The 251,103-nt window shown below is 36.3% G+C and overlaps 24 protein-coding genes and 2 long non-coding RNA genes across 35 annotated transcripts; 14 read left to right on the forward strand and 12 right to left on the reverse strand.

The window, feature by feature from the left end:
* The first annotated feature begins 7,351 nt into the window (after positions 1-7,351).
* LOC136801743 (equilibrative nucleoside transporter 1-like) lies at positions 7,352-9,265 on the forward strand. Its single transcript, XM_067058401.1, has one exon. It carries the CDS (start codon positions 7,464-7,466, stop codon positions 8,877-8,879), a length of 1,416 nt encoding a protein of 471 aa, XP_066914502.1. The 5' UTR covers positions 7,352-7,463; the 3' UTR covers positions 8,880-9,265.
* Positions 9,266-14,838: 5,573 nt separating this feature from the next.
* LOC136801744 (uncharacterized) lies at positions 14,839-20,482 on the forward strand. The gene is made up of 10 exons (XM_067058402.1): positions 14,839-14,973; positions 15,147-15,211; positions 15,382-15,425; positions 16,264-16,480; positions 16,865-17,104; positions 17,374-17,540; positions 17,740-17,924; positions 19,545-19,723; positions 19,965-20,131; positions 20,342-20,482. The coding sequence occupies exons 1-10, from the start codon at positions 14,900-14,902 to the stop codon at positions 20,372-20,374; spliced, it is 1,371 nt and encodes a 456-aa protein (XP_066914503.1). The 5' UTR covers positions 14,839-14,899; the 3' UTR covers positions 20,375-20,482.
* Positions 20,483-22,158: 1,676 nt separating this feature from the next.
* On the reverse strand, positions 22,159-24,685 carry LOC136801749 (peroxisomal ATPase PEX6-like). Its single transcript, XM_067058409.1, has one exon. It carries the CDS (start codon positions 24,668-24,670, stop codon positions 22,307-22,309), a length of 2,364 nt encoding a protein of 787 aa, XP_066914510.1. The 5' UTR covers positions 24,671-24,685; the 3' UTR covers positions 22,159-22,306.
* Positions 24,686-25,652: 967 nt separating this feature from the next.
* On the reverse strand, positions 25,653-26,732 carry LOC136801750 (ubiquitin-conjugating enzyme E2-22 kDa-like). The gene has a single exon (XM_067058410.1). The coding sequence runs from the start codon at positions 26,693-26,695 to the stop codon at positions 26,096-26,098; it is 600 nt and encodes a 199-aa protein (XP_066914511.1). The 5' UTR covers positions 26,696-26,732; the 3' UTR covers positions 25,653-26,095.
* Positions 26,733-30,166: 3,434 nt separating this feature from the next.
* Positions 30,167-31,664, reverse strand: LOC136801751 (uncharacterized). Its single transcript, XR_010845916.1, has 2 exons — positions 31,384-31,664; positions 30,167-31,028 (listed from the first exon to the last, which is right to left on the reverse strand). It is a non-coding gene; the product is annotated as an uncharacterized lncRNA (long non-coding RNA).
* A 13,663-nt stretch (positions 31,665-45,327) lies between these two features.
* On the forward strand, positions 45,328-50,388 carry LOC136801746 (uncharacterized). Of its 3 annotated transcripts, none has more exons than XM_067058403.1 (2): positions 45,328-45,498; positions 48,228-50,252. In XM_067058403.1, exons 1-2 carry the CDS (start codon positions 45,410-45,412, stop codon positions 50,071-50,073), a joined length of 1,935 nt encoding a protein of 644 aa, XP_066914504.1. In that variant the 5' UTR covers positions 45,328-45,409; the 3' UTR covers positions 50,074-50,252. The 3 variants fall into 3 exon arrangements, with proteins under 3 accessions (XP_066914504.1, XP_066914505.1, XP_066914506.1); XM_067058404.1 differs by lacking the exon at positions 45,328-45,498 and adding an exon at positions 46,419-46,699 and having other exon boundaries at positions 48,228-50,388; XM_067058405.1 differs by lacking the exon at positions 45,328-45,498 and adding an exon at positions 47,049-47,436.
* Positions 50,389-54,314: 3,926 nt separating this feature from the next.
* On the forward strand, positions 54,315-56,754 carry LOC136801747 (uncharacterized). The gene has a single exon (XM_067058406.1). It carries the CDS (start codon positions 54,793-54,795, stop codon positions 56,647-56,649), a length of 1,857 nt encoding a protein of 618 aa, XP_066914507.1. The 5' UTR covers positions 54,315-54,792; the 3' UTR covers positions 56,650-56,754.
* A 62-nt stretch (positions 56,755-56,816) lies between these two features.
* LOC136801748 (uncharacterized) lies at positions 56,817-58,579 on the reverse strand. Its single transcript, XM_067058408.1, has 4 exons — positions 58,470-58,579; positions 57,932-58,040; positions 57,252-57,395; positions 56,817-57,038 (listed from the first exon to the last, which is right to left on the reverse strand). Exons 1-4 carry the CDS (start codon positions 58,530-58,532, stop codon positions 56,890-56,892), a joined length of 465 nt encoding a protein of 154 aa, XP_066914509.1. The 5' UTR covers positions 58,533-58,579; the 3' UTR covers positions 56,817-56,889.
* Positions 58,580-60,955: 2,376 nt separating this feature from the next.
* On the forward strand, positions 60,956-72,545 carry LOC136801811 (uncharacterized). The gene is made up of 18 exons (XM_067058478.1): positions 60,956-60,974; positions 62,246-62,572; positions 64,107-64,208; positions 64,363-64,454; positions 64,750-64,941; positions 65,279-65,329; positions 65,641-65,705; positions 66,129-66,237; positions 66,473-66,514; positions 66,948-67,102; positions 67,258-67,375; positions 67,625-67,778; positions 68,149-68,215; positions 68,413-68,473; positions 68,670-68,773; positions 69,709-69,835; positions 70,464-70,505; positions 70,608-72,545. Exons 1-18 carry the CDS (start codon positions 60,956-60,958, stop codon positions 70,704-70,706), a joined length of 1,926 nt encoding a protein of 641 aa, XP_066914579.1. The 3' UTR covers positions 70,707-72,545.
* Positions 72,546-77,396: 4,851 nt separating this feature from the next.
* On the forward strand, positions 77,397-79,257 carry LOC136801752 (protein Wnt-11b-2-like). Its single transcript, XM_067058411.1, has 4 exons — positions 77,397-77,580; positions 77,753-77,985; positions 78,149-78,480; positions 78,641-79,257. The coding sequence occupies exons 1-4, from the start codon at positions 77,510-77,512 to the stop codon at positions 79,100-79,102; spliced, it is 1,098 nt and encodes a 365-aa protein (XP_066914512.1). The 5' UTR covers positions 77,397-77,509; the 3' UTR covers positions 79,103-79,257.
* A 936-nt stretch (positions 79,258-80,193) lies between these two features.
* On the reverse strand, positions 80,194-96,377 carry LOC136801753 (tyrosine-protein kinase RYK-like). 2 transcript variants are annotated; one of them, XM_067058413.1, is made up of 13 exons: positions 96,290-96,377; positions 93,978-94,113; positions 86,429-86,547; positions 85,897-86,014; positions 85,522-85,662; positions 85,265-85,309; positions 84,857-85,028; positions 84,638-84,726; positions 84,285-84,458; positions 83,849-84,045; positions 83,218-83,327; positions 81,830-81,989; positions 80,194-80,722 (listed from the first exon to the last, which is right to left on the reverse strand). In XM_067058413.1, the coding sequence occupies exons 2-13, from the start codon at positions 94,078-94,080 to the stop codon at positions 80,474-80,476; spliced, it is 1,677 nt and encodes a 558-aa protein (XP_066914514.1). In that variant the 5' UTR covers positions 94,081-94,113; positions 96,290-96,377; the 3' UTR covers positions 80,194-80,473. The 2 variants fall into 2 exon arrangements, with proteins under 2 accessions (XP_066914514.1, XP_066914513.1); XM_067058412.1 differs by lacking the exon at positions 96,290-96,377 and having other exon boundaries at positions 93,978-94,354.
* A 160-nt stretch (positions 96,378-96,537) lies between these two features.
* LOC136801754 (uncharacterized) lies at positions 96,538-104,360 on the forward strand. Its single transcript, XM_067058414.1, has 2 exons — positions 96,538-96,894; positions 101,756-104,360. The coding sequence occupies exon 2, from the start codon at positions 101,765-101,767 to the stop codon at positions 103,883-103,885; it is 2,121 nt and encodes a 706-aa protein (XP_066914515.1). The 5' UTR covers positions 96,538-96,894; positions 101,756-101,764; the 3' UTR covers positions 103,886-104,360.
* Positions 104,361-105,077: 717 nt separating this feature from the next.
* LOC136801756 (uncharacterized) lies at positions 105,078-107,332 on the reverse strand. Its single transcript, XM_067058415.1, has 2 exons — positions 107,202-107,332; positions 105,078-107,017 (listed from the first exon to the last, which is right to left on the reverse strand). Exons 1-2 carry the CDS (start codon positions 107,218-107,220, stop codon positions 105,648-105,650), a joined length of 1,389 nt encoding a protein of 462 aa, XP_066914516.1. The 5' UTR covers positions 107,221-107,332; the 3' UTR covers positions 105,078-105,647.
* A 4,996-nt stretch (positions 107,333-112,328) lies between these two features.
* On the forward strand, positions 112,329-123,710 carry LOC136801757 (serine/threonine-protein kinase SIK3-like). Its single transcript, XM_067058416.1, has 7 exons — positions 112,329-112,500; positions 119,044-119,160; positions 119,339-119,518; positions 119,742-119,912; positions 120,364-120,487; positions 120,732-120,973; positions 121,179-123,710. Exons 1-7 carry the CDS (start codon positions 112,369-112,371, stop codon positions 123,024-123,026), a joined length of 2,814 nt encoding a protein of 937 aa, XP_066914517.1. The 5' UTR covers positions 112,329-112,368; the 3' UTR covers positions 123,027-123,710.
* Positions 123,711-124,359: 649 nt separating this feature from the next.
* LOC136801760 (formyl peptide receptor-related sequence 4-like) lies at positions 124,360-126,168 on the reverse strand. The gene is made up of 2 exons (XM_067058426.1): positions 125,899-126,168; positions 124,360-125,629 (listed from the first exon to the last, which is right to left on the reverse strand). Exon 2 carries the CDS (start codon positions 125,585-125,587, stop codon positions 124,451-124,453), a length of 1,137 nt encoding a protein of 378 aa, XP_066914527.1. The 5' UTR covers positions 125,588-125,629; positions 125,899-126,168; the 3' UTR covers positions 124,360-124,450.
* On the forward strand, positions 125,850-144,644 carry LOC136801759 (adhesion G-protein coupled receptor G2-like). Of its 6 annotated transcripts, none has more exons than XM_067058421.1 (12): positions 135,359-135,451; positions 135,707-136,072; positions 136,260-136,285; positions 136,880-137,503; positions 138,627-138,850; positions 140,254-140,424; positions 140,669-141,188; positions 141,417-141,663; positions 142,058-142,323; positions 142,828-142,897; positions 143,104-143,585; positions 144,279-144,644. In XM_067058421.1, exons 4-12 carry the CDS (start codon positions 136,897-136,899, stop codon positions 144,308-144,310), a joined length of 2,619 nt encoding a protein of 872 aa, XP_066914522.1. In that variant the 5' UTR covers positions 135,359-135,451; positions 135,707-136,072; positions 136,260-136,285; positions 136,880-136,896; the 3' UTR covers positions 144,311-144,644. The 6 variants fall into 6 exon arrangements, with proteins under 6 accessions (XP_066914525.1, XP_066914520.1, XP_066914521.1 ...); XM_067058425.1 differs by having other exon boundaries at positions 142,831-142,897; XM_067058419.1 differs by lacking the exon at positions 136,260-136,285 and having other exon boundaries at positions 135,026-135,451; positions 135,707-136,156.
* LOC136801761 (formyl peptide receptor-related sequence 4-like) lies at positions 127,060-128,404 on the reverse strand. The gene has a single exon (XM_067058427.1). It carries the CDS (start codon positions 128,323-128,325, stop codon positions 127,243-127,245), a length of 1,083 nt encoding a protein of 360 aa, XP_066914528.1. The 5' UTR covers positions 128,326-128,404; the 3' UTR covers positions 127,060-127,242.
* LOC136801758 (C5a anaphylatoxin chemotactic receptor 1-like) lies at positions 131,023-132,912 on the forward strand. Its single transcript, XM_067058417.1, has one exon. The coding sequence runs from the start codon at positions 131,463-131,465 to the stop codon at positions 132,783-132,785; it is 1,323 nt and encodes a 440-aa protein (XP_066914518.1). The 5' UTR covers positions 131,023-131,462; the 3' UTR covers positions 132,786-132,912.
* Positions 133,751-134,110, reverse strand: LOC136801812 (uncharacterized protein CXorf65 homolog). The gene has a single exon (XM_067058479.1). It carries the CDS (start codon positions 134,108-134,110, stop codon positions 133,751-133,753), a length of 360 nt encoding a protein of 119 aa, XP_066914580.1.
* Positions 144,645-145,105: 461 nt separating the features above from the next.
* LOC136801763 (adhesion G-protein coupled receptor G4-like) lies at positions 145,106-151,886 on the forward strand. Its single transcript, XM_067058428.1, has 11 exons — positions 145,106-145,241; positions 145,528-146,436; positions 146,580-146,630; positions 147,196-147,434; positions 147,597-147,755; positions 148,171-148,696; positions 148,857-149,088; positions 149,880-150,145; positions 150,462-150,546; positions 150,775-151,229; positions 151,628-151,886. The coding sequence occupies exons 1-11, from the start codon at positions 145,199-145,201 to the stop codon at positions 151,729-151,731; spliced, it is 3,069 nt and encodes a 1,022-aa protein (XP_066914529.1). The 5' UTR covers positions 145,106-145,198; the 3' UTR covers positions 151,732-151,886.
* A 977-nt stretch (positions 151,887-152,863) lies between these two features.
* Positions 152,864-156,018, reverse strand: LOC136801764 (uncharacterized). Its single transcript, XM_067058429.1, has 4 exons — positions 155,373-156,018; positions 154,497-154,634; positions 153,971-154,289; positions 152,864-153,100 (listed from the first exon to the last, which is right to left on the reverse strand). The coding sequence occupies exons 1-4, from the start codon at positions 156,001-156,003 to the stop codon at positions 152,929-152,931; spliced, it is 1,260 nt and encodes a 419-aa protein (XP_066914530.1). The 5' UTR covers positions 156,004-156,018; the 3' UTR covers positions 152,864-152,928.
* A 643-nt stretch (positions 156,019-156,661) lies between these two features.
* LOC136801813 (carbohydrate sulfotransferase 1-like) lies at positions 156,662-158,112 on the reverse strand. Its single transcript, XM_067058480.1, has one exon. It carries the CDS (start codon positions 157,871-157,873, stop codon positions 156,662-156,664), a length of 1,212 nt encoding a protein of 403 aa, XP_066914581.1. The 5' UTR covers positions 157,874-158,112.
* A 2,701-nt stretch (positions 158,113-160,813) lies between these two features.
* On the forward strand, positions 160,814-166,777 carry LOC136801765 (neural cell adhesion molecule 1-like). Of its 2 annotated transcripts, XM_067058430.1 has the most exons (7): positions 160,814-161,088; positions 161,298-161,661; positions 163,435-163,469; positions 164,439-164,678; positions 165,015-165,317; positions 165,894-166,172; positions 166,398-166,777. In XM_067058430.1, the coding sequence occupies exons 1-7, from the start codon at positions 160,839-160,841 to the stop codon at positions 166,679-166,681; spliced, it is 1,755 nt and encodes a 584-aa protein (XP_066914531.1). In that variant the 5' UTR covers positions 160,814-160,838; the 3' UTR covers positions 166,682-166,777. The 2 variants fall into 2 exon arrangements, with proteins under 2 accessions (XP_066914531.1, XP_066914532.1); XM_067058431.1 differs by lacking the exon at positions 164,439-164,678.
* An 876-nt stretch (positions 166,778-167,653) lies between these two features.
* Positions 167,654-170,098, forward strand: LOC136801766 (nonsense-mediated mRNA decay factor SMG9-like). The gene is made up of 5 exons (XM_067058433.1): positions 167,654-167,758; positions 168,750-168,793; positions 168,936-169,043; positions 169,177-169,426; positions 169,867-170,098. Exons 1-5 carry the CDS (start codon positions 167,709-167,711, stop codon positions 170,042-170,044), a joined length of 630 nt encoding a protein of 209 aa, XP_066914534.1. The 5' UTR covers positions 167,654-167,708; the 3' UTR covers positions 170,045-170,098.
* An 8,572-nt stretch (positions 170,099-178,670) lies between these two features.
* Positions 178,671-180,585, reverse strand: LOC136801578 (uncharacterized). The gene is made up of 2 exons (XR_010845876.1): positions 180,514-180,585; positions 178,671-179,512 (listed from the first exon to the last, which is right to left on the reverse strand). It is a non-coding gene; the product is annotated as an uncharacterized lncRNA (long non-coding RNA).
* A 58,210-nt stretch (positions 180,586-238,795) lies between these two features.
* Positions 238,796-250,971, forward strand: LOC136801767 (methanethiol oxidase-like). The gene is made up of 10 exons (XM_067058434.1): positions 238,796-238,960; positions 241,920-242,080; positions 243,124-243,197; positions 245,054-245,168; positions 245,598-245,760; positions 246,012-246,152; positions 246,453-246,634; positions 248,028-248,228; positions 248,981-249,186; positions 250,593-250,971. The coding sequence occupies exons 1-10, from the start codon at positions 238,933-238,935 to the stop codon at positions 250,753-250,755; spliced, it is 1,434 nt and encodes a 477-aa protein (XP_066914535.1). The 5' UTR covers positions 238,796-238,932; the 3' UTR covers positions 250,756-250,971.
* The last annotated feature ends 132 nt before the right edge of the window (positions 250,972-251,103 follow it).

The raw sequence follows: 251,103 nt of genomic DNA on the forward strand, positions 1-251,103 counted from the left end.
CCAGGGGTCGCCTTAAATAACATCTGTTCTTAAAATCCGGGAGCACATTTTAAGGAAAAACACATACAATTTTCCAGCGGACAATCTGTTCAAAAAATACAGGAGCTAAATTGTGAAAAACACAACCAGATTTTTTTTCCAGGGAGCTTCATAATTTTCTTAAAAGGTCTCATTTTCTAGGAGCAGTTTAACTTTCTTAGAGAATAGGTTTTATTTTTCCATGAGCATAATATTTCTAGAGCGAACAGATATACATTTTCCAGGAGTCCCATTTTTTTCCCAGAACAGATGATATAATCCAGGAGAGCCCAGGATACAGAACAGATCGTTTTTTCCAGGAGAAAGGGACCTCAAGAACAGATATTTCATACTTCCTAGCCGGTGGCTGGTCTTGGTAATATACCTTTCGGTAATTAGTTCTTACAAAGTAAACAAAGTATGGCGCACAATATGAGCATATTTATTTTTCTTACAAGCATATACTTTATAAGAATCAAATCAATAACTCTCGATAGACGGTGATATACCTTTCGGTAATTAGTTCTTACAAAGTAAACAAGGGATGGCGCACAATATGAGCTTACTTACTTTTCTTATAAGCATATACTTTATAAAAATCAAATCAATAACTCTTGATAGGCGGTGATATACCTTTCGGTAATTAGTTCTTACAAAGTAAACAAGGGATGGCGCACAATATGAGCTGACTTATTTTTCTTATAAGCATATACTTCATAAGAATCAAATCAATAACTCTTTATAGACGGTAATATACCTTTCGGTAATTAGTTCTTACAAAGTAAACAAGGGATGGCGCACAATATGAGCTTATTTATTTTTCTTACAAGCATTTACTTTATAAGAATCAAATCAATAACTCTCGATAGACGGTGATATACCTTTCGGTAATTAGTTTTTACAAAGTAATCAAGGGACGGCGCACATTTATTATGAGCATATTTATTATTCTTATAAGCATTTACTTTATAAGAATCAAATCAATAACTCTTGATAGACGGTAATATACCTTTCGGTAATTAGTTGTTCCAAAGTAAACAAGAGATGGCGCACAATATGAGCATATTCATTTTTCTTATATAAGCATTTGCTTTATAAGAATCAAATAAATAACTTTTGATAGACGGTGATATTACCTTTGTTTATTAGTTCTTAAAAATTAAACAACAGTTGTTCTTAAATTTAGCGATTTTAAGCCTCGTTGTTCTTGTAAAATTGTTTCATCAAGGCTCGATGTAAAGTAGATTTCAAATTGGCTTCAATCTCTTCTTCTTGCTTTTCCTATGTAGTTTAAATTCTAGGCGAAATTTTCGACTTTAAGTCGTCTTGTTAGTTTTGATTTACTATTGAAAAGCTGAAGCGAGTGTTATAAATGCAAATTATAGAAAAAGTATAGTGATTACACCATAACACGAATTACAATATTACTTGTGCAAATCAAAACAAACAAAATGGCAGACTGGTTATGATGATGAGCTGATTCATTGACTGGAAAAAGTGTTTTGTATGTCAAATTTTGTTTCTTGTAGTCTTTCAAACTGAATACTAAATACTGTAATTTAGTCAGAAGTTCATTTCAGCAATGATTTCAATTCTTTTTCTGGAATCTTTAAAGAAGTTTGCTCAAGTTTTCAAATGTACATTTAATATTTTTGTTCAAACTGTAATTTATCTTTGTCTGTTGTTAGTATATGTAATCACATCATAACGAGTGCAATTCGAGAATAATTGCACGAGTGATTTTTTCAGATGACATGGAGTTTTTATAAGATACTTTAATAATTGGTCATTTGAAGTAATAAAAATGACGCGTTCTTTAGAAAAAGTAACAAAATTGTTTTATTAATGGTTAACGACCAACCAAATCAAATAAGAGCTTGTAAAAACTCCATCTCGTCCCGATTTTTTTGTTATTAATTTTCCGAGTCCGAAAGGACGAGGAAAATTCGAAACAAAAAAGTCACGAATTTTCGAATTGTACGAGTTATCATGTGATTACGAGCTAATCGCACAATGACTTTCACTACTTTTTCCCAGTTAGGAAAGTAAATTACAGAAATTACACATTTTTCTCTTCTCTTTGTGTCTTTCTTTTTTTGTTGTTTATTGATTTTCTTTCTCACAAAATAAATTTCGAATGCAATTAAATCGTTCGATGCAAAAAAATGCAAGAAAAAACATTAAAATCAATTTTGTAAACATTGGCGCGGCATTGAAGAGTGTGATTAACGATTAATTGCTCTCTACAGGATGCAATTAACGATTAATTGCTCTCTTTGAGGGCGTGCCAAATAAGAAAAAATAACCCATCGTGCGATTATATTAATAACTAGCTTTATTGTTTATAGAGCTTCTTGAGCTTTAAAGACCATCATATGGTCGTAACTCGAGAAAGTCCTTCTTAACTTGGTAAAACAAGATACCGGCAAAGTACAAAAAAGTTGAATTTACACATAAGTAAAGTTGAATCCAAAAGTGGTTGAATGTGTTGAATGTCAATCAATGTTTTTTTTTGGTCTTCAAAATAGATTTACCTCACTTAGAGTGTTTTCACTGTTTGTTCTGTGTGGTAAATCTGTTTTAAAAACCTGAAAAAAGTTTGTTTACATTCGTTTAACTTTGCATGCGCACGTTCCACTTTTTCATGAAGTTGTGATAGGGGCCGTCCATATAGTACGTACGCAAAGATTTTCCAAAAATTTGATACGGGCCCCTCCCCCTTGTACGCAGAGAACAATAGAAATGATGTCATTTATACAATAGATGTACGCTTTTGCTAAACCCCCTCTCCCCCTTCACTGCGTACGTACTATATGGATGGCCCCATAGCCTAAATAACTTACGCTCTAGGGGTTTGGTGAAACAGCTCCAATTCTAGCTTTCCAAGTTAAGGCATTTAACGGTGGTTAGACTAGGCACACAGACAGTCATACAGGAACACCATAAAGTGAGAGTATATAGCTAAAAACTCAAAAATTCTAGTTTCTGAAGGCCCGTCTCTTCTTTTTCTGCGCTGCAATCATATCTTAATGGCTTCAATCCTTTCAGCTTGGAGAAAAGATTGCATCATGAAAAAGTACTATGCACTTGAAAAAAATTAGGCACATTTCAACTTTTCGACTGTACGTCTGAATGGACCACAATGACATTCCTTTACTTTTCTTGTGACTGAAATCACAGCGTACGCAAGTGGAGCCCGGGCCTTAACTAGGATTGGTCTATTTCAGATGGCGCAGAACTTTTTGATAAATTTTATACGCATATCATCTTATCATCTTACTATTGTTTACTAGGCAAAGTAGCAATAGAGAATTGTTGAAATATATAGCAGCCAATGAAAAATAAACAAGCTATTTCTGATTGGTTACCTTGTTGATTTATTCACCGATATATATTTTGCCTACAATCTAAGATGTCTGCAGCATTATCGGAAAAAGGTCTATTTATAGTGAATGATCATGACATATATTGTTATAAGAAAAAACAAACAAACAAGGAGATGTGAAAGTCAGTAAGATAATGATACCATGACTTTCGAAATATGTTTTTGCGAAGCTTTTCCAGATTTTCCTTGAATTTTATTAAATTGTCAAGCTGCATGAATTCTTCAAGTATTTTGTTAATGGAATATGATTTTATTTTCAATCAATCAATAAATAATTAAATCAATCAATTATTCCTGATTATTTTTTATACTTTAATTTTTAAAGCATTAAAAGCTTTATAAGTGCATGTGATGACCTTTCTGCGGGGGCATTTAGTGAAAGCTATGACTAGTTGTAAAATCGTGTGGGGTCGCCGACTTGAGAAACTAAATCGACGCGGGATTTTCAAAAAGAGATTTTCACTGTTTCACGAAATTACACGCTTTTTTTACAAGAATAGTGTACTTTGGCCGAGGATGAGCATTATTAGCCCTATTGTTCCAACTCTGAAATCTCATCCTGATATTTTTATAGAAGTTATTCTTATAAAAAAAGCGTGTAGTAGAGCCTTTAGAAATTTTTGCTGATATTTGCGAAATTAAATCAAGAAAATAACTCGAATTTTTTTTCTCGCAAAAATCAATCCGATTAATATATCGGATAGTTATTTTGCGACGAATGACAGAAATAATAGTATGATGGCTCCCTCAAACAAAGGTCACTGGTTTTGTTGCCAAGATTGAAAGGCGTGTTCGGGCTCTGTCAATAAAATGTACATAAGGGTGGTAGATGCCCAGGGAAAATGGAAAATATTATGAAAAAGTGTCGGATGGGATAAATTCTAATGTCCAATTGTAAATTTCAGTGTCCATCCAATACCGGACCACTTGTAGCACTTCTTTTTATTTTGCTGCTCGCTGATGGACATGTGATACAATCTCTTTTTGTTTACCATGGATTAATTTTCGCGACAATAATTTTGGTCCTTTTCGCGAAATTTACCCTTACGCCTTAGTCTGTCTCAAAATAATTTACAGCTGCGAGACAAGAAAGGTTGTAACTTTTGATAGAATTCGAATTAGATAGCGGTTCTGTGCTTTTTTTAAAAGATAATTGTGAGTGGAATATTTTCAAGCAAAAAAATTGGAAAAAAAAACAAAAATGAAGAAGAAAAAAATCAATTTCTTGTAGAAATGTGGTATAATTATCATTTTCAAAGGAGTGATTCTTCAATCTTAGATCATCGTCACTATGAAAAAAACTTCAAAAGTTTTCATTCAATCAAAAAATATCAAACAAAATCTTTTGGAAAAAATCTCAAAATTTAATAAGCGTGGGGGTGGAATAAAATTGTCTTGGATGGAAAATTTTTGAAAAGGAGGCTAATACAGCAGAATTAAGACGAAAGAAGGAACTTTCAAAAACATTTTTCTTAAAATTAATAAGCGGGGGGGATTGGAATAAGGGTGGAAAATTTTCGAAAAATTAATTAGCGGGGTAGCCCCCGGGGTCCAATTAAACTAAAGCTTTTTGATAGACTGGATCTCTAATTCGACGTTCTACTATTCGATAGAATCCCGTTTTCGATCAAATTGAAAGTCACCGTCAAATTTCCATAAGAAACTCTCATAAACTACGCTCTACTATTCGACATTCTATTATTCGATAAGCTCCCGTTTTCGATGAAAATTTGAAGTCCCTTGAAGGTTTTTCGCTCTCTTATTCGATTTCTAGCGTGTAAAAAGGCCTTTAGGACGGAGTTCGAAATTCAAATTTTTGATTTTTTTGCGTTTGAATTGTACTTTCGAAATTCGATTCCTCAAAACTTTTCAAAACAGGTAAATATCGAAAGTTTTCTTCCGAAGAACTTAGGTTTTCAGCAAGAACTTAGACATTTGTCCTGATTCGCGTTCAAACCAATCGAGTCTCGCTTATATTTTTCTTTCTCAGCTCTATAATTCGATATTTACTCGTGTTTATCGGATTAGGGAGACTTACTACTATTCGATACGCTCCCGTATTTCGATGAAAATCCGATTCCCCTTGAAAATCGAATACACGGGTTTCGAATTAAATCTGGCGCGAGAGAAAAAATCAAGTAAATAAAAGGAGCGATAAGGGGAAATGCCTTATAAAAGGTTGATAGATTTCCTTTCTTCTCTTTTGAAAGCCAGGTGTTCATTCAAAAGATGTTTTTCTATTTTAAATTCAATAAAAGAAATATGATTAAACGATTGACTTTTTATTTTAATGTTTTTTGTTTTCATAATGACCCATAAAGTCTGTCAAAATGGAAAAATGAGCTAAAATTGCTTGATACACGGCCAATTTTCGTTCTGTTTACTTGATATTTTTCGTGCAAATTTACATGGGATCAAAGCTAAAGCTAAGCAAAAATTTAATTCGAAACCAGACATTGAGTTTCAAGCCCGAAGGGCTAGAGGTCAATCTCTAACCTTTCTCAGGCAAGAAAAATTGAAGCCTTAAAATATGCGCCGTATTTTTGATGACGGATTGAATCTAGCAATTCCTTTGTCTTTGAGTGATATATTTTTCGAAATTAAGCGGTAAATTTTAGTTTCAATCTGTCATTTGTGTAAAAACCAGGCGGGTCGCTCAAGGCCGCGCAACTTTGGTAGGATTTGTTGGCTTCAAATCCTACCAAAGAGATTGACCTCTAGCCTTCGGCTTGAAACTCAATGATTAGAGAGCGTCAACTGTAGTACTTAAATATCAGAAAACACTGTTACAGGACATCAGATCCCAGATGAACCAGGACGAGCTTAGAGCAAACGATCTAGCCCAAGCCCAAGGAGCGTCAAACTGGCTGACAGCATTACCCCTCAAAAATGAGAACTTTGTATTATCGAAGCGAGAGTTTTTTGACGCAATTATAGTACGTTACAGATGGCAATTGAAACACTTGCCTACTCACTGTGCATGTGGTAAAGTTTACACTGTCGAGCATGTCTTATCCTGTGCCAAAGGGGGTTTTGTCTACCAGAGGCATAACGAACTCAGGGACACTATCGCTAAGCTGATCAGTGATGTCAAGAAAGACGTCACAATAGAACCACAACTCGAGCCACTTACAGGGGAGGACCTGCCAACCGGAACAATCACCGAACCCGGAGCAAGAGCTGATATAAGCGCTATGGGGTTCTGGACTAGAGGCCAGAGAGCATTTTTTGATGTCAGGGTATTCAATGCCTACGCTCAACGGTATTCTAGGAAGAGCCTCAAAAGCGCTTTTGAAGCAAATGAAAGAGAGAAGAAAACCCACTATAACCATCGAATCATAAACGTGGAACAAGGATCCTTCACACCCCTAATCTTCACAACCAACGGGGGAACCGCTAGAGAAGCTTCAAATTTCATCAAATCTTTAGCTATCCTGATTTCCGACAAGAGGGATGAACTGTTTAATCAGACTTTAAACTGGATAAGAACAAAACTTGCTTTTGCTCTGATTAGATCCACAGTCTTATGTTTACGTGGGTCTCGTGTGCTCAAAAAGCAGAAAACTGAAAACTTGGATGATATTATTATCACTGAAGCTACTGCTTATATAAACTAGTTTTTTTCTTTTACTATTTTCTAACCCTTTGTTTTTTCTATGTTTTAATATTTCCACCTGTACTTATACATATAATGTATGTTACGTTTTTAGACCCAGTCAACGGAGGCTCTGGGAAATATATAAAAAAAAAAAAAAAAAAAAAAAAAAAAAAAAAAAAAGTACTTAAATATCCGAGCAGATCTTGCCTACTACACGTTGTCTGCATAAAGAACGGCCGCTACTACCAGAATTTTATTTTGCGTGGTCACACGTCCTAGTGGTCCGTGAATTAGAAACAACAGATAATTTATATAAAATGCAATGACCACGGAATTTCCCTTTAAAAATGGTCTTGTGACAAAATTACAAACAAAATTGATACCAGGAGGCAAGCAGAGGGTCAGCTGAAGCTTTGTCCTTTCACTTGACTTTGTCTCTGTGATAGACTCATATAATCTGGTATGGACACAAATGCAAAGAGAGGTTTGTTGAAGCCAATGGATTCTTATGATTCAGAAGAAGACTCCATCAGCTCTGATGATGAGCTTCTTGGAGGAGAAGAACGAGTTCCTTCAATCCAAACACGTTCTGGAGCCCCACCAGCATCATCATTCACAGACCCAGATGACATGAGCGCTAGTCTCAACGCTCCTGAAGATAAAGGAAATGTGATCTATATCATTTTCTTCATTCAAGGAATTGGCATGCTTTTACCATGGAATTTTTTCATCACCGCAAAGAGTTACTTTTCATACAAGTTTGAGGAAAATGCTACATTTCAAGACAGATTTGAAAACGCATTTGCTTTAGCAGCTATGATTCCTGGTGTATTGAGTTTACTTTTCAACATATTCATGACAGGCCGTATCTCAAGAAATTTCCGACTAACTTTGAGTTTAACAGTCATGTTTCTTGCATTTGTTGCTACAACAGTTTTGGTCAAAGTTGACACCCAAGATAAACCTACGATGTTCTTTGCTATCACAGTTGCTACATGCACTATTCTGAATCTTGCTACTGGTATTTTCCAAGGGACAATCTTTGGAATTGCTGGTATAATTGGTTCCCGCTATATGCAAGCTATTATGAGTGGTCAAGCTACAGCTGGTATATTTGCTGCAGTTGCAGATTTGGCAACAAAACTTGCAAATCCAAACTATGCCAAGGAACCCACAACCAGTGCTCTGATTTACTTCATTATCGCCTCAGCTTTCATTATAATAACTGGAATAGCATATTCTACATTATTCAGACTGCCAAGAATGCAGTTCTACTTCCGAAGGTTTGAAAGGCACACCGAACGAGATATTGAAAATCGTCAAACTGCCAACCACACTCCAAATGTAGAGAAAATTCCATATGTCCTTATCTTAAAGGCAATTTCTGGGAAAGCTGCTTCTGTTTTCATTGTTTTTGCTATAACACTAACCTGTTTCCCTGCGATCATGGCTGGTATTTCTTCAACAAACAAGGGAAATGGATCAGTATGGGACAACGAGCTTTTCGCAACACTTGTAGTTTTCTTAGTATTCAATGTCGGTGATTGGATTGGAAGGATCCTTGCTGGAATCGTTCAAATTGTAAATGAAAAGAGTAAATGGCTTATTGTGCTATGTATTTCCAGAATCGTATTTATTCCATTATTCTTAATGTGTAATTATGAACATAGAGTGCTGCCATATGTCTTTAACCATGACTTTTGGCCTATCATTATTAATATTCTCTTTTCTGTATCTAATGGCTATCTTGGAAGCTTAGGAATGATGTATGGCCCAAAAATGGTTGCACTTGAGTATGGAGAAACTGCTGGGACAATGATGTCATTATTTTTACAAATGGGATTGACATTTGGTGCTTGTTTATCATTTGCTTTTTAGTCAATTTTAACACATTTTAAATTTTCATTATATGTTCATTTGATTTTACACAATGTGCGTAATTTAACATTTAAAAATTTTTTCAAGTACCCTCTCGGTTTTTAAAACTTTTCACTTTCAGCTTTTCTGTTGAACATACATTACAGAGGATTTAAATTCCAAAGCATTAAAATGCTTTATAATTGATAGTCTTTATATTTTCATGGGGTGAAATTTCGTATTTTTTCAACGACACTAAAATATTTTTTATTAATTAAAATTTCAAAAATTATAAAACGCATTTTGTAATAGAGTAGTTTTCGTAATATTTCGACATTCATAAAGTTAACAAATTCGAAACACAAAAAATTGACAAATTAATTTTGACAGATACCTGGATTGAGTTACTCTCCTGAAATAAGATCATATTGTCTCTTTTGTACCCTTTTTCAATGTCAAAGTGTTGTTGTGTATTAGTACTAGTAATCGTATGGTTTGGAGTGCAATTAACGATTAATCACGAGTAACAAAGGAGAAAATAGTAATTTGCACGAGTCCGAAGGACGAGTGCAAATTACGGTATTTTCTCCTTTGTTACGAGTGATTAATCGTTAATTGCACGACAAAACATACGATTCCGAGGTAATCGTCAGTAAATAATCATTAGTAAATCATAGTTTTTTTGTAAACATTCGAAAACCTCCTTTTTTATTCTTTTGTTTAAAAAGAAAACATTGCAGTGTAATTTTTCTTTGTTTTCAATTAAAAGAAGCTATTGTAACGTAAAATTTCTTTGCTCTTTTTTATATTGAAGAAAAAAAATGTCTTTGTTTTTTATTATATAGTAAAAAAAAGTCTCTGACACAGGACTTGGGAGAGAAAAGAATAAGGGGACAAAAGTGTCCCCCCGCCGAAGAGTGCAAAAAGTGGTAATAGTGCAATTAACGATTAATCGCACTCCTCTAAACCAATCAGATTCGAGTAATTCTGCACGGCTGACGATTACTTATTAAACCTTGACTTACGTAATGGTTTTTAAAATGATACATATCGTAGGAAAGATAATAATAAGATAAGATAATGATAAGTTCGTAAGTACCGGGTGTCCCAGAAAAAAGTTCCGCTCTTTCAAGTGAATTTTCTCGAGTTCTATGAACTTTTAGATAATGAATCTTTTCGCATTGGAAAGAGGAAGGATAAACTTAAATTTTGAGGGGTCATTTATTAAATTAAGTCAACTTGATCAAAAGTTATAGCCTAAATGCTAAAACATCACTTTCCAAAAAAGTCAAAAAAAGACGAAAAAAGAGGAGATTAAATCATCATAAAGAAAGCACTTCTTTTGCCAATTTATTTACGCTCAAAGTTTTTTCCATGCAGTTCTTTAAGGTGTCTTTATTTTATTGTTAATTCCTTTTCTTTTCTTTGTCTAATTTAACGAGCTCCCATGGGCATAATCAAGGGGCACGATGCTTTTTCGAGCTCCAAACATTCGTCAAAATCTTACCAAGAGTTTACAAAGCTTTTTGTGTCTTTGTCTTACAATGAATTTAATCCCCTCTTTTTTCGTCTTTTTTTGACTTTTTTGAAAAGTGATGTTTTAGCATTTAGGCCATAACTTTTGATCAAGTTGACTTAATTTAATAAATGACCCCTCAAAATTTAAGTTTATCCTTCCTCTTTCCAATGCGAAAAGATTCATTATCTAAAAGTTCATAGAACTCGAGAAAATTCACTTGAAAGAGCGGAACTTTTTTCTGGGACACCCGGTACTACTGTGTAACTTATGGTATGTCTAAAAAGGACACAAGTTTGGCCCAGAAAACTGGGGACCTTAGGCATAGTCTTTATATTAGTATTATAGTATTTATACGTCAAAAGAAGTGTATTAGCATATAGATTTCAGAAATGCCTGTTAATAAAACTTCTATTTTTTGAAATTAGAGAAAAGTACTTTATGACGTCAAAACTACTTAAAATTTGAATATTTCAAAAACTAATGATCAAATTAGGATGAAATTTTCACCTCAGATCATCCTATCAGTCGGGACAACTACATAGAAAAGGCAAGTATTGCTTTAACGGGAAATAATTCCTGATCGGGATAGTGGAAAACTTCCCGAAATAGCTAGACTTTCCAAATCGGGAAATTCACCAGTTTCCCGATCGGGAAAGTGGCCTCTGAGCACTCCGAAAATGCCTGTGGAAAGTTTAAAACTTGTCCCTCTTGTAACGGAGGGAAAATTATATTCACCAGGTACATAGTTAAAAAATCCACCAAGTAATTACTTCTTTTAATTCTACTTTCCCCATTCCCAATTAAAAACTTCCCTATTTGGAAACTTTTTCTCGATCGGGAAACAAGTCATGGTTTTTGCCCCTCCCTTAAAATAAGGAGGGGGGTAAGAAAAGTGCCTTTTAAAAAAGGGGGGTTTTTTGTAATCATTTTAAAATAAGGGGGATTCTTTATTAAGGGCTGCAAGAATCTATCAAAACAAGAAAAAAGGGGGGACTAAAATTTGAAGATTGTTGATTGAATTTTAGATGTTATGTCTTTGGTTGTAATGGTAATAATTTTCTTTATCTAATAATATCTTCTTTCCCGTTTTCATGCTCACAATATCATGCCCAATTTTTTGCAGACCATGCTATGTTGAAACTTATGTACCAAATCAAACCATAAAAACTACTATTCCCTCCAATTAGATAACGTTTTAAATTGTTTTGAGGGTGTAAAAAGTGAAAAATTTTCTTCGTCGCCCAACCATGATGGGCGACATTTTTTCCCTAAATCTTGGCCCTTCACTCAAAATAGCTTGCCAGGGTCCATGAATCTGCATCCTCTCTTCCCTCTCTCTCTCTATTGTAAAAGATTGTTTGCTGAAAGGTACAAAAATTCTCTTGAAATAGTTGCTCGACATCAATGATCTTTGACATTTGCAGCAGAGACTTAATTTTACAAGTTGTCAAGTTTACAACTGTCACATCAAAATCAATGTCATAAGCATGAAATCTTACTTGTGTTTTACTGCCTAAATTCTATACTTGGGAAGACCTCTTGCTTGACCTAACTTAAACTAGGACTACAATCAGAAGACATTCCCAGTTCAAATCTAATAATGAAGATATAATTTACAAGGCCTAAGATATGAGCAAAACACAACTGTTATACCAGATACTGCATCTTTTGTTTGGTTTTATTTGTATCATTTGATTATAGGATCCAGTTTATTTCCAATTTATGATTTCTTTTTATTGAATTTTATTTAGTTGGATATCATCATGTACCTAATATAATGTTGATGGTATTGATATCAAACCAATCGTTGTAGTTTGTTATTGTCAAACTCTAAGGATAAAAATCTGAGGGGAGACTTCGTTTTTTTATTTTAAGGGGGAAATTCTAACAAGGGGTACTGTAGGCTGCTGGCATCCACTAACGGATTCGTGCTCTTTATAGCTCCTATACTACCTAGGGTTTTGTAGAGGTCTGCGATTCAGACTAGGGGTACTGGTAATTTTTGTTCGATTTAAGGGAGGAGATTTTTTTTAAGGGCAAAATTGCATTTTAAGGGGGGACTGAAAAAGTAGGCAGAAACCATGCAAGTAAATCTGCTTTGTTTACAAAAATTCAATTTTCCCGTTCGCGGGGACGATGAAAAATTCTTGACCAAAACGGGAAACAGTAAAGTGATGAAGTTTTCAATCTGGAAACAGTTTCCTTTTTGGGTTATTTTCACCTTCCCGTTCGGGAAATATTTCCCGTTAAGGCAATAGTTGCCTTTTTATGTAGTGATACCGACTGCCTATTGAGAGGAAAGAATTGACGAAAAAAGTTTATTGAAAAACGATGATGTCATCAGTTTTTCAGCCAAAATAGATTTTTATCAAATAGACTGCTGACGTCATGTCATAAAGTGTTTTATTAAGAGGCATTTCTAAAATTTCTAAAGTCTGTCTCGATTTAATTTGCAGTGGAGACTAAAAAGGCTATAACTTTTGATAGAATTCGAATTAACCGCTATCTAATTCGAATTCTATTCTATTTGGAGTGAGGGTTGTGGGTGAATCGTGTAATAATAATAATGGTAAAAATAATTGATATTGCAATTTATTTGTCGAATTTACCGATAACAAGCGAAAGAATAGAAGGCGATAACATATTTCCACCAGAAAATGAAAATAAATCCCACACTTTCAATTTCTATCGCCCAGTGGAAACCAAACTTTAACTTCAAAACGGTTTTTTATTCACAAGATAGATCCGGGGGGGAGGTACTACCCTTGTCGACCGACGGGGTTGCTCCGCTGAGGTTCCAAAAAACTCCTTTTTTCAAAAATTTTCCCGAAATTTGCGAAAAAGTGACAATGAATGGGACTGAAATTCTAAAACTTTCTCAAATTTTCTACTTTTTCCCCAAATTTTCCGAAAAAGGCACCCTACGAAGGTGTTTTCAAGACCCTACCTGAGACTCGTGGGTGTTAAAAAAGGTACCCTGACCTGCGGCGCATCCCCATAACCCAAGATTGCCCAAGGAGCAAAAGATTTGGAAATTCTGGATCCCTGGTATTTTCAGCCAAGGTATAGCGTGGTCAGGTGGCATAAACAAGTATCAATATTACAAATTTCTTTTGGCACCTCTCAATATGGTCAACTGTGTCGAATTTCAGCCTTTTATCACCCTTATTTTTGCGCTTACCAAGAAATTATGTTTCTTCAAGAATTTATGCAAATTTGCGTGAACGCGAAAAAGTCTTCAAAAACTTTTTTAAAATTTTTCAGAAACCCTAAAATTTCTCTCCAAAATTGACTTCTTAACCTGTCATTAGGAGAATGTATTAAAGCCAATGTGGAAAATTGTTGCTAGAAAATTGTTGCTAGAAAATAATTGAGATAAACCTTCCTTGTCATTGCTAGAGTGTCTTTTTTAATTTCTAATTTCTATTTTCAACAACTTCATTTTTTCAGGGAGTTTAATCACATCAGATCTAATGAGGTCGATTAAGTTTACCTCTAAACCTGTTTATCATTGGTAATTTTTTTTTTGAATTTTCAGGTCACCCCAAAGAAAGAAATTCGTCATTAAATAGGAGGAGAGCACCCACCGAAGAAGACGTGCTTCTTTAGCAAAAGACACCCACAGATAAAAATGATTCGATTAGCTTGCCACAAAACAGGAGCAATTAACTTCATAAAAGATCACGTCATGACGACTGTGAACGACTTAAGTGCATCCCAGGGTTGACAGATTAAAACAACAGAAAACACTTTTTTTCAATCCTGCAGATTTTCACGGAAGTAGCCTGTGATTTTGAACAACACCGAAAGGGGAAACAGGCTAATTAAACGCTAATTGATATCAATTGGCATCTGAACACTCTACTTAGTAACGTCATTCTCATAAAACATTTAGAGGAGTCACGCCAGCTTTTTTTTGAAACTGAAACAACAATCTCAGAGAAACACCTGAAAGTATAACGCCCTTCTGAAATCCTTGACACAGTTAAACCGCCCGTCCAGGTTGTAATACATCAGAATGAACATGATTTCAATACATTTAATCTTATGCTTAATTTAATAAAATCATCCTTAAAGAGCAGAGAGCAATAGATAACCAAGGTCCGTCAGTGGTTATGAAATACACTGTTCCATACGTGAGTATCTTCAAAGAAGCTTTTTACCACATTATTAAACCACATTTGTACCTTCACAAGTTTCAACTTGTCCATAAAAGGAACGATCCATATGGAATCAAAATGCAGAGAATGGAATCACTGTTATGAATGGGCTAAGAAAGAATAACCCTTTGTAAAACACCCACATGTCTTTGATTACCGGTGAGCCAAAAGTCGGTTAATTTAAACTAGCAGGGTGCTTTGATTAGCAAACAAAGCATCTCGCAGTGAAGGAATTACAAACCCTCCGAAGCTTCGCCTATATAAAGTTCTCATGAGTGTAGTGAACCAGAAAGTCAAAGTATTCGAACGGACAAACAAGACTCAAAGTGTGGAACATCAAAATATCAAATAAAGAAAGAGAAATGTTGAAAATGTTGGCGTTGACCTTTTGCTGGATTGGGATATTGGAAGCTCACTCATGGATGACCTGTCCGCCGTAAGATCATTTTTATCGATCGATGATTCGAATTCTCCACTAGATGAAAGTAATGCTAGAGTTCAAGGGTTTGTTGTTGTGGTCTCGCACAGAAACATTCATTGCACCAAATTGGTTTCATTGCTTGTTTTCGTAAACTTTACTTTATGGGTTCTCTTCCTTTTGTTCTTCAGATCTTTTGATAACAAAGTCATTCAAAGAGGAGGTATCCAAGGCAATTGGTGTGAGACACTCAGAGGTAAGTTTTTTGTCCTTATATTCATCCTTCAATTTCATTCCAAGAAATTTAAGTCCGCTGAGAGCTCCTTTTTCAATAGCTGATTTGTCTGAAATTAAGAAAAGGACATTACTTTTCGCTTGAGGTACCGAAACAGTTTACACCTCATAAAATGTATTGATTGATTTTAGGTGGAAGTCCAACGACGCACGTCAAAGCTGGCGACAGGTTGAAGGTGAATTCATCCCGCTCTTTTTTTCGAAAAATTTTCTTTGTCACTCATTGAAATTTATTCTACATCTTTTTCGAAGTAGGTAAAAAATATGCTATCAATTAAAATACCGGGTGTCTCTGAAAAAACTCCCCCCTGTTTGATTCAAAAGTGCGAAAAAGTGAAAAAATATATTAGCTTGATTTTTTCGAAATCGTTTAGAGGAGGGTTTAACTTAAATTTTGGTATATCAAACTTTAAAATTGCGAAAAAAGACGAAAAAACAGGATATCAAATCTTTTGTTAGAGAAAAACACACTCAAACTTTCTCTTCTCCACTCAAATAGACTCGCTAAGCTTTGGAAACTTTTGGAAACATTTTGATAAAAGTTTGTTGCTTGTTTAAACTTCATGCTCATTAATGAATCCAAAAGGAGCTCTAAATTGGCAATAAAAATCATTAAAACGAATAATAAAACAAAAAAGATGTACAGAAGTTCAAAAGTAAAACTTTACTGTCAATAAAGTACAGTGTTTTCTTGTCTAATTTGATACCCTGTTTTTTCGTCTTTTTTCGCTCTTTTTGAAAACAATTTTTTTACTCTTTTTGATTTGTCATAACTTTTGGTCTAATGAAGCAATTTTAAAGTTTGATATACCAAAATTTAAGTTAAACCCTCCTCTAAACGATTTCGAAAAAATCAAGCTAATATATTTTTTCACTTTTTCTCAATTTTGAATCAAACAGGGGGAAGTTTTTTCAGAGACACCCGGTACGTAATCAATTAGTATGTCTATTTATCTCTTTATTACAATTAAGGAGGTCGTGGTTGATTGAAATTAATTTTACTCTGATTATTAGGTTGGATGGACATCGAACAACCATGCAGGAGGTTGGGTTCGAATTTCGTTAGTGCCATGGGGGTGGATGGATTTGGATGCAGGAGATAAAGAAGTGGAGTTGAAAAGAAACGTGATGAAGATAGCGTGCTATGGTCACGATCAACGTGAGGGGAAAACACGGAATGGTGATTGCGTGCATCCTTGTGATGGGAGGCCTGGTTGCGATTATCAAGCTGGTCAGTATTTTATTCATGCATCAGCGCTTTTTTGTTTGAGGAGGAATTTTCCTTTTTCCATACATGCATCATCCTGCAAATACTTTTTGAGCTCCTTTTCACAAGTCTACATAACCCTAAAAAACTAGATACTATAGAAAAGCGAACCTTGAGAAACGGTAGTCTCGAGCTCTGATTGGCACTAACCTAAGCAATCGAAACTGTTTTCAACCATTCATGATTGCAAGAAAACATGAATTCCAACCTAGGAGTTTCATACACACAATCTTTCTACATCTGGATACTGCCCTTTGATTTGTAGAGATAACGTATAAGCTTCTCCCACCATGAAGTGACTTGATCAAATTGAAACAATATATAAACCATTTTCTCCATCCCTTCTAGACGATAAAGACATTCATCGTTTCGACACAACAATCGGCATCCCTACCAACCTTGAAGACGGTGATTACGTTCTCCAAGTCACAATGCTTGTCGGTAACACCGGAACACCGTACAACAGTTGCGGGAGGCTTCGCATTTCCGGTGGTAACCCGAACTTCGATTGTGTAAACAGTGATCCAGTTTTGGTTTATGATTGTTTAAAAAGTGGAGGACCAAGACCTGAAAATTCGATCGGCGTTGGTAAGTCATTCTTCACCAAAACATTATGTGAAATTATGTGAATACAACTTTAACAGTTAGATAACCAGGAACATTTTTGGTCAGGCTATCATTACACATCTCTCTCTATAACGTGTGAGCTTTCATAAAGACCGCTAAAAATTTTCTTTGGCACGTGGAGAAGAAGTTGTTTAAAGTTTCTGAGCTGAGGATATTAGAAAGCGTGTTTGGGAAGCCAACACAAGCACTTAATACTATTCTGACGCAGTCTTACACTCTTTCCATTGTAGGGACGAAGAATGGAGATTTCTGTTACAATCTGGATGGCACAAAAGGTTCAATTGATGCTCGCATCTCACAGATTCCAATCAATGTGGAATGCGACGCTCGATTGTCTTGTTTGAACAGTGTCAAAGCGGCTGAATGCGCCAAAGATCAAACTATGGGTGAAATCGTGGTATGTTTTCCTCTATCTTAAAATAAGAGAGAGTGAGTGAGTGCCCTAGATATTATTCTTCCAGTAAGCGTCCATAGGGATAAACCAAGATCAGCGGAGCTCAGTTAGCTCAATTGAATCAAACCAAGTGAAGCAGAAATGTCCTATCAACTTGAAGTAGAAGTTATCTCAACCTTTTTCTGTTGTTTTTTTGGCACAGGGCGCCAGAGGGCCGTTTCCGAAGCATCCGGTATGCCGTGCGTACAATGTATTGGAGAAATTAGCACCTTCGTGTAAAGATGGCTTGAAGAATGGAGATGAAGAGGGCGTGGATTGTGGCGGAGAGAATTGTGGGGCGTGTCCAACCGATCCCTCCCCAACTGTTCCTGCTACTGCTTACTATTCGTAAGTTTGCTTTGCTTTCATTTGTTTAAGCGAATAGTTTTTTATGGTTGGAACTTTCTTTGAGTTTCATTTGTTTTAACGAATAGTTTTTTATGGTTGGAACTTCTTTGAGTTTCATTTGTTTTAACGAATAGTTTTTTATGGTTGGAACTTTCTTTGAGTTTCATTTGTTTAACGAATAGTTTTTTATGGTTGGAACTTTCTTTGAGTTTCATTTGTTTTAACGAATAGTTTTTTATGGTTGGAACTTTCTTTGAGTTTCATTTGTTTTAACGAATAGTTTTTTATGGTTGGAACTTCTTTGAGTTTCATTTGTTTTAACGAATAGTTTTTTATGGTTGGAACTTTCTTTGAGTTTCATTTGTTTTAACGAATAGTTTTTTATGGTTGGAACTTCTTTGAGTTTCATTTGTTTTAACGAATAGTTTTTTATGGTTGGAACTTTCTTTGAGTTTCATTTGTTTTTGTTTTTATGGTTGGACTTCTTTGAGTTTATTTTTTTTACGAATAGTTTTTTATGGTTGGAACTTTCTTTGAGTTTCATTTGTTTTAACGAATAGTTTTTTATGGTTGGAACTTCTTTGAGTTTCATTTGTTTTAACGAATAGTTTTTTATGGTTGGAACTTTCTTGAGTTTCATTTGTTTTAACGAATAGTTTTTTATGGTTGGAACTTTCTTTGAGTTTCATTTGTTTTAACGAATAGTTTTTTTATGGTTGGAACTTCTTTGAGTTTCATTTGTTTTAACGAATAGTTTTTTATGGTTGGAACTTTCTTTGAGTTTCATTTGTTTTAACGAATAGTTTTTTATGGTTGGAACTTCTTTGAGTTTCATTTGTTTTAACGAATAGTTTTTTATGGTTGGAACTTTCTTTGAGTTTCATTTGTTTTAACGAATAGTTTTTTTATGGTTGGAACTTCTTTGAGTTTCATTTGTTTTAACGAATAGTTTTTTATGGTTGGAACTTTCTTTGAGTTTCATTTGTTTTAACGAATAGTTTTTTATGGTTGGAACTTCTTTGAGTTTCATTTGTTTTAACGAATAGTTTTTTTATGGTTGGAACTTCTTTGAGTTTCATTTGTTTTAACGAATAGTTTTTTATGGTTGGAACTTCTTTGAGTTTCATTTGTTTTTAACGAATAGTTTTTTATGGTTGGAACTTCTTTGAGTTTCATTTGTTTTAACGAATAGTTTTTTATGGTTGGAACTTTCTTTGAGTTTCATTTGTTTTAACGAATAGTTTTTTATGGTTGGAACTTTCTTTGAGTTTCATTTGTTTTAACGAATAGTTTTTTATGGTTGGAACTTCTTTGAGTTTCATTTGTTTTAACGAATAGTTTTTTATGGTTGGAACTTCTTTGAGTTTCATTTGTTTTAACGAATAGTTTTTTATGGTTGGAACTTTCTTTGAATGTGTTGTTAGAAAGGCGAGGTAAAAACTCCCATTCACGATCGGAAATAAAATCAATAAACGTTGTCAGGGATGAGTCCTAGGCTTCACAAAACCGAATGGAAATAATAATAAAGGAGTCAATAATGTAATTATCATTTCAGCTGGTTATAAATAAATGTTTGCACGAGACGAGAAATAATTTTCCTTTTTTTTTATTTCGCTTCAGAGCTATCGGTCAAGTGTCACAATTGTGGTGGGGTAGTGGGCAGATCACCATCAAAGTGTCCATCAGAAAAAGAATCAGCTCCTCGCAATGCTGGCAACTACTTTTACAGTTCCGAAATACAATCAAAATGACAGCCCATGCGTGGGGCGATGGAATGTTGGTCAACCAAGGAGAAGCAGGTCAGAGCTTTTTCACACCTTCTCTAAGAAATTATGGTTAAGGATCGAAGAACGTGCTCGAAATAGATGAACAGTGTTCATTTCTTTTCCATGCAAAGCCAGCATCCTTTAAAGGTTGAAATTCGAACAGGATAACGTCCAACTAACGTTATGAAACGGGCGTTAGTCAGACATTTGGCTTTGTGCCAATCGTGGGAAAACATGAACAAAAACAACATTCATACCTTTCTTTTTTTTAAAGGGCGTACAATGATTTTCGAGGCGTCCAATCAAGGGCGGTCATGGTCGAGCGGGAGCACCATATCAGTAACTTTCCCAATCAACAAAGGATCCATCAATGATGATGAATGGACGGATGGAAATATGAAGTTCAATTCCGCCATCTTTGAAGTATTCGACGATACAAATGTATGTTGACGTTTCTACTCTAAATAAAAAATGGTTCATATTTTACTATTACAGTATTTAGAAGTGATTTGTTACTCAAATTATAAAAATGTGTCGAGACAAAATTGTCTTGATAATGACTGAAAATTCCACACCTTCAAAACAAGCAACTCAATTTTCAAAAATCCTTGGTGATTTAAATTTCAAAATTTTCACATTTTCATCATACAGGAATGTAAAGGCATCAAAGTCAACCCAAATTGAGCAATGGAAAATCTTCAAAAATAATTCAAAGATTTGATGCTACAGTAGTACCTTTTTTGTAATAACTTATTTTATACTATTGATTATTTTAAGAATTTATATGTCGGTGTTTTTTACACTTTTGGCGAAAACGTGACATTGAATTTTCTAAAAAACGGTTTTTCTTGAATAATATAAGTTTCAACAAGGATTTTGGGATGAAATCTTCCAAAAAGGTGGAGTACACGAGCTTAGAGCTTTGGTTTTGGTCCCAGGAGCGAAGAAGGATTCAATATTCCAAAATATTAGATTTTATGAACTTTGGAATTATGAGAGTTACGTGGCTCTTGGATTTATTCTGATGGTCTCAACATGTCACACGATCTCCATATTTTATGAAACAATGATGAAGAGCACTTTTGGATCCGAAATTCCATCCGGAAAACATCTCTGAACTTGAACAATTATAAAAGATACATTTCATCGTTAAAATGGGCTGATTACAATCTAAAATCAATCAAAAGTCAATTGCACTTTACGTTAAAACATTCTCAGATACCAAAAAGTGCGGTTTCACGAGCGTTTTAGGATTAAAAACTCCAATTTAAAGCGATTGAAGTGGTGCACCCAACCCCAGCCCCAACTTTTCGCAAAATGGAATTATTAATCCTTTGGGGCTCTATCTGAGCTTATTTTAAGGCATTGACGTAACGACATATCACGTATAACGTAAAAAAATCAGTTTAGAACCTTGTAGGATATTTCATTCCAGACTAATATGCTCATTTTGGATAAGACAAAGTATGCTTCTTTCAATGAAGGATTCCATAATCCTTGGATGCTCTACTCTGGTGGAAAATTTTATTTTCGTGGTCTTAGGGACCCAAACCTTCCAAATAGTTAAATTCGAACTACTTAATGTCAAATAAACATACTCCAATCCTCAGTTCAAAAAGACTCAAACTCAAAAAGAAATCAGGAATAAGTAATTCCAAACTGCTCCCAGCTGGAAGATTTTTTATTTAGGAATAGAAAGTACATAAATGCTCCATCCTGCAAAATTTCAGTTCTAAAGCCACATTATATCAAAAGTTATTGCTCTTGGAATCCATAATCCATTTTCATTATGGAACCGTTTAATCCTAACGTGCTCCTAACTTTAAGAGGTTATAAGTACTAGCTTAGTTTCTCTAGAAGGCTCGGGGAAAAAGGAATGGAATCTTCAATCCTTTGCCGATCCCCTGATATCCAATTAAGAAAAAGTGCACTTTGTATTTATTTTTAAAAAGTGTTTTAAAAAACTTCACGTTTTCGCCAAAAGTGTAAAAAACACCGACATATGTGGTATAAATGATAATATTTTTTAATTTTTGAATAAAAAATCTTTCAAAATCTAAATAATTTTTTTTCTTCAAAATCCTAATAAAACATAACAAGACGACCTAGTGTAAAAAAATTCACCTAATATTTGAAAAAAGTATGCTTAACTGCCGGCTGAAAAGCTGATACGAAAAAACATGAGGCGGATCATAGAAAAAAGTTTTGGGTCCAGTCATGAGAAATGATATGGACAAGCATTAAAGCGACATTTAAATTTGATTTCTATTAAGAGTTATTGAATTGCTTCTTATAAAGTAGATGCCTAAATATAAATATGCTCATATTATGCATCGTCCCTTGTTTACTTTGTAAGAATTAATCACCAAAAAGTATGTCACCGTCTATCAAGAGTTAAAATTTTGATTCTTATAAATTACAGCTTATTGAATGCTGAAATCTCAAAGGAAAGAAAGGAAAATCCAACTTTTCCAAAAGAGGAATAACATCATGGGTCACAAACTGAGCAGGATGGAAAAAATAGATACAGGAATGGCTTAAAGATACAGGGATAGATTAGCCCTTAGATAAGGATTAGAAAAACTATTAAAAAATAAAAATATAAAGTCAGTGAAATTATTTTCTAGTGATTTCGTCTTGAATCGATTTATATCGTTCTAATTCTTCGATGGAAACGGAAGGCGAACATGAAGTGATGGCTTCCTCGAAATCTTCCATCGAAACAATCGCTTGATCCACGTTCAAAGGAATTTTCTGATTCTCGTGAGCTATGATCATTCTTTTGATGCAACACATCACAGCATTCGATGCTAAGGCTTTGAAATCGGCGCCGGTTAAATTGGCAGGCAGTTTTTCAACAATTTCCTCCAAAGAAATTTCAGGCGAAAGATGAATCTTTTGAGTAACAGCTCTCAACAGTTTCAAACGCTCGTTCCGCCCTTCTGGTATTCCTACGTAAACCAATTTATCGAAACGCCCGGGGCGTAAAAGGGCGGCGTCTAAGAGGTCAGGGCGGTTGGTGGCGGCAATGATGAAAACATTAGTATTATCATGCATTCCATCGAGCTCCGATAAAAGTTGTGAAACGATCCGGTCCATTACACCACCGGAATCGCCTGTCCGACCACGGTTCGGTGCCAGCGAGTCAATCTCATCGAAGAAGACAACACACGGAGCCATTCTTCGAGCTGTTTTGAACGTTTCTCTGACGTTCTCTTCACTCTGTCCAACATACATATTAATCAACTCGGGTCCTTTCACACTGTAAAAGTTCAAATTGAATTCAGTCGCTACAGCTTTTGCTAATAAAGTTTTCCCACATCCAGGAGGACCGTAAAAGAGTAACCCAGATCGTCTCATATTCTTACGGAACAAAGTCGGAAATTTCATGGGTAGCTCGATCGTATCGAAAATATCTTTTTTGACGTTCTCTAAACCGCCGACATCCTTCCACGTCACTTTTTGAACTTTGACGTTGGTCAGGGTGCCGGACTTTACTGAGCGAACCTCATCGACTGCTTTTAGAAACAGTTCTTTGCATTCTGGGATTGATATTTCATCTTCTCCTCCCTCTCCCGGGTGACGCTCTTCCAACATTTTACGAAAGAGGGGACTCGCTTTTCGAACAAGTTCAATTAGATCTGACAAAAAGAAACCACTCGTTTTCAGCGCGATTTCGTTGGCTTCCTTTAAACGACAATTCAACAAAGTGTTCAAAATGTGTTTTCTTTCATCTGCGGATGGCGCGTCTAAGCAGAGGTGATACATGAACAGCGAGAAGAATCGAGCACTCATTTGATTCACTTTATTTGTGCTTGCCACTAGCAAGAGAGGTAGTTCATGACAATCAAGTTCTCGTAAAATATTTGCGAAATAGCTGACAAGTCTTCTCTCCTCTTTCTCTCCCTCTTTATCTTTGCAGAGTGCGTGGATATTCTTCAAGTATAAAACACATGGCCGACTACTTTTAACATTATCAACAAGAGTCTTTAGGCGTTTCTCGGTAGCAGCAAAAGATTCTGACACAACATCCAGACAATTGACTTCAGTAAAGTGTAAACATTGATCGAAACAAAACACTTGCAGGACAATTCCTTTACCATAACCTGTAGGTGCTTCAACCAAAATGGCGGTATCAGCTGTGGAAACCTTTCCTGTTTTCAGCATACGCAAAGAATCTGTCAATTGATGTAAATAGCTTTGGTACGCCGAACGTAAATCTTTGGATAAAAACAGTTCGAATAAAAGAGGTCTATTTTTCACCATACATCCACAAAACGGTATATAACTTTCGGTATTTTTCCCCAAAACTAATTCTGTTTCCATACCAACAAATCTTCCATTGTTTTGGTGCACGTGACTCGTGTCCTTGGCAACAAGGTTGTCAACACGAAACCAGAAAACAAAAGGTGTATCGCGTGAGATCTTTTGATGCGATTGGACGAATATGGGAAAGATTTCTTTAGGTGACATCAATCGACGTTTTTGAAAATGTTCTTTTAAAAGATCATCCACAAGGTTATCATTACAGTTACCATAAGGGCAATACAGTAAAGAAATTGTGGAATGACTTGCTGTGTACTTCTCCTTGTAAGTCGAGATATCACGCAATGTTTCAAACGAAATTTCGATCTTCTGGTCATAATATTGTTTATACAATCCAGGAGAATGCGAAAGTATATTGAACAAATCAGAAGTTGAGACATAGATGACGTCATCGGTGTAAGATTTTTCTTCATCAAAAGAAGAATAAATGTTGACTTGTAAAGGGTACCAGGTTTTTCGTTCCTCACATTTTTCAAACTTTTCTTTAACAATATTTTCTGACATAGTTAACAAAGAATCTACTCCATTATTTGACACAGTTTTCTCCACAGAGATCCATTGCTTATTGAGCAGCTTCAGTGCACGTGCTGTGCCAGTTGTGATAAAAGCAGAATGGTTGGTGTTCAGGTAAGGATCCACTTGGAGTGAAATCATGTTTGTTTTGTTTGTTTTTCTGCGAAAAAAAGAAGAGTATATGAAGAAGATTGATTGGTCGTGAACATTAATGACCTAGCCAGATGCATAAAGAGGCCAGTAACAGTTTAACAGTTACAGAGGATGTCACTCTTGAGATATAGAAAAAATGATGAAAACCAAAAAGCTTGCTTAGGCGAGACCAATTTAATTTGTTGTTCTACAGGCCCGACCGACCCTATTTTTGCTGAAATAAAAAAAAATATATTGAATTTCCACTACAATATATTTTATACACTAGTTATTTGTAAGAATTAAATTTAGAAAAGTTTGAAATGCTTCAAACACTAAAATGATCTTCATCGAAGATAAAAAAAATAAAAAAAATTTTTGATCCAGATATATTTTGGAAAATATTTTCGCTACCTTACCAACCCTGATATTTATGAAACCCTGATATTTATGACCCTAAACATTTTAAATGAAAAATTTATTTTTATTTTACCGAACGACCAAGGATTTTTCTGATCTACCCGTCATAGTTTCTAGAGGGGTCAAGACTCCCCCTTAGGTAAGAGGACCCCCCCTTAAGTGCTAACCCCCCCTTAGGAAATTCATTTTTAAAATTTCACACCCCCCTTAGAAAATCAGTATAAATAAAAAATTGAAATACGGGCATAGTTTCTACCCCCTACATTCAGGGGGGTCTTGGGTTTTGATGAACCAAAAGCAAGGGGGGTGTTAAAAGTATGACTTTCCTAAGGGGGGGTTGCCAGTTAAGGGGGGTCTTCTTATCTAAGGGGGGATCTAGGAAAGTCATACTTTTAACACCCCCCTTGCTTTTGGTTCATCAAAACCCAAGACCCCCCTGAATGTAGGGGGGTAGAAACTATGCCCGTAGAACAACAAATTAAATTGGTCTCGCCTTAATGCACACGAGAAAAAATGTAAATCAATCATGCTGTAATCAAGAGAAGGGATAAAGATTTGCAGAGGGGATGACTTTAAAAAACAATACTTATTGTATCTTTTTTTACTAAAAGATTGAAAAACTAGACATCGTTTTACAGAAATTAGCTGCTTTTGAGTTTAACAAAAGATTATAATTCAAACTTATCAAAATAATCTAACTTTAAAGGTTTTCGATTCTTTAAATTGCGATGAGAAGGATATGAAATTTCAAAAAGAATCTACAAAAATTACAAATTATATTAGTGCAAAATAAACATCTTGAGAAAAAGAACAGAACTTTAATCATTTCTTTCACTGTTGATGAAAATTATTATCAAGGCTGTTGCCCTCACTTCCAACTTCCAAAGGTGCAAAATATTATTACAGTGGCTTTTTCCAAGGAGGAAATGTACATATTTTACAACCAAATCCTTTGGATAAACATCGAGAGAATTATCATGAGATAAATTAACAAGTACCAATTAATTACAAAAACTATTTAAATAAAGACTCAATAGCCTGTTCAACATTCCAAGAGTGTGTTGACAAAGCTGTTCGACTATTTTGTTCATCAAATCCCATGTCCATTAATTGTTTTATTTTGTCCTGGCATTCGTCTCCCCCTGTTTTTCCACCTGCATAAGTAGCAGTCCAATGTCGTGCTGTTTTAATGAAAGCTGGTTGTTCCTCCTTATATTGTTTTGCTACAACCGCATCCTGTGGATCATCCGGTTCCGGTGAAGCTAGCAATGCTTGGATGGAAAGTAACACAGTACGCAACGTCATTGCAGCTGCCCATTGATCTTTCAAAATATCTAAACAGATAGCCCCAGTGACTGAACTGATATTTGGGTGCCAGATTTTGGTGATAAATTTGACTTTTGGCGGGTTGAAAGGATAAGTTTCTGGTATTACTATATCAAGGAGATAATCACCACCCTCGTAGGGTGTATCGGGTGGACCACTTATCCGCCCTCTCAAATGAGAATAATGGTCATCTAGCAAATCTAACTTGATTGCATTATTTGCAACTTCTTCACTTTTGATTACTTCTTTGAATTCTCTTTGAATACGAGCCACTGCAATGTTAGACATTTTTTAAGGTCTGAAAAGAAATAAAAATATGAGAAGTTGAAGCGTTTTGTAAGTTTGGTAATCAAACAGTTCCAGTGATAATTTTCCCTTAGCCAAAAGAAGATACATCTTTGCTAAATCAAAGTTTAATGTTAAGTCTTTTGAAGAACAATATAATAAATGAATGAAAAAAAAGTGAAAAAAATGAGACATTACACCACCTTATTTTTAAAGGGGTCTAAGTCCATTTTCATGAAAATTGGGATTACAATTTAGGGCACTCCATTATTATTATTTGATGTGAGGGCCAAAGTCTTTCAAAATTAGTTGTTAAAGGTTAAAAAGAATCGTTCCGAATGTAAAAAAAAAACTTCAATTGTGATTTTCTCAAAATCACAAAAACGAACTAAAGCCAGTTTAAAATTAAGGCTCTCAGCTGTTCTCGGGACATAGGTCTCTTTAAAATTACTGTACCGAACATAAACCATTTTGGTTTTCAAGAGAAAATTTACCTTTCATTTCTTACCTTAATTCAAAAGGGGTCTAAGTCTTGTGAGCCTTAATTCAAAAGTTTTGGTAAACATATTTTTACTTATAGTTGTCTAGGGCATCGGAATTTATTAAGAACATGAAGTTAAAGGGACACTTATGGTAACAAAAAACCGGTTATCTACAAAAATTCAAGGGTCATGGAACTGTTCAACAAAGGGAACCTTCCAGGTCAAAATACAGTTTTTGGAAGTTTGCAAAAGATTGCAACATTTCAAATTAAAAAGTATTTGGATCAAGCAACTAGAAATACAACTTTCGTATTTTTTATTTTTTTGCAAAAGTTCCAGTTACATCTGACAAATTGATGTTTTGAGGTCACAATTTATAGTTTTGATTCTCATGGAAGATTCATATTTTGGTTCCCATGCTACTAAAGTGCATCCTCATATAATTGGCAGTGGAAACAAGAATGTCTGCAACTTGTGGATAGTCAAATAATTGTGGAAATTTTTTTGCTTGTTTAAGAGGATCAAAAGCGCTATATTTGAATGTATTTTTGGTTAAAAAATTTTTAGTGGTTTTTAAAATTGGTGATTAAAAAATTGAGTTTTTTTCTGCTTCTGCGGGATGCTATTGTGACTAACTGCCTGCCTAGTGAGACTACTTTAGGCGTAGAAACTTTCGCGAGCAGAAACTTTCGCGATTTTCGCGAATTTTGGCCCTTTTCGCAAAAGTAAATGTCTTTAAAAATTCTAGGAAGGGCCATTCGCGAAAGTTTATGCTCGCGAAAAATTCTTGACAAAATAGAAAATCTGTAAAACTTCAAACTTTGAATAAAATGTAACTTTTATGGCACTTTTTAGCCTGCTAAAAGACTAATAAGTCAAAGGACAAATATTTCAAGACAACCCAAGAAGTACCGGGTGTCCCAGAAAAAAGTTCCGCTCTTTAAAGTGAATTTTCTCGAGTTCTATGAACTTTTAGATAATGAATCTTTTTGCATTGGAAAGAGGAAGGATAAACTTAAATTTTGAGGGGTCATTTATTAAATTAAGTCAACTTGATCAAAAGTTATGTCTTTTTTTGACTTTTTTGAAAAGTGATGTTTTAGCATTTAGGCTATAACTTTTGATCAAGTTGACTTAATTAATAAATGACCCCTTAAAATTTAAGTTTATCCTTCCTCTTTCCAATGCAAAAAGATTCATTATCTAAAAGTTCATAAAACTCGAGAAAATTCACTTCAAAGAGCGGAACTTTTTTCTGGGACACCCGGTATTTGTGTCTCTAAGCCATTTTTTCATGTGAAAATTCTCAATTTTACGTCTTGATTCGCGAAAGTTTATGCTCGCGAAAAATATTTTTCCGTTAAATTCGCGAAAGTAAATGTTGTAAATTTCGCGATTTTTCGTCCTGGCGAAAGTTTCTGCTCGCGAAAGTTTGTACGCCTAAAGTAACTTAAAGTACCACAAAAGCGGGAGAAAAATCAGTTTTTCGAAGTTTGCAAAAAACGCCACATACCCACATAGAAAATTTTTCAAATTCATTATGTGTATAGAGTAAAGAGCAGTAAAATCGCAAGACACACCTACTGTATAATGTAGGATTTTATAAATATTAAAAGCCTACCGTCAACTGCTCTAACTTGGGACTATCTGACAAAACATGGGACCATGGAGGTACAAAGAAAAACAGGAGTTTAATCTGTCCGTAATTGGTCGTTAAAGTCTTTTGATTTCTTTTATAAAATGTATAAAAAGAAATTCTAAGCTCGCCCGATGAAATAAGACTTTTTAGTAGAACTAAAGATTGCTCTGAACATTCAGTATATTGAAGATATTAGCCTTCTAACATACGAGAATTAACTAAAACTTAGCCCCACAAAACAAGTTTATGTTCCATTTTGTTATCCGTTAAATTTTGTTTTGAAAATTTATTTTCTTAAGCTAGAAAATGGGAAGTTATTTATAAGCATACCCAATTTCAGAATCAATTTTTAGACAAAACGTCGCTGGAGAATTTTGGAGGAGAATTTTAAGTTCACATTGAAGAAAACATTAATTGAAAAATCTTGTCATTTGATGAAGGATTGCCAAGTTTACAGGCCTTTTTTAGTCCAAATATTTTCTTACACTGATGTCAGAAACAATGGATCTTGCCTCATCTAATTTCTAAAACTGAAATAATCCAATAAGATTTCACCAATTTTCACTTTGACAAAAGAGCTCATTAAAAATGCACGATACATGAGATTATGATCATGCAGACCTCGTTTTTCTTTATACCTCCATGATGGGACAGCAATTCTGCCACCATTTCACCGAACCTCCAAAGTCATTTGATTTTAGTTAATGAACGGCGTATTAAAAAATAAATGATTTCTCTTTCGCACTGAGTATGCTTTTAAATTGAAATCTGTAGTGGAACACATGCAACACTGTGTCGTCAAACCAGAAAATTGTCGTTTCAGTTAATTTTCTGAATATAAACGAGATTCAAGGATCTATTACTAAACTAGCAAGTTTTTCGGAGTAAATTTTCAATTTGTTCAATTGATTCCTAAGAATCGATGAGAGTCGAGAAAGGCTAGGAAAAAACAAAAAAGAGCTGTCATTTTACTTACCAAATTTAATATCTACAACATTTCAGTAAAAAAAAGTCTAAGATGGCAGATCTTACTATTAAAATGTCCCCCAAAGGAAAACAAATTGAATTTTAGGTCAGAATTCAAATAAATAAAACAAATCAGCATTCCTTGTTATTTTTTTCAAAAGAAATTTCGAAATTCTGAAAAGTCTGGTAAAATTCGGAATTCCGAAAAATTAAAATAATTCTGAATTTTGAAAAATAAAAAACAATTCGGAATTCCGAAAAATCGAAAAATTCGGAATTCCGAAAAATAAAAAAATCGGAATTTCGAAAAATAAAAAATTCGGAATTCCGAAAAATTAACATCCGGATTAACATTAAAAATTACTACACTTGAAGATGCTGTAAAAATCTTTGGACAGTAATATGCTTGTAGTTCTTTTCAACAATATAATAAGATATCTATTTATATAAAAAAATATCCAAACACTTCTCATATTTTTTAAATTTGACGAACAAATTTGGTCATTGTCGTCAGGGATCATAAATTTTTTTATACCTTGAATCACTTAGCATAGAGAATTCAAGTCGAATTTTGCTACGCCACTCATACTTTAGAAAATAATAGCTTGCATGCTTTTGAATTTTAGGTTATTTAGGTTAACTTTCAAGAACACCTGTACAAGTTCTTTTTTTAAGAACATCCAAAATTTTGGAGCCTTTGGATAATCTTAACTTTTAAAGCCTAAAAATATTCTTAATATGTTCTTATTTTCCCAATTTCGCGTTTATTTTTGTCCATTTCGAAATCGGGCGCAAACCCTTAAAATGTTCTTAGCATGTTTTGAACATTTTGGCCATCGAAGCCTTATGTTCTTATATAGATTGTTCTTATAAAAAACGTGTACTAACATAAGAATTCTGACAGCCTTTGAGAGTGCATTAGCTCAGGCTTAGTTTTCTAAGTAATAATGTTTGAACATTTCCAACAATTCAAGAATCAAATGTGGAGCAAGATCGTTGTTTGTTATTAGCCAGCTTGTACCCATCACACGCCGTTTTTATTGTCACTACATATCCAAGAGTTTACAAGAAACACGACGATCGAGAATTGGCTAGGTTGTAATTAACGTCGAGGAATCTTTGATCATAATCGTTTCAAGTCTTCCAGATTTTTTTTCGTTAGAAGGGGTGATCGGGACAGACATCGATTTCGGTTACAGATTATTCAATTCGAAAATGGCCATTTTGGATGTGCGTGTTGACATATCAGCTGTAACGAAAAAAGAGTATTATCAAATGATTAGTATTTGTGGCACTGCACTTCATGCTGTATCCAAAATGTCAGAAGAAATTTGACAATGTATTTCCTCGATGTGTTTGGGTACGCAATTTTACACAGCAATCAAGCAATCATGCCAATGCAAAGAAAGTTAACAAAGTCAGAACATGGTTTGTCAAAATTCTTCAAAGAAATATATTGCAAATCTCGATTAAAAACTTTTTATGAATTACAACAGAGAAATCAGGTTTTTCTTGACAAAATCTTTTCAAATTTACGAACCGGTACAACCACAAGTACTTAAAAAAGGTGAATATATGAAATAAATTATAAATTGCGATCTTACCATTTTTCTTCAGATGCTGAAATGTTATCTTTTCTTGAAATTCATTTTCATATCACAGCTACACAACAACCTTTCGTGGCTGATAGTAATAAGCAAGAGCTCTTTTTTCAGTTGATTAGATTAAAAATATAATTCTCAATAACCCCCTGTTTTTATCATCCTCTCAGCTATTATGTGCATATAAGTTCGAACAATGACAGGGGGTAACTAAAAATTCTTTATTAATAACAAAAGGCTCTGTTAACGAAATTTTGACGCCTTCGCAAAAGAATACAATGAATCACGAAAAAATTAGCTTGTGTGAAGTTTAATTGAATTTTAAAATCATTCCGAAATACTTCAAAGTATCATAGGTGACAAATTTTTTTTTCTTTTCTTTCTCGAAAAACAGAAGATATGAGTTTAATCATGAGGTTTCATTTACGAAAAAAGTTGCTGAAATACTAAATGTATAAAAGTATATAAGCAAAAGAAGATATGATATCAGAGCGGGTTAGAGCGCCAGCATGTTTAAAAAGTCTGCTCTCGTGGATTCAGCCTTTTTAATGACAGCGAGGTAGTCAGAACTGTGTTTTTTATCGAAGAAAACATGCTATCAATCAGAGTTCCATCTGGAGCTTCGACTGAAGCACTGTCCCACCATCAAGAAAACAAATAATAACAAACACCAGAGATGGCAAGCCGATGACGAACAGAATGACTGCTGTAAGTTTTCTCGTCACACTGCACATATTTATCACACCTTAGTAATTTTAAACGAATTCAGAATGCAGCCTAAACAGCGAATGCTGGACGTTTTATTTTATTTTGAGCGAGCTTTTTGACTGCACACAAAACTATTGAATGCTAGAAGAATGTGAAACTGTACAAGTGAAACATAACTCTTTCTTTTTTAAGGTAAATGTTGGGACTTGCGCACGTTCACAGCTGAATAGCGCTGACAAAACTGCTATAAAAGCAGCATCTGAACGAGTATTGAAGAAAATGCTGACTAATGTGAATTATTGGAAAGATTTCAATGAAGAGGTGGTCATGCAAAGGAAAGATCAATAAGTTTTTGCTATGACAAATACAAATGGTGAATACTACCCATACTACCAAAAGCAAATTACAGGATTTAAGAAAGTAATACACGAAGAATTCAAAGAGACTCCTGTCAGTACAACAACATATATATCACATCAGATAATACTTTGTAAATACCCTAACTATCAGCAGTAATATTGGTATTGCAGTTACATCGTCTTAATCTGAATCTTGTTAATTTAATCACTTTGAGTTTCCAATTTTTTCGGAATTCCGAGTTTTTATGATTTTTCGGAATTCCGAATTTTTATGATTTTTTCAAAATTTCTAATCTTTTGATTTTTCGGAATTCCGAATTTTTACTATTTTTTCGGAATTCCGAATGCTTCTGACTTTTCCAAATTCTGAATATTTCCAATTTTTCGGAATTCCGAATTTTTCTAATCATAATGTTTCCTAAACTTTTGAATTTTCGGAATTCCGAATTTTTCACCTCTAAGAATTTCATTTTATCTTACTTTCAAATTTTGGTAGATTTCACTCCTGAATATCTTTGAGTTATGGTGAAAAATTCTGATCATATTATAGAAACTCTAAAATTTTAGTACTTTCTTCAACATAATTCTTTATTTGTGAATTATTAGTAAAGCTTTATCTTTTTTATCTATTTAAATCAGAAAAGAATTACACCAAAATAGCACAGTGTTCACTCTTTCTAAAAAAGTTAACGAATCTTCAATCCGCTACTTTTTTTATTAGAATTATGACTTAAAAAAAGTATGAGAATCAGATTTGCATATTTCTATGAGAAAGTACCTTCATTTTTAATGTCTATTCAGGTTAATTTCTTAACACAATTATTCAAGCTGAACATCCGTCAAAAGTATAACTTAAATCCGAGTCTTAATTCAAGTATTCTTAGGCTGATCTTCTTCGATTTTCAGAAGCAGTAAAATAAATAGGAGTCGATTAGACTTCCTTTATTCTGTGCCGACTTTTCACAGTAGTATAGAAACAAATGGATGCATTTTTCCTAAATTTTTAGAAACGACAATTTTCTGGTTTGACGACACAGTGTTATGCGAATGTCTGGAACAAAAAAGACCAAATTAGTGGCAAAACGATGGACCGTTTGACGTCAGTCGCGTGTCAATTTGCACACTCGTTATTTGTATTTGTTGATAGGTGGTTAGGCGGCGACCGTTCTCTAATTCTCTAATCAGCGTCCGGTCATTTTTCAATCTCAATTTTGTCACTAATCTCAATCTAAGATTTTCAGTTTGAAAACCACAATTTTCGTCAGATTACCTAACTTTACACTTACCTTAAATTCTCAACATCCTCTCAGGCTTTCTTTTATTTGTTTTTATAGTTCAATCATGTAATAAACGTTTTTATATGACAATCATTGTATTTTTATATGTAGCGAGAATGGGTCTTCGGGCCTGATGTTAAATATATAGATAGATAGATAGATAGATAGATAGATTGATATGATAGATTGAATGAAAACAAAAAAAGTTAAATAAGGGGCGCTATCAGTGAAAGTTATCGTGACATGTTATGCCAAAAAGTATGATTGATAAACTTGGTGGAGTTATCAAAACAAATTTGAGATATAACGGTAAGTGAAAATACAGGCCAGATATCAACAGTCCCATGTTAGAGCAGTTGACGGTAATGTACCGTTTATCAATCATACTTTCTGTCATAACATATCACGATAACTTTCACTGATAGCGCGCCCATTTTAAATTTTTTGTTTTCATTCAAAATAACCGGATGCCGATTGCAGAATTAGAGAATGCCCGCCGTCTAACCGCCAATCGCCCGATGGGATTGACAAATAATGAGTGTGTAAGGGACCATCGGCAAAAGAAAATCCTTCTTTTTAAAGACTCTGACCCCTCTCCCCCTCTTCTTAACAGCCAAACAAATTCTTGAAAAAAATAAACTTTTAAAGGCCTAAAATTACCTTCTCCTATATGTTCTTTCACATTCTTTTTCTTCGCTAACATTGAAATGCTTCTTTATTTCCACAGGAAAAGATGTGGTTTTGAGCCGTGAACTTAGGATTTGACCCGAGGCGAGTCAGGGCGGGATAGGAATAGCGGTTGTTACCATGAGGGTGGCGGAGCGTATTGCCGAATTGGGTCACGTGACAAATTACATTTCTCGATATACGATTGAAAAGTATGGTGGAAGTGATGGATTGTATAGTTTCTTAGTATTTTTAAGACTTTGGGATACTGCGAGAAGCTTCTAATGTAAGTAAGATTTTCCTTTCTTTTTTAACTATTTTTGACGGCATAAACTTTGACCCCCTCCCCCTTACAGCCTGAAGCCGTTAAAAAAAAAGGATTGTTGATTGTTGACGGCCCCTAACTTGCAGAGCGAGTGACTTCAAATGCTCAATCGTTTTGCCACTAATTTGGTCTTCTACGTTTCAGACATTTGCGTGTGTTCCACTACAGATCTTTTTCATATTTCAATTTAGGGGCAGCATCTGTATTCAAAGTCGCCACGCATAACGGGAAAAGACCGTTAGTGGGTAGGTATATTGGAATGTTGAGAGCTAGCTGTGGCATTGATAACCAAAATGAAATTTCACTAAAAATTCCAAGGAAAAAATCAAAGATCGCTTTTACCGTAGCGCTCACTTCTTTGCTTTTTCCTTTAGCACGCTATCCAAAATCCTTTCCCTGAGCAATTTAGGGGCGGTTTCAAGGTATAACATTCTTACCTCAGGAGTTTTAAAGACAAAGGCCTTTTAAAAATTGTGATGGAATTCAGCCGTTGCAAACCTTCGAAAATAGCGACCTTTGTAGCGGGCCGTTTGTTTTGATTTTAGCAGGAATGGAAGCTTCGGTAAAATTTTGGTCAAATCATGAAGACCATTAAGGAGGTGGGTTTAATTTCCGATCTCGGAACATGCAAAACGCCCGTCCGCCCAATATCCACCCAATCAGCTTAAATTCACTTTAATTGTACTTTGACTTTCAAAAAATAGTATTTAAAAATTATGAATTTATAATAATTACAAAAAACAGTTTGATACTTCATCAGTGAAATATTCAATAAATTCCTAGTTTCAATTTTCAGTGGGCGTTTTTCTAGGGCTTTGTTTATCGCGCAATTTTTGCGTCACACAAACTTTCTCGGCCGCTCGTAATAATTATGCATTGCCAAATTTGGTTCTCCATTGTCAAGTCAGGATCGATGGTGACGTCACCTAAGCATAAAAAAGAAAGGATTTCGTCAGTTTTATGCATATATTAATTTGCGAGATATTCTATTCGCCGCGCGAGCGCACTTTTTCGTAGACTAGTCGGAATACTTTTTTTTACTCGCGGGATTGAAGGTAACTTTTCATCTTCGTTATTTTTAAAATGAAGCACAACCGAAAAATAACGAAACTTCAGAAAGTTGTGTATTTCCAGTGAGTAAACGATTCTGACAATTAACTAAATTGATGATGATGATTTTTTTTCGGTCAGGCAAATGTCTCGTATTGGGGGTTCTAGTCTTGACCCCTAAGCCTACGCGAGATTGAAGCGTTTGGGTAAACGAGACCAACTCAAAAAAAGCTGGTGTTTTGAAGCACTTCCGTGCGATCGAAATATCGCTGTTTGTGACGCACTGTTTAGCGCGGTCCGAGGATTGAGCCGAGAACGCTCCGCGAACTCCTGCGCGGGTGAAAAACTTCAGGCTGTCAATCATTTTCTCAAGCGAAGAGTACGCAAAGCGATTCTAGCTTTACGATAGTGCCGCGGATCATCAATGGATAGTATTCAATTATCATTATCCCTTTATTTTCATTCCTAGAACCTTTGCAAAAAAAAGGAAAAATAGAAAAGTTGTATTTTTTACTGCTCTATTCACATACTGAGTTTGAAAGATCTTCTATGTGGCGTTTTTTTGCAAACTTCAAAAAACTGATTTTTGTCCCGCCTTTGCGGGACTTTGGCTTAAGTGCTTGAGTGCAGCATAGGGTACAAAGTCCAAACATGCGTTTCCCCTAATTTTTGTGTGAAGAGTTAGGTCTATACTGCCCTTATTGAAATTTTCATGTCAAAAGTCAGCAACGCGGTAGGGCCAATACCCTGGGGGCAGAAAATAAGGGCCGCTTTAAGGTTAACACATGCGCGCGCACATTTAGTTTGGCAAATTAAAGATGGTGGCATAAGATTCTGTTGATTGCCGACTTGATTCATCGGGATTTACAAGGTCTTAAAAATCCGACAAAATTTACTACCGACCGACCGACCGACCGACTGGATTTGAAGATGTTTTAGGACCCGAATGGAACATATTTTTGATTGCCGCCCTCTGGCTGTTTTATTTTAAATTTCAGATAGATTTAATTTCTGCCCTACAGGCTAGCTCCTTTTTTAGGCCAGGCCCAATTTTGATAGTTTGGTTCGTGTCCTCCGACAGGCTAGCTCTTAAGCTCTAAAACCAACACAAATTCACCACGAAAAATAATGCTTTCCCATCAACTGCCACCATTTCACCGAACCTCCAAAGTCATTTGATTTGAGTTAATGAACGGCATATTTAAAAAAATACACGATTTCTCTTTCTCACCGAGTAGGCTTTTAAGGGGCAGCGTCCGTATTGAAAGTCGCCACGCGTAACGGGAAAAGACCGTTACTTTCAAAACATACCTCGCACGTACTAGACACGCACTGTTGATTCCCATTGAAGAATCATATTCTGGTTTTCATGTTATTAGATGCTGTTTTAGAGCTTTAGGTCTACACTGAAGGGTACAGTACATGAAAATACTTGAACAGGACTCAATGTGGGTTAAGTAAACAAAAAATAATGATTCAAAGACATGCTCCGTTCACCCATGCCTGCCATTATGGGAAAGATCCGAACCTGCGAACAGCGTCCAAAAAAACCCGACGATTTTACAGACTTTCCGAATCGGGTTTTCTTGTAAATAAACAGTCGGCCGGACGACCCGAACGCAACATATTTTCGATTGCCGCCCAGCTGTTTTGCTGTGTTTATGTAGACGATCCATCAACATGGTCCTTGGTTGGATTTCAAGATAATAAGGCCCCTGCTCTTTTTTTTTTTGGGAGGGGGAGCTTGAAAATGTTGATTTAGCCCCTCTACTTGCTATCAATTGCAATTGAAGGTAAAGGTAAATTTCTTTGATCTTTGAGTATTTTCTTTTGTTCCTTACATCAATTCTTTTACAAAAATCAAGCTCACAGTCACAGTCAGACACAGAAAAAATCACACAAACAGAAAAGCTGGACTGATTTTTTCAACTCAAAATATTAAAATGAAACATCTTTTCTCAAATCTGCAAATATTTTAGAGAGGGCCTTCAGACACAACCCAAACAATCCAGGCCTGGCCTGTTTGATACCTGGTTCAGCAGAAATCCATATCCAAAAGTGAAAGGTGAAATTTGAAGAATTTTGATGCCCACAACTCGGCCGCCATTATGATCCGAAGCTCTGTAGACTAAATTTACGAGCTCAATTTATCACTCACCAACTAGCCGTATTGTATAAGGGTTGCGAAGCGATCCAGACTCCACCTCAATTCGCAAGTTGCTAGCAAAATAAGAGACACTCTTAAAATCCTTCTAATAAAGCCTCTAATAAAGCCGCTATAGAGACAGGGTCGTAAGAGCCTTAATGCCCCAAACAAACCACCACATAATCCACGGAGGCACAACACCCGCCACGCATCGCCCTTTTTTTCCTTCTAGTTATTCTAGTGTAAATGATGCCTTAATAAAATCGAACGATATTAGTCGAACGATCGAACATTTTTATTCGAATCACGAATCGTCTGTCGAAATCATCAAAACATAAAAATAAAACAAAAACAAAAATGTACAAAGATGGCTTGTTGGTTCTTGGGCAGTTTTGATTTATTTCTTGACAAATTCGACAAATTTGATTACCTCCGTACTTCTTTATCATAGAATATCCACTTGGTTTTGCAAGGTAAGTTTCGTTCATTAAAAGAGCACTCCTCCCGCCCGCCCACGCGACTTGCAAAAACCTCTCATTAATTGACCTTATTTGATACTTGGTACTTGCTGTTTAAAGTCAAGGGATGATGAAGATCTTTTCTGTCAACGTTCAATCTAATTTTTTCCATTTAACAGCAAAATAAACATTTAAAACCGAAGAACCACTGCTTAGATTGCATAGATGGGTGCCGCCCGCGCGGCAATTTGATCAACTTCAGATTTTAAGTCCGTGTTTCGGCTTCCGGTAATTTTGTTGCGGTTCACTGTTAGGGTACACCATTTTAAAACGGCATTTTTCGCAGTCCTAGCTACCAAACCGAGAAAGTTTTCGTGGCTTCAAGCCAAACCATTCATCAAGGTCATTTTGATAAAATCATCGGTTTGAAGATATGATTTATATAGCAAATCTTATAGCAAATTTTCGCTTGGGATAGAAGTTTAAAGGTACGTGCACAATATAGCACTAGCCGTATTGTATAAGGGTTGCGAAGCGATCCAGACTCCACCTCAATTCGCAAGTTGCTAGCAAAATAAGAGATACTCTAAAAATCCCTCTAATAAAGCTGCTATAGAGACAGGGTCGTAAGAGCCTTAATGCCCCAAACACACTACTACATAATCCCACGGCGGCATAACACCCGCCGCCGCCCGCCGCGCATCGCTCTTTTTTTCTTTCTAGTTATTCTAGTGTAAATGGTGCCTTAATAAAATCGAACGATATCCGTCGAACGATCGAACATTTTTATTCGGATCGAATCACGAATCCGTCTGTCGAAATCATCACTCAAAACATAAAAATAAAATTAAAACAAAAACAAAAATGTACAAAGATGGCTTGTTGGTTCTTGGGCAGTTTTGATTTATTTTTTGACAAATTCGACAAATTTGTACTTCTTGTACTCCGTACTTCTTTATCATAGAATAATATCCACTTGGTTTTGCAAGGTAAGTTTCGTTCACTAAAAGAGCACTTCTCCCGCCCGCCCGCGCGACTTGCAAAAACCTCTCATTAATTGACCTTTATTTGATGCTTGATACTTGCTGTTAAAAGTCAAGGGATGATGAAGATCCTTTCTGTCAACGCAACGTTCAAATCAAACTATTTTTTTTCCATTTAACAGGAAAATAAACATTTAAAACCGAAGAACCACTGCTTAGATTGCTTAGATGCGTGCCGCCCGCGCGGCAATTTGATCAACTTCAGATTCTAAGTCCGTGTTTCGGCTTCCGGTAATTTTGTTGCTGTTCACTGCTAGGGTACACCATTTTAAAACGGCATTTTTCGCAGTCCTAGCTACCAAACCGAGAAAGTTTTCGTGGCTTCAAGCCAAACCATTCAAGGTCATTTTGATAAAATCATCGGTTTGAAGATATGATTTATATAGCAAATTTTACAGCAAATTTTCACTTGGGATAGAAGTTAAAGGTACGTGCACAATATAGCAAAACTGCTTCGCTCATAAATTCGCTTCGCAAAAAGTGTCAGCGCAGTCGTAGCGCTGATAAATTTGCTTTTATCTGATATTCCGATGGCGTATTGGCGGCCGCCCACGCTAAAGCTCTAAAGGAGCGGGCCGACCTTCCAGAGGTTTAGCGTGTCGGAAGAAAATTTCTACATCGGGTTGCCAGATTAAATTTGCTTATTATCTGGCACCCAGATGGTGAAATTTTCATCCGACACGCTAAAGCTCTGAAGGTCGGGAAAATTTTCAACATCTGGAAGGTTTACATTACGGAATTTTGCGAGACCGCGTCAAGAATTTTGCAGCGGGAGGAGGTCTGGTAACCCAGCCCTCGTTTTTGGGGATTGGCGGGTTCAACCGAAATATTTCTAGGTTTTACGGGTAAGGGCTGTTGAACCCGACTGAGGATGCGGCACATCAAAGGCCGACTATCATTCCTCTCTTAAGCCTTATAATACCCCAAACACACCACACAAACCACGGCGGCACAACACCCGTCGCCCCGCGCAACGTTCTTCCTTTCCTTCAAGTTCTTCTATAATGTAAATGGTGCCTAAAAAAAATCGAACGATGATATTCGTCGAACGTTCGAACATTTTTATTCAAATTGTCTGTCGAAATCATCAATACTACAAAAGTAAACAAAAGCAAAAATCTACAAAGATGGCTTGTTGTTGGTTCTTGGCTACGATGGCCCCTAAGGCTCACCACGCACTTCCAGTTCTTATAAAATTTGTGAACTAGAACTGTCTAGGGTCATGGCCCAGAAGGCTCACAAGACACTGCGCACTTCCGAGTTTTTTTGTGACGACACTGCACACTTCTAAAAATATTTTAGAAACGTAAAAATCCCCCTCGAAAGATAGCCGTTCTGGTCAGCAAAATAGATACCGAGTTGTAATAAGTGAGTTGATGATAATAGCGAAGAGGCTCGGAAATCCCGAGTTATTTTTCTTGAGTTCAAAAGCCGAGTTACGAAAAACCGAGTTATGGTGTTATTTTTCGGAAATTTTGACGTTATTTTGTACCTTCTATATGACGTCATTTTCAATTCTGTAGCTCGTTTTTTTCCTTGACTTTAAAATTTCGAGTTATCTCTGATGGTATCTTAACTCAAGTAAGTCCTTCCTTTAAATTTTCGAGTCATTTCTCGTTTTTTAACTCGGTTTTGTTTTTATTAAATTTTCGAGTTATACCTTCCGAGTGTTCTAAATCAAATAGCAGACTGGGAGTCCAGAAATCACAGGGATTCATCAGACTGGAAACTATCCCCTCAAGTCTTCAGGAAAGTTGTTGGCCGATTTGGCCAACTAGCCATAGACCTATTTGCTTCCCGGCTTTATCATCAGCTACAAAACTACCTCTCATGGAGACCAGACCCATTCAGCAAGGGAGTAGATGCATTGCAACACAATTGGTCAATCCAATTGGGTCGAATATTGTACGCTTTTCCCCCTTTCTCGCTGCTGCCAAGAGTCCTAAGCAAGGTTTTGAGGGATCAGGTCCAAACAATGATCTTGATTGCTCCAGTGTGGCAATCACAAACATGGTTTCCAAAACTTTTGCAACTGTCAGTTGCAAACCCACTGATTCTTCCTCAAGTCCCAAATCTTCTTTTGAACTCGAACAAGACTAAACATCCGTTAACAGAGAACAACTCTCTAAGGCTACTCTTGTCTCCCGAATAGACGTCCCCCCCGCTAATTGTTAAATGAAAGAAAATCCATCCCCCGCTCTTATTAAGACCCCCCCCCCGCTTATTAAGTTCGAATAATTTAATATTTTATTACAGTGTAGATAGACCTTAAACTTGTTAAAAATTTTCCTTTTTGTTAGTATTGGTTCTTATTTTACGTGTTCATTTGTTAAAGTTTCTTTTTTTGTTGTTGAAATTGATATCAGTTAAAAAAAATTCTGTCTTCGAATTACCCCCCCCCCCCCCCCTCTTATTCCATCCCCCCTGCTTATTAGAATTTAGAAAATTTTCCTACCCCCCTGCTTATTCGGACCCCCCGTCTATTCGGGAGACAAGAGTAGCGGCTTGGAAAATTTCAAGCAATCCCTTGTCCAGACAGGGATATCAGAGTCAGCTGCCAATCTTATCTCCAACTCGAGGAGAGCAGGTACGAATGCAAATTATGACTTATCCTGGGAGAAATTTGCTAGCTGGTTTCTGGGAAACAGGTTGATCCGTTTCACTGCCCTTTAAGGGGGGGGTTTGTACTTTTACGGTGTGACGGGATTGGCCCTTTTTTAGTACGGTATTACGGGATTTGACGAAAAAAAAACAACGGGAAAACGGTATTTTAAAATCAGACGGTGACGGTATTTAGCCTTATTTTTTGTCATTATGCCGGTATTTGAACCTGTACAAACCGGTGTGACGGTGTTATTATTTTTTTCAATTTTCGGTATTCCGGGATTCAGAAAAAATTTTGACGGGAAAACGGTATTTCGAACCCCTACAAACCCCCCCCCCCTTTAAGTGATGTTTTGGATTTTCTAGCTCACTTGTTTGATTCTGGAGTGCAGTATCGAACAATAAATTTGTATCGATCGGCTATCTCAGCTTTTCACTCTCACATTGAGGGAAAACCAGTAGGACAGCACCCTCAAGTATGCCAACTATTGAAAAGGAGTATTTGATATAAAGAAGCCTCCTAAACCAAGATATGCTTTTATGTCCAAACTGTACTTGATTATATTAAATCTCAGATAAGGATCTCACCTACAAATTGGTTATCCTTTTAGCCTTGACATCAGCATCTAGGGCCTGTACTATTCATTGCCTTAAGCTGGATTTTATGTCTGAGTACCCAACTTATGTCAGGTTTCGATTCGACAAACTTCATAAAGGCTGGAAAACTAACAAAAGTTCTCCAGAGGTGAAATACTACAAGTTTGAGGGAGACTCAGAACTCTGTCCAGTTTCTACCTTAAATGTTTACAAGGAACGTTCAAAACCCTGGAGGAACAATTCTGATCAACTATTTCTAAGTCATGTGAACCCCCATAAAGGGGTTTCAAGTAGCACTATTTCCAGGTGGATTAAAGATGTTCTCAAGTTAGCAGGCATTAATACAGCAATTTCCAAAGGGCATTCAGCTCGTTCTGCCTCTTCCTCGAATGCGGGACTAGCTGGGGCTTCAGTCTCAGACATTCTTGAAATGGGGGCATGGTCAAATGAATCAACATGGCAAAGATTTTACAATAAGCCTATAATTACTGCTGAGGAAACTTTCCAGCGTAGAATATTGAGTAAAAGATCGGGTAAAAGGCTTTGAACAGAGGTCGTTAGACTAGGGACTAAGCCGTTAGACTAGGTTCCAGTCGTACCGAGTCGGTTAGGTTGGAAGTAACCAATATTACATCGACGGAGATTTTATGAAATAAAATTAGAGAATTACATAAAGGCGCGAAGCGGTTCACTGTTAGGGTACACCATTTTAAAACGGCATTTTTCACAGTCCTAGATACCAAACCAAGAAAATTTTCGTGGCTTTAAACCGAACCTTTCATGGTCAATTTGACAAAATCATCGGTTTGAAGATGTGATTTATATAGCAAATTTTCGCTCGGGATTGAAGTTAAAGGTACGTGCACACAATGTGGCAAAACTGCTTCGCTCGTAAATTCGCTTTGCAATAATAGTGGAAAATTTGCTTATTGATGATTTATCTGATATTCCGATGGCGTACTGGCGGCCGTACACGCTAAAGCTCTAAAGGAGCGGACCAATATACCCGAATATGAATAAGATATGCTCGACCTTCAGTTCAGAGCAAAGCGTGTCGTGTAGCATATTTCCACATTTTGGTACCACTCGAAAACGAGAAAATCGCTAAAATCAGTGTCGAAATATATTGGCAATTTTGGGTATTTGAACGTTTTTCAGAATTTAAAGCTCAGGCGTGAATTGCAATTTCAGTACTACCACTTTGTTTCACTTCAGGGGATTTTTCGATTTGGGAAGGGTATCCAGGCTATATTCTCAGCCATATTGTATTGGAACATTTTTGAGCTTTTAGATCCTGAGATCCTAAGAAGTTAATGTTAAGTATAATGTTAAAACTCAGAGTTACAACTCTACTTTCCAACCGTACTTTAAAGCACTTGATAATTATTTGCGGTTTTGACTTGAGGAAATTCCCCTTATGAGCCAAATATTTCGGCACCGATCAAAAATAAGGCTTCACTTTTTCTTGCCTGAGAAAGGTAGTTAAAGATTCGCTTCTAGTCCTTAAAGCAACCTCGTTCACTGCGTATTATCAGCTTTTGATGATTACTGATAGCGCTAAATAATACCCTGACATTGTCTGGTTTTCAAACGCGTAAGATTATTCTCTGACGTCTATCAATAGATAGCGTGTAGATAAAGCCTGGAATATACGGGGACGAGGTTGGGCTTATACTTTATCGGTTCTACTATATATACACCTGAATGCCACAATGGTCAGAATATGTTGGTATTTCTGGGTATTTTAGCGTCTTTCAGAATTTAAAATTCGGGCGAAAACGGCGTTTTAAAGTTTTCTAGTTTTTAATCGAATATTTCGATTCGGGAGGGGTATAATGGCTTTCAGTCTATATTCTGAGCCTAGCCGAACCATTCACAAGCTTTTAGACCCTCAGATCCTAAACTGCTATTTAAAAGTCTTAACTCTACTTTCCAACCTTAAGTTAAGTCACTTAAATAGTTAAAAACTACTTGCGGTTTTTAAAAGTTTGCCTGACCTTTTTAATTAAGTCCAGTGAACTTAGGAGCGTTTGGCGAGGTCACCATTTTGAAAAAAAAGTTAAAAATCCAAATAAAAATAAAACTACTTGGAGTTGAAAGATATAATCAAAAATGAGAAACATCAATGGCAGATTTGCAATCCCTTATTCTCAAATAAAAACATTGCTTCATACTGTTTTTACCTTTACCTAGCCTAGGCAAAAGCATATTACCATATACTACCGGGCCACTTAATCGAGTCATCCAGTCTATAAAAAAGCTTTAAGTGGGCCCGGGCTAATCAGGAGCTAGACAATAATATCAATTTATCACGAAACTAATCACGTGTACACGCGGCACAGAAAAGAGCGGGAAATCGTGCTGTTTATTCAGAAGATGTGCTTTGTTTGTTTTCAAAATTTCAGCAAAGTATGAAAAGATGTTTTAGCTTGGTGGAAAGATTTAAAAAAGCAGATTTTCTTTTGAAAATGTGGCGCAAACAGAATAACGGTAAGCATTCATTTTAGACCCAATAATCTTGAATATCCAAATACGAGGAAAGGGAAAAAAAACTTTTGTCGCTAGGATCATAACGCACAGCACGTTGTTATCTTTGAAAGTTCAAAAGCAAAATATTGATTTTCTTTGGATTAGCACTAACCAACCACAGAAAACCAAAACTATTTCTTAATCTAAAATTATGGTAAATTTGGATACTGTCAGACGAGGTTAAAAAGAGTTTGAGAGAGATAGGAAGGAAGCGAAGGTCACCAAAAAGAGGAGAGTAGAATAAAATCTGAAGAGGAGTTATCCAGGATGTGGCGACATGTCAAACAAACTGCTTCACAAAAGAAATTGAGCTGCACTAGTTATGAAAAATCCATGATGAACCACCTCTTTGTAAGGTAAGCATTGGTGAACCCCCCCACCAGTGGTAAGTCTGATCACGATGCCAGCAATTTTTTTGTCTTCAATCACGATCACGTAAATCAGCAAGAAATTCAAAAAATTAGGCATCACGGCTCAAAAATCTTTTGAATCACGATCACGCTTTGACCTCTGATCACGCAGTCACAAAGAAAAAATTTCCGAATCACGTAATCACGCAAGAAAAAGGTCGCTATCACGCCATCACGAAAACCGCTTCGTGGGGAACATTGGTAAACCCAATAAATGCTTGGTTTAACTTAAATGTTCAGAGTATTACCCTTATGAAGCTGTGAAAACCTTTTAGGCTGCTGACATCCACTAACGAATTCGTGCTCCTATAATACCTGCAGTTTTGTAAAGGTCTGCGATTCTGACTTAGGGTCACTAGAGGTGTAGTCAAGGGAAAACCCTTAGTTGACCCTTAAGATTTTTTAAATGCAAATTTGATCAGTTGAAGGAGCTACAGTATCCGTCAATGGTGATGGATGACGTTTTAGATTTTAATAACATAGGGGAGGGGGTTTCAGGGGTTTAAATTCTACCGTTTACAGGTCAACACCGATTCTCATATAAAAGTTTGAGTGTCATTCCCAGTGAGCGAGCTCAAGTTTTTTCGGCACCATATGCTGCCGCTCAAAAATGGAGTGTCCGCATTTTTTTTTCTAAAAGAGTTGAATCATTGATATGGGGTGTAAATGGTGAAATTGTATTGAGTAGAAGGTGGTACTGTTTAACATCACAACAGAAGAGCATTTATGTGGTATTTTTCATGAATTTATATATGTACGACTTTTTCATAATAAATGATGGATGCTTTGTATCATAATGATAAATCTCTTTTCGCTCACCCTGTGCCAGCAGTTGAGATATATTTAAAATGTTGGATGATGAGCTGAGAAATCAGTTTTAAATGGTCGTTGAGTTGTTGAGTTATGTAAACTCTTGTCAAGTGGAGGTCATATTTCAACAGCTTTACAAACATTTGAGCAAATTCTTTAAAAAAAAGTTGATGTTGATTTTGTAGTAAGGTGAAAGGGAAAGTTGGCCTAAAGAAATTTTTGTTGTTGCGTGAATTTGTTTGAAGTGAATTTGTTGAAAAATGAAGATTTTGTCGAAGCATAAGAAGAAGAATGATGTGAAAACGAAGGATGGATTTGTCCAAGACTCTATTGGGATGTAAGTTGTCAATCAATGAAACGATTATGACGTCACTCATCCTTTTGGCTTCCGTAATTTTTAATGACGTTTCTTGTCATTAAGAAATTTAACGAAGAAAAATTCGTCCTCTAAACAATTTATTTTTGAAAATTGTTTTTTTGAAGATAGCATTGTCATTCTTGCTTTAGCAGCGATGGTTTATGTCTTTCAAGAAAATTTAGTTCGAGAGGGAAAATAACCGTAATTTTTTCTTGGTTCAAAATTTCGTCAGAAAATAAAAGAAAGACCATTGAATATTAGTTTATATTTAAAGGTTTTATTGTTATTATTTACATTTTGTGACGTTGAGTTGATGATAATTAGGACCAGACATTTGTTACTAGGTCAAGAGCTTAGTTTTAAGGGCTTAGAGCACGAAATTAGATTATAATTAATGTTTTTGTCTTGAGAAAGACGTGAATAAGCCCGTATAAGGAATTTTTGTTTATCGAAGGATCTAAGATAAACAGACGAGCATAGCGTTCTATTTGGGTTTTATTGATCTGATTTGATGATAAGACGTGATAAGTTCGTTCGCTATGTAGAAGTATCGCTAAGGAAGAGGTTTCGAAGTGTTGTCAAGAAGCAAAAACAAGGAAAACTTTCTATGATCTGTGATTCTGAAACGTTCTAAAATCAAGTGGTTTATGTCGAGATTTCAAAATGGATATTAGCAGGCCGACGTCAAAATATTTCGATTTCGATCACTTTATAGGGTATGTAAGAAAAAGCATGGTTGTTGACTATGTAAAAGAGAAAGTATTTTTAATTAACTTTCGATCAAACAATCTACCGGAATCTGCTTATATTTCAATGAAATGTGATTTGTCTTGTGAGTTCAAGTTGATATCTTGTAGTAGAGATCAGATAGTTGTGGCTGTTTAGTTTGGAGTGAGAGTGAGGCAATCGATACTACTGTTTTGGAGAATTTTTTCAGGGAACTATGCAAATAAAGGAAGATAATGAGGCTGAAAGTCCAAATCAAACCTTTCAGATTATATTCAGTTAACACGTTAATGTGAAAAACAGTACTTTTCGAATATCAAAATACATTGTAAACTTTAAACCAGTTCTTAAAAGTTAATTTGAACACACTTGTTGAAGGAGGGTTTTTCAGAAAATTATCCAACCTGAATTTTTGTTGAAAGTTTGTGATAGATAGCCATGAGGAAGTAAGTGATTACTGTGTGTTCGACTTTGGATCGTAAGAAAGTGTTTGATGGGAAAATAGAAAGATTATTGACTTTCACAGCAAAGAGATACTTGAAAAAATAGCGGAAAATGCCTTTCAGTCAAATTTGTACACCGACTTTTTTCTATTGTTTATATGTGACCTTAAAACGTCAAAGTAAACCTCAAACTGAGAAGGTTGGGATCTAGCTAAAGGGAAATGCATATAATCTGGACAAAAGCAAAAGGATCAGTATAAATTCAGGTCTTATTGAAATTATGTTGTGTCTTCTGAAATGAGCTTGGTACTGAACAAAATGTATTTATTTCTTGATAGGATGACTGGCAAAACCCTTGGTATCACCGAATCTGCAAGTCTCTTCAACATGAAGGAGTTTTATAAGTGGGAATTCAACGATGACGAAGAATCAGACGACCGCCACATCATTCATAAATGGTCGCGCGACCGCATCAAGAAAATGCACGGATTACGAAAATCGTACATGAGCTTTTTGGTGTATTCATTCCATTTAACAACATTGAAAAGTTTCATTGAGAATTTCAATTTCATGGTGATCCTTCAGATGATCTTAGCTGCTGGTGCCGTTTGGTTGTTCGATTATTTTGACATTTATTTCAATTTCCATATCGGACTGTTTGTTTCACCCATCGTATTTCCTCTGGCTTTCTCAATAAACACTGACTTTCAACGGAGAGAAAAGGTATTGGACGATTTAGCTAACTTTAAATCTTCATCCATGGTTTTCTTCTTTTGTATGAGGGAATGGAGAAGTGCTTCAGGTTTGGAGGAAGCTTGGTTAAAAGACATCAAACAAAAGGTCCATAGTATGATGTTCAACTTGAGAGAATATTTATTGACAGATAAAATGAAAAGACGTGACATTATAGCACGCATAATGTATGAGGATTTCAGTGATATTTCACAATTGATCGAGAAAGTTCGCGCCAGCAAATTACCCGCCAATCCTGCCATTGTATCAAGGTCCGTACATTTATTGAACATGTTATGTCTGTCATTCGAACGTTTACGAGTCATTCGAGAATATCGATCTCCAAGATCCATTCGATCTTTCAACAAAGTGTTAATTTTACTTTTACCCATAATCCTTTGCCCATATTTCGTTTATTTGGGACGATTGGGTAAGAAGGAGATTAGCATCGGAAACTGGGGGCCTTACTACATCGCAGTGCTCGTTGCAACAGTATTCGGTGCACTACAAGGAGTCCAAGACAAATTGGACGACCCTTTTGATGGAATGTCAGAGGACGATATAAACTTGGACACAATTGATGAATGGACTTTCAACTCCTTGAAGTCAGCTGCCGAGAGAAGCATTTATACTATTGGTAGATTTCAAGTGAAGAAAGAACAGACCGAGAAACCACGATCGAAGAGTATTGTTCAAATGTTACACGAGTTAGAAGCTGAAGAATGCCCGGAGTCTGACTATGAAGCTCCAATTCTGAAAGCGTCGAAAAGCCCGTTTAATAATCGGAAAACAGGGAAAAGCCTTTTCAGAAAAAGTTTTAATCAAAAATCAAAGAGACGCGCGGTCGTTCGAAGTCAGACGTTTACCGGCTCTGATAAATGGAAGGAAGGACGTAAAAGGTTCAGTTCGACAACTTCACAAGCGTGGGCCCCTGAAAATCACCCGTATGCAGAAGTTCTTGAGAAGATGTCAGGTGACAGTCGTATTGAACGTAAACACACAGTACGTCACCACCCGATCGCAGCACGGCAACAAAGTCATGAGCCGCATCCCACACCGAAAGATACGGACCTTCAACGGAAAAGCGTCTCCGAAGCTTCTTTAAACACGATTCTCAAAAACGAAAATGACCAAGACTCAGATACAGGTGAACATCGAAAGAGTTTGGGTGTAAAGTTTCAAAACGAGACTGAGTTATTCACTTATGACGAACGAAATAGTTTGAACAGTGGTTCCAACAGTCGGCTACCTCTTCTAAATGAAGAAAAAGAGAAAGAAGAACAGGACAATCGCTTCAAAACGACGAAACTCGAAATGTCACCTTTGAAAAACGGGGCACGATTTCATAAGAGTGTAGTACCCTCTATGAGCGTGAATAGCGCTGATGATGAACTAACGCAAGTCATTGTGGATTCCAGCCCTCCAACTAAAGAAGACAATGTCTTCGCTTAGATATTTTTTTGAATTTCTTAGTTGACCTAAGTCCTTTATTTGGAATGTTTTTGAGCGGTAATTTTGAATTTTGAGAAGGTATGCTCCTTGTGAGAATTTTCACTTGTTTCTTGTTGTACTTCACTTGCAAGCAAAGGATTTTGGATTTCTTAACCCGACAAACCGTAGTAACCTACTTATTCAAAACCTTTCAAGTCTGAACGAGTCTGAAAAAATTTCTTCCTCACAGTTCACATCTTTTTGACGGTGGTATCAAAACCACAAAAAATTAGTTTATTAATAAATTTCTTTTCCAAATACCACCTTGTTTGTATATACAAAGAATACCATTTTTATATTCATTTTTACTTGACATTAGAGTTTAGGTTTTGAAGAATATTAGAAAAAGTTCTCTTAAAAAGGCAATTCCCCGATAATGCCCTATAGCCAGACAACCACGTCTTCTGAAAGAAGTAAAATGGGAAACGAAGGGTAACAGGGTTTGGATGTTTAAAGGCGCTTTCACAAGGTCCGAATTACAATCATGGTCAAAATGTATTAGACCATATTTCGACGTATTTCCACAATGAGAGTGACGCCCCCCCAAAGAACTTCCAAACTAACCCCCCCCCAAACTAACGACGTATTTCCAAAAAAAATAAGTTCATCTAAATATGGCGATTTCAGCATATCCACTTTATTTCATTTTGGGCGTCGTTTCTATTCCGTTTCTATGGGATACTTTTGTTTAAAAAAAACTTTAAAATTGATCTCCAGAAGCGGAAGAGCTTTTAACATAATTACACCTATTTCCTATTAGCAGATTCATGCAAAAGTCACGAAAAAACGTCGAGTAAACAAACTTTTGATTGGCGGAGGCATGCAAAGATTACCTCATACTCTGGACATTTTGAAAAATATGCTTGTATGTGCAATATTTCAGCCAATGAGAGACTTTCTCGACGTTTTTCGTGACTCTTTTACATGAATCCGCTAATAGGAGATACGCGTATTACACCCCTGTCTCACAAGCCCCGGTGAAACTTTTTCCCACAGTGGGGATAAAATGTTCTACTGAATAACCAACGGGAATAAACATTCTATTGTTCCTAAGTCGAAAAATTCGGTGGAGATGGTTTTGGAGTGCAATTTTTTACTTTGAATTTTGAATGGGGATGAAATCAAAGTTGATTCCCCAGTGTGGATGAAATTGCAGGGTGTTCTCCGGGGATGAGATTCTGGCCGAATCTTCCAGCGGGGCTGGGGTCCCAGCGGGTCTGTGACACAGGGATGTATAATTCTTTTTTTGTTGATTTTGTATTTCGTAGTAAAATCTTTCTAAATTAAATGCAAGTAGAGCAGGGTTTTGGAATAGTGTTTTTCAAAAAGTCGAAATAAACTCGGGAAAGGTGTATTCTAATGATTGTACTTTCCCGAAGTAAGTTGCAGCACTGAAAAATTGTTTGCGGTTTTAAAGTTTTGCGGGGAATTACCCTTTTGTCTCGAGTATCATGGCAATGCTTGGAAATAAATACCGAGTTGTGGCAGCAAAACCACCAAAGAGTTAGTAAGTGACATATCAATTCGTTTCATTTCTGCTATAAATTTGCGTTGAAGTTGAGCCTTTTCTAACGGTAACAATTAGCTTGGAATACTGAGAGGATTCATCCAATACGTTTTACCTCCGGAATGCCACATTATTATTTATTATTTGCAACGGTTTTCTGCAGACGCATTTAGAATATTTTCTGCTGATCATTTGAGAGACTCATCAACAACGAGAGGGTGCTCGATTTTTATGACGAGACAAAAACATAAAGTAATTAGATTTGATGACGTCATCACGATGACAATGCGATGCGTTTTCGGTGGTAATTTCATAAATATTGTACATCTTTTTAAATGGAAAAAAATTTTGTTCATCAATAATCTTACTTTATACATCTAACGGTTTCAACTTTGTTACAAACTTGCTTCCGTTAAAAAAAAAGAGGTTGTGTCATTTAACAGTACTTCAACGAAATTTTCTCAGCGGCTTTACATTTAACCTTTACTTCAGCTGAGAAGGTTCTGGTGTTCTGAAGTCAAAACAGAAAGAGTTTCAGAAAAGAGGGCTTGGTGACCTGAAGGGGATGTTGATTCACAGTTCTGGGCTGTTCGTTTAGTTTTCAGAAAGCCAGATTAGTTTCTGAATGGGAACTAGAACTGGGGTTGATTATCTAATCATCACGTCAAATTTTACTCCAGTTTTGAGGAAGTGACATTGCGATATCTTCTGCTGTGTCTTCAGAAAACGAGGGAGGACATGGACCACGTGTGAAAAGAAGAAGATTTTGAAAGAAAGATCTCCTCATCAATTTTTGAACTAAGCAGGTGGCTTTCAATCAAAACACTTTGGTTGAATTATTGATCATCCTTTCACACTTTCGATTCCTTATCAAAAGAAAACATCAAATATTCAATAAACCAATGAATGAATGAATGGGGAACAGATATTATTGAGCCCAAAAAAATGCTCTTTGTTTTTTCATTCTCAGTTTCTTTTTCTTTCGACACAATTTTGATAATGTTTATTCATGAATTTATCTCGGATATTCAGGTCATATGAACAAGCAATGAGGAAAAATTGAAGGAATCTTTGAGATAGGTTTGGTTAAGCGAATTTTTTTCAGCATAAGGGCTTATTGCTTTAAATACAGATGTCATGCAAGGAAAAATGAAATATATCTCTTATGTGTAACATAATGTTCTTTATTTTCTCCCTAGGTCAGTGAACAGGGGGGGGGGGTTTGTACTTTTACGGTATGACGGGATTGGCCCTTTTTTAGTACGGTATTACGGGATTTGACGAAAAAAAGACGGGAAAACGGTATTTGGCCTTATTTTTTGTCATTATGCCGGTATTTGAACCTGTACAAACCGGTGTGACATTGTTATTATTTTTTTCAATTTTCGGGATTCCGGGATTCAGCAAAAATTTTAACGGGAAAACGGTATTTCGAACCCCTACAAACCCCCCCCCCTGAACAGTGCTTGCTGCTTAAATAGAAGATGTTCTTTTGCGTTGAACTTGACCGCCACAACAACAAAATACTTCTGGGGTTCAAGGATCAAGGTTAAGAGTTATAAATAGTGAAGTAGATATATCATCAATCAAGTAAAAGTATGCTTTGGGATGACTGGCATTTGCTTTGGTGAAAATTTTGAACATTTTAAATGTTAAAGAAGGTCCTGCTTTAAGTGTTCGTTTATTGTTTAGCTCCCTTTGTGTAAGCTTTCTTGTATCAGGAGTTGCTGCAGAAATGATTTCACGTCGACAGAATTCATTTGAAAAGCAATTTCCGATACCGTTGCTTTGGCTGTTATTGTGGGAGCTTTTGATGTCTGACGAGTTTTGGCACACATATCCAACGTCCTTTGAGTCCTGCAACGGCGAATTTAATGAGATGTCATGCTTTTATTGAAATACAAGATACAAGGGTGAGATAGGCAGCATCCTGTTTTGATGTGAGTATCTCTGAGAGATAACCGTTAAACGGTTGCCATGGCAGCTAGATGAGTAGGGTTTGGGTGCAATTATAACATTTCGCAATTTGTCATCAAGCTTTCATGATTTGTTTGCATAACATCATATCAATTTCAAGTCTGCGAGTAAATATAAAAAGATTCGGGGATTGAGACTTGAGAAGTTTCTTTGTTGGAAAAGTTCAATCCGTTATCATCATCGTCAGACACGAAGAAAAGAGACCTCTTCCCTTCCTGTAAGAAGGAAAACTGTAAAAAAAGGAGGGAAATAAAGGGATGATGAGTTAATTTGCACCTTGCTCATCTTGTGGTAATAGTGTATCAGACCACATGTTTCTAAAAACAAAAGTGTTGCGCGTGATTAGATGTTTTGATCGACTTCTTAGAGATTGATAAGCAAGTGATGATTAAGATAAGGGATTTCTTATCAGAAGAATTTGACGAAAATCATGTTGGTTCTGATTGCGAGAGGGCGGACGATGAACAGGAAAAGTTGCGTGAGATTGAATAAGGCCCGAGATATGTTTGAGGTATATGGCATACTGAGCGAAAGAAAACTTTTCCCCTCGATTCTGAAAAGGGTTTGTTTGTAATATAAGAGATCTTTTCTCTCCAACATCATGCTGATGTCACGTGTCAAAACTTTTAATAAGTTTTGCTTTGAAGCCTATTATGTTAGTGCGCAGTAGTTTGCTTAGTGGTATTATGACGAAGAGAGAATGTTCATTTTTGTGTTTAATTATATAAGTAGCGTCTGAAATAACTAACGCATGTTTTGATGTGAGGAGAGGAGGAAAATGGTTTTGGTGGTATCATATCAAAATATATTTTCGGTGGTAGAAAAAGATTATAGTGTTTTCAATGATAGCAAACTTTGTAGCGATTTTTGGGATGAGTGGCTTTCATAAGGGATGACGTAGGCCCTCTGTAACAGATTTGCATAGGAAATAGGTTTTTAAGAGTGTACAAACTAAAGCAATGTGGGAACTTTTCGCGGAAGAGAAATTACTCATTATTTATATAAAATCCTCGGTAACGGTCTGCCAGATTGTAAACATCAATATCTTGACAGTACAAAGTTCAAATGCTGATGTACGAACGAAGTAAATCATTAGTTCAAGTTGTTTTGATCAAATCAAGTAATTTGTTATGAAGGTTGATTTATTTCATCATTTCATTTCTTGTTTATAGAGTACATAAAACACAAGCTGCGAGATGGGACCTCGAATCAAGATGAATTTCCAGCAAAAGTGGGACCTGAACCAGGAAGATGGGCGGGAGGTCATCCAAGAATGGAGTCACACCAGACAGGAGAAAATGCAAGGACTAAGAAAGAAATACTACAACAAGTTTTTACTCTACACGTTCAATATCTCGATTTGCAGAAGTTTTATTGCTAATTTCAACTTCATGGTAATCCTACAGATGATGTTAGCAGCTTTATCCGTTTATATTTTCGATTATTTTGACATTTCGTTCGATTTCCATGTCAGTCTGTTTGTTTCACCTATCGTATTCCCGCTCGCTTTCTCAATAAACACTGACTTTCAACGGAGAGAAAAGGTATTGGAAGACTTAGCTAACTTCAAATCATCATCAATGCTATGGTTTTTCTGCATGCGAGAATGGAAAGTTGCAGCGGGCTTAGAAGACGATTGGTTGGATTCCGTGCATGGGAAAGTGAAAAATATGATGTTTAACTTGAGAGAATATTTACTGACAGACAAAGTGGAACGAAGACGTTATATTGCACGTTGTTTGTACGAAGACTTCAGCGATGCAAACCAGCTGATTGAAAGAGTGCGAGCGAGCAATCTCCCTTCCAATACTGCAATCATATCCCGAGTAATTCATTTATTAAATATGCTGTGTTTATCCTTTGAAAGACTTCGCGTAGTGAGGGAATATCGCTCTCCTCGCTCCATCCGTTCGTTCAACAAAGTATTGATTCTGTTCCTTCCTATCATCTTATCGCCCTATTTTGTCTATCTGTCAAGGAAAGAAACATCAAACGCAGGGGCATGGGGTTCTTACTACATCGCAGTACTCGTTGCAGCAGTATTCGGTGCACTACAAGGAGTCCAAGATAAATTGGATGATCCTTTTGACGGAATGAGTGAGGATGACATTCAACTTCAAACAATCGATGATTGGACTTTCAATAACCTCGAAGTTGTTCGAAATCGAAATTTCACAGTGGGCCGCTTCCATGTTTCGGCGCAAATCGATGTAGTACCTGAGCCGAATACAGGACTCGATAAAATCGATCATTTATTGATACCGAGTGAGAGTAGTAGCGGAGGTATCTTCGGTGGCAAGATCTTTAAGAAGAACAGTCGGAAGAAGCGCAAAGCATCCATTCATCGCACGATGAGCTCTGCGTCCCGACATCCCGACCAAGATAACGAACACCATATGTTTGATCCGCAAAATCACCCTTATGCTGACGTTCTGCAAAATATCAAGGGCAGCTCACGTGTTCAAGCCGTCAAAAAGACGGGGAAAGTTCTGGTCACGGAAACCATTAATCGATTTGATAAACAGAAGTCGAATTCTTCCATCGAAAGTTATCAATCATCGCCAGATGAAAAGCGATTGGCTGATTTGTTTAAACCACCGACAACGAGCCAATCAGATCCCGAGAAACAAGATGAGAACCAATCAGAACCAAGCGTGAAACAAAAAGAACCAATTGAAACGAAAGTGAACTTAGAGTCGCCAAAAACAAAAGAAGTAACGTTTTCGATTGAAACACCGGAAAGGTGTATTTCACCGAACGATTCGATAAACGAAAGTGAAAGCGTTTTATCTTCTCCTTCAAGACAGCCTTTAATATCCGAAGCAAAACCAAAACCTTCGACGAGTAGTCGATTCAAAATGAAAAGTGTCGCTCCACCGAAAAAGACGGAGGTTATAGAAAATAATAACACATCCACGGTAATTCCACTCCAAGAATATGGTGGAGATAATTTACATAATGGAGATAATTCTTATGACGAACTGATAATTGAAAACGAGGACACGATATCAAAAGATAATGAACTGCCAAAACAAAAGGAGTTCGAAGTGTAGAATTTTTTGTAATGATTAGGTACGTTTTGTAAATTTACTGTTTATAGATAGATAGAAAATAGTCCATCTCTTTAAACCTGGTGCGATTGAAGGTCTCGTTCTGAATCTATACCTAGGAGCAAAGTTTCTTGAGAATCTAAATAAACTAGATTAAAATCAAAGGAAATTTCTAGAACATAAACCAAAAGAAAAGAATAGTTTTACTTTTTCGATCATGTAATTTATTGATATGCAATCCATTTAGTTGACTTCATAATCTTTCATCTGACAATATGTTCGAATGGCTTGCTTCTTGTTGTTCATGATATAATAATAGCCAGAAGGAGCGTACTTGTCAAGTGCACGAATAATGCTGCAACCGTAAGCTGGTTTATTAGGACCAGTGCCAGCTAAAAAATAGCAATGCATTGGAAATTATTAGTGAAATGTTTAGCAAAAAGGTTCCCTTTGAGAAATCAACCTTGAGGTCATTTCCAAGAGATTATCCTAAAAGCCACAAATATGACAGCATGCAAACATAAATAAACCCTGTCGCGAATATACTGTTAGCTTATTTTTAATATCAATAAACTTGGGCCCTATAATATCCTGGCGATGTATACCTGCAGGATGATAACACCATGGACCAGATCCGGGTTTCTCTAGAGGTGACCAACAACAACCTGTGTATCGTCCTATACCACAGGTGCGGTCGTTTCCATGGCAATCACGCCTTCTCCTTGGTTCAATGTAGAAACATTTCACATCTGGAAAGAAATGAAAGCCAGTAATGTTTAGAGGAACTGAAGATCAGACCCTAACAGATCAAGCTCGACGCAAATACTATATTACCGAAAAAAGCGTATTATGTGCCCCCGTTAACTATCGGGATGGTTCCTATAGCGGAGCTCGCGCGAGAACAAACCCTATTGGTGTCAGCACACAACAAAATATCAGTAAAGTTCAAATTTTCAATGATTTTTCTCCACCGACACGTATTGTAGATTACATAAGGTCATAATTCAAGTGAAACAGTGTTGATGAAAAAACATATCAACTTGCACTTGTCTATCCTGCACATTGTACTTTAAAACAATAAAGAATTTCGGGGTGGAAACCATTAAAAACGCAAGGATAACATATGAATACCTCCAAGGTAAGCTTGATCGAATTTGAGAAGCAAATATTTGTTGAAATACAAATAAATAAATCGCCAATGCAAAGCTGGATATCCCCAGTTTGACCACTTCTTCAGATAGGTTTAGTACTATTTTAGTTTCAGCGCAAGAAAACAATCTTGTACCTCTATTTGCGCAGGTTCCAGGGCAATTAGTTTGGACCAGGGTATTCCATTGACATGCACCATTGAACGTCATATAATAGCACCATGATTTCTTGTCATCCTTATACACCTAAAAAGGTTAGAGAGGGGTAGTTAGAGGAGAGAGAGATTTGGACCAATCGCATGGAAATGTTTGAGAAAAACACTCGAAAATGCCGGGAAAACAAGGCAATGTTGAGTGCGAACAGTCGTCTCTCCGACCTTATTACTGCCCTTCAATATTGCCACTGGGGGAGGGAGGAGAGAGAGCAGTGAAGTTTAAAATCTACTCTTGTTTCACCATTTTCGTCCACGATTGTAGTAGCGCCATGATTCTTGTCGTTCAGATAAAACTAAAGGGTTAAGTGAGGAGATTTTAGCAAAACATTTTACATGACTTTACAAGTAATACGTTGAATTGTCTTTCGCAGTTTGTCTCCAGTTTTTTGCAAAATTTGTCCTGCTAATATTTCTTCATTATAAGATAAAACCAAAACATGATGTCAAAAAATTCCCTTACCTGTTGCATTGCGGTGGGTTGGAAAGTGTAGACCAACACTAAGACAGTCAAAAATAATTTCATTTTCAGTCTTTCAACCACACAAACAAGTACAACTTATATTCATTAGAATAACAATAACGAAGTATTTGAAGGAATGTTTGTGAAGTAAAAATAACATTTTAGATGCAAGCTGCATCATGAAAAGTCAGTCAGTAAATAAAAAAAACATCATACCATAGCTTGTTCTAGTGAGTGCACGTCTCGTGATTTCTCATCCAATTCAGCAGTTAGCAAGCATCCCAAATCTTGTGAATCACAGTCATTTGAATACGTCATGGGCTTTTCCAGAAAAAAATTGAATATGGGGGGTGGAGGATATAACATTTTTTGAAAATCCCCCCCCGGACATTGTGACTTTTGACCCCCGGACAAGCATTGATTGACCCTCAGACACTCAAAATTATCCTCAAACAGAGCAAGTTTACTCCCGGACAATGTTAATTTTGTCGATTTTTCACTACCCCCGGGCACTATATCCTCCACCTCCCCCCCCCATGTACGAACAATTTTTGAAAGAGCCCCCATCAAAAGATACGTCTATAGAGTCTCGCTTTTGTTTGATAGTTTCTCAGTGAGAAATCAACGTAAGCCTGCAAAAAATACAATAGTATTTTATTTTTGTATTTTTCAGTTGTAATTTTTATTTTTCTCTTGAAACTTTTATTCAACTTTACAACGTGGTGAAATATATCAAATCACAAAGTGCTCAAGAAAATTCGAAAAAATTCGAGCGAAAAATCGAGAAATAAAGAACCAACTTACAATTCGCTGCCATCGAGGCAAAAGGCCCAATCTCAAGAAATTAGTGTCTTTTGCCTCGATGGCAGCGAATTGCTACACGGTGTTCCATGTTGGCGCAATCTTGAGGTAATGCAGTGTACTGTCGACTTTATTTCAAACACACCCCTTCTCACAGACCCGGTGGAATTTTATCAGCCAGTGTAAAAATAACTGACTGAAACTCGATGGGGATTGATATTCCCATGTTTCTAATGGCTGGGAATTTGAATTCGATTGTTTTCTAGACAAAAAATTCAGTGGGGATGGAAAAAAAGCACAGTATTTTGCAGTGAGGATTTGCTCATCCGATTATTTTCAGTGAGGACAAAAATTAAAGTATGATTTTCTAATGTGGACGTTATTTTAGCCAAATTTTCCAGTGGGAAGGATTTCCAGTGGGTTTGTGAGAGGGGGCGGGTTGAAAAGTTAGATAAATTCTTGAACTTCGTAACATGGACTGGAATGACCGGGGTTTGGTTAATTTGGTGTGTTTCATAGCTTGACATCTCTCTGATTCGGGATACATAATTCTCAATGATTCAAAAAGACGTCCAGCACCAAGAACCGAAGGAATCCAAGAGTATTCGATATACGTAGTGGTCCCTAGTAGTCCACATAACACGTGGACCCAAAACAATTTTTTCTATTAAAAAGGTCTGATTTCGAAAAGCACCTGACTAAGAAAAAATATCCAACTAAAGTTTTTCATTTCGACGAGATTTGCAAACGGTAGGGAAGCTCTGTAAGTGAAGAGGGAGAAATTGGAGAAGTGCATGTCTGAAAAGGTAATTAGAAAATCTTCTTCTCTCCGCTAAAAGAAGAAAGAATTTAATCAAATCAAAAATAGATCCTTATTCCTCGCCCAATCATATCCCTGGTTCAATTGAATGATATAAGAAACTATATCAAAATGTGAAGACGGCGAAAAGAAGATTTTTCATAAGACAAGATTACTTAAGGAAATGTTGTGCGTCTTCATTTTTCGACTACTCTGTATTTTAAGATCTTCTGAATCGGTGCAAGGCTTGACAACAGGTAATACCAATAAGTTCTTTGGTAATACTAAAGCTATCTGACTAGATATAAAAGTTGTTGTGTTGTAGGCTTCTTAGATGAAGATTGGTTGGAAACCATTGCTTCAACTTTATACCTTTTTAGTAATTCGGGAAATTTATTTCTTATGCGTTAAATCAATTTAAAATGACACAATGGAAACAAAAGTCTCGAGCTCTGGTGAATTTTATGTGGTCAGAGAACTTACTTGAGTTAAAGGTCGTTCGGGTTATGAAGAGTCGAAGTACAGAAAAAGTATTGTTAAAAACAAAATTTACTGAATAACTTACCACCTAAAATGATTCGTATTTCTTTTGCTTGCAGACTGTCATTTCCTCAATGTTTCATTATCGATCATGGAAACAAAGTACATCGAGATTTATCAATCACCCATCTGTATGGCATGTACGTGTTACGGCCCTGATCGGTTCATCTGTTACTTCCGAACCGCCTGGGCGAATGGTGACACATGCCGTGGTAGAGAAGAATGTACTCAAATGATTAAGAAGGAAAAAATAAGAGAAGGTTAGTTGTTAAAGAAAGGGCGAAAATCTGACTCCATTTCTCGAAGAATTTTGGACAGTTGATGAGAAAGGATAAAAGAATTGAGCATGAAAAGAACTAAAACAAGTGATACTTATGATAGACCTACCTGGTTATGCATTTAACACATTATAATTGATATATATGTGAGCGTGACCATTAAACAATCATTCAGAACACAAATAGTGACGATCTATTAAAATTAGTCGTTTGTTTCTTATAAAAAAAACGTTTAGAAACCAAAATTTCATGCTCTTAAAATATTCTTTCATATTCAAGACTTTGTGAGCAAAAAAACACATCTATCTCATCAAAAAATTGAGTAATTTGGCTAAGAACATTGATGTATGCTTATTAATAGTGATTCTTATACATAAACATGCATTTTTTAAGCCAACAAATTTTTTTCGAAAAATTCTGCTTGAGCCATCTTTAACCTATGATGGTACCCTACTTTCATGCAAAAAAATCAGAAAAAGTTAATGATCCAATTTTTCACAAAGTCCAAAAAACCCGTTTTTTAGCCGTTTAGCCCAAATTTGCTAAAAGAAAATTTTTTCGAAAGTCGGGCTCCGTCACATTCGAGGGTTTATAGTTATGCATCTTTGTGCAAAAAATCATAAAGAATAAAAGAGCCAATCTCGAGAAAAGCTAATACCTAAGTAATTAATAATGTGCTTATAAAAAAATATCGAATGTTGCCAGTTTCTCTATAAAAACACGCCAAGTAACCAAAATTTCATGTCTAAACACACATATTCTTCAAAAGTAAGCCCTCATGAGCAAAAATAACATCTATCTCATAAAAAAGTTGAGTAATTTGACTAAGTACATTGATGTATGCTTATTAATAGTGATTCTTATAGATAAAGATGCGTTTTTTGAGCCAACAAATTTTTTTTGCAAAAATCTGCTTGAGCCATCTTTTACCTCTGATGGTACCCTACTTTCATGCAAAAAATCAGAAAAAATTAATGATCCAATTTTTCACAAAGTCCAAAAAACCCTTTTTTTAGCCGTTTAGCCCAAATTTGCTAAAAGGATTTTTTTTCGAAAGTCGGGCTCCGTCACATTCGAGGGTTTATAGTTATGCATCTTTGTGCAAAAAATCAGAAAAAACTAATGAGCCAATCTCGAGAAAAGCTGGTAACGAACGAACGGACAGAGGTGAATTTATAGGACCTCCACCGGGGTAGGTCCAAAACGCTCGCAAAATGCCTAAGCCGCAATCAGACCGAATAAACAAGTTACCAAGGAGCAAAATGCAATTCTTTAAAATCACTAATTCTTCGTTACTTGACGCCGTCCAACTTTTTTCAACTTCAAAACAATCGATTTCAATTTATTCCTTTTTATAGCCTGTTCCAATCCTGAATCTCTCCCTTGTCCATCCGGTATTCATGAACAAACGAAACCATGGCAACAAGGAGATTGTCACGTGACCTGTTCAGCACGTGATTACCAGATTCATCCAATCATCACCAATAAAACTGATCCAAAATGGTGTCACTATCTCCAAGGTTACACAAAATGTGGAGAATGTGGCGATAGAGAGCAGTTCATGCAAGAGAATGGAGAGCTGGTGTTTCCGTGTAAAAGATCACCATTCATCACTTGGAAGCATTATGTTTGTGATGGGAGAGAGCATTGTGTGGATGGGAGTGATGAACATGATTGTCCTGAATGTGAGTATATGGACGTCCTTTCCCTCAAGAGCTCTAGAGTAACAGGGTGTCTACGGATTTTTTTTCGGGATTTTCAAGGTTTTCAAGGTTTTTTCGGTCATTTTTAAGTGGTTTTTCAAGGTTTTTTGGCAAAAACTTTGGCATTTTTCAAGGTTTTTTGATACTCAGTTGGCATAGCTCTCTACGGGAATTTTTGTTTTTTTCAGAGTGGTAGGTGAACTAAAAATAGAGAATAGCAAATAAGATTTATTCACTATTGGTGCCAGGGGAATTACTTCCACAGTTAAATTATTATCTCCCTCTCGAGAACAATACCAGAAAAAGAAATACTCCAGCTCCCTAGTCTTCCAACTGTAGAAATAATTAACGAATTAGAAGCAAAATTGTTTACAGTGACCGAGGAGGCGCAACCATGGTTTGTGCCGACGATAGAAAATTTTGATTTTGACTCTTTCAAATGGCTAAAAAACGCCTTGTTTTTGATTTTTTTTTTTACAAAAATCAATTGCCAAAAGAGTTGTTTTAAGGAATCCTATTAAATATTATTGATGAACGGCCATTATTCCGGGACAAGCTGGAGTTTTTACAAGCTCTTTCTTGATTTGGTTGGTCGTTAGCCTGTAATAAAACAATTTTGTTACTTTTTCTAAAGAACGCGTCATCTCTTTTACTTTAAATGACCAATTAGTGAAGTATCTTATAAAAACTCCAGAACATCTCATTATTCTAAGACGCCCTGAAGCGATTTGAAAATTGAGGAACAGTCGATTTCTTAGGGCTCATGCAAACGGAAAATTAGTGACAAAAACTCAGCTAATGTTAAAAGAATATGTTGCATTCGTTGCGACAGAATCGCAACAGAAACAGGGGGATATAGAATTCTCTAAATGTTATAATGGTTTGGCGCCGCAGGCGGTTTTTTAGAAATTTACTCATGACAAACAGTTTAGGAACGACTTCTTATTGAGCCCGCGAAACAGGAACAGAAACAGGTGAAGATGGAATTCTCTAAGGGTTATAAAGGTTTAGCGCCGCAGGCGGTTTTTTACTTTTTCTTACTTTTCGAATGACTGGATAGTGCTTTTCAAGGTTTTTAACGATTTTTCAAGGTTTTCAAGGTTTTTCCCAGAAAAGTGATAGTTTTCAAGGTTTTCAAGGTTGGGTGGTTCATTTTCAAGGTTTTCAAGGTTTTCAAGGTTTTCAAGGTCCCGTAGACACCCTGTCAGTAAAGTCTGTGTGACAGGTGCAGGCATATTAGGTTGTGAATCAACATTTTCCACATCTCGAGACACAGACATCCTCAGTATTGCACTTTTCTACCTTTTGATACTGTTAAAAGTACATCAAAGAAAGACTTTATTATGTAATGGTATGCAATGAGTGAAACATCGCCAATACATTTTGTGTAATGGTATGAAAAGAGTGAAACATTGGCAATACATTTTGTGTAATGGTATGAAAAGAGTGAAACATTGGCAATACATTTTGTGAGCTTCATTTCTACTAACCAAACTACAAACATGTTTTTTTATAGATTTGTGTCCATACGAAGTGATTGGTGGACAATCTTGGTTACCAAGCAAACCAAACACAACAAACCGGTTGCCATGCCAACTACTTCACTCTTCATTCAAAGGTTTTTCTTTATTTGCACAGGAATACCAAGCAAGAACAAGAATAAGCCGTGTACCTTTGGTGTGTGGAAAGAGAGAGAGACATAGCGAAAGAGAGAGAGTTTTCCCCATAATTTATGCAAGTATGAATAAATCTGCCTATTACCTTTATTCCAGGGGAAACAATCAGATTTTGCAATAACGAAAGTCGATGGCAAAAGGTTGATTACTGCGGATGCACAAGAGCTCAAATTTCTCAACTACCACGGGTAAAGATAGTGTTTTGATTTTAAATTGATAGGAGATAAAATTAGATCAAGATTCATGAAGGCCCAAGCGTTGTTTTCCGGATATGACCTAGTTGAATCATTATGCAGTAATGTAATAAATGCAAACGGGTATACACATTCAGGGATGCACTGGGGAGAGGTTGGGGCTAGCTTAGGGAAAAAACAATTTTGAAGCACTTTTCTAAAACTCAGTCCTTTCAGCTTCAAGCCAATCCACCGGTTTTCGAAGTCATAACCGGATCATCTTCTTTCTAGTCCTTTTTGTTACCGACAGGATATGACATTGGAGAAAGCGAATGTCACCTTCATTGGACAGATCACAGAGGAAATACTCCTGGAAGTTGAAATGTCACCTCGCAAAGAAATATTCCTTCGTGAAATGATCCACATTCTCAATTTTCTGATGAACACAACACAACAAGTGGTCGAAAAGCATTTTGAAACTTTCGATGAACAAATTTTCTACGTGAGTCCATATCTTGAGGTGATGAAGAAGCACTAGATAATAGACCACTAGATAAGAGACAGAATTTTGTATTGTAAGCTGTAAATGTCACAGAAAGGGCTGTGGTTAAGTTAGAAGGGTGACTGAGCCGACGGTGTTTGGGTGTTTTGATATAGATTTGTTTTTATCTTTACAAAATTTCAAAAAATTTCTTAAATTCAAATGTTTGCGTCTTTTAGGATTTTGGGTTGTTGAAATACATGGGCCATTTGATTGTTGTCATAAAAGTTTTAGTGTTTTCTGAAATTTGATTAGCTTCTTCCGATGCAATGAAGTTCAAATTTTTCATCAATCATAGAATGTAGCGCAAGTGTTATTCGGAAGATCGCCTTGCACCAATGACGTTGTTGTAAGTTATTGAACTCGACAAAATTTACATAAATTTGGACCATGGTTCCGTATGGTTCCGGTAGGACGGATTTGATGATCATCATCTAGTTTTTTTGTGATTATTAAACGAGGAAATCGATCACAACAAGATAAAGCCATCACAGTTTTGAATGTTTTGGTTGAACAACCAGGTCAGACCGTCACATTCGCCATACGCGCAGAATGGATGATCTGTTATGACATTAAAAATTTTCAGACTAACTTATTATGAACATCCATAATGCAAATAGTATTGCTTCAATATAAGTCAAATTTGAGATTCGTTTTCAGGACATGTTAGAAAGTAAACTCAAAGATCTCTTGGTGAAGATATCCGACAAATTTGGTGCTTATCGGTAAGATAAAACAGTTTTGTAAATTCTTTTGCAGTGTGACACAGGACGTCAAAATAATGCCCACCTAACGCCCACATAAGGTGTACAAAAAACATCATCTGAACGTCGAAGCATTCAATGCGAATGTTAGCGAGCACGTCACTAAAAACCGGGATTTTTCATCCCGTTTCTTAGTCCACTTTGACGATTTTCGAAAAATAGAAGCCTTTCAAGTGCTTTGACGCAAACTTGATTTTTTCGCTACTGCAGGAGCTTCGAAAGTTAAAAGTGACGTAAAAAAACCGAGTGTTTGGAGCCCTAAAACCTGGGCTCCAAACATTCGAAAAAGTTGCAAAGTGGAATAGACGTTATTTGCGTAGAAAAAACGCGGTTGATGTCTAGTATAGTCAGTTTCTGGTAACTTTCTGATTCTTTCCATTTCAGATGGCACAGAGTGCAGATATTTCCACGAACTTTTTGGGAATCCTTTATTGCGAGTTCTTCAGAAAATTCACATCAATTCACAAACAACGAAGTTCTGAACAAGGAAAAGGTAAGTCTGGAATGTTTGTAATTGTGGGTAGAAAGAAAGCCGATACAAAGAATGTATGCATGTGAAAAAGGATCAAAAGATCTCACAGAAAAGTGTAAAATTTTTCGACGTTCTTTTCTCGCACTATTTAGAGACAGGCAACAAATTTCAAATTGAATCAAAAATCCCAATTCATAGCCCTATGCGGAAAACCCTATGCGGAAATTTTCAATTTCAAATCTTTTCTAACTTTCAGAGAATGGCGAAAAATTTCAACATTGCGAAGATGTTAGAAGATGTAAGTTGAAAATTCCTTCCAAAGAGTCAGGTTTATTAGGGAGGCCCTATTATTACAGAAGATATACATAACTGGCGGAAAAAATGGCAGGGATCGTCTTTCTTGGGGAATCGAATATGGATTTTCTTTACAAAGTTGTAAATCCTATAGAACTTTGTAAAACGTATAGAACCTTATAACTTAAGCCGTGACTAGTTGACAACTTTAGATAAAAAATACGAAAGTAAGTCAGAAAAAACATTTTGGTTCCTTGATGGTGAAGGAGAAACGAAATGTTTTACTTAAAAAAAAGCTTTCGTACTAAACTAAGTACACTCTTCGGGCATATTTTGTTTATGTCTTTGAGTATCAAGGAACCGCCTGGACGCCTTTCCTTTTTGTTAAAATAGCTTTCGTTAATATCAATTGCACTGTATTTTTCTTTCATCGTTAGCCAGCTAACATAACAACAAGCAATTCAAAAGAAGTACTGAAAACTTTCAACCGGAGAAGCAAAGGAAAATCATGGATGTATACTTTTGATGACGTCACTTCAGCCGTTAATTTGGTTTCTCTTCTGTCAGCATTATTGATATTACAAATATTGAGGTACCCATTCTTCTATCCGGGGAGCATTCCTGTAAACTTCATCTTACGATTCAAAAGGGTACAGGAGCTAATGAGAAATCTTAATCTATTGATTTTTTCAGACATGACAACAGTCCAAAACCTCTAAATTAATGACAGAAAACTTTTCATTACAGGATCAAAAACACAACGAAAATCGTAATCCACAAGAATTTGATTCTTTCGTTCGCACTCTCAATTATATCTCACAAATTTCCAAGATGGTTTTGGAATGGTTTGGAGAGTACTTCCAACGTAAGACTTGATTATTTTGGAAGACTTAAGGTTGTAGTAAATTACCAGAAGAGCCTTTTGAGCCTTTTGAGTGATATTTCAGGAGAATGCTTTCGAGTAAAATCTTTAAGTTTTCTGTCCGATATCTAAAAGCATATAAAGATTGAAGCTGAATGAAAACAATCTCAACTGATATTCAAAGACCCCTGAAGGATAAGCAAAATATAGCACATTACAATACAAACTTTATTTCCATTTTTCTGCCTATAGAATGGTTGCATTAGTGTCTTGTTCATATCATATTATACCAAATTGTGTTTGTTTTCATGGACGACGGTCGAGGGATTGAATCTAGTGATAGTGGTTGTTCTGGTTTTCAAGTTGAAAAGTAAAGGGTATCCACAAATGTTCTGCTTTGGTTACGGTACGTTATTTTCTTCATGTTTTGAAAAAAGCACCCCATAAAGGGCAATTAATCTACAATCTTTTGCAAAATATGTGAGACACTTTTCCAAAAAGCAACCCCCTCCCCCAAAACAATGTTGTTTATGGAATCAAGCTGTTACTGCACTCAACATTGTTTTGGGGGAGGGGGAATCTTAAATTTGCTATATTTGTAAGGTGTTTCATGATATTTTGCAGAATATTGTAGTAAAGCAAGTCTTCCTCACCTTTGTGAAAATCTTTGTCACAACCCCCCTTGCAGTGGATCCAAAAAGATTTTTGGTGGGGAATATTACTTCGTCTACTTGCCTAAATATTTTTAACTTTCGTTCACTCTCATTTTTTTTCAGGTATTCCTTTCTTGGTCACATTGCTGGTGGGGGTGATTTTCTTCGATGATTTCAAGACCACAACTGAGTAAGTCAGAAGACACCATCAATTCATGAATCCTAGATAGTGAGAGATCTTAGGTATTCTTCTGTTATTGATGTTTAGCCTGTTTAGCATACAGTATCTCTACGAATTGACAGAAGGTCATTGAGACAAGATGTGTGTTGAAAACGAAATCCCTATAAACTTTCGTTCAAGCCATTCTCCTTTTCTTCTCTTTTCAGTTGTATAGGTTTCAAGAAGAATGTGTGGATCATCAAAATCCCTGTCATGTGTTACGTCATCGTAAGTGAATGAATGAATGAATGAATGAATGAATGAACGAATGAGTGAGTAAGTTGGCCAATGAATGAAGGATTTTGTGCTTAGATAAAAAACTTTTCCTATTTCACTGTGGGCTTTTCGAAGTTTTAATTTCAATTTCACTGTATGGTGTATGATATCTCGGGTCCTTGAGGGAAATCTTTTTCGTTCATTTCAGACCAATTGCATACTGGTGGGGTTGATTTTCAGCAAGATTCTGTTCCACGAGAGGAGGAGGGAAAGTCAAAACAAAAGTAACAAAAGTGACATCAACAGCGCAAAGTAAGTTTATATTAACCTTTTCGGTATTTAGTGTACTAGTAGAGGGCATTTTGTAAAATCGCTCGACTGTTTTGTTAGAAGCACTTGTTATACATTTTTGAAAAGCTAATGGGTAGGGGAATCGAAATTACTATGTTTCCAATTTTTGAGAGAAGAGAGCTTCAAAAAGCGCAAAAACTGGACAAAATAGCTGTTTCTGGCTGAAAAACACGGTTTTCAAGGGTTAATATCTCGAGTTAGGTACAGAAATCACCTATACTTGCAATATATTTCTAATCTTAATTTTTTGAGAGCTTTCCAAAAATATACAACAGGTCTCCGTTTTCTCGAGCTAAAATTTTCATTAATTTTTAACCCTATGATTTTTGCCTGAGAGCGTCATATTTGTCCGAAAATCACACCAAAGTGTCCGAAAAAAAAATTGGAAACATAGTAATTTCGATTCCCCTACCCCTTAGCTTTCCAAAAATGTATAACAAGTGCTTCTAACAAAACAGTCAAGCGATTCCAAAAAATCGAACAAAATTCCCCCTACTACTATACATTATAGAATGAATTTCTTTGTATTTTCTTATTATATTATGTTTAGCGACCGTAGTGCAGTGGTAGAGCATTCAGCTACGGTGCGCAAGGTTGTGGGTTCAACCCCCAGCCGGGTCATACCAAAGATTCCCAAAATGGTACTTGATGTCTCTCTGCTTGATGCTCAGCAATTAAGATAAGGATCAAGGGTAAGTTGAGCAATTCAGGGAGAAAGAGTAGCGCCCTTCCCTACTTTCGGGTAGATAGCTATTGAAAGAGGGGCTCCTCCTGCGGGTCGCCTCCGACTGCAGTCGCAGACTTATAAACTTATTAACGCTTAAGTCAGTTGCACTTACACCCGATTAAAACATGGTTATGACTTTTGACTGCTTTAAACCTAAATTTCCTTTTAGAACCTTACAATCCATTCGAACCCTTTTGATCTTGACATCGCTACTGGGTCTACCATTTTTGTTGACCATCTTTATCGCCTATGATGACGTCATCTTAAGCATGTATTTGGTCTTGAATGGACTTGCAGTGAGTATTTAAGCCTGTAAGAAAATTATGCGGCCAACACATTTACATACATTACTATCAAAGGAGAGAGATACTAAGAAATACCTTGTTGGAAAGATAATTTAAAGTTTTAATATCTTTAAAATGAAGCAAATGGAGATGACTAATTGAAGTAACAGCGCCTCAAAGTAGGCTAAAAATATTTTATAGCTACAATCCTGGCCATAATATTTGAGACAAAAGGGAAATTCCCACGAAATCTTATGACCACAAGTATTTTGGAAGCGCTCTAAATTAGGTTAGACGAATAGAGTTTTAACTCTGAGTTTTAACATTAGACTTAAGACTTAGGACCTTAGAATCTGAGGATCCAAAAGCCCCAGAATGGTCCAACAATGCTCAGAATATAGCCTGGAAGTCAATTAACCCCACCCGAATCGAAATACTCGAATAAATTTATCAATTAGCCCAAAAACGACTTTCTCGCCCGAATTCCAAATTTTGAAAAACGAGGAAATAAGCTAAATTCTCAATATATTTTGGCCAGGATTGTAGCTAAGGCATTGTCAACATTTCGCGATGAATAAAATGGAGCCCTTTTACAAGGTTGGTTGCTGATTCAATTAATTTTAAAAATTCTTGTTTTCAGGGGTTATATCTTTTGGTTGGTCAAGTCCTACGCGATGAAGAGGTTAGGTTTCATTATTTCAAATATGTCCTACGAGATCATTTTACTGTTTAAAAATAGAAAACCAAAGCATTATCAATTTTTCAATCTATCACCGTTTTACAGGTCAAGAAGGAAATACGAAAAAGATTGCTCATTTGGAGAAAGAATAAGCGAGATAATGAACAAAGAGCAGACGGTGGAGTGAGACAAACTCCTTGTTGACATGGAACTATGAGGATAACCTGCACTCAACCTTTGAGGATGAAAAAAAAGGTGATGATTATAGCACAAAGAGTTTGTTTTTTGGGCAAAATGGTCGCCATGACTATTTGTTTGAGGCACTTATAATTATCTAACAATTAGGAGTAACACCTTAACGAAGGAACTTTAGCAAGAAGTCCTGTCTGAATGTGAGTGACCTCAGATGAAGAAAAATATGCTTTTGGCATCATGTCACCATAAACACGGAAAAGTCGGTAACCATGACAACCATAGGAAAACTCTTTGTAAACGAGGTCGTTGTCAACGAATAGGAGACATTGGTTTGAGAGCAATGACGTCATGAACACCAGCAGCCATGGTAATGGAGGAGTCTCTACAGATTTTATAAATCCATTGAGAAGTTATGAGGTGCTTGTATTTTAGGGAAGGTACCTGAAGTTTATTTTTCTGATCAATGGAGGACATTGAGTGTTTAAAATGTAACTTGTTACTGTTAGCATGATTATCTGATTAATAGTGTAATAGTATTCTGCACACTAACCATTTTTGCACGTCAGTGAGAAGCCTGGGAACAAGTCACGTGACTGTTTGAGGTAATTGAATGCGGGGTAGAGTAACGAGTTTCAGCAAACAAAGAAGGCAATTTAAAAGTTTATGTAAATTTCAAAATGGGTATAATTATTTGTTGACGTCATATGAGATAACAATGAACATTGCAAAAGTGTATCTTTGGGTACTTTCATCACTATAGTATGAACATTTTTAACGACATTTTTGTGAGGGGGTGGAGCTCGTTTACCCGTTGCCGTGAAAATTGGTCCCAAATTCGAATTTTCCTTCAAAAAGAATATTTTGAAAGTATAAGAGTAAATAAAACGATTTATCAAAGAAGTACGCAACGACCATGAAAATCAACAACCACCGCAACCAATGACAGATACAACAGAGACCAACAAAGAAAATCTACCAGTTACCAGTAAAGTTAAGATTTATTTACCATACGCAGGAAAACAAGGAGAGTTGATTACCAATGAACTTAAGAAAACTGTTAATAAAATCTTTGATAAAAAGTTAGTGACGCAAGTCACATTTAAATCAAAGAAATTGAGTTCTTGCTTTAATGTCAAGGACACAACCCAAACGAAACACAATCATAACGTAGTTTATAAAGTTAAATGTCCTGATTGCCCGGCCACTTACATTGGGGAAGCTGGGAGACGCCTACAGGAGCGCGTTGATGACCATGGAGGAAGAGATAAATATAGTCACGTACTTAAACACTCCATAGAGCGCGGACACAATAAAGTCAATATAGAAAACTTTTCTCTCTTGGGAAAGAATTTCAAAACTGAAGGACAAAGAAAAACTAGCGAGGCATTTTATATCAAAAGACATAAGCCAACAATTAATGTGCAAAGACTTTCTAGACCTATTCTATTGTTTAAGTAATGAGATCCTTTTCCTAATCTGAAGAGGATCTCATTACTTGAACGGTGGAGTGGGTCTGGAGAGTCTTTGTATATTAATTGTTATAATTAATTATTCTCTCCTTTGAGATTTTAGCGTCAATACTTTTTTGTTTAGAAATTTGATAATGTTTTATTGTTTTAACGACATTTTATTAATGCATTTTATGAAGGTAATTACCTCTCTTTTTCAAACTGTTTTTAGAATTTGTAACTAGAATGCATTTCATTCATTTTAATTTTACTGTACTGAGGATGGTTCTCTGTTGAGAAGCCGAAACGTCTACTTGAAATAAATTTTACCAAAAATGAACATGAAGCTTCTGTCAACTATAAACTTTACACTTAAGTTGTATGAAAGGATTGATTTGTTTAATAAGAGTAAAAATTTTCTTCTTTTTAATTGGAAGCCTAATTACCCATCGATTGTGTTTGTGATTTTATTTGGATTTGTGTAATTTATTGAAGGGAAATAAATTTTGAGTCAAAAGTTAAAAATATTTGTTTGTTTGTATGAACAATCAATTTCCGCTTTCCATGACAGGAAAACCAGCGAACGCAAACCACTTTTTGTTATCGAGAAAATAATACTTGTCCTTTCTTCATATCAATGACACGGTTAGTTGCACAACCATACTGTTATCAACTTTCAAACAAGTCTTGTTTTGGGTTAAAAATTTATAATGACCTTCATCGCAATACACGTTTTTTTTATAAGAACATCCAAAAAATGTTCCTAACATGTTCTTATTTTTACCGTTTTTTGAGTATTGTTGTCCATTTTCCTAAGAAATCGGGTGTTTTAGAGTCCGCGAAGCCTTAAAATGTTCTTAACTTGTTCTTAATATTTTGGCCATCGAAGCTTTATGTTTTTATATAGTTTGTTCTTAAGAAAACGTGTACCCTAATAAAGCTACGTCTTACGATTTTCAGGACAAAAATAAATTAGGAGGGAGGACCTATGATTTGGCAAAATAACAAGTTACCAGGCATTTTCCATTTAGTAAATATAAATTGAAAGGTGAAATAAATATAAATAAGGCGAAAGTGACCAATATTAAAAAAAGGCAAGTTGCTTGCAGGTGTATATTTAAATTCAAACTGGTAAAGAATATATGTCTCAATGCCAGGAATATCAAATTCTACAAAGGGTTCTCTGCCAAGCCAATATTATAGAAGTATATGAGATATGGAAGAGCATTGCATTTGTTTGTGTTATCAGAAGAAACGAGTTGATGTTTTAATTCGAAAAGGAAATTTGGGTGATTAGAGAAAAGTTGGAAAGGATAATGATTTTTGTGTGTCATTATTATTATAATAACCTTCTTCTAAAAGATAGATGATGTAAAAAACACCCATCTGCATCATTTGACATCAACGAAAAAAGAGGTAAAGAGAAAAAGGTAGATTGTGGTTAAATTCAAAGTGGTGGAAATTTATGGGCCCCGAAGTTTCTCATTTACTGAGTCAAGAGAGAAGCAAATCTTTATCTTGGTTAGACGGGCGCTCAATTATTTATAAAATCGTTTGAAATGAGATATGGCTTGAAGCAATTATGGAGACCCATAATCTTTTAATGAGACAGAAGAGATGAAATACTAATCCATCTTGATCAAGTGACAGAAAATGGGACAAACCTACAACTGGGTGATAAATTGGTACTGACAGTCCACAAAAAGATTCATTACAAAAACTACAAAAGTTTTTAACGACGTCATTAAAAAGAGAAAACGACTTCCGGTGGATTGAAACTAAAATTCAAAATGGTAGAGTTGTCATATCCTGTCATGTCCGTTTTATCGTAGTGTTATTTATTTTGTTTAGTTTATTAATTTTCACATTAATTCAGTTGATTAATGATTTTATTTATTCACTTCATTAATTCATTCATTAATTCATTCATTAATTATACCAGTTAAAAATTTGGCAATTTGTGATTTTCTTGCTTGTTTCTGTAATTTCAAATTGGCCCATAGCCAGGGTGATTAAAAAAAGGGTCGTTACTCGAACAATGAAAAGTGTGTTCAGTAAGTTGATTACACATTGAAAACTAACTTTGGGCTATAAATCAATAATGATAAAAATGAATGAATTGTCAATTTTTTTTGATTAAGATCCAACTTTATTTTGCGGACGTGTGTTTTTCGAACGAGGTTGCCCTGATAAAAATCTGTAAACAAATTTGATATGGTATCTAGATATTGCATGCTTTGGAAGTGTACATAAAAAGTAACATTGCAGACAAACTTCAATTAAGCAGAGGTCGATTGAGACGAATTTAGAAAGTCGTAAAAATACTATTGACGTCGTAAAAAATCTAATAATGTGCACCACTTAAAAATTTGCGATTTCGCTTCTCTAAAAAAAACAGAAACTCACATTAGAACAATATAATTCGATTGCTCTTCCATCCAATATAACTTAACTACATCTCCCACTTCAACTTCAAGCTCACTTCTACTTGTCAAAAAGGAGTGTATCTAACTCTGAGCTCCCATCCAGATATATTCGTCTATACCTGGCAGACAGAAACCTGTCTAAGAAAAGGCGTAAGCTTTGTAGATAAACAAAAACATGAACAAGCTCTGACTTTTACCTAGCACGGCTTACAGGAGAAAAAGATCTATATATTCGAAAGTACACGATAAAAAATATCTCCCGCTAAAAGAATGAGGTCAGACCAAGATGCAACGAAAGGTTTGCCGGTTACCGGAACTTTGGATGAGATGAGACGATTTCCAGCTGCAAAGTTGAATGGAGAGGAAATACAAAGTAATTCTCTTCTCTTAAAAACTGATACAAAGTAATCAGTTGATCCTATAAAGGGATGAACGAAACGCCAGCGTCAAAAGGTTGTTAAACTGAACTGTTTATAGTTTGAAAATTGGAAAATTAATTGAGGATTAATTGAGTTGTTTTCTTTGGTTTTTTGTTTCGTTTATATACGGCAACCACCTACGCATGCAAGCATCGAACGGTTTGCAATGAGGTCTCGTGTCGACCCAGTGAACAAGAAGTAAGTAAAAGGGTGTAGGAAACTCGTCACACATGGGCAATGGAATAGCAAATGCGCAGAGAGGCAGGCCAAGAAGGTTAAGCTGCACTTTTTCATCAGTCAGACAGTAGGTAATATAACAGAGGTTACGTGTAAACCTAGCGAACACAGAGGAAGTAAAAGGGTGCAGAAGACTCACACACGCAATGTGCTCTTTCTGTAGGTAAGCAGTGATAAAACCAGTGAGGGAGGAGGGATGAAGGCAAGGATTGGCCTTTCCTACAAAAGATCAGTTCAGCTAATAGATAATTATGAGAAGGGGGGTTGCACAACAGAGAAGAAGGGAAGAGAAGGTCAAATGAGATGAAAACGAGAATGATATAAGACAGATATTGATAAGAAAATTACTACAATCAATTTTTAACGAGCCTCTATTCCACAAATAGAAACAAAATTATGAGATAAACTACAACTTGATTAGTGAGATCAATATGTAGATGTTTCTATATTAGCTTACATGTCGACTGTGTAACTGTTCTCAAATAAGGGTCCTAATGATAGGCTATCAATTTTGCTATCTGATTCGAGCATCTGTAGATCGCAATGACTGGTCCTTATCACATGTGCAGTATATCATGATAGTCTGGACAACAAATGTAATACAACTTCAACAAAATTGACACGTTCCAGCAAAATCAAAAACTTAATTTTCGCTGATTGTCATGACGTCAATTGTCAAAATTTAAATTCTTGAAATTCTGAGACAAAATCACGAAAGGTTTATTTTGAGAGTAATTTATAACTTATGTAAAAATGACAAGCTAGTTCCTCTGCAAGAAACATCACCATTAAAAATATTGAATAAGAAGAATATTTTTCCTATTAAGGAGAAGTGCTGCGAACATCAGATTCAGAAATCTGAGCTCAAGATAAGATAAACATATCATAATGCGAGATGCTTTATAAATCCGGATTCAATTTCCCGAAACATTTCCAGGATGTGGGCTGAAATTACAACCAACAGATATTGCACAGAAACTTTCATTGTTTAAAGCGACTTATATTGAAAACACAAAGTTGGGGGAATCTCTCAAGGAAGAATATTACCTCGTATGTTTGCTACAAACATGGACTTAGAATTAGGAATGTGAAACCAGTCATTTCCAATATACGGCAGAGAGAGAACAACCCCAAGTTTACCAGAAACTACATTGGGCCATTCCATTTCATCTCTATACAGGGGGGTGGACGAACATTTCCAGGGGTAGCCTGAGAATAATTTCCAGGTTTTTTTTGCAAATTTTGCGATTTCCCAGATTCTTATTTTGACTTAAAAAGGTTCGTTACCCCCCTGTATTGATTTTTATTGGAACAGCCCATTGGTAATGGTAAAATCTTTAATAATAGACTGAATTAGCAATGATAGGTTGTTCATACTGAAGATTCTGATACTTACGAGGTAAAACACTCCCCGGATAATCAAAACAAAATAGCAAATGTTGTTAGCCAAAATGACTTCAAAGAATGGTGGGAAAATATGACGTCTTCTATGGTCACAAGATTGACACTGCAATGTCACCATAAGGTATTATGGATTTTATTTTCGAAAAAAGTAGGAATCGAGTGACATGCATTCCAAAATTGTACTGCTAAATAGGTACTGAAGCAAAACTGAGATTTTGTTAGAAGCAAGGATAGGAATGGAACTAAGTCACAAGACAAGAAGGAAGTCGACGACACAGCTTATACTTAAGGTAAGACCCTATCAATCCACTGGCTAAGCATTGGGCTAAGAAGCACGCGAATGTTGTTATAAGCGTAATAAAGGACTTTTGGAAAGTGGCCATGACACCCGCGATCAATAAGCCAGATAAGGAAAGCATGTCTTAAGAGATGGGATGAAATACGGACAAACTTTTCATCCCTCGTTTTGATCTCGACAACAAATCTTTTCTTTTCGCGCCCTAAGATGATTGATTGACATATTATGGACATTGTATGGACACCGAATGGACGTTACACAAAAGCTGTCGGAGGAAATGAAGCGATACGTCATGTTTGATGTACCTTTTGTTCGAAAGCTGATGAACCAATCAGAATGCTGGATGAAGAATTATTTATAATTTCCTGTTTTAATTATACCATCGATCGTTATAAATCTGTATTGTTCTTTTTGTTGGCATTGTTTGAGAGTGAAGGATAATTTCAAAGAGAAGAGAAACTCTTATTCAGTGCAAACCTAAAGTTCTTTGGAGAAAGACGTATTGAAATCGAATTCCCTAGAGAGATACCTTAACGTGAATATATTATATTGTTAGAGAGAGAGACCTTTCTGCAGCGAGATGTTGTGGACGAAGATGTTTGTTTTGATGACGTTTTACGTTGGAGCATCACACCAAGTGCTTGAATGGCTGTAAGTCCCCTTTCTTTGTTTCCAAATTTCTATTTATCGTGAGGAAAAATCTAATTTTCAAAATTGGCTTTCCATTTTGAGCTTGGCTAGTAGCCAGAGGCTTTTCATCGAATTGGCACGAGTCCATAGATTTGTCTCCTGACTAATAATTATTTTGTTTTCCCTCCCATAGAGATGAGCATGTACACAAAGTGCAAGATTGGGAGGTGAAGGATTGTGAGAGCAACCGCGTCCCTTTCAGTAAACGACAACGCAACATTTGCAAACGAAACCTCGGCTACATGCAATTCCTGGCAAAGTCCATCCCTTCAATCAAACACGAATGCAGAGTAGCCTTTACTCATGAACAATGGAATTGTGACGTCATCCTTAATTCACCAAACTTTGACCGAAGTATTGATGCAGGTAATTAATTAACAGATCCTTTAAACAAAGCCTGGCAATGAATACATCAAACCAATAGCTAACAAACAGCAAAAAGTCATTTACTTCTAATAACCAGCCTTAACAAATTTTTGACTATTAATTATCAGTTTCTCTAATATTCAAACTCATTTTATTTGTATAGCCACCAAAGAATCGGCGGCAGTACAAGCATTGGCAGCGGCTAAGATCCTCCACACCACTATTAACGATTGTGGCTTGAAAGGGATGTGTAAGAAGTGTGCCGATCGTGAAGAAGTCATCCCTGCCGACAGACCACGATCAGCAGGTGAAGAGAAACTGGAAGTCATCATTCACCAGAGTGGAGCATGTGAAGAAATGTTTCCCCAACCAATGAATTTCATCAAACGATTTCTTAAAGTCGGTCGAAAGAAGATGGCAGAATATAAACAAAGTTGGCCTGAAAAATATGCGCAAGAAAACATAAACTTTCACAATAAACAAGCCGGCTTAGAGGTAAGTTACCATGACAACCTATTTGAAAGGAACTGCTGATGAGACACATCAGCTCTATCTTCCTACACAACGGAAACACATCTATCTTTCCTCAACATCGTGTTATTCTGATCAACAAGAACATTATATTCACCAAATTATCCGTTCTTTCTATTCATAGGTAGCTTATGAAACCAGAAGTCCGCGTTGTTATTGTCCCGGTATTTTTCCGGTTTGTTACACAAAAATTTGTTACACAGCCATGGATCACTTTTATAAAGTGGGACGCAAAATCAGAGAAATGTACTACAAAGCAAGAAAAGTTCGCATTACGGATGATGGTAATTTTGTACCGGTACATGAGCCAAACCGACCCATCGAAAAGAAAGAGTTGATTTACGCCGAAGAATTCAATGTTTGCGATACGAAAGAAGGGTTGAAAGATCGACCGTGCAGTATTGATGAAGAGATGTTCAAAATCACACGTTATCCTTATTGCAAAGATATGTGCTGCGGTAAGAATCAATATAAAAGCCGACCCTCCAAACTCATCTGGGAATGTAACTGCAAATTCAAGTGGTGCTGTGAGGTCAAATGTCAGACTTGCTCTGAAGACCAAATAAGATATACGTGTACCCAATAAATATTTTGTGGAAAGGTTTTTTTAAGTAGTTACGTTTTTATGAAGTGTATATAATTGAGAGATATGTAAATAATATATTTGATGGATTTTATAAATAGTTGTTTTTTTTTACAAAAGACGTGAAAAAGGTGTGAAGGCCGTTGCATGAAAACGAGGCTGAAAGTGTCGTAAATTAGGTCTTGTGACAGTTGAAGGGTTAGGGTCATTAAAAGTTTGAAAATAAGGCGCAATTAAATAGTGACCGGAAAATAATGACTTGATGTTAATCTTCATTTCAAAAAGCCTTTCCGCTATCCAAACCTCAACTAATTGCTTACAAAAGCTAAATTACTATCCTCATTAGAACCCAGTCCTTTTCAACGCGCACACATGAGTGATAAACAAGGGCCCAGACCTCTTTCATCCGTTTCTCGTCATTTTCTTTTATAGAATATCATGTGTTTTAGTATGGTATTTTTATTTGAAATAAAAAGTTTCTGAAGAATAAATTTATCCAAAGTTTATTGAATTTGTCCGCTTCACGACATCCTGATGGATTAAAGGATCATGCAACAGGTCACGTCTCTCCTATATCACGTGGCACGAAAGAGAAAGAGAAATTACCTCTTCAATAACAGATTTAAGAACGCAAAAGCTTTGACGAAAAATGCTGAAATAGGAAGATAAACATGACCCGGTTTTCTGTCCCTTCGGTCTCCGTGTCGTTCTTGTCCATTTTTCTAAGAAATAAATTGAGCCTGGGGGAGGGGTACTTAGGCAAAATGGGCGCCGGGTATGTGCGAGCCATAAGGATCCCTTTTTCACAACCTCGAAAGTAAAAAACCATTAAAAACAAAATTGAGTCTCTGTAAGGGTCCAAAATCTCAAAATTTCTTCTCTCAAAGGCTCGTGATTTTCCAAAATTTGGACAAAAATCGATTGAAAATCGATAAGAATTTTGAGAAAGGTCTCTCTAAGGGTCCCAAAAACGCCAATTTTTCCTCTCTTTAAGGACCGATTTTCGATTTTTGGCTCGAACATATCTGTCCAGGAAATTGAGTAACGATTGCTCAGTTAGTTCAAGAGAAGGAACCTTTGATAGCATTAAAATATCACGTTGGAAGTGGTCAATTTGATTCATTCAATCTTTTATACTTATATTTGTATGGTATTTAAAATACAAAATGGAAAAACTTAAAAAATAAAATATGTTATAAATACAAAAAGGTTAAAGAATTTACAATTAAAAAAAAAATAAAGAAGCAATCAATGACTGATTTGTTTCCTCCGAAATCTCCGTTTTATTGAATTGACTTTCTTGCGCAATTTCAAGATGATAAAGCCTTCAATATCCTTTCTATAATTCGGACAGTCTCGGACAATGTTTTCCGTTCAAATGAAGGCGTTCAGCTTTTGCAAGAAGGCATCCAAACACACCATAATTTGTTGAAAGTGAGGGCGGTCATCAGGTGACAGTGCCCAGCAGCACGCCATCACGGTAAAAAAATCGTCCGGGCAATTTTCCGGTTGTGGTAATCTCAACCCGGACTTGAGATACGTCAACATTTCGAAAGGATCGACGCTAGCGTATGGCGTTTGCGCTAACGAACACAGTTCCCATAGCAACACCCCATAACTCCACTAAAAAAAGAAAAGGGTTTCCCCATAGATTCGAATAATCATTGTTGGTACGTACAAGACGCCAAAACGACGTCTATCTAACGTCCTATGATTATTATATGGTGTGCCCGAATGGTACGCCCGTGAAATGGTTTATGTAAGAGTTCATTCTTCACTTATTGTCAAAACTACACTTTCAGTTGAATTCTACAGTTGTCTCTGACGAATCCAAAACATAACACTAATACACTAACTAAAGGAGTGCTGTATTTTTGGAAATAAATGTGGCACTCTGGTTACGCTTTTAATGGACTTTTCATGAATGAAATTTCGTCCGCTAGATGATGAGCCAGACGCGCCGACCGCATGCATCAAGATAACAAAACAACTGACGACTGAAATCATTATTAAAAAATGTGGCGAAAGAAAGACTTCAAAAAGAACGCGTTTGGTCAAAACACAAATCACAAACTAATAAACGACTCTTTTTTAGAAAGTTTTAGGAAATGAAAATTTGTGCACGTGGCGGCCCTTTGGTGATTTCTCATTTAAGATTTAGAGAAGAATTGCATTGCAGAGTGCAGATACAGTTAGATGCGTGTGAGAGAAGGCGAGAGTATCAAAAGATCAAAGCGAGAGCGAGGAAGTCGAAGGGAAGCATAACGGAAACCAAAGCTGTGCCAAATTTTGTTATTGATGCAATTCTTCCATCGAGAGATAGTTTGAAACTTTCCAACGTCACCAGAATACTCTGTTTACCTCTTTTAACAATGGACCACAGATATCGAAGTTGACTAATTTACGTAACGCAGGTGACCAAGTTATGTATTTTCAAAAAGTGATGGAAATATTTTTTTTGATTCAAAAATTAAATGGGATAAAAAGAAATTGAGTGGTAAAAAAGAAATTGAGAGTGGTAAAAAAAAAACTTCCAGAACTTCTTAAACTGAATTCCTGCTTTGAATCGCTAAGCTTTTTACGCATGTAGCCTACATTTAACATCAAGAAAGGCTACAGGAGTGTAGTCAGTCGTTAGACTGACCCTTTTCTAGCAAACCACGAATAGGATTACTTTGGTTCACTAGCATATTTGAATTTATCCACCAGAAAATTGAGATAAAGACTTACGACATCGGAGGCTGGAGAATATTCGAAGCATTCTAAACACTCGGTAGCCATCCAACGCACCGGCCGATTCTCGTTATCACCCAAACAATGATAATCACCAGGGAAGAAATCACGTGATAAAGCATTGTCAGCGATCTTCACGTTCAACTCTTCGTCAACCCTGGGAAATAAAAAGAGGGTATGGGGATGAGAATGGAAACACCTTAAAGTAATTTAAAGAAACCAATTTGAAGTAACAGTTGAGGGAAATTGAACATAATATGAAGCAATATTTGTACCATGGCTACTTAGAATACTCGTTTAATTTATTGCTTTTGTTTTCCTTAAAAAGTCTAGTTCCCATTTGAATATGTTTTCATTATACCCTTTTGTTTTTTATTATTGTTATTGAACATTTGTTGTCCTAAATGACTTTATGAAGTCATTGATTGGAACCAACTGAAACGTAAATTTCACCAAAGCAAAATCTAGAAGTGGCACGTGACCTCACTGTAGAAACGGGCGGAAGTCTCATTATAAATATGAAGAAAAGTTTGCATCCAATTAAGAAAGGTGGTCAAAATATATTGGTAAATCTCCTGTAAATATTGTTTCAATAAATCCCATGAAGATTTCGAAAGGGTTGGTTGCTACTACGTGTCTGACGTTTTTGTTTTAGTGCGTTAGGACATGGAAAGATGGAAATTGGTTGTGGTCAGGATATTGGTGATGAGTAATTGCATTTGCTCTTCCACTTCAAAACCACAAGTAAAACGCTTTCATTTGATTAACGAATCAAACTGTCAACCACACACAAACTCATCAGACACTCAACCTAGATCCCAAACCTCTTTTTGGTAGAAAACAAAGAAAGTTTTGCGAGACTTCTTCGTCTGAATTGAGAGATAGTAATTCACCTACCACCCGCTACTAATACAATTTGTTGTTGAAAAGGCCTTTTGATTTTACTCGAACTCGTTCAAAAATCAAAAAACTCAGACTTATTCGATCTGACTCGTATGTCGAACTTAACAAAAACATAACAAATTGTTCACTTCGAGAAAGTTCGACAAGTTCCACTAGTTCGACAAGTTCGATTGAGGAAACAACTTAAGACTGACTCACTTCTTAAAATTCGGAAGTTCGGTTAACTCGAGCCTACTCAAACTTGAAAAATTGTGGGGGATCTGATCGGTTCCAATGTTTTCATTCCTCAACTTAGTTACTTCCTTACCTTACTCCAATTTGAAAACTGTAGTCTCGATCAAGTCCGAGTAAAAAATTGTTTCGGACTAAGAGGGACTGAATAAGGCAATATAGTACAGAAGCTATCGTCTTCTAAAGAGAAGCATACAACCTCAAGAGTAAAGCTTAAGGAACCAGGGGAAAATTAGAAGGTGGATGCTTACACGCAATTTCTTGTAGCTACATCTTTGTGAATAAGTCTTCTTCTACTCAAATAATTCAACCCGCGGGCCAATTGTGATGCGATATTCACTATGTCTCTGGTTGTCAGTGGCTGAAAAACAAAAAAATTAGATACCTTATTACACGAATATTAGATTACCAAGCAAGTATTCAACGGCCTTGAAATTTGCACGATCTGAAATTAACACGAATTTTTCTGTTTTTAATTAAGGGGTTTTTATTAAAAAGAAATTTTTCAATTCGTGTTAATAAAATGACTAGTAATATTCGTGTAATAAGGTACATAAATATCATCACCCCTTGGAACAATTTTTTAGTAACGTTGTTTTGTGTGCATTGATTTTGATTTTTTAGGAACAGTCATCACGCATTTAGACCAGTGTACCAGTGTAAAGCAACAAGAAGTTACCCTTGGCAGTAGTTTAGCCGTTCTGGTTAGGCGAAGATTATTTAACTTAAAGCATAACAGCTCTTGAAGAAAATTGAAAACTATTAAAAGAGTAGGAAAATCTTACATAGAGTAAAAATCGTGTGGCTCTCTCTCTCTCTCTCATAAATATAGTCCTTTTCTCAGACTTTTTCTCCTGATAAGATGACTAACAACAAATTTACCCTTGACAGTGGTTCGGCCGTCCTTGTGAGACGAAGGTAGTTCTTTAAATTGCCTCTGTTCATGAAGGGATAAATGACAAGAGGTGTTGGCCCATCAGAACAAATATTGATGGGTGAAGATACTTGATGGTGTGTGGTACGTTTCAACATACACGCCTCTGCCAGAAATAACAAAAGTTGCTCTGTCGATGCTTGCTCTGGAAAACACAAAGAAGAGAACGTTGTTTAAAATGGTAAAATGTTTTATTGTGATGTAACCTAATAGTGGAATCTGTAATATCTTTAAAATCTGTAGATGTCAACCTACTGCAGTCAAAGTTATGGAAAGGAATCGACGGACATAAAAAATGAACAATGGATTGGATTAGTTCTGAGTGAAGAAATTTGTAATAAAAGATTTATATTTGATACTGAAATAATTAATTTCATCTTTTACCAGTGACAGTTTTGATAATGACTTTGAATTCTTCGCCACTCTCCGCACTGACCAACGTGCCCATGAACATGCGGCCGAACGAACCCTCTTGCATGGCGTTACCAATGGAGACAAAATGGCGACGCACAGCAAAGTCTTTCATATTGTATAACATTTCCTTTAGTTGCTGTTCCGCTGTGGAGGAAAATAATATCAGAATATAATGTAATGAACAAACAGTAATCTTAAAATCAAAAACATTGAAAATAAGCGCAGCAGTCGGGCTTCTACTCTTCAAAATTCATGTTTTTAATGTACTGCAGTAATCTAATTTTTGAAGATTTTATTAAAACGTGAGACAAAGCCACTCTTACCTCTGACCTTACGAAGAGCTTCAGGAATTGCAGTGGATTTCTGTGGGGGATGGTTAACACCAGCTGTACTGTTGTGAACACTTCCATCGCTGGGAAAGAAAAATATGAAGTAGTCAGTGTTAAGAGCAAGGAGATTGAAGAAAGTTAATAAAAAGGAAGAATAAACAGAAAAATAAGCAGCAGAGAGATATTTTTAAGGATAAGGATTTGCGATCTTACACTTGGTTTAATAACAAGTTTTCGTCCTCATTCTTTGGGATAGCTCGTATGTGAAGAAAACAAACAGCTGTGGCAATCAGTAACAACAAACTGAAGATCACTCCAACAGCCATGTAAAAGACACTCGTTTTGTTCTTCTCTTTATCCTTCGCCTCCTCTCCATGGCTCAAATCTAAAAAAGAAGGAATAAAACACACTCACAGTAGTGTCACCGCAAAAGACTGAAGAGCAAAAAACAAAGAAAGACGAGGTTAATTTTTTACTTCAAGTAATATCTGCAATAAAGGGCAAACATAGATTAAGCAATCAGCAAGTGAGAATAAAGTGACAGTGCCAATTCAGCGGAGTTTCAACTACTTCCATGTTTCTCAGTTTAAAGATAAATTAAATAAAACACTAAACTCTTACCATTTCCGGCTCCATCCTCCTTTCTCTCGTCCTTAGAATTGACGTCTAAACATTAGAATAAAAATTATTTCTTTTCAAATTATTCAGAAATTGCAAGTGAGCTTTGGAGAGTGAAAATCATGCCATACTTTTATCAATGATACGTTTTAGGTGAGCTTTTCCAACAAATTTTCTTAATTTTTTTTTAGAAAAGATTGTAAAATTTATAACTTCAAAAGCTCCTATCCAGTAATAAAATCGATGGTAAAGCATTTTACCTTCCAAGCAGAACTTTTGAAAGTTGAAATCCAATGGATATTGTTGCGCTTGACCAGCTGTGATGACAGTGATGTTCAATCTTAAGTTAACCAAAGATTCACCAGTGATCGTTGGCAAGCACGTCATATTCAACAGAAAATCTACAAAAAGACGTTTGAATCACTGATCTCAAACTACGTGATATCTGTGTTTCAGATATTCTTTATGGAAGTCACCTAAACAAGCTATCTTAATTTTTCCAATTTCTTTTAATTTGCACCAGTGGTTGACGTTTCAAAAACATTAAATATTTACTTAGACTTAAGCGCAATGCCAGACACCGTTCAAAAATTCAAAACGGAATCTTAAAAGTGGAAAGAAAACACACAACAAACCTCCCAAAGAGTGGCGAGGAACTCTTCCACGATCATCGAGATCAGTTGCCGGAACCAAAACCGACTCGTTGGATGCTTTTATCTTCTTTTCATAATAAGCATCAATGAAGGAAGCAGCCTGAAAAACATCGAAGTAAAGGTTTCAACCAAAATGAAAACTGACTATCGTCCAAAAATATCCCTCAATCTGATTGGTTAATAGGATTAAAGCAATAAATCTTGTACACGGTTGGCCAGAAATAAGTTATTCTCTTTGATTTAATATTGTAGGCAGAAAATAAATCTTTCAAAAATTATTTTGGCATCGTTAATTTGGTGTATTACTTTTTAAGTTTAGTTCATCAGTTCAAAATTCATGTCCAAAAAACTAAAACGTTAAAATTTAAAACAATTTCAAATGAAGAAAACATTAATTGCGGATAAGATGTTGTTGCACTAAGCAGCATTCCGAATTACTAATTCTTGATTCAACATTATTATAATTGATTCAGATAAACTAAACGATTGAAATATTGTTGTTAACTAAACTCACATTTTTATATTGCCATTTAATCTTGATAATGTCAACCGTGTGAGGGATGGGAAGTTGAAATGCCACAGCATTGTGGTTGGTTACTCCATCCCTGATGTAAAACAGCTCACCATTAAAACCTGAAAAAGAGAACACAAGTTTTCAAATTGAAATGAAGAATGTAACATGACATCAACTTTAATTTTTAGCTTTATTTTTAAACTAAAAATAAACTATTTGTAAGCAAGTTTATAAACCAAAGAATCAAAAACACCAAGAAGACAACAATTAACTTTATTTACTTGTGTTATCAAAATCCAAACTTTTTGGTTGTAATAATCCATAATGGCGACCTAAGGGCTATTTGAACGTTTGGTTTATTTACCAGTGAAAGTTTGACTAAGGTTGCATTGTTTTTTTTTTAATGTTCTGAAAGTACTCTTAAGTTAAAGTATTGAAAGATGCAATTTTTCAAGACAGTCTAGATGCAATGGTTGGAACTGTTACTCTCCTGGACTGGTTAGGGTAAACACCACACATTGTAAACCTCTGAGAGCACTTGAAAATTAAGCACCTGAGAAAAATAGTCCTACCGCAGAAAATTTTACAACTTAAGCATGTTGTTGTGCGCCAGACAGTCAAGAACTAAATTTTCTGATATGACACCCTACTTTCAAACACATTTGACGTAACTTTTTCCCCAGTCCTTTGAAACGAGCTCGGTCCTTCCAAAATGGAGGAGATTGTTGTTCGTCAGATTGTTATCTTTTCACCCATACCTTTAGGGCTTTAGCATGGCCTGGCAGGCAGGCTCACAATCCAATCTCCAGGTTATGTAGGGCTAAAATCCCAAGACCAATTGGAATAAACAAAACGAGCCCTTTTTCTTTGAACCATTTCTAGATTATCGCACAGGAATTGATTTGAAACTGGAATCCATACCAGGGATGCATAGGGTACAATGAGCTGGCGTATCTGTCAAATTTTGTGACCAGAGCCTCAATTTTGACCCAGGCATGACCTGAAAATGTTCAGTGTATGTTTGGGTCATACCCTGGGTTGCCCTAGGAGAACTTTCAGAAATCTTCCAGTATAGCCAGTTGGGGTAAAAAAGGACTGTTTTGATGTTGAAATTGATTAAATCTGCATGTTGCAATTGGCTTCTAAACACTCTTGTGTAAAGCTATCCTTTCTACCAAATGTATCGCTTTTCCAAGCATGAATGAAGTGCATGGCCTAGAAAGATGGGGAAAACAGCAGTCCCTTTTTACCCAAGGATTTCGGGTTAATCAAACTATGGGTTTGGGTAAATGGGACCACAATGTATATATGCAAAGAGCTGATTCTTTGAACTGATAGAATTGTTCATTATAGTTCCTTTTTCTCCTCCAAATAACCCAGTATGTAAAATGTGTATCAATGGAAAAAGAAAAATTGTTTCTTTTTATCATTAGCGCGTCAATGGAGTGGGGTAAAGTGGACCATGGTCCTTTTAATCCAAAAATACAAATTTTTTGAAGGAGAAAAAGGGACCTCAAGTTCTTTCAAAGCAGCTGTTGATATGGGCAACCAGATTTTAGTTAATCAATTACTTTAGGCATACAAACCTTTGCAAGCAGAAACTTGCAGAATTTGCATCATTTACTTTTGCTAATCGTTGTATAAAAATGAGAATTCAAAAATTGCCTTAAAAGTGAAAAATATTCCTTAAATCTGCTAAAGACGGTTGCTCTTTGACTTTAAAAAGGCATTAAAAGGATAATAATACGCCATGTTTTATAAATTTCCAATTTTTTTGAGAATTTTTCGCAAGCATAAACTTTAATGAATTGCTCTGTTGAGAATTTTTAAAGTCATTTATATACTTTCGAGAAAAAGGCCAAAACTTCTGCTCGCGAAAGTTTGTACGCCTAAAGTAATAGGGTCTTCATGAATAAAGAATACACCTTTCCCGTAATTCAAACTTCCCAGAAAAAATGTGCGCTCCACCTATGTGTATAAAATTGTTTGGGACGCGTGGGTTTTCAACTTTTGGCAAATAATTCTCAGGGTAGAAAGAACATATGAAAATTTGAAGGGATTTTGATTGAAGAAAATTGTTGGCAGAACTTGCCAAAATTAGGTGAAAACCTAGCCATTTGGGTCAAAATTACATTTTTATATAACTTTTAGATGATTTTGTTAATGGAAACTCTTATAATCGAATCTGAGTTGGTCCTTTTTACCCAGGATTTTTTGACTGTCCATTTTCAGTACAGTCAAGTATCAATATTTGAAGTATTTTGAAAATCGCTATTTTTGATGAATTTTTGCCGTAATCGCTTTCGTTTTTGGCATAAGGTCTTAGCAACGGGTACCCCTGGCGTAGTAACGGGGCATTGAGAAAAAATCCTAACATAGAATTTCAAAAAGATTCACACTATCATATTCTGCATTACAAAATACACCTGTTCTATGTTGGGTTTTTTTCTCGGTGTTTTGTAGGTTTAATTATCGTCATACAAAGTAAATAAACCCCCCCCCCCCCCGAAATCTTTAGGTTTTGATAAGCAAAATAATTACATACTATTGTTTACTTTTCAGGTATTCATCCTATCAGAATTCACGCTCAGAAACTTTCAACCAATCAAAAAGCCTCAACTGAACACAAAAGACGAGTATAGAAGCCGTACATTAGTAGTCAAGTTTTAATTGTAGTTTTTTATTCTTTTTTTATTGTTTGTTGTCACATGGGATTTTCCTTAGTAGCAACAATTTTATTACAAATTATATTTTTTTTTTGCAGTAGCATTTTCATTTCTCACTTTTTTCTGTAAGCTTATGGTTGTTTTTACTGTAGATATGTGAACATATACATTTTTTATCGGAGATTTTTATAATCTTGTTTTTATTGAATTTTAGACCTGAAGATGATCAATAGATCGAAATATATTGTCAAAAAATAAAATAATTGCTCGTTGTTGGTTAATTGAAAAATAAATCAAAATTTAACCGTGACGTGGGAAATGATCCAATCAGAATCCCGAAGCTAAAGACTTACAGCCAATCAGAATTTGTTAGCGAGCAGTATTCATCCAATCAGATTCGCGTAACACGAAAGCGAAAGTGAAAGTAAAGGCAGAAATATATTATTTTTTCGACGTGATTTGCATATATATATATTAGAACAGAAAGAAACGCCAACTTGTCAAAGATTTGTTTAAAACCACCTTATTTTTTGTTGAGTATCGCCTAAATTTATCGCAAAAATACACATTTCAACATTAATCTTAAAATCTCTTTTATTGTTAAGTATTCCTGGGGCTCAGCGCCGAAAGGAAAATAAGCGGGCGGAACCGCCCTCGTAGTTTAATCCCGGGATTGAAAAAACCTGGAGAAAACCTTTTCCGTACATATAATGTAGCTAAGGAATTTTAAAACACAGCATTTAAAGTGAAACAAGATGGCGGAGAAGTAGTGATTGGAGGTTTTTGTAATTAGACAGCATGAGAAAGGTTTGTTACATTTTAGCATAACAAAGACAAACTCAGGAGGTAAGGTAAATTGCGTTTTGACTGCTTTTAACCATTTTTCTAATGAAGAATATCTTCAAACTTGACTTCACTGATTTTTACCCCATCTGACTATATAGGTAGGGCCGACCCTAAAAAAAAAAAAGTTTCCGGTCCACCGGCCGGGTGAAATTTTTTTTCGTTGTCACCTGGCCGCATTTTTTTTTCATAAGAACCAAATAGATAACAGAGGAAACTTTCTTCTTAAAAACCTTTACTCATTTAAATTCCCAGCTGGCACACAACGTTGTTTCGACGTTTATATAACGTTAAAAAGACGTTATGAACATTAGATGGACGTTGAAACAATGTTGTGTGCCAGCTGGGCTGTTACATCGTTCTCGTTGCTATATAACACTCTTAAAAAAGTTTGTTTGTTTAGCATGACAGCATGCTTTCTGGACATTACGGATCAAATAAACAGTGTTATGCATTTTAACTGAGTGAAGAAAATTTTTCTTTGTCTAGGATAGGAGGATTTCTGAACGTTAAAGATCAAATAGATAGTGTTATGCATATTAAATGAGTGAAGAAAATCTTTGTTTGTCTAGGAGGCTTTCTGAATGTTAAAGATCGAATAAATAGTGTTATGCATATTAAATGAGTGAAAAAAAAGAACTTTTTTCTAAAAAATGACGCTTTTTGAAGATGATTTTTTACAAATTTTCTTCATGTCTTTTGAATACGTGAAGCAAATTTAAAGAATTATAGCTCAAAATTTAAGTTGGCCTTTCTTCTTTCTAACGGTGAAAAGATTTTTGTAACAGTTTGTAACATTTTTAGTTTTCTCACAATTTCAATCCAAACCTGTACACTTTTTTTTGAAACACCCGGTACTTTCTTTAACACTGACACCCAGAGAGATGATTTTTTTTCTTTCTAATTTTTTTGATTAGAAATCATGAAAAGGACCAAAAAAAAATTTTTCCCGGCCGCCCGCATGACTTTTTTTTCGTCACCCGGTGGACCGGAAAAGGTCTCTGAAGCAGCTTTTAAGTAAAATAGCTGCCCAGGGAAAGCAAACACTGACCTTGACATGACTAGCAACTCCAGAAGATTTTTCAAATTTTAATTTTTTTCTTCAAAACCTATCCTATCTTGTAGAGCTTAGAAAAAGAAAGAAAATGAGGGGTCATAGGCCTCCAGAGGATAAGTGGTTGTAAAGATATTCAAATTTTAGTGTCAAAAATTTGACTAAAAATGTCAAAAAAAAGGTTAGGAAAATAGCTTGGAAAAATTCGAAAAATGTGTCAAAAAAGAAAAAAAAGAAATTTTCCAGTCATGCTTCTTCAATTTTGCATATCTCTTTTTCTAGTGTAGCTAGAGACCTGAAATTTGGAGGGAGAATTCTTTGATGGTGTTAGAATATTATTATATAAATATATTTGTAAATATTAGTATATTTATCAAATAATGAAAGATATATCTTTTTTTGAAAAAAGAAGAATTGCATTTTTTTATTTTTGTTTTGAAAAATTAGCTTGGAAAAGGTTGAAATGAGTCAAAAATGGTGGTAGGACCCATTTTCAAGGGGCCTCTGGAAATGGAGGAACAAAAACTTATGAATAAAGAACAAGTTTTTCTGAAAGGAGAAACCCCAAATGAAAAGAAAATCCATTTCGGCAGAAATAAAAAAAAATTTTTGGGACATTCCCATGCAAAAGAAGCAAAAAAGTGAAAAAAACTACATGAAAATGAAAGAATTAGAATTAGCGATTGTGATTTTTGAATTGCTCACCCTTTTTCTGATAAACAACAAAGTTTCAGCCTTCAAATACATTTTCCTCCGTTTCCAGACACATTTGTTCATCGATAGTTGGAAATTTTTTTTCTCCCGTCGGCAAACAATTTTCAAAATGTTGCAAAACGTTCGGCATTTTACCAATTTGACATTGACATGACATTAACGACTCCAGAAGTCATGCAACTTTCGTTGACGTCAAACCAAATGTTTCATTTTTCCGTGAACTTTGAACCCTTCGAACTTTTTTTCTATGTATGCTAAAGCGTTCTGGTTTTTACTAAATGAAAGCCCGTGATCTTAGCTTTCCAGTGGTATATAACACTGTGGACACGGGCTAGACGGCAAATTGGTAAAATTCCGAACGTTTGAAAATTGGCAAAAATGACGAAATGTAGCCGAAAGATTGAAATTTTCCAATTTCCACAACCATAGTGCACAGATACACATTGATCTTAGAAAGTGGCAACCTCGTCCCCGTGTATTCCAGGCTTTATTAACGTTATTGATTGACACCAGAGAATACCCTGGGTGTTGTTGGCTAAGGCCGATGTAAGTTACATGTGAGTTTACCGTCGTGAACTTACCCAAAAATAGATGCGGCATGATTTCATTATTCATTATTCATTATTTTCCCAACAGCACCTTATCCACCATTTCTGCTAACCATTCTCTCTCAAAATAAAAAGGTTTGCTTCGCTTCAACCCTACGCATGTTTTGCGAGCGAAAAATAAAGATCGATTGCTACAGTGGCGCTAGATTTGGCAAAAAACTAAAATGGCCGCCAGGGCGGTTAGGCAGATAGATGGGCGTGACGCCCGCTGTAGTTGTAGGATTGAGGGCGGTCTCATTTTCTGTAAAAAATTTTCTTTGTTTACCCGTGTTTACTCTGGGAAAAAGGTCATGCGTAGAGGGAATCCTGCGTAGAGACGATTTTAACAACGATGGAGGTTGTAGTTGTAAAGAAATATAGAAATAATGAAAATTTTAGGAATTTTGAAGATAATGAAGTTTTCATGCGGGTGCTTTTTAGAGATGCGGGCGGCCGACGGTAAACTCACATGTAACTTACATCGGCCTAATGGCGAGTTTCCCCTCTCAGAGTAGCAACTCCAGAAGATTTTTCAAGTTTTAATTTTTTTTTCAAAATCTATCCTATCTTGTAGAGCTTTGAAAAAGAAAGAAAATGAGGGGTCATAGGCCTCCAGAGGATAAGTGGTTGTAAAGATATTCAAATTTTAGTGTCAAAATTTTGACTAAAAATGTCAAAAAAAGGTTAGGAAAATAGCTTGGAAAAATTCGAAAAATGTGTCAAAAAAGAAAAAAAAGAAATTTTCCATCATGCTCTTAATTTTGCATATCTCTTTTTCTAGGGTAGCTAGAGACCTAAATTGGAGGGAGAATTCTTTGATGGTGTTAAAATATTATTATATAAAAATATTTGTAAATATTTAGTATATTATCAAAATAACGAAAGATATATCTTTTTTTGAAAAAAGAAGACATTGCATTGTTTATTTTTGTTTTGAAGAAAATAGCTATTGAATGATCAAAAAAGGTGGTAGGACCCATTTCAAGGGGCCTCTGGAATGGGGAAAAACTTATGAGTAGAGAATAAGTTTTCCTGAAAGTAGAAACCCCAAATGAAAAGAAAATCCATTTCGGCAGAAATAAAAACTTTTTTTTTGGGACATTCCCATGCTAAAGAAGCAAAAAAGTTAAAAAAACTACATGAAAATGAAGAACTAGAATTAGCGAATGTGATTTTGAATTCCTCACCCTTTTTCTGATAAACATAATACAAGTTCAGCCTCAATTACTTTTTCCTCCATTTCCAGACATTTATTCTTCGAAAGTTGCAAATTTCTTTTCTCCCGTCGGCAAACAATTTTCAAAATGTTGCAAAACGTTCGGCATTTTACCAATTTGCCGTCTAGCCCGTGTCCACAGTGTTATATACCGCTGGAAAGCTAAGATCACGGGCTTTCTTTTAGTAAAAACCGGAACGCTTTAGCATACATAGAAGAAAAGTTAGAAGGGTTCAAAGTTCACGGAAAAATGAAACATTTGGTTTGACGTCAACGATAGTTGCGTGACTTCTGGAGTCGCTACTCAGAGGGGGAACTTCTCAAAAACAATATGTCATAAAAAAATCTGATGTTACAAAGTTTCACTGCAATGCAATGGTTTCAATTACTTTCAAAAAACAATGACAAAGTGTGGAAGTGTGTGAATGTATGTATGTGTGTTGTGTAAAAAATCAATGTGTTTTTTTACCTAAGATTCTTTGTGTTTCCTCCTGTGAAAGATAGAGATCTATGGAGCTATTGACCAATGGACAAGAGTAGAGAACTATAATAAGAAAATAGTAAACCGACATGATGTGCGGATGGGTTACTGCATACTGTTGTATCTTGGATTAGGGGTAGGGGGTAAAAGTCGGTATCTTCAGATCTTCTTCGCCTGGTGTTTTTTCTGTTCCATATAATGATAGAAGACATTTAAAAAAATTTTTTTTTAATTTTATGCATTTTTGACGAATTCCAGCCCAAAAAACTGCCCGGGGGGGCTTTTTTACCAAAAAATCAGCTTTTTTGAGGTTTATTCTTCATATCTCTTCCAAAACTTGCTCAAATTCAAGATTTAGTGTTTTTTTATGAAAATTTAACCTAGTGATCATTCTGCGCAATTTTTAAGGTCAGAAGTCCAAAATTGGCCGAACCCCCTGTGAGTACTATTCGCACTACAGGCAAAATTGGAAAAAATGGCATTTTCTGGCCTTTTCAGGCCATAAAATATGTCAAAACTATGCAAATCTTATTTTTTTTCACTGCTTTACTAAATTTTATGAAGAAACAACAAATAATCATATTGGATGAAAATGTCCCGTTGGAGCCCTAAACGAGCTGTTTTAAGCCGATTTTGGGTACAAATCTTTTTAAGGCCAATTTTGCAAGTTCATAAACTTTAAACTAATGATTCAACACGTCTGAAATTTTTAGAGATGGAAGTCTTCAGTAAAATCTAAAAGCAAAAATTTCAAGAGTTTTCACTTTTTTCAAAAAAGCAAGAGGGTGTCTGCAAAATCGCTTTTTAAACAAAAAAAAACAGATGATCAAATATAACATTTTTTTAAGGCAAGCTCTACAAACGAGTTTAAAATGCTGATGAAATTTTTTTGCAGTGATAGTACTCTGGAGATACTCAGGGAAATCAAAACATTGGGTCGGGGATGCAGATGTCCCCCATTATGGAAATAAAATCCCTGCTAAGAGCCATTTTTCAGGCAAAATCAAAATTTGGCTGAAAAAATCTTAAAATGACAATGACATGAACTGAAAATCTTTTTGCAGTGATAGTCTTCTGGAAATACTCCCGAAATCAAAATCATTGGGTTTAGGTGATTTGATTTCCCTGGAGTATTTCCAAAAGACTATCACGGCAAAAGATTTAGGTTCATGTCGATGCCATATTAGAGCAGTTGTTAAGTCAAAAATTGGATTTTTGATTGAAATATTGCATTTTAGCAAGAATTTCAATTCCAAAATGGTGGATATACCCAAATCCCAAGCCCAGATGACTTTGATTTTCCTGCAGTATTTCCAGAATACTATCACTGCAAGAAAATTCAGGCCCATGTCTATTGTCATTTTAGAGATTTTTTCAGTCCAAATTTGTTTTTTTGCCTGAAAAATGGCTCTTAGCAGGGATTTTATTTCCATAATGGGGGACATAGACGCATCCCAGACCCAAATGATTTTGATTTCCCTGGAGTATCTCCAGAGTACTATCACTGCAAAAAAAATTTCAATCAGCATTTAAACTCAGTTTGTAGAAGCTTGCCTTAAAAAATGCTATATTTTGATAAATCTGATTTTTTTCTTGCTAAAAAGCGATTTTTGAAGACACCATATTGATTTTTTGAAAAAAGTGAAAATCTTGAAATTCATTTTGCTTTTAGATTTTACTGAAGACTTCCATCTCTAAAAATTTCAGACGTGTGAATCAATTAGTTTAAAGTTTATGAACTTGCAAAATTGGCCTTAAAAAGCATTTTGCTACCCAAAATCGGCTTAAAACAGCTCGTTTAGGGCTCCAACGGGCACAATTTTCAATCCAATATGATTATTTTGTTGTTTCTTCATAAAATTTAGTAAGCAAGTGAAAAAAATAAGATTTGCAATAGTTTTGACATATTTATAGGCCTGAAAAGGCCAGAAAATGCCATTTTTTCCAATTTTTGCCTGTAGTGCGAATCAGTACTCACAGGGGGGTTCGGCCAATTTTGGACTTCTGACCTTAAAAATTGCGCAGAATGCATCACAATAGGTTAAATTTTCATAAAAAAACACTAAATCTTGAATTTGAGCAAGTTTTGGAAGAGATATGAAGAATAAACCTCAAAAAAGCTGATTTTTTGGTAAAAAAGCCCCCCCGGGCAGTTTTTTGGGCTGGAATTCGTCAAAAATGCATAAAATTAAAAATTTGTTTTTTTAAATGTCTTCTATCATTATATGGAACATAAAAAACACCAGGCGAAGAAGATCTGAAGATACCCCCCAAAAAAGTTACTCTACCCCCTACCCCTACTTGGATGAAGTTCTCCTTTCTCGAAATTTTGTTCCTTATTCTTGACCTTCGCCGCTACGCTACCATTTTAGATCATTCTATGCCCCATCTATACTTTAAAAACGTTTGTCTATCAATGTGTAAGCCAGGCTTTAAATATCGCGTTTCAAATCAGTCGGGTCTGGCGTTAATTTTCAGTTTTTTTCACCCACATTACTGGTTGGCCCGACTGTTGTCTATAGGCTTGGAGCAATCTCTGCGGATCAATGGGCCATTCCAGAATTTGTCTGTAACAGGGGGGCGGACGACACAGGATTTCCGAGGGCAAAAGTTTTCACCAAAATTCGAAATTTCCAAGGCGAGAGAAGAAAATGTATGAATTTCCAAGGCAATTGAATTAAAAAAGGCAAAAAAGAGTGGAATTTCCGATGCATTTTACAAAAGTACATGGATTTTTATCAGAATTTCCGACCACCACTGGAAAAAAAAAATTATTTCTGAGGCTAGAAAAAATTAAAAGATGCACGTCGTCCGACGGGGGGTAACAAAAATTTTCTGGAATGGCCCAATCACGATCAATCAATATACCTAAATAACTGCCTAATAGTCTACCTAAATTGACATTGTAAGTAAAATTTTTCTAGGAAAAGGGGGTATTTTAGAAATGGAGGAGAGCACTGCTTTTGGATATCTAACTGCCTGTCTGTCTTGGCAGTTCCATCAATATGCCAAAAACATTTTGTTCAACCACCTTCACTTCATAAGATAGGCCAGACGTCCGCGCTCGATAGGATCGATCATCGGAATGGCTCGATGACGGATCGATATGTGATCGATGGATTACTTAACGATCCGGATAGGAGATCGATAGAGGATCGATACTCAAGATTTTTTAAAGCTTATGATTAGTTATCCACAAGTGTTTCAACCGGTATTCCAACGAAGCCATATTTTGGTTTGTACAGAAATTTTGCCCGCTCAAATCTAAACAACAAAATGGTCAATCTCACTAAAGCAAAACATTGCGGCCACGGCATTTCCCTGGATAAAAATTCTGGTCACGTGACCATCCGTGATTTTAGACCAATGAAAACGCTTCATTTCCCCGGATTAAAGTTGTGTCTACACTAACACGCAGGAAATGGCTAGAAAAAGAGAGAAAAAACCGGGGGTCAAATTAAATTTTTCTCCCTTCTTGCGGCAAACATAAAAGACTTTAAGAGGCCATTTATTTAAGAAAGGGGTGTTATATCATAAATAAATTATGTAAGTAAGTGATATTTTAAGTAACAAGTTCATTAACAATTTTATTTTGAAGTTTGTTTTTAAAAACAAAACCCCCAAGCTAGATGATAATCTCATTTTCTTAACTTATGGACCCATTTGGAAGTCTTTGTAATACAGATCATTTGGCAGTGTAGTTGCAGCCTATACAAGAATTGGAATCTAAAGTCTGAAGGCGTAACACCTTGATGCCAGTGACCCCGCAGAGAAATTTTTAGTTGGCAGACACTGACTTTAGGTTGGTTTGGAAATCGTTTTATTTTGAAATGTAATCTTCACTTTAGATGAATACCAGGGTTCGAATTATAAATTTTAGGAGCTTCGCAATTCTTCCGAGCGAAGCGAGGTAAAAAAGAGCAGCGCCGCAGGTGAAAAATTTTTTCACTGTTTGCGAAGCATTTTTAGTATTTTGCGATGTTGTTTGAAAGAAAATGCGAAAGTATCTTCAATGCATTTCTCTAGAAAAGCGAAGTAAGACTTAGGCTGTTGTGTGAGATTGTAGACAAAGCAAAGTTAGTGACTTTCTAAAACAATAGACGACAAATTAATAAAGTTTTGAAGTAGCGAGTTGGTAAAGCAAGATAAACGAATGAAAAAAGTTGCGAGGTAGCGAGTTTATAAAGCAATAGATAAACGAATGAATGAAGCAGCGAAGTAGCGAGTTTATAAAGGAATAGATTTAAACGAGTGAATAAAGTAGATATGTAGCAAGTTTATAAAGCAATAGATACACGAATGAATGAAGCAGCAAAGTAGCGAGTTTATAAAGCAATAGATAAACGAGTGAATAAAGTAGCTAAGTAGCAAGTTTATAAAGCAATAGATAAACGAATGAATAAAGTTGGGAGTTTATAAAGCAATGCATAAACGAATGAATAAAGTAGCGAAGTAGCAAGTTGATAAAAAGCAGTAGATAAACGAGTGAATAAAGATGCAAGGTAGAGAGTTTATAAAGAAATGGATAAACGAATGAATTAAGTAGCAAAATATGTGTTTTCTTAAAGTTTTTTTAGCTTGGCATTTTTGAGTTAGGAAATCTTTTTGGGTCGCTAAACTTAAAATTCGCTTCGCATTTTGCGAAGTGCGAAGCTATAATTCGAACCCTGGAATACTTTTATTTATTTGGATTCATGAAAGGTTCAAGGTTTGTTTACTTTTTATTTCAAATTATTTCATTGATTTATTGAGCTGCAATAGCTGATTGAAAAACGAAGATTTTTGATAGTTGTCAGCGTGGGCTTGGCCGCCATTTTGAATTTGGATTTTTTTTCTCCTGTACTCGGCAATTTAGAGGTTGTTCGTAATACGCGATTTGGCTTACGCGTAACACACCATTTCACCGAACCTCCCAAAGTCATTTGATTTGAACGACGTGTTAAAAAATAAACGATTTCTCTTTCGCACCGAGTAGGCTTTTAAATCGAAATATGAAAAAAATCCATATTGAAACACACGCAAATGTCTGGAACAAAGAAGAACAAATTAGTGGCATAATACAATGGAGCGTTTGACGTCACTCGCGCAGCCAAATTACACACTCGTTAGAGTACCCTGCCCAGTTGGCCACAGAAATTTTTTATTCAAATTTTTCACTTACTTTTTACTTTTTTGAAAATCCTTTTCGACCAACAGTTAGACAACTTTTAACATTCTTCGTGTTTGTTTTGATTTTTTATTTGAGGCGATCTTCTTAGAATAAAAAACTTTCGAAGCGAGTGGTACTAGTGCCCAGTTCCCGACCGACGTACCAGTCTGCAACCGATCGCTAAAAAGAGAAAATCAGTGCTCTACTTGCAGGTTAGGTCATATGAATTGATCAGGATGATAAAAAAACTCATAAGCTTTCCGTATTTAATTTCTTTGCACTCGTTCTTTTGTTTTAAAATAGCTCACTTACATTTCCCTTCGGCATGTTTTTTTAGAATTTTTCTTCAAGTCACCATTTTTTTCTAAAGTTTGTTTTTGTATTGTTTTGAAAGTGGCGGTCTATGGAGAGTCTTTATTTGATAAAAACGCGGGAATTTTTTATGTCTACCCGGAGATTCAATACACCGGTTTCCTTTGTTATTTCAATCCAGAGCTAGAAACTTCGCATTGGAGTTATCAAGTTAAAGACTGCGGGCATGCCCCTTGAATGTTTTGATCGCAATGTAAAGTCTTCTTTTTTTTCTCAGCATCTTTCGATTTTGTCGGTCGCAGACTGGACGTCTAATTTAGAAACTGATTGCATCAACTTTTTTATCAATATTTCCGACGAAACCCTATTGAGCTGATTTTTATAGAAATGCTTTCTAACATATATACTCATCGTTTTGGACAAGTATTTTTTGGAGCGGCAGGCGCTCTCTAACTCTCCAATCGGCCTCCGGTCATTTTGAATGAAAACAAAAAAGTTAAAAAGGGTGCGCTATCAGTGAAAGTTATCGTGACATGTTATGGCAGAAGAAAGTATATATGTATGATTGATAAACTTGGTGGAATTATCAAAACAAATTTGTTGTCAAAGAGATTTAACAGTAAGTGAAAATACAGGTCAGATATTAACAGTCCAAGTTAGAGCAGTTGATGGTATCCTCTGAAAATTAGAAGTCGACACCCCTGGAAATTGAAATTTTGTGAAAAAGGGTCTGGAAAATGATTGTTGATGTCAGTTTATTATGATGAAGAGAGAACCCCCTGGAAACCTTTAATAATGCCGCTTGGAAAATCTGAAAAATGAACAAAAACCCCTTGGAAAATCAAGGCTCAGACCCCCCTGGAAAAGTTTGTCAATACTATATATGGTCTAAAAATAGAATAGCCCGTTGCATTTCGTTTAGAACCTTGGACGGTCCGGTGGGGTACATTATTATCAATTTATGGAATAAGTATATATATGTTGTTTGAATTAAAAATAACTTATTCGGAATTAGGGATTTGGGATTCACAATTACGGATTAGGGATTCAAACTTTGATTGAATTTTTCAAAAATTCTAACTTTACGACCTTTAAATTTAAAAGGAATATATGGTAGAAAACATTCCCAAATTTCATTTCTGCTGAAAATAATTGCTCAGTGTTCGAGCTGTAAAATTTGCAGGCTGTCGATTTAGGGATTCGCAAAATCGTCACCTAGTGGCCAACTCAGCCTTGTGTGGAGGAGAGCAGGCCTCTGTTGAACTTTTAAATATTAGAGAATACGTTTAGGACTATTATAAGGTCTCATTTCCACTGAAAATGATTGCTCTCCATCGCAGTGTTCGATGACAATATATGGCAAATCCCAAATTCAACAGTGTGCAAATTACCATATTACTTTTATTTGAAGGTCATAAGTTAATTAAGACAAATTTGAACGTTCTTTACCCTCGTTTTTCACCTTTTTTTAACTTTTTTGAAAAATAATATTTTAGCATTTATGCCATAACTTTTTCTCTAGTCGACCAAATTTAACAAATGACCCCTCAAAGTTTAAGTTTATCCTTTCTCTTTCCAAGGCGAAAAGATTGATTCATAGAACAGTTCATAGAACTTGAGAAAATTCACTTCAAAGAGGGGGACTTTCTTCTAGGACACCCGGTATATCAGAAAAGCATATTACCTTGATTTTTATATCTGAGAATGATTTTTGTGTTTAATCTATTCGCCATAGTTTTATTAAAAAATCAAAATTTAACGAATGTTTTTTATTTTTATATTATATTATCTACTAATATTTGTTGATTTAGATCAGTCAAGTGTAGTGACTGATAGTGATAAAATTTGCTCACAGACAAAATATAATATTGAATTTAAAGGTACATATCAAAGTCTGGATAACTTAAGGAGGGTAAAGCTTCAGGGACACCATAGAAGTCCCCCTCCAGTCACCTTTCAAATCACGCAATCATGAGAAAAAATTTCCAAATCACTTTATCACGAGTTAAATTTCTTTTCTTTCACGATCACATTGATCAGATTGGTTCCTCCGATCACGCAATCACATACTTTAAAATCTTAAATCATAAACTTGAAAAAATCAAGAAAACCGCTGGGGCGTCTCTCAGAACGACCTTTAAGCTTTAAGGGGAGGGTAAATCAATAAGGGGAGTTTTGTGTTTTAAGAGGGGACTCAAAAATTAAGCATTATTAAGTCATGATGTAAATTATTGTTGTAAATTATTGTTGTTGACATTTTCATTGAATCAGAACGTTTTTTAAAAGGCTAACTTTTTTCTTTTAGATATTCAAAATGAAGCTGTATTTCCACATCCACCTGGGAGGCCATCACAATCACAACATTGTGACCGCGGTTCTTCAATCAGATGAAAAACTCGAATTGAAATCTTGTCTTCAGAAGTTGTGTGCTCGTCTTAATGATCATGCTAAAACTTCACTAAACACCAAATATTTGGAAGTATCCTTGAAGCAAAAAGTTTTGGAGATGGACACTGACCTTTCAAGCCTTCAAAATGGTTGTGATTTGAAGGTTGTGGTTCAAACCAGTGTGTGCGACACTAGTACGAAATATGAGAAGACTGTCATCAACAAAGATAAAAGTGCTCCGTTAAAATCAAGTAAAAAAACTGTTTCTCAAAGTACCGATGAACATGAGGAGCTATTGAAGAAGGCAGATGAGCTTATATCTAAAAGCATGAACAATGCAGCATTGGCAATTTATAAAGAGATAATTTCTTCATTAAGTAGTAGTTATGAAGCTACATTCGGAATTGCTTACATCCTTTTCAAAGCGAAACGTTTCAAAGAAAGCTTGACTTATTTTGAGAAACTTTTGAACATTGACAATTCCAATGATGTTGTTGTGTTGGATTATGCTCGAAGTTTGATTGAATGTAAGCATCATAAACAGGCTCTTAACGTTTTATCTCGCTCCATTGAAGATCTAAAACGTGCGGGTAAAGTGAAGGCTGTTTGCAACACTAATGTTGTTTTAGCTGAAGCCTTGGAATCAATGGATGAAATGCAAAACGCTTTTCAAATTTATTTGTCAGTATCTCAAATGACAGAGAAGCAAAACGTGGACGCCTTGTTGGGTTATGCCAGAGTTGGATATCAATTGGGACTCGTTTCACTGGATGACGTTTTCATTGTGGTTTTGAACGCCATTGCTCTCCGTAAAAATGATGTCAAAGTTCAGCATTTCTTCGCTAAGATGGTACAACAGAAAAACGGAATGGAATGTCTGCAACGTCAGATGAATGACGCATGGTCTGACGTCACTGCAGTTGTTTATATCGCCACCTTTCTCAGAGAGTGTGGTGCTATCGATGTTTGTTTGAAGCTGCTCGAGCATGCGCTTAGATTAGCACCAAAAAGTATCGATGTCGCTCTTTTGACCGCTCATGTCTTTGAAAACAAACGCGATTTGAACGCAGCGTTAAAGTTTGTGGGGGATTTTATTGACAGTAAACACGATAGACAAGTGTTGAGAAAGATCGATCTCAGTAAATTTACCACCGTAATCAAGTCATACTTATCAGACAGCACAAGCGAGCTGACACCGTTCGAAGTGGAGCCAAAAGAGCCCTCACCCACTGGGAGCATGGCAAATGTGGAACTACAATTATTGGCTCTCTACTTCACTGTCATCAAAATCCTTTTTGTGGAAGGAAAAGTTGAAATCATCCCCTCCCTTGTGAAGTTGATGAAGCCATTATTTACCATGCAGAACGATCTGCATAAAACCTTAATCCGAAACGAGCAAGCTTTCTTCTCATGCATTGATCAACTCATTGAAAGTCCCGTCACTTTCAACACGGCGTCACCCAACAAGCTGTACGTCATTGGAGATAGCCATGTGTTACCTATCGCCTGGCAAACCGTCAAGATCAAGGAGAAAGATTATATGACCAAACCAATCCTCGTCACTGGACTGAAAATCTGGCACCTTCGACAAGAATCTCAGTTCTACACCAAGAAGTGTTATGATACATCCATACAACAAATGGAAAGTGGAACGCCATGTCTTTTCATCCTCGGTGAAATCGATTGTCGAGAAGGAGTTCGAAAAGTTGTCGAAAAATGTCTTTACGATTCTGTGAAAGAAAGCATCGAAGCTTTAGTTGATATTTACGTCAAAACAATGTCGAGCGTGAAGAAACGCAACAAATCGAATGTTTACGTCCACCCTGTGCCGTGTGTGTTGAAGGAAACTTGCGACATCGTTATGCAGTTCAACTCAATCTTGAAAGAACGAGTTATGAAAATTGCAAGTTTAACTTGGTTAGATTTTATGGACCAATTGATTGATGAACGAAGCGGATATTTGAAGGAAGAATATTCATTTGATGGCGCTCACATCCACCCCAAATATATATCTGTTTTGCAAGACACTTTTGAAAAAGTCCAATAAATGATCCGCATCACAGGGTAACTGGCTGACTCGAGAAAACTGTAAGATCCTGAGATATTTAGATTTAAAATTATTTTTTAAATGAATATAAAGTAAAAAGACTTTAATGCCCTGTAATGATGATTTTTTCACATTTATGAAAGTCGCTTTTCGATTTTTATAGTCCAATACTTTCCTAACCATACAATGATACCGGGTGCGCCACAAAAAAGTTTCTCTCTTTAAAACTAATTTTCTCAAAATCTAAAAGTTTTAAAAGAACCGTTCCTATTTCATTGGAAAGAAGAAAGATAAACTTAAATTTTGATGGGTCATTTATTAAATTCGATTCATTAGATCAAAAGTTATGCTCAATTGAATGAAAAAGTTACTTTCGGAAAATGCTCAAAAACGTTAAAAATCGACCTATCAAATTAAACAGAAGCATAATTACATGAATTTTACCAGATTATTTGGCCTTTTTCGACGAATTCTCTTCCTTTCATCGAAATTCAACCTTCCTACATCAGTATTTTGGTTTCAGTCATTAAAAATGATAATTAGCTGTCTAAATGACCTTTTGTTATTTAAAGGAAGGTTGAATTTCGATGAAAGGAAGAGAATTCGTCGAAAAAGGCCAAATATGAAATAATCTGATAAAATTCATAAAAATGCATCAAATATAGGTTTCGAGGTAGATCCAGCCTTACATAGACTTTATCCAGTCTAGAACCAAAAATCTGAGGAAAATTTCGGTAAAAGTAAATTAAATTGATTTTGATGAAGGTTTTAAACCCTCTAACCCTTCAGTTTCAAAACTTATGTGTTTTGTTATTGAAAAATGCTCTTAATCATGTAAAGGCTATTGCAATTGCCAAATTTAAAGTAAAAATTTGATAGGTCGATTTTAAAGTTTTCGAGCACTTTCTGAAAGTAACTTTTTTATTCAATTGAGCATAGCTTTTGATCTAATGAATCGAATTTAATAAATGACCCATCAAAATTTAAGTCTATCTTTCTTCTTTCCAATGAAATAGGAGTGGTTCTTTTAATATTTTTAGATTTCGAGAAAATTAGTTTCAAAGAGAGAAACTTTTTTGTGGTGCACCCGATAGTTTTTTGAAACCAACTATGCTTTTTCTTAAGGAAAACAACAAATTCCTATCCACCACAAAACGTCGAAATCTTTCATAAGTTAGTAGGTATTTTTCAAAGTAGTAAATGTAAGACGTATTTTAGACGTAGCGGATACTTTCAGTTTCTTTTTCGTAGTCGTAATTGCTTTGTCGTAGAGACATAGGAATATCTATTTTTTTAACGGTGTCCTTATTAAACTGTACTTTTTTCGAACAAATGATTACGCGTATTGTTTGGTCTTTCGTTTCTACTTCTTCTCATTTGATGATACTAATACCTTAAGAAAACTAATTTTCGGTGGAACTAATTTTTGCGGAACTAATTTTTGCGATTTTGGATGTTTACCGCGAAAATTAGTCCCGCGAAATGCAATTTCTCCTAAAAATCCTCAAAAACCCCTAGAAATACGAAAGAATATCGGTAAAAAGGGGATGTCAACCGCAAAAATTAATTCCATAAAATGCGCCAATTTAGTACCGTCGTAATGTGAAAATAAGTTCCGCGAAAAGGAGTTCTCTTAAGGTAGTCTAGAATATAGATATCTTTTACAATGCTTTATTCCAATATAGATTTTGTCATAACATAGTTCAATTTCAATTTTAATTTTTACTTCTTTATTCAATATGTCCATTGTTATTCAGTTGAATCATTTTCCATGACCTTCTTTTCCAAAGAGACCTGCTGCTTCGGACGTCGGTATGGTTGTGGGGTCGGTAGTGGGTGGGGTCGATTTGCAGTTAAAATTATCCCATTCCACAACTTCTGCGTGTATTTTATCACAGTAGGACCCGTAACACCAATTAGATTCCTCGTCAAAACCTTCGTCCATTGTTTCTCCGGGTGCATAGAATTTTCCATCATCCCCCAGGCAACCACGGGGTGTTGTCATAGGAGGGGTTGTCATGGTTTCTGTGGTTGTTGGGGGAGTGGTTTTGCAGTTGAAATTATCCCAGTGTTGTATTTGGCCATGTTGGTCGCAATATGTCCCATAACACCAATTTGTTTGTTCGTCAAATCCATCGTTCATCTTTTCTCCCGGTGCATAGAATTTTCCATCATCTCCATAGCAACCAAGTGGCGTTGTCATGGGAGTAGTGGTCGTTGGAGTTGTGGTCGTCATAGGTTCCGTGGTTGGGGGAGTTGTTTTGCAGTTGAAATTGTCCCATTTAATCACTTGTCCATGTTGATCACAATAAGATCCATAACACCAATTTGTTTGTCCATCAAACCCTTCGCTCATCTTTTCTCCAGGTGTGTAGAATTTTCCGTCATCTCCATAACAACCATGTGGCGTTGTCATGGGAGTAGTCGTCGTTGGAGTTGTTGTCGTCAGTGGAGTTGTTGTCGTTGGTTCAGTAGTAGGTGAGGTCGATTTACAGTTGAAGCTATTCCATTGAATAACTTGTCCATGTTCATCACAGTATGATCCATAACATCCATCGAAATCCTCGGATATCTTTTCCCCAGGCGCATAGATTTTACCGTCATCTCCATAGCAACCTTGCGGAGGAGTTGTCATGGGCTCAGTCGTCATAGGCTCCGTGGTTGGGGGAGTCGTTTTGCAGTTGAAATTGTCCCATTGAATAACTTGTCCATGTTGATTGCAATAGGATCCATAACACCAATTTGTTTGCTCGTCAAACCCTTCGCTCATCTTTTCTTCAGGTGCATAGAATTTTCCATCATCTCCATAGCAACCATGAGGTGTTGTCATGGGAGTAGTTGTCAACGACTTTGTAGTAGTTGTGACAGGGGGTTTAGTGGAGCTGATGATTTCATGGCATCTTTCGGGAAGGCGGTTCAATCTTTGAGTGATTTTCCCTCTCGGTGAACACCTGATTTCTAGACAGCGATCATCTTTGTATACCGACTTGATGAAACCTCCTGGTCTGTAAAATTGATGGTTATATTTACATCCTCGAGCTGTCTTATGATCTAAGTTTGGAATGTCAGGGAAAGTGAATGTGGGTCTGCTTTCAAATCTTTTGACCATTATTGACAAGATGGTCAACCAAACTGGAATAGAAAACACGATAGTATGAATTAAGAAAGACTAGTGATGTGGTCATCAGTTTAACAAATTCGATTCAGTTCTGACTTCATTTATACATCTAAATTAACTCTTGGAAAGAATATTTACAAACTGACAAAATCCTTGCAATAGTTAAAAGGAAATTGAAAGAAAAAGAAAAGTACTCACATATTGAAAATTGATGCATTTTGAATGGATTTCTTGCGTCTGCTTTCTCGTAACTTATTCGCTTTTGCTGTTAAAAAGTGCAATTTGATGATCAAAATATTTTCACCTCACACTGTTCAAAAGTTTTATTTGCACTGTAAACTTTCATCACATCCATCATCATTTTGTTGTTTTCATGACGTAATTGGTTGTCATGTCAACATTCTGGGTTTTGTCAGTCGAAGGCTTAGAAGCGAGGAAAGGCTTTCGTAATAAAAGTGACAAACTATCTCTCGAATAGCAGTTTCCAGTTACATCTTATTCCATTTCATGGTTTTCAGAAATCACTATAAACGTTTATCGTGTGTTATTTATTGTTTGTCGCAAGTTATAATCTCTCGTATTTCCACGCCCTTGTATCATAGACTCAGATTCTCCTTTTCTCCACTTAGCTCAAAAGGGCCCTGAATTTGGGAAAAGGTAATAGTATAGGCCACTATGTCTTCCCGTGTGCAGGAGCCTGTGCAAAGGGATTTTATGATTGATTATTGTTCTTCACAATGTAAAAGATCAAAATTTGAGAGGTGAGGCTTTGGGCCATTGCCATTGCCATGAAAAGTGACGTCATTGGTTACCATGACAAGCAAAAAAAAAAATTCGTCAAAAATAATTTTTTTTGTGTCATTCGAAAGAGCATTTAAACTGATAAAGAAAAAAATCACAATCTATATCTGATATATATCTGAGATATTAAGGAAATAAGGCAAAATGACGTCATCAAACGATCGTCAAACATCGTCAAAATTCGAAAATTTTTGAAAAAAAATCACAAAAACAATCACAGAGAAAACAAGACGACTTGAAGTCGAAAATTTCGCCTAGAATTTGAACTACATGGGAAAAACAAGAAGTATAGATGAAGCTAATCTGAAATCTACTTTACATCGAGCCTTGATGAAACAATTTTACAACAAGAACAACGAGGCTTAAAATCGCTAAAAAAATAAGACCAATTTAACAAAGAACAATTGTTGTTTAATTTTTAAAAATTCTCATAAAGTATATGCTTGTAAAAAATAGATATGCTCTTATTACGAGTCTTATTACACGCCATCCCTTGTTTACTTTGTAAGAACTAATTACCGAAAGGTGTATCACCGTCTATCAATAGTTATTGATTTGATTCTTATAAAGTAAATGCTTATAAGAAAAATAAATATGCTCATATTGTACGCCATCCCTTGTTTACTTTGTAAGAACTAATTACCGAAAGGTGTATCACCGTCTATCAATAGTTATTGATTTGATTCTGATAAAGTATATGCTTATAAGAAAAATAAATATGCTCATATTGTGCGCCGTCCCTTGTTTACCTTGTAAGAACTAATTACCGGAAGGTATATCACCGTCTATCAAGAGTTATTGATTTGATTCTTATAAAGTATATGCTTATGAGAAAAATAAATATGCTCATATTGTGCGCCGTCCCTTGTTTACTTTGTAAGAACTAATTACCGAAAGGTATATCACCGTCTATCAAGAGTTATTGATTTGATTCTTATAAAGTAAATGCTTATAAGAAAAATAAATATGCTCATATTGTGCGCCGTCCCTTGTTTACCTTGTAAGAACTAATTACCGAAAGGTGTATCACCGTCTATCAAGAGTTATTGATTTGATTCTTATAAAGTAAATGCTTATAAGAAAAATAAATATGCTCATATTGTGCGCCGTCCCTTGTTTACTTTGTAAGAACTAATTACCGAAAGGTATATCACCGTCTATCAAGAGTTATTAATTTGATTTTTATAAAATATATGCTTATAAGAAAAATAAATATGCTCTTTTTTTGCGCCATCTCTTGTTTACTTTGTAAGAACTAATTACCCAAAAGTATATCACCGTCTATTAAACAGATATTCGACAAGAAAAATCGGATATCGAAAAATATTCAGTCGAGCTTGATAGATATTCGACGAAGCGAAGCTGAGTCGAATATCATCAAGCGAGACTGAATATTTTCGATATTCGATTTTTTCGCGTTGAATATATGGTTTATCGTTCACTCATTAGCAGAAAACATTTCCCTCTCCCTCTACTTTTAATCTTTCTGTTTTTATATTTAAAAAACTTTTCATTTTCGAACGTTTCACTTTCTCATTTAAACATGTCGATTTCATTGTTTTCTTTTTAATTACAAAAACATTCGAAATTATTTCTCTTTTTATCTTCCCTTCTGTTGTTTATTCATTAAAAGAGCTCTTCGGTTATTTATTTGGCATTTTAATTTTTTTGATAAGAAAATTTATTTCATGCGCTCAAAAAGAGTTATTCGCTATCGGATATCTAAAAATATCCGACAGTGCGTTTTGCTTAGAGGTGGACGATAACAAGAGTTATTGGTTTGATTCTTATAAAGTAAATGCTTATAATAAAAATAAATATGCTCAAATTGTGCCCCATCCCTTGTTTACTTTGTAAGAACTAATTACCCAAAAGTATATCACCGTCTATCAAGAGTTATTGATTTGATTCTTATAAAGTAAATGCTTATAAGAAAAATAAATATGATCATATTGTGCCCCATACCTTGTTCACTTTGTAAGAACTAATTACCGAAAGGTATGTCACTGTCTATCAAGAGTTATTGATTTGATTCTTATAAAGTATATGCTTATAAGAAAAATAAATATGCTCATATTGTGCCCCATCCCTTGTTTACTTTGTAAGAACTAATTACCGAAAGGTATATCACCGTCTATCAAGAGTTATTGATTTGATTCTTATAAAGTATATGCTTATAAGAAAATAAAGAAAAATCAAAACTGTGAAGCTAAAGACGCAAAGATATAATGACGTAATCCAAAGAAAACCTGCGAAGATCGACCGTGGTTATACGAGCGTGTAATTTGTAAATTGATTTTAGTGAGTTCGTCCACCGTATCAAGTACTTTCGTTTTCTAAATTTTCTTCCGATATCGCCGCCGCACCATGCCTATCGCTAAGGCGAAATTAATAAAAAAATCACGGGAAAACGAAAAAAAGAAATCGTACAAAAATTAAGAATATCATTCTGTACGCTATTTTGGAAATTGCTTTACATACCCATCGACTGACTGGACTTTTGGATGTTTGGAGAAAACCTTCAAACCAATTTGTATTTTTGGCCATCGTTTCCAAAGGTTTTCTGTAGTCGATGATGTAATTCTGTTTGTGAGAAATCGTCCGTGCGTCGGCGACGCAAATTTTTTTTCCGTAGACGGGCGGAAATATCTTTAATGGTCGGAAATATCATAGCGCAATGGTCGGAAATATCATTTGATGGTCGGAAATATCTTTAGATGGTCGGAAATATCCCAAACTCTGAAAATTTGAAAATTTGATGGTCGGAAATATCTTTTGATGGTCGGAAATATCATTTGATGGTGGGAAATATCGTTTGATGGTCGGAAATATCCAAAACTCTAAAAATTTGAAAGTTTAATGGTCGGAAATATCCCGCGCTTTTAAAAATGCTTTATCAGCAAAAAAAATGTAAACAAAAATGGTAGCAAAGGTGGTGTGGTGTGGCCAACTTGTTGTGTGTGCCAGACAAGAGTAGTTTTTTATTTTAAGTTTTTGGGACACTATCTGAGAACTGTTCTGTTTCTTAGTTCTCTACACAGTATTTTACACAAGACGTAGACAGCTTTTTAGGGAGAGAAAGTGGTATTGACCTTTTTATTCAAACACGACTCTTCTTTATTTCTTGTATTTTTTATATCCTTTCCTCCTCTAGCCCCCACTGCTCTCAAATCACCCTAAAGCTAGTCCTAACCCTACCCGGACACCCTCCCATTCTAGACCTTACCCAGGGGGGGCACTCGATCTGAAAACGACTGTTCGGCGGAAAATTTGGCTTCCAAAATCGAACCTTTACAGTGCATCCAGCTGGCAGTGCATGCAGAGAAAAGTTGGCCAAAAAATGACCCTTACAGTGGGGGCCAGAGGAGGAAAGGATATAAAAAAGACAAGAAAGAACGAAGAATCGTGTTAGAATAAAAAGGTCAATACCACTTTCTCTCTCTAAAAAGCTTGTCTGGCACACACAACATGTTGGCCACACAACAAGTTGGCCACACAACACCACCTTTGCTACCATTTTTGTTTACATTTTTTTTGCTGATGAAGCATTTTTAAAAGCGCGGGATATTTCCGACCATTAAATTTTCAAATTTTTAGAGTTTTGGATATTTCCGACCATCAAATGATATTTCCGACCATCAAATGATATTTCCGACCATCAAAAGATATTTGCGACCATCAAGTGATATTTCCGACCATTACGCTATGATATTTCTGACCATCAAATTTTCAAATTTTCAGAGTTTGGGATATTTCCGACCATCTAAAGATATTTCCGACCATCAAATGATATTTCCGACCATTGCGCTATGATATTTCCGACCATTAAAGATATTTCCGCCCGTCTACGGAAAAAAAATTTGCGTCGGCGACGGAAAACTATTGTTAAAAAAGAGATTTCAGATTTAAATTCTAACAAAGATGATAGATAGATAGGATGAAATGTATCTTAGTAATTCATGTCCAGCACGCATCACCCAGAATCCATCTACCCTGGATGATAGAAACACAAGGTAGAAAAAAGCTTTATTTTTCGCGGGACTAAATATTCGTGAATCAATTCTGATCTCGATTATTTTGGCGATGGACACCTTATTTTTTTGGTTTTGAGCTTTGACGAAAAGGTCCAACTTTTAGTCACGTATCAATCCTCAAAATTTTTTCTGAAATCTGAGATTTTCTGAATTTCGGCAAAAATGTTCGATCGCACCCCCTGCCCCGACCGCTGCTGACACTACCTATATATGACGCTCACAAAAAGTTTAGTTAGTGCTTTATGAATTATTAATAAAGGATTTAGGTAGTGGGAATACCGTTCTTGCTGCTGACGCATTCATAAAATGAATGAACAAATAGCCATTTGAGGGATAGACAATATGGTGAATATCGCTCTCCTAGGGATTAATATTGAATGACGTAATACGATGTCATGGTAACAATACGTTTTCTCACCTGGGTCCCTTCTCCTCTATTTTTCGCCTCCGCGTGAGAGCAGAAGAAACGCGTAAGAAGAAGTGCAATAGAAATAAGATTGCGAATTTCTGCTGGATCCCATAAAAATAAGATGGCGGACAAAACCAAGGTCCCTCATAAAAGTAAAGTAATAAAAATTGGGTCTTATCATGTTGGAAAGACAATTGGGAAAGGCATGTTCGCCGTCGTTAAGATGGCCGAGCATCATCAAGCAAAAGCAAAGGTATAATTTTTTCCAGACTTTTTTGTCTGATAAAAATCAGTGGAAAATTTGACGACCCGTACCAAATCTGCAAATCTGTAGCTACCAGAACCAGACGCACCTAGATGCACCACCAGCCTGATTCATTCACGTCAGGTTGAGTGGTTTAGATTGACCAGTGGTAATGAGTTTTCTCATTTGACACTGGAAATTTCCTGTCTGGTGCTTCCTTAAGTCTGGTGCAAGTAAGTAGGAAGGGCAGGCAGGGTCGTAAAAATTGCAGCTGTAATATTTTGTTGAAAAATATTCAAAGCCTGCTAAAAAAGATAAACCATGGAGGCAAGCTTTGAAATGAATGTTTGATTACCCACTTAATCAACTCAATCAAACTTTTAATCGGACGATAGGTGTTTGTTTATACGGAACGAAATCGAACGGTAATATCGAACCAAGAAATTTCTGTAAAATTGGATGACTGTTCGGTTGATCTTTTAAAGTTTAATAGCAATTCAATTATAGTTTGATAGGTTCGATCGTAGCTAGACATTCATTCAATAAGCTTCTCGCTCTTTTCTAGGCCCTTTTTGCAATATCTTTGCTAGTACGAAGCTCGACATGGCCCGCCCGAGAATTCTCGGGCCTCTACGGGCCATGTTCGGGCCGAGAGACCCTATCAATTCTTTTGGCCCGAACATGACCCGAGTCATTCAGGCCATGTTCGGGCCATGTTAAATGTTAAATTGATTCAGCATGTCCAGTCAAACAAAATAGTACAAAATAAGATTTGTCTGTTTTGTTTATATCGCTCAAAAAAACTTTACGAGCTTCCCGTGGACACACTTCAGTTTAAAACTAGGACCAGTTTACTAGCAAATATTTCCACCCTAGGTATATCTATAACTATGTTTTAATACCAAATAAGACATTTAATATTTATATGAATTTACAACATTCATATATTTAATATAATTAAGAGAAACCAAGTTTTTCTCAAAGAAAATGTTAAAAAAATTCAGTCCTGAAATTACACGCCTGTTTAAATCATGTTTTCAAAAATGGCCAGCTCGGGCCATACTCGGGCTTTACGCGAATTTCAATAAAAGTTTTGGCCCGAGAATTCTCAGGCCATGTGGAGGGTCGTTTGCTAGTATATCTGAGAAAAATAGCAAAATGATTCCGGAAAAGCACCAAGATACTACTCTTGAACACTCATCCACCAACTCGAGCATACATCAAACAACAAGGAACTGTATTTTTAATGGAACTTATTTTAAACTAATCAATATATTTTCCTTTAAAGTTCGATTACTGTTCGATTTGGTTTGGTAGTCTAACACTTATCGTTTGATTAAGTTCAATCGAGTTCAATGGTTTGATTAAGAAAATTGGTTCGATAGGGTTCGGTCGACATCCCCTGATCAATGAAGTGCTTTTTAGACTCAATTTAACAAACAAGGTCCTTTTTGAAGCAATCTTTCAGCAAGAAAAATAAGAAGTCTTACACACAGTTAGTCATACTAGCATTCTGCTGAAATGCGTATTAATTGTGAGTTAGTCACACTAAAGTTTCGACGAAATACATATCAAAGATTGACTCACAAGCAAAAGAATGCACTGCAAAACTTCTTGAGAGATTTATGAAAAAATAAACAGACACTAAATAAACATTTCCTTTCCAAAAAGCTAAGAGAAATTACCTAGCAGATTACCTAAATATTGAGTCATAGATTACAAAATTTGACCCATGTCAACCTGGAAAACTACCATAAGTTGGTCTAATGTTGACATTCCTCCTATAATTTCAACATCCTTTTTTAGAGATGGGGGAATAGCTAATAAGAAGGTCAGAATCACTGATGGACTCCTCAATTATTGATTGCTGACCAAAGAAAATAAGTTTCAATCAGCGATTCTGACCTTCTATTTATTCATATCTCTAAAGAAAGTGATGAAATTAGAAGAGGGATGTCAACATTAGACCAATACGGTAATTTGAAGAACAAAGAAAAAGATCAACAGTGGAGAAGAAACCAAACTAGATCTGCGCACTACATTTGTAAATGGAGTAAAAAACAAAAGTGTTAATAAGGAAAAAGTATTGCAATAAAAAAAGATTAAGGTTAAAAAACCTGGCTCTCGGAAGGAAAAAGATTTCATCCCTTTTCGAGATTCCCAAAAAAGATTTTCAAAAAAGATTCCCCAGCAGAAAGGGAGAGGAACAGGGAGGAAACTATAAAATCGTTAATAATACCACCAAGCTTCCTTATACAGACAATAAATCTTCTGTCCTAACCCCAGACAATGATCCGTGTAACTTTTCCCATTTTAGGTATCTTGCAAAGTACCCTTGCCCTGTTTTTATATTTTAGTTGTAGATTACATTATATTTTTGTTAATAAAATTTCCCATCGTAGTTTTCTTCTTAAATATAAACTTGGACCTCATAACCCAGATATTCATCTCACTGGTAATAAAGATTTGCTGATGATGTAATTCTTGCTACAGTATGTGGCCCCCAAAACGTCGATCAAATTTGAAACTTCTCTCAAATCTAGAGGAAAAGAAGTTTTACAAAAATTTTTGCTGCATGAAAAACTTCATCGCTACTTTATTTCCCGGAAGTTCTTTTTCAAAATTTTCAATTTCAACAATATTTTTCAATCGCTTAAAGATAGGTAGCTTTTTTCTAAGGGCCCCCAAAACGGCAGGTTTGCAATTTTAGCGATTTCTCGAGATATCTTCAAGATATGAATACAAAATTTTGACCATAGTTTGGAAATGGAATTTAGAGGGTTTTGGGCATAAATTTGTTTGATAAAATTTTTACAGTATGCCCCTGGTTGTTAAAACGCAGGTTTGGGCCCCCAAAACGCAGGTGTAGTTAAAATCAAATTATTAAGCCCAGTGGTAAAAGGGGGAGAAACTATGAACATATTTGTTTTCATGTTTTCCATTATATTTACGACCCGATGCATGTAAAATTTAAGATTTTTATAAAATATTTCAAGATTTTCGATGATGCAAAGTCCAAACTGAAAATTTAGAAATTTTCAAAATGACAATTTTGATTTAACAACGTATTAATCAAGTTTTTGAAAACAAATTTCTTTTGAATATAGTTTCATTCATGTATGGAATTTGCTGTGAAAATCTTAGAAAAACAGCTTAACTGAAGCTGAAAATATTAAAAGCTAAAAGGTATTTTTCTCCTACATTTTGCAAAAAATGACAAAATTTGCCGTTTTTGCTGATTCCGCGAACATTTTTATACCTTAAGGGAAGAAATTTTCGCGAGAAGAAATTTTCGCGGAATTTAATTTCGCGAATCAGAGTTTCAAAATGGCAAATTTCGCGGAATTTAATTTCGCAAATGAGCCGATTTCAAAAGTTTCACGGAATTTAATTTCGCGATTGAGAAGAAGTTATCAACTTAGATTAACTTTTAAGCATCACGGAGTTGCTTATATTTGTTTATATTTGATAAAAGATACACGTTATAATGTGTTATAAATCAATTGTGTCCATCTTTTTTGGTAACATCTGGTCAAAAACAACAAAATAAAAGAAGAAGAAAAAAAATCCAATTTCGCGGAATTTAATTTCACAATTTAACAATTTTGGTGTGTTTCGCGGAATTTAATTTCGCGAATTGCGCCCCAATTCGCGAAATTAAATTCCGCGAAAATTTCTTCCGCAAAAATTTCTTCTCGCGAAAATTTCTTCCCTTAAGGTATGTAATATTAATTTTTTGCTATAAACTATTATTTCAAGCTGATAGGAATGGAATTCCAAGATTTTTTGCTGTTTCTCATATTTAGAATTTTCCGTTTTATCAATGCTGATTGTAGTGCCGCAAAATACTGGTTGACCTTTAAGATGCTATATCTTTTACCCATCGTCTAAAGTCACAGATGTATCTGAATTTTCTGAACGGCATTAGGTGTAGAAAGTTTCCTATACCCCATTTTCATAACTTATTTTCAATATCCAAGTAGCTAGAGTGAGTTATATGCAATTTTTATCTAATTTTGGTGTTAAAATATTTCCTTCAGACGCAAGTATGTTATTTTGAATCTGTCTGGAACCATCAAAAACATGTTCATTTTTAAGTATAACCATCATTCTTTCAAAATAAACAAAAATCGTTTAATTCTTATAAATCTACAAGTGAGAATCCTCGTTTTAATGATGACCTCCGTTTTGGGGGCTGTCTCTGTTTTGGGGGCTATATACTGTAGTCAGTTCTAGTTTTTGCAGACACAAAAACTTATATTACACTTAAATCAGCTACAGATTGCTAAGGGTTATATCTCAACGTTTCCCAAAACTAAATTTTTCAGTATTTTCCAGTGAGTATTTTTTCCAGAAGTCTCAAAACTGTTTCGCTTCGGGTATCAAATTAAAGAAGGTTGAGGTTGACAATTACAAATACCTTAAAGGAAGAAATTTTTGCGGAAAGAAAATTTGGCGGAAAGAAAATTTGGCGGATTTGGCAGATTTAGCCAAAATCCACCGAATTAAAGTTCCTGCCAAAATTTATTTTTTCCTCCATCCGCCAAGTTAAATTCCCACCAAATTTATCTTATTTTACGCATTCCCCAAATTGGTGCAATTTCAGGCCTTAAAGCAGGTTTTTTTGCTTATTTGATAACGATTTTGGCCAAAAATATCTTTCAACCGCCAAATCAAATTCCCTTCAAATTTGATTTTTCCAGCCATCCGCCAAATTAAATTCCCTCTGAAAAATTTTTTTCGGCCATCCGCCAAATTAAATTCTCGCTAAAATTTCTTCCGTTAAGGTACCCAAAGACACCTACATTCCATCATCTAAAAAAAGATTTTAAGATTGCAAAGCATCTTCTTTTTCAATTTTTTTAATTTCTAATTTTCACTTTCATTTTCATGCTTTTTTGTAATTTTATGAACCCAAATTGATAATTTAAATAACCTTTTTTGCCTCTAACAAGTCAATGTAAAAGCCCTATTATTATATACCTGTAGGCAAAAACAGCCATTGAATAATTCCTGATATACCATGGCTATTATACCACGGTAGAACTTTCTTTTCAAATTTTGCATTCAAAGTTTGATTTTTTTGTCGCTCTTGTTGTTATCAAAGAAATTCATTAAAAAATCTATTGTGAATTTCATGAACAATTTTATGACTCAAAGTAATTAAGAAAATCTTTAAAAAAGAAAAACATTCGAACGTTCGATTATGGGAGTGTTTTATGTGAAACGTTCGACTATTGACACAAAAATTAATGTTTTGTTTTTGCCTCTAGGTATGTAATAAAACATATATTCAATAGGTTTTCGTTGGTTATGGATTTATTAACCCTCGGTAATGAATATTCAACTCGGCTGCGCCTCGTTGAATATTACATCACCTCGGGTTAATAAATCTCAATAACCAACTTTTACCCATTGAATATCTGCTTATTATTCCACTGTTTTTCCTGTTATGATTTTTATTTATTCACCAACATTTAGGAGTTTTTTCATGCACCTGCAATAAGATTTTCAAGTTAAAATCCAGGAACACGTCATCTAGATCAACATTCACTGGGTTTAGTTTAGTTTTTAGTTTTAGTTTCATCTCTAGCCCCTATGGGGTTTTAAAGTCAATGGTAGCATTAGATTCTGCTCTCTTGTCAGAGTAAACCAAAGGGAAAATCAGCTCAGGAAAGTCCAGGAAACGCTGGATGAGAACAGAACAATTACAATTGCCTTACCTTGAATTACAATTGTGAAATAAATCCTGATGTAATAGCTGATAAACTTTTCAAATACCAATTTCCACTTAAAATCTCAAAATTAGGTCAGCTTTACGGTCCATGGGTTTATATCCATGATCCTGGCCCCTCATCTTGAATCAATATATAATTCAAGATAGCTAGGGAGGGTATTTTTTGCCAGCTAAAATGTCAATTAAAGATCATCAATTTACTTACTGCCATGGCATGGACCAGGGGTTTAGGTACCCCCTAAGAAAATAGGTACCCCCTGAATTTTAGGTACCCCCAAACAACAGACGTTATTAGGTACCCCCTGTGATTGGTACCCCCTGTGACTTGAGTATATGTCAAGAAATTGTATATTTTTACAATTAAAAAGAATAATGATAGTTAGATAAAAGCAAGATAAAATATAGTTCCCAATCCCCCAGATCTTACTGCATAAAAGTTAGATACCCCAGAGATCATAGGTACCCCCTGAAATTAAAAAAAAACAGTCCCTAGCCTTTTCAGGAAGATTTTGGTTGTAGTCCCCCCTGCGGGCTGGGGGGGGGGTTCATGCCATGTTACTCTTTTGTTCATTCAATATTCTAGATATTCAATTTTGCATTTTTAACTTTAACATTTTTTAATGTTCTGGAGGAGGTTTTCTGGCCATTCTGTAAAATGCACTTCATTTCTCATCTTCGTTTTCAAAATTTCAAAATATTTCATAGGCTTTTTAAAATTAACCCATTTTCAAGTGCCACTGGTATCATATGAAATTCCAGTTGTGTAATGGTTGATCGTGACTATTATCTAAAAAATGATTTTTATTTGTTTGCAGGTGGCCATCAAGATGATCGATAAAAGCCAGCTGGACGAAGAGAACCTGGCCAAAATTCGTCGAGAGGTTCACGTCATGAAATTGGTCAAACATTCTTCCATCATTCGTTTATATGAGGTAACCTCATCATTATTTTCGAAATGTAGGCCATGATGTTTTTAAACAAATACCTTGGACCATACCAAAGGTTTCATTTTACAACTTTTTAAGTCAGCAGTGAGGTTTCCGATGTCTGTCATCCACAAAAAAGTTTGCTTCCCTTTAAAGAAGTTTTTATTATCAATTTGTATTTTAGGTGATGGAAACAGAAAGATACATCTATTTAGCGATGGAATATGCATCTAGTGGTGAAATTTTCGAATTGCTTAAGAAAGAAGGGCGAAGGAATGAAACGCAAGCACGACACATGTTCAGACAAATTATTTCTGCTATGGAATACCTCCATCAAAAGCGTATTGTACATCGTGATTTGAAGGTAAGCAATTCTCATTAATGACCCTAACAGTTTCTTGGTCTGAAGATGGAAATTGGTCCTGTCTGGTCCAGTTTGAATTGGGAATTAGCTTCTTCGTCTCCATAAAATATATAACCAAGGATTATTAGCAAAATAGAAAATTGTTGTATAATTTTAAATACTTTTTTATCATAACATTGATTAGTAGAAGTATTTATTCATGGATCTTGTTTTTTTTCCACAGGCTGAAAATTTGCTGCTAGATGAGAATAACAGAGTGAAGTTAGCAGACTTCGGTTTCAGTAATATTTTTGACGTTGGTTCCAAATTGAAGACGTTTTGTGGAAGCCCTCCTTACGCAGCACCAGAACTTTTTGAAGGAAAGGAATACTATGGGCCAGCTGCTGATATATGGGTAAGTTAAAGGTTTTTATAAACACTACCTCTCTTTCTTATAGTTTTGTACTGATCTTTGCTGTAAACATTGCTCCCCAGGGGGGGGGGGTACTTAGCCAAAAATGGGTGCTGGGTGTATGTGTGGACGGTAAGGGTCGGCTTTTCACCTTTCAAAGTCTCTCTAAGGGTCGCAAAAATCGGAGAGTTTAGAATTAGTCTCTCTAAGGTTAGGACTTTTTTCAAAAATGGTAGAAAATTTTTTTTAAAAGTCTCTAAGGGTCAACCTTTCAGCTAAAATCAGTCTCTCTAAGGGTTGGTTTTCGGGGGGTCCCGTCCGCACATACCCCTCATCCGCCAACCCTAGTACTTCCCCCGGATATTGCCTCAATATAATTGTGAAAAAGCTGATAAGAAAGTTTTTTTATTATTCTTAACGAACATCCATTTATTGTTTACCTTTTTGTTTGTAGAGTTTGGGAGTGGTTTTATATGTGTTAGTATGCGGAGCGTTACCGTTTGATGGAGAAACGCTACCGGATCTTAAACGACGTGTTCTAAATGGAAGATTTCGTATTCCTTACTTCATGTCTTCAGGTAAGCCAACTAGGGAGCCCATTTGCGCTTGAACGTACATAAAGTCACCTTTTAGTCATTTTATGGCTGGTATAATTCTCTGCACTCTTGATTAAGAAAGTCAGTGCCCTATCCCCCTCAAATGATATGATGCCACGAGGCGGGGAAGCTGCGTGTGTTCAGGTTCAACCGGTTTTGGATGTATATTTCATGCTAATGTATTTACCTGAAAGCTGTGCACTGTAATGCGCTTTTTTTTCTACAGATTGCGAGAATTTGATACGTCACATGCTTGTTGTGGATGTCAACAAGAGATATACCATCAATCAGATCAAACGTGACCGATGGATCATCCAGGGCGAACCTTACGATTTCTTGGAAGAAGAGGAGGAGTTCAATGATCCCGTGTCCGAAAATTCGTCCGAAAATGAATTGATATTGGATGACGAAATCTTTGAGCAAACGTGTCAAATATTGAGAGATGAAGAACCTCTTAAAATTCAAGAAGTGAGTTTGTTTCTCTCATAATCATCTATTGCATTTATGAAGATCTTGAAAATTAAATACATTAAACATTGCATGTTGAAAAGTTTGATAAGGGACATTTGGACATACATTCATATCCTCTTTTAAAATATGCATTCTCATTGGTTAACTTTCTTAACTTTGCCAAATATTTTGTCTAGTTTTTGTTTCCCTCTCTGTTTTTCAGTCTGTGCAAAAGAGGAAATTCGATGCCATCTACGGTCTCTACCACATCTTACTTGATCAGAAGTTGAAAGAAGAAAGAGATTTGTCATTGCAACGTCTTCAGCAATTACATCAATTACATCTGGTAGACACGCCACGATCTGACCACGAAGATGACGTCCCCGGTGAGGAGGAAATGTCTAAATTCCTCCCCTCTAAACCCATGAAACTGGAAATTGAAGATGGGCGCGAAGAAGAACTCTCGAGATATTTGTCGGGCGGTGGGCGAAGGCGTGGAACCATCGCTGTTTCTCATTTCAAACAAAACAGTGGTGGTGGGGATATTGGTATTCCGAAAATTTCCATCTGCCGTTCGCCGAGTCCCACAGATGATAAGAATGAATTGCAATACAAAGAGAAGTATTTACCTCGCCCTACTGTCTTGAAAGTTCGACCCACCTTTGACCGTCGTGCTTCCGATGGGTCCGCAACGTTACAGGATACCATTGCACAATTCAATTTGCATCGAAGTTATTCCAAAGCGACCGGTAGACGAAATTTGAATCATGATGGAAGTCGGAATATGTTAAGTGTTCCGGAGAATGATACGGCAGGCTCTGAGTCAGAGAACGAACATGAAGCCGAGGTCTCCAATTATTTGCATGGTCGAGGGAGACATCAACGCCGCACGCTCCCTTGCTTTCCAACCACCCCTGAAAACGAAGACGTGCCTTCGAAGTTTTTGCGCGCGGTCAAACCGAACCGAGCGTCGCCCACACCATACACACCAGTAGTGAACGATCCGCGGTTGAGAGAATTGGTACCGGGTACTAAGAAAGAAACTTTAGGTGATCTTTTAGAACAACATAAACTTTTACAAGATCAATTTAGTACTCAAAGGAGAAGTTCATCCAATCACATTCGGGAGAACCCATTCCGTCATTCGTACCCGTTCAACGAACCACCTCCGCCCGAACAAGAACGTAATACGGAGTTCGCTTACCTGCGCAAGAAACAAGAAGCACAATTAGCCGACCTTGAAGTACAATTCGCCGTTCAAAAGAAAATCTTGGAAACCAAAATGCGACAAGAAAGGCGGGAATTTTTACGCAGAGCTTCTGAAGGTGCCCCTAATCTAGAAAGTCAGATTCAAGCGTTTCAAAGAAAGCACTCTGCTGCAGTTGGTGGGACCCCTCCCATTGCTCTAAGCTCTTCACCTCAAAGCACCAATGATGTCTTACTGCACGACGAAATGCAGAAATTAAATTTAATGGCCACACCACTCATGACGTCTGAACTCCCCCCACTGGATGCACGCCCTCAGTTCCTCCCTGGCTCAATGGATGTGGATGAAGAAGCAAATACTCATTTCAATAGATTCGGTCCACTACGCCCTTTGTTTAACAATCACACCCCAGCAGATGTCTCGCTTCTCCCAAGACCTAACCCTTCTTATGGCGCAAATTTTGGCGGAGCGAATATCCGCCCCAGTTTCCCAGGAATGGACTCTCCGAATTTACATGACCCTTTCATGAGGAACGGCCCTCCACCTTCGGAAATAGAAAATATCGGGAATGCTCACGAATCATTGAGTCGTTCGTTGAGTTATGATATGACATTCGCACAAAGTATGAACAATATTAGGAAACGTTTGATTGTGGCTCTGGAAGAAGCGAATGTGGAGTACGAAAATTCGGGTGATAATTATTTTTCCCTTTTTAAAGATGGCTTACAAATGGAGGTGGAAATCAACCCTGCTGCAAACTCCGAAACAAATATTGAACACACCCTGAAACTACGTCGCGTAGGCGGCGAAATTTGGAGCTATAAGAAATTAAGGGAGCAGATATTTCAAAGTTTGTGTCCTTGATGCCCATGTGACGTGGCGGCCGGTGATTGGTTACTTTCGGTGATTTGGTCACGTGATGCTTTGGGTGCATCATTAGAAAATAAAGTAGTTATATTATTATTAGCATGTTTACGAATCGGCTTTCAAATTATGATAGTAGGTGTCTTTATTTCTCTTAGCTTTTTACTCTTGGCTTTTGAGTTTGCTTTTTTAGCATAGCGCAACAGATAGAGCGACACAGGATTTCTTGAAACTTTTAATTTGAGAATTTCGTCAGATTGGATATCAGTTTTCCTGGTTAAAAGATGTTTGGCGCTGACTTTTAGATGACTTTATATTCTTTTATTTTCAATTAAGAGGAGAATTTCTAATTATTTAAATATTATATCATTAAGAATTGTAAGAAAAAGTTTAGAATTAGACAATTTATTTTTTATGCGCTTTTTATTTTAGATACCTTGATGAACTCTTTATAAGAAAGTAGGAAGATATTTTCCTGCCACCCTCCCCCCTCCTCCCCCATCTAATCTAACCAATTTATTTGTTGACAAACATCTTGAACTTCTTCAACAAGAGAAGGATGGAACAAACGACAAACAAACGAACGAAGGAACTTTGTACATAGCATTTTCAATTGTATATATAAACAACAACAGAATGATGATAAAACAACCCTTCATATGAATAAAACAAAACAAAACAAAACTTCTGCTTCTTTACTTTTTATATTAGGATTGTTTGCTTGTTGTCCATCATGTTATTACACAATGCCTTAGCTTAAGGTAGACGGAAAAAGAGGGAATTTTGTTTAAAAAATACCTTCTTTCCAGACCTCGTCGATTTCCAAAACTACTTGTTGTGCAAAATATCTCTTTGCTTGTATATTATACAACATCCGTTGAGGGTTTTGTTTCTAGCATGAGATGAAACAGCGTGTCGAGGGTAATTTCTAATTGGGCCATTGGTTTCCTCCTGTGTCAGCCTCCATTGAAATTTTAAACTTAATTTTTATACATCTTTGACAATCGCAGCACACTAAAATGTACTTGCCATGTGATTTGAGGAATAACTGCAAAAATTTAATTTCTGTTCAAAATTGAAGTCCCCCCAGAAAAATTTTATTGCACCTTCATGAACCCCCCCCCCCCCCTTGATTCCCATTTTTACTTTTGCCTCCCCCTTTTGAAACCTTTTGGAAAAAAATCCCTCTCCCAGAAGTAAGGGGAGGGGGGCTATCACTTTTTCCATAATTTTTCATTGGAAACTTCTTCATCAGGGAGATACGAGGCAAACGAAAAAAAAAACTAAACATCTAAGGCTTATCTTTCACTTTTTCCCATTTCTTTTCAGCTAGATACTAAAAATCAACCTATAACTAGAAAATAAAAATTGCAAACAACTTAAGATGAAAACAACTGCAGAAAAGCATATCAGCAGAAAGACGATTAATTCTTGGATTCCATGTAAAGAGGTTTGGTAAGCACGTGTTTCAATAACGTTTGTGAGCATTTTTTATCACTGTTCATATTGGCTATGAGGGACGTTCTGGGAGAACCTCTCGGTGAAGTTCTTGGTGTGACTGAAGGACTTCTGGTCAGAGTTCCGTGTGTTTGGGAAGAATCGTACGAATCTGTGTCTCGTCCCAATGTTGGATATTTCTTCAAGTAGAGGCTGCTAAATGTTTTACTTTTCATGAACAATTTCAAAACACTTTTTCTGAATTTCTTGTTCAGTAAAGAATACAATATGACGTTAACGCAGCTATTGAACGTATGCAGAACTTTCAAAACGAGGTTGGCGTCGGCAGCTATTGCGTAATCCACTGGCGGTGGTATTAACGTACTGAATGAAAATGACGTCAGAAGGAGGTCACGTGGGAAAACACAACAGATGAAGAGCACGCCCATCGACGTAATGATTTTCAAGATACGGTTTGTTTCTTTTGCTCGATGTTGTTTCATCTTCGGACATTCAATGGTGTCTTTCGTTTTCAACTTTCTGAAGATTCGGAAGGTGGTCACAACGAAGATGGTGAGGAAAATGAGATCGCTGCTTAAGAAAAGACAAATTGCGAAAATGTTGTACTCTGTATCCGATACTGGTGCACAAATTCTTCTGTTAAAATAGTTTTGTATTTTCAGTTTGTAAACATAGGGGGTGATGGTTAGGACGCACAAGAGAACGGTCAACGCAACAGCTTTGTAAATACTTTTCAGGTTAAACTGAGGCTTGAAGGGCGTGGCTACAGCTCTATCACGATCAATGGCCATTATCAAAATGATCCCAAGAGAAATCATTGTAAACAACGGACCTAATGTAGGTATAATTTTACACATTGTTTCACCCATATTGAAGTCATTTTTGCGGACGATCATATAGATGTAATACAGAGGGTTGGTGATGGACGCCACAAAATCTACCACGCCCAACATGAGCATCAAACGTTCAAACTTCATGAACCGTCTCCTTCTTTCGTTACCGGCAATTCCGTACACATAAATAACCAACGCATTTCCAATGCTCCCTAGGATAAGGATCAACGAAAATGAAATCAAACTGAATCTTTCGTTTGCCAAACTCATCGCTCCTTTATTCCTCAGTGATGTGTGTGTTGTGTTCTGCTCCTGTGAAGAAAAGTAAGAAAAACTTTCTTCATTTCTTCAACTTCGAGTGTTGGATTTGGTAAAACAAACAATATTTGTCCAAAAGACGGGAGTTTGATCGCATGGGATGACCTTATTTATCACTACTTTGCACCAAATATTTTGACTTTTTCACATCATCAACCTTATTCTTATTTTTTTCAAATTTAGATGAAGCAGTGCTGGTTGTATTACAATGGCCACAAGCCGTCCAAACCATTTATGAAAAGGTATGATTCTCTTCCACTTACCCCCTGTTTCACTCCATTTTTTGATGCGAGCGCTCGATCAATATTTCACAAACCTCTGATGCTAACAAAACAAACACAAACTTCTACAATAAGGAAGATTAAAACTTTTTCAAAATATTTCGCAAATTTCAAAAGGAATAAATCAACAAACAATTTCTCGTCAATCCATACTTTGTGTCTCCACTCACTGCTCGGAGCTTTTCTTCTTCATTTCCCCTCAACTCACGGAAGAAGAAGGCTAATATTTGTCATCAAATAACTCGAGAATGATCGCATTTGTCAAAGAATTAAAAGTTTGTTTGAAATATTCTCTTCAACTTCTAACGCTAACAAGCAAAACAATAAGAATATCCCTTTCGAAGCAACCTGATAAATTATGCAAAATTAAATCCAATTAATTCCCCTTCTGAAACACACAAAAAGAAACTGATATTTTTACAGATTACTTTAAAGCGCTTCGAAAATTTTTGTTTGCTCAAATTTCATATAAGCGGGATTTAAAAAAGTCAGCTTCAAATCTAATTAAGTTTTTCTTCAAGTTTGAAGCTCTGTGTGGATGCTGGGGAGGAGCGATCAGGGTTCGATACTTTGAGAAGGGGTCCGGACAAACTGGACGCTAATTTCTGTGCCCGTGGGTAAGGGTTGCATAACTAAGGGGTTATTTCTACTTGGAGCGAAACAGTTTCAAAAATAGTGGTCATCGATTTCACAAAAAGGTTTTTGAAGTACGTGACGTGATGTGAAAGTAGAGTTAATCTTTTTACGTTCAGTTGAATATTGTTTAGAGCAGTGATTCATGAAAAGTGCGGTTTTCCAAAACAGGGAAATATTTATCGAATGTTATGTAATGTTATCGAGAAGGGATGGTTGATGAACAAAAGCAATGAATTAGGGAGAAAGAGTTTATCTCATAACAGATCACCCATTCTGCGCATACCACGCTCTGCTCTAAAGGGATATGGCGAACAGTCATAGCAATCAAAACCGCGTTGCTTTCTGCTTAAAAACGAAAGCGAAAGCGAAAGCGTAATGTTTACGTTTATGATCGGCGTTTGATTTCGGTGTGATTATTTTATTGCTTAGGCTAATCACCATGCTTATAAACTTATTCAATATTCATCTAAAATTAAAGTGCACAGCCAACCTACATATGCAATGGCTTTTAGAATGAAAACGTGCGATCTACTCTGAGATTAAGTGGAAACGAGTGAGTTAGTTCAGATTGTGTATGCTCAAAAATAATTTTTTTACTTCACATATAATCATAGTCAGAAATCACCTATTATAAATATTATAAAACGAAGAAATAATGTTCCATGAAATCGCTGAATCACTGAGTACGTCTCATTTTGCGTTCATTAATTGTTTTTGTTCGTCAAATTTGTTTCGGACAATAAATTCATTTTCGGCATGATTATCGGACGTTGTTGATCTATATGAAGACATGAATGACGAATCGTAAAACGACCTTCGAATACGTTTGCTTTTGTTTACCACTCGGATGATTTCCACGCGGAATTTCTCGTTCAGAAATGAATACAGAAAGACGTTGACGCAACTGTTGGACGTATGTAGAACTTTCAAAACATTGTTCACGTCGATGACGTTACCGATCGGGATTTCGGGCGGGAAAATTCTGCGTATTGAGAATGCGATGAAGAGCAAATCACGTGGGAAAACGCACAAAACGAACATGAAGCCCATCGCAAAAATCATTTTCAAAATTCTGTTCTTTTCCTGTCTTCTTTGCTTTTGTGATTTTGTATTTTCGGCTGCCGTAGTTTTGGACTGAAGTTTCGAAAAAATCCTGACTGTCGTTGTCGTGAAAATGAGGAGAAAGATGACGTCACTAAAACTGAAGATGACAACCACTATTACATTGTATTCCACTCCACCATCTACCAAGCAATATGGTTCTGAACCGTAGGTGACAATGTCTATGTGATAAATGTAGGGTACGGTTATTGCTACACTGAAGACTATTGTTGCGAAGACTGCTTTGTAAATCGTGCGCAGGTGGAATTGGTTCTTGTAAGGAGTTGATATTGCTCGATCTCTGTCCACCGCCATTATTAAAATTATTCCTAAAGAAATGCCCGTGAAGATAGGGCCTAAGGCTGGGATGATTTTGCACGGGACATAGCCGAGTTGCCAAACACCTCGGGATGCGATACGATAGAGAAAGTAAGCAGGGTTGGTGATGGATGCGATGAAGTCAACCACGCCCAACATCAACATCAGCTTTTCGAACTTTCGAAATCTTCGGCGACCGGTAAAACCATAAACGTAAATAACCAACAAGTTACCAAGAGATCCCAAGAATAAGATAACACTAAATGCCGCCATACTGAAAACCTGCATAGTGGTGAAATTGTGTTTTTCTGTCTCATCATTGCTATGGTTTGTCAAATTCGATGTACCATTCATCCTCGACTAATTTGTCCCTCTATCAGTTTTTTTTCAAATGAAGATCTACGAAAAAAAGAAACCATTAGTTAAGTATCTTTCAAATTTTGAAATCTTCATTTTCCAATCATTATCAGATCAGTGTGAAAACGAAAAAATTCTCTTTATCGAGCCTGAAAATTCTCACATTAGAAAAAAAGCTTTCATCTTCACTTCTGAAAGAAGCATCCTACAAAACGTTTGAACCAACCGATGGACCTTTTTCTCTCTATTTCATCATCCTTTCCGTTTTGCTTTTACTTTTTGGAGACTCTGTTCATTTATCTATTTAACTCAATTTTAAAAATTTAATTATTTACAACCAACGTAAATCAACCTTCAAACAAATGCTTTCCTGGCCCTCAAAATCTTCTGTTACAGCTTACAACACTTAAATGAAACTTTGAAGCTCATGACATGCAACCTTCTTCGCCAACATTGAGCGCTCAACTGTCTAAGAAAGCCCTCAAATAAATGAATAAATGAGACAAGTTAAAAGAGGAGGCCTTTGATTTTTTGTGGTACCATTCAAAATGCACCAACTGTGACAATTCGCCTTGCCCAGCAAGAAAGAGGCGGAGATAGTTTTGTTGAAAGAAAGTCGCTACACGTTTAGTTACTTCCCATTTGAAACCACATTCTCTCACAAAGCCTTCCATTTCTAAATTAATATCACTCCTTACCCTTTGTCCGTCACTCTGCTATCCTCTTAGTCTAATTTCCTTCAGAAATTCCTTCTTTTTGGTTTTCTGTCAAAAAGAAAGAGTTGTTTTAATATGCTGTTCTTATTGTGAGAGTTATCTCTCTCAGTAAAAAACCTTCTGTCATTGAACTGCAATCCATGTTTCCAAGTAAAAAAAGGTTGCTTTTTGATACATCTGTCTTAAAAAACTCTACAATAACTCTCGGATGATTGATGCTTCAACTGGCCAATCAAAAGAAGTGAAGCCCTCCTCTCTGTTGATGAAAAAACATTAAAATAAAATAACATCTCCCAACCTTTCTGATACTGTTATCTCGAAATGTTCTCTTTGTTAGAGATTAGTATAAAATATTCCCTTTCTTCTGTAGAGGGGATCTTGTTAGTAGGATGGCTTCCGAACCGCGATAAAGAATAATTCTTCCTTTCATTAGATGTACGAAAGTTTGTTTGAGATTGGAAAACCACAAATCGACCCTTTCCTTCTAAATAAATCCCTTTTCATCAGCTAAACGAAAAATTTCATTTCGCTATCATCATTTTTCGAAGAATTAATCTTCTACTTCAAAAATAAACATCTTATAAACCTCAACACTAAAAGTTCATCACCCATTTATCGGATAAATCTCATTCTATCCCCCTCTGGAACAAAGTCCATAGAATATCAAATAATACCACCTTTCGGCCACAATAACTCTTTCTTAAACGCCTACCCCTACCTGTGCGGTTCACTCTTAAACACCTTCCCTAACAAATATTTTTCCACCTCCACTATATTATTGATTCTTTTTACTCAAGGTACACTGAAACTAAATGTTTTTCATGTTGGATAATTATTTATCAAATTATGAATGCTGAACAATCATGCTCTCAAACGGTGTTGTAAGCGAGATCCTTTCCCTTTATCAGAATATTACCGTGGCTTGTTTCTGCCACGAAATCGCACTGATATTTATCATGAGAGTTAACAGGGTGAAAAAAAATCAAATTTTATTAAATATTTTTTTGAAAAAAGCAAGATAAAAATAACCTTGTTAGAAGTCGTGTTACGATGTGTAAATTTTCTTGTTGCAATTAAAAAATAATACGGTAGACAAAAAATATTGACTTTTTAGAAAATCACCCAATTAAGCTTGAGCGTTTCGGGCAAATAACTTGACATTTTGGACAAGAGAAAATCACCCAGTTAGGCTTGAGCGTTTTGGGCAAATAACGAATTGTTAAAAATGTTCAGATATTTGCCTGAAGACGGGCCTGAAGGGCATAAGCTTAACAGGTCACAAAAAATGTTGAGATATTTGCCTGAAGAGCATAAGCTTAACTTGTCGGAAAAAAATGCTGAGCTATTTTTCTGAAGAGCATAAGCTTCGGAGAAAAATGTTTAGATATAATATTTAACCGTTTTACTAAATGAGAACCTGATCAAATGGCGTAATTTTTTTCCTGAAATGTGTCATCGTGAATGTCACGATAATAACTTCCCAGTTATCATGATAAACTAATTTGATCACATAAAAATTCGGATATGTTATCAAGTTAATATGTCCGACATGTAGCTCTGTTAACAATATAATTTTGTAGCCTACTTATTTGCATGCATTTGCAAGGCTAACTAACAACGCGATTAAAGGCAGAAACAAGCCACCGTAGAAAATGTACGTTCTCTTTTCGTCCAGTTAAATTTAAATTTAAAGCTACCCCAAAGCTACCAAAAAAATGTCTGAGAGAGAATTTAAATCCAATAAACAAACGAAGAGCGAACAACACGATGCTTTGCTGTCTGTTACACTAATCCTACTTAAATCAATCAAGCTTAAAGCTCAATCCATGTAAGGGGTAGTCATCTCACAGTCAGAATTCGCTTTGACTTTTTGTATTGTGCTTTTGAAGCACTCTGCATGCTAGAGGGAATGACGACGTTCTCTGATTACTTCTTGTTTTCATTTGATTTGAATAATCATCGACGCAAATCAATCATCCATCTCATTTAGTTCAAATTACACCAGGTCAATCCTAATCACTCTCCTAATACTTTAATCGTTATGAAAACACACTAAATCAACAAATCAAGAAAATGAAGAGAAATTCTACCCATGACCATGAAAGCTCTCAATTATCCTGCGTTAATACTTTAAGTATTCAACAACACTAAAATCCATCAAAACTAACATCTCAAACTACAAAGTTAAAACTAAAAAAACTTTTTAAAACCGTTTTAATCACTTGGAGACCCGACAGGATAAATATTCCAATGTTTTTTATCTCCTCTACATTCAAACATTAGATGTTTCATGTTTGTTGGGAGAGAGACAGGGGTCCTCATTTTCGAAAGAAACTGTTTCAAACAAAATGTTCTTTTTTTTCTGACACCACATGAGAAAGATCATATCAATTGTACATTTCGCATCGAATAGAAAACATGGGAAACATCACAACAGAGGAACATAATATACTGATATCGAGAAACAATTCTTTGGATGTTTTGTACAATGGAACCTCAAACTTCACTTCCACCTCGTCTCCAAACCTCCAACAGAAAACTCTTTTTAATGTAACTCTCAACAATGGATCAGCAACGAACTCCAGCTCAAAACCATCAACGAATTTTCATCTCAATAGTTCACTCGCAGATATCCTGACTCCAAACATTGTTTCCAATATTTCGAACCTTCTGATGAACAGTTCCGTCAACACAACAAAGACAGTAATCGAACGTCAATTTGATTGGGTAGATTCAATGCTGGTCGTTTCCTTTATTTTGATCTTCATTGTAGGTGTAACTGGAAATGCCTTAGTTTGTTATTTTTTCAGACGAAATCCTCGCTCATTACATGGAATGGCTCGGTTAATCTTTTATTTGGCTATGGTGGATTTGCTCGCCAGTATCATTAACCCCTCGCTTTACTTATATTGGCAATTGACTTTCAATCGAAGTTGGCATTTCGGAAGAATAGGATGCAAGGTGTTGCCAGTGGTCGCCAAGTGTACAATCACCATTTCATTTGGTGTAATTTGGTTGATTACCATCGAAAGGTGTCTGGTCATTTGCAAACCTGTCAAAGTTCACCTGAAAGACCAACATCTTCAACTTTTCATCCTCGTCATCATTTTGTATTCGATTCTTTGCGAAACACCTTCCATCGTTTACAACGAAGTTCATCCCAAATATAGTTGCACCGTCATTGACCTGCGCGTTGATTGGTTCTTTTACCCCACGGTCATTATTTACCTGCAACGAGATCTGATCTTCGTTGTCACGTTCGGAGTGACTGTCACTCTCATTTATGGTGTTTTATACGACCGCTCAAGCATGAGAACACTCAAAGAACAAAAGTTAAATCGTAAGAATAAGAATATCATGAAAATGCTGATCATTTTAGCGCTTGTTTTCATCATTCTCGTTTTCCCGCGTGAAATCCTACATCTCGCATACATGATTTCGTGGAAAGTAGGCGAAGGAATCCCTCACTCACAGACCACAAGAAATTTGAACGCGTTCTTCAAGATTCTCCACATGTGCAACAGTATCGCCAACGTTTTCATCTACGCTGGCCTTTTAGGACGTTTTCGACAACAATTATTTCGCTTCTTGAATAGCTTGGTCGGGCGCCATCAACAAAAGTTACAGATCAGTGGTAAAGACTACAGCATGGACCAGTCGTCGAGTTTCGAACGTCATAAACTGTCATCAGCTCCAAACTCGCCATATTTACGACACACTTTCAATACCAAGACAGAATGATTGGGTACTCGAACTTTTAAGAAACGAAAACAAAAAGATTTCCACTATGAAGAAAATATTTATGAAAACATTAACATGTTACTCTCAGCAGCCAATAGAAAAATAAGGCTCGAAAGCGTTCCTTCCTAAAAAGGGTTATATATTTTTAAAAAACTAGCTTATTGGATGAATTTGATGTTTTTGAAATTCACTTAAAGTATGATATGTTGAATTGAGTTTTATATACTTCGTCAGTATTGTACAAAAAGATTTAATCATGAGCGAAGTCTGAAAGTTAAACTTGTTCACACTGTTTTTTTATAAGAACAATTTCATAAGAACAATTCAAGAGCATTGCTGAGTCTGGTGAGTTTTAAACAAATTAAGTGTCAAAATAGTAAAAATATGGGTATTTTAAACCAATTTTGCTCTAGAAATAAAAACGGATGAAAACTTTTTTATCCTCAAAGTGCCAAAAAATAAGAACAACCGAGCCTCATCGAGCCTCAATTTACTGGTTCTTATAAAAAAGAGTTTCGTTGATCAATTAAAATGTTGATAACCTTTTCCTGGCAGGCCGGGTTTTGCAGACGATTTCTATCGATTGGTTTGTATGTTAGTTCAATTTTCTTTTTTAATACAAAATATTGTATAGCGTTACACTTTATCCATAATATTTGGCATGCAATGACCCGAAAAACTCTGGAATCTAAAACAATATAAATGTTCCGGACTTCATTGGAGTGCCTCTGGTAAATAAGGCGAATAAAATATAACCTTTTTGATTCTTATTTACATTAAAATGGTACCTAAATTTGTTCCATTGAAGTGTTTTTATTGTCAGATGCTCAAAAGTCGAGAATGGTCAATAACGAAAGTTTGTATCTCCGTAGCAACCAGGCACGACGAAACTCTGAAATATCTTTCCCTCGATCAGTCTTTCAAATGAAGCATGATAAGTTCGACGTATTAAATCACCATCAACATCATCGTCTAATGGAGAGCTGTGAAGATCTTCTTCTGATCCTCGAATTAGTCCCAGGCCTCTCTTCGGGGACTACTGGTGCCCAACCGTCCAATAATGACGTAATAATGACTTTCTTATCAACAGTCTGCACGCTCACCAAAATATATTCTTTCCGATCCGCCAGTTTCGTTGATACCGAATCGTGAGACTTTACCGAATGAATGTTCTGCAAATTACCATCCTCATCTGATAAATCAAGCCGATTGACGTTGTTTTGTTTACATTTCTTTCGTAACCATGCCAACAAAATGGTAGACGAACAGTCTGTGTTTACAAGAAGGTTTTTGTTGGCGCCATAACGGACCTTGATAAGCGACATCCTTGTGAAAGACCTCAGAAATAGTTCACCAAAAAAATCACAACCAGATCTCCAACACTAGTTTTTCAAACAAGCGAAACCTCATACACAGTATCTCATCCGCAAACGAAATGACAACTTTTCACAAATCAGACAGTAATTAGATTTCATTGAAACAGTATTTAGAAATCTGATGGAACTTGTTTTGTGCCCAAACCCCTTGCTAATCGATTAAACATTCCTTTAATTAATGGCAATTGATTTGCGTTACTATGTTTTAAAATTGTATTATTGTAATTTTTCATGACGGCAATTTCAAAACAGGAGATATTCTCTTTTTTCGCAGTACATCTCCACAAAAATAGGATAAATATCAGGTCTGTAATCAAAGGTCTGGACCCGATGTAGGATCACAAATAGTACACCATTCACTACAATACTTTCTAACCTCGCTTTTCCTGCACCTTGAGATGAAGATAGAGATAGTAGATAGGATATTACACTTTTCGGACCTTGCTGTGTTAAAACTATTGAAGATGTCAAATTTTTTCATTCAAAAAGACATTCTTTGAACTGTTCAAATTGAACAGGTTGCTATCGTTAATATATTCTGTAATGAATGCAAATATAGAAATACGATGAGATAATTGACATTTTTTTGGCTAAGTACAAAAGTAAGGGCCAATCCTCTGGACCTGTTTCATTTTTTATTTCACACAGCCGGATTTGGGATGACAGGCCCGGCGGCACAACCGTAAAAGTGGGGAGGCTGAAGGAGGCTCAATGTGAGATAATACGCTAGAAATTTAAGAGAAAAAAAATCTCATTTGCTCAAAAGGGGGAGGCTGAAGTCTCCCCAGTCTCCCCGATTCTGCCGGATTTGGCATGAGTTGGAAAGTAGGTATGATTTTGTGACTTTTCTGATAAGAGCGGGTCGGTGAATTAGATCTGGTGAAATAATATCTTAAGAAATGGCTCCGTTTTTTATTGTCTTGTTGATTGTTTTGAGGTGCGATCTTACCGGCTCCAATTTTCGTTAGGAGGCCCTCAATCTTCATTGAAAAGGTGCTTAAAAATTGAAGAGTACTATGGCCTCATTTTGATTTGCATGAATAGACTGCAGACCTGAATGAAGTCAAATCACTAAGAAAACATCAAACTTTAATTTGTTAAGGAATTCACAAAAAAAGTGATTGCTATTCATCATTTGAATGAAAACGTCGTTCAATTCAGCCATTGTTTTTATCGGTTTTCTGTACGTCAAAAAATATGGGAGACAACATTGCTCTTTTTGAACGAAAGAAATGGTGAAACACGGAAAAATGTTCTCAAATTTCTTCTTCTGTCTTTTGCTGGTTCAAGGTATTCTTATTTGTTCTTTCTTTATTCCTTGTAAAGCTTTCAGCTGTGCTTTCTACTTCACCTTCCTCATTAATCCAGTCTCAAAGGTAAAGCAGCTTACGACTCTTTTGTTTTCAAAAGTCAACATTATTTTTTGAAGAACTCCAAACTTTTCCTTTATATTTTCACTTGGAATCTTTACATAAGCTGTGATGGTCGCCATGGTTACAACCATGGTATTTAAATAACGTAAATCTTTTTGTTTTGATTTTCAAGCTCAAACAAAGGTGAAGACTGTTTCCAGCAACTTTTCTCGTATTCCTCAACTTAATGGATCGTCTACACAACTTTATTCGAATGCAAGTTTGCTTCAAAATTCTCAACCACAACCACAACCACAACCAGAAAGAACAGAGTATTACGGGAAACAGAAAATGATGGACTCAGCGACTTTTGCAATGTTGGCAACCTCAATTCTGGCTTCAATTTCACTTTCAACTTCAAACGTTCATCAACCATCTACAGACATGTTACACCTTAAACCAAGCATGACCACAATAATGGAAGACCAGCTTCTTATGACCACACAAACACCTCTCCCTACTTCCAGTGATGGCTTTTTAACAAAACATTCTTCTATCAGTCAAAGCACGCAGAGCGCGTCATCGTCGCCGTCGTCGGAGTCGTCGTCATCGGCGTCAAATGTAGTCGTTCAATCTTTTAATGGTAAGAGCTATTATATTTAAAGTTAGTTCATCTAATCTTTCAGCTCACACAAATAGAGACTTAAACGCATGCGTAATTTATCCTTCTTTAAACCGCTACTTAGTCGTTAAATAGCGTAAAGTACAAAAAGTAATGAATAGGTAGGGGGGTAGTCAAGGTCCGGGTTTGGGACGGCGAAATATGTCGTTCTTTGATAGTTAGGGTTAGGGTTTGTCGTTCTTTTTGTCGCTTTTTAATAGTTATTTATCGTTCATTTTTGATGGTCTGAAAACGTTAGATAAATAGTCTCTTTAGACAATTAAATCTATTTAATTGACAAGCTGCAATCAGGGACAAAATATTTGGCACAAAAGGGAAATTCACCGGGGTGTTTTGAAACCACAATCGATTTGTAAGTGCTCTAAAGTAGGACCTTAGGATCTGAGGATCCAAAAGTTCAAAAATGGTCTAGTAGGGCTTGAAATATAGCCTAGAAACCCATAAATCCCTCCCAGATCGAAATACTTGATGAAATCAAGTTGAAGGCCTAAAAATTGACATTCTCGCTCGAACTTCAATTTTCGAAAAATTGTAAATTAGCCAAAAGTGCGAGTATATTATGACCCTGATTGTGCATTAAAAATGAGCTTATGATCATTTTTAAAATTCGCTTTTTCTGGCCTTTTTTTAATTTCCACAAAAATGAATCATGAATCAACTCTTAGGATCCATTTTCACTCTTAGATACACATGATGTTAACATGGATGAAATAGGGTTGGTTAGAAGTACTTCAGCTATCGCCATTGCTTCATCATTATCAAACATTTTGGAGATCGGCCCTTCATCTTCGACGTCTCCAGTCTTTCCAACTAAACTTGCTATTGAGCCAGTCATTCAGACCGCTAAGGCGGTAGATGCTTTCAGTAAATCGTCAAGTGAGCATCAATGGAACAGGTCATCACTTATTTCAACAATTACTCCATCAACAAAAACAATGAGGCTTTTTTCAAATGATCAAAATCAATCAACATTCTTATTGGCAAACATTCAACCAACCACATCTGCACACCTTTCCCCCACCACCACCAACACCACATCACCTTTTCCCATCACCTCTTCATCTGCTCTCATCTTTGCAAACGAGAAAGACAATCAGAACCGCACATCATCTAATGTGTTACACACCACAGTAAGTGCTCCAGTGATGTCATCAACACCACTTCTTTCAAAAACCATCCTCGTCACGGCGAGTACAACGAGATTCGAGCACCAAACTTCTTCTACACTGATTGCACCTTCGACCTCTCAAATCATCCAAGCTGCAACTTCCGCAACGAATTCATCCATCTCGTCTAAGAAAACTAAAAGTGAGCTTTTTTTACGTTTTTCCTCTTTTCAATACACCTTTATGCATGCAAAAGAAGTTCGGGCTTTAATTTAACGGGGTCAAATGCTAACCTGGTTGCCATGACCCAGCCATGAAGCTAATTGTATGTATGTCAAGCTAATTGGATTTTAACTGATTGGGTTAAGTTTAGGTTGGAAAAAGAGGTCTCCGTCATCGACGAACTCCTTTGAATTAAAAGATCCGAGTTAGGCGTGATTTTGACAATGGCTAACCAATATAACAATTTAGCTGTGGAGTTTTAGCAAGAACTTATTAAGCAGTAACCTTCATTTGAGTCTGCTAAATCACGCGGCTATACGCGCCTCCACGCCCTTATAATTTCACACGCCCTCGATTTCATTCAAACACAGAGGTATTAATCCGAGTTGATCAAAATCGAGTTTTTTTCAAAGAATTTTCGAACTACTTTTTCAAACACCTAATGTATGATAGCTCAAAATTCAAGTTAGAGCATCTTCTATACGATTAAAAAAGAATGAACAAAAAATATAAATTCTGAAGCTCATAATAGCTCGACAAACCTGTATACTGTTTTTGGTGCACCCAGGCTGAGATTATGCTTAACAACACCCTTGATCCCAGACCTTCTTAAAACGCTATTGATGATTCTGATGGACGCGTTGATGGCGGATGCAACACTTTTTGCACTTTATTGCAAAATGTCTTTTTTTGCTGATTTCTACTGACGTCAGCAAGATTTGAGGAAAAGTTTTATGCAAAAATTATCCCTTTAACGATATGCAACTTTGGTCCAAAATTTCATGCTTATACCATCAGCCAAACTGGAGTTATTCAAAAAACAAGTTTTACTGACATTTTTTGGTTTTTGTCTAATATCGTTTTCTTAGTGAACAAGGAAATTATGGAACAGCCATTTCAGTGATCTACACTCCAATATGCTTCTTTCGATGTATGAAGTGATGGGATTTGACAAGTTTGAAACGGCGATAAAAAACTACAGTAAATTTTGGGGACGTGTCTTAATTTGCCCAAGAGGCGCGTAAGGCACATGTTTAGTAGACTTCCTTCAATTATATTTCCACGCCACTTAGATTCTCATACTTTTTTACTTGACATTCCAGCACACTGTCCCTCTGTCAAGATCAACGCAGGAGAGAAAGGTCTTTACAATGTACAAAGAACACCCATTGGTGAAATGTGGCGTTATGAATGTTATTATGGTGGAATCAACCCCTCATCCAAAGCAAATATGATTTGTGGAAAGAATGGCCTGTGGGGTGACTTGGATACTTCGCTCTGTCTCACAAAATTGGGAGTGAAGAATATTATTCATGAAGTTGGAAGAGTAAGTGTCTTTAAATCTATTACCCAGCCGGCACACAACGTTATTTGAACGTTTATCGAACGTTCACAACGTTAGATGAACGTTGAAACAACGTTGTGTGCCGCCAGCCCGGTAAGCTTGGTTTTGCATTTTGTTAGATCCGATTGTTTAAAATATTTTAAGAGAGTTAAGGGGTAGTAGTGTAATGGTTATCAGTCTTGACTTCCGTGCAGGAAGTGTGGGTTCAATTCCCACTCGGTGCTGTGATTCTATTGGCAAATGAATGTATCTTATGAAGTTAGATCGCCGCCAAAATTCGATCCTTCAAGTTGTCCCGTCGTACTAGAAGTCGTCCCGTCGCACTAGAAGTCCGCATGTCACATTAGAAGTTCGCAAGTCGGAATCTTTCGGAAGTCGAAACATTCCAAATTTTAAGTCGAGTCGTTGCCTCAGAAGTTGACTCGTCGCAAATTTCGGCAGTCGACTCATCCCAAAGAGTTGGACTCTAGGCTATTCCGAAAGAAAACTTTTTTGTTTCGTATATCAAAAATCAAAATATTGTGGAGATAATGTTTTGTTATGTTCGTGTGATGTGCAGTTTTTGTGCACGTGCAGAGCTCATCCAGGGAGAACTTTAATGTTCAAAATGGAAGCTGGTGGAAACACACGTGTGGAAATTTACTTGTTGATTAGAGCTCAAAAACTATACAAAGTTATGTTTTTATCTCCATAATATACCTGATAGATGACATGAACACTTATGAAAACAGTTAAACGTACATTATTGGAACATGTACCAAGTTCCGACGAGTTAACTTCTGATAGGAACCACTAGAAACTTGGTATGGTTCGACTTAAAAGAATTACGACCTGCGAACTTCTAGTGCGACGGGACGACTTGAAACTTGGGATGATTCGACTACCGAAATTTGCGACGGGACGACTTTTAGTACGACGGGACGACTTGAAGGATCGAATTTTGGCGGCGATCTAACTTCATAGTATCTTCGCCCGGGCTAACCCATGCCATGTGAGGGGAATTAAGTACCATGCTCTGATACAAGAGTGTGGGGGGATATGCCTGACTCTGTGGCATGGTTGCCAATACTTTTCAGGTTCGACCATGCGTGGATGCACTGTCTTCCCGAGTCGTTCAAGTAAAGTAACTATACACCATCAGCTCTGCGTGACGCGAGCACAATTTGGCAAAGTCAGTAAAGCGCAGTGATTTCCCTATCCTAGGATAGTGAATGCTGTTCTGGATAGGGCCTATCCCGGTCACCGGAGGGACTATTTCTGTCTCCAAAGAAGCTTTCCATTATTTGTCTCCATAAGCGTTGCTGGTTTTTTTTTTCTCAATAAAGTCTCATTTTCAACGGCAAGGAGTTTTTTAATTAGAATTGACACACGCCCTTTTTTTGTAGCTTCATCAAACCCTCACAGTGGATAACTCAACACGATTCGCTCATTTTTTGGCAACTTCACTGCGTTACCACAGAGAAGAATTGATCAAGGTCTCTTCAAATCTTCAAGTCATCTTCGAAGCTCTCCAAACATTGTTCAATGTTGTCCAAAACAAAAACAGTAGAGAGAAGGTAAGAGAACATTGTTACTTCCCGCCCCTCTTATCAGGTGGCTCCTCCCCACTCTCTTTGCTTTGAAGGCTGTAAAAAATTCATTCTCAGAACCTTCAGACGTTGAGAGGCTGGAGAATCCTGTGTTTATTTCCTGATTATCGTTTATCATTTCATGAATTTGTTCAATTTTGCGTTTAACCAAACGTATCTGACTTTACAGTTGAGTTCATCGTCGAATTTTGTTTTAATTTTCTTTATTCAGAATTTGTCGAACCTATTCAACATTTTATCAGAGGTGGTGCAAGTCCCCGCCAATTTCTTCTTTGCTTCTGTCTTCAAAAGTCAACTGCAAACAATGCTCCGCAGGCTCAAAGAAACCTTCAGAAAGGAAAACCCGACTTTCGAACATTTCAACAAAAACATGGCGTTGAGTGTGCATCAACTGAAAGATAACTCCACCAACGAATTCAACATAACTTTCAAAAACCAATTATCTCCTTCTACACTGATCTCCTTGGACAAGACAACCCCTTCTATCCAAACAATCGAGATTCTTGCGTACAAAAACACAACATTATACCCAACAAAGCTTTCAGAAGGGCGACATTTGATTTCTGACATCATTTCACTGAACTTGCTCACCGTTGGCAACATCCGTGAACGAAGAGACAGCGACCACACCAAACGCAACAATATGACCCTTTCCTTCGTATTCTTAGTGGAACCATCGAGAATCTCGCCTCGTTCCATCTCCAAATGTGTCGCATGGAACTCGAATGAAGGTAGTCTGATTTTTTTAATCTGTTTCATTTTGATTTTGAATTAAATTGTTGCGAAATGATAGGTTTACAGGGCGCTTTATAAGTATTTTTCTCTTCTCAATTGTTAGGACTCTTTTTTTGCCTAGTCGCTCAAAACAGTTGATTAAATGCAAACTTTTGGGTCAAAACATTTCTTCGCAATTTGGATCTTCTTTTCTGAGTTTAACAAATTTTGCCGATCTTCTTTAGATGTTTGGTCCACTGAAAGTTGCACGACCTATCCCGAACAATTCAACTTGAAAACAAATGATATCGCAATCCCTTGTGAGTGTCACTTTCACGCGGAAACATCTCAAGTATTTGCTGTCATTGGTGACGTAATATCATCTCCTTCGGCTGCTGGCTATTCCGCCATGTTCCATTTTGTCGCGTTTCTTTGTGTTCTGTTTACATTGCTGTTTCTAGGAGTGACAACCATCACCTATGTCGCCTTCAGGTAAAATTCAGTCTCCATAGATTCTTTATAGTTTGTCCAGAAAATAATTCGTTGTTTTGTTCAAAGAGCACACGATTCGGTCAATGAGATTTATCGCTGTTTACTATACCACGTTTATAGGGAATGGAAAGCTTTGCGTGAACAAAAATTGCGTGAATCGCGAAAAAAATATTGCGTGAATGCGTGATTTTGGGAAAGAAATTTGTGTGGTTGTGTGAATTGAAGGTCCGCTGGGGGGTTCTTTATAACTTCGTATCTTAAGAAGTTAGATAGCGTGCAGACAACCTCTTATCAATCGACAATTTTCAGCCTCTTATCAATCGACTATATTCAGCGATAAATACATTAACCCATCATCGCCATGATATTTCTGAAAGTTCTTTGACTTTTTCAGGGCTTTGAGAAAGGAGCGGAACTCGAAGATCATCATCTTTCAATGTTTATCTCTCATTATGGTCGCCCTCTCTTTCGTTGCGGCGCTAACGTTCGTCAAGAAAGAGACATTATGTTTCATAGTTGGTCGATTTTTGCATTACTTCATCTTGACTTCTTTCTCATGGATGTTCATACAATCCATCTTGTTGTATCGCGCTATCGTCGTCATCTCGTTACGTAGAATGAATGGATTATATTTCAAAGCTATCGTCCTCGCTTGTTCAGGTTTGTAAACTCTATCATTCGTAACTTTCTGTTTTCAACGATAATCCACTTAGCGATTTACGTAAAATTAACTCATACATTTATCAGAAAAGTTGTTACAATCGACAATGACAATGACACGGCTGCTCTTTTGTTGAGAGAATGATTGCCTCTCTTTGGGGTATATACTGTAAGTTGGTCTGATGTTGAAATCCCTTCTCTTATTTCGACACCCTTATTAGAGATGGAAAAAATAGGAAGTTCGGAATCACTGATAGACAAAAAGATTTTTCCTCTCTGATAGCTAAGCATTGAAAAAAATTTCCGACCTTCATATTATTCCTAACTCTAAAGAAAGGTGTCGGAATTAGCATAGGGATGTCGATATTATTTAGACCAACTTACGGTAGCTATTGAAAGGTTTTTTCATCAGGTCGTTCCCGGCTGTGAATTCTGGTTGATTTACCTGTCTTTCGAATATTTTCTTTCATCTAAGGACTTATGATAAGAATGTTTTCTTTTTAGTAGTGGGTGCATTGACGTTCACGGTGATTGGTGGAAATTTTGAGAAAGACAAACCACCTCCTCAACAAATGTAAGTCTGTTGAAAAACACATTTTGTTAGTCGATAAAATGTTCAGGTCTCAATGTGGCACCTGATGTTTACTAGGTCGTCGAGAGAAGCAAAAGTGACTGTCTAGAGTGAATCTTTCCTCAATAAGAAGTCATTTCTTTCATTAAGAAATCTTTTTCAAGAACCATTCAACCGAAAAATATAATATGCTCTATTTATCATTTCAGTTGTTTTGTGAGTGGAATGAACTTCTATTTGACGGTGCTCTTTCCGTCCATCCTCCTCATCATCTTGACAGTGTCGTTCTTCGTGCCTGTTTTCAAGAACGTCTTCATGTTGGAACGTATGATGAAGAACTCCATCGAGGCTCAACGCGATGAAGACTTCAAAAGAGCACAGTCAGCATTTATCATCAATGTCGTTATCATTACGTCATGGGTGTGCGGAATGTTGGGATTCTATTTTGATTCAATGGTCGTCAAATACGTGTTCTGTGGGTGTCTTGTGGTGTGTGGCTGCGTTGTGTTTTACCTGCACGTTTTTCTGAACAAAGACGCCTTGTTGAGGTTAAAGAAAGCGAACGAACATTGCTGTTCCAAGAATTACCGCGTCAAAGATGAAAAAGTGAATGGCGTGGAGGATGAGAAAGTGAAATTGAGAGCAAAAGACTCGTTCCACTTCAATGAAACTATCGACCGCAACAAACGGTGTAAGTTCAACAATCCTCGTCATAGTCAGCTCTTCATTTTTTTGTTCCCACCTTTTTTTGAGGGAAGGGAATTTCCACTATATAAAGGACCAGGCATGCTCGACAATAGTATTCGTGAAAAGAATTTTGACCATACACACCCCTTTCTCGCAAACCCGGTGGCATTTTTTGAGCTTGTGGGGATTGTGGGGATTTGAAATTCTATTGTTTTCGGGCCAGAAAATTCAGTTGGGCTGGAAAAAATAGCACAATACTTTAGGCGTACAAACTTTCGCGAGCAGAAACTTTCGCGATTTTTGCGAATTTTGGCCTTTTTCGCGAAAGTAAATGTCTTTGAAAATAAAGAAGAGCAGCCGTCTTTAGCGGATTTAAGGAATATTTTTCACTTTTAAGGCGATTTTTATTCGAAAATTCTTATTTTATCCAAAGATTCGCGAAAGTTTGTGCTTGCGAAAAATTTTTTTTCCTCAAATTCGCGAAAGTAATTGTCGCGAATTTCGCGATTTTTCGACCTCGCGAAAGTTTCTGCTCGCGAAAGTTTGTACGCCTAAAGTATTTTGCAGTGAGGATTTGCTTATCTGGTTATTTCAGTGGAGACAAAATTTACTTATAATTTTCCAGTGGGAAGGAGTCTCAATGGGTCTGTGAGAAGTCAATTTGTTCCGATTCACTTTTTTGATTTTATTTTTTCAGCTGGTGCATTGCTTAGTGATGGTTGGGTGTGAAACACGCATGCGTAGTGATGGTAGGTGTGATTGGAAATGAAAAAGAAGACGTTGGTCCAAACTGGGAAGTTGGCGCATGTCATTAAAGATGTACGAGCTATGTTGTCGAAATCGACAGAAAATAAACTAAAACTGATGGGAAAACTGACTTAAATTGTTGAAATCATCTCAGCCCTGTGCAAATATTGACTCGTTATAAATCAGCTTAATTTATGAGAGTAAATTTTTATCTCTAGAGGAAGCTTTTTTGAGTTCTACCTATGATTTGTAGATTTGTTTTATCTTTACTATTAATGTGTTAAAAAGAAAATATAATCTTTGTTCGTTTTCTTTAGACTTTTTGTTCCATTTTGTTGGGTCTAAAGTTAAGAGATCATTATTGGGTGGAAAGAGTGGAAAATGCCTCTTCCAACTGACAAAACTTCTTAAGATATTAATTGTTTGTCCCGCCACTCTCTTGGAGCTAAGCATGTGTATCTTTCAACCACTGAGCTAACGGTATTAAAACTTCAATTTGGATTGAAAGTTATTTTGCATGATTGTCGTGAATGAAGACGCGAGAAAGATTTGCAAAAGTTGAAAGCGAGCTGTCAGTGAGATGAAGGGAAATTTGCAAGAATGTGTCATCGAAATTTCTTTTCTTTATTTATTGAAGAGCTGGTTGAGTCACCACACAATGCACAGAATTTCATCATTTTACGAAAAAGTAAATGTACAATATATTATAGAGAGAGATTGAATAATTGATGTGATTCAAAGATGGCTAACTTTCCATTCTTCATTGCTCATTTTTATTTTATTTATGTGTTTTCATTGATGAAGAAGACCACCAAAAATTCTGCATCATTTTTCATGGACGAAGCAAAGTGAAAGTTTTCCGCAATCAAGATGCATCTTCTCTTTGCAGTTTTTTCGATTTTGCTTTTTTCAGGTAAAATTGTCTTCTTCTTTCAATCTTTAAGGATTTGATTTCGTTTCTTCTTTAGACTAAAGCAATGAAAATCTCTTTGAACAGAATCTGGCCCGTTTTCTTTTAGGTCCTACCTAGAATTTTCGATCAAATAATTCACTACAGTAAGCAATGATTTCAAAAGTATCAAAATTAAATTCGAAGCTTTTAAGTGAAACTCCCACTAAATCCCCTTAAAGTGAGCAATGCAGTCTACAATGTCGAATGACTTCATCTTCATCTAAACAACTTTTCATTTATTTACCAGGCGCCAACAGTCTTCCAATACTTAACAAATCTCTCCCACAAAATGCAGTAACTACCTCTCCTGTGAACAATTCAACAACAACACCAATCAAAGCACCAACAGGAAAAACAGAGACGAAAGAAACCCTTGTAACAAATGACACACAAGAAACGACCTCATCAACAACTCAGCAGCCGACAACAGCAGAAGAGGAGATAACAAAGCCTGCCCTGGTCTCCCTGATCAAACCGACGGACAATCAGGTCGCTTTCAACACCTCTACACCGCTCCTACAGTCTACAGAATTCACTCAACATTACGAAAACGAAAGTATTTCTGCAACGTCAGCGATTTGGACAAACGGTTACACGTTTGTGTATACCTCCATCGATAGTAATAACGAAGAGACCTATTACGTCACTTCCACCCTCCCTTCAGACGTGTTTCAAACCACTCAGCCCAATGATTTCCCTCACTCTACCATCGTCAGCCATCATCAACCGTCAACTTCCCTCACCCATGGCAACCAGAATATTGAACAAACAACTTCTTGGGCCACTGAACAATTCTCAACATCCACAACCTCTTCTTCCTCACCAAAGGAAACCACCCAACCAACGACTTCGCATTTCTCACCAAAGGAAACCACCCATCCAACGACTTCTCACTTCTACTCATTGAACCCAACAACATCAGTAGGCGAGAGAACGACCACCACCATCAAGCAAACGACTTCAACAACATCTTCCACTACTGATGAACAATCCACAACCAAAGACATCGCCACACCCATCTCCACAAGACCAGAATCCTCCAATAGTACCACCGCTCCAACGACCCTGTCCTCGTCAGAAACGACCTCAACATCAACTCCAACCTCAACTTTGTTCAACAACAAAACTTCAAATAAAACTCAACAAACTTTCGAAGGTATTTTCTCACCAGCTTTTTAAAGTTTCGTTTTCTTCTCTCTATACAAACTTTTTTGATCGAATCTTCTGCCAACCTTAAACATTAAACTCAAGCTTCAATAAACAAATTCTAACATAATCCATACACTCTTTATTCTACAGGATCAACAGAGCCTTCGACACCTTCAGCTACCAACACCATAGAGCCAATATGTATGTTTCTAATTTTTAATTTCTAAACTTTACTTTAGATTCTATTGTATTATCATTTCTCGAAAAATTGTCCACTTTTTCTATAGGCCATTTCACAGCCGCAAACCTTAATGGGTAATAAGGACCACTGCGCCCTAATGACGACTTACTATTGGTCCAAAGTTTGAAAAATTGTGAAGATTTTTTGCGTCTAGCCAACGGGAAACCGTTATCAGGGCGCAACTGATTACCCAAAATCCATTTCGACTGTGAAATGGCCTATGAGCGAGGTGTAACCAAAATAAAAGTCTCCAAAGTTTACGCATAATTAGGACTGAAACAAAAGAATTTCATCACATTATGCAGATTTTTTATAGCAACTACAAAAGAAACCTATTTACCCAAAGTAAACTCCCTTAAGGACAAGAAACCTGGTATATGGCCAACCGTTTTTCTATTGTCTTTAAGAAATTGTCTTTTATCCCTTTAAACTTTTACTCTGCTTTTCCGCCCTTCTAAACCTATTTTGTGTCACTAGAATATTGAACGGCTGTAACAAAGTAGCAAATATCTTACCTAACTGTAGATCACTGTGAAGAGGAATGGATTCGTAACGAGCGCAAAGGAGATTATTTCTTCGCGCGGACGACCATTTGGGATGAAGTGAAACATCGATGTCAATATGGATCCACCAAGAAGCTTTTCTACGTCAAACGAGAATGTAATTGGGACAAAAAGTTGGAACGGGCGTATTGGGGCGAAGTAGATTTGACGTACTGTCTAACGCCCACCAAGGAGAAAGGGATTATCGTGGATATTGAAGATGTAAGGAATTTGCCTTATCAAGATTTAGTTTAATTGATTTTTTCCTGTTTCCCATACTGTCAGATGAATTCAAGGTACTTTTTCACTACTTTTCTCTTAGCTGATCTAAGCCTAGAATATTTCAATTTCTGTATTAACTGAATTACGTTTTCTCACAAACAGATGGAGTTTACATCAACGAATTGGAAGAAAGGTCTGACGTATGTGTCCACCATCATGGATAACCAGCGGACCATAGTTCAAAGCGCTCTTGACTTTTCAGTTATTGTGAAAACTATTCACAGTGTTCTGGGTGTCAGTACTCAAGCACTCCATACAGAGGTATGTCGTTGCTCCCACCTTCCATGTTTACTTGATAGCTTCCGATACAATGAAGTTTTAAAGAGTCTTTATCTCTATTCAGTAGTGTCGCGGGTCGACTGAAACTGGGACGAACTGGGGAAGACATTTTCTAAACTTAGTATATCTTTCTTTGGAAAATTACGTGAGTGAATCGATCACAAAAGTTTTTGAATATTTTCCCTTTCTTTGGCTGAAAACTGCTAACTTTAAGGTGTTAAAAGCAAAGGGTTGCCAAAATTAGCGATTAGAGGTGCCTTTTGGTGCCCCTTGTCTTTTGGCGCCCCTCAAAAATCGATCTTTGGGAAGGGCAGCTACTTTCTTGCGTCTCTGCGATTGTGCTACTGTTTTTACAAAAAATATTTGATCTGATTTAATCGTTTTTCATTTTTTTCAGACGGTTTCCAAAGTATTGTTGGTATTGGGCAATTTGCTTCAGTTGGACAATGAGCTTTTACAAGAAGTGGATTCCTATAAAGAAATGTTGAAAGTGTTTGACTCCATTGCTTACAATTTCATACATACAACCTCCCGCACCACTCTCTCCGTTAACGGAAAATTCATCGCGCTCTCGTTGAGGAAAGTTCGGTCACGGCAAATCACATTCGCAACAACCAGCGCTTTGAGCGGAAACATTTCTATGTTATATGAAAACCAGGTTGGTGCAATGAACTCCGTCACTCTACCTCAAAGTGTTTTTGATGGTTTGCCAGGAGAAGAGACGGTTCTCTTTCACGAGATGGTTCCCACAGAGGCCATGCCAACTCTCTCCAATGAGACGATGGTCAGTAACATCATCTCTGTCAGAGTGCTGACTGAGCAGAAAAAATTCGATCAATTGAAAGATCCAATCAAATTGACTTTCCACGTGGGCCCTCTAAAACATGTCAACGTCTCATGTGCATTCTGGGATATCCAAAACGGTAAGCATTCTTTAATTTTATAACACCGCCGGTGCTATGCATTATATAATGAGTGCCAATAAAATAGAATAGAACCATAGAACCATAGAACCTCATCACTGCATTATGAACCTTTATGTTTTATTAGAAACGAAATCGTTTTCAACACTTGATTTTACAGGTTTGTGGTCAAAAGAAGGATGTCAAGTCACTTCATGGCTCCAAAACGAAGGTGTGGTTGAATGCCAATGCCAACACCTCACCGACTTCGCTGTCATTGCTGAGTCAGCAATAATTTCAAGTATGACAAAGGGAGATGAAGGGAGTGGTTTTGCGCATATTTTTGCGTTCATCGGAAGTTTCATCGCTGTGTTGGCGTTGGGAGCAACTCTCATCACTTATCTCTGTGTAAAGTAAGTGTGTTAGTGGTTAGGGTAGGTGTTGAGGGTGATGAAAGAGATACTTTAATAATTATTTTCAGTTGATTTCATCGCTGTTCACGGACAGTATCATGGAGTAAAGAGAACTCTTCCTGTTAGCTAACGTGGTCCAGAGACGAACCCAGATAATTTTTTATTGACCCACGTGTGCAAGCTTAAACAAGACTTTTGAAATACGTCAGAATCCACGCCTCGGTTTTTCTCCCCCAAAGCCTCGGTTTTTCTCCCCCAAAGCCTCGGTTTTTCTCCCCCAAAGCCTCGGTTTTTCTCCCCCAAAGCCTCGGTTTTTCTCCCCCAAAGCATCGGTTTTTCTCCCCCAAAGCCTCGGTTTTTCTCCCCCAAAGCATCGGTTTTTCTCCCCCAAAGCCTTGTTTTTTCCCCCAAAGCCTCGTTTTTTCTCCCCCCAAAGCATCGGTTTTCTCCCCAAAGCCCTCGGTTTTTCTCCCCCAAAGCATCGGTTTTTTCTCCCCCAAAGCCTCGGTTTTTCTCCCCCAAAGCCTCGGTTTTTCTCCCCCAAAGCATGAACAGATTCAACTCATCTTTATATTTCAATTATTCGAATCTTTTTTTAATTTGAACTAAAATATTTGCCCCCTCAGCTCGACAGTGGCTTAAATTACTCTCTGTGATTCTCTAATTTTCTAGATCGAATTAGAAAGAGTAGTCAACTGTGTTTGCTCCAGGGGCCGTTGTATAAACGCTAGAAGGGGCCTATAAATTTTCGTTGTATATACTTAACGTTCTTTGTTTTTTTGCTCCTTCAGGACGATACGAAGTCAGATCGCATCAAAAGCCATCGCGTCCTTTTCGCTCTCTTTGATGTTGGCTTTCATCTCCTTCGTTGCCGCGCTAACGTTCGTCAAGAAAGAGACATTATGTTTCATAGTTGGTCGATTTTTGCATTACTTCATCTTGACTTCTTTCTCATGGATGTTCATACAAGCCATCTTGTTGTATCGTACTATCGTCGTCATGTCAACTAAATTGACCGATGGATTTTATTTCAAGCTGATGTCCGTCTTTGCTTGGGGTAAGATGTGGATTTAAATCTCTTTAAGCTCTCTATAATCGTTGCCAATATATTATGGCACATTTCCGGTGGTTAAATTTAGACACAGGGCAATAACCTCCCCCATCCCCGAACAATGTTGGTGGGAAAGAAATATTGCTTGGCCGGTCTTTAGCCCCCTCCGACAACATTGTTTGGGGAGACTTATTTTTGTGCCATTTTTGTCAATGATTGTAGATCGTTAGAGAACTTCTTCCATCGCTAAAACTTCACTCATGCTCCCGGTTTCATTAGGTTTATAGATGACAAGTCCTAACCTCTACCATTTTTGTTTCAGGGTTACCATTGGTGATCACAGGAGTGACGTCATTCTTTTCTTATCAAATGTCCTTTAAACAAAATAATGAACATGACGTCAAATTGTAAGTGCTATCCTTTCTAGAAAGTAGCAAGACTTCCAAAGACATCAACTCGGAGTGGAGGGTGCTTGAGTGATACCCTTGCAGCGGTATCTCGCCCCAACAGACAAATAGCTACTTTTTTTCTTCGCTATGACACTCAGAACTCAGAATTCCGGAATTGAGATAATGCAAAAGCTATAAGGAGAAACTTTATGTTCATCCTATGTATTTTTTCGTTCTGCACTTTAGGTGTTTCGTGGAGAAGGCGCAGTTCTATGGGGCGGTATTGGCGCCCACTGTCTTGTTAGCTATCGTTAATGTTCTATTGTTTATCCCAATCGTCCGAAACATGGGTGATTCCGACCTTCTTCTAACTAACACCATCGAGAAGAACAAGAAGGAAAACACCAAGCGCGCCAAAGCAACTTTTCTTATCACCGCCATTATGGTTTTGTTGTGGACCTTCGCTATTCTGCACGGCATGTTCCAGTTAGTCGCATTACAGTTTATATACCTGGCGTTGATTCCAGTGTTGGGAGTGCTTGTTTGTGTGCTTAATATCATACGAAATGAAGACGCCAAGAAAGTCTGGTTGAAAATTTTCGTCTGCTGTGACGGAGATGAAAAGGAGAGCGATGTTCCTGAGCTGGTTAAACTCAGACCAAAAGCAAACTTGAATTCTACTGACAACGAGGCAAAAAGAGGTACCTATTTATGCTCTTTTCATCTCCTCGTTACTTTCTATGAGATAAGAGTTACAAAGAAGCAGAACGTTATGAAAAGGAAAAACATCTTTTTTATGTAAAAGAGGTTACGTGAAAGTTTTGACACTCTTTTTATTTCTTAAGATTGTTTTTCATGTTACCTAAATAAGTTAAATTTTCAATAATCCACTTCTTGTCCTTGGCTAAGCGTGGATTTTCGGCTCTAGACCGTGATACAGCCATGTAGATCTAAAATAGTGGTTGTCTAAAAATTGACCAATGCTAACTCAAATGTGTTGTTAGCGCATAATATATCCTGGCCAGGGTAAAAAACATGTCAAGGTTTGAATTTTGTGGAAGATTTTTATGTGTATTTTTAACTGTTCAATGTTTTTCAGTGAGCATCGTGATCAATGGTGGTTCTTACGGTTACGGTACTGAAACTTTCGGCGGAGAATCTCAACAACCAAGAAAAAACGTCTCTAAAGAAGCTGTCGTTTAAAATGGTTATGTCCTCCTTGTTGCCTAGCAACAACAGTGGAAGGGAGAGATAGGGTCGGTTGGACAAGAGGATGATGATGATAAATAATGACAGCCAAGATTTTCGTGTTGAGTATAATTGTTATATATCGGTGAAAAAGATTGTGCATAAAGATGTAGTGTGGTCGTGTTACAAAAATACAGGCTGTTTGTAGGAAAAAAATAAGATCTAGCTGAAACTTTCTCCAGACCTTCTCTATAGGATGGTTATACCTCAGGAAAAATTCCCCTAAAATCCCACTGGTGGAACATCCCTTTTTTGGGACATTTCTATTTTCCCCAGGCAAAATCCTAAGGGCGAGATTTTTTGAACATTTCAAACTTATTTCCAGGCAATATCATGTATACCATTCGAAAGCTCTCGAAAAACTATATAGAAGACTTTTAAACGGTTATAGCAGATTTCCCTACCTAACTCGAGATATTTCATGCGCAAGTTCCACTTTTCGCCACTTTTCGCCAGACTTATGGTCAAAATTGACCATAAATAGCATCTTCTGCGTGAATTATCTTGAGTTAGGTAATGAAATCGGCTATACCCGTTTAAAAGTCTTCTATATAGTTTTTCGAGAGCTTTCGAATGGTATACTTGAAAATGTCTGAAAATGAGTTTGAAATTTTCAAAAAATTTCGCCCTTAGGGTTTTGCCTGGGGAAAAAAGAAATGTCCCAAAAAAGGGATGTTCCACCTTTGGGATTTTAGGGGAATTTTTCCTGAGGTATAACCATCCTATAGAGAAGGTCTGAAGAAAGTTTCAGCTAGATCATATTATATTTATGTTTTCCCGTAAATTATGCTGAACGACCCAACTAATGACGACCACTGTGGAGCAGTATATACAAAGAGTAAAAATATTATTGACATTAAAAAATGAAAAATCTTAAAAACTGCCTTCTTGCTGATGTGCATCATTAAAAGGCTGGAAGTTTGCTTCCTACTATGTATAAATTTATTGAAATATTTATAAAATGAAATAAAATAATTTTACTATGTAAGAATGTACTCTTTATATCATTTCTTCCCTCACATTCAAAGATGATAATTTTCAGTCGCTCCAATTTTTCTTGAAGATGATTTGGGGCATGGAGGGAAGTTCTTATTATGATTATGCGATGCTTCCTTTCTTCTCACATGCTGTAGATTCTTTAAGGATATCTTTTCAAAATCTTTTCAAATGTTTGTAAGTGACAGGTATCCATGTATCTAAGCCAGGGATACTGAACATCAGAGACATATAATTGTTTGTTGACTCCCCGCCTTGGTAGACGACTTCCAAATAATATTGAGTATCTTTCGTCATCAACACTCCACTGCCGTATTGATTGTATTGTCTGAAAGAACAAAACGAAGCAGTTGGAACAATTTTTATTGGGCTGTTCTATTAAAAAAACAATCGAGGGGGGGGGGGGGGGGGGGGGTTGGACGAACCTTTTCAAGTCAAAAAAGAATTATTGAAAATGTGTGAATACCCCCTGGAAAATGGCAAAATTTGCAAAAATTCCCTATTTTCATACCTTAAAGTGAGGGTGGCCGAGGTAAAATCAGTCTTTTACCCCCTGTAAATTTTAGAATAACTTTTTACCTTCTTGGAAAATGAAAAAACACCCCCTGGAAATTTTTCTCGGATTACCCTCTGGAATGCCCGTCCACCCCCCTGTATGGATGTAAAATGTAAATAGCCCATTCATGTAACTCACTTTTGTTTTTATATAGACTAGTAAGCTGAATATAGAGACTTTACATTGTACATTTTTATATTCAAAGTAAGAATAGTTAGCGGTTACTAACGATCTTTCTTGGTCATTAAAATTTACACAAACTCAGATAAATGTGGATAAATCACAAAGCATATTTAGGCTAATCATATATTATGTGCATTAGCAGAGGAAGATTTTTAGCTGTTTCGAATACGTAAACATTACATGTTTTTTCTCTATTGTTTGGTAAGCATAATGCGAGCCTGATACAGGGGTAGATACTTGCTCATAAAAAAACATGTAAGTATTGATACCAAAAAGTTGGTGTAGTTTTACTCGAATATGTTTTTGTATTTGAAAATAGCACCAAACATAACAAATTAAGACTTCACTGCCAAATATGCTCATACCGTTTTTTACAGGGGCTCAAAGTATCGAAATATCCGTCCGACATAAAGATAGGTTTTGTTACATCAGTACTAGTGTGGTAAAAGAACTACTCACGTGACCATCAGTGCACCACCTGGCCATGATGTGTCGTCATCTCTCAAAACCATCTGCTTTGTCGATTCACTCGTTCCACAATACACAACACATCTCAATTTACACGCCGCACCGAATCGGTAATAACCGGTGTGTTCGGGAATGAACCAGGACTGCATTCGGATGGAGAAGTGGGTACTCGGTACTTCATAGCTGCTCATCATTAAGAAGTCATCAGCGTACCCTGACGACGTGTAACAGCCGCCGAAATTATGGGTAAGAAAGTCATCAAAGTTTGCTGGAACTCCGCTGCAATACGTCGTCCATATCTTCTTTTTACCTGCCGGAAAAAAAAAGTAATTTCATCCGGTTGTTTTGCAGTACACGTACACACATTATTTTTCAAAGTGAACGATAAACAACACGATTGAAAGAGGGTGCATTGAAACAACACGACTGAAAGAGGGTGCATTGAAACAACACGACTGAAAGAGGGTGCATTGAAACAACGCAACTAGAAGAGCGTGCGGTGAAAGATATGTCTTACTCTCGAGTTCTGGGAAATAGATTTGTTTGTCAGCATCCGGTCCACTCATACAATTATCGCTAATAATCAAAGTGTTGCCATCGCTGCCTGAATTCGACGAAAGTTGGATACATCCGGCGTTATACATGAGATATTGTCCTTAGAAAATAGAGGTCAAAATGATACAACAACTGTTTGTTTGGTTTTAGATTCACAAATTGCGTATATGACGTTCAATCATTACCTTATCGGCCCTTTTAACACCGGCCCTTATTGGCGTTATTTTTGGGCTCTTGGCGTAATAAGGGCCGGCGTAAAAAGGGCCAAGATTTTGCAATTTTAACCTAAAAGCGGTGTTAATTTTTTATCATTATTTCTCAATTTAAAGGACTTTAGGTATGGCAATTTTAACCTAAAAGCGGTGTTAATTTTTTATCATTATTTCTCAATTTAAAGGACTTTAGGTATGATTCGAAGAGGAAAATTTTCCACTGTTTTACCCCATATTGAAAACTTCTGTGAAATATTTAATATATTAAAAAATCAGTGATTTTCGATGGAATTTTCAACAGTTTGCTACTGAAAAATGACATTTCATTGTAAATTTTAGTCATTATTTACTAATTTGAAGCATATGTAGCCATTTTTACAAATTTTGGCGTTATTAACGGCCCTAATTGGCGTAAGCCCAAAATTAGGCTGTGGCGTAATAAGGGCTGGTATAAAAGGGGCCGGCGTTAAATCGGGGCCGGCGTTAAATCAGGGCCGGCGTAAAAAGGGCCGATAAGGTATTTAAATTTCTTTAAAGGAACCTTATTGACATTTTATCCTGGATCAGTGTCCATACACCAAAACTAGACTAGTTCATTGTTCACGAAGAGAGAATAAAAAACTTACTGAAATCACGGCGGAAAGTTCGCTTGTAGCTAGCACCCGTCCCATCCTTCGATCTTAGCAAACAATTTGTTGTACTGAGTATCATTTCGGAACCGGCGCTTGTGCTGGCAAAACAAACAGGAAGTGCGGAACAATGATGAAAGATGGTTCCTTGTTCTGCGTCAAAACTGAAGTAAGCGAACAACTCTCCACAATTGGTGGATGATTGCACTAGTTTGCTACCGTCCACCACATCGCAAGAAAAAGTGTTTGGTACGAAACATGAGCTTGAATACTGAACTGCTCTCAAGGTGGAAAGCTGTGTTATTCCTGTGTCGTAGTAATAAAATCCCGAAGCGTCAATATATTGGTTGTTATCGTTTTGGTCGTGTGATAAGAGTTGGCATTCTAAAGGAGTCTTGTTGGTGTCCACATTGGCAGCTTTGCAGGACCCTTCATATGTACATTGATCCAAACAACGTTCAACGCTCTCCACGTTGATGTTTTTGTATGGCGATGAAGGGTGTTTTTTGTTTTTCCCTTCCATTCGAAAATTTGCTTGATTCCATTTTGTCAATCGTATGATGTTGGAAGAGAGTGAGCCACTAATCAAAAGCAAAGATAAACAAATTACTTTTTCTTCCTTTTTCATTGCGCCTTCCGTTCTTCAACAAAATTTTGACATAGTAAAATTTTCAACTCTATGTTGTTTTTCGAAAAAAAATTTTTTTCAATACAAACACCTGTTGAAGCGTATTCTTAGTTTCCCTTTTGATCAATATTCAATTCAACATCTTCGATTGTTCGTGGTTACATTCGCAAGTACGTTACCATGGCAACATTATAAACAAACCTTGACATAAATATTGTATCGGGTAACTTTAATGTTCTTCATGTAAATGATCTAAATCTGAATGCAAAATGTCAAACAAGCAAGCAAGCACAAAGAATGGATTTGAATATTTTATTCTAGGTTATAGAATAAGTCAACATTTAAAGATGGACTCATTTTTTGGAAATTCTCCCAAAATTGATTTTTGCTACTATTAGCCCAATAACACTTAGACTGTCATTCTAATACTTGACCGGATTTTCACGGGAGGAGGTAAAAGAGTTGTCCCTTTTCTTCTGTATTAATTGATTTTTTAATGCTATTGCGAATAAATCCCGGGAATAAATATTAAATATTTCTATATAAAATATTTAGCTAGTTCTTTTTAAATATTAAAATATCGAGAAAAAATATCACATACTTCGTATTTTAATCAAAATATATTTTCTAGGTAGATATAAGTTATAAAACAAGTGGCTCAATGACCAATTACATCAAGGAGTAAAGGTTCTTTCACCAAAACGTTGTGTTCGTCAAACAAAACCTCCTTATTTTCCGCCATCTTGTATCCAAGCATCTGTAACAACTGTTGACATGACTCCGTACTTTCGATTTGCTCTAAAAGGTCCATAGGGATCTCCTTTCTCCAATTCAGTATGGTAAGCGAAATATTCCTGGGTGCGAGAGAAAGGGAGGCTGTTTTGAAATCATCTTCACCTTGTGTTTTCTCCCGTAAATAATTTTCAAATTCATCACTCAGGTCAACGTCCAAAAATTCCGCCAATGAGCGAGCGATACTTGTGATGTCATGGTATGCCATGTCATCATAACGAAAGATGGCGTACTTTACTTTGTTCGATCCTGGTGCTTTTGGGAAATGTTTCAGGATGTGAACCAACCGTCCGCAGAAGATGGGAACGGCGGTTGACGCCTGTCTGTTGACGTCCTTACGTACGTTGTCCGTAATCCAGTTCAACTTTCGATATGAATTCAAAATGGCTCTTGGATCTCTTAAGGCTTGCAAAACGTGGAAAGTCTTCATTTTGTTGAGTTGAACATATTGGATGAGCGACGGATCGAAGTAAGGGAAATTTTTGTACAAGTCTTTAATAACGATGGTGACATCTTCATCCAAATGATCACACATTTCATTCATCATGGATGACGTAATGTTTTTCTTTTTACAGTTTCTCTCTCCTTCAGCACAGAAAGGCGGTGAATGTAGAAAGTCCATTTTACTGAAGAACATCCCCCCACTGTGTACCAAGTTGATGTATTTATCATTACGTGATCGATAGTTACATGAGACTATGTCCTTCATGTACTCTCCTACTTCTTGTAACATATATTGTAGTTGATGAATTGAGGTGGGTTCCCCTATCTTGTGGTATGTTCGAATCGCTTTCAAGGGCTCAAAAAAATAGATGAAATCTTTTCGCGAATTAAACAAATCACCGAGAAGAGACGTTCCTGACCGGCCAGGTCCCAAGATGAAAAGTACTTTGTGGTCTTTCTGTGTGCGTCTTGGTGAAGGGTTGATCAGATTGCGGATGACTCCTTCAGTTGTCTCACTGTACTTCAAGGTGAACACCAGCCAAAAACTCAAAAAGACGGCTAAAGCAACGACAGAATAATTCTTTGAGGCGGTCATAATCCGTTCTTCTTTAACTTCACTCACTAAATGTCTCATTGCTTTATGAAAGTTTCGACAATAATTTGTCTGATCAAAAACTGAGCATATATTCTCATGTAGGTGTCAATGTGAGCGCGCGGACGAAAACTTTCTATTACACTCATCCGCCGCTCGCTTTTTTGATCTCGTTACGTCACGCCGTCTGTTTATTAAAAAAAGTAATTATAAAACTTTTCCGCTAACAACATAACGCGTCACTTGAGCTAATTAAACGATGCTTGATTAGGCTTTTAAATAATCATGAAACTACTTAAGTGATGCTTCATTAATTTTTTTAATACTCCTTTCCAAAAGCTTGTGCCATTCTTTGTGGTCAGAGAGACAAGATAAATCATTTTCATGATATAGGATATAGTCAAATTTTGTCACCATCTTTCAAACATTACTGAGTCTACATATTCTGAGAATCGCCTCATGAACCAAACAAAGAGGTATGGGATCGAGGTTGGGGAAACGGTGTCAATGTTTAGTTATAAGCCTATAAACTATAAGCTATAAACCTGCATGAACTTGAAACCTGTGAAGACGTACTGTAAGGATTTTCAGTCTCTATCACATTGCTTTTCAAAGAGTTAGAGAAATGGATATTAAGCCTACACAGGTTACCTCGTTACATCAAGGGTTTATTATAGACACTGTCGGTACATGCAGTAGGTGAGGGACTATTTATGTTTAAGTAGTGTTTTGTAATATATGTTCGTAATGTAAATGCGTCTCTGTTTCGATAAAGAAAAAAACCCTCTACTGCCCCGGCTCGAACCCACTTCTATCTTATCCTTTAGATTACAGTCATTACAGTATTACAGTTATGTTAATAGATTCTTAGTTTGTTGCTCTCCCACCCCTGTATCAATCTGAAGGAAAATCTGTCACAAAAATAGCTTTATGTAATAAAATAACCCATTTTGGGCATATTCTTTATATTTTTATCCAAAAAGGGGTAGTACATCTGCCCGGGGGGGGGTACTTAGGCAAAAATGGATGATGGGTATGTGCGGACGGTAAAGGTCGGTTTTTCCCCCTTCAAAGTCTCTCTAAGGGTCGGAAAAATCAGAAAGTTTTAAATTAGTCTCTCTAAGGGTCGGAAAATTCAAGATTTTTAGGAAATTTTTTGATTTCCAGAGAAAAAATTGTAATAAAGTCTCTATAAGGGTATGACTTTTTTCAAAAATCGAAAAAAAAATTTCAAAAAGTCTCTCTAAGGGTCACCTTTTTAGCAAAAATCAGTCTCTCTAAGGGTCGGTTTTCGGAGGTCTCGTCCGCACATACCCCTCATTCGCCAACCCTAGTACCCCCCCCGGGTACATCTGCTAGCTTTTTTTGTGAAAGCAGTTACTATCCTTGTGTAGTAACTATAAGAGTGATGGTGTACACATGCCCCCTGGTGGGATTTTCGAATATTTCGAATATAATATGATGAAAAGAGTCTCAAATTTTTCTTTTACAGGAAGTGATTTACGTAATGTACGTATTAAGCTTATTATTTTGCATCGAAAGAATTATTCACTCAAGCGCCAGCAATGCTAATTTGCAGCGTGCGAAGTTGCGTACGCAGCTAGTTTATCTTTATTTTTTATCTCCATTGAAACCGCGCCATTTTTTCTTCATTTTACATCTTTTTATCGTATTTTCAGGCTGAACTCAGTATGCTTAGCAAAATTTCGATTTTAGCCTCAAATCATATGCTTAACTTAAAATATAGGCCAAAATAATGGATGTGTCAAAGAACCAAAAAATGGTCGTCAGTTTCAGAAAATAATCATTTTCTTTTTGTTTTCTTTCTTAATCTCATGAAGAATGTTTCAATCTTCTTCATCTTCACACAGGAATACTTGACTAGTTGGTATCATTGTTGGAGTTAAGTAATGGGTTTAGCTGCAACAAAGTTTCTTTTCCATCTTGGAAAATCAAAGTAACCCCGTATGAATAACCCATTGAAATAAAGTCTTCTATATTGCCTTGCTTGTTCAAACAGTTGCACTTCTTCTTCCTCTTCATGGGAAACAGAAATCAGTAATTGGTTTAACAGAAACATCACGCGCACCAAGACACGAAGGTCACCATACATTATTCACTGCGGAGGCTACCATTTTAAGTTACATCATCTAATTCAAGGCGCGCGCGCCGCCGCCGCGATAAAAGTGATTCCATTTGATCATTCATTTCTTTCGTGACGTCAATAAAACCGCAAAAGTCAACAAAGTTACTTATTTTAATCTCTTGACGTTTTGACAATTTCTTTGAAAAATGACGTTTAATCTTTCGCACCATCGGGCGCTAAAAGTGTCCATTTTTGTTTCCGAAACTTTACCAGTTTTTTCGATCCAAAAAAAACTTTTATAATCTTTCAGTTTATTTACAAAACTAAAACATGTTAAATTTTTGTGAGGGACTTCACTTGACTTTCCAATCCTTTCATCTGTTTACTTGTTGTAGAAAGTATTTTTATTTTGTTTGCATATTGGATGATATTACACCATCATAACAAGAGTTTTGGAGTGATTTATAAAAAACTAGACAAGCATATAAAAGCCAGAAGACACTCAAAGTGCATTTATTCGATTTGAAATATATTATCAAGACAGAAACTACATTTAGACATGTGGTTTTTTGAAAGAAAGATGGACAAGTTTTTGTCCTTATTGCATGTATGGCTTGGAATCCTTTGTATTTGTAGCGACAGAGTTTTTTCGGCTGGAGGTAAGCGTTTTTCTTTCTGGGTACTGAGAGGTACTTGGTCAAAAACGGGTGATGGGTATATGTATTCGTATTTTGTTTTTCATAAAATCAAAAACGAGACCAATAATACTAAATGATGCATAAGATTCTTAATTAAGCTTTTAATTTATAGAAAGGAAGCTCTGGCAGATAGTGTAGGGAAATATTTCGCTTATTGACTTATCATGGTTATTTTATTTTCATATTTTTGTTAGATAACAAGCTGGAATTCATCGACAAGAACATGTCACAATTTGTCGTCTATCCATACGGTGATACAGCAATTCTATATTGCAATGCGACCAGTACTTCACCTATCCGATATAGATGGTACAAAAACGGTAGAAAGCTGAGTGGTAGAAGTTCATCTTTAATAACCAATCAACCCTATTTGATTTTCAAAGGTCTGGTTTTAACAGATACGGCAACATACAGATGTAAGGCGAAAATAAAAGGAATGAAAATTGAACATGACTTTAAACTGATTGTCCAAGGTATTGTTTTTACATTGAACCCTTTAAGTGCCAATATAGGATAAACACAACATGCGTCATTTAAGAATCAACGCACATTGACCATTCCATCCTGCCAAAATTTGCCATCCTAATCTTTTGCCCAACTTTTTTTAACCCTTTTAAAAAGGTAATGTTAAGACTCGGGCTAGTGAAAAGTCGCACGTAAAAGAACAATACATTGCCTTTAGAAAAAGTGGTGAAAGGACCATACATTGACAAAAATGAAGGAAATTATGAAACCATTCTCACTGGCTCTAATGCTTCTTTACCATGCGATGAAATCAGAAGCAGCACTCTACCCGATTTCCGATGGTTGCGATGGAACGGGGCTGTCAATCTTACCATTTTGAATAAAATTGCTCAACCAGGAAACGGAATCAAAATTACAGAACTTGAATCAATGGTTGAAATCGTACCAGCAGACAGATATCGGCAAGTATCCAAGAGCAAAAATGGTCATAGAGTTCATGGCGTGGAACTTATGTTTCCCAAAGTGACGGTAGCCGATCGTGGGTTTTACACGTGCTTAGTGCTCAACCATATTGGATACGATTATAAAACAACAAAACTCCATTAAGAATTAGTGAATAAGTTGTTCTTATAGATCAAAAAACAACAAAAGGGTGTGGTGGTGGAAAGAAAATCCTCCTCAACTAAATGGGGGTGAGCCACCACACCTACACACGCAACAACGAATGAAGTGAAGACAATCGACATTCAAGCTGAGTGGTCAATCCAAGAGGCTGTACTCCTCGCGAATCCAATTGGATTACCGGATACGGTGGGATTTGGCAATCAACACTCGTAGCACCCCATAGCCTCACAAGCATGGTTGCTAAAAAGCTTATGAAGAACATTTGCTTCATTTCGCAGAATGTACGTGGAATCAAATCTGCCTCGAGACTCGAAGAGTTGTTCAACTCGCTATCATTACGTAGAAATGTTTGGGGTATGTGTCTTCAGGAAACATGGAGATTCGGACATGAGACTCTTGACTGTGACAAGTTCAAACTAATAACAAACGGACTTGAAAAAACAAACGATGCGTGTAATCGTGGCTCGCAAGGAGTCGGCATTGTATTAAACCACGAAGGAATATCCGCATGGAAAGCAGCAGGATACGAAAAGCATATCGATTATGGTGCTCGAATTATTGCTATAAGACTTTGTGTTAAAGACAAACACAAAAGAGACGTTTGTTTATTTCTTGTATCAGCGTACGCTCCTGTCGGAATGTTCTGCCACTCCTTGTGTATTCATGACCAAAAATGATGCTCAAATGACAGGTAGATCGTTCAAAGCACGTGGAGAACCAATTTCGTTGCTTGATTCAGAATATGCAGATGATACTGCAGTCGTATTCGATAATCGTCATGATGCTGTTGTTGAGACGCAATCACTAGTTCACCACTTTTCTCGCTTTGGTACAGAAATCCACACCGGAGTAACAGAGCCTCGTCAAAGCTCAAAAACGGAATTGCTCTTCTGTGCCAAGGCACCTTCTCTTTACGAATCGCGAGAAGATTACGATAAAGCTGATTTCTCTGACATCATTTTAACCAATAACCGATACATCCCAATCGTTAGCCAGTTCGCATATTTAGGAAGTATCATTACAACAAATGGTACGGATGACCTCGAGATTGAAACACGTATTCGTAAAGCGGGAAATGCGTTCGGCGCACTGAGAAAATCGATTTTCAGCTCCTGTAGTGTCGATTATGTCACAAAGGGAAAAGTTTATTCTTCTTTTGTTTTACCCATACTCTTGTATGGTGCTGAATGTTGGTGTGTTACAGAAAAGTTATTTAAGTTATTATCGAGATTTCATCATCAATGTGTTCGTGTTATGTGCCACACCAATCGCTTTCGGGCTTGGCAGGAAAGGCTTACGTTGTTATCTATGTTCGAAAAGTTATCTTTAAAATCGATTGATTTGTATGTTGTAAAAAAGCAATTACAATGGGCTGGTCATGTAATGCGTATGTCGTGGGAAAGGTTACCGAGAAAAATGATATCTTGTTGGGTTCGATCTAAAAGGCCCAGAGGTTGTCCAAAGTTTACATATGGTAGATCTATTTCTAAATGTTTGAAAAAAGCTGGTATTGATAAATGTAATTGGTATGTGATTGCCTCTGATAGACTGAGATGGTGGAAGTTGATTAACAATATTTCGTAGATTTTTATTTTAATAGCAGTCATTTATTCTTTAGTTATTTATTTTCATTATTTATTTTTATAGTTTATGTAGTATATTGTGCAGTGATCTCTGACTTAGGTTAGGGCCTATTCCCATTTTTGGGAAGGTGTATGTCTTGTCTTGTCTTATAAAACAACATATCTGAGCGTGGAGAATGCAAGTAAGTTGATCATATTCAATGGAATGATTGTTAATACATATTAATTTTTAAACGCTCCTAAAGATCCTTGAAATCAACTTCTGGCTGATTTTTTGACAATGCCTTTCATTTTAATAACCAAACCTTAACAAACAAAGGTTTGACGAGAAGTTTCACGGGACAGTATAAAAAAAGACAAATATAAGCTGTTATATTTTCAAAATTTCTATGACACTAATTGTTCTACGAATTTGAAAAACTTTGTTGTGTGACATATTTTGTGTCCACCCTGTATATACAGGGTGTCCCGGAAAAAAAGTATCGAGTCGTACCACTTCTATAGAAAGAAAGTTCTTGTGTGTGTTTCACTAAATTTGCAATGTTTATCAAAGTTTCTCGATACTTTTTTTTCGGGACACCCTGTAGTAGGAAGTTTGAAGTTTTTTTTGGGTAGAAGGTTGTTTAAATTTTTAAATCTCGCTATAGAATTGAGTGTGATTTTTGAAATACAAAATATATTTTCAGAATTTCAGATAATACTTTATTATTCCGAAAACATTAGTTCCATTTATATTGAGATGGAAAAATCGTCTGAGAGGAATGGTTTGTAAAATGTAATCTGTGGAAGAGATCCTATTTATTGAAACATGAATGGAAAGTACCCTCCTACATTATGCTCATTTTTCAATTTGCTCATCTCAGACAAACTAATACACCCCTGTCTCACAGCCCCGTTGGAACATTTTCCTCAAATGGGGATAAAAATTCTTATCGAAATTCAAATGGGGATATAAATTCTATTGTTCCAAAGTTAAAGAATCCAGTGGGGATGGTTTTGGAGTGCAGTTTTTAAACATTGATTTTCAAATATTGATGAAATCACAGTCAATTTCCCAGTCGGGCTTGGATCCCAGCGGGTCTGTGACACAGGGGTGTACTAATTGTCAGGGGTGTAATAATGTTTTCATCTTTTTATTTCGTCTTTCTCAGTCAAACCTGTGATCCAACGGATTCGATCAAAAGTCTTCATTGCACAATCAGGCACCGATTTCAATTTCCCAGAATGCAAGGTTCTTTTCCAATCAAAACCACCTGTTAAAATAACCTGGGAAAAGTTATTCAGCACAATAACCAATGAACGACATGTTATTCGTGGAAATAGAGTGATGGTAAAAAAAGTGCAACATTCAGATGCTGGATATTATACTTGTATTGCAAGAAATTCTGCTGGTAAATCTTTATATGTTTAAAACGCTGCTGTCCTGTTTCCAGTGGGAAAATCCAGGCGCATTCCCCTACCTTGGGGTAGATAACTGTAAAAAAGGGAACCTCGGGGTCACGCTGAACTGCGGTCGCTAGCTTACTTACTTATCCTTAGCGTAAAAACTATCGGTATTAAATTTTGTGATTCAAAAATGTTGTTTTGGTATTATCTTTCAGAGTTCTACTTTTCTTTTGATTTTGAAACCAACTAGTTATAAATTTCCAGCCTCAGAACAGATTTTCATTCAATGTAACATTTTTTATGAATTTTTTTTCTATTTTAATTGGTTTATTTACTTTTAGGCGAGGACCAAGTCAAAATACTGTTGAGAGTTTGGCCTTTAGTGATGAACAAAACATCAGCGGAAATCATAACTCGCCTCAGAAATGAAACGGTTGAAATCTTTTGTTCTGCATACGGTCACACGCAAAATATGACCGGAACAATCGTTAGAATGGGTGTGCCAGTTCCAAGCGCTGTTGAACGCAAGAAAGATAATTTGTTTTTGGTGAAAGCTCAAGTTAATGAAGATGGAACTTATGTTTGTACTATAACAAATGGAAATGAGAAAGTTCAAAGTGCAAGCTTCGTTGAAAAATTCCATTGTAAGTGTTTCTTTATTCAGGCATAGCATATTTGGATTTAATGTTTGATGAAGTAATTCTTTCAGGCTGGTGTATTAAAAAAATTGTCCCTTTTTTAGTTAGTTCACAAAGTGTACTATGCACTATATCATAAGCATTCGAGGCTCAAAAATTCATTTTGCTAAGCATAATGAGGCTCACAAATATTTACCCTATGCTTATAAAAAATGGAAGGAGAGGAGGAAAGAGGTGAACCGTCCCTTAGCACAGGGAATAGACTCAAACTTAACTTAGGGTTCACAGCGCTAAAAAATGCTAAAATAAACTAGCAAGAAAACATTACAAGGAAATGATAAACTAAATATAATTATGAATAACATGATTAACAATAACACGATTCAAAGCTTTCCCATACTATACCTATACCATTCACACTTTAGCATTCCAACTTTAAAAAAAAAACAAAAAAAAAAAACGTGTAGATATTATTAATTTTAAATTCAAAGACATAATCTTTAAGACTTTAGGTTTAATTTTGGGTGATCAAAAATTGCGATAAAATGAATAAACTTTGAAATATCTTTTCATTCTTCTCAGTAAAATCGGTGATTTTAAATTCAACATCAATTGAGCATCTCGGCAAATGGTTGAAAGAATCCAAACAATTGGGACGTTACAAAGCATGCTGGGATACAAACACTTATGTTCCAAACATCAACTCTGGAGGAATGTTTTTTACTAAGAAATATTGTGGTGGAAAGAAAAACACGATTACTCTTATACAAATCCGAGATAAATGGGTTTCGTATTATCGAACCCCGAATCGGGATTGGGACACAACTCTTGGTGGATTCACAGAAATTGCTTGGACTCAGGGTAAGTATTAAAATACTTAAATGCTAGGAGTTTTCCGTGTCGATTTCTACGGGGCTTAAGTTACTAATTGTAAAAAGTCTACGTAACTACCACACATTACAGAAAGCACAAAATTAAAATGTTGATCGAGTCATTGATTCGAAATGTTTGCTGAAGATACCAATTTCATGTCAATTAGATATTCTTTTCAAAGTTACTAATATACTCCTTTTAATTTCTTTGCAGGTACAAAGGCAAACAGTACCAAAACGTTTATGTTTGAATTTAACCCTCCAAAGAAATACACGCCGCGTTTCGGTGGAAAAAATGCGATTTGTGGTTACGGAAGTGGCCCATGTTTTGGTAACAAGAATCTTTATACAGCCGGATTTCCTCCGTACGCGTATGGTTCACGAGGCAACATCTGGAAGATAAGAGGAGTATGGTATAGCAGGGCCGTCTTTGATATATTAAAATTTAATTTTGCGCAAGGTTATCCTCGAAGAATGGAAGTGTTTTATAGACTTTGAAGAATAAAAGCAGTGATAAAAACTAACCTTTTTTGTAGTATTTTAGTGGGAAGTTGATATTTCAAATTAATCAAGAAAAAAATTAAATAAGAGTTATTAATGTTAATTGTTTTTTTTTCTGGTAATATTTTTTCAGTGAAGTTAAAGAATTTTCGTTCTTTCTTGATATTTTCAGTAGCGCGGGGTGGGCGGGGGGGGGGGGGGGGGGCTCTTTTTATCTTCATGTGTTTACGCACCGACTAGGGCGAGAGGGAACATTCGATTTTCCAATGAAAAAGTTTTTTATATTAGCCCAGGGATTAGGTCGCTTGGGACGCATCTTGAGCTCAGTCAGTAGGGTTTGTTTGTTTTTTTACTGTTTTTTTTCTTTTCTTTTCTTACCCAGTTACCCTCAGAACAACGTGTTTATGTTTAGGGTATCTTGTATTACTATTTTCAGGTATTTCGAGCATCATCAAAAATGCATTTTTGGGATTCCTCACTAGGCTAGGTTTAGGCTACTCTTCAGTCAACAGTCACACTGATGATAAGGAATTAATCTCTACCTACTGACTCACCATAGCCATTGTTAAGCTCTGGGGCTCTGGGTACGAGATTAAGTGGTGGTCCAAAAGTAAATAAATTTCCTTGACCAGAATCTCCAATTATGGAAATCTTTTTTATTTATTTACAGACCACTTTCCAGAATTGGAAAATTTACAGATCAGATTTGAAATTTGACTTTACCATTTTTAACGAATGAAAAATTTAATTTTACCGAATGAAAATTTAATTTTTTCGAATGACTTTTTATTTCTCCGAATGAAAATTTAATTTTGCCGATTATTTTTTGATTATACCGAATGAAAATTTCATTTCATCAAATGACTTTTGATTTTTTGACGCAAGAATTTCGTTGATCGAATATTGCCGGAATATTGCTACCAAAAACCAACCATACTCAGAACATTCTATTCTCTACTTTCAGACACTGTTTCTGAAAGTTTCTCTTTGTTCTTCGATTTGAAGTTTGTTGAAATCGAGTGAGATGTTGAAGCCTTCTACATTCTCACACAACAGTGCACAAGACGGATCCAAGTAAGTTCTGTGTTGTCTTTCTATGATTGTGACAGTCCCTTCAATACGAGTAAGATTAGATCATTTAAATGCCAGCTAGGACTGAATTTTCGAAAGCTCTTTTTAACTAGCAGATTGAACGAAGGACAAAGGAATAAATTCCACCTCGAGAAATTTAGAACACTTTAAATTACTGGCAATAATCTCGTGGTTGATTGAAATTCGATTGACGTTTTTGCTTACGTTAATTTGTAATTCCCCGCGAACTTGTAATTTCCCTCCTAGCTTTTGTAATTTCCCTTCTAGATTTTGTAATTTCCCGCAAAAGTGAAATTTTCATCGTTTGGAAACTCATCACTTTTTTCGAAGTTCTTACTAACTTCGAAGGCTTAAGTAAATGGAATACTATCCAATTAAAACTCGATTCGCGTTTCAATGACTTTTTTGAGACCTCTTTTTAAAGTTTCAGATTGATTTCCAGTGTTAAATTGACGTCTTTCAGAATTGTTAGAATTTCAATCAAAACCATGAGATTAACCAGGAATTCTATGCTTGTTTTCGTGAAATTCTGGGTAAATTACCCTCGATCAAATTTCGAAATGTTTTAAATTTCCCGAGTACAACAATTTTCCAAAAATTTCAAAATTGACCTCGGGAAATATATCCCGAATTTCCCTCGCAACCATGAGATTACTAGTACAAAATATTATATGAATGCATTAATTAACTTTGACTACGATTCAGTTTGAGGAGGCTTTTAAAAGAGATACCTAGGCTGTCCTGGGGCTGTCCTAGGTTGACCAGGGGGTGGCCAGTTTAACTATTTTCTCATTCAGTCAAATGTCTAAAATATTTGCTCAATTCAAGTACCGTTTAAAAATATCAATTTGTGCAGAGAAAAATGGTCCCGAGAAGACCAAATTAGGGTGGAAATTTATAGATAGCCTGTTGTACCAATTCTCAAGATTGGAATGGTGGTATGTAAAAAACATTATTTTTCATTTTTATTCAGCAACAATTCGGATGACCTGAACAATGAATTCTACCCTGATCTTGGTAAGTTGTCCGTCCGCCCGCCCGTTCGCTCTTCTGTTCGTTTCATCGTCGCATACTTTTGTCAAATGAAAAATGAAATTGTATTAAATTTAAAAATTTCGACGTAACGAAGAACTATTACTATTTCTCATTTACATTTCAGTGTTTGTCTACACGTCATGTGACACGCGGTCTTTCGAATATGACGTCATCAAATCCACCTGTCAGGTCACGTGGAAGTTGTTTGAAAATTCACGCCTTCATTTCCGTGGTGAGTTTTGAACGGGTTTTTTTGGTTTTTAGTTGCTCGAAGGTTTTTCCACTCATCGAGTCGCCGACAAATAGTTTCAAGAAAAAGTTTATTCCCTGGTTAAAGTTTTTTTCCTGTACATTGTTTCTTACAGGTGGTCCTTCCATATTTCGTGCACCACTATTGAGCTTACACGAAGCACCGACATTGATGGAAGGATTGGATGACGTCAATCTTTACTTCATTCCTTCGCTCTTATCATCAAAAGATGAGGAAGATTACGAAAACCAGTTGACGTATCAAGGCTTCCCTTCCTCCCAAACAATCATCTCACTACTCCGCCAACAACTCTCCGCCCTTCCTCGAACGCCCTTCACGCATCACGTGCTTTCGGAGAAAAACTGGTAAACACACTCTCTAATCACTTTTCTACGAACTAAAGTGGACAGAGCTTCTACTATAGAAGACCTTCGTTACCCTTAAAATTGGAGGAATGCGTACATATACGCGTTTCAAAATAGGTCAAAATACAAGACTTATAGCCCTAGCTCTTGACCACTTTATTTAGAAGGGCAAAACCGAAGACTTTTAGAGCGATTATGAAATATTTCAATAAAAAAAGAAAAAAGCAAAATCAATTTTTTCAAAACAGAGTTGATGATTGTATAAAGGTGGACACTTCTAGATAACAAATCGAGGAAATTTCTTAACAAGTTAAAGATTAAATCAGAGACACCGACTGTGTTTGATTATAATAAACTAAATAAGACACCTTTGATCGTGTAATCCAATCTTTGCTGTTATTTATCGCTGTTGTTGATCGTTGGATTTTCTTCTTTGGTAGGTTTCATTACGCAGCTCGCACGTGGGAAGCGGTGAAAAAGTCCAACCTCATCGCCGAATACCATATTGACCAATTAAAATCCTTTCTTGTTTTTGTATATATCGTCTACTTTTTGTTCGACTGTCGAAAAAGTTGGAAAACTGAATTTATTATTTTCCTTGTATACTGTTCCATGTAATGTACCAGCATCTTATGTAGGATTTGAAGCAATACAGTACTCGAACCTTCATAACTCAAATGTCTTTTAACTCAAACAAGTTTTGTGGTCCCTTAAGTTAACAATGCCTTATAAGCCTTACTCCATAACTCGACATTTCCTAAACTCAAACAAATTTTGTGTTCCCCGTGTGTGCTGGAGTTATAGAGACTACACTGTATTTTTTACGTAAATTGAATCGGCTGCGATTCATCCAATACTATAATGGACCAAGCACCTCGTACGTGGCCATGTTAACATATGCTTTCAAGAAACCATGAAATTCCTCATTCGAAAAGCTGAATAAAATTTTCCTCGTAGTTAAGGGCTAGTTCTTAGAGCTCATTGCCATGGAAACTATGAGAGAAGTCACGCGAATAAAGCCCGATAAAGCTTTTCATGACCATTTTCATGTAAAATAAAATCTATTGCGCCAGCATGAAATCAATGTTCCAAGCTACTTAATAAAATTGCTAAATACAACATATAATCACTCTATGTTTTCATTTTAAACTGAATGTCGTTCTTTGTCAAATTAGCCCATAGCTTAGCCATAGTAAAAATTTGGAGATTTGATATTTCACAGAAAAGTGCTAGCAAGGGGTATTTCGGGTCGCATATCTTCCGAAGGACTTTTCCGTTTGCTTTGAAATTTGACTACCTTCTTAACCTCAGATTGAACTACCAGTGGTGTAAAAATGAAGGTTATAACATAAGTAGAAAAAAGCTTAATTTTTGTAATCGCAAATTTAACCGCTAAAAATCGCGAATTTCTCAACCAAAAATACATTCAAATATAGCGCTTTTGATCCTCTAAAACAAGCAAAAAAAAATTTCGCAATTATATTTGACTATCAAAAATTACAGGCATTCTTGTTTCCACTGACAATTATATTTGGATAGACTTTAGATTATGCATTCGTGCTCGTTGTAAAGATAATAATAATGTAAACATCTTACGAAAAAACATCTCAAATGATGAAAACGACAATCAAAAGCAAAAACAAAAAACATAAGCAAAACAACCCTGTGTTTGCCTAAAATGATCTCATGGAAAATAGTTTTCTGTATTCAGGAGGAAATTGTTTCTTCTTACTTTAGAATGTAAACTGTTTCTTGTACTTTTGAAGGAAAATATTTCCTGTATATCAGAAGGAAGGTGTTTCTTTTTACTTTAGAATGTAAACTATTTCTTGTATTTTTGAAGGAAAATATTTCCTGTATATCAGAAGGAAGGTGTTTCTTTTTACTTTAGAATGTAAATTGTTTCTTGTATTTTTGAAGGAAAATATTTCCTGTATATCAGAAGGAAGGTGTTTCTTTTTACTTTAGAATGTAAATTGTTTCTTGTATTTTTGAAGGAAAATATTTCCTGTACATCAGAAGGAAGGTGTTTTTTTTACTTTAGAAGGTAAACTGTTTATTGTATTTTTGAAGGAAAATATATTCTGTATTCAGAAGGAAGGTGTTTTTTTTTTTACTTTAGAATGTAAATTGTTTCTTGTATTTTTGAAGGAAAATCGTTTGCTGTAAATTGGGAGGAAAACGAACTCTGTATTCGGGGATGAGAAATACATCTTATTATTTTGGGAGGTACATAACTCGTTCTCTGGTTTTCTCTGTATTCCCAGGCAAAATTGCACTTTTTTTATAAAAAAAACTATTTTCTATTTTCTGTGATTTGCAAACAGGAGGAAAGTCGTTCTTTGTAAGGAAAATTGTCTTTAAAGACAGTTTTCAAAAAAAAAGCTGTTCTTTTATTTTTGAATGACAATCGTTATTCTCTGTATTTTGAAAGGAAAATTGTGTTTTGTAGTTCTGAAGACAAATCGTTTTATGTCTTATTTTTCTCGTGAGCATGAACTTTCGCGAATTGCCCTCTCAAGAATTTTCAAAGACATTTAATACTGCGAAAAGGGCTAAAAATGCTCGCGAAAGTTTGTACGCCTAAAGTAGTAGGAAATTTCAGTACACTCATCATATATCATCTAATTTCATGCTTCTTATTTTCCATTTAAAGCTTATTTTATGGACGAGCATTCACTTATATTGACAACACACACAATATTTGCGTCGTTAGTTCTACTGTTACCACATTACGTTATTATTTCTGTTGGAAAAACTGAATACGTTATTTCCTGGCTCCTGCGTGGCAATATTGCCTCGTTATTGTTACCAAGGGATTATTATAGACACTGGAAAACAACTCGCTGATTTTTGCCAATTTCTCTTGTTCAAGCCTTGCTCGCAGTAATGACATTATTGTTCACCCTCCTTCCACCATTAAATGATTTTTCGTAGTATTTTTATTGCAGCTCCTCATTATGGAGCACTTATCCAATTCCCAAAAGAGACTTTAAGTTTTCCTACGAGATTCAAACTCAGCTAGTTAATTGCAAATGATATGTCGTTAGGACGTTTTATATTGCAAGAAAGATGCAAAAACATGCTATGTATAAGAAATTTAATATTGACACCAGAGCTTTCTATAGGGCCCCTCTATTCTTCAACCTTCAAAACACCACCGTGCCACCACGTTCCACCAAAAGATTTTCATACCACAGTGGACTCACGTCTAATATATGTCAATCTCAGCTCTTCTCGGAGACATATAAGAAATATATTCCCAATTCAAAATTTCGTTTCATTATAAGCATTCTGTTTGATTTTACTCGTCTCATGATGTCTTTCTCACACCAGATTTCATAAATGTACCCGCTTGGAATACTAGCATTTATTTTCAAACTTTTCGCCAGCAAAAGTACGAATAGATACACACCTATCCGTCACCCGGCGTCGCACCCGACGAGTAGAGTGTTGTTTAACACATCAAAAGACCTTCGGATAGTGAAGGAGGGTAATGAGATTGAATTCTAAGCTCAAAGTACGAAGTATTACCACTTATCACTGATCGAAGCTAAAAAAAATCACATACCACTGATACCTCTAGTACTCTTATTGATAACATCTTTACGTCTCCCTTTCCCTGCTCTTCTTTCTCTGGAAATCTTACAGTTGCTATATCTGACCATCTTCCACAATTTCTAATTTTGAATACTGACTGTGACTCTAAGTGCAAACCTGAACTTCCTTTACGTCGAGATTGGTCTAGATTTGACGAGGCTAGTTTCAAAGAAGAATTTGATAGCGTCAATTGGAATGGTCTTCTTGAAATTGAAAAGGGAAATGTTGACTCATCTTTTGATTCTTTTTTGACTCGTTTTACTTCTTTGTATGATAAGCATGTTCCTTTGAAACAGTTGACCAGACGTCAAGCTAACCTTCTACTCAAACCTTGGATCACCAAAGGTATTCTCGTCTCTATGAACATCAGAGATAGCCTTAAAACCGACTATTTGAAAGTCCCTGATTCTTCATCCGATCTTAAGAATTTTCTTCGTGACAGATTTAAATTTTATCGAAATCGCATTGTTTCTTATCCGTGCGAGTAAAAAACTCCATTATTCTCGTTACTTTTTTCAAAACTCAGGCAATCTTCGACAATTATGGCAAGGCGTCAGAGAGATTATAGCTTCTCCTTCTTCTTCAAGCTCTATTTCTCTTAACATCAATGATTCCCTATCTTCGAATCCTGAAGAAGTTTCTGAAGCTTTTAACGATTTCTTTTCAACCATTGCAGGTAAAATACGATCAAAAATTCCCTTCACACGTCATCATTTTTCAGAATGGCTGAAGAATGACAATCGAAATACCGACTACTTTCTCATTGCTCCTGCTTCTAATCTTGAACTCTCAAAAGCTCTTATTTCTCTCAGTGAAAACAAGGCTACAGGTCCGAATAGCATCCCTTATCGAATCATTTCTTCCAATTTGGACACCCTTTCTTCGATCTTTACTCGTATTGTAAATCTCTCTTTCTTTACTGGTGTCTTTCCAAGTCAGCTGAAGGAAGCGAAAGTTATTCCTGTTTTCAAAAACAAAGGTTCTCCATTCGATGCTGAGAACTACAGGCCGATTTCTCTTCTTTCTAATATTGACAAAATCTTCCAAAAACTTATGCATAAACGACTGATGAACTTTCTCGACCAATCAAATACAATCTACCCATTACAATTCGGATTCCGATCAAATCATTCAACTGAAACAGCCCTCCTTTACTCCATCAACCAAATTTCAAGTGTTCTAGATAAAGGTAAGTATGGATGCTCAATTTTTATCGATTTACAAAAGGCATTTGATACCGTTGATCACTCTATTTTACTGTCAAAGCTAGATTTTTATGGGGTTCGTGGGAAAGCTCTTGAATGGTTTCGATCATTTCTTTTTGAAAGATCACAGTTTGTTTCAGTATCTGGTAAAAACTCTTCTTCTAAACACATGCAACATGGTGTCCCCCAAGGTTCTGTTTTAGGCCCTCTACTCTTTCTCCTTTATGTTAATGATCTTCATATTGCTCTTCGCTATTCTCTTGTCAGTTTGTTTGCTGATGATACTATGCTCTTTTTTGCGAATGAATCTTTGAAACCGATCGCCAAACAAGCTAATATTGATCTGAAGCTTCTTATGAATTGGCTCAAAGCTAATAAAATCTCTATAAATGCTAGTAAAACCGAGCTCTTATTATTTCGTCCAATACGTAAGAAGATCGATTACGACTTGAAAATTAAAATCAACGGGCATCGGCTCAGACCAAGCAAAGTTGTAAAATACCTTGGGTGTATATTGATGAACATCTGAACTGGAAACACCACATCGATTTTGTCTGTAATAAACTAAAGAGAGCTAATGGAGCTCTGAGTAAACTTCGGCATTATGTCGACAAGAAAACATTAACTTCATTGTATTTTTCTCTTTTTCAATGTCACATATCTTATGCAGCGCAAATCTGGGGGCAACGCCAGACCATCCACGCCCGCCGAATTCTTATTCTTCAAAAACAAGCTCTTAGAATCATGTCTTTTTCTGACTTCCGTGCTCATTCTTTTCCTCTCTTTTTGCAGTTTAAACTTCTTTCATTTTTTGATTTTGTTAAATACCTTAACATTCTCTTTATTTTTAAACTTTTGAATCGAAAATTACCTCTTCCTCTCATACAAACTCTTGAGTACAAACGTTTAAATGATACAGACCGTCATGAAGTAATCCGTTGTAAGTCTGGACTTTTAAAAATACCTGAAGTAAAAACAGTGACTTATGGTAACTATTCAATTTTATACCAATCCATCTTGGTTTGGAATGAAATTCAAGATTTCGTTACTTTCGATGATTCGTCTACACTAGCATTGGATCGTCTTAAAGATTTAAGTAAATTATATTTCCTTTCCTCGTACACTTGATTTGTTTTTGTTTTTGTTTTTTTATTTTTTTTTATTTTTTTTTAATTTTTATTTTATTTATTTTTTTTTCCCCCTCTCTTTTTCGAGTTTGATTTTAAATTTCAATAGGTTCTTCTTTTTTTATTTTAGTTTTTATTTTATTTTATTTTTTTTTATTTTAGTTTTTATTTATTTTTTTTTTTTTTTTTTTTTTTTTATTTTTATTTTATTTTTTTTTATTTTATTTTTTTCCAATTTTTCGAAAATTATTTTATAAAAAATTTTTATTTCACTTTGTTACTAGTAAGACCTTAGCAACTTTATTTTTCTTAGCTTTTCTTGTAATTATATCGTGCGGCCACCTCCTTAGTTTAGCTTTATGTCTATGAGTGTGGTCGCTCGTCTCGCTTTTTAGGACAAATAAATTACTTACTTACTTACTTACTTACTTACTACATGTTTTGTGACGTCATTTGCGCCATAAGTGACGTCATCGAAAGGGTAATAAACTTTTCACTTCACTGAAAGTATTTCTTCATTGACTCAAAAGATTCTCTTGATGATTTCCGATCCAATGAGGGGTCAACCATTGCTTAAATCCTTCTCAAACTCAAGATATTTTATTTTTCTGTTTTTGATGACGTCATCGGACCCAAAAAGCCTCAATTCGAACATAAATATTTTTGAAAGTCTCTAATTACCCACCCTAACCCCTCCCAACTAATTCCACGTAAAATTTCCGATCAAATGAGGGGTCAGCCATTTTCTAACTCCTATCCAATCTCAAGATATCGCATTTTTCCTGTTTTGATGACGTCATCAAGTGAAAGCGCCTAAAATTTAAGCCAAATTTCAAAGTCACACTCAAGCCATATAAACCCTTCCATCTTATTCTCCATAAAATTCTCGATCCAATGAGGGGTCATCGATCTCCCAACTCCTTTTGAAACTCGAGATATCGCATTTTGAAGTTTTTCCCAAATTTGTGACGTCATTGACGTCAAAAATCCATAATGGCCCCCTCACGGCTCACTCACATTAGACTTTTAGTATTTCGCCAGCAAAAGTACGAATAGATACACAATATTGGTGCTCCAAATGAGAGATAACTGGCATTTTTCTTAAATTTTGATCCTACCATCCATTTTCATGCCGTTGGACAAACTCCTAAATACATTATTACCTGTTAATTCCTGGTTCCTGCACGAAATGCAGAATATTCAATTTACTCTGAGTCATTATATTTCTGGTTGATTGAAATACATAAGTTTCTTTGTGTGATGTATATGTTAAGTGACTAGTCAGGGATACTGATACATATTCATTACTCAACTAACAACTAATTTTTTCAAAAAGTTGGATCGTCATAATGTGAAAACTCTGTCAATCGGCTCTTTTAGGCGAGGGTAAGTTTCTCGAAAAAAGATGTACGAGATTTTTGATTTTATGATTTTCCTTGTGATTTTTTTGATTTTTTGTGATTTTTTTTTAATTTTTGTAATTTTTTCGTGATTTTTTGTGATTTATTTTCATGTGATTTTTTAAAAAGGTGGACGTGATTTTTTTCGAGTAATTTTATCCCTCGGTTTTAGGCGTCGTTGTATACAAAAACACTTAGCTTTATTACCCTACATTACATAGGATTCGTGCATCTATTACATGCTATTTTCTATTTAATTTAAAAGGGGAAAATGCGCAAATCTGTGCAGATTTCCCTTCGAGAAAGAAGTTGAAAAATATTGATTTCTGTAACCAATCAATTGGCTTGGGAATTAAAGAACAGTAGCGGTCTGGCCCCAGTGCGCCGAATAAGTATTTTGAAAGGGCACCGAAATTGAATTTGATAATATCCCGGATAATATACTGAAAAAATTATGGAAAAGGTGTGATGGGCACCCAAAAAATGAACTTCAAAGTGTTATTTTACGCCAATTCAGTTTTTAAACTCAGTCATGCTGCCTCCCACACCAATAATACACCAAGAAAGGCTCAATAAAAAAAAGCCATAAAAAGGACGAGTGAATGAATGCTATGAAACGCCTTATTTTCTTTCATTCAAAAAGTTGTATCATCGATTTCAAAACCCCAAAGCGGCTAGATACACAACTCCTGGACGGGAAATGAAGCCACTTATTTTAAACTAGCCGTCCCGGCATCGACGGGAAGACGACTCTTACCACAATAGTAAAGCTCGCTTTGCTCAATATGCAAATATGTAAATAATTTCTTGCCCTTCTTGTATTTTCCAACCGTAAATCTTTTAAATCATCTCAACTGATTGTTATGTACGGAAAAGCTTACTTTAGTATTTTACAAGAAAAATTACCGTTAACATATTGTTTTATTTTCCAAGGGAATTAGATAAGACACACTTCTTGTATTTTTTAGGAAAATTGGTCATTAAAATTTCTTATATATTCCAAGGAAAAAGTTACATAAGATGATTTTAATTCATGATATTCATGCCGGGGGGGGGGGCACGCGATTTCGAAACGACGGTATGTGCCGCGCAAAATCTGCTTTTCAAAACCGTACAGTGCAGTTCAATATGGCTGAAAAGGTGGGTTTTCTCTTAATTTACCCAACCCTTATAGTGTATTATATTTCTCAGCTGTAAATCTGCGTGAAAAAAGAAGCTTGGGAAATTTTCTGAAAAACTGAGAAAAATATTCTTGTCAGTTGTAATTATGAGACAATAGAAATGTTTTCAAAAATCCTTTCTTTTTATCAATTATCTTGAATTTGTTCTAGAATTCAACCCTTGCAGTGCATCAATCTCACAGAAACACACCCTTACAATGCATTTTGGGATGCTGAAAAACCCAACCCTTAAGCGCGGTACATGACGTAGTCCAGATTATATGAGCGCCCCCCGGGAATATTCATGACGTAATGTTTTCTATGTAAATACCCCGGTTTTAGCCAGTAGTGGAAATGTTAAACTAGACCAAAATTTACCACTACTGGCAAAAACTGGGATCTTTCCGTATAAAACACTACGTCATGAATATCATGAACAAGAAAATATCTGTAGCAATTCTTTTGCTTCTTTTTGCCAAGATTTTTCAAGAAAGGGTAAAAATGGCAAAGTTATTTTAAAAGCGAACCGAATATACCACACTCATCGAGTATCTTGTGAGACTATACTTATGCGAGGAGAGGTTCAGCTTCAACAATCGTGGGCGGACATTCAAGGGTCACTTTGAAAGACTTTGAATAGCTTCGAAAATTTGAAAAAATAAGATATTTAAAAAAGAAAAAGAGAAAGAAAATGGGTGTTCACGTTTCAAAACGCCCTTGAAAATATTTAAAACAGAAAATTAGAAAAATAATTGAAGCAATATTTTCAGGCTTTCTTTCTTTCATCTCAAGTCGCCTAAGGTCGATTTGTAAATTTTTAAAAATTAAATCAATGAGAGCAAATACTATTTACAATTAAAAAACAACAATTGATTACAAAGTTTTACAATTAATTCTATAGAATGAAATATTCTTATCTAAATACCATTTGAATATTCGAATATTTGTCGTATATATACTAAAAAACGTTCATCAGCTTGAAATGAAGAGCAATTTTGAACCATCCAATATTTAGTGCCCATATGAGTCTCTTCCGAAAAAGACCGTAAGAACTTTGACAGCCACTTAAGTAATTTAACCTTGATTGTTTCACCCCTTGGAGGTGTCAAACTTAAACCGTTCAAAAGAATCCTGGGAGCAAAGGTTAAAAAAATGCTTCATCTTTTCACCGAGGCCATTTTTGACAGGGTTTTCCACTAAAAATAGTATCTAAATTTCTTCCCTGACTGACTGAACAAAATTTCACCGAGTAAGCGAAAAGAGTCGGATATTTACAAGGAAAATGATCCAATCGAAATTAATAGCGACATGAGTTTTAGCACTGTACTCTTTTTCATATTCAACCAAGGTAATCCAAAGGCGTAAACGTAAGGGCGTTAGAATGGACACGCCACCAAAACTAGTGACGGTTGACGTAATACTAGTCAAGTTAGTGAAGTGGTAAAAATACATCTAAAAACAAGCCAAAATGAAGGGAGTAATAACGCGTTTGCGTTGCAGAACTGTAGAGACGGAATGAATAAATAACGTAATCGTAGAAACGGCGTCAAAAACGACAGGTGTAACTTGTCATGCGTGCTGTCATGCTGGGAATCTAGAAATAAAAATTTGAAAATTTTGAAGGTTAATTTGCACAACGAAACTTGCTGACTCGAAGAAATGTTTTCTTTAGAGCGGCTAATGAGAATGCTGAAAATCTGATGTGGTGGAAAAGTTAAAAAACACGGAGCAGTACAATTTTGTTATAAGAACTAGTAAACTTCTTTGAGGTATAACCCCCTTTTCTTACTTCAAGGTCAAATTGAGGTATTTTAGGCTTTACCCTTTAACTGCCCGTCGTTTTCTTTAAGGTCCGATCTATTTGCCGCGGGAAAAAAAAAAGGTTCGACCTATTTGCCACGGGAAAAAAAGAAGGTTCGACCTATTTGCCCGATGTCGGCATTTGCCGACATGGTCAAAAGGTAGCGATTTTGACTTCATTTTCTGAATAATATATGAAGTATCAGCCAAGGACTATAATTTTGAGTTGAACATTGTTGAATAGTTATTTTTCAACATAGAAAAGCTTTTAACTAAGATCTTTTTTCATTTCAAACCATCTTATACAAAATCTTTGTAGAAGTGTTAAATTTTTGGGCAAAGGAATGGAAAGTGCCGATGTCGGCAAATCCCGACATGGGCAAAGAAATCGAAAATGCTCATGTCGGCAAATCCCGACATGGGCAAAGAAATCGAAAATGCTCATGTCGGCATATGCCGACATGGGCAGTTAAAGGGTTAAACGCTATTTTTACTACAGAAGAAGCAATTGCATTTATTCGACTAATTGAAGAAGCTTAAATTCCAAAAATCGTTCATTTCTTTACAACCGAGCGTGGATTCATCTCAGTCACATAAAAGTCCGAACTGTACATCATACTGAATTTCCCTTGGTCTTTTCAGTTCACCAAGAAGCGTTTGGTACAGGCTAACCAAGCCATATTTTCTAACTTTTTTGAATTGATTCATTTGCTCAAAAAATTCCGGTATGCAGAAAAATCTAGATGGGTAATTTCACATCAGCTGGAATCCAAGTAAATATTCAAAGAGACTTACGTGGAAATAATTTGGAATCAATGACGTCATTGGAAACGATGAAACAAACAATGGAAACAATCAATCAATCTGAAAAATAAATATCGAATGAAAAACATTTGAAACACTTGAACAATATCATAAGAGACATACGACAAAAATAAAAAAAACGACAATTTCTTTCTTCACCAAAAAATAAATTCATAACAACCTGAGAAAACATTTCACAAACAAACATCTATTTGCAAATTTCAACTGTCTCCAAAACATGTCTGCTCCAATGCGATGAAAAATCTCAATTCATCCTTTTCATTCATTCGAACTCCGAAAAGGAAAAATTTATCCGACTGAAAAATTGAGAATTTCTAAATAACTTTTCACTTCTATTTGAAAAATTAACAAAAAGGTTTCAACACTTCTCGCAATAAAAAAAAAATTTTCTTATAAAAAATTCAACCCTAAAAATTCATGAAAAAGTTGATATTTTTCTTACCAAACCGAACGAAACGATCGAAAGATTTCTTTGGTAACACCATCACATTCATCATCTTCATCAGGGCGTTGACCAGCTTTGTTTTTCAGTTCATGATCCGCTCCTTTGGCCAACAACCATCTGATGACGTCATGATTGTTGAGCTGTGCTGCACGATGCAATGGTGTGTCGTTATCTTCGTCTCTTCCATCGATCAACGTTTCGATTGTTTGTTGATCAAATTGTTCCAAATAACGAACTTCTCCAACCACACCAACCCAATGAAGAATGTTCGAACCATCATTGTACACGAGTGAAAAATCTTGAGGATAATTCATCAAGTGAACGAAAACGTCGAAACGATCTTTCCAAACAGCCAACATGAGAAGTGTCCGATCAAGACCATCACGCAACGAGTTGACGATGTTCGGTTTTTGGCGGAAAATTTCTTCGAATTTCGCGAATTTCTTTTCGCGCAAAATATTCCAAACATCTGAAGAAAAAAAGAAGAAATTCAAACTTTTCACGGAATTGAAATGGACAGGTCTAAAACGCCTAATACCTACCACTTAATACTTACTACCTAATACTTAATACTGACTATCTAATCCGTTTGGATACTTTACAGACCAGAACTTCCAGGCCCTGGCTCTCCTTCGTGTCCCGGGGGGGGGGGGGCACTGGGTTTGCGGACTGACGGTATGTGCGGGCCAAAAATTGGCTTTTAAAATTGCACCCTTACAGTGCAGCAAAAATCAGTGAAAATCATACCCTTAGAGTGCATTTTCCCCCAAATTTTCGATCCCTTTCGTGCAAAAAATGGTCAAAATTCTAGCATTTTTGGTCAAATATCTAGATTTTTCAAGAATTTTCTGAAATTTCTACCCTTACAGTGCATCTCTAGTTTTTCCGACCCTAGACTAGTAAACTAGTCGGTTATTACTTATAACCTTATAATAAAACTGTCAATCAAATAATGTAAACACTAATTAAATATTCAGCGTGCGTGAGAGAAAAGGAAAATAACCGACTAGAAGCTACTTGAAATTCAGAAAAGAGACGCAACTTCTATTTGGAGCTTGATTTTTTGTATAATGGGTCTGTTTTCAACGACTAGTTTACTAGTCTATTCCGACCCTTACAGTGCATTTTAAACATATTGGAAAAGGTACCCTTAGGACCCGCACATACCCGTCGGTCCTTTTGCCCAGCTGCCCCCCGGGCTTCGTGTGTTGAAAATTATATTCTAAGAAAATTGGTTTCGTGGAATGTGTTATCTAAAAGAATATTTAAATATTAAATAAATATTTTCTTCGCCTCATGTAAGTACAAAGCAAAAGGTTATTATCTTTATCTAGTTTTTCTTCCTTTTACTGCTCTATTATGACTTTGATTTAATTATAAGAACACATGTGCAAAATATCTAAAGTTATTCTTATACGCCCCTGTCTCCTTTATAAAGATCCAAATGGTTAAAACGTTATTTTTAAACGTTTTTTGAATTAAATATAGGTCATTTAATTGTATCATTTTGTATTTATATCTGTATCATATCGAGTAAAGTGTCATACTACTTCTTGAGATTGGTTTGTAGGTCTTTATCATCTCAACTAATTCTTATAAATAAAAGTAATATGAATGAGCAAGCGAAATATTTTTCTCCTACGAAAAAGGGGTCGTTGTAAAACATGGATTAGCTCCATGGAGTACTCCAATGGAGTACTCCAATGGAGTACCTAATTTAAGGAGTACCCCCTAAAATACCTGTCAGAGCGATGAATATCACAAATTTGATAATCAACCTTTTCACCAGCTGTAAACTTCCAATTTATAGCAATCAAAAGAATTTCTCAAGTAAATTCAAACGTTTTACTATAAATTCGAGCGTTTGATTTGAATTCAGACGTTCAAATCAAAACAAAATTTTTCCCTGTAGGTTTATTTTAGCATGTACGTTTATTATTTCCAATTTCATTTCCGCCTGTACGTTTATTCTGGTCTGTACGTTTATTAGGCACCCGATAGTACGTAAGTACAATTCTTTCCATAAAATAAACCCAAAACCTTGGTGGAACAATGAACTTTGCAAGAAGAAAAAACTCTGAAAACAATGTTCAACGCATGGAAAGAAAAAGGTTTTACCAAAGATACAAAAAATACAGAATTCAACCGTTACAAATTAGCCCGTAGAGACTTTCGTATCCTAATTAAAACCTGCAAAAACCAAGCAACTGCAGAACACTATGTGAAACTGGATAAAATTAAACAATCAAACCCAAAATCCTATTGGAAAAACATACGTCTAGCAAAGGGACAATCACAAAAGCTATATCCGATCAATGGCAAAACATCAAAACAAGATATAAATCAAGCATTCAAAAACCACTTCGACAAACTCTTAAACACGCCATGAATTCACCAGATTGACAACAATAAGTAAGTAAGTCTGCGACCGCAGTCGGAGGCAACCCAAAGGCTCCTCTTTCGATAGCTATCTACCCGAAGGTACGGGAGGGCGCCACTCTTTCTCCCTGGATTTCTCCACTTACCATTGATCCTTCTCTTAGTTGCTGAGCATCAAGCAGAGAGGCATCAAGTACCATTTTGGGAATCTTTGGTATGACCCGGCTGGGGGTTGAACCCACAACCTTGCGAACCGTAGCCAGATGCTCTACCACTGAAAAAGGGGCAAGAGCGCCTCGCTCCGAGGGGGAAGAAAAAAAGAGAAAAGGGGAAAGGGGGGGAGGCAAGAAGGAAAAAAAGAGTGTAAAGCGGGCCTTAGGACCCGCGCGAAATTTTTAAAATATGGCTCTATCTACATCTTTCTTATTTTCCAGAAGTTAAGCGGAGTTGGTACAACGAAGTTCGCGCTATCAATTTGATGAATCCGTTTATCTATTTTTACTTTAGGCTTACTATTACTGAGGCTTGAGACAATAAATTCCTAATTTGGAGGCATCAAAGTGAAGTTACGCAAGTTAGGCAAACATTGACAGTACATGAAACAGATAAAAATTTGAAGTCGGAAAACGTTAGGCGCAGACGAGAATCGAAATCGCGATATTCTGTTTACGAGAGGAACACTTTACCTCTAAGCTACAAACACTACGCCCTGTACGGACATTCGAAATGTATGATGTTCATTATTCATTCTATGAATATATTGAAAAGAAATACAATTCGAAGGGATTCATTTTAATGCAAAGAAAAGTATATGAACTCGATTGTATATTCAGTTATTTCAGTTAATAATTTCGTGTTATGTTATTTTTGGTAATTTTCTCATAAATCTATATATTTGAAGATTTTATATTTATTTATAATCTTCATAGTTACAAAAATGAAAAAAAATTATCTATTTGAGTATAGAGTAACTTTTGATGCACCAACTAGCTTCCACCTGTTATGATGGGTTGGGTTTGAACCAACTATCTTTAAGTACATTTTTACTCAAAAAAATACTATTTCTACCAGCAAATATAATGTAACAAAACAAAACAGTGACTAGCTAATGAAAATCTAATCAAAACTCGTCAACTTTTATTACAAAATGAAAAATTTCAGCTTTCACTTTGATAAAGAAAGGAAAACCACTTTTCGACTCCATACATACATTTAAGATCGTTAAGTTATATTCATCGCTTAATTTGCTAGTCGTCACTAAGAACATCATACAAATGATGAACATAGCAACCCCCTCTCACAGACCCGGTAGGGTTTTTCTGCCTCAGTTGGTGTGCAAATAACGGACTGAAACTCAACGGGGATTGGTATTCTCATATTTATTTTGACTGGGAATTTGAATTCCATTGTTTTCGAGACAAAAGAATCAGTGGGGATGAAAAAAATAGTACAATATTTTGCAGTGAGGAATTGCTTATCTGATTATTTTCAGCGGAGACAGAAAATATAGTATAATTTTCCACTGGGAACGATGTTTTGGCAAATTTTTCCAGTGGCAAGGGGTCCGCGAGTCTGTGAGAAGGGGGTGTAACATACAAACATATAAATATATATTTAAATATACCTATGTAAAAATAAAAAAGTTTAAAAACCTTTGAGAATAAAAAAGTTTAAAAACCTTTGTGAGGGATGCTAAAAATCCAAATCAGGAAAGCAAAAATAATCATCAGTCTTGAATTTGGTCCTAGATTTTAAGCCGTCCACTAAAAGTACCATGATACTACATACTATACAAAAATATACAGTTAAAAATATAAACATATAGTTAAAAATATAAAAAATAGGTTCTATATAGGGCATGATGTAGAGCATATACAAAATAATAAAAAATATATACCACTGTGTGATGTATGTGGGAGAAATAAAAATAAAAGGCAATGGAAACAACCTTTCATGGTTAAAACCTTATAACCTTGACAATTTGACAGAGAAGAAGTCAACCAACTCACCAAAAAACACCAATGTCAATGTAAAACTTCTTGATTCTTCAATTCAATTTTTTTGCAAGAAGCCCGACTTAGAGAATTAAAAAGTCTCTCCAATCTTGCAAACATTTGACATGGAAAAGGTGTCTCTTTTGAAAAAATCAATAATCAATAAAAAGAACGAAAGAACGTCAGATATAATCCGACAAGCAAGCCAACCACGACATATACGTTTCAATTACTCCAAACGTTCATAATGTCGCTAAAAGATTGTAGTTCGATAAAAATGGGTCCAAGTCACTGTTGTTTTGCAGCATTTTCCTTCTCTTTTTGCTCAGCTAGCCATTCACTGTACGGTTGGGACATTGTGTTTGGACACCATCTTTTTCCTTTGTACCAGCCGTGAGTGCCTTTCACCTGTTGCTTGCACATCTGGCATGTATGAGGCTTACGGGTTTTGGCTGGTTCCGGTGCAAGGGTCGGTGGTATGTTGGGTCGCAGAGTTGTCGAAGCTGAATTGAAGGGTGATGCCATACGGTGAAACAATGGATGTAGGCTTGGTTGTGAATGGTAAAGAGGTGACGTTTGTTGGTAAGGGTTTGACTGTGATTGTTGGAAAGGATTTGGTGCTTGATAGATGTTTGGATAAACTGGCGTGGGAAAAGGAACAAATCGAGGCCGTGGTTGTGCAGAAAATCGAACTTGTGGGATGCTTGGCGGAGCGAAGTATGATGGGATGGACTCTCGTTGTTGTTGTTGTTGTTGTTGAGGTCGTTGAGTTGGTGGCTTTGATTGGGTTGCAGATTCAGCAGGTCTCTTCCGTTTTCGAAATTTGAGCAATCCGGATCGATTTTGTGGTTCGGGAAACGTTGCCGGGGGTAGTGAGCTTTCGACAATCTGGTGGCCTGCTGTTTCCGGTAGATTTGAAGAAACAGTCACTTCGCCTGGCGGGTCTCTACCCTGCATTAAATTGACGATCGATTCGGCTCTTGCCTTGTCTTTCTCCCAGATTCGTAGCGTGTGCTGGTTTATGCAAAAAAGCGTCATTGATGTTTCTTGATACACGGTGCTGTGGTAGATTCTCGACCGGATGTTGTTGTACTCTCTCACGATCCGCTGCCATCGTGATTCAAATTCGCATTGCCCGTTGACTGATTTGTTGCTATTCGTGGTGATCTCGTTGCAAAGATAGATGCATATCGCCTCAACCAGTCTGCTCTTTGATGGGTAAAAAGCGGGACTCGCACCGGTAAGAAAAGCACGTTTCATCTCCACAACTCCAACGTGACTTCCTTCTTTTTTCCTTGCAAACCGACCACGAGCAGGTTTTTTGACGATTGTTTTGTACGTGATGGGGCGTTTGTCGTAATCCTCCAGTTCATTGAACAAATTCACGATCTCAATTTTCTCTGCATTTGATACACTGATCCCTTTGACTTTTATAAGGGCTTTCGCCAAACGATCAACCTTACGCCAACCCGGTATTCCTTTGGAATCAGTTGCATCATTATCTCCTGCTTCTGTTAGATCTTGTTTGTCGTTTTCTTCATCCTCCGGAGACGGTGGAAGTTCTTCCGGGATCTCTGTGTCAGAAGAATCGTCACTTTCCACTCCTGAATCCAAGTTGACTCCATCGTCGATGTTGTTGTCGATATAATCCTCGTCGAACCGTTGGACACGAACTGCTGACAAGGTTCCTTCAGCTTGGGCTTTATCGAGTGCATCAACTACGTTTTGGCGAAACAGATACTCCATACCAAAGATCTCATCAGATAGTTTGGGTGGGGGTCTCTCTTCGTTGAATCTTTCACCATGCACTTCAAGGTGGAGCAGATTGAACTTTTCAACCAACTTAGAGTCAAAGCAACGCATCTCATCCTTAGTTCCATCGATAGCATTTCTTCTCAAGGTGTTCCACCGAGCAAGTCCATCGAGGAGATATGCTTGAAAGTTGACAGCATTGGCACTAGTGCCCGGTATAAAGTTGCGTAGATGGTGACTCTCGAACGGGAATTTTATACACAATACCCATGCTGAAGTCAGCGAAACTCAAGGGGATTAACGCATGGTCAAAATTCTTGTAAAGATACAAATAATTTTTAGAAATTCATTTAGTACTCAAAAGAAGCGAATAATGAGTAGAAAAGGTTTAGTCTAGGGTACAAATTTTACGAAATTCTTTCTACTACTTTTTCGTTCTACTATTGAATTATTTAAATTCTTGTAGATGATCATCCCAAGTCCTGGAAGTCTTGCACTCCAAAGGCTTTCCATATGATAATTTTGAGTTTTATGAAGATTAAGTTTCAACCACTTCATGAAATGTAGAGAAAAAAAAAAAAAACTCGATTATTTTCGAATATTTTGATTATTTTCGAATATTTTTGACGAACGAAGGAGTTTTGGAAAAACCCTTTCCTCACCAACAGTCAAACAACGATTGAATAATGTGAAAAAATTAACATAGAAAGTCCCGTTGCTCACCAACATTCAAACAACGGATGAACAACAATGGGGAAAAAACTTTAAATTGCCCGTTGTTCATCGACACCACAAACAACGAGTGAACAACGCTAAAAATCATTTTAAAAAAGACTGTTGTTCACCGACGCTCGAACAACGGGTGAACGACAGACTTAGAAAAGCTTTGAGAATAACCGTTGTTCACCGACGCTCAATCAACAGGTGAACGACAGAGGGAAAAAGCTTCGAGACTAGCGTTGTTCACCGACACTCGAACAACGGGTGAACGACAGACTAAGAAAAGCTTTGAGAAAGGCCGTTGTTCACCAACACTAACCCATCGATTTAGTGTTGATTGCAAAAAGTGAACTTTGTATCCGTTGATCATCGACGGGTAACAACGGGCTTTCGACGTCTACCGTCGATGAACAACGACTACTAAACAACGCAAATGTCCGGATAATGACGGATAATGGGTTAGCAGTGTTTGCAATCGTGCATATAACTGATGTTCGTCTTCATCCATGCTTCGATATGCACCTCTTTCAGTGAATTGGCGAATGCTGTTGGTGTGTTGCCAAGAGTGCGGGATTTCAAAAATGTGACCACTGCCTGATCAACTGAATACTTCAGTGTGAGGAGGGCTGGAAATTTCACTCGAATACCAATAGGGAGCTGATCGAGAATTCTTCTGTCCCAAGAATTTGCATGAACATTACAACTACGACACTCCATGTACTCTGTAGCCAGGTAGTACCAACCAGAAATATCAAGAACCTTCTAATTTTTGGATACAATCCTTTAGAAGTTAAGCTTTTCCTACAACTAGGGCACAAAAAATCCCAATTGTAAGCACGTCTGGGTACCCAAAGACACAAACGACGACGAAAGTATTGAACAGCTTCTGGTTTCAACGGAACGGTGCTGTTATTACTTTTGGACTCCTGGCGGCGGGTTGGGTTATACCACAATCTAACAGGATTCGATAAAACGGATCTCTCCCCTGCCTTTCATCAAAAACAATACGACGATCCACTGCTGGTCAGCCAGGTTCAGATAATTTCTCCAGCTTTCAGGCATTCTCAAAGCGAAATCTTCATCAGTCTGCATGTATATAATGCAAAATTATATGAGAGATCATTGAAAGAACTATGTATCCAACATTAACATGACAACACAAAACAACAGTTACTCTTGACAACAAAAATCCTCAAAACACAATCAAACACAAACTCATGTGCGACTGAGTAACAATCAAGTATCATGGTTACTTGATGAATACACCAAATTAGAAACAAACAAAGCAAATAAATATTTTTTGAAGCTATCAGTAATACTTCTGCTACAATTAAACACACTCACACCAGTCTTATGTCCAAAAATAAAAATTTCCAGATTTTCCAGATTTTAACCTTTCCAAGCCGCTAACTTTTTTGAAAAAGGCTAAAAAGTTCATCATTTTTTTCTGGAAATTTATTCTTTCAAAGGACATTTTTTGACCATAACAAATATGATTCAGGTATCAACTTTGGTATCGTTGGAAAGCTCTTTCTCTCAGCTATAAAAATAGCGGATTTTTTCTCTCTGAATTTCAAGTGGTCGGAGTTATGACCAAAAGACTGTGATTGGTAAAATGGACCTTTTCAAGACGTATATATACGCCTTTCGCCTTCTAAGGGTTTAAAATGTCATTAAAGGACAAATCTGATATAACAAAAAACTAGTATTTGATATTTCACATAATCCTCATCTTATTAGCTTGCATCATTCAAATAATTTATATTGACGGGAAAAATCTTTGCAAGTAGTTAAATTTTGTGCTTGCTGGGCAAATTCTACTCATGATATCAAATTGCTACTTTCTTAAAAAAGCACAAGCTCCTCAAAATTTACTTTCTGCAATAATATTTCTTTAAATGGTTTTTTTTTCCTATAACATCCAAATTAACTAAATCCTAAGAAGGAGATATGCAAGGGGAAGACCTTTTATAAAACAGTCATAAAGATTTCATGAATCAAAATAATTAAACTTACACTTTGGGATTGAAGACCAGTTTGAGTCGTATGTGTCGCTTGACTTTGTTGGAGATTGGCTTGACCCTGTAAAAACAAATTCTTTGACATAAAGAACCTTTGTAACCTTTTATGTTGTAGTAAAAATATTCCAGTTTCTAAATTTAGCCATCCTTATTACTTTATTTACACGTCACTAATGCAACAAAATTTCAACTATCAAGATTACAGCAATCGTAAAAAACAGCTACACTTACTCAAAAGACTTACTAAAAATAATTTTGCAAAGTTTGCTTTATTGATAGAAAGATCATCAAATAAACAAGATTGTATTCAAATAAAACCATTGAAAACATCATTTATTTTTTTATATTATCTCAAAATAAAACGTACTTGAGATAGCTTAATTGGACTTGTCGCTAGTTGATCATGACTTGACAAAGTAGATGATGATGATGTGGAATCAGTTTGACGCTGTAGAAAAATTGAAAATATCTCAAAATATAAGGAACACAAGCGAAAGTAGAAAGAAAGTTAATGAGAATTTAAGTTAAAATCCTACATAAAATTTCATTAAGACAATTCTTCAGTCCCAAAAAATAAACCAAACTTACACTGAACGTTTGAGGTACATGTGAGAATGAATGAGTGTCGCTTGGTTTTGAATTGGTTTGACTCTGTAGAGAACAAAATATGTTTAGGAAAATATGAAGATTAAGAAATATATGAATATATCAAAACAATTGAATGTAAAAAAAAAAAAAACACTTACACCTAACGTGTGAGATACATTCAAAAGACGTGACGTTGACGTAGACGTTGATGGTTGATTTTTTTGTTGTGAATTGGTTTGACTCTGTAAAAAAGAAATCTATTCAAAATTATAGGTTATTTAAAAATATGAGAAAAAGTGAGGAGTAATAACCACAAAAAATTCAGCCAGCAGAAATTAAAATGAGGAAATCAGTTATGTAATTATTGCAAAATCTAAGATTTCATAATAAAATAAACAACAAAGTTTTATTTTTCATTCTTTTTGTGGTTGTTGTTTAATTTCTTATTTTTTGGAATGACAAAATCGAATTTGAGTTAATTTCATACTTTGAGTTGTGATATCCACAAATACAAACATTTTTGTATTAATATACCAATATTTTGGTTTGAAGAATGAGCTGACAACCTTTGACCCTTTCCAATTCAGCCTTTCGCTCCTTGCTTTTTGGATGAGTTCCAGTGCCAAATCTAAACTTATGATCAGCAAATCTTCAAGTCTCTTCTTCCACTGTGAATTAGACAATCCTTCTTTTGGCATGACTTATAATTATATTGAATTTCCAATATTATTTATACTGTAGCATTGCTAAAAAATGTATGATATATATTAGAAAATGATGTCATACAATCATTTCTAAATCATAATTGGCCAAAATAAACACAATAATTATTTGATGTGTCATGTCCATAATTTCTATGGTTGTTTAGTTACAGAAAGTAATAAACTGATCTCGCAGATATTAAATCATTCACTGGAATTAAATAAATAAATGATGGACTTATAACTGATATTAATTTGATATGCCAGACACTCTATAGAATCTATTATGGGAAAGATCATATGAGTATTCAATGAGTCAATTATCAATCCCGATAACAGTCAGGGAAATCCCTCAATTGCGGTAGTAATTTTTTACTGCAATTGCGGTATAAACGTCACTTTTACATTTTTCATGTAGCGCAATTGCAGTATATTCAAGATAATAGAATTCAAGATTCCAGGAGAAAACACGCAATTTTTGTACATATGATCATATCTTTTTAATGCACAGAAAAAATATTTTTTCAGTAGATTAGATTCTTTTAATAAAGAAAAGCTTCTTCTCATACAATTTTTTACAGTTGATGTTTGTTCATCTTTTTCGACCAGCACTATATGTAGCCGTTATAAGCCTTTGTAGGCTAACCACAAATGAAAACTACTGCAACTGCAGTATACCGCAATTGAATGACAATTAATTACTCCAGCAGGAATCTTTGTAAATGATAACGTCATATAATTTGTTTTTTACAACACAGCTGTTAACTAGGTAAAAGATCATTTATCCCGTTTGTACCGTCATGTTCTTTCATATGACTATTACTTATTGATCCTTACCTTCCAGATCATCAATCCTATAAAGTATATCCGTGTGACCACCTGTGATACGTAATCGATTGATACAAAATGTAATCCATAAACAATCTACTTATTATAACATCAATTGTAAAATTCATAAACTTGATCCAGGTGCAATGTCAATCAAACAGTCCGATTACCAAACCAAATCTAACAGTTATCAAACCAAGAAACTTTGGAAAAATGATGATTGTTCGATTGATCTGGCCGATGTTCGATAACGATTAGATCATAGTTTGATAGGTTCCACATTCACAAACATTCATTCAAGCACTTAAATGCTCGTCAAACAACATTGAACAGTTTTTTTAATCAATCAAATTAATCCAGTAAAAGTTCATACTGTTCGATTCAGTTCGACACCCATCGTTCAATTGTCAATTAAGTTCGATGAGTTTGATGGTTCAATTAAGAAAATCAAAGGTTGGGTTCACATCCCCTGGCTTGATGAGTAATCAATATCAACAAAATTGGGATCATAAGCTACCTACAGCTGACAGCAGTCTGGCAGTATATGATTACAAAAATTGAGATGTGAAGCAAGATTACGTATTCATTCATTCAAGCCTCCTAGAGACTTTGACTTGACCAACCAACCAACCCCATGGATTATTTACCAGTAATAGCTGGTATCAAATGTAACTATCTTGATATTAAAGGAACAACTAGAGAAATCAATCCATTCAAAGAAATTAGGTCTTTAAAATTTAAAAAAAGTTAACCATAACTTTGGCTGCTTTATCCAGTGAAAAGTTAGAAAAATGCACCATTAAAGAGCCAAGTATCGATCTAGACATTAAAGGGAACAACAAAGAAGCTTTCAAATGTCCAATTTGAAGCAATATCCAAGAATTTGTAGCCAAAAAAAGTTAAAAAAACTGCTCAGTGTGAAAGAAATTTCCAGCGCATTCCTTCGCTTAAGGTAGCCATTTTGTTTGTTTTGAAAAATTTCTGGCCGTGAAAATGAACCAATCAGAATCAGGCTAGGCGGACCAATCAGATCTGATTAAAATCAGAAAATCAGACTTCCTATTGTTAAAAATCAGAAATTGCTATTGTTAAAATCTGATTTCAGGCTGATTTAAACAAAAGAAAATTCTGATTTCTGATTTGAACAATAGACCCGGTTTGCGAGACACTCTTCTTTAAGAAAGTGGGATTCGAACCCACTAAATGCAAAGTTCCGATGTTTTGAAACCCAACGCCTTATCCACTGCGCCACGGATTCATGCCAGCATAGCGATTCTGACGGCTATTTATATTGTACAAACTGCAGACCAGACTGTATTAAGAAAAATCACAAAAGAGTGCTTGTTTCGAGCTCCAACCCTAACCCTAACTGATAAGAACCCAATTCCTAGCCATTCTGATATGTAACTACACCCAAACCACACCCATTTCCAACCCTACCAGGTCGCCTGCAGGTCCTGACACTATTCCCGCATACCGGATCCGAAAAATAGATACATGTCTTTTGTCTTTATGAAGAAGCCTTCACCAAAACAGTTAGGGTCTTTGAAAAGATTATGGGATCTTCTATCTTATCAGCAAATTAAGAAACTCTCACCTGTTGATACAGGTTGATAGAGCTCTGAATTTTTACTTAAAGAAAAATGTCCACAGAACGGGTAAACAGATCACTTTGTCAGACAATAACTTCAGCTGTGTTGCTCGATATAAAAGGATTTTATTCCCAAAATTGCAAAGTTAGTAAACAAAGTGCTATAAAAGTTTTTCGTCCACCAAACAGGTCACAGACTCTAACCAAGCTGCGCGCAAAATCAATATCCCAAAAAAGTACATCCGGCTTCCCAAAGTTTCCCTTTGGACCACAATTAAAGTTCGACGAATTTTACTAATCAAACTTTTCAACTTTTCGTAAAATTGTGAGAGTTCGTTTAGGTTCGATCAAGCTGTCAAGTTCGAGAAGGTTAGATTACATTCGATTAGTTCGATTGAAGACATTCCAACCTAATCGAACTCATCAATTCCAAACTAATCAAACTGCACTTCTAACAAAAATTGTGAGAGTTCGATAAGGTTCGATGTGGTTCGGCCATCGAACTCTAATTGTTCGATGAGTTCGGATATCAGATAAATGGGTCTGGTTTGGAATGTCAGATATCCACAGTGAGCTGCAAAATTTCACAGTCTCAGCAGAGAAAAAAGTTGACTAATTCCTTTGTGGAGCGTTGCACTAAGTCCTTCAGTCAAATAAAGACAGGAAACCACGATTAATAAACTTTCATGATTCAGATGGAATATCTCAAAAATAGATGAAGAAACTTTTTCACAGGAGCTAAATTCTTAAACTTACAGACACGAGATGGCAAATAAACTTCTACTGATGGTTTAGTGCGATCAGGAGAACAACAAGTCGACAGATTGAATAGATAACAAGGGAAGCAAACACAATTCATAGTTACACACACTTGACATCATCTTCATTTTCCTCAGAGGAGAGAGATTGACCATGTTCATTCCAAAAATGATATTGAAAAAATGTATATTCTGAAGACCAGAGAACCAGATTTATGATAAGATTCACAGACGGGGACACGGTTTTAAGCAAATTTACAGACCATATGTGCTCAAGGGTTCCCCGTATGGCCTTTTTTTAACGAAAGATTTTTTCTCCATCGATGACCTTCTTTTTATTCGTCGAGCACACCCGAAGAACGAGAATAATTCGATGGAGATAAAAATTTTGAGTATATTATCAATAATAACTCATAAATATTTTGAAGGAATATTGCTACCAAAAAACTACCATACTCATTGTCAGAGAAAACCTCATGACAAATTTTGACTCTGGGTCAATTTTGATTTAGGAAATATTTCACTTTTTGGTACTGCGCAAGCGTGCGCATGCGCAGGGTAAGAAAATCGGGCTTTTGGAAGAAATCTTTTTTTTAAACAAAGATGTGTGTTGTGCGGAACGGGAATTCGGCTAATTAGCATCGAATTTGTTCATTTTCTGCTTTTCTTTTCCCTGTGCGGTCGTCCCGTCGCGGCACGTCGAACCGGGTTCTCGCCCAACTTCTGATTCTGTGTTAGTCAGCTTTTTTTTTTTTTTTCAGTATTTGTGTGAGATGTTGTTTGCTAAAATGTTTGTTTCACTTGTAGTGTATGTGGGATTGCAGTGTGTCTTTTTGCCCTTGTGTACTGTATTTTGTTGTAGTGTCTGTTATTTGTTTGGAAACTGCTGGTCGGTTCTGTTATGTTTTCTGAAGGCAACTGAGTGTGGGCCCTGAAATACGTGGAAAGTCAATATGCCAGTCACAAGTCTGGGACTTCGTACTAGTTATCGCATGACTTCGAGTGCAATACGAGAAATATTTTACGAGTTCCGAGATTTTTCCGTAATATTTTTCCGAGCCTTTAGGCGAGGAAAAATATCGGTAAAATCTCGGAACGAGTAAAATATTTAGTATTGCACGAGAAGTGATGTGATAACTAATTTATTGTCGACTCAAAAAAATTGTCCTCTTTTTGTTTTAAAAATTACTTCCGCCTTCTTCTGCTTCTGTGTAGATTCGAATGTTTTTATTCGAAAATCTAATTCGAACAAAAACATTCGATAACTTCCCGCTGAAAATATTCACACAAAAACAAAATAGAGAAACATTTTTCGATCATTTTCGATCCAGAAGTTTTGTTTTGAAGAGTTGCAGATTTTTCAGAAATGTATTTGAAAGTTTCTAGATTGATAATTCAAAATGCAGATGACGTTCAGTATTGTTTCGATAGAGAGGAAACCCTCCATCATTGGATTAGTCAGATTGATAACATTCAGTCTTTTTCTATGTTTTTGTTTCGATGACATTGCCATGGGAAAGAATAGCAGAGGAAAGGAAGTCCCACGATGGAAATGCATGCTTGTAATAATGGTTAAAGAACAACATTTTTTCAACAGCAAAACAATTTGGATGCTTTCTTGATTATCGTCAAGCTCTAAATGTTTCGAATTTTAGAAGGAAGATGTAATGATTGTTGAGTTGAAAAGTCAAGGACACACGTTGTTGTCGAGAAGGAGAATTAGGAGAGAACTTTTATAAAAATCACTCCTCATTTGGTTTAATACAAGACATTACACTTTCCTTGTTATGAGAAATTTTATTGGCAAATATTGAAGAATCTCAAGTTTTTTTGTATGCATTGATAAAAAACTGTTTGGTTATCACACGGACAAATTTGCCAAAAGTTGAAAATATTTGGGTCGTGTCAAGTAGTTTTATAATTAATTCTTTGTTCATCAGATTTGATTTTAGTGTCTTTTATGGAAGAACTCCAAAGTAAAAGTTAATCTGAACATATTTTTGTTGCGTTTTTCCCTTTGATTCCCAGCCAAGTCCTGTTTTGTTTTGATTTTTCTCCCGCCGCTTACCCAGTCCCCCAAAGTCAACGCGGTCATATTTCCAGACTAAAGAAATATGAAATATCGCAAATATCTCGATGCTCTCGACCAATCAAAACGCTGATATTTTTTTGGGTCGGCAATAAGGGTTTGTGTTGTGTGTCTGCATGTTTTTTGATATATTTGTGTATTTGTTTTGTGTTTGTCCCCATTTTGTATGTATTCTGATAAGCTTGTATTAATGATTGGACAGAAGTGTGTTTGTCAGAAATTTTTGCAATTCATTGTTTCTCCAATTTTACTTTTCTTCTATCATCTTCATTTGGATTAGGCTTTTATTTCACATACCACTATTTAAATTCCCTTTGACTTTCTGCAAAAATAACAAAAAAATCGTAAATATACATAATTAACAAAAATATTTTTCACTTATTTCGTTTTTGTCAGTTTGATACTTTTCTTTTTCTACAATGACAGATATTACATATCTTCGCTATATATATAGTCAAAGAAATATTGAACCTTCATATTCAAAAAGTTTAATAAACAAAAAGAGACAAAACAATACCAACTAGAGGACACAACAACGCAACTTGCTCAGGATGAATATTCATAAAATGGAAAACAGGTGTGTGATATCAAATGATGGCGAAAGATCTAAACTATTTGTACATAATTCTGATGGAACAGAAAAACAGAAGTGGGACAATGGTATATTCTTCGGAAGTATCTCAAAAGCAAACATGTACAGCATGATCTTAAACGACGAAAAGGAAAATACTCAATATGAATCAATTAAACATATTCAAAGAAAACACAAACTCTGTTCTTCAGGTTTCAACCTACGTAGGATTTCGGCCATTTTCGAAAATATCTTTCCAAATGATGTTAACATTACCCTAATGGAGGTAGGCCTAGCAATGTCGATCAGGCATGACCAAAAATTAATGTGTTTCTTTTGAATTATTAAAACGCACACTAAAGTAGAAAAACTTTCATACTATATATATATTTGCCTAGTACATCAGGATATGCGAGGATGTCCCCTGCCTGGTGTCTAGTGCAGTCGGCTCCAAAGGAGTCTAGGGTGTTTACACCTTTGTTGATTCATATTTGGACCTACCTCGGAGGTTTTATAAATTAACCGATGTCCGTCGCCGTCCGTTCGTCCGTCTGTTACCAGCTTTTCTCAGGATTGACTCATTAGTTTTTTCTGACTTTTGGCCCAATGATGCAAAATGGCAATACCCAAAATTATTTTCTAGAAAAATTTTTCTCCGGCCGAAAATGCCAGAAATATGCCGTAAATCGCCGTTTTTCTGGATTGTCATTCGACTTTTTCCTTATAATTGGTTATATTTTCATTCAAAAACATGATTACTAGCAATGCCCAACATCACGCATGTTTCAATTTTCAATAAAATTGATTTTTGAAGCCGAAAACATGGAAATCGCTGAAACAACCTATTTTTGCCGGAAAGATAGTATTTCTTGAATTTCTCGAGCTGTACTTTATATTTTTTTATGAAATTTTGCACACTGACGCAAAATGACAATAGCTTAAATGTGCCATCGCGAAAGCGTATGAAAAAAATTTTTCCGAAGCTGGAAAAACCGGTTATTTGGCATTTTTTCGAGATTTTGTCATTCGTTTTCTCGATTTTTATGCTCAAAGACGCGTATTAGCAATGTCCAAAAATGACCGAGTTCGATTTTTGAGAATTTTTTGGCAGAGATCTTTTGGCAGAAAACCCATGTTCTGAGCACTTGCATAAACGTTTGGGCGGAAGAAGCATTCCTCTATCACATTGACTCCTTATTGAATGTCGTTTAAGGCCTATGAACATTCTTTGCCCACCCTCTTTAACACAAACTAGTTAAAGGCGCAATGTAATGACTCACCTTCCTCTTCAGAGAGTAGGCCCAAAGTTTTCTGGTTTTTTTACAAACCTTGGTACATCAAAAGAGTAAAAATGCATTTTAGGTTTGATATTTTTGTGTGGAAACAATGGGAGATATTTCTTACAGAAGTCTTCACACATTTGGACAACTTTTGACACTTCTTTTGGTGTCAAAAACGCTTTGCAAACAAAAGATTCCTAGGCTTTGAAAAAATATCGAATATGTCTTCAAATTTTGCCTTTTCTTGAGGATAATCAACTAAAATTTTGTAAAGGTGTGAATATTTTTCAAGAATTATTTGGCAATGATTTCCCACAAAAATGCTACCATGATTGGCGATCCACTTTCATATCATCCAAGGTTTTAATCAAATTTTTTTGAATAGGCCCCATAACTTTGCTTTCTTCTTCCTTTTTAGCATAAGTTCATTCAAAATGTCTTGTTCCTTATTTGCAAGAGAATTGAGATCAATATCAAATGTTTCTCTCTTTCTTTGGATGAATTCAACAATGTCCTCAGTCTTGGTCATATTTTGACAAATTAATTAAGAATATTCAGAGATTTCCTCATAATCACCAACACCACTTTTCACATTTTTCACATTGTATCATCTTCCTATCAAAATCATGAATAGTTACAAGGCATAGTGGGGAATAACAATCATCTTTCTGCTTGGGTGGTTTTCTTTTTTTTGATGAATCTTTAACATGCTTATTCAGCTTTTGGCGAGACGGATCTTCCTCGACCAAATAGATTCTATCTTCAATATTTTTCAAATCAATAATACTCGAAGACAGTGCCATCATTTGTTCTCGATGTGTCAAAAGATCATTAGAAAGTTTTTTAATTTTAAGTGTAAGCTGAGCTTTGTCATTTTTCTTGACTTTTAAATGAGCACGGTCTTTTTCATATATTTCAATGCAACAATTTTCAAGATCATTAAATAATTCAAGTACAATACCTAAACGAATATGTAAAATAGCAGGTACAATATCAGTCACCTATATTAATAGGAAAGATCATACTCCTGATTACAGAATTATGTTGACACCCGCTCTTATTTCTATTTCTGTGATTTCTGTCATCAACTACATTTTCCGCAAAATTAAGATTGTGATATATTTCGTCCCTAAGTGCAATTTTGCATTTTTCATCATGTGTTTTTTTCCCATGATTTTGTAAATGTTCTAAAGTGACAAGGTCAGTAAGCGATGGAAATGTTGCACTTTGACCTTGATGGCCGAGACAAAGGGATAAAAAGTCATAATCACCTCCTAAAAAAATTTGAACAGGCTTGCCATTGATCAACCTAAAATCTGGGTCTTGAAGTTTCAATATTTCATTGTGGTAGGTAAACATTTTGGATGTGTTCTCGGTGTTATCAGGGGCTTGAAATAAAAGATACGTGTGAACATTATCTCTCATCCAGAATTTTCATCGTTTATTATTTCAAAGTGAAATTTGGTGCTTGTGCCACCTTTGTCACCACAAAATAAAATCCAAATTTTACCGTCGAACTCATCATTATTGCGAAAATTCTTTATGTTCATGATTTCTGAGTTTATGAAAGGTATCAATTCTTTGATTTTAACATAAGGTCTCTCTTTGAAAATGTTTTCATCAATTTTTCCAAATTTGAATTTTGTGGTTCCAAACTCTGTGTTACTTTCGTTTAGATGGCCTAATAGCTTTTCTTGCTCTTTCCGAATTTTATCTTCAGAATTTTGAAGTAAAGTCCTAAGATCCTAAGATGTGTCTTTTTGTGAGAAAAATCATTTGGGTAGCTTCAGAGATTGACAATTTTTTTTCCGACTGAATGTTGAGACCAGCCAATTCGACAGCATTTAGTACTCTCTTTTTTTTCATGCAAAACATATAAGCAAGAAATCTTTCGGCATCTTTTTCATCATCTGAATTGACAAAGTTGTTCATGATGTCCCAAACTATTGACGCTCTATTCCTTTTTGTCTTTTTTTTATTTTGTGACTGCTAAAAATTGGTACTTGAACAAAATTAATTTTCTTTTTCTTTTTCCTTTTTTCGCCTAAAAATATATATCCACTTCTGATCTGAGACTTTTTTTCTTTTTTGTTTCTGTTTTCTACTTTATCGACCCGTTCACCTTCAGATTCTTTGCTTTCACCGCCCACCTCATTAGACAAACTACCAGACACATCTGTCATGGTTTTAGCATTTCTTTTTTTCTCTCCCAAATTATTCTTCTGTTTTAGCCTTTTAATTACCCCAACAGTACCAGCATATTTTCTGTTAAAAGATTTTTTTCTTTATCTATTTTAGAATAAAGTTTTTTTTAACTTTGAGAACTTTTTGGAGGCTGATTTTTCTGAACGTCTCAATTCTATTGTTTCTGCTTTCAAGTTAATGTTTTCTTTTTCATATGCTTGAGCTTTACTTTCAAAATGAGCTCTATGAGCTTCTAGTTGAGTGCATCTGTTTCGTAAAAATTGGCTCTCTATTTTCTCGCTGAAACTTTTTCTGACATCAGGTGGTCTCGTTTTTTTTCCAGAACCTAAATTAGAATTTTGAATTGAGGATATTTTCCTCTTTATTGACTTCTCGTCAGCACTTGTCCATGCATTAGAGAAGAGAGAATATATTTCAACCTCATATTAAGATATTTACCTTCTTCTCGTTTCCCTCCCAATTTTTGATAGAGATGATATACTATACCAACTGTTATTTTTGAGACATCCACGAACGGAAATGCATCAAAGCCATCGACTAGCCAACAGTCTTCATATCCAAGAGAATCTAATAACAACATTTTGATTATATCATAAAGTCACAATCAGGACAAAAAAGTACTACCAGTTCTTTGACATTTTCAGAAAGAAAGTTGAGAATTCTAGCGCGTCTTCTGTCAACTGCTCTGCAAGCGGGTTTTCCAAAATGAATAGCCAATCAGAAAATGGCGATTTCCGAACATCCAATCAGGAAGACCGATAAGTTTGTTTGAGCCAATCATTGTTGTCTCTGGCGGGGAAACCCCCTTAGATAACTGAAAGGAGACCCACGAAATAAAAATTAGAGAAATAAAACCGGGGGTCAATTACTTAGTTTAAGCTTCATTTCGCTGAAAGAATACAGCTTTAAATACAAAAACTAGAGCTAAAAGTATGTTTAACAATACATTGTTTTTTGTAGATCAAAGAAAATTGCGCTTATTATATTTCTAAAAATATAATTTTTCTTCAAAATAAGCCCCCTAAACAGCTATAATCCATGCCACAGATAGCTGGGAAGCACAAGAAAATAAAGCCCACTTATTTTATGATAAGTAAACAAGATACTAGGCTACAGTTAAAATTTGAGCGGGAACAGAGCAGTAGTTTTTAGCGAATCGTCGTTAGAAGTTGTAATATGGCCGACAGCATCTTGTCTATTTATAAATATAAGGCTAGGTTTGGGCACAACTTCTACTTTAATTGTATCAAGGAAGGTTTGAATATTCATTTTCTCTTTATTTCATACTGTTTACATTCTTTAATCACTGACAGTGAGCATTTGAAAACAAGTGATTTCTGTCGAGTTTGTAGTCTCACTCGATGCCGCCATTATGAATTCTAAAATTGCCGTTTGCTCGACGCGTTTTTTAACGACTTTACTTACCAAATTTTGCTTGCGCCTAACATCTGTGCTCTCTAAGAGGTAAAAGAATTCGGCTACTCTTGTTGTTTGTTGGTCTGACAGGAGAAAACATTTTATAATTTCATACTATATCTATCTATCCAAAATCATTACTTCTTGCTAAATAACCAGTTGTGACTTTGGTTTCAAGTTGCGTCACTGGAAAACTTAAACCTGAAAAAAAATTCCAATCAGTAGATAAACAATATCAACTTTTTGGAGTTACAAGATGATAAATGACATATAATTTCCAAATATTCTTTTATAAAAACTTCAAAGTCATAGCAATTAATACACCAAAAACACCCCAAAGAAGTTCTTCTTGTATTGTTTTGTAACCAGCTAGGAATATTATAAACTAATAACCAATTCAACTATACTAACTATATACATACTATCTTCTAGAAATTCAAAAACTATTGGGTGGTCTCTCATGATAAACCTAAACTATGGCACTGAGGGCATTTGAAAAGTCATTCAGTAAAATCAATCTAAATATTTAAAACACTGGCTGCATCAAGTGTCTAGTAGAACACATTAGAAAGGGTTGTTTTTGACTAGACTGGAGTAAAAATAAGTCATGTCATGACCATAGAAATTTTGAAAGTATATTATCTGATTGTTAGATAAATCAAAAGAAACTGTGTCGCCAAGATTACTTAGTTTATGTCAAGTGTCTCGGTCTTATTTGTTCGATTTTATTTTTACAGACTTTTTACAATCAATCATGTTTTGTCCATTTTGTGGAAAAAGGAAACCCCCCTCATGGTAGTTTTGTCTGGCATGTGGTAAAGGTAAGTTTTCCTTTAAATAACTCTCATCGAATTCAAGTAATGTCATACAGTAATCCTTTTTGACAACAACCTTCTAACAAGAAATCTTTTTAAATAAATTATTATTTTTTCTGAAAGCTCATAAATGTCCTAAACAATGTAGTTGTTGAAATCTCATCTGATATGCTGGATAAAAGTAATACCATTAAGACCAAAATTCAAGATTTTCTTGAATAAAAGGTTAGTGCCATTCTTTGATGGTTTCACGTTCCTTATTCGAGAAATCGTGGGAAATAAGTGGCTTTGCTTTTTCTTGCCTGGGAAAGCTAAGAGATTCTACTCTAGCCCTTTGGGCTTTACAAACTCAATGGTTAAAACCTTAAAAGGATGTTAAACTAAAAGAATAGAACCCCCCCTTTTTTTTTTTGAATTCTTTGATTCATTGATTTTTGTTTCTCTAAAAGTAGGATTTTCTTTTTTGGGGAAATTCCCTTACGTTTTTTTAGGGGAAAAGAGCATTTATCACGATTGGATTGATATTTCTTTCAGATTTTTTGCACTTGTAAAATGATAGTATTTAATATCTGATGAAGTTTGATGAAATTTGCCCGAAATTTTTTGGGCCAATTTGAAAATTTTTAAAAGTGTCCGATCAGTGAATATTGGCTTTTCTTTAGGAAAAAAGCTGCTCCCAAACGTTATTACTTTGCAAATGAAATTTAAAGATAAAAAAGATAACAGGAATAACTGCAGAACTCGGCTAATAAAAGACATTGATGTTTCAATGCTTGGGATTTGGCTACCCAAAGGGATAATGATGATCCCCCTTTTCACAAAATATGTTAATCAAATACAACCTAAAACAAAACAAATTTTTTAAAACAAAAAACAAACAAGTGCGTCGGTGGAAAGGACAGTAAAGAAGTTTGGAACTGCTGAACAGAGCCATAGAGAAAAGGATGGTAATATGGGGATTTTTGGACTTTGTGTGAAATAAACGAAAAAGCTTATCTGTGAAAATTAATCCCTGCGAAATGCTCCAATTTCGCGGTAGTTATATTGTCGGTGAAGGTTGTGCTGTCCAACAAAAATTTGTGATTTTGGAACATTTCTAGTTGTTGACGTGTAAGAAGCATAGGCCATTCTCTAATTTCCTGCTGGTAAAAAAGGAAATTTACCGACCCCCAAAAAACTCTTTTGTGACATGTTTCACACGTGAAAGTCTCAACTGCATCTAGGAAAACATTTTCAAATCTTAGGGAATCGGCATCATACCATTGCTTGCATACCTCGCAATTACCATTGTACGCCTTGACCATTACCGTAAACGCCTCGCTTGAATAAGCACCCCGCTCGAATAAGCGCCCCCTTTTAGTTAAAATAATGTTATAAGCGCCCCTCTTTGAATAAGCACCCCCTCCAGGGAGGGGCGCTTATTCAAATATTGTTATTGATTGAATAAGATATTGAGTAGATACTTGTATCTTAAAAAGAAATTTTTGAGGATCTTTCATTTGTTGTGATCCTTTTTGCTGTCCTACCAGCTTTGTCTAGTTTTTGACAACCCCCAAACAATCAAATTTTGCTTTTTTTGAGGGTTAATGATGTTGACTAATTCTTCATTGTCGCCAAATGGCGTTAGCTTTCCAGTACCTTTTATAATTGCTTCCCCGAATTCAACAGCCAGCTCACTGGTCTTTGTTCATACTCTTTGATGAAGTTGGACAATGGCAAATCTGTGTCGTGCTCTGATTTAACATCTTGAAGTAGTTCTCGACAGCGGCATTTGTAGTTTTTTTAATTCAGGTAGGGAAATCTTGGTCCTGATAACAACTTTAGGAAGCCTCTCCTTTTTGAAGTAGGTCATGAACCTAGGGGCATAGTAGGGATTGTTAGACTCGCTTCCTTCTTCACTCCTCAAACTCAGATTGAGTTTCCAATATCCAACCCAGTTTCAGCATTATCACCAGAAGTTTCAGCGTCATCATCTGTAAATTCATCTCTTCTCCATCTCTTCATTTTCCTCCTCTTCAATTTTCGAAGACTCTTCATAAAGTATAAACACCTCTGGTGTTTTTGTCCTTTTTGACGCAAATATTAAACTGTAACAACAGTGACTGGTTGAAAGAAACGCCCGGAATGTTTGAACTTAAAAACATTTATTTATACGAAGGTAATGGTAATGATAACTTGATAGAGGTATTTCCTTGTTATTTTGAAATATTATAGTTTTTTGAGCAAGGGAAATTTTTCAATTTTCAACTTATGAAATGTCTAAAGATGCCTCAATTTATACCGTTTTAGCACCTCAATTAAAAAACATGAGCTGTTGATACTTGAAATGGAAATTTTTATACCTAGTAAGGCGATTTGGTCTATAGTTTTGTATTCTAAAACTTCATCAGAAAGATTACCTGATAATCTTTAAAATTTTGCGCCGCTGGTGTTACTTTACTCTCCATTAAAGATCAATTGCTGAAAAGATGCCCCAAAAATTCAAAAGTTGGCAGGGTTCTTTGTAATTGCGGCGTCGCAGGCAAAATATCTTGGTGTAAGAAAGATCAAACAGCATGAAAGAGCTCCTAAAAAGGAGAAAGTTAGTCAGCAAAAACCACAGCGAGCATAAACAAGGTTCGAGCTTTTTGGCAATCTTTCATTTTCGGTGTGAGCATCTTTAACCCCTGGTGGATGCACAATACTTCTCTTGCTTTAACTTTTCGCAATTCAATGTTGATAGTAGCCAAGCAAGCTTGACGCTCGCTAATGCTTCTTACTCAATGTCTTAGCATGGATTTATCATAGAACTCTGGATAAACATCAAATAAAACGGTGGAGAGTGAACTATTGTCTTTCCATTGTTTTAGAAAACAATCGATGTTCTAGCTTTGTCCGCAAAGGACAACTGTCATGGCGGCTCGAAGGTCCCTGATTTTGAAAAATGATTAATAATCCCATTTCTAAAAAGTCCTGTAACTTCTTGTTTTTGTATATTTACCGGATGCAACTTTGAAAATGAAAGTAAGAAAGCTTAACGAATACATTTATGAAATTAAATGTGAAAAAAACTTCATCAAACAAGAAAAATTGAGTAAAAAGCCTAGAATGACGCTGAAAATAAGGTTGGCAATATCTTTCCAATTTTTTCCTGGGAAGAGCTAGGATTGACATATGTTAAACTGGAGTATCTTGGCTTCCTAGTGATATGAAAATCCTTTGGAGGCACGCGGTGGCACAGTGGTTTTGGCGAGGTGGATGTTTGAAATTTTCTGGTGTCAACATTCAATTTCTTATACATAGCATGTTTGTCGCATCTTTCTCACAGCTTGAAACGTCATAACGACATATCATTAGCAATCAATTTGATGCATTTGACTCTCTTGAGAGATCTTTAAGTCTCATTTGGGAATTGTATAGCTGTGTTTTGATGAAAAATGCAATAAAAAAATTTACGAAAAATTATTAGTGAATGGAGGAGGGTGAACAATAATGTCATTACTGCGGACAAGGCTAGAACATGAGAAATCGATGAAAAACCAGCTCGTTGTGTATCCAGAGTTCTATGATAAATCCATGGTCTTAGGGCATCGAGCGTCGAGTACAACCCAATTTAAAGGGAAAAAGATAATATATTTCGGTAAAATAAATTACTTTTTTGCATATTTAAAAATGACTGCCGGAAATGGCGTGAATGTTAAAGAAAATAACTTTTTTGTGTAAAAAATGATTCAGATTTACACTTAGAAGTGATGTTAAACTCTCCATAAAATGAAACCAAACTTGCCTTTCAAGTTGTTTTTTTACATTATTGTGAAGGAATCAAAGCGAATTCCAGCCGTAATTAAGTCAATCAAAATGATATTTTCTTAGTGTCTTAGACACGTTTAAAAGATTAATTTCAGCCCAATTTAGTAACAAAATCTTCTTCAAACTTGTTCTCTTTCCCTGCAATGTTTTGTTGTTAAGGCTATCTTTATGAGTTTGTTTTTAGCTCCCTGGCTTTGCTACTCAAAAGAAAATGAAGACTTTTTCTAATATATTCATTTCAGTGAGTGAGATCATAGAAAGCAAATGATATATTTTGAAAATTAAATCACGATGAAAAATAGATGGCAAACATTGCACCTTTCCTGGTTTCTACACGATCTACACTTTATATATAACCAAGCAAGCTAGCAAGCTCGACATTTTTTGGTGCTTCTTACGATGGATAGAAACCAAGCACTGACTGTGTTAAATTCTTTTAACTTAAGCTATCAAAAATAGTATACTGCACCATGTTTCCCTGGTTTCCGTGTGGTACAGTGCCGCGTTAATATATTCTCTGAAAAAAAATTGGATAAAGATAGAAACCAAAAAAAGAGAAGCATCTCTCAGATAAATCAATTCTGCAGTTGGAAAATGGATAGAAAAGATGTTGTGCGCAGATTTGTAATAAACTTTTCGCAAATTTGTAATACTTGAGCTGCGCAGAAATGTAATACTTCTCTGCGCAGATTTGTAATTTGGAATTGATATTTTCATTGGTAACCAAATTCTATTCTGTGAACAAAATGCATTAAAAAAGACTTTGAAAATAATACCCAAATAAAGTTGTGATTATTGAGCAGATCGAATAAATAATCAATTAATATTTATTTTCTAAGCAGTGCTTTTATAAGAAATTATCTGGTAATATAAAAATTGTTTATGAATATAGCGCGGACATAATTTTTTATAAGAACTGCTTTTATAAGAAACTAATCAATAACTCTTGTCGGAAATGAAAATACTTAAAATAAGCAAAATCCCATATTTGTATTGAAAGAACCGAACGCCGAAAGCCAATTTTCATTAGATTAAAATATATTGATTCGTTTCTTATAAAGTTAATGTTCATACAAAAGATATACAACCTTTGTGTGATTTTCTGGTCTTTTTTTCGAAACTTTTCTTCGTGGGAAGCATATGCCCTCGAAGTAAAAAACTAAATTACAAATTACAAATCTGCGCAGAGAAGTATTACATTTCTGCGCAGCTCAAGTATTACAAATCTGCGCACAACAAAGAAAAGCAAAAAGTAAGTATTTCTTTTGGTTTCTTTGGGCCTTAAAATTCCACTTACAGCTCTATGTTTTGGCTTGGCAATATCATGTCGAACGTTACCATTGAAATTTATCTATTGTAAGCATTTCGCTTTTGCTGTAAAAAAGTTTGTTGTCTCTTTCCCCGAGCCTTCATTTTAAACAAAGTGGTAGTAAAGCACAAAATGCGTAGAAAGTTTTTATGACATCCACCAATAAACGTGTCCATTCACTACCAATGCATCTATTCTTATTGTTGGAGAGTATAGGGAGATCATCCCAGCAAAGAGATATCCCAACTTTGTGACTCGTCTCATCGATTTCTTTCACGCGGAAGTGACTACGAGACACTGTCCAGACGTATGACTTAATCCAGCAACATTCAAAAAACTTTCTTCCCCTTCTTCAGCTAAATTTCATCAAGCAACTCTTTTGGAGGCACTGCCGCGGGAACAGCTTGTGTGGTTTCGTCTGGTTCATCCCAAACCATTTTGGTTTTGAAAATTCGCGAAAATTATACCCTGACAACAATGATGAGTACGAACAAAGGATGATGGATTCCAGGTGATAGGTGGTGAGGTTTTACCGACCGGTACAAAATCTGGGGTATATTTCTCCCCCTGCGTGAAATGTTTTGCAAAACTTGTGATGTCTGGTTTACACGGCGCAAGCTATTCGCGCAAATCTTTAGAATTGGGTGTTAGATCAAAGCTGCAGAATCAAGCGAACTGGCGCACTTTTCCCGCCCACCAACAAAAATCGCTTTCTAACCAGCTTGTAAGCTAAATGCTGATAATAACTGGCTTGTTTTGACTTAAGTCGGTTTGGACTTGGTACCGTTTAAGACCTTCCTGTAAAACTCCCATATTATTTATCGTGCTGTTAATCCAGAGTTCAATGGTAAAAAGGCAAACCGAGCACACAGATTATTCAGGCTTAATTTGATTCATCAGATGGTCTAGGCGTTGCTCGATGCCAGCGCAAATCCACATGATATTTCCAACGCCGAAAGAAATAGCCATCCAACTGGAAACTATTCAGTTAGATTGCGTGGGAAGCAATTCCGTAAAAGTGTCTATCCAAGAAAAAATGTATGTTCTGCATGTGCTTATAAACAAATTGATGGCCAAAAAGCTACTAATTATTCAGTTAGATTGCGTGGGAAGCACCTCCGTGAAAGTTTCTATCCAAGGAAAAGTGTATGTTCTGCATGTGGTTATAAACAAATTGATGGCAAAAAAGCTACTAATAGGAAGCAGACAACAGACTTTTGCTTTAAGCGTGACAAATTTATTTGTAAAGACTGTTTCCAAGACTACCATACAAAAGTCAGTTGAAATAGACGATTTATGCGCTCATTTGAAACTTGTATAACATTTGACGGACACAACTTTCTCAAAAATTTAAAAAGGTCTTAGTTATATACGTAATTGTGCAATACATGCTGAAGATTCAAGCATTAAACTTGAATTTTGAGGAAGTTATGAAGTCTCAAAGTCAAAATTGTCACTTTTCTTTTGTTTTTAGTTCCGCCATTATGAATTTTTGGTGAAATATTTGGAATTTTTTATTTTTCAACTTGTTCAAAATTTTATTGTCTTTCAGAAAATATATGCTTTTATAAGTCTAAAGTCAATGTATCTCTCACAATTAATGATTTTCTGACCCAGGGTCCAATTTTTTAAAATTTCCAAAAATTAACTTCATTTGGGCTGCTGCTATCGGTTTGGTGACTCCTTTTGGTTTCAGAACTGATTTCGGGTTCGTAACTGATTTGGGTTTCCAGACAGCTTTTTGTTTAGTGGCATACTTTGGTTTTGGTAGGGCATCTGAAGTTGCATTGTTTGAGTATGATCCAGTCAAATAGGAAGTATCTTTCTTTTTTTTCGATTTACGTATCTGCCGCAAGTCCTGGCGACGGCGAATATATTTCTCGGCTACATTTTTGGCAGCTTGAAGAAGTCTAGTTTTTCTTTCTCTGACAAGACTCTTTTTAGCAATTTACCCAACATGAATGTGAAACTCTTTAAAGAGTTTGTAACGACCATATGACCTATCATTGAACTGGGATATGGCGTCACAAGCTCCAAGCGTGAATCGTTGGACACCGCAATAAAGTTTTTTTCGTCAGTAGGTCCACATAACCGAATTGATGGATTTATTGTGGTTTTGTGTCAGCCCCTTTTTGCAGCTCTCTAGCAAATTTTCATCAGAGAGTCTCTTAAAAATTGGTAGAAGCTCTGCCCTGAAGATATAAGGAATATACTTCTTGTTGATATTTGAATTGGTGCCATCGGAAACGTCAGAACCTTTGGAATAATGTTGGTGTTGGTGGTCTAGGGTCTCTCCTTCTGTTCCTAGGATGGAGAAGTAGAATATTGCCCAGGCAGCATTTTTGATGAAAGCTACATCAGACTTATTATTTCTGATAGCATATCCATAGTACGTTTGGATTCGATCAATTTTGGCGTCCGTTAACCGCCCGACGCCACCGACACCTTTGCCATCAGAAAGTTTTGCTTTCGAAGTTGTCATTACTGCTTTGTAGTAGGGCAGTCCCATCCTTTTTTGAATGTAGTGGCCAATACAATCTTCTTTGACAATGATCATCCCCAAACTTTTCATAAACAGCATCTTTGACACTTCCAAACGCGCTTGAATCCCCGTCCCCATGTAGTATATTTCAGATTAGGTTTCTCGATCGAATGTAAAAAATCTCAATGGTACCCTCCACCTCCATTGAACCTGCACTTCCTGTGTGGTTAATACAGCATACCTCCTTGTGAGCCTCTTTCCACTCATCACTAGCATCTGGATTTGTTTTATATGCATGGCATACGTAATCCAAAACTTTCCCGGTATCAATCGAAATAACGTAAACCAAACCGTTCAAGGAATTATGGCATACTATTATGGTCGTAACACTTTTGCCATGAGCCATCAACACTCACTGATGCCTCTAATATCTGTTCTATTTCCCATGTTTTCGCTTGTGTGTAATCATGGACTTAAAAGTTGAAGTAGTAGCTGAAGTTGAAGTGTCATATTGTTTGAGTGGGGAACAAGTTGGCTCGTTTCCTTGTTTAGAAATCATTACAGCTGCTTTACTAGAAGCAGTAGAGGTTCTTGTTGTTGTTGGCAGAACCGATTTATTCTAACTCTGAGGTACATCAATGTCGTGAGCGAAAGTTGTCGAGATGTCATCAGTGTTATTCATCGCGCAGAATTGATGTTGTTTATGTTGACATTTAAAAAGTTCTATCTGGGGGTTTGCACTTTTTGTTTTTTCTTACTTATTATGTCACAAGTTAATTGCCATCTTTTGATTGGCAGCCGTCTACATTCGTGCGCGATTTGATTGGATGGCGCAACGCTCGATAAAACAATAGAAATCAAATATTTTGTGCACGCGTGTTCGAATTGAAACTTCAAGCCTTATAAACAAGAGAGGGATCAAAACTATGATTCGGTTTCCAATATTTATGCGGAGTCAAGTCTCCCAAGCTTTATCAAAAACAAAAGTCAGGGGAGATTTTTGAAATGAAACGTCGTATAATTATAATTCAAAGATTAATTCTTATTGATGTTTTTTTTCTCTGAAATATATCATATACCAGGTATATGCCAGTTAAATGGATGAAATACTCCTTAATGGTAGGCTTTTTTATCAAAACAACTTGATTACCAAACAACAAAATAATATAACTGTGAACATTAAAAACACATTAGTGCGTTTTGACGGTGGTCTTTATCAAGTCGAATAATAATACAACTGGATAAAAGATATATATATAACCTGTCGTTTAAGGCTAAATGAAGAAGATATGCTTGCCTAGGCAAAAGAAACAACTTAAAGCTAAGATGTTTTAGAGGCTAGATTGTAGTTAGAACTCAGAGGCCAGCTTTTTATCTAGAGTGCAAGAGGCTAGTTGTCAGTGTGTCTGTGAATTAAATTGGTAATTAATTTTGTTTCTTTTTTTTTCATGTGTCGTTGTAAACACTTCTCCACGCTCGAATTATTATATGTTTAAAAGGTATGTATGAAAATATTCAGCTAATTGTGATATATGTACAGCAATTTTATAAAAAATAATTAAATTATCAAAATTTCTATGAACATTGAACAAGACTAACAAATATTATGTTACCTTTTTTAGGGAAGAAATTTTCACAGGATTTGATTACGCTGTTCACAGCTCAAAATTCAGAAGTTTCGCGGGAATTTAATTTAGCGGTTTAGAGAAATTTTGTTTATAATATGACCTTTTTTGCCCTAGTAGGGGTGATTTTCAGAATCTTGAAAATATTTGTGTTTCGTGGATTTGTCAAACAATTTAGCGAAAAACTTTCCCGTGAAAATTTCTTTCCTTAAAGTAACGTAAGTAATGATTGGAACCATTCTCTAATTCAATTTAGCAAATTTTAGAATTTAAATGAAAACTATTAATACTTTTTTCTTCAAAAATATAGACATCGATGGTGTTGAATTTGGCTACGCTTCTTGAGGTATGCTCTTTTTTTCTTTCAAAACCCTCTTCTTCCAGGCATGTCATTCTCTTCTCAACTATCAAAAGATTGACACACCGTCCTTTCTATCGATTTTTGATTGAAAAACCTTCCTCAAATCATCATTTTTCTTCTCGACACTGTAAAATTTAGTTACAATCAAATGAAAAGTACAGAAAAATTTAGAGAGTGTGGTTTTAATAAGAAGTTATAATTTACATTGGCCAGAGAAGATTCGCAAGGTTCCATATTTTCGCAGAATGTCAGGGACATGCTTAGCCAAAATATGGATGGAGGGTGTCATAGGATGGTTCCCACTATATCCAAAATCGTTCATTTTCTTGAGCCTACCAATCCACTCGTAGGTCTAAAAATAATTTTGATTTTATTTCAGGATTGTTTCAATTTTTTCTCACCATCAAATGTATTGGTTACGTAATGAATAATCAATGAATTTAAAGATTATTCACCTTTTGTTGGAATGTGTCAATTTCTTCCTCTGTCAGTTTTGGTTTAGTGATCATACAGTTCTTCAAAGACCTTGTCGTAAAAGGTAAAAAAACAACATTACAACAATGTCTCTGCCCTAATTTAGTAACTTACAGTCACCTAACAGTATTATTGAAAGATATTTGATAAGACTTAATAAATAACTATTATTATAAGACGTGTTTAATTTAATAAAAATCTAAGGTCTGTAGTAGATTCGAGATTTTGGCAAGGACTTAATTTGAAAATCCGCTGAAATTCCTTCCCTTAAGGTAGATGTTTTTACCTTCCAAAGTAGCCGTGTTGGTAAGACATCTTTCTCAGGGAGCAATTCACTAAAGTATTGTGGCAACTTTCTTAGCATTTTCTTCTTATCTGTTCCCATTAAACTTGTTCATTCAAGTTTCTTTGATTTCTTCTCCCTCCAAAATGTCAGCGTGACCCCAATCCTTTTCATCAACTCGATCAGTTTATTTTCCAAGAAGTTGTTGCCATTTTTCTATGAATAAAGAGATTGTGTTTTATTATTATTGTTTTAAAGAAATAATCAGATGGTTTGAGATATTTAGATTACAGAAAACCTCTTTGGTCCTTAGTAAATCCTCAAAGTATTTTTGTGTAACAATTTTCCAAAAGATGAATCCCACATGCCAAATATTCCAAACCATCTGATTATGGACCTTCATCTTCATCAAGTTACAATTACAGATTATATTTCAGCATTTTCAGATTACCATATTAGTCCAGGCAATATGGGGCATGTACCCCCACCTTGGTGGTGAAAAAGGTTTGACACTGTTTTTGAGTTCCAACATACCTATATTTTGAGATTCAGGATGGTTTCTGGGCTAACTACAATCCTTCAAGAAATATTTGAGACAAAGGGGAGTTCCCGGTGTAATTTTGAACACCACAATTGATTTTTAGGCGCCTTAAACTACAGTTGGAAAGTAGAGTTTTAACTCTGAGTTTTAACATGAGACTTAAGACTTAGGAGCTTAGGATCTCAGGATTTAAAAGCTCAAATTTGCTCGAATGAGGCTTGGAATATAGCCTAGAAGCCACCAAACACTTCTAAAATCGAAACATTCAATGGAAGAAAGTGGAAGTGCTTAAATAGCAATTCTCGCCCAAACTTTAAATTCTGAAAAACGTTAAAATACACTAAAATCTCAATATATTTCGTGGGAGATTGTCTGAGAAACTAAAAAATGCCAAATTCTGCTCAGCGGGGGTTCTTATTCCAAGTTTAAAGCAATTTTTCTGGCTCAAAAATCCCCTTTCTTCAATTTTAGGGGCTAAAACTCAAAAAAAAGTCAAAATTTCCTGAAATTTTCACGTTTTTGACTTTTCGTAAATTGGACCTTTGCAAAATATTAAATATTTCATAAAAAAGTGATTTTGGCCAGGAGCAAACCCTTCAAAATGGTCCGAAACATGCTTTAAGACGAATTTTAGAGGTTTTCAGGTAATTTTGGATCCCCCGCAGAGCAGAAATCAGCATTTTTCAGTTTTTCAGACAATCCTTCAAGAAATATTTGAGACAAAGGGGAGTTCCCGGTGTAATTTTGAACACCACAATTGATTTTTAGGCGCCTTAAACTACAGTTGGAAAGTAGAGTTTTAACTCTGAGTTTTAACATGAGACTTAAGACTTAGGAGCTTAGGATCTCAGGATTTAAAAGCTCAAATTTGCTCGAATGAGGCTTGGAATATAGCCTAGAAGCCACCAAACACTTCTAAAATCGAAACATTCAATGGAAGAAAGTGGAAGTGCTAAAATAGCAATTCTCGCCCGAACTTTAAATTCTGAAAACGTTAAAATACACTAAAATCTCAATATATTTCGTGGGAGATTGTAGGTGGCAACCTTGCCGGGTAGGGGGTAGAAGGGGGGTAGGTAGAAGAAATTTCGATCAAACCTAACTCCTGGGGTAGGTCACTAATTTGGTTAATTTCTTCAAAACTACTAACAATATAGTAATGAAATTTTATACATAGGTAGCAAAGATATCAAATAATATTCCTGAAAATTTTCAGGTCATTTCCATAAAAAATGTGTATTTTACAGACCAGAATGTGAAATTTTCTTCCAAAAATCACCTTTTTTGTCCAAAATGGAGCAAAAAAGTTTTTTTTCAGAATTTTTCATCTTCGTGAACCGTACCAAAAGTGCTTTTTCATCAAATGTAGTGCTCCAGGAGCGATTTGGGAAAGTTTCTTGCATTAAGGAAAATTAGTTGATATTTTACAGACCATTCAATTTCACTGTTATTTTATTATATTTTCAAAAATAATTATATCTCCTCAGGGCCCTCAGGCTTGCATTTGTCATGTTAACTAAACCATTAGTTTCAGCCTTCAGGTATTTCATATGATAGTGTAAAATATAACTGAAAGCATCTCTACAAGCTTTCAGGATGTCTCAACAACTATTGTCTATTTTACAGACCAGAATGTGCGAAAAATCCTCCAAATTAGATGTTTTCGTTTTATAAAATAGCCATCTGATAAAAGTTGGTAGAATTACTCAAATAATAGCCACTCTAATGAGGGAACTACTGAGTTTGCTTTGAAGGGCCCAACTTAATGTGTAATTTACAGACCAGAACGTTTACAAACCTTTATATGATCATTAGATTTGTCTTTTACAAATTCCGATCTGTTTATATTTTTAGAATTATAAATAATGAACTGCATAATACACTATGAAAACCGAAATAATTACTCAACAATTAAGAAACTCTCGCAGAGGAACATTGAAAGAATATTGATCTCATTAGAGCGCAAACGATGGCCCATACTGCCATCCAGGAGAACGACTGGAAGTCTCTCATGCACTGTTGGAAGGAATTCCTGCCGATGTACTTTATTCTAAACAAACGGAACTACGCAAGGTATGATAATCAATAAATTTTCATTAAATGTATCATGAACAAATCAATCAGCCTAACAACAAATTGATGACTAATAGGCTCAATTCTTTTTATGAAAAGGAAGGTTTAGGTTACCATCATGATATACTATACTGATTTTGTATTTTTGTGTTAATCTTTGATACACAACAGGTACGGGGCTTATTACTACGAAAATATGACGAATCTCAAATCAAACTATCCTGGTGCAGAGAACGATTTATCACTAAACGGCATATCCGTTCAAGCGCAAAGTAACTACCCCATAATGACTGCCGCAGATCAGAGAAGGGAGCAGACAATTAATAGAGATGCCAAAACTACAGGTGAATTTTGAAATGAATTTGAACTGTAAATGTAACATTCTAGAAAAGTATCGAAATACCTTTTGCGTTGGCAATACTGAAGGACATGGACTTTTTTTGCTTTATACTAAATAAACCTGTTCAAAATTATAGGTGGAGTCAAAGGATTTGCGTCCGATCAGATGAACGTACGAAAATGGTGCCTTAATCGCCCTAAGCAAGCGGACGTCATGCGAAGACTTAAAGATCTATGCGGGCTGGATGGAAAAGATACACAATACAAACCACTTCGAAAGTCTCAAGTTGCCAAGTCAGAAAAGTACGTTCAGACCGTGACTGGGGTTTTGGATGAAAGGTTCCTGAATCCTCTTGGTGCTGATACCGACAAAGAAGAATGTGTTTACAACCTGAGTTCTGGCTTGCCGTTCAAAGGAGATGCAGATGATCTACTAAATATTAGAAAAAATGGCGAGGAGCTGTATAAAGATTTCAGAACACAACGCTTACACTCTAATGAAAAATCGATTCATGCCAGGCTACCGAAACAAAAACTAACATTGTTTAGCCAAACGCTAAAAAAAACAAAGACAAAGAAAAGCAATTCATCTGAAGTCATAAAGGCAAACCAAAACATCTTAGGGAAACTTCTAACACTATCATCAATTATGAAGCAACCAATCGATTTTGAAAAGGCGTTATCATACCCACTTTATGATGTACCACTCAGTTTAGCTTTTCCCGATGGTACAAAGAGGTCAAACCAGAAAAGTCTCTTGCTCGATATCATCAAGGCAACAATGGAAACTAAAGACAAACTGAAAGCGAAGGAAAAAACGCTGGCAGAAAGAAAGATTACCACTCTCATCGTCGATATGATTGCCCACTATCGAGTGATCTCGCAAAACCTCCCAGAGACGTTCGAAGAATGGATCAAAAAATTTCTGAGTACAATCCATAACGACGAGAGGTACGAGCGCATTGATATTGTAGCCGACACGTACATCTTTCAGCATCAAATCTGGGGAACGCGCAAAGAGAGGGTCGTCAGACAGAATTTTGATGAAGTCAGTAAAAGGAAAAGTCCCGAGAGACATTGACAACTTTTTTAAAAATGATGAAAATAAGACACGACTAATCAATATGACATTTGATTACATCAGAGACAATGCTGAAGAGTGTTTGAAACTCCTAAAGTGTGATAAAGTTGTCATGTCTGGAGATGGTTACTGCAATATTCTAACCAAAACAGAATATATATCTCTAGATGAGCTTGCTAGTGACCAGGAAGAGGCTGACACTAAAGTCATTCTGCATGCCCTGAGTGTATTGTCCAACAGCCATGACAAAAAAGAATGCGTTTGTATTCGATCCCCGTCAGGCGACACTGACATCATTGTGATTGCTTTAGGTACAATAGCCGAAAGATCTAGAGTCCTCTTTGACTGTGGACCGTCTCGTCAAAAGACTTGGCTTGATTCAATAAGAATGCCAACAGATCTGCGCCAGGCATTGATTGGGTTTCATGCGTTAACAGGGAATGACTACGTCTCATCTTTCTTCAGAAAAAGTAAAGTACTAAAAAACGATAACCTTGCCATTGAGGCCCTTACCAAGCTTGGAGAAGGATGGGACCTAGCTGACGAAACCATAGATGTGTTGGAAAACTACATATGCAAGATATATGGATCTACCAAGAAAACCGTAAACGAGGCTCGCTTTCAACTATTTGAAAGAAAACAGAAGAAAGGAGTAATTGTTGACTTGTCGTTGATACCGCCTTGCAGGTCAGCTCTATATCTACAGTTCGAAAGAGCCAACCATGTTGCAAGAATATGGAAGCTTTCCGGTACATCTATAATCGATGCTCCTCATCCAGCAGGGCGTGGTTGGGACGTCGATGGGGACATAGAATGGATTAGAGAGATGTTTCCTGATGACATTAGGACTTTACTAATTTCTACACAGCATGATAGTGACGGAGAGAGCGACAGCGAAAGTGAAGAACAAGAGGAGTATGGAGAAGAAGAAAGCGATGTTGAAGAATCCGATGACGACGAAAGTGACGAAGACGACGATTGTGATGAAAAAAGTGACACGGACGATGAAGCTTTTGAATGAAATGGACAATAAACTCAAACAGCCCTTAATTTTTATATTGCAGAGCATACGTAAATTTTCATTTTGATGTTATTCACTATAAATTTTATCAAATCGCTACTTTTAACACGAAAACATCTAATTTGGAGGACTTTTTGCACATTCTGGTCTGTAAAATAGACAATAATTGTTAAGACATTCTGAAAGCTTGTAGAGATGCTTTCAGTTATATTTTACACTATCATATGAAATATCTGAAGGTCTCTGAAGGCTAATGACAAATGCAAGCCATCTACAATCAGTGCAATAATATATTGGCACCAGCCTCAAAAAAACACTGAATTTACTCACTTCCCTCTCCTAAATCCCCTCCCCCCTAATTTCAATGGTTGAAGAAGGCAACAGGGCTGCAGACTCAACCATTGAAGCTTGGGGGGAGGGGAAATAAGCTTTAACATCAAAAATCAGTGTTTACTGCCAAATATTATTGCACTGATTGTCTGTATTTGAGAAAAAAATTTGAAAAGGGAATTCCCTACTCCTTAGCAAAATAAAATGTAAACAAAAAGATCTAAACACAATAAAATCAGCTTAAAATAGTAGTAAACTCACAGCAAGCCTCCAGCGCACATGTTTTTGCCGCCATTTTGAATTGAAAAATTTACACATCCAGTGAATTGAGATTTCCCGATTTTTAAATCCAGTGAAAATGTAAACAAACTTTTTGGCGGGAAATCACAACTTTCGTTTTTAAAAATTTTTAAAACAAGATGGCTGACGCAGATGTGACTCTTCCCTGTGAACCTAGGGATACTAAACGTACCTATTTATTAACTTACAGCCAAGCTGACTTGGCTAGGGTGCCCACAACTGATTGCTTTGCTGAAATTGTTCTTGAGGCATTGGCACAGGGGAAAAGCACTGCAAAGCTTATAAAATGGGCTGCCTGTCGTGAGCCTCATGCTGATGGGGGAAAACATTTCCACCTCATCATGCATCTTTCAAAACCGAGAAAGTGGTCACCGCTGTTCGATTATATCAAGGATAAATGGGGCTTTAACGTGAACTTTCAGTATACAACCCAAGGCTATTTGAGAGGTTACAGATATGTTATCAAAGAAAAACTGGTTGAGTGCGTCGTCCACAGTCCCGATCACCCTGACTTGGCCAGTTGCCGCTCTCCGCAGTCGACTAAAGGATTTGTCACTTCTTCACAGAATGCAAAGCGTCGACGTCTTTCAAAGCAACTGGAGAAAGCCGCACCTGCCCCACCACCCGTTACCCCCCACCCACCCACCAATCCTACTACCGCTCACCATGATAAGGAAACCCCACTGCGACCACCGCCAACAACACAATATAAAACACCGCGTGTTAACAAAGATGACGTTACCCGCTTTATAAAAAGGAACAATTTAAAAACAATCGAAGATTTGTTGGGCGAGGCAAAGAGACGCGAGGTTGAGGGTCTTCCTGATATTTATAATTTTATTGCTCGTCAAAGCGAAATAATGTTGGAGACTCAAATAAAAATGGTTTGGCGTCTTGAAGGGGCACCCGAGGTTGCAGCGCGCAAAAAACTTTCAAGGATGGATGTTATTCTAAGTTTCATGGAAAAGCCTTGTGTTGAAGATTGTGATGGCAAGTGGCTGGAGGCAGCCATAGAAATACTGGACAACAACAACATCAACGTGTTTTCTTTTGCTCAGGCAATGAGGGAATGTCTCATCGTTGGACGTGCAAAATATTTTAACGTTTTTCTTCATGGACCGAAAAATTGCGGAAAGTCTTTTTTATTGAACCCATTGGAGGACATTTTTAGATGTTTCATGAACCCCACCGAGGGGAAGTATTGCTGGGTCGGTTTGGATGATTGCGAGGTTGCTGTGTTACAGGATCTAAGATGGTCACCCAACCTCATCAAATGGAGTGATTTTTTGGTTTTACTCGAGGGACAAACTGTTCACTTGGCTCGCCCGAAAAATGTCTTTCCAACAGACTTGACTATCCACAAATCAAACAAACTCCCCTTTTTTGCTTCAAGTAAGGCCCCCCTGGTTTTCTTGGACAGTGATAACAAGGAAGTCACAAAGGAGACAGAAATGATGGACACCAGATGGAAGATTATTAAATTCACTTATTCAATGCCGGAAGAATCGCTAAGGCGTATTAGTGAGTGTCCACACTGTTTTAGCGTTTTGTTGACACGCGGAATGGAAGATTAGTTGTTTGGAGCGATGAGACTTTAAGTGTTGATATTGGTTTATGAGACTAACATGTTGTGTTGTTGAAGCCCAGTTTTTTAAGGTGCGTAACCAGTGCGTAACCACATGCGTAACCAAGGCAAAACAGGAAATTATGTAGAAAATCAATGCGTAACCATGTGTAACCATGCGTAACCATGCGTAACCAACTTTTTTTTTAAAGTAATATATAATATATATTATATATTACTTTTAAAAAAAAAGTGGTGACGCATGGTTACGCATGGTTACGCATTGATTTTCTACATAATTTCCTGTTTTGCCTTGGTTACGCATGTGGTTACGCATTGGTTACGCATGACAACTTTTGATAAATATCTAATATGATACATATTAAACTAGGCTATGTACATTTTATATAGTTGACCTTAGTATTTTGTTCTCAGACCTTTCTTTTGAATCACCAATCTCAATCTTTTGGGCATAGAGTTGATCAGATTGTTTACGGTTTGCACAGGGAACTCCATAAAAGTTTTTTCAATCCTGGTGGTAAACTCATCATAACTTTCCTTAGTTATGTTTTGATTTTTGGCGTCTTCGGCAAGTTTTTTGCGAATAAGGTGGAACAAGTTCTCAATTATATTCAAATCAGGTGATCTAACGGGAATCTTCACAAGCCCATAATCTTTACTTTCCCAAGTGTCCCTACACAAGGCGGCGTTTTGTTTTGGACATCCATCCATTAAGAAGGTACGTTGTCCATCCTTGGCCCCACAGTTGTCAAAAGCTTTGGGAAATTCCTGTCTAATTAAATTTGAAAAGTTTTTACCATTGATGGTCCACGTGTGGGGGTGACACATTACAACACCTTTTCCATAGGAGACAGCAACAAAGAACTTTGCAACTTTTCCTCCACTCCCCTCTTTCCTTCCTTTTGTCGTTATTTTGAGCCCCTCGTCTGGTCTTCGCCATGTCATAGATGTTACAGCCCGAGCTTCTCCGGCAGGGTTTGATTTGTGTGAGAAGCCCACACCGTCCAAGTAAAACCATACTTCATTCTGCCAATAAGACAACGGTAGACGGATTTTCTCTTTCGCCCATGTAACGCGGAGCTTCTTATCCTTGGCGCTTAGAAGGCCCTTCTTGCGGGACTGCAAATATCTATAATTGTTCCTGCGTAAGCACCGAGCAATATCCCTTCCATGTATTCCTGCCTGCTGCAATCCAGTCTCTTCCAAAATCTTTCCTGCCGTGAAAGCAGCACCATCAACACGGAGCTTCAAGAGCGCTCTGAGGATTATTCGTTCCTTTCGGGCATCCAATTTCTTTGGTCGGCCTGGATTGTTATGTCGGGCATCCATGGAAGCGGTTGGCTGATCCAATGGTTTCTTTGCATGCCGGCATATTGTTCTCGGTGAAACTTTCAATTTATGAAAACGTTGTATCAGTTCGGGGCAACTTACACCATGCTCTTGATGGAGGACGGCCAGCTTAATTGAATCTCTTGCCGATATCTTCTGATACGTCTTTTTATAATTTTTCACGTTCATTACGTTAATTTTGTATATGATTGTTTTCAACTTTTTATTATCTAAAGATAAACAAATGAGAGTTATAACAGTGAAATGAAAATGTCTATATAATTTTTGCTTCTCATAATTGAATGTTTCCGCAGTTGCGGCTTTGCCGTAAAATAGTATAACTTTCTTTCATATCACTTTATCGGTTATTTTTTTGGTGTTGAGAAATGTTCTTATAAAAAAAGGATAAAGTAGTGACAATGTAAACAAAAAAATAATATAACCTTTCACACAGTAAACAAAAAAAATGATTGAGTTGAAAGACAACATAAAATTTGAAAACACAAATGATGGTCATGGCCATCAGTGTATTTGTTTCGGTGGCTACCGGTTTGTTTGTTTTTGTGTCTGCCGCTCCACTATTCACCGCAAAAGAACCACCACCCCCCATTAGAGTCATCATGGTAATATATATTTAACATCAAGAAGCCCTAAACTTGAAAATTAAAAGCATAAACAAGTCTATGAAAACAATAACAAAAGATTGAAAAAAGTTCTCAAAAATTTCTAAGTCCAAAAAAATACAGACAATCAGTGCAATAATATATTGGCACCAGCCTCAAAAAAACACTGAATTTACTGAATGGTTGAAGAAGGCAACAGGGCTGCAGACTCAACCATTGAAGCTTGGGGGGAGGGGAAATAAGTTTTAACATCAAAAATCAGTGTTTACTGCCAAATATTATTGCACTGATTGTCTGTATTTGAGAAAAAAATTTGAAAAGGGAATTCCCTACTCCTTAGCAAAATAAAATGTAAACAAAAAGATCTAAATACAATAAAATCAGCTTAAATTAGTAGTAAACTCACAGCAAGCCTCCAGCGCACATGTTTTTGCCGCCATTTTGAATTGAAAAATTTACACATCCAGTGAATTGAGATTTCCCGATTTTTAAATCCAGTGAAAATGTAAACAAACTTTTTGGCGGGAAATCACAACTTTCGTTTTTAAAATTTTTTAAAACAAGATGGCTGACGCAGATGTGACTCTTCCCTGTGAACCTAGGGATACTAAACGTACCTATTTATTAACTTACAGCCAAGCTGACTTGGCTAGGGTGCCCACAACTGATTGCTTTGCTGAAATTGTTCTTGAGGCATTGGCACAGGGGAAAAGCACTGCAAAGCTTATAAAATGGGCTGCCTGTCGTGAGCCTCATGCTGATGGGGGAAAACATTTCCACCTCATCATGCATCTTTCAAAACCGAGAAAGTGGTCACCGCTGTTCGATTATATCAAGGATAAATGGGGCTTTAACGTGAACTTTCAGTATACAACCCAAGGCTATTTGAGAGGTTACAGATATGTTATCAAAGAAAAACTGGTTGAGTGCGTCGTCCACAGTCCCGATCACCCTGACTTGGCCAGTTGCCGCTCTCCGCAGTCGACTAAAGGATTTGTGACTTCTTCACAGAATGCAAAGCGTCGACGTCTTTCAAAGCAACTGGAGAAAGCCGCACCTGCCCCACCACCTGTTACCCCACCACCCACCAATCCTACTACCGCTCACCATGATAAGGAAACCCCACTGCGACCACCGCCAACAACACAATATAAAACACCGCGTGTTAACAAAGATGACGTTACCCGCTTTATAAAAAGGAACAATTTAAAAACAATCGAAGATTTGTTGGGCGAGGCAAAGAGACGTGAGGTTGAGGGTCTTCCTGATATTTATAATTTTATCGCTCGTCAAAGCGAAATAATGTTGGAGACTCAAATAAAAATGGTTTGGCGTCTTGAAGGGGCACCCGAGGTTGCAGCGCGCAAAAAACTTTCAAGGATGGATGTTATTCTAAGTTTCATGGAAAAGCCTTGTGTTGAAGATTGTGATGGCAAGTGGCTGGAGGCAGCCATAGAAATACTGGACAACAACAACATCAACGTGTTTTCTTTTGCTCAGGCAATGAGGGAATGTCTCATCGTTGGACGTGCAAAATATTTTAACGTTTTTCTTCATGGACCGAAAAATTGCGGAAAGTCTTTTTTATTGAACCCATTGGAGGACATTTTTAGATGTTTCATGAACCCCACCGAGGGGAAGTATTGCTGGGTCGGTTTGGATGATTGCGAGGTTGCTGTGTTACAGGATCTAAGATGGTCACCCAACCTCATCAAATGGAGCGATTTTTTGGTTTTACTCGAGGGACAAACTGTTCACTTGGCTCGCCCGAAAAATGTCTTTCCCACAGACTTGACTATCCACAAATCAAACAAACTCCCCTTTTTTGCTTCAAGTAAGGCCCCCCTGGTTTTCTTGGACAGTGACAACAAGGAAGTCACAAAGGAGACAGAAATGATGGACACCAGATGGAAGCTTATTAAATTCACTTATTCAATGCCGGAAGAATCGCTAAGGCGTATTAGTGAGTGTCCACATTGTTTTAGCGTTTTGTTGACACGCGGAATGGAAGATTAGTTGTTTGGAGCGATGAGACTTGTGTTGATATTGGTTTATGAGACTAACATGTTGTTGTGTTGTTGAAGCCCAGTTTTTTTCATGCGTAACCAATGCGTAACCACATGCGTAACCAAGGCAAAACAGGAAATTGTGTAGAAAATCAATGCGTAACCATGTGTAACCATGCGTAACCAACTTTTTTTTAAAAGTAATAGATAATATATATTATATATTACTTTTAAAAAAAAAGTGGTGACGCATGGTTACGCATGGTTACGCATTGATTTTCTACATAATTTCCTGTTTTGCCTTGGTTACGCATGTGGTTACGCATTGGTTACGCATGAAAATTTTTGATAAATATCTAATATGATACATATTAAACTAGGCTATGTACATTTTATATAGTTGACCTTAGTATTTTGTTCTCAGACCTTTCTTTTGAATCACCAATCTCAATCTTTTGGGCATAGAGTTGATCAGATTGTTTACGGTTTGCACAGGGAACTCCATAAAAGTTTTTTCAATCCTGGTGGTAAACTCATCATAACTTTCCTTAGTTATGTTTTGATTTTTGGCGTCTTCGGCAAGTTTTTTGCGAATAAGGTGGAACAAGTTCTCAATTATATTCAAATCAGGTGATCTAACGGGAATCTTCACAAGCCCATAATCTTTACTTTCCCAAGTGTCCCTACACAAGGCGGCGTTTTGTTTTGGACATCCATCCATTAAGAAGGTACGTTGTCCATCCTTGGCCCCACAGTTGTCAAAAGCTTTGGGAAATTCCTGTCTAATTAAATTTGAAAAGTTTTTACCATTGATGGTCCACGTGTGGGGGTGACACATTACAACACCTTTTCCATAGGAGACAGCAACAAAGAACTTTGCAACTTTTCCTCCACTCCCCTCTTTCCTTCCTTTTGTCGTTATTTTGAGCCCCTCGTCTGGTCTTCGCCATGTCATAGATGTTACAGCCCGAGCTTCTCCGGCAGGGTTTGATTTGTGTGAGAAGCCCACACCGTCCAAGTAAAACCATACTTCATTCTGCCAATAAGACAACGGTAGACGGATTTTCTCTTTCGCCCATGTAACGCGGAGCTTCTTATCCTTGGCGCTTAGAAGGCCCTTCTTGCGGGACTGCAAATATCTATAATTGTTCCTGCGTAAGCACCGAGCAATATCCCTTCCATGTATTCCTGCCTGCTGCAATCCAGTCTCTTCCAAAATCTTTCCTGCCGTGAAAGCAGCACCATCAACACGGAGCTTCAAGAGCGCTCTGAGGATTATTCGTTCCTTTCGGGCATCCAATTTCTTTGGTCGGCCTGGATTGTTATGTCGGGCATCCATGGAAGCGGTTGGCTGATCCAATGGTTTCTTTGCATGCCGGCATATTGTTCTCGGTGAAACTTTCAATTTATGAAAACGTTGTATCAGTTCGGGGCAACTTACACCATGCTCTTGATGGAGGACGGCCAGCTTAATTGAATCTCTTGCCGATATCTTCTGATACGTCTTTTTATAATTTTTCACGTTCATTACGTTAATTTTGTATATGATTGTTTTCAACTTTTTATTATCTAAAGATAAACAAATGAGAGTTATAACAGTGAAATGAAAATGTCTATATAATTTTTGCTTCTCATAATTGAATGTTTCCGCAGTTGCGGCTTTGCCGTAAAATAGTATAACTTTCTTTCATATCACTTTATCGGTTATTTTTTTGGTGTTGAGAAATGTTCTTATAAAAAAAGGATAAAGTAGTGACAATGTAAACAAAAAAATAATATAACCTTTCACACAGTAAACAAAAAAAATGATTGAGTTGAAAGACAACATAAAATTTGAAAACACAAATGATGGTCATGGCCATCAGTGTATTTGTTTCGGTGGCTACCGGTTTGTTTGTTTTTGTGTCTGCCGCTCCACTATTCACCGCAAAAGAACCACCACCCCCCATTAGAGTCATCATGGTAATATATATTTAACATCAAGAAGCCCTAAACTTGAAAATTAAAAGCATAAACAAGTCTATGAAAACAATAACAAAAGATTGAAAAAAGTTCTCAAAAATTTCTAAGTCCAAAAAAATACAGACAATCAGTGCAATAATATATTGGCACCAGCCTCAAAAAAACACTGAATTTACTGAATGGTTGAAGAAGGCAACAGGGCTGCAGACTCAACCATTGAAGCTTGGGGGGAGGGGAAATAAGTTTTAACATCAAAAATCAGTGTTTACTGCCAAATATTATTGCACTGATTGTCTGTATTTGAGAAAAAAATTTGAAAAGGGAATTCCCTACTCCTTAGCAAAATAAAATGTAAACAAAAAGATCTAAATACAATAAAATCAGCTTAAATTAGTAGTAAACTCACAGCAAGCCTCCAGCGCACATGTTTTTGCCGCCATTTTGAATTGAAAAATTTACACATCCAGTGAATTGAGATTTCCCGATTTTTAAATCCAGTGAAAATGTAAACAAACTTTTTGGCGGGAAATCACAACTTTCGTTTTTAAAATTTTTTAAAACAAGATGGCTGACGCAGATGTGACTCTTCCCTGTGAACCTAGGGATACTAAACGTACCTATTTATTAACTTACAGCCAAGCTGACTTGGCTAGGGTGCCCACAACTGATTGCTTTGCTGAAATTGTTCTTGAGGCATTGGCACAGGGGAAAAGCACTGCAAAGCTTATAAAATGGGCTGCCTGTCGTGAGCCTCATGCTGATGGGGGAAAACATTTCCACCTCATCATGCATCTTTCAAAACCGAGAAAGTGGTCACCGCTGTTCGATTATATCAAGGATAAATGGGGCTTTAACGTGAACTTTCAGTATACAACCCAAGGCTATTTGAGAGGTTACAGATATGTTATCAAAGAAAAACTGGTTGAGTGCGTCGTCCACAGTCCCGATCACCCTGACTTGGCCAGTTGCCGCTCTCCGCAGTCGACTAAAGGATTTGTGACTTCTTCACAGAATGCAAAGCGTCGACGTCTTTCAAAGCAACTGGAGAAAGCCGCACCTGCCCCACCACCTGTTACCCCACCACCCACCAATCCTACTACCGCTCACCATGATAAGGAAACCCCACTGCGACCACCGCCAACAACACAATATAAAACACCGCGTGTTAACAAAGATGACGTTACCCGCTTTATAAAAAGGAACAATTTAAAAACAATCGAAGATTTGTTGGGCGAGGCAAAGAGACGTGAGGTTGAGGGTCTTCCTGATATTTATAATTTTATCGCTCGTCAAAGCGAAATAATGTTGGAGACTCAAATAAAAATGGTTTGGCGTCTTGAAGGGGCACCCGAGGTTGCAGCGCGCAAAAAACTTTCAAGGATGGATGTTATTCTAAGTTTCATGGAAAAGCCTTGTGTTGAAGATTGTGATGGCAAGTGGCTGGAGGCAGCCATAGAAATACTGGACAACAACAACATCAACGTGTTTTCTTTTGCTCAGGCAATGAGGGAATGTCTCATCGTTGGACGTGCAAAATATTTTAACGTTTTTCTTCATGGACCGAAAAATTGCGGAAAGTCTTTTTTATTGAACCCATTGGAGGACATTTTTAGATGTTTCATGAACCCCACCGAGGGGAAGTATTGCTGGGTCGGTTTGGATGATTGCGAGGTTGCTGTGTTACAGGATCTAAGATGGTCACCCAACCTCATCAAATGGAGCGATTTTTTGGTTTTACTCGAGGGACAAACTGTTCACTTGGCTCGCCCGAAAAATGTCTTTCCCACAGACTTGACTATCCACAAATCAAACAAACTCCCCTTTTTTGCTTCAAGTAAGGCCCCCCTGGTTTTCTTGGACAGTGACAACAAGGAAGTCACAAAGGAGACAGAAATGATGGACACCAGATGGAAGCTTATTAAATTCACTTATTCAATGCCGGAAGAATCGCTAAGGCGTATTAGTGAGTGTCCACATTGTTTTAGCGTTTTGTTGACACGCGGAATGGAAGATTAGTTGTTTGGAGCGATGAGACTTGTGTTGATATTGGTTTATGAGACTAACATGTTGTTGTGTTGTTGAAGCCCAGTTTTTTTCATGCGTAACCAATGCGTAACCACATGCGTAACCAAGGCAAAACAGGAAATTGTGTAGAAAATCAATGCGTAACCATGTGTAACCATGCGTAACCAACTTTTTTTTAAAAGTAATAGATAATATATATTATATATTACTTTTAAAAAAAAAAGTGGTGACGCATGGTTACGCATGGTTACGCATTGATTTTCTACATAATTTCCTGTTTTGCCTTGGTTACGCATGTGGTTACGCATTGGTTACGCATGAAAATTTTTGATAAATATCTAATATGATACATATTAAACTAGGCTATGTACATTTTATATAGTTGACCTTAGTATTTTGTTCTCAGACCTTTCTTTTGAATCACCAATCTCAATCTTTTGGGCATAGAGTTGATCAGATTGTTTACGGTTTGCACAGGGAACTCCATAAAAGTTTTTTCAATCCTGGTGGTAAACTCATCATAACTTTCCTTAGTTATGTTTTGATTTTTGGCGTCTTCGGCAAGTTTTTTGCGAATAAGGTGGAACAAGTTCTCAATTATATTCAAATCAGGTGATCTAACGGGAATCTTCACAAGCCCATAATCTTTACTTTCCCAAGTGTCCCTACACAAGGCGGCGTTTTGTTTTGGACATCCATCCATTAAGAAGGTACGTTGTCCATCCTTGGCCCCACAGTTGTCAAAAGCTTTGGGAAATTCCTGTCTAATTAAATTTGAAAAGTTTTTACCATTGATGGTCCACGTGTGGGGGTGACACATTACAACACCTTTTCCATAGGAGACAGCAACAAAGAACTTTGCAACTTTTCCTCCACTCCCCTCTTTCCTTCCTTTTGTCGTTATTTTGAGCCCCTCGTCTGGTCTTCGCCATGTCATAGATGTTACAGCCCGAGCTTCTCCGGCAGGGTTTGATTTGTGTGAGAAGCCCACACCGTCCAAGTAAAACCATACTTCATTCTGCCAATAAGACAACGGTAGACGGATTTTCTCTTTCGCCCATGTAACGCGGAGCTTCTTATCCTTGGCGCTTAGAAGGCCCTTCTTGCGGGACTGCAAATATCTATAATTGTTCCTGCGTAAGCACCGAGCAATATCCCTTCCATGTATTCCTGCCTGCTGCAATCCAGTCTCTTCCAAAATCTTTCCTGCCGTGAAAGCAGCACCATCAACACGGAGCTTCAAGAGCGCTCTGAGGATTATTCGTTCCTTTCGGGCATCCAATTTCTTTGGTCGGCCTGGATTGTTATGTCGGGCATCCATGGAAGCGGTTGGCTGATCCAATGGTTTCTTTGCATGCCGGCATATTGTTCTCGGTGAAACTTTCAATTTATGAAAACGTTGTATCAGTTCGGGGCAACTTACACCATGCTCTTGATGGAGGACGGCCAGCTTAATTGAATCTCTTGCCGATATCTTCTGATACGTCTTTTTATAATTTTTCACGTTCATTACGTTAATTTTGTATATGATTGTTTTCAACTTTTTATTATCTAAAGATAAACAAATGAGAGTTATAACAGTGAAATGAAAATGTCTATATAATTTTTGCTTCTCATAATTGAATGTTTCCGCAGTTGCGGCTTTGCCGTAAAATAGTATAACTTTCTTTCATATCACTTTATCGGTTATTTTTTTGGTGTTGAGAAATGTTCTTATAAAAAAAGGATAAAGTAGTGACAATGTAAACAAAAAAATAATATAACCTTTCACACAGTAAACAAAAAAAATGATTGAGTTGAAAGACAACATAAAATTTGAAAACACAAATGATGGTCATGGCCATCAGTGTATTTGTTTCGGTGGCTACCGGTTTGTTTGTTTTTGTGTCTGCCGCTCCACTATTCACCGCAAAAGAACCACCACCCCCCATTAGAGTCATCATGGTAATATATATTTAACATCAAGAAGCCCTAAACTTGAAAATTAAAAGCATAAACAAGTCTATGAAAACAATAACAAAAGATTGAAAAAAGTTCTCAAAAATTTCTAAGTCCAAAAAAATACAGACAATCAGTGCAATAATATATTGGCACCAGCCTCAAAAAAACACTGAATTTACTGAATGGTTGAAGAAGGCAACAGGGCTGCAGACTCAACCATTGAAGCTTGGGGGGAGGGGAAATAAGTTTTAACATCAAAAATCAGTGTTTACTGCCAAATATTATTGCACTGATTGTCTGTATTTGAGAAAAAAATTTGAAAAGGGAATTCCCTACTCCTTAGCAAAATAAAATGTAAACAAAAAGATCTAAATACAATAAAATCAGCTTAAATTAGTAGTAAACTCACAGCAAGCCTCCAGCGCACATGTTTTTGCCGCCATTTTGAATTGAAAAATTTACACATCCAGTGAATTGAGATTTCCCGATTTTTAAATCCAGTGAAAATGTAAACAAACTTTTTGGCGGGAAATCACAACTTTCGTTTTTAAAATTTTTTAAAACAAGATGGCTGACGCAGATGTGACTCTTCCCTGTGAACCTAGGGATACTAAACGTACCTATTTATTAACTTACAGCCAAGCTGACTTGGCTAGGGTGCCCACAACTGATTGCTTTGCTGAAATTGTTCTTGAGGCATTGGCACAGGGGAAAAGCACTGCAAAGCTTATAAAATGGGCTGCCTGTCGTGAGCCTCATGCTGATGGGGGAAAACATTTCCACCTCATCATGCATCTTTCAAAACCGAGAAAGTGGTCACCGCTGTTCGATTATATCAAGGATAAATGGGGCTTTAACGTGAACTTTCAGTATACAACCCAAGGCTATTTGAGAGGTTACAGATATGTTATCAAAGAAAAACTGGTTGAGTGCGTCGTCCACAGTCCCGATCACCCTGACTTGGCCAGTTGCCGCTCTCCGCAGTCGACTAAAGGATTTGTGACTTCTTCACAGAATGCAAAGCGTCGACGTCTTTCAAAGCAACTGGAGAAAGCCGCACCTGCCCCACCACCTGTTACCCCACCACCCACCAATCCTACTACCGCTCACCATGATAAGGAAACCCCACTGCGACCACCGCCAACAACACAATATAAAACACCGCGTGTTAACAAAGATGACGTTACCCGCTTTATAAAAAGGAACAATTTAAAAACAATCGAAGATTTGTTGGGCGAGGCAAAGAGACGTGAGGTTGAGGGTCTTCCTGATATTTATAATTTTATCGCTCGTCAAAGCGAAATAATGTTGGAGACTCAAATAAAAATGGTTTGGCGTCTTGAAGGGGCACCCGAGGTTGCAGCGCGCAAAAAACTTTCAAGGATGGATGTTATTCTAAGTTTCATGGAAAAGCCTTGTGTTGAAGATTGTGATGGCAAGTGGCTGGAGGCAGCCATAGAAATACTGGACAACAACAACATCAACGTGTTTTCTTTTGCTCAGGCAATGAGGGAATGTCTCATCGTTGGACGTGCAAAATATTTTAACGTTTTTCTTCATGGACCGAAAAATTGCGGAAAGTCTTTTTTATTGAACCCATTGGAGGACATTTTTAGATGTTTCATGAACCCCACCGAGGGGAAGTATTGCTGGGTCGGTTTGGATGATTGCGAGGTTGCTGTGTTACAGGATCTAAGATGGTCACCCAACCTCATCAAATGGAGCGATTTTTTGGTTTTACTCGAGGGACAAACTGTTCACTTGGCTCGCCCGAAAAATGTCTTTCCCACAGACTTGACTATCCACAAATCAAACAAACTCCCCTTTTTTGCTTCAAGTAAGGCCCCCCTGGTTTTCTTGGACAGTGACAACAAGGAAGTCACAAAGGAGACAGAAATGATGGACACCAGATGGAAGCTTATTAAATTCACTTATTCAATGCCGGAAGAATCGCTAAGGCGTATTAGTGAGTGTCCACATTGTTTTAGCGTTTTGTTGACACGCGGAATGGAAGATTAGTTGTTTGGAGCGATGAGACTTGTGTTGATATTGGTTTATGAGACTAACATGTTGTTGTGTTGTTGAAGCCCAGTTTTTTTCATGCGTAACCAATGCGTAACCACATGCGTAACCAAGGCAAAACAGGAAATTGTGTAGAAAATCAATGCGTAACCATGTGTAACCATGCGTAACCAACTTTTTTTTAAAAGTAATAGATAATATATATTATATATTACTTTTAAAAAAAAAAGTGGTGACGCATGGTTACGCATGGTTACGCATTGATTTTCTACATAATTTCCTGTTTTGCCTTGGTTACGCATGTGGTTACGCATTGGTTACGCATGAAAATTTTTGATAAATATCTAATATGATACATATTAAACTAGGCTATGTACATTTTATATAGTTGACCTTAGTATTTTGTTCTCAGACCTTTCTTTTGAATCACCAATCTCAATCTTTTGGGCATAGAGTTGATCAGATTGTTTACGGTTTGCACAGGGAACTCCATAAAAGTTTTTTCAATCCTGGTGGTAAACTCATCATAACTTTCCTTAGTTATGTTTTGATTTTTGGCGTCTTCGGCAAGTTTTTTGCGAATAAGGTGGAACAAGTTCTCAATTATATTCAAATCAGGTGATCTAACGGGAATCTTCACAAGCCCATAATCTTTACTTTCCCAAGTGTCCCTACACAAGGCGGCGTTTTGTTTTGGACATCCATCCATTAAGAAGGTACGTTGTCCATCCTTGGCCCCACAGTTGTCAAAAGCTTTGGGAAATTCCTGTCTAATTAAATTTGAAAAGTTTTTACCATTGATGGTCCACGTGTGGGGGTGACACATTACAACACCTTTTCCATAGGAGACAGCAACAAAGAACTTTGCAACTTTTCCTCCACTCCCCTCTTTCCTTCCTTTTGTCGTTATTTTGAGCCCCTCGTCTGGTCTTCGCCATGTCATAGATGTTACAGCCCGAGCTTCTCCGGCAGGGTTTGATTTGTGTGAGAAGCCCACACCGTCCAAGTAAAACCATACTTCATTCTGCCAATAAGACAACGGTAGACGGATTTTCTCTTTCGCCCATGTAACGCGGAGCTTCTTATCCTTGGCGCTTAGAAGGCCCTTCTTGCGGGACTGCAAATATCTATAATTGTTCCTGCGTAAGCACCGAGCAATATCCCTTCCATGTATTCCTGCCTGCTGCAATCCAGTCTCTTCCAAAATCTTTCCTGCCGTGAAAGCAGCACCATCAACACGGAGCTTCAAGAGCGCTCTGAGGATTATTCGTTCCTTTCGGGCATCCAATTTCTTTGGTCGGCCTGGATTGTTATGTCGGGCATCCATGGAAGCGGTTGGCTGATCCAATGGTTTCTTTGCATGCCGGCATATTGTTCTCGGTGAAACTTTCAATTTATGAAAACGTTGTATCAGTTCGGGGCAACTTACACCATGCTCTTGATGGAGGACGGCCAGCTTAATTGAATCTCTTGCCGATATCTTCTGATACGTCTTTTTATAATTTTTCACGTTCATTACGTTAATTTTGTATATGATTGTTTTCAACTTTTTATTATCTAAAGATAAACAAATGAGAGTTATAACAGTGAAATGAAAATGTCTATATAATTTTTGCTTCTCATAATTGAATGTTTCCGCAGTTGCGGCTTTGCCGTAAAATAGTATAACTTTCTTTCATATCACTTTATCGGTTATTTTTTTGGTGTTGAGAAATGTTCTTATAAAAAAAGGATAAAGTAGTGACAATGTAAACAAAAAAATAATATAACCTTTCACACAGTAAACAAAAAAAATGATTGAGTTGAAAGACAACATAAAATTTGAAAACACAAATGATGGTCATGGCCATCAGTGTATTTGTTTCGGTGGCTACCGGTTTGTTTGTTTTTGTGTCTGCCGCTCCACTATTCACCGCAAAAGAACCACCACCCCCCATTAGAGTCATCATGGTAATATATATTTAACATCAAGAAGCCCTAAACTTGAAAATTAAAAGCATAAACAAGTCTATGAAAACAATAACAAAAGATTGAAAAAAGTTCTCAAAAATTTCTAAGTCCAAAAAAATACAGACAATCAGTGCAATAATATATTGGCACCAGCCTCAAAAAAACACTGAATTTACTCACTTCCCTCTCCTAAATCCCCTCCCCCCTAATTTCAATGGTTGAAGAAGGCAACAGGGCTGCAGACTCAACCATTGAAGCTTGGGGGGAGGGGAAATAAGTTTTAACATCAAAAATCAGTGTTTACTGCCAAATATTATTGCACTGACAATCAGTGCAATAATATATTGGCACCAGCCTCAAAAAAACACTGAATTTACTCACTTCCCTCTCCTAAATCCCCTCCCCCCTAATTTCAATGGTTGAAGAAGGCAACAGGGCTGCAGACTCAACCATTGAAGCTTGGGGGGAGGGGAAATAAGTTTTAACATCAAAAATCAGTGTTTACTGCCAAATATTATTGCACTGATTGTAGATCTGTCTCGTTTAACGAATTGGTGGCTTGATTTTTCAAACTCAACACGGAATTATTTCAAATACCGATATTAAATGGAATATGGCAATGGAGACTAAAATGCAGCTCATGTGTAAATTTGAACAAGATTGGAACTTTTTCCATGATGCTACGTGTGAAAATGGTTATATATTTCTAGATCTGTCTCGTTTAACGAATTGGTGGCTTGATTTTTCAAACTCGACACGGAATTATTTCAAATACCGATTAAATGGAATATTGCAATGGAGACTAAGATGCAGCTCATGTGTAAATTTGAACAAGATTGGAACTTTTTCCATGATGCTACGTGTGAAAATGGTTATATATTTCTAGATCTGTCTCGTTCAACGAATTGGTGGCTTGATTTTTCAAACTCGACACAGAATTATTTCAAATACCGATTAAATGGAATATGGCAATGGAGACTAAACTGCAGCTCATGTGTAAATTTGAACAAGATTGGAACTTTTTTCATGATGCTACGTGTGAAAATGGTTATATATTTCTAGATCTGTCTCGTTCAACGAATTGGTGGCTTGATTTTTCAAACTCGACACAGAATTATTTCAAATACCGATTAAATGGAATATGGCAATGGAGACTAAACTGCAGCTCATGTGTAAATTTGAACAAGATTGGAACTTTTTCCATGATGCTACGTGTGAAAATGGTTATATATTTCTAGATCTGTCTCGTTCAACGAATTGGTGGCTTGATTTTTCAAACTCGACACAGAATTATTTCAAATACCAATTAAATGGAATATGGCAATGGAGACTAAACTGCAGCTCATGTGTAAATTTGAACAAGATAGGAACTTTTTCCATGATGCTACGTGTGAAAATGGTTATATATTTCTAGATCTGTCTCGTTCAACGAATTGGTGGCTTGATTTTTCAAACTCGACACAGAATTATTTCAAATACCTATTAAATGGAATATGGCAATGGAGACTAAACTGCAGCTCATGTGTAAATTTGAACAAGATTGGAACTTTTTTCATGATGCTACGTGTGAAAATGGTTATATATTTCTAGATCTGTCTCGTTCAACGAATTGGTGGCTTGATTTTTCAAACTCGACACAGAATTATTTCAAATACCGATTAAATGGAATATGGCATGGAGACTAAACTGCAGCTCATGTGTAAATTTGAACAAGATTGGAACTTTTTTCATGATGCTACGTGTGAAAATGGTTATATATTTCTAGATCTGTCTCGTTCAACGAATTGGTTGCTTGATTTTTCAAACTCGACACAGAATTATTTCAAATACCGATTAAATGGAATATGGCAATGGAGACTAAACTGCAGCTCATGTGTAAATTTGAACAAGATTGGAACTTTTCCATGATGCTACATGTGAATATGGTTGTTTCTGGATCTGTTGTGTTTTACGAATTGGCGGCTTGATTTTTCAAACTCGACACAGAATTATTATAAATACTAATTTTAAATGGAATATGGACATGGTAAATGTAGACTAAAATGCAGCTCATGTGTAAATTTGAACAAGATTAGAACTTTTTTCATGCAATGATGTTGTTTCTTATGGAAGTTGAATTTAATGATATTTTGAATTTGATTGTTTACCTTCGGGTAGAAAGTTTCGAGCTTTCAATATTCAATTTATTTTTGATTGACTACTGTACATTATGTTTCGTTTATTTTTTCACTTCCCTGTTCTAAGAAATGAAGAAAGGGAGAATTATCCTTGTCGACTTATTTTTCATTTTATTTTGCTCGACGCAGTAAAATTTTAAATCCTTTGGACATCCCTTTCCTGAAATCTTGTTAAACATTTTTTTGAATTTTTGGAAATCGCGTAAATTACGCTTTTGCTGGGCCTTCACGCCTAACGGGCTTCTTGTTTATAGTTTCATAAACTTTGATGGATTTTAGCATATATTTCATAGCTTTGTCGTTTTCGTATAATTTTTGAAAACGAAAGCGAGAAAATCCAAAGTGGCGATGTCCTCTAGTCTACTTCACTGGACTCAGCGCCACAAAAATCATCAAAAAGCAAAGTTCAGTCAGAAGTAGACTCTAGTCTACGCGGTCAGGCGCGTGCCACTTTAATATTTAATTTGCCACCCTAAACTCGATCCAATCTTTTTTTTACACGTTTTCTATTATCTTTAGGCGTGAAAAACATACTGGGACGGTTTTAGGGGGGGGGGTTAACGCGGACAAGAAAAAGCCCGCGCGGTAATTAGCGGCTACGGTCGTAATCTGGTACCAGATGTAGAAATATGCTACGACACGCTTTGCTCTGAAGATCGGGCATATTTTAACATCTATCTAGAAGGTTTGCATTACGGAATTTGACTTGACTGCGTTTTTAAATTTTTCTAGGTAGGAGCTTGGAAACGATCAATAGCAAGCTATCATCTGATTCCATTTAGGATGCGGGTGCTAGGCAGGGGCTAGCACCATATTCGAAAAGTGAAGTTAATCGTTAAACAAGAAGCCGGAGTGTCGTGAAGGTCCAGCTGACGATGCAATAACCGAATGTCGTTCGTGCCGGGTTCCTAAAGTGACGCAAAAAAAATTTCCTTCCCATCCTCCACTCTGAGCTTCTATTCTTTGACACTTTCTTTGTATTGCTAAGTTTTGAACGTTTTTTATGCATTTCCCGAAATTTCCAAACTTTTGCCGCTGATAGGATTCGAACCCACTATATACAAAGCACCTAAGATTAAAACGCCAGCGCCATAACCACTCGGCCATCGAGTCACAACTGCATTAAGGAGTTCAAAGTTCAAGTTTACTCCAAACTCTACCCGGGAGCTAAAACCCTAACCAGGGGTTAACTCCCATCCCCAACCCTAGCCCTAGCCCTACCTGACCGGCGGTTGGTTTAGCCCTGACTTATTAATTTATTGCGCGCACAGGCCCCGACAAAGACAAAATCTTTTCGATCAGTTGCTTTTTAAAGGTCCATTCTGCTGCGCGCTGGACCAATAAGATACAAACTACCTATACAGAAGTCTGTAGATCTTTCTGAAGACAAAATTATCTGTTATGTACACATGTTTGTACTGCTGCTAGAGACTTTGACTGACTTTGTCTGTTATCGGTCAGTCGGTTGTGTTCAGTTGTCTGGCGGTCCCCACAAGATTATACCAACATAAAACTTACTGAAAAAGCATAAGGAACATACCTGTTACTGTTTCTTTATGATCTTTGAGTTTGGATTTGAGAAAAATCAGTAAAAATCAGTCACCAAAACAAACAAAAAATAATCTTAGTGTGTAAAAAACAATCTTTGAAAGGTTGGTGCATTTACAGAAATTACACTGAATACTAGAAGTAATACTAAGAAAGCATAAAGACATTTATATTGTAAAAAAGTCCACCAAACAAACCAAAATACAACCAAAATCTAACAAAAGTTCTTCACTGTACTTGCCCTTCTTGAATCCGAAATTTGCTTTGTCATTGAAGCGCCAAAACTATATAAATAAAATTAGTTTTTGACGGTCGGCGCAGCAAACATTTTCATGCTAAATTCATTCGAGACGAACAAAATTCTTGAGCAAGCGAAGATATAGCCATTGAACCCGACTGTTGTCGGCACATCAAAGGGCCACTACTAAACCTCTCCGATGGTAGATTGGTCCGCTCCAGAGCTTTAGCGTGGGCGGCCGCCAATACGCCATCGGAATATCAGATAACTACGGTCGAAAAGGTGTGTTATAAGGCCGATACCCATTGTTCCTCTATATACATTTTGATAGAAAGAGACGAAATAGTTATATTTTGCTGAGTGTATTAAAGTACTTTTTTTAATTATGCAGATTAGCCGATTAGCGTCGATTTCATTTGAGGAAGAAAGACAATTCCGTGAATAATTATTTTTCACATTTTCCTATTATAAGAACAATCAGGAAAGACGTCTTCAGAACAATTACTCTCTTTTTTTTAGAACAGTAAAAACCTCAAAGGAACCTAAGGGTCGGTGCTAAGGAAGTTTTGATTCTTATAAAAAAACCTGACCTGCTGTATATTGTTTATAGAAAAAACAATGTATTGTAATTTCATGCCACAACAAGTTTTCTATTATCCATTTTGACTAATTGTACATCCCGTATCTGTTATAAGTAGCTCTTTCGATCATTTGTAAAAATATAGGCTTTCAGCAAGGTTAGGCTGCAGAAGAGAGGAGCACATTTTTCACTTGTTTTTTTTTTTGCTTGAGAAATTTGTGGTCGTTTTTTTGGATTCCAAAATGGCACCCAATAACGAAACATCTACCGGTATGTAAGAGAAGTCTTTGTATATTAAGTTATTGAATTACGATTTATTTATCAAAACACTCCCTTCTCACAGACCCACTGGGACCTCTTCCCACTGGAAAAATTGGCCAAAATATCGTCCCGGTGGAAAATTATCTTCTAATTTTTGTACCCACTGAAAATAATCAAATAAACCACTCGTCACTGCAAAATATTTTGCTATTTTTCCCATCCACACTGAATTTTCTGACTTGAAAACAAAAAAATTGAAATCCCCAGCCATAGAAAATATGGCAATATCGATCCCATCGAGTTTCTGACTGAAAACATTCTACCGGGTCTGTGAGAAGGGGGTGTATCAAAGCATTTTTGAAATAGTTCCCTGGTGTTTTTCAAGACATGTTGAGCCTTATTTCTATAAAAAACTTGTATTTATGCTTATTAGGTCAAGGACTATATGTATCGTTTGCCATTGTTAGATTATCTAAAACGCTTTCTTTTTCTACGAGATAGCGAAAAAATGCTTATAAAAAAGAATGTGTGCCAGCTTGTAGTTTTTGATCGAGACGATTTCCGATCACAATTAACTGATTACTGTATTACTAATGAAAGCAAATGGGTAGGGTGGTGGAAGGAAGACATTTCGTAAATTACATCACTAATAAGACCCGGATCCGGGGGGAGCACTCATATAGTCTGAACCACGGCACTGTGCCGCCCTTGCCTTATGGATAGGTTTTTTGAGAACCCTCGAAATGCACTGTAAGGGTGTGCTTTTGATATAGTGAACTATAAGGGTCTTCTTTTAGCTGGATAAAGTGTAAGGGTGTGTTTTGGGACTGCTGAATTGCAAGTCTAACAGTAAAAATTTTATATTTCTTTATAGTTATGATTTGTTTTGTACATTGTGTCGACACCTGAGGCTCATTTCAGGTGGCTTTAGCATAATAAGATGTGAAATCAAACTACAAATAAAGTTAGGTAAAATCCACTGTAAGGGTATCTTTTCACTGCTCAAGGGCTGCACTGCAAGGGTCTGATTTTGAAAGTTTTTTTTTTAATCATGAAAAATGATATCGCATATTATGGACATTCCAGTCGCAATGCATTGTGGGATAGAATATTAATTCCTATGAATCTTTTAATCTATAAAACACACTTTACACGGAGCGCCATTTTAGCTGATTTTTAGTTTTGAAGTTTTCGGCAAGCGACAAAAAGTTGACTTAAAAGACAGGACCATTTTCCTCAGATGTTAGTTTTTAGCGATCTTTAGAGCTTCAGCGTGTCGCGTTAAGAACACATCTGTTATCAGGTTAGCTCACACTCGATACGCAAAAAAATGAGTCTGGGTGGAAACACGGAGCTTGAAAGACATATACCGCTAACCAATACATATGTTTTTAGCACCAACAAAAAAAAAACTTGTTAAGCTCGCAAGGAATCGAATTACGCTGTCCCATTTCAAATATTGCCACATCCCTCTTAATAGCTTGGCATTCATCCAAAGTTATTTTTAGAGTAAAAACAGAGAGCTTTGCATGTTTCGAATCTGCATCCAGTTTTTTTTAAGGATAAGATTGCTTCTGGAATTATCTATGAACGATACATTTCCCGGGGGATAAAACTTGCGATATAAATAAGGTGGTTTTTGACAGTCAATTTAATTAAGATCAAAATAATTTTCGTCCTTTTTTGCCCGAAAAAGTAAATTAGGGGATACATTCAGATGAGTGAAACAGGACATTTAAAAATTGTCCCGCTTTCTTTATAATAACATTTGAAACCACTCTAGGTCAGATGACTCTCTGATGAACATGATACAGTTACTTATTTTTTTGATAAGAACAAATTTAAAAGAACAACCAACAAGGCTCAAAAACGTCAAAAAAAACTTTAAGAATAAAGCTGAGCCTGGTATAGCAGACTTTTTGGTAATTTAAGGGACCCAAATTGGTAAACACATCCCTGTGTCACAGACCCGCTAGAACCCCAGCCCCACTGGAAAATCTGGTAAAAATTTATTCCCCGTTTGGAAACTACCCTGGAATTTCAGCTCCACTAGGAAACCGATATTGATTTCATTCCCACTAGAAATTCAATGTTTAAAAATTGTACTCCAAAACTACCCCACTGGACTTTTTTAACCTTGGAAGAATAGAATTTCCATCCCCATTGGAATTTCAATAGGAATTTTTATCCCAACTGAGGAAAGAATTTCCACCGGGGCTGTGAGACAGGGGTGTCTAAAATATGTCATATAAAGTATAAGAACTAGCTGACGCTTAAATTTCCGAAAAATAGCAACAGCTCAGCATCAACAAAAATTAATGGGTTCTTGTAAAAGAGTGTAATCTCTTCCTTTTGCACACGAACCTCGTAGACACCATTCATGCCTTGTATAGTGATTTAAATACAGATCTTTCCATTTATTTAACAAAAATCTTATTTGATGCAAGTATATAACAAGATTACTGGGATAAAATCAGACATTAAATTCCTTTACAGCGATAAGCAATAACTTAAGCATTCACCAAATTGAATTTGACCTTATTTTCAAAGCTAGCTTCTGATATTATCTTTTAATCTATATCACAGAGAAACACAATTCTAGTAAGTAAAGGATTTAGCAGCCTATTTTAGTAAAGCATTTGAATTTCTGTGATCCTCCGTGAATATAACAACAACAGTGTAGTCTCTTTAAATCGAACCAGTGTCTCCTTAACTCGAATAAGTTTTATGGTCTCTACCTCATAAACCTTACTCCATACCTTGTAATTTCCTTGACTCGAACAAGTTTGTGTTCCCCTGTGAATTTTCGAGTTATGAAGTCTCGAATGTATCAATCACCCTATAACACTGAGGGAGAAACTTATCAACTCTTAGAAAGGATATCAATTCCTCGTAAATTTAGGAAGAAAATCTCTCAGATATAAGTGCCGACTCTTCCTTTTCTCATCTCAATTTCTTATATTTATAGCATCATGTGGCAAGTGCGGACCCGGTTATGCTACACCATTTGAAGCTACCAAAGGACCTAGAGAAAAATTGTTATATTTCCCATGCATTCCAGCAGATGCTACTAAAAGGAACTACTTGTGTACCGTAGATGCCGACCCTGAATCCAAGGATTATGCAACGGTATGTTCCTTAATTAACCCTATGTACTAAGGGGAAGTTTGTCCGCTGGAGAAACTAATGTTAATAGCTCCTGAAATAATAGAGCTTTTGATATGAAATTTTCTAAAAATGCCCAACATTTACTTAGCTTCAGAATAAATAATTTTGGACACCTAAAATTTTTCACACCTTGAGCATAATGACATTTCTGACAATTGTCAATTTTCAATGCAAGTTTATTTTTATTCAAAATGTATATTTAAAAATAAACCTTTAAATTTTAGCAAAATTTCCCAAATTCGCCAAAGTTAGTTCCCTTAGGGTACGCTAGATATAGGCCGTGAAACAGGGCCGGCGAATCAATTTTGAAAGTGGAGGGGCCAGATAGTAAGTGTCTAAGGAGGCGCCACCATGGTTGGTTGGTTTTTTTTTTCTTAGCAAAAAAGTGGGGGGGCCATAGCCCCCCCGGCCCCCCCGGTTTCGCCGGCCCTGTGAAAGGATTTGGGTTTACTTAACCAAGGTTAATAAGGTAGGCAAATCGCAATAACCAGGTCATTTGACGTTATAGAGAGAATTAAGATCGGCCATGAATTGCAAGGATGCCATCTTAAACAAAAATATATTACGAACATACAAGCTTATACCAAAAAGCTTCTTTACAGAAGACTAGTTACTTAACATACAATCTTCAAATATTCGGATTAGCTTTAGACGTAGGTAGCTTGTCGGCTCTACGGTCTCCATAAAATGGGACTTTCTGCACTTATTTGAATATTCCATTTTTATGTTATCGATACATTTAAAACTTCTCATTCCAGGGGAAATCTTTCTTATCACAACTTTACAACGGGAAAAAGATCAAAACTCTACGTAGGTGAAAAACAGCTTGCAGTAGTTTATTTGTTCATAGGAGTTGCACATCTTTTTATACAGCAGGACAGCTAAAAACACAGTGTTGCTGATGAAAACAACAAAACGATCCCGGAAATAGACCAGGAGATATTCTTGGTGATGAATAAAGAGATCTTAGTCTTTTTATCACTTTTTTATAATTTTCTTTAAAGGTAATTCATCGAACATACATCGAAGCGGGAAATGGGGACGAAATACATCACAGTGGATGGAATGCTTGCAGCAGGTATCTTTATAATGTTTGAGTGAAGCCAAAACTCATGTGAGAAAGATTGCGACCTGAAGGCACCTCTTTCGATAACTATCTACCTACAATCAAAGACATATATGTTTGAGAAAATCGAGGGGTAAATCACTCGAAAAATTATCGTAAACCTCTACAAAAAGTAAAAAAAAAAGTCAAAAAAGTCAAAGAAAAAGTCAAAGTCAAAAATAAAGTCAAAAAGTCAAAGAAAAAGTCAAAAATTCTTAGAAAAAAGTCAAAAAGTCAGATAAAAGTAAAAAAAAAGTCTTGAAAAAGTCAAAAAGTTTCTTGAATGGGCGGATGGGTGTAGCAAAATTTATGGGTGGTTGGCGTTTTTGGACAGATTTGGGCGGAAAATGTTGGGCGCCCGAAGGTGGTGGGCGTTTTTGTCGCGAGAAAGTCAAAATGAAAGTTTGAAAAAAGTCAAAAAAAAGTCAAAAAGTCAAATGGAAATTAAAAAGTCAAAAAGTATCGTACACCTTTTTTCAAGTGATCTATCCCTCGGAGAAAATCACTTTAAATTACTGATAAAACATTGGATAAAGGTCCTCCTCTCCCCACCAAGAGCAATGTTCATTTTGTACGGCTGTCTCATCGTTCATTGAATATTGTCATTGGGGGAAGGGGGAGATTTCTTAGAAGGGGGGCTTAATTGCTCTGTCCTGTCTGTTTCAACATTTTTGTCCTTAATTGTAGTGATAGGGGAGAGTGCAACTATTGCTCCCTGGGTTACTCCAGTCTTCTCTCCAATTTAAGAGAAGAAGCAAAGGTAAGTGAGGTAATCCAGAGAGAAACTGAGAGGTCGCTGAGTATTTATGTATAGAGACATCAAAGTATCATTTTTAGCGACCGTAGTGCAGTGATAGACGATCCAGCTATGGTTCACAAGGTTGTGGATTCAACCCCCAGCTGGTTCAAACCAAAGATTCTCAAAATGGTACTTGATGCCTCTCTGCTTGATATGCTCAGCAATTAAGAAACGGATCAAGGGTAAGTGGAAAAATCCGATGAGAAAGAATGGTACCCTCCCCTACCTTCAGGTATCGAACGAGGAGCCTTCGGGTCGCCTCCGACTGCGGTCGCAGACGTATTTACTTACTTACTAGTACTTATCATTTTGGAGTCTTTGGGAGTTATTTTGGGACGACCATGCGTTAGAGGAATTAAAGCAGGCAGGCCTGAATGAATGATAGAAAAGTGCCCAGTGGTAAAACTTCAAATTAATTTGCTGGAGGACATATTCAAGTAAAGCAGGGCTAAATTTGGAGGCTCTTGGATCACTCGTTGACCAAAAATGGTCAAAAAACGGTCAAAATCTTAAAAAAGTGAATTTTTGACAACATTTTTGCATTTTTTGACTTTTTGGCTTAAAATCTCGCTGAAAAGACTCACTTTCGTTTTTTTTTTGCTTGACCATGAAGGCTAATCCAATTTCTACGCGTTAGAGCAAAAATGACGGAGGAATTCGCCCTCCTACATAGCCCATGTCTGATATATACGATATTGGCACTTAAAGGGTTAAGAACAAGATAATAATATTATAATAATAGATAAAGAAAATTTGCCGACTCTTAAACATCCAATTTATCAGTTAATTGCAAAACAATACTCACAAATGGATTAGAACATTTTTGAAAATTATAGGATTAAAACTCTAGAATTAATTCTGAAGGCTCCAAAGATTTAGAATGTTCTTATAAAAAACGTGTATCATAGTGCTGTTACTAATCTTTCTAGATAATCTGTTTGAGCATAAATTATAGAATCGATGCAAGATCGATCGCATCGTTTAATAAAATAAATAATTACCTAATTGTCGGTGTTGTTTATCTTATCAGTTGCCATGGTGATCCAAACAGACAGCGAAATTTGTTGGTTTTACCGTCAATCACATCAGCCCGTGTCTTTTTCTTTGACGTAGCAACTGACCCAAGGAAACCAACACTGAAACATGTAAGTGAAAATTAGGGATGAAAGTCTATTAAGGGAGCTTTTAACTACCTCCATTCTGAAAATTCTTCTTCATTTTTCATCTTCAATTTTAGCCCCGGCCCCCTAATAATTTTCTTCGTCGCCCAGTGGGCCAACTCATTTTACACGCTTTTTTTATAAGAACAAACTATATAAGAACATAAGGGTTCGATGGCAAAAATGTTAAGAACAAGTTAAGAACATTTTAAGGCTTGCCGGACTCGAAAAAGCCAATTTCTTAGGAAAATGGACAAAATGGTCATAAAAAATGGGAAAGTAAGAACATGTTAAGAAAATTTTTAGGCTTGAAACTCAAAGTTAAGAACTTCCGAAGGCTTCAAAAATCTTAGATGCTCTTACGAAGAAAACGTGTATTGACTGGATTTTTACACCTTTGTGCTACTCTACCAGGTCATCGACAACGATGAGATGTTGGAATCAGCGAAAATACAAAACCTCCATACAGCTCACTGTCTTGGTAATGGGAACATAATGATCAGTGGTATGGGAAATGTGGATGGTGATGGCAAAGGTGGTTTCGCATTGGTTGATGGGAAAACATTGAAAGTTACTGGTTAGTATCTGCATATGAAAGCAATATCAAGGTTTTCTGAATAGAAGGGCTACTTGCAGATCGTTTAAAACAGGTATCTTTGAAGGTTATTACACAAAATTTAGCTTGATTAGTAAATTTGAAAAAAATGTGATCGGGCCAAGGCAGTGGGAGGGGGCTGCCGCAGCACCTGTACTCTATCGAAAGATACGTCTAACTTTTATCTTTTTAAAGGAACCTTGGAAATTTAAAAGTCATTTTTTCTCTTACAGGAACATGGGAGAAAGAAGGGCAATCAGCACCAATGGGTTATGATTTTTGGTATCAACCACGACATAACGTGATGGTCAGTTCAGAGTGGGGATCCCCTAAAGCTTTCTTGACTGGATTTAACCCTGCCCATGTTGAACAAGGTTTGTTGACAAACCTAAAAAATCTTATACCAAATTATTTAATATTGGGGATCGCTACCCAGCTGATCAGATGTGTTGCTGAACTACTAAAGCGTCCTAGCGTTGGAATAACACTTCTCTGATTTCAAATTTCCATATGCAACCTTACCTTAGACTTTATCTTCATTTCGGAATCTTTTGAAAAAAATTGAAAGGTTATAAAATCATCCGTTTAACATTATCTTTTCCACAGTGCAATTTTTTTGGAACAGACTTATAGTAGAAAACATTGATTATTTTTATTTCCGTTTTTTCTCAAAGGAATGTATGGAAACAATTTACACATTTGGAAATGGAATGAAAAAGAATACGTGAAGAAAATTGATCTTGGTCCAAATGGTTTGATTCCATTGGAATTGAGATTCTTACATCATCCTGATGAAAGCGAAGGTTACGTTGGATGTGCATTGAGTAGCACCTTATTCAGAATCTACAAAGATGAAGTGAGCAACTATGTCGTTATTATATTTTCTCTCATAAGCTGTTATTTATCTTACAAGTCTGATTCACTGATTTCAAAATCCCACTAGGGGTCGTAAAAATCACATAATTTAATTCCATTCTCCCCTAAGGGTTGTAAAAACAGTTCAAATTCCATAATTGTGACCCTCAAAAGCCTAATTTTCTATAACATAGTCATAATAAAGGTCACAAAATCGAACAAAAATTCGGGTTTTTCTCCATTTAAGTCCCTCTAAGGTTCCGTTTTGGTTCCTATAAGAGCCCGACCACCAAAAGTCGGGCGGTACAAACCATTCATCCCACAAACCTAGTACCCCCTCCCCTAGGTTGAGGTTTCCCTAATTTTGTTTTTGGTGAAACTCCATTTTGAATTCATGCCTGTAAAACAACAAATAGATTTCGTTGGTCTCGAAAGTTTTTAGGGATCGTTAGAGAATTTTTAATTGCTTTTCAAATGAATAGATTTAAAACCACTTCCTGCGCTTTTCCGCTAAATGATGAATGTCATATCCGAAAAAAAAACGTGTAATTACAGTAAACTAATAGACTCGTTATATTAATTTAGGACCGCTAATTAAATTTCCCTATTAAAAAGAGATGATACATATCTAAGTAATTAGACACATCACAATGTTCAGTTTACTATCCATTCGCTTGTATCAGAGTTATGGTACCCGATTCCGCTCACATGATACAGTTCGACCCAGGTAAAGCCACGTCCACTTGCCAAGTGAACCATAGTATGGGAGGTCGAACTAGGGCCTTACGGAAGGCAATTTTGACAACGACAATACCACTGCACCCATCAAAACTATTATGGCATGATAAACATTCTCTGTTAGCTAACTATGCCAACAACTAGTAGAAAAAACTCCTTGAAGAATGTGGGCAAGGAAAGGAAGACTGACGATTTTCTCTAGACGTAGACAAAAGTTGAGTGTTGTTTGATAGGTAGTTATTTTCCTAAATGGGGAGTAGCGAAATCTTGGCAATGGAAACTTCAAGGTTGATATACGATAAGGACCCTTGGAACCACTGAGTTTCAAGCCCGAAGGGCTAAAGGCGAGACTCCTGGATGGGAAATGAAACCACTTTTTTTCCCGTCCAGAACGCCCGCGCGTAGTTTTTACACAAACACCAGATTTAAACTAAAATCTATCGCAAGATTTCAAAAAATGTAGTCCTCCAAAACAAAAGAAACGCTAGATACAATCCCTCGTCATGATTACGGTGCGTTTTAACCACGTTTTGAATTGGAAATAGGTGGCTTTAATTTCTCTTGCCTGAGAAGGGTTAAAGTTTCGCATCTAGCCCTTCGGGCTTGAAACTCAATGCTTTGAACGTAAATGTATTCTTTTTATTCCTTTCACACAGGCTGAGGAGTGGCAAGCTGAACAAGTTGCTCAAGTTGAACCATTAGATGTGGAGGGTTGGGTACTACCCACAATGCCCGGGTTAATCACTGATATCTTAATCTCATTGGACGATCGCTTCTTATATTTGAGCAACTGGCTTCATGGAGATGTTCGACAATATGATATCACTGATCGACGAAAGCCTAAGCTTGTCGGACAAGTAAGTTAATAGTTAGACAACCCTGTCTCATAGCTCTATATACATTTCAAAACTAAAGTTAAAGGTTTGGTTTTTAAATAAGAGTAATATCGTTTGCTTACTCGTCAATTTTAATTCACAACCTTCTTCACGTTGGATTGACACGGATGTGGAGCAAGATTGGTCAGAAAGAAGAAAAGACACTGTCCTGATATGAAATATGTGTCTGGTATGAAACGGGAACACTTATCTAAAAATAAAACCTTTAAGTCTCCATAACTCGAACACGCAAGATGAACAAAAATTTGTTCAAGTCAAGGAAATATGTATAGCATAAAGTTTACAAGGCATTGTTAAGTAAAGAGACGGGAAAACTTGTTTGAGTTAAGGAAATCTTGATCATATAACATAAAGCTTACAAGGCATGAAGGGACGGGAAAACTTGTTCGAATTAAAGGAGACTCTACTGTATTATGGGATCCCGTTTTCGTTAAGAAATGACGCACATTTTTATAAATGCTGTTTCAGAAAATAGATGAATGATTCGATCCGTAGCTGTAAGAGTATTGACTTTTCAAATCATAGATAATTTTCTGAAGGTTGCTAAGTAGAGGAAAAAAAAGATAAGATATTTAGCGCAGATTAAGATGCTGGAAGCAATTTTAGTGGTAAATAAAGTAGATGTTGGATAGTTCGGTCCTTATTCGGTCTCGATGACGTCACAGAAACTAGATAAGCAATATTTTGGATTATCATTATCAATTTGTGTATAGGTGTGGATCGGTGGTTCCATCTCTAAAGGAAGTGGTGTCAAGGTCTTGAAAGAAGGATATGAACAACCAGAACCGACCATTGTGAATGGAAAGAAAGTTGAAGGAGCAACACAAATGATTCAATTAAGTTTAGACGGAAAACGTTTATACGTTACGACATCACTGTTCTCAGCATGGGACAAACAATTCTACCCTGATATGGCTAAGTAAGTATTATGAACATAGATTTATAAAGCCCGAAGGGCTAGATGTCGGGCTTTGAGCCGTCGCAGGCAAAAAAATTGAATATCGGAAAAGTTATTGTTGCTATTGTTTTCAAAAATCCACGAAGCTTCTTATTGGTTAAGCGCTGAAATTCCATTGTAATGTCACGTGACTTAGGTAGGATTTCCTTCCTAACCACGGCACAATTTTGGGAAAAAGTTTTACATCTAGCCCTTCGGGTTTCATAAATCTATGATTATGACCCCCCCCCTTTCTCACAGACCCACGGGGAACCCTTCCCATCGGAAAAATTGGCCAAAATAACGCCCCCGGTCGACATTTTCCTCCATTTTTTGTCCCCATTCAAAATAATCAAAAACCAATCCTCACTGCAATATATTTATTCAATCCCAACTGAATTTTCTGACTTGAAAACAAAATAATTGAATTCCCCAGCCATGAAAAATATGGAAATATCAATCCCCATCGAAATTCAGTTCGTTAATTTTATTCCCACTGGCTAGAAAAATCCTACCGGGTCTGTGAGAAGGGGATGTTTTACGAAAACTGAGATAGGTTTTCTCTTCAAAATAACGTTTTTCAGGGCCCACGAAACCGGGGGGTCATGGCCCCTTCATTTTATTTAAATAGAAAGTCATTTTCAGTCCTAAAATAAGATGTGACTTGTGGCTAACACTTCTTCTATCGATTCCTTTCAATCGAAACCGTGAAAATTCATTCCGGTCTGATGCCTCTCGAAATATCAAAATGATGCGAAATTAGGATAAAATCATTTTTTAAATTCAAAGTAATTTGAATAACAGATAGCAGTTTTTTGAGATACCGCTTTAATATCAAAAGAAAGATTGAAAAAGGAAGATAATTTTACCCCCGTTTAGAAAGGGTTATTGACTGACCTTGACTTCCGACAGGGAAGTGCCACTGAGGATCGTAAAATAGACTCTGTCACATTACATTGACCCCGATGGATAAAATTCAGAACCTATCATCTACCTAATTTAATTTTCTCAGCTACATTCCCGTTCTCCATTTCCATCTATTTTTTCTATTTCTATTTGGTTGAGTTGCAGGAGGCTTTAGAGGCCTATTCTCACAACTATAGACGCTTACTAATGAGCGTCCCGTCAGCACCTTGAACTGACTACCAAATTCCCCCCACATGGCATGGGTTGACCCGGGTGAAGGAACGTTCACTTACCAAGTGAACTGCCGTGAGTGGGGATCGAACCCTGGCCTCCTGCACAGAAGCTAAGGTCGACTACCACTATACCACGGCACCTATCTAACCATGACCTCTTGGTTATACTGCCAGATGTACTTCTCCGTAGAATTACCTTAGATTTAATACTCTCGATCTGAAATATTAATATATATCTTCTCAATATAGACATGGGTCATTCCTTCTCCAAGTTGATGTTGACAATGAAAAAGGAGGAATGAAAATCAATGAGAAATTCGCCATCGATTTTGGTACTGAGCCTGAAGGACCGGCCTTTGCTCATGAAGTTCGATATCCTGGTGGTGACTGCTCTTCTGATATCTGGGTTTAAAATTGAAACTTGAAACGAGGTTTAATAAATTTATTATTCTGAAAGCAGGTTTAGAATCCATGATTAGATTTTAAGGATCTGTCCTTTCCGAATCCATTTCTTTTTTATTTCAAGAAAAATAGGCTCAAGGGGCTCTCAAGCTAAAATTGACGAAATCTTGGCTATAATGAATTCCCAATCTGATTCTAATTTTAGCAATACCCCCGTATTTGAGCAATACCCCCGTATTTGAGCACCCATTTTTGCCTAAGTACCCCCCCCTCCCAGGACTTTAAGTAACGAATGTAATTTTTCAGTTAATGTTTTGTTGTCTTCGATCGTAAATAATTTGTTAGTTTTTTCATTTCT

Source organism: Clytia hemisphaerica, unplaced genomic scaffold (genome assembly GCF_902728285.1).
Source record: "Clytia hemisphaerica strain Z4C2 unplaced genomic scaffold, Clytia hemisphaerica genome assembly, whole genome shotgun sequence".
In the NCBI taxonomy this organism is placed as follows: domain Eukaryota; kingdom Metazoa; phylum Cnidaria; class Hydrozoa; order Leptothecata; family Clytiidae; genus Clytia; species Clytia hemisphaerica.

What these genes read in the sequence shown, in the direction of transcription:
- LOC136801743 (XM_067058401.1), top strand. Translation starts at nt 7,464, where the DNA reads ATGGACACAAATGCAAAGAGAGGTTTGTTGAAGCCAATGGATTCTTAT.
- LOC136801744 (XM_067058402.1), top strand. Translation starts at nt 14,900, where the DNA reads ATGTTGAAAATGTTGGCGTTGACCTTTTGCTGGATTGGGATATTGGAA. An exon ending in TCATGGATGACCTGTCCGCC is followed by an intron (nt 14,974 to 15,146) that starts GTAAGATCATTT and finishes TTTGTTCTTCAG; the next exon opens with ATCTTTTGATAACAAAGTCA. An exon ending in AAGCTGGCGACAGGTTGAAG is followed by an intron (nt 15,426 to 16,263) that starts GTGAATTCATCC and finishes TCTGATTATTAG; the next exon opens with GTTGGATGGACATCGAACAA.
- LOC136801749 (XM_067058409.1), bottom strand. Translation starts at nt 24,670, where the DNA reads ATGATTTCACTCCAAGTGGATCCTTACCTGAACACCAACCATTCTGCT.
- LOC136801750 (XM_067058410.1), bottom strand. Translation starts at nt 26,695, where the DNA reads ATGTCTAACATTGCAGTGGCTCGTATTCAAAGAGAATTCAAAGAAGTA.
- LOC136801746 (XM_067058403.1), top strand. Translation starts at nt 45,410, where the DNA reads ATGTGGCGACATGTCAAACAAACTGCTTCACAAAAGAAATTGAGCTGC. An exon ending in ATGAACCACCTCTTTGTAAG is followed by an intron (nt 45,499 to 48,227) that starts GTAAGCATTGGT and finishes ATTTCTTGATAG; the next exon opens with GATGACTGGCAAAACCCTTG.
- LOC136801747 (XM_067058406.1), top strand. Translation starts at nt 54,793, where the DNA reads ATGGGACCTCGAATCAAGATGAATTTCCAGCAAAAGTGGGACCTGAAC.
- LOC136801748 (XM_067058408.1), bottom strand. Translation starts at nt 58,532, where the DNA reads ATGAAATTATTTTTGACTGTCTTAGTGTTGGTCTACACTTTCCAACCC. An exon ending in AACCCACCGCAATGCAACAG is followed by an intron (nt 58,041 to 58,469) that starts GTAAGGGAATTT and finishes TAACCTTTTTAG; the next exon opens with GTGTATAAGGATGACAAGAA. An exon ending in ATGGTGTTATCATCCTGCAG is followed by an intron (nt 57,039 to 57,251) that starts GTATACATCGCC and finishes GCTATTTTTTAG; the next exon opens with CTGGCACTGGTCCTAATAAA.
- LOC136801811 (XM_067058478.1), top strand. An exon ending in TTGATATTACAAATATTGAG is followed by an intron (nt 67,103 to 67,257) that starts GTACCCATTCTT and finishes TTTTCATTACAG; the next exon opens with GATCAAAAACACAACGAAAA. An exon ending in CTGTCATGTGTTACGTCATC is followed by an intron (nt 68,474 to 68,669) that starts GTAAGTGAATGA and finishes CGTTCATTTCAG; the next exon opens with ACCAATTGCATACTGGTGGG.
- LOC136801752 (XM_067058411.1), top strand. Translation starts at nt 77,510, where the DNA reads ATGTTGTGGACGAAGATGTTTGTTTTGATGACGTTTTACGTTGGAGCA. An exon ending in TGACCGAAGTATTGATGCAG is followed by an intron (nt 77,986 to 78,148) that starts GTAATTAATTAA and finishes TTATTTGTATAG; the next exon opens with CCACCAAAGAATCGGCGGCA. An exon ending in ATAAACAAGCCGGCTTAGAG is followed by an intron (nt 78,481 to 78,640) that starts GTAAGTTACCAT and finishes TTCTATTCATAG; the next exon opens with GTAGCTTATGAAACCAGAAG.
- LOC136801753 (XM_067058413.1), bottom strand. Translation starts at nt 94,080, where the DNA reads ATGTCGGTTTACTATTTTCTTATTATAGTTCTCTACTCTTGTCCATTG. An exon ending in GGAGGATGGAGCCGGAAATG is followed by an intron (nt 85,029 to 85,264) that starts GTAAGAGTTTAG and finishes CTTCTTTTTTAG; the next exon opens with ATTTGAGCCATGGAGAGGAG. An exon ending in GTAGCTACAAGAAATTGCGT is followed by an intron (nt 81,990 to 83,217) that starts GTAAGCATCCAC and finishes TTTATTTCCCAG; the next exon opens with GGTTGACGAAGAGTTGAACG.
- LOC136801754 (XM_067058414.1), top strand. Translation starts at nt 101,765, where the DNA reads ATGAAGCTGTATTTCCACATCCACCTGGGAGGCCATCACAATCACAAC.
- LOC136801757 (XM_067058416.1), top strand. Translation starts at nt 112,369, where the DNA reads ATGGCGGACAAAACCAAGGTCCCTCATAAAAGTAAAGTAATAAAAATT. An exon ending in CCATCATTCGTTTATATGAG is followed by an intron (nt 119,161 to 119,338) that starts GTAACCTCATCA and finishes TTTGTATTTTAG; the next exon opens with GTGATGGAAACAGAAAGATA. An exon ending in TCCTTACTTCATGTCTTCAG is followed by an intron (nt 120,488 to 120,731) that starts GTAAGCCAACTA and finishes TTTTTTCTACAG; the next exon opens with ATTGCGAGAATTTGATACGT.
- LOC136801760 (XM_067058426.1), bottom strand. Translation starts at nt 125,587, where the DNA reads ATGAGTTTGGCAAACGAAAGATTCAGTTTGATTTCATTTTCGTTGATC.
- LOC136801761 (XM_067058427.1), bottom strand. Translation starts at nt 128,325, where the DNA reads ATGAATGGTACATCGAATTTGACAAACCATAGCAATGATGAGACAGAA.
- LOC136801758 (XM_067058417.1), top strand. Translation starts at nt 131,463, where the DNA reads ATGGGAAACATCACAACAGAGGAACATAATATACTGATATCGAGAAAC.
- LOC136801812 (XM_067058479.1), bottom strand. Translation starts at nt 134,110, where the DNA reads ATGTCGCTTATCAAGGTCCGTTATGGCGCCAACAAAAACCTTCTTGTA.
- LOC136801759 (XM_067058419.1), top strand. Translation starts at nt 135,394, where the DNA reads ATGGTGAAACACGGAAAAATGTTCTCAAATTTCTTCTTCTGTCTTTTG. An exon ending in CGCATGGAACTCGAATGAAG is followed by an intron (nt 141,189 to 141,416) that starts GTAGTCTGATTT and finishes GATCTTCTTTAG; the next exon opens with ATGTTTGGTCCACTGAAAGT. An exon ending in TATCGTCCTCGCTTGTTCAG is followed by an intron (nt 142,324 to 142,827) that starts GTTTGTAAACTC and finishes TTTTCTTTTTAG; the next exon opens with TAGTGGGTGCATTGACGTTC.
- LOC136801763 (XM_067058428.1), top strand. Translation starts at nt 145,199, where the DNA reads ATGCATCTTCTCTTTGCAGTTTTTTCGATTTTGCTTTTTTCAG. An exon ending in AACTCAACAAACTTTCGAAG is followed by an intron (nt 146,437 to 146,579) that starts GTATTTTCTCAC and finishes TTTATTCTACAG; the next exon opens with GATCAACAGAGCCTTCGACA. An exon ending in TGACAACGAGGCAAAAAGAG is followed by an intron (nt 151,230 to 151,627) that starts GTACCTATTTAT and finishes AATGTTTTTCAG; the next exon opens with TGAGCATCGTGATCAATGGT.
- LOC136801764 (XM_067058429.1), bottom strand. Translation starts at nt 156,003, where the DNA reads ATGAAAAAGGAAGAAAAAGTAATTTGTTTATCTTTGCTTTTGATTAGT. An exon ending in CTATTTCCCAGAACTCGAGA is followed by an intron (nt 154,290 to 154,496) that starts GTAAGACATATC and finishes TTTTTCCGGCAG; the next exon opens with GTAAAAAGAAGATATGGACG. An exon ending in GGTGGTGCACTGATGGTCAC is followed by an intron (nt 153,101 to 153,970) that starts GTGAGTAGTTCT and finishes TTGTTCTTTCAG; the next exon opens with ACAATACAATCAATACGGCA.
- LOC136801813 (XM_067058480.1), bottom strand. Translation starts at nt 157,873, where the DNA reads ATGAGACATTTAGTGAGTGAAGTTAAAGAAGAACGGATTATGACCGCC.
- LOC136801765 (XM_067058430.1), top strand. Translation starts at nt 160,839, where the DNA reads ATGTCACAATTTGTCGTCTATCCATACGGTGATACAGCAATTCTATAT. An exon ending in CTTCGTTGAAAAATTCCATT is followed by an intron (nt 165,318 to 165,893) that starts GTAAGTGTTTCT and finishes CATTCTTCTCAG; the next exon opens with TAAAATCGGTGATTTTAAAT. An exon ending in AGAAATTGCTTGGACTCAGG is followed by an intron (nt 166,173 to 166,397) that starts GTAAGTATTAAA and finishes ATTTCTTTGCAG; the next exon opens with GTACAAAGGCAAACAGTACC.
- LOC136801766 (XM_067058433.1), top strand. Translation starts at nt 167,709, where the DNA reads ATGTTGAAGCCTTCTACATTCTCACACAACAGTGCACAAGACGGATCC. An exon ending in AGTGCACAAGACGGATCCAA is followed by an intron (nt 167,759 to 168,749) that starts GTAAGTTCTGTG and finishes ATTTTTATTCAG; the next exon opens with CAACAATTCGGATGACCTGA. An exon ending in GTGCTTTCGGAGAAAAACTG is followed by an intron (nt 169,427 to 169,866) that starts GTAAACACACTC and finishes CTTCTTTGGTAG; the next exon opens with GTTTCATTACGCAGCTCGCA.
- LOC136801767 (XM_067058434.1), top strand. Translation starts at nt 238,933, where the DNA reads ATGGCACCCAATAACGAAACATCTACCG. An exon ending in CAATAACGAAACATCTACCG is followed by an intron (nt 238,961 to 241,919) that starts GTATGTAAGAGA and finishes TTATATTTATAG; the next exon opens with CATCATGTGGCAAGTGCGGA. An exon ending in AGCCTAAGCTTGTCGGACAA is followed by an intron (nt 248,229 to 248,980) that starts GTAAGTTAATAG and finishes ATTTGTGTATAG; the next exon opens with GTGTGGATCGGTGGTTCCAT.